This window comes from Bos grunniens, chromosome 13 (assembly GCF_055505025.1).
Source record: "Bos grunniens cultivar Pamir isolate PY7600 chromosome 13, Bosgru_T2T1.0, whole genome shotgun sequence".
Taxonomy (NCBI): domain Eukaryota; kingdom Metazoa; phylum Chordata; class Mammalia; order Artiodactyla; family Bovidae; genus Bos; species Bos grunniens.
This window is the reverse complement of record NC_141177.1, coordinates 16,020,051-16,306,384: the sequence shown is the minus strand read 5'-3', so window position 1 is coordinate 16,306,384 and position 286,334 is coordinate 16,020,051. Positions and strand designations below refer to the sequence as shown.

General features: G+C 45.0%; 7 protein-coding genes, 2 long non-coding RNA genes and 5 other non-coding genes across 56 annotated transcripts in view; 9 read left to right on the top strand and 5 right to left on the bottom strand.

The window, feature by feature from the left end:
* The first annotated feature begins 28,056 nt into the window (after positions 1–28,056).
* Positions 28,057–52,387, top strand: LOC147360263 (lipopolysaccharide-binding protein-like). The gene is made up of 12 exons (XM_086331895.1): positions 28,057–28,262; positions 28,961–29,075; positions 32,015–32,143; positions 32,967–33,122; positions 35,952–36,015; positions 39,182–39,245; positions 40,329–40,420; positions 43,219–43,395; positions 46,131–46,340; positions 47,508–47,690; positions 50,537–50,604; positions 52,018–52,387. The coding sequence occupies exons 1-12, from the start codon at positions 28,139–28,141 to the stop codon at positions 52,385–52,387; spliced, it is 1,752 nt and encodes a 583-aa protein (XP_086188021.1). The 5' UTR covers positions 28,057–28,138.
* Positions 52,388–57,532: 5,145 nt separating this feature from the next.
* On the bottom strand, positions 57,533–64,842 carry LOC147360259 (uncharacterized). The gene is made up of 8 exons (XM_086331254.1): positions 64,828–64,842; positions 63,661–63,946; positions 62,179–62,261; positions 61,737–61,798; positions 60,129–60,201; positions 58,989–59,149; positions 57,959–58,107; positions 57,533–57,852 (listed from the first exon to the last, which is right to left on the bottom strand). Exons 1-5 carry the CDS (start codon positions 64,840–64,842, stop codon positions 60,144–60,146), a joined length of 504 nt encoding a protein of 167 aa, XP_086187380.1. The 3' UTR covers positions 57,533–57,852; positions 57,959–58,107; positions 58,989–59,149; positions 60,129–60,143.
* Positions 59,438–59,569, bottom strand: LOC147360262 (small nucleolar RNA SNORA71). Its single transcript, XR_015140112.1, has one exon. It is a non-coding gene; the product is annotated as a small nucleolar RNA SNORA71 (small nucleolar RNA).
* LOC147360261 (small nucleolar RNA SNORA71) lies at positions 61,136–61,268 on the bottom strand. Its single transcript, XR_015140107.1, has one exon. It is a non-coding gene; the product is annotated as a small nucleolar RNA SNORA71 (small nucleolar RNA).
* LOC147360260 (small nucleolar RNA SNORA71) lies at positions 62,287–62,420 on the bottom strand. The gene has a single exon (XR_015140110.1). It is a non-coding gene; the product is annotated as a small nucleolar RNA SNORA71 (small nucleolar RNA).
* Positions 64,843–75,287: 10,445 nt separating the features above from the next.
* Positions 75,288–91,909, top strand: LOC147360256 (uncharacterized). 11 transcript variants are annotated; one of them, XR_015139054.1, is made up of 7 exons: positions 75,288–75,404; positions 77,290–77,470; positions 77,839–77,971; positions 78,154–78,221; positions 79,351–79,423; positions 80,723–80,901; positions 80,988–81,385. It is a non-coding gene; the product is annotated as an uncharacterized LOC147360256 (long non-coding RNA). The 11 variants fall into 11 exon arrangements; XR_015139051.1 differs by having other exon boundaries at positions 78,095–78,221; XR_015139058.1 differs by lacking the exons at positions 77,290–77,470; positions 80,988–81,385 and adding an exon at positions 91,454–91,582.
* LOC147360258 (small nucleolar RNA SNORA71) lies at positions 76,663–76,797 on the top strand. Its single transcript, XR_015140109.1, has one exon. It is a non-coding gene; the product is annotated as a small nucleolar RNA SNORA71 (small nucleolar RNA).
* LOC147360255 (uncharacterized) lies at positions 78,177–95,891 on the bottom strand. 2 transcript variants are annotated; one of them, XR_015139063.1, is made up of 3 exons: positions 95,766–95,891; positions 90,880–90,964; positions 78,177–78,287 (listed from the first exon to the last, which is right to left on the bottom strand). It is a non-coding gene; the product is annotated as an uncharacterized LOC147360255 (long non-coding RNA). The 2 variants fall into 2 exon arrangements; XR_015139062.1 differs by lacking the exon at positions 78,177–78,287 and adding an exon at positions 87,399–89,803.
* LOC147360257 (small nucleolar RNA SNORA71) lies at positions 79,947–80,080 on the top strand. The gene has a single exon (XR_015140108.1). It is a non-coding gene; the product is annotated as a small nucleolar RNA SNORA71 (small nucleolar RNA).
* On the top strand, positions 95,869–189,548 carry RALGAPB (Ral GTPase activating protein non-catalytic subunit beta). 14 transcript variants are annotated; one of them, XM_086331873.1, is made up of 32 exons: positions 96,059–96,306; positions 100,353–100,455; positions 113,824–114,039; positions 117,066–117,268; positions 125,355–125,518; positions 127,021–127,207; positions 130,607–130,738; positions 136,264–136,442; positions 137,739–137,887; positions 138,014–138,230; positions 140,658–140,693; positions 141,920–142,121; positions 144,864–145,031; positions 145,547–145,661; positions 146,022–146,169; positions 147,936–148,000; positions 149,219–149,348; positions 151,155–151,288; positions 154,332–154,514; positions 155,829–155,980; positions 161,227–161,414; positions 163,532–163,638; positions 165,307–165,459; positions 167,837–168,046; positions 172,319–172,477; positions 175,409–175,574; positions 177,932–178,054; positions 179,557–179,693; positions 181,093–181,201; positions 181,957–182,035; positions 184,810–184,958; positions 185,461–189,548. In XM_086331873.1, exons 3-32 carry the CDS (start codon positions 113,854–113,856, stop codon positions 185,652–185,654), a joined length of 4,524 nt encoding a protein of 1,507 aa, XP_086187999.1. In that variant the 5' UTR covers positions 96,059–96,306; positions 100,353–100,455; positions 113,824–113,853; the 3' UTR covers positions 185,655–189,548. The 14 variants fall into 14 exon arrangements, 13 of the variants coding, with proteins under 13 accessions (XP_086188000.1, XP_086187998.1, XP_086188005.1 ...); XM_086331874.1 differs by lacking the exon at positions 100,353–100,455 and having other exon boundaries at positions 95,869–96,306; positions 151,167–151,288; XM_086331872.1 differs by lacking the exon at positions 100,353–100,455 and having other exon boundaries at positions 95,869–96,306.
* Positions 168,158–170,578, top strand: LOC147360254 (histone H2A type 1-like). Its single transcript, XM_086331888.1, has one exon. The coding sequence runs from the start codon at positions 169,975–169,977 to the stop codon at positions 170,365–170,367; it is 393 nt and encodes a 130-aa protein (XP_086188014.1). The 5' UTR covers positions 168,158–169,974; the 3' UTR covers positions 170,368–170,578.
* Positions 189,549–192,856: 3,308 nt separating the features above from the next.
* On the top strand, positions 192,857–269,526 carry ADIG (adipogenin). Of its 7 annotated transcripts, XR_015139060.1 has the most exons (4): positions 192,857–192,994; positions 199,418–199,550; positions 255,922–255,966; positions 269,246–269,526. XR_015139060.1 is itself a non-coding variant. In XM_086331891.1 (3 exons), exons 1-2 carry the CDS (start codon positions 192,868–192,870, stop codon positions 199,534–199,536), a joined length of 246 nt encoding a protein of 81 aa, XP_086188017.1. In that variant the 5' UTR covers positions 192,857–192,867; the 3' UTR covers positions 199,537–199,550; positions 255,922–256,058. The 7 variants fall into 7 exon arrangements, 5 of the variants coding, with proteins under 5 accessions (XP_086188017.1, XP_086188019.1, XP_086188020.1 ...); XR_015139061.1 differs by lacking the exons at positions 255,922–255,966; positions 269,246–269,526 and adding an exon at positions 202,072–202,457 and having other exon boundaries at positions 199,418–199,674; XM_086331891.1 differs by lacking the exon at positions 269,246–269,526 and having other exon boundaries at positions 255,922–256,058.
* A 305-nt stretch (positions 269,527–269,831) lies between these two features.
* Positions 269,832–275,558, top strand: SLC32A1 (solute carrier family 32 member 1). The gene is made up of 3 exons (XM_086331887.1): positions 269,832–270,120; positions 270,624–271,271; positions 273,625–275,558. The coding sequence occupies exons 2-3, from the start codon at positions 270,879–270,881 to the stop codon at positions 274,810–274,812; spliced, it is 1,581 nt and encodes a 526-aa protein (XP_086188013.1). The 5' UTR covers positions 269,832–270,120; positions 270,624–270,878; the 3' UTR covers positions 274,813–275,558.
* Positions 275,559–280,872: 5,314 nt separating this feature from the next.
* Positions 280,873–286,334, top strand: part of ACTR5 (actin related protein 5) — a 22,471-nt gene continuing 17,009 nt past the window's right edge. For 8 of the 13 annotated variants that reach the window (XM_086331864.1, XM_086331865.1, XM_086331862.1 and 5 more), the window contains exons 1-2: positions 280,873–281,298; positions 283,443–283,672. In XM_086331864.1, the coding sequence (XP_086187990.1) occupies positions 280,900–281,298; positions 283,443–283,672 (629 nt within the window). In that variant the 5' untranslated portion in view covers positions 280,873–280,899. Of the gene's footprint in view, positions 281,299–283,439; positions 283,673–284,334; positions 284,430–286,334 lie in introns of all 13 variants that reach the window. The other 5 variants (XM_086331870.1, XM_086331869.1, XM_086331871.1 and 2 more) reach the window with 3 other exon arrangements.

Below are 286,334 nucleotides of genomic sequence, written 5' to 3'. Positions count from 1 at the left end.
TCATAGTATTTTACAAAACAGAGGAAACTCCCATTTACAGTTCAGTTCAGTTCAGTCGCTCAGTTGTGTCTGACTCTTTGCGACCCCATGAATCGCAGCACACCAGGCCTCCCTGTCCATCACCAACTCCCGGAGTTCACTCAGACTCACGTCCATCGAGTCAGTGATGCCATCCAGCCATCTCATCCTCTGTCGTCCCCTTCTCCTCCTGCCCTCAATCCCTCCCAGCATCAGAGTCTTTTCCAATGAGTCAACTGTTCGCATGAGGTGGCCAAAGTACTGGAGTTTCAGCTTTAGCATCATTCCTTCCAAAGAAATCCCAGGGCTGATCTCCTTCAGAATGGACTGGTTGGACCTCCTTGCAGCCCAAGGGACTCTCAAGAGTCTTCTCCAACACCACAGTTCAAAAGCATCAATTCTTCGGCGCTCAGCCTTCTTCACAGTCCAACTCTCACATCCATACATGACTGCTGGAAAAACCATAGCCTTGACTAGACGGACCTTTGTTGGCAAAGTAATGTCTCTGCTTTTGAATATGCTATCTAGGTTGGTCATAACTTTCCTTTCAAGGAGTAAGTGTCTTTTAATTTCATGGCTGCAGTCACCATTTGCAACATAAAAGGCCAGTAGCTTCCCCCAGCATCCTTACCTTTGGCAAATTTGTGTTCAAGTGCCTTCATTGAGATAAGTCAGTGGTATAAGGAAAACTTTCTCTGGTATGAGAGAGGGCAGTTTTCTGGCAAGTTCTACCAGCACAGACCTCATGTATTTCCCTGCAGCTCAGTGAAGAACAGTTGTGTCCAATCCAACAAAGTCTGGACCTCAGGCTAGAGGAGGACGTAGTAGAGGGGAAGCTCTGTCTCAGCCCTGAGTGTGGAGACTGCTCCTTATATCTGCTACTTCACTGTATTCTTCAGAGTTCTCTTTACTTTTTACTAGCCAACTTTTCCATCTCCCAATTCATCCCACCCCTACCTTTTTCCATTACTTTAATCCTCTGTACTAGTCAATAATTCTTTATATTAAACTTTCCCTATTCAAATTACCATGTGGCTTTTCTCCCCTGATTGAATTCAGACTAATACCCTGGCCCAGCTCACATCCCATTGGCCAGAACCAGCTGCCAGTACCAGGAAATGTAGCTCCTTAGCTAAGCGAGTGGCCACTTCAACTAATCCAGGGTTCTAGTAAGATGGCAAAAGGGGAGTTGAGATCTTTCATAAACAACAGGCAGTGTCTGCCTCAACAGCAGTACGTATTGATAAGGGTGACTTCAGGATCTCCAGTCAAACGTCTCTGTTTTCTAGGACACTTCCCTTGACCACACCCATTGGGGAAAACCTCCACCTGCCCACATCTCCAGGTGAAAATTCCTACCTGTCCATGTCTCTAGGCTCATTTCACACCATCTTCCCCAATACCATGGATCCCGTCCCTTGAAAATCCCCTCGATGCAATCTCTTAGAAGAGGATTAAGTAAGCAGAAACAAATTCAACACGTATGGTTTGTTCTATTATGAGCATTACACAGACTGAATGTTCCACAGTGTCCCCTTGAAACAAGAGGGAAGGGGCCTGGACACAACCTTTAAAAGAATGACATAGTCTTTGGATACAATATAAATTGGTTAGAACCATCTAGGTCCAAGATGGTGGAAGATTCGACTTCCAGTAGACCTTGAACTTCATTTTATGCTCACTATAATACATTAGCATATGCTAAATGACACCAGGGCCCTGACAGTTCCGAAAGAAAAGTGAAATGTGAAACTGTTAGTTGCTCAGACAGTTCCAAGAATAATCATATAAGACCAAAAAGTGGGTGATAGCCTAATTTCGGGAACTCTCCACCCCTTCAGAAAAATAGTTGAAATAATCTTCCCACTCATTAGCCTATGAAATTACCCAGCCCATAAAAAACTAACCACCTCATATTTCGGTGCCTCTCACCTTCTGAGATGGCCCGCACTCTAAGGAATGTGTATCTCTCCGAATAAAACCACTTCTTACCTATTGCTTTGTTTCTTGCTGAATTTATTATGTGCTGAGACATAAACAGTCTGAACTGAGTAAGTGAGAAAGGGAAAAACAAATATTGTATATTAATGCATATGTGTGGAATCTAGAAAAATGATACAAATGAACCTATCTGCAAAGTAGAAATAGAGACACAGAAGTAGAGAACAAACTTATGGACACCAAGGAGGGAAAGGAGGGGTGGCATGAATTGGGAGATTGAGATTGACATATATACATGTCTATGTACAAACTGGATAACTAATGAGAACCTACTGTATAGCACAGGGAGCTCTGCTCCATGCCTGCGGTGACAAAGAAGCAGCGTACGTATACACACTGCTGATTCACTTTGCTGCACAGCAGAAACTAACACCACACTAAAACAACTAAACGCCAATTAAGAAAAGAAGAAGAAGAAAAAGAACCTAAACTTCAGTAGGTCTTGAGACCAGGTATGTGATTTTAATTAAAAGACAGTGGGTTCAATCCCAGTCTGGGTTTTGGCCGAGTTCAAGTCCCAATCCAAATTGTACAGGTTCATCTCCAGTCTTTGAAATCTCCCCAGTCCTTCCAGCCTCCCAAGGTCTAAAAGACAGCTGTCCCATTGGCCCTCCATGTGCTATGGCCCAAGTCGTGACTGCTTTCCTGGACATTTGAAGCCCTGTGTCTGTCCCTTGCAGCTCCCTGTTCAGTTCCCCGGGCCCCAAAGCAGGAAAGAGCATCCCCTCTTTTCTCAGGAGGCTCTCCAAGCTCTCAGAGCCTGTGCCTTGATGAATTCATTATTGCCCCCCATCTGCTCCTCTAACTTAAGTATAAGTTCCAGTCAAGATGGTAGCAGGAGGTGGTGACAGGGACTTACTGTGTAACTGTGAGCAGGTTAACAATCCCCTCCTTGGGGGTAGTTGTGAGTGTTAAAAGAGAAAGTAAGTCCTGCTAGTCACCCAGTACATTCTCAGTGAATGCTGGTGGGAGTATTATTGGGGTATTATTTTACAGTTTCTGGCTAATTCTTCAGAAAGAGGGGTTTTACCTCGAGGAGCTTAGGAAACTCTGAGTGAGTTCTGACCACTTTGAGGTCCTGGGGCATCAAGGGAAGTCACTGTGAAGGGACAGGAAGGGATAGCAGAAGACAGGCAGCTTAAGCTCGTTAGCTTGAATTCACAGGAAGCTTCACTAGATCTTTCCAGAAGCAACATTGAAAGGGTAGACTGCACTGCCATCTACTGGCCATGTCTTAAGTTGTTAAGGCTGAAAGGAACAGACAAGTAGACGACTGGTCACCTAGAGTGCTGGTTAACCACACAGCTTCCCCAGCCACATTCTCAGGGGGACCTGGGTATGTTTATCGAGTTCCTTGGGGGAATCTCATGCAAGTGGTCCAGTGCTCCCTACCTCTTCCCATGAAGGGATCCTATTTTAAGGCTTGAGCAGGTGTTTACAGTGATGTGATGCACTGAGATGCTCTCCTGCCCGAAACACCTAACCTGAATCCAATTACGAGGAAACATCAGAAAAACCTAAATGGAATGACTGGCTGTACTCTTCAAAGATGTCAAGGTCGTGAGAGACAAGAAGACTAGAGAACAGTTACCAACCCAAGAAGACTAAAGAGAGAGGACAACTGACTGTAATATATGAACTGAGATTTTCTTTTGCTATATAGGAGATTATGGGACAATTGACTAAGTTTGCTGATAATAGTATTGTGTCAATGTCAATTTCATGGTTTTGATCATTGTAATAAAACTATATAAGAGAATGTCCTTGCTTTTAGGGAATAACCACAAGTATTTAGGGATAAAAGGCCATCAGGTCTGCATCTGACTTGCAAATAGTTCAGGAGGGAAACATATATAATAATTACATATAATTATTATATATATCTATTATATATAATGATTATACATATAATTTTGATAAAGAGTATTGAAGAACTCTTTGTACTATTTTTGAAACTTTTTAATAGTCTGAAATTATACTAAAATAAGTTTGAAAAAATTTTTTTCACAGCCCCACTGAGAAAATGGTGACATAATGCCACCATAAGCTTAGTCACACATTAAAACCTCACCTTTTTACAGAGCTCTTAGTAGACATTGGGCTTGTGCTAATTGTCACGGTTTATCACAGCAATCCTATAAGAGCAAGGCTATTATTACCTTCCAATTTTCACATGAGAAAAGCTTCACCTCAGAGGGGTGAAGTGATCTGCCCAAGGTCACACAGCTAGCAGGTGATTGAACTGGAATGGGATCTCTCAATCCAGAGTCATAAAAATTCAACTAGCAGCACATGGAGGACAGGGTTCACATTATTGAAAGGGCTGGGGACCGCTCCTGTGGCTGCTAGATTGAACTCTACCGTTTTTTCAAACATACCTGGCCTGGACTCTGCCTCTGTCCAGCCCATTGCGCCTGGATGCCCTTCTCACTGTCTTCAATGTCCCTGCCTACATATTCTGATGGGCTGACACACCTCTTCCCCCATAGTTCCTTCCTAAGCCCTGTGCCTAGGCAGGCGCTCTCCCCACTCTGCAGCTGTAGCCCTACACTTGTCTCTCAGACACTATCCCATTCTCCACCTCCCACTATAATTCTTTGGTGGAGGCAGAAGAGTGTAGCTATTGCTGGCTCCAGCTCTGGACCCACATGGGCCTGGCTTCTAAACCTGGCTCTGCCATTTACTGGCTGCGTGTTCTTGGGCAAGTCACTTCACCTCTCTGAGCATCTTAGAAATAAAACAGAGCTATGATAACTCAGCTCATTATAAAGAGAAAGAGAGGACTTCTCTGGTGGTCCAGTGGTTAAGAATCTGCCTGCCAATGCAGGGAACACAGGTTTGATCCCTGGTCCAGGAAGATTCCACATGCCATGGGGCAAAGAAGCCCGTGCGTCATAGCTACTGAACCCACACTCTAGAGCTCACCTACTAGTACTGCACCTACTGAAGCCTGCATGCCTTAGAACCCATGCCCTGCAACAAGAGAAACCACCGCAGTGAGAAGCCCGTGCACCGCAACTAGAGAGTAGCCCCTGTTCGCTGCAACTAGAGAAAGCCCTAACACATCAGCGAAGACCCAGCACACCCCAAAACTAAATAAAACTTTTAAAAGAGAGAGATGAGCTATTACACAACCTTTCCTATAACATCTGGCAAACATCAAATACTTAAAAAATGTTAGTTACTATTCCGATGTCCCATCTCCATAAGGACTGTTTTAAATTTCTTCAGATAAATCAGTTATGAGCATGTGCCTAAGTTTTATTTTGATCGTGCCACAAAGCCCAGTCACAGCTCTCTTTTGTTAAGGACATTCCCCAGGAAAAGAGGATGGTTGGATAAGCGTTATTAAACTGAGTACAAGACAAAGAATGTCTGATAATCAGCTGAGTGTTTGGGTAGCTGATTTCCCCAAGGAGGTTTTAATCTTGTTAAAGTTTATCAGAAAATTGCTTAAGCATTTATCAAGAATGCTAATTTCCTCCCAGAAGGCATTTGTGAATTGCATCAAGCAAGAGAGTTCTATACTGGATCGTGATGGGAACACTCTTCCCTTAATCAAATTCATAATAATCAAGGCTGACATTACTTGAGGATTCACTATATGCCCAGCCTGGAGTGGTGTCACAGGCCTAGCCTTGAACCAGATTTGGGTGCATTTTGTCATTGGCCCCTGCTCCCACGTCGTTCAGGGTCAGACCATGCAGGAGGCTACAAAATGCTGACGGAATGGGTGAACAGGAGCAGCAGTCATCACATCTCAAGCTTTTGCACAATGTGGGATACCCTCTCCTGTCCTGCACACCACCAAGATGGAAACAAATGGGTTTCTGAGAGTAGAAACCATCCACTGTACCTCCAATATGATGGCATGTAAGTAGGTGCTATTTGGGAGGACAGGACTTGGTTAGACTTTCTGGTCCAACACTGTCAACTAAGACCTTTATCAGCTAGATGACAAGGTGCTTAATTCTGGCCACAGAGTCCAGCAGAGCAACCAAAGGCACATTACCAAGCATGGATGCCTTTCCTCTGACAGACAATAAAGATCTGGATCCAACTTGCTTGTTAGCTTCTTTAGGGACTTGTTGGACATCTTGCCACTGTACAAACAAACAGATGGACTTGGCTGTTGGCTGCGAGGATATTTAGGAAGGAGCAGATCTACCTACCCATTGTGAGAAGCAAAACACTGTATCTAAAGAGGGTACACTGCCTCCCAGCTGGTTTTGGAGGAAGTCAGGGGTCTTCAGAGTGTAGTGCCCTGACCAGCAGCATCAGCATCACCTGGGGATTTGTTAGAAATGAGAAGTCTTGGTCCCTACCCCAAACTTACTGAATCAGAAGTTCTGAGGTGGAGGCCAGCACTCTGTGCTTTAACAAACCGTCTAGAGACTTCCCTGATGGTCTGGTTGTTAAGCGTCTGCCTGCCAATGCACGGGATATGGGTTTCATCTATGGGCTGGGAAGATTCCACATGTCAAGGGGTAACTAAGCCCATGGGCCACAACTACTGAGCTCATGCTCTAGAGCCTTTGCTCTGCAACAAAAGAAGCTACCTCAATGAGAAACTCAGGCACCACAATGAAGAATAGCCCTTGCTCATCGCAACTGGAGAAAGCCTGCACACAGCAACAGAGATACAGAGCAACCAAAACTAAATAAATTAAATATTAAAAAAAACACAAGCATTCCAGGTGATTTGGGTGCACGTTCAAGTTTGAATTGTTAGGTTAAGTTGTAATATGTCTCTTCTTCTCTCTCTTCCCCTCCATCTTCTCTACCTACCCACCTCCCATCATCCTCATCCATTCTCCCCTACAAAACAACACCTTCTCTGAATCCCCTGGGATTGAATCTAAGTACTCAGCTGGATTGTGAGACTACTGGGGGATCACCAAGAAAGATGCAAGATGATTAAACTCCAGAAAATGGTCACCTTCTCTCAGCTGACCCTTTGAGAGCAGGCCTACCTGGATGAGCTAGAAGACACTTTGATGGTGTCTGAGGCCACAGTACCACACACTTCTGAGGCAAAAACAAGATCAGGTCAGAGTTTGGATTCTGTGCTCTCCTGGAGCCAGCCTTAGCTGCTCAAAGATGTTTGGAGCAAATAGCTTAGGGGAAGAACAGCAAGTGGGAGAAGAGGTGGAGAAATGGCTGTAGGTGACCACAAAGAGGCCTGGCACAATGGAGCCATTCAGAGAAAAATACAGCCTTTATGGCATGATCTATGGAAATACATCAGCATGTACTGGGCTCTTGAGTGGATTTTCTGAAGGTCTGGGAGCTGTTAGTCAGAAGTTCAAGGAAAGGGTAGCTCTTGAAGACTGATGAACTTGGGACACCCATGAGACACCCACAAAAAGAAGACACAGTCCACTGATTCTTTTTTTATATATATTTATTTATTTTATTTTGCCTGCCTCAGGTCTTAGTTGCAGCTCTCAGACTCTAGAGTGTAGACTCAGTAGTTGCAACATACAGGTTTAGTTGCCCAGTGGCACGTGGGATCTTAGTGCTCTGACTAGGGATCGAACCCACATCTCCCACACTGGAAGGCAGATTCTTAACCACTGGATGACCAGGGAAGTCCCTACTAATTGTTTTAATAAATATTCGCAAATCTCCAGGGCACATGTTGGATTTTAGGCGTAGGGCAGATCTGGTACCTCACTCTGGTACTGTGATCCCTTCTAGCAAGCTCCCCAGCCAGCTCCACAGCCATCTCTGGGTCTGCTTAGGCCACTCAGGATCCCTGGCAGCTCATGGAAACTAAATTCCAAAGCTTCCTGCTATGTACCTCCCAAAATCAGATATTAAAGCCTAATCCCCAATCGATGGTAATGGGAGAAAGGAATTAATTAAGGTTAAATGAGGTCATAAGAGTGGAGCTCTAATCTGGTAAAATGAGTGTCCTTACAAGAGACACTGGCATGTACAGTGGAGTACTATTAAGCCATTAAAAATGAGCTATTGTCATTTGCAAGATTATGGATGCACCTGGAGGATACAATGCTAAGTGAAAGAGGTCAGACAGAGAAGGTCAAATACTGTGTGTTATCACTTCTATGTGAACCCTAAGATATAAAATAAGTGAGGGACTTTTCTGGTGGTCCAGTGGTTAAGACTTCACCTTTCAATGCAGGGGTAGAGATTCAAGCCCTGGTGGGACAGCTAATTGCAATGGTCTTACCCTCATCTCTTAAAGTCCACGTGTCTCTTGGCCAAAAAATCAAAACATAAGACAGAAGCAATATTGTAACAAATTCAATAGAGACTTTAAAAGTGGTCCACATCCAAAAAACCTTTAAAAATAAATCAATAAAATAGGTATAACACCAACAAAAGGCACAAGGAAAGCCTTTCTCTCTCTCTCCTCTCTGTCATGTGAGGACATGGTGAGAAGGTAGCTATCTGCAAAGCAGGATCTGTGGCCAACAGGTGCATGAAAAGATGTTCAACGTCACTAATCATCAAGGAAATGCAAATGAAAGCTACAATGAGATATCACCTCACACCTGTTACAGTAGTTATTCTCAAAAAGACAGGAAATAATAAGTTTCAGTTGATGTGGAGAAAAGGGAACCCTTGTGCACTGTTGGTGGGAATGTAAATTGGTGCAGCCACTATGGAAAACCGCATGGAAGTTCCTCAAAACAATTAAAAATAGGGCTACCATACGATTCAGCAATTTCATTTTTGAGTATTTACTCAAAGAAAACAAAACCACTCATTTGAAAAGATATATGCATCCCCATGTTCGCTGCAACGTTATTTACAAGGTATGAAAACAATCTGAATGTCCGTCAGTGGATGTATGGATGAAGGAAGTGTGGCGTGACATTCAGCTATAAAAAAGGACACCTTGCCAGCTGTGACAACACAGATGGACCTTGAGGGCATTCTGGTAAGTGAAGTAAGTAAGACAGAGAAAGACAAATACTGTATGATCTTGCTTATTTGTGGAATCTAAAGAAAGAAGAAACAAAATAAGCTTACAGATACAGAGAACCGATTTGGTGATTGCCAGAGAGGGGGGCGAGGAGTGGGCAAAACAGGTGAGGAGAGTTGAATGTACAAAATTCCAGTTATAAAGTAGGTAAGTCAGGGGGATATGATGTACAGCACAGTAACTATAATTAATAATACTGCATCGCATTCTTTTTCTGCATTTTCATTTATTTACCTTTTTAGAATGTATTTTCGCTGCATTGGGTCTCTGTTGCGGTGTGTGGGTCTCTCTTGTTGTGGAGCACAGGTTATAGAGTCTGCAAGCTCAGTAGTTGCAACACGCGGGCTTCATTGCTCTGTGGCATGTGGGATCTTATATTCCTCGACCAGAGATCAAACCTGCATCCCCTGCATTGGAAGATGGATTCTTTTTTTTTTTTTTTTGGAAGATGGATTCTTAACCACTGAACCACCAGGGAAGTCTCCTGATCTGAACTTTTAGAAAGCAATTATCTCATACCATTTTCAGGAAGATGACTTAAGTTTCTGTTATGATGATTGTCAGAGGCATTTGCAAGAAATAATCTAACTTAAGTTTCACTTGCGTTCACGAAATAAGCTAGATTTATTTTTTTGCTTGCATGCTTAAATGGTTTTGCCTACTCAGGGAATTCTTAAGTCCAGTCTCCATTTTAATTTTAACATTTCTTTAAATCAGTGTTTGTAATATGCAGTCCAATCTAAATTTAAATAATATGATGACAGTGAGACACATGAGGAAGTCTCTTGAGGGGCCTTCTGGTAGTTTTTCATTCCTAAGAAAAAGATAAGAGAAAGAAACGGTGTTTCTGTTTTTCCTGTGGGTGCTGTCCTGTCTGGATACACCAAAGCAAACTTGAGACCAACCAGAAGATGGTAAACACATGGAGATGAGCAAGTTCAAGAGAATCACAGGGAAGCAGAGCAGAACCATGAACACACTGCACCTGCAGCCCAACTGAACACTGCCCCTCTTGTTATAACGGGTGATAAATTTTCTTATTACCCAAGCCAGAGGGCATGATGGATTTTGATTCCTTGCTGCCAAAATCCTGATACTCACCCCTACTAAAATTTAAGGCCCATAGGGTAGCAACTCTGCCCATTTTGTTCCTGGCTATATCCCCAGCCTCTAAAATACCACCTGGTACATGATAGATGCTCAATAAATCCTTGTTAAGGAATTAATGGATGAATTCACTAAGTGGAAATAATGATATCCATTTGAGATAATTGATGTGAAAATCCTTTGAGAAATGGAAAGCACCAGGCATAACAGCCCATTATTAACTATCACAGTTGTCTGAGAAGAGCAGCAGCCACCATTCCAGGCAGAGGGGTTGGCCCGAAGCTTTCTGCTAGTGCTCAGCATCCATCGTTATTGCTCAGCACCTGCATAGCCTGGTGGTCCTCAAATATCAGCCCCTCCTTCCCCACCTTCACACTTTTTACTGAGCCAAAGATCATTTATACCATTATGTACTAGTTCATTAGGTTCACTTTACTATTATTATTATTTTACTTTTGGTGGCTCTAGGTCTTCATTGCTGCAAGGCTTTCTCTAGTGGAAGCGAGAGGGGCCACTCTTCACTGCAGTGTGAAGACTTCTCATTGGGGTGGTTTCTCTTATTGTGGAGCACTGGCTCTAGACGCATGGGCTTCAATAGTTTGAGGTACATGGGTTTAGTTGCTCTGCAGAATCTTCCCAGACCAGGAATTGAACCCCAGACCAGGAATTGAACCCACGTCTCCTGCATTGGCAGGCAGATTCCTATCCACTGCAGCACAAGGGAAGTCCTTTACATTAGTATGCTCTCTAAACTCAGTTTCCTCCTAAACAATAATATTCATGAATCCACAGTTTTTGCATGCTGGTTATATTTTTTCTAAACAGGATTAAAATAATTCTCTACCTGTCAAAACTTAAAATATGCATTTAAGAATCATCTGAAGTGGAGGTTGACAACCTTTTTTCTGGAAAGGGCAGATAATGTATGTTTTCAGTACCGTGGCGGATAATGTATATTTTCAGTACTGTGGACCATATCTTCACAACTATTCAATTCTACTGCTGTCATACGAAAGCAGGCATGCATGCTAAGTCACTTCAGTCATGTCCAACTCTTTGTGACCCTATGAACTGGCAACCCCAGGTCTAAAGCCATCTTCAGTACCACCAAGATTGCAAGTCAGATTTGGATAGCAAGAATAGAGTTGGAAAAAAGGTCAATTCAGGGATCAGGGAATTTGATTTCAAATCTCTGCCATTTACTAGCTGTGTGATCACAGGCAGATACATATTTTCTAAGACTAAGTGGATCCATCTGTGAAATGAAGATGGTTGCCAGAATTGGACACAATAATTAATACAAAGAAGCTCTCTGGAAGCCATGAAATTAAAAGACGCTTAGTCCTTGGAAGGAAAGTTATGACCAACCAACCTAGATAGCATATTCAAAAGCAGAGACATTACTTTGCCAACAAAGGTCCGTCTAGTCAAGGCTATGGTTTTTGCTGTGGTCATGTATGGATGTGAGAGTTGGACTGTGAAGAAGGCTGAGTGCCAAAGAATTGATGCTTTTGAACTGCGGTGTTGGAGAAGACTCTTGAGAGTCCCTTGGACTGCAAGGAGAACCAACCAGTCCATTCTGAAGGAGATCAGCCCTGGGATTTCTTTGGAAGGAATGATGCTAAAGCTGAAACTCCACTACTTTGGCCACCTCATGCGAACAGTTGACTCATTGGAAAAGACTCTGATGCTGGGAGGGATTGGGGGCAGGAGGAAAAGAGGACGACAGAGGATGAGATGGCTGGATGGCATCACTGACTCAGTGGACGTGAGTGTGGGTGAACTCCGGGAGTTGGTGATGGACAGGAGGCCTGGCGTGCTGCGATTCATGGCGTTGCAAAGAGTCAGACACGACTGAGTGACTGAACTGAACTGAACTGATGCTATGTGTGGCTGATTCATGTTGACGTTTGGCAGAAACCAACACAATACTGTAAAGCAATTATCCTTCAATTAAAAATAAATAATTTTTTTAAAGAAACATATGGAAAAATCTTCAGTCTAGTAGTGATACAATGAAAGACACTAGCTCTGTGCCAACTGTGTCCCCTGTGTAAGTGCCAGGGGGAAAAGTCCCTCAAGTCTGCAGCCAGGAAATAAATGCTTTGCTTCTTATGAGCAATTGGTACTTTTTCTATGCCATATGTAAGTCTTGTTTTGCCACTTTGCTTTGGCTGCAGGGAAACTCAGAGTCTACCTCTAATAACCTCCTCAGTTCAGTTCAGTCACTCAGTTGTGTCCGACTCTGCAACCCCATGAATTGCAGCACACCAGGCCTCCCTGTCCATCACCAACTCCCAGAGTTTACTCAAACTCATGCCCATTGAGTCGGTGATGCCATCCAACCATCTCATCCTCTGTCGTCCCCTTCTCCTCCTGCCCTCAATCTTTCCCTGCATCAGGGTCTTTTCCAGTGAATCAGCTCTTTGCATCAGGTGGCCAAAGTATTGGAGTTTCAGCTTACAGTCCCTCCAATGAACACTCAGGACTGATCTCGTTTAGGATGGACTGGTTGGATCTCCTCGAAATCCAAGGGACTCTCAAGAGTCTTCTCCAACACCACGGTTCAAAAGCATCAGTTCTTTGGCACTCAGCTTTCTTTATAGACCAACTCTCACATCCATACATGACTACTGGAAAAACCATAGCCTTGACTAGACGGACATTTGTTGGCAAAGTAATGTCTCTGCTTTTCAATATGTTGTCTAAGTTGGTCATAACTTTCCTTCCAAGGAGTAAGCATCTTTTAATTTCATGGCTGCAATCACCATCTGCAGTGATTTTGGAGCCCAGAAAAATAAAGTCAGCCACTGTTTCCACTGTTTCCCCATCTATTTCCCATGAAGTGATGGGACCGGATGCCATGATCTTAGTTTTCTGAATGTTGAGCTTTAAGCCAAATTTTTCACTCTCCTCTTTCACTTTCACCAAGAGGCTCTTTAGTTCTTCTTCACTTTTTGCCATAAGGGTGGTGTCATCTGCATATCTGAGGTTATTGATATTTCTCCCAGCAATCTTGATTCCAGCTTGTGCTTCTTCCAGCCCAGCGTTTCTCATGATGTACTCTGCATATAAATTACATAAATAGGGTGACAGTATACAGCCTTGATGTACTCCTTTTCCTATTTGGAACCAGTCTATTGTTCCATATCCAGTTCTAACTGTTGCTTCCTGACCTGCATACAGATTTCTCAGGAGGCAGGTCAGGTGGTCTGGTATTCACATCTCTTTCAAAATTTTCCACAGTTTGTTGTGATCCACACAGTCAAAGGCATAGTCGATAAAGCAGAAATAGACGTTTTTCTGGAACTCCCTTGCTTTTTCAATGATCCATCGGATGTTGGCAATTTGATCTCTGGTATCTTTGCCTTTTTTAAAACCAAGTTGAACATCTGGAAGTTCACGGTTCATGTATTGCTGAAGCCTGGCTTGGAGAATTTTAAGCATTACTTTACTAGTGTGTGAGATGAGTGCAATTGTGCGGTGGTTTGAGCATTCTTTGGCATTGCCTTTCTTTGGGATTGGAATGAAAACTGACCTTTTCCAGTCCTGTGGCCACTGCTGAGTTTTCCAAATTTGCTGGCATATTGAGTGCAGCACTTTCACAGCATCATTTTTCAGGATTTGAAACTGCCTCCTACACACAGACTTTTCTTCCAACTTCACCTCACTCTTCTCACCGTATTTTCTATCATCCTTGATTTCTTTATTTTCAGCTTACTATCATGTTATCCCTTTTGTAAGTTGCTTTAAAACCTATTTAAGTGAATTGGTTATACACATAAAAGCACTTTGAGCCTGGTGTGCATTACTGACCAGAGTTCATCTTGAGCACCTGGAAAAATTAGCTTGAATACATCTGAGCCCAAAGGCCAATGTCTTTGAAAGCAAAATTTCCTCCCTAAGATTTTGGATAATTCTCACTTACTCAACCAACTTGCATTTCATTGAGTGTGTAACCTGCTCCCTCTGGGTCTGGGGGTGCCACACCTCAACCCAAAACGTAAAGTGCAGCTCCTTGGTTCCTAAAAAAACAGAAATGATTTTTAAACGTAGAATTGTCACGTCTTGTGGATAAGAATTCGCCTGCCAATGCATGGGACATGGGTTTGCTTCCTGGTCCAGGAAGATTCCAAATGCCTTGGGGCAAAAAGCTCGTGTGCCACAACTACTGAGCCCGCCCACCTGAACCCTGTGCTCCACAAGAAGAGAAGCCCCACGGCAATGAGAAGCCCACGCAATGCAGCGAGGAGAAGACCCCACTTGCTGTAGCTAGAGGAAACCCTCGCTCAGCAATGAAGACCCAGCGCAACCAAAAATAAAATAAGTTCTTGGTTTATTAAAAGTGCCATGTCATTCAGCCATTCCACTTATGGGTGTACAACCAAAAGAATTGAAAGTGGGAACACAGATATTTGTACACCGATGCTTGTAGCAGCATTATTCAAAATAGCCAAAAGGTAGAATCCATCAAATGTCCATCAATAGATGAATGCCACATAAACACAATATGGTATATACAAACAATGGAATATTAATCAGCTCTAAAAAGGAATACCCTAAAAGGGAATTCCCTGGTGGTTAAGACTTTACCTTCCAAAGCAAGGGATGTGGGTTCCATCTCTAGTTGAGGAGCTAAGATCCCACATGCCTTGCAGCCTAAAATCTAAAACATAAACAGCAGCAGTACTGTGACAAATTCAATAAAGACCATTAAAAACGGTCCTCATCCAAAAATATTTTTTTTAAAAAAAGATTACCACTGACATATGCTATAAAAGGATGAAACTTGAATACAGTAATGACAAGTGAAAGAAACCATTCTCAAAAGGATAAATATTGCATAATTCCACCTACATGAAGTACTTAGAGTAAGTCACACTCATAAGACAGAGAGTAGAATAGTGGTTACCAGGGGCTGGGAGGAGCAGAGGATGGGCAGGAGGTGTTTGATGGGTAGTGAATTTCAGTTTGGGAAGATGAAAACGTCTGGAGATGGATGGCAGTGACGGTTGCACTACAACGGGAATGCGCACAGAACTGCCACAGACCTGTACACTTGAAAATGGTTAACGTGGTAATTTTCATGTTATATAAAACATATTTTCCCACAATCCTTTATAATGTTTAAAGTAAGACAAACATTTTATGATATCACTTACATGTGGAATCTAAAAAATGGTAAAAACGAACTTGTCTATAAAACAGAAATACAGTCACAGATGTAGGAAACAATCTCATGGTTACCAGGGGGCAATGAGAGGAGGGATAAATTGGGAGATTGGCTTGACACATAGCACACCAACATATGCATATAACAGATAACTAGTAAGTACCTGCTGTGTAGCACAGGGAGCTCTACTCAGCGCTCTGTAATGACCTAGATGGGAAAAGAATCTTTAAAAAGAGGGGATGTATGTATATGTGAAGGAGGAAACAGAACAGGCTCTGTCTTGAAAGCAGGACTCCATCTTGGGCCGGACTGTGGACTTTGGCTATATGCCCAGGATCTATGGAAACGACATACCAACTGGAAAACCAGGCCCCAGGAAGGAAGAGCACCAGGGCTCTCCATCCCTAAAAGAATACCCTAATTATCTGTGTAACCAAATAGAATCATACATTCTATTATGCTTATTGGGGAGTGACCACAGACCTATTGACAATTGTCCACTGTGAGGCTTAGGTTAACTTTGATTTTATCTTTCTTTTTCCTTTGTTCAGACTAGTTTCAGGGAATTTGGGGAGGTGGGTTTGGGCACCTACACTTAAGGTACATAAGGTTTTCACAAAAACTGGTCGGAGTCCTTGGCTAAGAGGAGACTCTGCTTTGGGCCTAAACTGCACTCCACTATCTGCATTGTCCTTCTGAGTGAGTTTGCTTCCTGGAACACGTGACTACAACATATGTACACCTGATTCACTTTGCTGTATGCCTGAAACTAACACAATATTGTAAACCAACTATTCTCCAATAAAAAAATTTTTTAATGTTTAGTGCCGCTCCTCTGCCAGTTTTAACCAAAGGGAATCCACTAAAACAAAGATTCCTAAACATCTCAGACCTTACCAAAGAGTTAAGGGATGTTTAGAGGAGATTATATAATGCACCACCCAGAAAAATATTCTCCAACCTACATTCAGCATTGCCACTCTGAAAGGTCCCTTGTGGCCACTTTGAAGCCTGAGTTTTCTTTTACATTTTCACCATACTCAACTCCCTCTTCATTTTGGTTCCTCTCTGGTCCCTCCCCTCCTCTGCATTTCAACTCAGTCTGTTCTGAAATTTCCATTTCCCCCCTCATTTACGATGTAAGTAAGTTCACTTGTCTGCAATATACAAACGCATTCAGTGCCTTCCACTGAATGGAAGCCGCCTCCTTTGGAAGGCTGATGTGATTGTATGTACCGTTATTTCTGGGGACCAGGTCAGGTTGAACTTGAAAGGAAGTGTTCAAGGATATAAGTGGCTAAACAAAAGGTTAACTCACTTCACCACCTGAATAGTACAGGTAAGGGGATGGTCAACCTATTAACATAAAGACCTGCTCCAAATCAAACAGCCTACAAGAACCACATAGATTATTCTGCCTTTCCAAGGCAAACCCCTCCACTGGAATGCTTACTCTCTTCGAGATTCTGTTTTATTGATAATCACCCTTCTCAATTCTGTCCTCCCAGTGGCTCTATGTGTCAAGAGAATGTTGGGTTCAAGCATTGGAGTTCAAATGTCCGATAAACTAAAAAACAAAAATAAGTTTTCCTCAACTCCTACCAGCCCAATGGTTCATTGCGTGCATGCTAACTTGCTTCAGTCGTGGCCAGCTCTTTGTGACCCTATGGACCATAGCCCTCTAGACTCCTCTGTCCATGGGATTCTCCAGACAAGAATACTGCAGTGGGTTGCCATGCCCTGCTCCAGGGGATCATCCCACCCAGGGACTAAAGCCACATCTCTTGCATCTCCTGCATTGGGAGGCAGATTTATTACCACTGGCACCACCTGGGAAGACCAATGGTCTTTTATTTCATCTCACATTTCTTTAGAAAGAAGAAACCTGTAAGCAAAGTCCTCAACAATGGGTTCTGTATCCACAGAGGTCAACATCCCAGGGCACAAACAGAGTGGAGAAGGATGAAGGGTAGATTTATAGAGGCCAGTGGAGGCTATCTAGCCACTTTACCCTGGCAGGTTTTCAATGCATCCAAATACAGAAGCCTCTCATATTTATATCTTTAGCCCAGGGACTTCCCTGGTGGTCCAATGGTTAAGACTTCACCTTCCAATGAAGTGGGTGCAGGTTCCATCCCTGATCCATCAGCTAAGATCTCACATGCCTCACGGCCAAAGAAAAAAGAACAAAACATAAAACAGCAGCAATATTGTAACAAATTCAATAAAGACTTTAAAAATGGTTCACATCATCAAAAAATCTTAAAAAAATAAAATTTAGAGGCTGGCCAGATTCAGATCTGAGTTTGTGTCAAAAATACTTACAGGTGTCTGTGTGCTTCTGTTAGCATCAAATCAGGAGTTATATAATATCGTTTGAGTGCAATAAGCACACTTATTGTCCAGATCTTGATTTCTAAATACTATTCTTCCATAAAAATAAACCAAGATCCTTAGAGAAATGATGGATCTCGAGGCTGAGGCAGACAAAGTATAAGGTGAGTGTGAAATACCTTCTTCCCCCAGAAGGTAAGGAAGTGCTCTAAGAAAGATGGAGACATGTCAGAAGGACATGCAATCCAGCTTAAATGGACTCCCAGTGGACAAATCTGGTATAACTCAATATCAAAATAAATGATGATATTAAAGAATTATAACCCAAGGAATAAAATAAAGATCCATGAGTCTGCACTAATATAAACATAACTATATAAGTAAATAAGAAGGAAACGCTTTTCCTTCAAAGTACAATGTCAATTAATATGCAACTTCATATTTGGTAGGGATTTATTATGAAATAATTTAAAATTTATAGAACGTTACAAAAACAGAACAAAGATCTTCTATATACATTTCACGAAAATTCCCCAATTGCTGTTTCACTATATTTAACTACCAAAACAAAGTCTTGCATAGTTGAATTACAGTATGCAAATTTCCACCCTCATTTCCCAACCATCTCCTTATACATGTATGTTGGCATAGATATGAAAGCATATCCTTACAATAATTTTTTGGCAGTGGAATTAATGGGTTAAGTGCCCTCAACTCAAATATTATCCAGTTGCCCTTTATAATAGCTTCCTAGAGCTGCTATAACAAATTACTACAAATACGGTGGCTTACAACAACAGAAATTTATTCTCTCACAGTTCTGGAAGCCAGAGTCCAAAATCAAGTTGAAAACAGGGCTACAATGCCTCCAAAGACTCCAGGGAGGATCTTTCTTTACCTTTCTCAGCTTCTGGTGAGAAACACTCACCAGAAGTACTCCTGGTGTTCCTTAGCTTCTGACAGCATCATTTAGATCTCTGCCTCCATCTTCTCAAGGCCCTCTTCCCTATGTGTCTCTCTGTGTATCCTGTCTTCTTATAAGGACATTCTCATTGGATTTAGGGCCCACCAAGTCCAGTATGGCCCCATCTCAATCCTTATCTTAATCATATCTGCAAAGACCTCATTTCCAAATAACGTCACAGTCTGAGGTTTCAGTAGGAATTTGGGGTCCATACTATTTAATCCACTATACCCCTCTGAAATATGTGAATTTACACTTTTGAAATATGGTACTGAAGAAGACTCTTGGGAGTCCCTTAGACAACAAGGAGATCAAACCAGTCAATCCTGAAGGAAATTAATCCTGAATATTCATGGGAAGGACTCATGCTGAAGCTGATGCTCCAATACTTTGGCCACCTGATGCAAAGAATCGACTCACTGGAAAAGACTCTGATGCTGGGAAAGATTGAAGGTGGGAGGAGAAGGGATGAGGTGGTTGGGTGGCATCACTAACTCAAGGGACATGAGTTTGAGCAAACTCCGGGAGATGGTGAAAGACAGGGAAACCTGGCATGCTGCAGTCCATGGGGTCACAAAGAGTCAGACACAAGTAGCGACTAAACAGCAACAAAATTACCCCAGGAACGTCTGTGCGTTTGGCCCCATATTGCTAAGCTTAAAAAAAATTGTTGTTGTTTAAGATCAGCCTCAGTGGCTTCCCTGATGGTCCAGTGTTTAAGAATCCGCCTGCCAATGCAGGGGACACGGATTCAATCCCTGGTCCGGGAGGATCCCACGCACCATGAAGCAACTAAGCCTGTGTGCCATGACTACTGAGTTCACATGCCAAGAGCCCGTGCTGCCCAACTAGAGAAGCCATCACAGTGAGATGCCCACACACCACAGTGAAGAGTAGCCCCCACTCACTGCAACTAGAGAAAGCCCTTGTGTAACCATGAAGACCCAGTGCAGCCAAAAATGAATTAATAAATTAAAAAAAACAAGATCACCCCCAGTGAACTATCCCATGAGGGGACCCAGAAATTCCTAAGAAGTTCTCTGGAAAAGCAGGTGCCCAATCACATCCGGGAACTCCTGCTCCAGCCCTCCCATCCTGCAGCTGCCTCAGGCCCAGTGGTTCCCACATCTGCCCTGGATGACTTCCAGATCTCCTGAGAGGAAGAGGAAGTACTTGTCCCCGAAACCTCCACACCGGCTTGTTCTGCAGGTCAGTGAGAGGACAAAGTTCCATCCCTCCTCTTGAGGAGGAATTACAACAAACCTTGCTGACACATACAAGCAATAACTTTCTGGCAACCATGACAGTCCTCAGGGGAAACCAACCCAAGAAAGCACAGTCTGGCAGCCCTTAAGATCCCATGCCATCCCTCTTCTTCATATTCATAAGAATGTGTGATTTCCAGTGTTTCTTTCTTTGGGGTTTAAAACTTCCACCTCCTTCATCTTTCACAAGCCTGGGAGGTCACCACGATCATCCAGGTTTTATAAAAGGACTACAAACACTTAAAGGGATATAGTTTCCCCAGATCCCACACTGAGTTGTGGCAGAGCCGGTGTCCCCTGCACATCATATGACCCTCTTCACTGCTAAGCAGCTCCTCTCCCCTGCTCCCCTCTCTGTCTTTGTGGGATTGATGGAGTTGACACAGGTTTAAGACCACCTTCACTTTCCTCTTGGACTGACAAATCCAGAGATGATTTTAACTAAGCACGTAGTCATCTGTCTTGTGACCAAGATGGAGACAGTCAGGGCTGGGTGAAAGAGCATTTCAGTGGGCACTGTCCCATCTTGTTTTAAGTTTGGAAGGAATAAAAGGAAATCCAAGGAGAAGTCCGTCTATATTTTATCTCTATATATAATCTCTATATATACAACCATATATAGATAGAATATATAGAGAATGAAATAAGCAAAATTAAATATATCTTATAAACAGAAAGTTATCATGATGCAGCTGCAACCAAAGAGCATTGAGGATTGCCAGAAACTACCAGAAGCTACGAAAGGCAAGGAAGGATTCCTTCCCTAGAGTCTTCAGGGAACATGTTCCTATTGACGCCTTGATTTTGGACTTCTGGTCTTCAGAACTGTAAGAGAATAAATTTCTGCTGTTGTGTGACATCCGGTTTACAGTAATTTTTGCAGCATCTCTAGAAAACTAATGCACCTACCTTATAAGCAATGGTGAGGATTAAATGAAATGATGCTTGTCAAACACTTGGCATAATGCTTGGGCACAGTAACGTTGGTCATCCTTATTTACATTATTTGACTCTGTGCTTCCCTTTTCTAACCTCGTATTTATTTTGTTTATTATCTATCTTCTCCAACAGACTGTCCCATGAGGATAAGGACTGTGTCTACTTTCATTAATACATTCAACAAACATATATTGAGTCTATATCATGTGCTCTGTACGATGAGTTGTGGATACAATGATGAACAAAATTGGCCTCCATCCCCACCTCCCTGCAAAACATTTACAGAGGGATGGGAAGGCAGACAATTACAAATAATTTTTAAAAATATGGGAATTCCCTGCTCTTCCACTGCAAGGGGCACAGGTTCAATTCCTGGTCAGGGAACTAAGATCCTGCATGCCATGTGGCCTAAATAAATAAAACATCAAGAACAAGTTTTAAATATTAAGTGCAAGGAAGGGAATGGAGATTCTTCATCACTAAAACTGGTCAAGTATCTCCTACCAGACCACTTTCTCTTTCTTTATTTTTTTAAATTTTATTTATTTACTTATGTTTGGCTGTGCTGGGTCTTCATTGTGGTGTTCTGGCTCCAAAGCACACAGGCTCAGTAGCTGCAGCTCATGGGCTTGGTTGCCCCATAGCATGTGGGATCTTAGTTCCCTGACCAGAGATCGAACCTGTATCTCCTGATTGGAAGGTGGGTTCTTAACCACTAGACCACCGTGGAAGTCCCCTAGACCACTCTCCCTTACATAACAACTCTAAACATCGGATCAATCTGAAAAACAACCCTCTAAAGGCCCTGGAAAGAAAACCACAGTGGGGAGATACTAGAGGGAAGTTAAAACTTGAAATAAGGGCTCAGCACTTGATGCTTCCCATTTTTATGGCTTTTAATATGAGGGAAGGCCATGCTCTAGCTTGTGTGAAGAACCCAAAGAAAGAGTTTAGGGAAACCATAGTGGTTGAAAGTGAGGAAAGAAACCTCTCAAAGCAAAAGGATCCTCAAATTCTGTGTATAAACTGTCTAAATCTCTAGCCAACTCCTCAATTGTGCATGAACAACACAGACTCTAAACAGCTCAAAATGAAAGTCACTCAGTTGTGTCTGACTCTGCGACCCCATGGACTATACAATCCATGGGATTCTCCAGGCCAGAGTACTGGAGTGGGTAGCCAGTCTCTTCTCCAGAGGATCTTCCCAACCCAGGGATCAAACCCAGGTCTCCTGCATTGCAGGTGGATCTTCCCAACCCAGAGATCAAACCCAGGTCTCCTGTATTGCGGGTGGATTCTTTACCAGTTGAGCCACAAAGGAAGCCCAAGAATACTGGAGTGGGTAACCTATCCCTTCTCCAGAGGATCTTCCCGACCCAGGAATTGAACCGGGGTCTCCTGCATTACAGGTGGATTCTTTACCAACTGAGCTATCAGGGAAGCCCCTAAATAGCCCGATTATGGCTAAAATAACTGAACTGAGATTTTCTTTGCTGTCTAACAAAGAGGAGGCCAAGTTTTCAGTTAGATCAATCAAAGTGACTGCCTTCTTTAAAAAAAAAATAATACTCTTCAGAGGAACCTAACAGAATCAATTGCTCTCACACCTCTCACAATGTCTAGGATACATGCTAAAACAGTCAACGTGTGAAAAACAGAAAAACACAACCTATGCTCAAAAGCAAAGACAATCCAAAGAAATCAACACCCACAGGATCCAACCACTGGAATTAGCCAACAAGGATTTTAAAGTTTTTGTTGTAACTATGTTCCAAGACATAAGGAAAAACTGCTGAAGAAGCATGAACAAATAGGACACCTCAGCAGAAATATAGAAACTTTGAAAAAGAACCAAATGGAAATTCGAGACCTGAAAACAATATCTGAAATTAAAAAAATAAATAAACGGAATGGACCTAACAGCAAATTAAATATGGTAGAAAAAATAAAAGAGTCAGCAAATTCAATAGGAAGCATCTGATCTGAAGAATGGGGGGTAGAGGGGGGTGATTGAAAAAACAGTGAACTGAACCTCAGGAACTTATGCAACATCAAAAGACTCAACTTACGTGTAATTGTAGTCCCAGAAAGAGGAAAAAAAAGAAGGAATAAGTCAGAAAAAAAACACTTTTTTAAGAAATGCTCCAATTTTGCAAATCCCTGGCAGTTCAGCAGTTAGGACTCCATGCTTCCACTTCAGGGGACACAGGTTCAGTCCCTGGGCTGGGAATTAAGATCCTGGCAGCCGCAAGGCACAGTCAAAAAAGAAGAAAAGCCCAAATTTTTCTCAAATTTGGTGCAAGATATAACATTGCAGTTTCAAGAAGCTCAATTAAACCTAAGCAAAATAGGGAAACTGTTGCTTCTAAGATTAATTCCCACAGACATTTCACACTTGCGCACGAATACATTTGCACAATGATATTATTTACAACACCGTTTGTCATAGCAAGAATGGAACTAATTCAGATGTCCATCAAAATGAGGCTGGTTAAACAGATTGCAGAATTTTGATATAACAGAATATTCTACAGTTATTAAAATGGAAGAGCCGGATTAGTATCTGCTGATATGAAACCATCTTCTAAACTTTATTGGTCAGTGCTAAAAACAAGGTGTAGAGAATCTGTGTTATCGTGTATACTTCTGTGGTCACGAAGGGCTTCTGGAAGGGTAAGAAAGACCCTCCCCTAGAGAAAGGAGATGGAGGACTGGGAACAGGGAAGGAAGGGTTATTTTCAACCTTTTGTACCACTTTTTATCATGTACAGATACTGCCTATGAAGATAGTTTTTAATCAAGTTAGCTAGAGATTTACCCCCATCCTAGAAGAAACAGGTGAATGCAATTTAGCCTAGATAAAGGACCAAAGACAGACACAATGTCCTTGCTGCAGATTGAGGTCTATTTGGGCCAGGAATGAACCCAAATAGAGGACAAGTTGTCGCATTGTTGAGGGGAAGGAAAAAATGCCAAGACCAGGCCACCCATTGGTGCTCATGGATTATAGTGAGCTCCCAGTTCTGGGGAGAAGAGGAACTTGTGTGGAGAGCAGTGGGCAGATCAATTCCAGGATGAGATGGCAAAGGAAACATATCCAGGTGCCCGGAAGGGCTGGAGGAAAAAGCGCCTTAAAAATGTCTCGAAGGCATGTGTTCAGCCCGCAGCTTTTGAGGAGCTTTAACTCTTGAGTTCAGAAACGTGAACTTCCAATTTCCTGGCTCTGCCCCAAGTTTCAAGTCAAAGGAAAAGTGAAAACTATGATTAGAAGATTTCCTCTATTGCTGGTTCCACATTTCCAGCAAGACAAGGTGTCTCAGAGGATGGGCCTCAAGGCAGATGACCTCACTGCCCAGACTCAACAGGTCTGGGCACTCTGCACATTCCCAAATGTTGTCTTATTTGATCCGCACAACGATCCTGAAAGGTTTGTAGGATTGTGCCTGTGTGGGGGATGGGCACAAGCACAATTCATACAGGACCCGGACTCAACTTTTAGCATCGCCACGACTTTGCCATCCTTACTCCTTATAGCAGTTGGGACATTGTTATGGATTGAACAGTATCGCCTGCAAATGCATATATTGAAGTCCGAGCCCCCAGGACCTCAGAATGTGACCTTATTTGGAAATAGGGTCATTTCAGAGGTAATTAGTTAAGACGTGTCATTAGGGTGGACCTCTTATGCAATATGTTGGTGTCCTTACTTTTTAAAAAAAAAGGATATTTGGAAACAGACATACACACAAGGAGAATGCCATGTGAATATGAAGGCAGAATTTGGGATGATATGTTTGCAAAGCCGAGAAATACCAAAGCTTGTCTGCAAACCACTGAAAGAGGGGGAAATGGCTGGCTGTACCTGATTACCCCTCCCAGCTCTGGCAGGTAATGCCGCCAAGACCTCAATCTCAGATGTCTGACCTCCATGACTCTGAGAAAATAAATCTCTGTTTAAGCTATTAGCTTTTGGTACCCTGCTATGCCAGCCCTAGCAAACTAGTACAGGCAGCAGGTTCTGTCCCCTAAATCACTCTGGAGTCCAACCCCATTGTGCATCCTTCACGCAGATCTTCTCCATCCTCGAAGGGCTGCTGGACCTCCATCCGGAAGCCAAACACGACCTGCCCACTCTCAGCTATGCCCTCCCCACACCTCTTCCTGTGAAAGAGGAGAAAGGATTCTCGACTGGTCCATTAAAGTCCAAGCAGAGGGAAACTAGCAGAGACTGACATCTCCTTCCCTAATTGGTTATCTGCTGAGTCCAGGGCTTGCTGAGGGACCCTATTTAGTGACCTAGAACATTGGTGAGGGAGGCAAAGATGCTCTGGGCAGACAAAGAAGAGGCATGGACCACCTCTCTGAGATGATCCCGTCTTCCAAAGGGATGCAAAATTCTTGCAACACTGGCCACAAGCATAGGGTTGAAGGCATGAATTTGGGGGCTGCAGGTAGAGAATGAGTCTCTCACAGACTGGTTCTTACCTAGACAGCTCTTTGGAATTGAGTTCCACATGGATTGAGCTTACGGAGCCTCTGTTCCTCCACTGGAGCTGACAGATATTGAGCTTGGTCAGTGGTGGTGACCCTCAGGAAGGGTCACCTTCATCACCACTGAGAGAAGCAAAGAGGAGCCTCAACGCCTCCAGTTAGCCTCCCCTCCCTCTTCCTTACAGAAACAGAGCAGAGAAGAGGGAGGGGTATGTGAAAGAGAAGACCACCCCTCACTTAGACATATATGCAGGCACACGCTTGTGTACAAACATGTATACACACACATATACATACTTGCTTGCTCCAAGCCATGAGAGCCACGGAAGCCTGCACAGAAGTAGAGGGAAAACATTAAGTGGACGATGAGATTGAGATTTTACAAGGACAGGACCACATATCTTTTTTTTTAAGATTTTTTTGATGTGGACCATTTTTAAAGTCTTAATGAATTTGTTACAGTATTGCTTCTGTTTTATGTTTTGCTTCTGTTTTATGCCTCACAGTTTTGGCTGTGAGGCGTGTGGGATCTTAGATCCCCCTCCAGGGATCGAACCCACACTCCCTGCACTGGAAGGTAAGTCTCAACCACTGGACTGCCAGCAAAGTCCCAGACCAAGCCTTATTAAACCAAACATGATTTAAAAGTGATAGAATCAGGACTGAGATGTCACGAAGTCAGCTGCCTCTCCAGGGAAAATAGAGAATTTAACAAAGCATGCATTTGTACATGCTAGGTTGCTTCCATCATGTCTGACTCTTTTTGACCCTATGGATGGTAGTCTGCCAGGCTTCTCTATCCATGGGATTCTACAGGCAAGAATACTGGAATGGGTTGCCATACCCTCCTCCAGGGGATCTTTCTGACCCAGGGATTGAACGGGCAACTCTAATGTCTCCTGCATTGGCAAGCAGTTTTTTGTTTTGTTTTTTTTTACCACTTGCGCCATCTGGGAAGCTCTTAACACAGCATAGGGATTATCAATTACTGGAAAATAAAACTATTCCATGTTCATACAAGGACTGGATAACATGGCCCTTTAAGAGGATATTCCCTACCAATGCTCATGCCTCCTCGTCTGGCACTCTCCTCCATCCCCACCCCCACGCTTTACTCTCCAAAAATTCTTTGTGCCTTCCAGAATGTGCAGTGCTTTTTCAGGCTTCAATGCTTTGGCTTGTGCTGTGCCCCCTGCCTGGGGTAACTTCCCTCTCTGTGCCTGTTTACCAAACTCCTACAGGTACTTTAAAATCAAGCTTGAGCACATAATCTCTCATTTCCTTTCTGTGCTCCCCTGGGCCCTAGAGGGTAAGATGTCAAAGCATCCTCCATATTTCCTAGCACTTATCACCGTAGAAACATCTGTTGATTTGATGGGGAGGAGACAGGAACTGGAAAGACACAAAAGAGGCATGAGAGTAAGATTTTCCCCTGTACATCTTTTTATATTGATTGATGTTTGAACCATGCGAATGTATTTCCTATTTACAAGAAATTAAATATACAATAAAAGGATTATTCTAGCTGCTATGCAGAGGACTCCTCCACAATAAAGAAAAAGGAATGAATTATTGATACACAAAATAATATGGCTTAATCTCAAAAACATAATGCTATATGGAAGAAGTCAGTCAAAAAGGAACACATATTGTATGAATCGATTTCTATGAAGCTTTAGAAGAGGCAGAAGGAATCAGTGGCAACAGGAAGCAGATCAGTGGTTCTCTGGAATCAGAGAAGGTGGGACAAGATTGAGAAGAGCCAAGAGAACTTCTTGGAGCGATGGGAATTTTTTAACTAGATTACGACATGATCACATGGATATACACGTGTGTCAAAGCTCACTGAAATGTCCGCTTCAAATGTGTGTGTTTTATTGCATATGAATTATACCTTAAGAAGGTTGTTTTGAAAACAACATAGGTGCAACCTCCCTGGTGGTCCAGTGGTTAAGACATTGCCTTCCCTTGCGGCTCAGCTGGTAAAGAATCCGTTTGCAATGCGGGAGACCCTGGTTCGATCCCTGGGTTGGGAGGATCCCCTGGAGAAGGGAAAGACTACCCACTCCAGTGTTCTGGCGTGGAGAATTCCATGGACTGTATAGTCCATGGGCCGCAAAGAGTCGGACACGGATGAGCGCCTTTCACTTCCAGTGCAGAGGGTGCAGGTTCGATCCCTGGTCAGAGCTAAGATCCCACGTGCCTCGCAGCCAAGAAACCAAACCATAAAACAGAAACAATATTGTAACAAATTCACATAAAAAATAATCTTTAAAAATAATAAAAACAACATGGGCAAGAAAAATCCAAAAGTGTCTGGGGTCTAGATTTGTGGAAGCCATTCGTTGTTTTCATGACCTGACTTGAGATGGTATTATACGATGCAAGTGGAGAACAGTGGATTCCAGCAGAGCCAGAGTGTGGTCTTAGCAAGCTGGGCTGGTAGAAGGACCAGTTGGAAAAACGGATCGCAGCCAAGTAGTGGGGGCCTTCGCTGCCAGGCTGGGTGTTTAGATTTCAGTCTGTAGATAACAGGGAATGAATGGAGGGTGTTCAGCTAGGGAGAGAGGTGTGGGGAGGCTGGCTCCACTGGCAGCCCTGGGCAGCAGCTATTGGAAAAGGAAGCGGCTTGAGTTTGTTCTACTACTTCTGCTCTCAAGCCAGAAAGAAACCTCAAAAAGTTTCATAAGCAACCTTTGCCCTGCATCTCAAGCTGGTGAAACTTGGGCTGCCCCAAAGCCTTGAACTTTCTCAGCCCCTCCTAGCTGGCTCAGTTCCTCATCCCGCCGCTGGCTTTATAAGCACCTAAGATTCTGCTATCACCTTCACTAAGGGAGGCTCCTACAAAGAGACTGTGACCCATCCCTGCCCAGGAAGGAGCTGAGGACAGGATGATGGCCAGACCATACTATATGGTAGTCGCCCTACTGTTGCTGGCAGAGTTCACCAGGTTTGGAGAAGGAACACCTAATCCCGGGTTCATGGTCAGAATCACCGGAAAAGGCCTGGAATATGGTAAGAGGGGGTGTGATTCCTCTGGGGCTCATTTCTGCCCACCAAAGTGGTGTGGTCATCAGGTTGAGGAGTCACAGGCTGAGGTTCTGCCACTGCCTGGCTTAGAAACCTTGGATATCAGCCTTAGAAACCTTGGGGCTTCAGATTCCTCATCTTGAATGACAGAAGCCAAGGATAGGACTAGATCAGTATTTCTTCCCAGGGTGGTCCATGGACCACCCATATTAGAGTTGCTGGGATACATATTAAAATACAGACCCCAGAGACCCACCTGAGACTGGATGAAGTTGGATACGGACATCTGCATTGTTCACATGACCCAGGCAATAGTCAAAAACTCTAAGGTTTGACCAAACTGCAGTTAGGTATTCCTCAAAAGCCCCACTGTATCCCACTACTGCTTCCACGACCTTGATCTGGATGAATAAATAACAATGATTGCCACTAACCTGGCACTTTGCATTCATGATCTAATTTAATTCTCAGACTCAGGTTAGTATCATCATCATCGTTGTTGTTGTTACCATTTTACAGATGGGGGAACTGAGGCTCAGGGAGTATAAGGAAATTGCTTGGGATTACAATAGTATGTGATAAATCCTGCATTTCATCCCAGTCCACATGACTCCAAAGCCCAGCCATTCAACTGTTATACTTAGCTACCTCCCACTGAATGTGTTAACTCTATGTCCCTCCAGCCCGTCAATATGGAGTAGCCACCCTGAAGAATGACCTGTCCACCATCAAGTTGCCTGATTTGTCAGGAAGCTACGGAATTGGTTGGCTTGGAAGTGTGAACTATGTGTTTAGTGGGTGAGGTCTCTGTTCTCCTCCACGGGGGCAGCAGAAAGGGAAGAATGGGGACCTAGGGTCATGGGGAAGGGGGATAAACATTGAGCCATCACTTGGACTAAAGGTAAAGGGATTGTGGCCAGCTCTTGTGGGACTTTTGGAAGGTGCTATGTGTTTTTTGAATCATCTGAATTAGAAACCATTCATCAGTTCCTATGTCAGCCCTACAAAGATCAGCTCTGGATTCTTCCTCTGCCAGGGAACCCTGGGTGCTTCCCTGGTGGCTCAGATGGTAAAGAATCTGCCTGCAATGCGATAGACCTGGGTTTGATCCCTGGGTCAGAAATATCCCCTGGAGAAGGGAATGGCAACCCACTCCAGTATTCTTGCCTGGAGAATTCCGTGGGGAGAGGCTACAGTCCCTGGGATCACAAAGAGTTGGACACGACTGAGGGACTAATACACAGGGAACCCTGGCTACTCTCCAGATCAAGGACTTGTTTGAGATGTACCATCAACCCCTCAGAGCCTGTTAGGGGTTGCAATCAAGGACTTTAAGCCTTTCTGGACCCTGTCCACATTTTATTTGCATACTACCCCTTGAAGATAGCATCCACACATATCCCCAGTAAGAAATGAAGCAGGAGCCTCCTGGTCTCTGGTTAACAGCCCTGGTTCCCCTTCTCCCTCCCTGTGAGATGTAACTAATCTTACACTCCCTCCAGCTTTCTCATATTCAGCCCTAGAGTCCTCACCCCTTACTCTTTTTTCATTCATTCTTTGATTATATGAATTCTCCTTCCCCAGCTTCCTCAGTGTCCAGAATAGGTTCTTGGGGATCGTTTGTCCATCACTGACAGAAAAGGCTGCTTCTTGGAATCCTTCTCAAGTCTCTCAAGACAATTTCCCTGAGACAGTCGGCAAAAAGAAGTCATTTTAAATTTATGCACAGACAGAAAATATCCAGGACATGCCACTTACAGGGCGATGCTCCTTACCGCAGCCCTAGAGCACCCCCTTGCAGTTGATGTTCACAGTGAGTTACTGTGGTCTGTTAACATCCGGATTTACCACCAACTGTAAGCTCTCCAAGGGCAAGGACTGAGTTTTGAATCTCTATGGCTTTTGTGCCTGGAGCCAGGTCTGACAGAGCAGGAGAATCTCAATGAATTTTTGTTGAGTGGACAAATAAGTGTTGATCTGACAAAAACCACCAACTTAAATGACCACAGTGAGTAATGAAGATGAGTGTCCCAGGCAGGGTGAATGTATCCATCAGGCACTAGCTGGGAAAGTAGAAAACCCACGCCAGGAACTTCAGTGGAGGGAACTGCATATAAGGAATTTGCTACAAAGGTGTTGGAAGAGTTGAAAAGCCACTTTGAGAATGATGACACAACCTAAAATTAGCAGCAATGAAAAGCTACTAACATCCCTAAAAGCTAGAGAGAAAAAGACAAGACAAAAGACAAAATCAACAGAGTACAAGATCCAGGGTCTCTAGAAAGGAGCTAAGATCATGAAGGAACGGGCTGTCTGCAGGAGCTGCCCCAATGTGGAAATATAACCAACACTACCAAGACACAATCTGAGGCAGAGAGGAGAAAAAATATCCTGGCTTCTCCTCTTTGCCTATCCACTCATCTCTTCCCAAAGCATCCCATTGGCCAGTCCTAACCAGACACCAGGTGCAAAGAATTCTGGGAAATGTAGTTTGCACACATCATTCCCAGCTAACATATGTTTAGAAGAAGGGATGAAGAAGCAATGGATCTGTGAACAAAAAAAAACAACAAATGACCAGAGCAGAGGGGTCACTGCTACTCACCTGCAGTTGATTGAGGCTGTAAGGGAAAGTGAACAATATTTTTTGTTTTTTTTTAAACTCTATAGGAAAAGAAAAGTGTGTCTACAGCATATTTCTCATATGTATGCCCCACAGGTCCCAGGATCTAAATAGTGAGCTCTTATTTGTATTCCAAGTGGGTTAGGGTGGGAATACAAAAGGGAAGCTGAAGGATACACGATGCAAAGCCAGCTCGCAGTGTTACACAAGTGAGATCCAGATGCTTGCCATTTGAAAGGGGAAAGTTTGGTGGAAAGGAAAGTTTGTGCTATTTCAGAGGCCACAAACAAAGGAGAGGGTGGAGTCAGTTCCAAAGGCCAACTCCCCGCTGCCAATCAGTGGGCAAGAGTTTCAGGGGTGTGTAGGTGGAGGGACCGGGCTGCATGCAGAAGCGGCACAGTCAGCTCCGCCAGTCATCCTGGAATTGGCCATTCAGTGGTCTGATCAGCATCATTTTGACTCTTTTTAAGTAAAATTAGTCTATAGTTACAGAGTTGGTTTGTTCCCATTTCTTGGATGCTGATTCTTGGAATTACGTCATAGCTACCTTCTGGCCATCATGTGGTTAACTTCTTCCACATAGTGGGGGTTTCACTATATACAAAATGGCTCAAAGGACATGGCTCAGAATATTATCTAAAGCCCTTGAGCAGGAACTAAAGGTTTTTTCTTTAATGACTAAAGTATTCTTGTTTGTTCTGGTTTGACTATTTTCCTTTGTTTCTGTGTTTTCTCACTTCTCCAATTAAATGTATTCTTTGACTAAAGTTTTTCTACAGAAAGGCAGGCAGACGGCACGGGGGCAGGGGCAGACCATCCACAAGGTCCTCAAGGTGGTGAGAATCCAGTAAGATAGACAAGGGCAGCTCGTGAGGGTGGGTGTCAGAGGCAAGAGGAAGGTCTTTGGTCTTGGAAGCTTGGGGAAGAAAGGCTTCCTGGAGGAGGTAAAACCTGAGCAGACCATGAAGGATGTGAATGAAATGATTTGTCCTTTTTGGTTTAAGTTGGTAAACTTGAAAGAGTGTGAGAGGCTGAAGGGGACTCTCAAGATTCATTTAGAGGACTGAAGTGCCCCTGGTTTTTCTGAGTCTCATGATCTGTCTTCCTTCCCTAGAATGAGGATCCATCACTTCTTACTCCGGAACTCCCAGCTGAGTCTACACCCAAGACAGGGTATCAAAGCCTCCTTGTCCAATAACCATGTATCTGTCAGTGGGAACTGGAAGGTGAAAAAGTCTTTCATGTGAGTAGTACTGGCGTTAGACTGTGTCTCAACTTTGGGCAAGGTCATATCCTCTCCTGGGCTTCCCTGGTGGCTCAGTGGGAAAGAATCCGCTTGCCAAGTAGGAGACATAGGTTTGATCCCTGGGTTGGGAAGATCCCCTGGAGAAACAAACGGCAACCCACTCCAGTATTCTTGCCCCAGGGACAGAAGAGCCTTGCCGGGCTCCATGCGGTTGCAAAAGAGGTGGACACGACTTAGAGACTGCATAACACAAAACAAAATGTCCTCCCCCAGTGGAATTCCCTTTCTGGGCTGAAACCTCTCCAGTCAATAAATGACACAGATCTGATCATCCCTAAGCCTTAGTTTCATTATCTGTAAAATGGGGTCAATAATAATCCACCTCATAAGTGCAGTTGCAGCTTATATAAAATAACAGTTATAAGGCATTTAGCAGTGTGCCCGGCACACAGCAAATACTCGACACCAGCTATGTGTGCATGCTAAACCGCTCGTGTCCGAACTCTGCAACCCTATGGACTGCAGCCCACCAGGCTCCTCTGTCCATGGGGATTCTCCAGGCAAGAATATTGGAATGGGTTGCCATTTCTTTCTACAGAGGATCTTCCTGACCCAGAGATGGAACCCAAGACTCTTATGTCTCCTGCATTGACAAGCAGATTCTTTACTACTACCCCACCTGGGAAGTTTAAAAATTGAGACTCAGGACCCACAACTAGTTGGTGGGGATTGAGAGACAAACCTGGTTCTGCATAAGCTTGGCTCATCTTCTGGGAGGTGACTGACTCTATACCCTTTGCTTCTCATTTCTCCCACCCAGCACCTTACATGGCACATTTGATCTGAGTGTGGATGGCATGTCCATCTTGGTTTCTCTGAACTTGGACAAGGACCAGTCTGGGCGACCCACTGTCTCCGTGACCCACTGCCACAACTCCATCGGCCATGTCAGCATTGAAATTTCTGGACACATAAGGTAAGTGACCCCCAAACACACCTGCTGGAGATTGTCAGAGCTGCCTCAGCATCCAGCTCACCCAAGCGATGCCTCTGATGGGACATAAGAGCAATACTGAGGATCCATCAAGATCAGAGGTCAATGAACTAAGTAAGGCCTAGGGGCCAAATCCACCTGCCAACCATTGCTTAAATTTATCTATTTTTAAATATTCATTTGTATATTTAGCTGCACCAGGTCTTAGTTCTGCATGTGGGATCACTGATCTTTGTTGCACGTGGGATCTTTAGTTGTGGCAAGCAACTTCTTAGTTGCGATTCATGGGATCTAGTTCCCTGACCAGGGATTGAACCTGGGCCCCCTGCATTGGGAACATGGGGTCTTAGCCCCTAGACTACTAGGGAAGTCACAGCCACCAGTAAGCAAAGTTTCACTGGAACACAGCCATGCCCATTCGTCCAGGACTGCTTTAGTCTGACAACAGCAGTGTTGAGTAGTTGGCAGAGACCATTTGGCATGCAGTGCCAAAAGTATTGACAGTCTGGCCCTTTAAGAAACAGTTTGTCAATGCCTGGGCAAGACTGTCTTTCAAGGTAAGCCCGCATTTCAAAGTGATTTCCCTGGAGGGTCCGCTCAGTGAATATGGAATGAACGGTGGTGGTCTGTGGGGTGACAGCCTCTCACTGTGTTTGGGTTGGCACTTCATCACTGATCCCAACAGGACACAGAGGGCAACTCGAAAGGCTTAACTGACAAGAGTCAGTGGCAAACAAGAGGGGAATATTAACTCGAGTGTGGGCAGGATGAAGGAGTGTTCAGCAAGGGAGGCAAGGGGGCAAGGGAGTTACCAGAGCCGGAAAGAACTGAAATCTCAGAGGAGGGGACAGGGGACCGGACTGTAGTGTCCAACAGGGAGGCGCCTGGTATAAGCACCCCATCTCCTCTCTCCTTCCTGCCTGTGCCTCCGATTAGCCAAAACAACCAGCAGCCAGAGAGCAAGAGAGTTTGGGAGATGAATCTCTAGACATCAGCCCTCCAGGACACAGAGAAGAGCAGAATGGAGTTGGCAGGGGAGCTTCTTGCCTGGAGAATTCCATGGACAGAGGAGCCTAGTAGGCTACAGCCCATGAGGTTGCAAAGAGTCAGACACGACTGAGCAACTAACACTTTAACTTTTCAAAACATATATAGTTAGTCCTCTATAAATACATTTTTAGTTTGGGAGTGAGGGTTTCTTCCTGTCATTTGTTACTATAAATAATGCTAGAAGAATAACCTTGGGGAATAATATCATTTTATACCTGGTCAAATAAACTCTAGGATTTATTCTTAAATTGGTATGTGCATTTTGTAATTTTAATATTTACCAACAAACTGCCCTCCAAGGGACTTGCTAGTTTTCATATCCATTAGCAAGGTAAGAAAGTACAATCGCCATCACGGGCAGATCATCAGAGATTAAGCTTTTTGCCAATCTGAAAGGTAACAGTGTCTCAGTTTTAGTGAGTGCTATATTGTGAATAATGTTGTGCATGCTTAAGAGCCACATATTTCATGTTTTCTAAGCAGATTATTCATATCCATTCTTATTCTTCTCGGTCCACCGTTTCTTCTCCCCAAGAAATCTTTAAAATTTTTGACATACAAATTCGCCAGCCTCCTTTAAGTTGCAAGTTACAGAAATTCAACTCAGGTGTTTAAGCATTGAGAATGGACTTGACTGGCTCACATATACCTAAAAAGTCTGTGCATGCTCAGTCACTAAGTCATGTTAGAGGATTTTGCAACCCCCTAGACTATAGCCCACCGAGCTCCTTTGGCCATGGGATTTCCCAGGCAAGAATACTGGAGCAGGTTGCCATTTCCTCCTGCAGGGGATCTTCCCCACCCAGGAACTGAACGCACATCTCCCGTATTGGCAGGCAAGTTCTTTACCACTGAACCACCAGGGAAGCCCCAAAAGTCCATGGAGGAAGCCAAAGCTGCGATTGGCTTCAGGTGTTTGATATTGCCAGGAATCTCTCTGTCTCCTGGGTCTAGGTCTGCTCAGTCTCAGACAGGGTCCTCCACTCTTAGAGTGGCAGAGATAGTCTCAGGAAGCCAGGTTTCCTTGTCAGTTAGAGCCCACCATCTCAGCAAGCAGGAGCAACCTTTTCCATAGGGCTCCAGGTAAAGCATTGGCCAATAAGAACTTTGACCAAGTTCTTGTTGGTCAATGTGGGGTGACAAGACCATTCCTTGGATCAATCATTTTGGACTCTTACTGGCTGAGCCAGGGTCTAGGGCCCACCTCTAGACCTAGGGGTTAGGAGTAGGGTTAGTCCCACTGAACCACCAGGACTGGAAATAGGAAATGAGTGGATTTTGTGGAAGGAAAAGAATATTGGCGATGTTGATGTGCATAGTTAATACCACACCCCTAACTAGCCTACTCTCACCTATATTTCTGATTTAGCAGCATACTATGGTCGCCATCCCTCGGATCAAATTCATCTGGCCAGGTCCCTTCTTGGAATAGCACATGGGAAAGCTCAGATCCATGGGTAACCCTTCTCTCGGGAAGTGAAAGTGAAAGTGTTAGTCACTCAGTTGTGTCCAGCTCCTTAGGGCTCCCTGGACTTGTCGTTGGTCAGGCTCCTCTGTCCATGGCATTCGCCAGGCAACAATACTGGAGTGGATTGCCGGTGCCCTCCTCCAGGGGATCTTCCCGACCCAAGAATCCAACCCACATCTGTGTCTCCCGCCTTGGCAGGCAGTTTCTTTACCACTAGTGCCAGCACTAGCCCTCTCTTAGGAGTCTCAGCTAATCATAAAGTGGGCTCTGACCTGATTTCCTCTTTTCTCCAGCTGGATCCTGAACCTCTTCCATGAAAGAATTGAAAACAATGTCAAAAACATCTTGGAACAAAAGGTAAACAAAAGGATGAGCAGATTTGTAGTTAACACGCAGATCATCGGCATGTACACGTTTGGTGTGTAGACACAGTCTTGGCTCTTAAATATGTTGTCATTGGAATTTGCTTAGCAAAAGCTTCTTCATTCATGATGTAAAGGAAAATGTCAAGGCTTTCCCAGATTTGTATAACCACACATGCTAAATTGGCATTTGGAACTGATAGAGTGATATCTTTGTTATAAATAATGTTAGATATGGAGAAGTGACTTTAAGTCCTTTCCTCACACCATATACAAAAATCAACTCCAGGTGGTCTAAGGATTTTTTTATTTTTTATTTTTATTTTTTGGTCTAAGGATTTATTTATTTATTTATTGTGGTCTAAGGATTTAAATGCCAAAATAAATCTAAGAGTTTCAGGGAGAAAACCTAGGATATCTTTCTTATCTCAAATAGAGGGAAATATTTCTCAAATAATGTTCCCTATCCTGATCCGATAAAATGCACCACATTGAAAACAGCAGTGAGGTCAGCCCTTGGTATCTCTCACCTCTACAAAAAGGCTTGGTCTTAGAGGCAAAGAGGTACCTCTTCCATTTCCCCTCTGTGTATCTTCGGGCAAATTGAGGGACCCCCCCTGGAGTCTCAGTTTCCTCATTGGTTAAATGGAGACAATAACCCCTATTTTGAAGGGAGCTCTGAGGATTTGATTAGATAGAGGTACACTGGGTGTGTTCAGAGGACTCACGTTATTACTGTTCCAGAGTCATTTCCCAACTGGGTTTCACCTCCTTCAACAGTGAGGACTGTTGAGCGCATGAACTCTGTAAGCAGATACTTTGGGTTTAAATCCCAGCTCTGCCACTTTGCTGGCTGTGATGCCTTGGTTAACTGGCCTAACTTCTCTGGACCTTAGGATTTTTATCTATAAAATAGAAATAGGGCTTCCCTGGTGGGCCGGTGATTAAGATTCCCCACTTCCACTGCAGGGGGCGGGGCTGCAGGTTCCTTCCCTAATTGGGGAAGTTCTGCATGCCGTGAGGTGCAGCCAAAAAAATAATAGAAAGAATCGTAGCACCTACCTTGGAGGGCTATTGTGAGGACCATACGACATCATAGCTACAGGCACTGACCAGTGCCTAGTACAGAAGAGCAGCTAGGTAAAGGGGGCAAGCTTAAAAAAGGGGGAGGGCAAGCTTATTTTCATAGACATGTATGCTCCTGTAGCCCTGTGCAGCATGTTGAGGCCAGAGGCAAGGGTGGTCTCTGCCCTACCAACACAGGAAACATGGGCCAGAAAAATCCGGGAGCCATGTGTCCAGTGGGAAGCGGGGCAGGTGTCAGAAAGGCTAAGCACAAGAACAGTTTCCAAGGATGCGGTCACTGACCGGCCTCCATGGGGCTGTGAGTGCAAAGCCCCAGGTGGCTCTGCAGAGAGAGGGGCTGGGGGTGGATGGATGCAGGCCTGGAAGGGCTGGCTGCCCGGGAGCGCTGCCCATACCCTCTGCTTCAGGAGAAGCCAGGCCAGGTGCACCGGACACAGGCTGACTTGGAGTTTGCATCAAACAGTGGTTCCCAAAGTGGGGACAGCTCCCCCATAATCATTTAAATTATGCAGAATGATAAAATGAACAAGGGATTCCCTATGTGGTCCCTTTTCTCTTTTATGTCAAAGGGGAAGTCTCCATTTAGGGCTAATATGTGCTGAACACTTTCCTTTAACAAAGAAGGGGCATTATCTTGTGGGCAGCTATATCTAGCCCACCTTGCAGAGTGGCTTTTCCCACTTTTTTCCCCAGGTATATCCTGTTTATGCCAAGGGTAACAGTTTCCCTTTGAAAACAGTGGTAGTTTTCTGTATTTTTTATTAAACGTCTATAGTTTTTAGGGGCTTCCCTGGTGGTTCAGACAGTAAAGAATCTGTCTGCAGTGCAGGAGACCGGGGTTTGATCCCTAGATCAGGAAGATCCCCCAGAAAAGGAAATGGCAACCCACTCCAGTATTCTTGCCTGGAGAATTCCATGGACAGAGGAGCCTGGCGGGCTACAGTCCATGGGGTCACGAGTCTAACATGACTAAGTGACTATATAGTTTTTAAAATGCCACTTGGAGAAGGAAATGGCAATCCACTCCAGTATTCTTGCCTGGAGAATCCCATGGATGGAGACGCTTATTGGGCTACAGTCCAGCGGGTCGCAAAGAGTCGGACACGACTGAGCGACTTCACTTTCACTTTCAGTATAAAAGAAATATTAATTACTTTAACAGGTAAGAAGGGAAAATTCATAGAAATAGTATAGATATGGCTAACGTTAGGAAGTGACAAGCTTCCAACTTCTGGTCTCTCCCATTCTTGACACGGAGGAGGAAGCTGGGTGGCTGGCTGAGGAACGGAGTTCTCCTGGCTGTGCTTTGGGGCGCCCTCTGGTGGCCCTACTGAGTACTGCCTGCAGACCAGGCACGGAGCCCCTTCACAGATCCGCTAATCCCAGATGGCAAGGAATCCCAGTAGGAAGAGATGGCAAAGGAGCAGGAAGATGGGGCGGTGGAGCCTCTGATATAAGAGCTGCCTCCTGCACCTAGAAGCTTTTCTGTTTTGTCCCTCTGATCCCTCTGTCTCTTTTCTCTTTTCTAAAATATTTTTTGATGTGGACCACTTTTAAAATCTTTATTGAATGTGTTACAATATTGCTTTTTGTTTTATACTTTGGCTTTTTGACCAGGAGGCATGTGGGATCCTAGCTCCCCAACCACACCCTATACATTGGAAGGCGAAGTCTTAACCACTAGACCGCCAGGGAAGTTCCCCCCACCAACCTCTGCTGTCTAATAAATGCATACTGCACTTCTGGGCACTTAGCAACCAAGACATTGAATTGAAGACCATGGCAAGAGCAGACTTCAGGGAAGTGCTGACTTGACCACCATCTGCTTTTAATGAGGGTTCCAGAAAAGTCTAGGAACTTAAGCTGGGCAAACACAAATGGGCAGTGACCAAGTGTTGTGGTTGATGGAGGTCTTGTCTCCATTTTCACCATATTCTCCCTCCCCTCCACTCACCTGCCTACAGGGCGGGCATATGACCCATGGTTCCTGAAGTGGCAGTGAGGAAGTGGGCAGGGACATGGTCTGGGAGAGAGATGTGGAAGGACTCACGTGGCTGTCTCGTCCACTTCGGCAGATCTGCAAAATGGTCAAGGAGTCAGCAGCCTCCCGCCTGGAGCCCTATCTCCGCACTCTGCCAGGTTTGCAGCCTTCTTCTCTTCTCTGGGTGCTGTCAGGTGCCGTGGCACACATTACCCCTGGAACCATCACCATCATCTCCCAAGAACCCTGGGAGAATTTTCCCCATCGAGTATTTCTCCATCCTACATGGTTGGACATATGAGGGTCTGCTGTCTGGAGACGGGGGCATAAGGTGATTGAGGGTGGGGACTCAGCAACCTGCTGGGTGCACCAGTGAGCAAAGGATTACAAATACATGGGAGAATCACATGCTGACTCTGTACTGGCTGCTTGAACAAAACAGGTGTGCTCTGAGATTCCCATGCACCCCTGAGCCTTGCCCATCCGGCATCCAAAGGACCTTGTACAATCATACATCAGGTCAGATCCTCCCTTCTTCTTAAAGCCATCAAAGACTCCCCTGACTATCAGAACATCAACCCCGCAGTGGGTGATACAGCATCCCATGGGCAGGCCTGACTGCCAGCTTCATCTTGCTCTGGGCAACTTGGCTGCCACATGGGTCCCTGGGATTCCACTAATACACCATGTCCCATACTTCTACAAGATCTTTGCATGTGTCGTTCCCTTTGCCAGGAACATCCTTCCCTGAGTCCCCCCTTCTGCCTGCCCTGCCAACCAATTGACACCTATTCCTCCTTCAGATCTCGGCCCAAGCAAAACCTCCCCTGACTCTATATCCCCCGTTTCACCCCCTTTATATGGCTAGCATCATCCTGTGACTTTATGCTACCTAGAAGAGTTGTGACTTTATATCTATTTGCTCAAATACTTCTCTTTTTTTCCCTTCTGGATTGCCAGCTCCAGAAGAACAGAGACTTTGACTCTCCTACTAACCTGTTTCATCAGCCTCTTGCATTCATTGTGCCTGGTATATAGCAAGTACTCAATAAATATTGAATGAATGAGGTTATGAAGCACTCACTCTCTTTGTGACTGAAGTTACCATTGATCAGCACCAACCCCATTTTCACTCTCCAAAGACTATATGGGAAAAGAGCTCCGTAGATTTGCACAATGCACAACTTGAACAACTGTGTTTGGCTCCCTTGTTCATAATACTGTCTCTTTCCTGCTCATAGTCACCTCAATGATTGACCAGATTGCCGGCATTGACTACCGTTTAGTAGGAGCTCCCCAGGTGACCTTCCAAGGCCTGGATACACCCTTCAAGGTAAGGGGCTGTAGAGAAAGGGCCTTGGAGCCGGGGACTGGCAGAAATCCAGTTCTCCCTCTCAGAGTTGGCTTCTCCTCTCCTCCAGACCATCTGCTTGTCAGTCCATGTCCCTGACCAGTGCCCACAGTGGGAAGATGTGATACACAGCACACACGGCAGAACAAAACCCAAGATGAGGTCTCTGAACCAGCATAGTAAATCTGTCTGGAATCCAGAAGACCCTAGCACTTATGTGCTGAAGAATCTTGGGAGAATTACTTAACTTTTCTGAGCCTCCATGGAATTTGAATAATAATAGCCTATATCATAAAGTGACTACAGGAATTACGTGAGATGTGTATAATGTGCATAGCCAAGTGCCTGGCATGTAGTATGTGTAAGGGTACAGTATTATCACTACCTGCCTTACTCCCTTAGTAGACTGAAAAATGTCTCCCTTAGACGTCCGTGTCCCAGTCCTCAGAATCTGAACATTTTACTGTGTATGGCAAATGGGATTTTGAAATATACGGTAAAATGTTTAATTAAATGAAGGATCTTGAAATGACAAGATTATCCTGGATTAGTAGGCTAGCTGTGGCTCAGAGGTTAAAGCGTCTGCCTGCAATACAGGAGACCTGGGTTTGATCTGTGGGTCAGGAAGATCCCCTGGAGAAGGAAATGGCACCCCACTCCAGTATTCTTGCCTGGAGAATCCCATGGACGGAGGATCCTGGTGAGCTACAGTCCACCGGGTCACAAAGAGTCGGACACGACTGAGTGACTTCACTTCACTTTCACGTTGCTGTCATCATGTGCTGTGCTTAGTCACTCAGTCGAGTTCGACTCTTTGTGCCCCCAGGCTCCTCTGACTGTGGGGATTTCCAGGCAAGAGTGCCGGAGTGGGTTGCCATTTCCTTCTCCAGGGGATCTTCCAGACCCAGGGATCGAACCTGCATCTCCTGCATTGCAGGCAGATGCTTTACCATCCGAGCCACCAGGGAAGCCCCTTATAAGGGGGTAGGTGATAAAGGACAGGAGGCAATGTGACAACAGAAACAAGAGCTTGAAACTAAAGGTCAGAGTGATGAAAGGGAGGGTCCAGAAGCTAAGGAATGCAGGTGGCCTCTACAGGGTAGAAAAGGAAGCAGATACACCCCAGAAGCCTCAAGAAGGCAGACTTGCCAACATCTTGAGTTTTAACTTCTAACCTCCAGAAACTTGAAGGACTACAGTCTCTGCTGTTTTAAACCACTAAGATTATGGTCATTTGTTACAGCAGCAGTAGGAAAAGAATACACTCTGTCTTCATTCTGGTCTTTCCCACAACCCTTGTTGAGACAGGTCCTGGAGTGTCACCCCTCTCCAGTTTTATTTATTTAACTAACACCTAACACTTACAGGGCTTCCCTGGTGGCTCAGACGGTAAAGTGTCTGCCTGCAATTTGGGAGACCTGGATTCGATCCCTAGGTTGGGAAGATCCCCTGGAGAAGGAAATGGCAACCCAGTCCAGTATTTTTGCCTGGAGAATCCCACAGACAGAGGAGCCTGGTAGGCTACAGTCCATGGGGCAAAGAGTCGGACACGACTGAGCAACTTCACACTTTCTTTACATGCTTTTTACTCTGAGTGTGCATGCTAAGTCGCTTCAGTCATGTCCGACTCTTCACAACGCTATGGACTGTAGTCCGCCAGGTTCCTCTGTCCATGGGATTTTCCAGGCAAGAATACTGGAATGAGTTCCCATGCCCACCTCCGGAGGATCTTCTGGAGCAAACCTATGTCTCCTGCCTCGGCAGGCAGATTCTTTACCACTAGCGCCACCTCGGGAAGCTCCTCTCACTATGAGCCAAGTGCTATTTTAAGTATTTGTACAAATGTTAGTGAAAGTGAAAGTGAAGTCGCTCAGTCATGTCTGACTCTTTTCGACCCCATGGACTGTAGCCCACCAGGCTCCTCCCTCCATGGTATTCTCCAGGCAAGAGTACTGGAGTGGGTTGCCATTTCCTTCTCCAGGGGATCTTACTGACCCAAGGATCGAACCCAGGTCTCCCGCATTCCAGGCAGACACTTTAACCTCTGAGCCACCAGGGAAGCCCGTACAAATGTTAATGCACGTAAATTTCATACCGCCTCTATGAAGTAGAAACCATTAGCATCCCCACTTTTTAAATTTTTTTAATTAATGTTTTTGGCGGTGTTGGTCTTCGTTTCAGGACATGGGATCTTTGCTGCAGCGTGCGGGGTCTATCCCTGCGGCACACAGGCTCTCTAGTCAGAGCATGAGCACTCCAGAGCGCAGGCTCTGTAGTTATGGCGAATGGGCTTAGTTGCCCCCATGGCATGTGGGGTGTTTGTTCTCCAACCAGGGATCGAACCCTCATCCCTTGCATTGCAAGGCGGATTCCTCACCACTGGACCACCAGGGAAGTCCCACATCATCTCCATTTTTCAGGTGAGGGAGTTGAGGCACAAAGAAGTCGGAGACTTACCCAAGATCCCAGAGCAAGTAAGTGGCAGGCCAGGATCCAAAACCAAACAGTTAAGCTCCAGAGTCCATACTTTTCCCTGGGCAGTGCTCCCTCTCCTGCATCCTGGGCCTGGAAGAACACAGGACACAGCTCCCACCCAAAGAAAACAGTCTACAACAGGTGAATTTCAGGTAGCTGCTAGGGCCTTCATACTGTGGGGCCAGATGAATCTACCAAGACACCAGCCCTACAGTCTAGAGAGGAATCGCCAGCCCAGCCGCCTCCCGGGCCTGACATTTTCTCTGGTAGGAACCCTGGTGGCCAATGTGTCCTTCTGTCTGCAGGGTGAATTCTTCGGCAGAAACTGGAACTCCTCAGTCCCCTTCGATGCTCCACCCATCACGCTGCCCCAGAAACACGACCACATGATCTACTTTGCCATCTCCGAATATGTCTTCAACACGGCCAGCAGGGTTTACCATCAGGCCGGGCAGATGAAATTCACCATCCAAAATAAGCATGTGAGTAGGGGAGGGAAGAGGCTGGGGGTCCCCGGAGAGAAAATCAGATGGGACAGTAGATCCACTGTGAGTGCTCTGGGGAGCCAGGAGAAGAATGTGGCATTTGGAGCCTCCCAAATAGGGGTCTGAATCCAGGCTGTGCCTCAGTTTCCCTCTTTGTGCGTGTGAATCCCAAGTGTGCCTATTCCCCAGGGATTATATGAGACAGCCTGTAAGAACTTGGAGTCTGATGCATGTATGTATGTTAGCTATAGTAGCGGTATGATTTTTTTTTCAATTTTTATTTTTGGCTGCACCGTGCGACATGCAGGATCTTAGTTCCCCGACCAGGAATCGAACCGGCACCCCCTGGATTTCGAACTTGAAGTTTTAACCACTGGACCGCCAGTGAAGTCTCGATAGTATTTTCAAAAAATAACACAGGCTCTTGTGTGTTGTATCAGGTACTCCAAGCAGCAGATGCCAAGACAACCTCAGACTTATAAGAGATTTATTAGGAAAACACCTGGGGAGATAACGGGCATTGGAGGATGGAGCAGGTGGGACGAGCCCTTGAAGTGAAGTCACTCAGTCGTGTCCGACTCTTTGCGACCCCATGGACTGTAGCCTACCAGGCTCCTCCGTCCATGGGATTTTCCAGGCAAGAGTACTGGAGTGGGTTGCCATTTCCTTCTCCAGAGGATCTTCCCAATCCGGGGATCGAACCTGGGTCTCCCACATTGTAGGCAGACACTTTACCATCTGAGCCACCTGAGATAGCTGTGAAGCAAAGGGAAGGCAGGCAGATGCAGCAGAAGCGCTGCTGTGTCTCTAAGTCTCAGCTAAGCCGAAGGGGAGCCACAGCACCAAGCTTGCTTATTAGAGGCGTGTGTATCAGGCGGGCGTCAGAGGAGTCTGGCTCCAAGGTGAAATCCTATGTGTGATCTTTCAGGTCTGCCTGTGGCAATTACATTAAGCTTTACCTGGCAGGTCTCACCCAGTCCAGACTTGGTTCATGGCCAGTGTTTGCTAGTTTCCAGAGGGAGGTACCCTTAAGGACTCAAGCCCGTGCCTCGCCTGTCAATCTGCATTCCTAGCCTTGATACGTCCCGTTCAGAGGCCTATTTGTGGATGGCGGGGGGGGGGGGTGGGGGGGGGTGGGTAACTTCAGCTGAGATCCCTTCCTGGGGGTCTTGAAGACAGCTTTCTCCAGTTTGACTCAATAGTCAGTACTTTTTCTTTCTGGCCTCCTGGTCCTTCCCTGTCTCCTCCACCAGCTCCCACTGGGTCCATGATGGTATCCTATGTCCTGCCACAGGGAAAAGGGGGACACAGCGGGGCCAGTGCCCTTTCCTGTTTACTCTCTTGCTTCCTCTCTCGCAGTAAGCAAATGAAGCCTTGATTGTGACTTTCAGCCTTGATTGTGACTTTCAGTTTGACACGTCTTAAGCAATCCCCTCGAATCCTGAAATCTGAGAAAATTCTCCAGTTCTACCACGTGGGCTGTGCCCAGTCAGGGGCTGGGAGCTGTCTGGGAGAGGGTGGTCCCAGCATGAATGGTGTGAGGCCTGAGTGTGAGGCAGGGAATGTAGGGGCCTGTCAACCAGCTACTTCGCTCACAGCTTATGCCTGTGAAGGGAGGTCTGAGCAGGGCACCCTCATAGCTCCCAGTCGAGCAGTGCACTTATCACCAGTGTGATAAGTGCTAAATGGAGTTGGACTGTAAAGAAGGCTGAGCGCCAAAGAACTGATGCTAGCGAAGACTCTCGAGAGTCCCTTGGACAGCAAGGAGATCAAACCAGTCAACCCTAAAGGAAATCAACCCTGAATATTCACTGGAAGGACTGATGCTGAAGCTGAAGCTCCAATAGTTTGGCCACCTGATGCGAAGAGCTGACTCACTGGAAAAGACCCTGATGCTGGGAAAGATTGAGGGCAGGAGAAGAGGGCAACAGAGGATGAGATGGTTGGATAGCATCAGCAGCTTAATGGACATGAGTTTGAGCAAACTGCAGGAGATAGTGAAGGACAAGGAAGCCTGAAGTGCTGTAGTCCATGGAGTCCCAAAGAATCGGACAATTTAGTGACTGAACAACAATCAGTATCGGTTCAGCCGCTCAGTCATGTCCGATTCTTTGTGACCCCATGAACCACAGCACGCCAGGCCTCCCTGCCCATCACCAACTCCCAGCAGCCCAAATGAACAGTGGGAATCTTTCTTTTTAATATTTGATTACTTAGCTGCCCCAGATATCAGTTGCAGCATGCGGGATTTTTAGTTGTGGCATTTGGGGTCTAGTTCCCTGATCGGGAATCGTACTTGAGCCTCCTGTATTGGGAGCATAGAGTCTTAGCCTCTGGACCACCATGGGAGTCCCAAGGGTGAGGATCTTGAAGGGGGAAGAGATGGAGGAAGGTGTGCTGTCGACAGGTATAGGCAGGGCTCGCCAAGGGGAAAGATGAATAAGTCCAAGGCATGGGTAGAGAATAGCACCATGAGAGACTTCTGGCCAGAAAAAGAGTTTGGGGTTGGAGAAAGCCATATCTGAGAGCACGTTAAATCCAGACTGTGGTGGTTACCAGCTCTTGTTGGCCCTTTAGGGGAGAATCCTGAGAAGTGATGAATAACAATCACAGACATTTATTAAGCCCTTCCTATGTTCCAGGCCCTGCACTTAGCTCTTTACCTTTAGAATATCTCGTTCAGTCCTCGCACACCCTGTACAAGTGCTATTATGATCATCCTGCTTTTCCAGATACAGAACCTAACGAAGTTTATCAACCATAAGTCAGCCAAAAACTGGCGGAAGCAGCATCTGAGGCCCCGATGCCTGACCTCCAAGTCCACGCCTCTAACTACTCTGGCGTCCTGCTTCTCAAGTGGCTTCCTGCTTGGTGTGCTGCAGATTCCCTTGGACTTCCCAATCCAGCTGCATACCAGCTCATTCTGGGCCATTATTCCTCAGGTAAGACCTTAGGACAAGCCCATTGACATGGGCCAAATGTTGAGATTGTGTGTGGACATCTACGAGCTGTGCATAAACTTTCTCCAAACAAACAGCTTATTAACATAGTGGATAAAAGTAAGCTATTAAGTAAGTTATTAAGATTTTTTTTGCTTCAAAATTTCCATCATTCTCTGACTTCTGGAGGCATAAAGACACAGGATCCAGATTCAGATTGCCTGTGTTTGAATCTGGGATCTGCTGCTTCCTGTCTTGGGAACTCAATCTTGTTGGGCCTCAGTTTCTTCATCTATCAAATGGAACAACTCTAGTACCTGCCCCCACTAAGTTGCTGCTGGGTTGGTCGTCATCAAATGGGAGATAACACTCAGCCAGGACAAATATTCAGGATCCTTCCAGGGTGCAAATGGGACATATTGGGCAGGCTAATAACTGGGGTCTAGACCAACAACCACTATTTGTTTGCTGTTTATGTAGAGCAGAGCTGAAAAGTAGCAGGAGCAGAGTGGAGAAGAGTTCTCAGCCTCCCCTCTCTTGAGCCAGGCAATTCAGCTCTGGCCCCAAACTTGCATGCTAGTCAACACAGTGTAGGAGGCAGTACAGTGACCATCCACTGTTACTGGAGCTTGCCCATTGTGTATTTCTACCCATTCTGATACATTATCAAAGTGCTCTTTCCAACCATAAAGCCATCCACTGAAGAAGAGTTCTGAAAATATAATTCCCTACTAACAAATATTTTGAGAATATTCGCTAATTTTTTCTCTCATTATTTTGAGTGTCTTTTCTCCTAAATTGGATATTGTCACATGTATGAAATTTTTGGCCATTTTCATGGAATAATGTGAAACTACATTTTGTGTGCATATCCCCATTACTATTGAATTTTAACATGTATGCATTTATTTATAGCCATTTGTATTTCTTATCAACTAAATTGCTACATTAACCATTTGATATACTATATATATTTTTTAACTTAATATATTTATATATATACATGTAAAATTATATAAAATTCCCACCATCCTATGATTTTCCACTGCCAGTTTAGGGCCTTTGAAGACTTGAGTCTTGGGGGTTCTGCCCATCTGGCCTTCCCTAATACAGCTCAGGGTCCCTCTGTTTGTCTCGTACCCTCCCCTAGTATCTGCCCTATTTTTCCAGCTGGCCAGGTTGTATCCTAATATGGAACTAGAGCTTGAGACATCACCTGAATCAGCTCCATTCCTGACATTTACTCCCGGAAATGTGACGTTCATGCCAGTGATGGACATCCAGGCCTTCGTTCTGGATGAAGACTTGTGGCCCAAGTCTGCTGGCCGCAAGCCCCTCTTCCAAATCAGGGCGGTAAGTCTGAATCTGTCCAGGGCAATAAAAGGTCATGTTTGCTATGGGTAGAAGCCCCTCCCTTGGCTAAAGGACTGGGAGACTACACAGCTAAAGTAGCTGAAGGCTATTTATTTCTGGTGTGTTGTGAGTGGGTCTTGCACACTTGGTCTGAATAGCCAAGCTTCCTGATATAGCTAATCAAATCATAACATTGTCAGAGTTGCAAGAAACCTTAAAAGTCATTCACTCCAGCTGAGGTGGAAATTTTTAGCTTCCTCATTGTTACATTTACTTAAATTAAAAATGTATTTAATTTAAAGCGTTGTTGTTGTTGTTTAGTTGCTAAGTCATGTCAGACCCTCTGCAACCGCATGGACTATAGCCCTCCAGGTTCCCTTGTCCATGGAATTTTCTAGGCAAGAGTACTGGAGTAGGTTGCCATTTCCTACTCCAGAGGATCTGCCCAACCCAGGGATCAAATATTCGTCTCTTGTGTCTCCTGCATAAACCTATTTAAAATGTTATAAATAAAAATTATCAAATTACCTTTTTAAAGAAAGCATAACATTTAAAGAACTTTTAAAATAGCAATATTGTCCAAATTCATTCACAGACTCAACACGATCCCTATCAAAATCCCCTCTAGTTTTTTTGCTTCCAATGAAGGGATTGCAGTTTCAATCCCTAATCAGGGAACTGAGATCTGAGAACTGTGTGGCAGTATGTGGGGCCCAAAAAAACAAATAAACAAAAAATAAAACCCTCCTTTCTTCACCCAAAGAACCAGAAAAACGAAGTCTAGTAAAATAGAAAACTTTCAGACAATAATTGTTTTACCATAGCTTCCTGGTGGCTCAGATGATGAAGAATCTGCCTGCACAGAGGGAGACCTGGGTTCAATCCCTGGGTCAGGAATATCTCCTGGAGAAGGGAATGGCTACCCACCCAGAATCCTTGCCTGTAGAATTCCATGGACAGAGAAGCCTGGCGGGCTACAGTCCATGGGGTCCCAGAGTCAGACATGGCTGAGTGACTAACATTTAACTTATTGCTAAGCTCCAGAGAGAAAAGAATAAGGGAACTAGAGAATAGAACAGTAGAAATCACCCAATCTGAACTACAGAGAAAAAACAGACCGAAGAAAAAAAATGAAAAGTGCCTCAGGAACAAAAGATCTAACATTCAGGCCATCAGTCTCAGGAGAGGAGAAAGTGGGAGGGGCTGAAAAGTACTCAAAGAAATAATGGCTGAAAACTTCCCAGATTCAGCAAGAGACAGATAAAGCTGCAGATTCAAGATGCTGAGCACATTCCAAACTAGATAAACCCAAAGAAATCTATGCCAAGACATGTAATAATTAAATTTCCAAAAATTAGAGGTAAAGAAAAAGTCTTGAAAGCAGCAAGAGAAAACAAACACCTTATCCCTAAGGGAAAAACTTTTCCAATGGCAGCATGTTTTTCACCAGAAAACATGGGGGTCAAAAGAAAATGACGCCTTTTTTTTTTCCTTCATTTTCTCGGCCGAGTCACTCAGCATGCAGGATGTTAGTTACCAACCAGGGATCACACCTGCAGTGGAGGTGCAGAATCCTAACCACTGGACTGCCAGGGGAGTTCCAGATATGATATATGTCAAGTGCTGTCTTAGCTGGGGCTCCCACGACAAAGTATCATAGACTAGCTGACTTAAACAATAGAAATTTATTTCTCATAGTTCTGGAGACTGGGAAATCCAAGATAAGGTCGGGAAGTGACACACATTGCTTTGGCCAGAACTCAGTCACAGGGCCATTCCTAACTGCAAAGGAAGCTAGGAAATGTAGTCCAGTGGGTTGTCTTACGAAACTTGAAGCCGACTCTGCCACAGACCCTTCCCTGTTCATCTTCAATAGTTCTTGGCCACTGTTCAAACTGATAATTACCTTGTCTATGCCTAAGCAGCATTGGCACCCCACTCCAGTACTCTTGCCTGGTAAATCCCATGGACAGAGGAGCCTGGTAGGCTGCAGTCCATGGGGTCACGAAGAGTCGGACACTGAGCGACTTCACCTTCACTTTTCACTTTCATGCATTGGAGAAGGAAATGGCAACCCACTCCACTATTCTTGCCTGGAGAATCCCAGGGACGGCGGAGCCTGGTGGGCTGCCGTCTACGGGGTCGCACAGAGTCGGACACAACTGAAGTGACTTAGCAGTAGCAGTAGCATGCCTAAGCAGCAGCCAGCCTTCTGTCCTTTGGTAGGGACACAAACAGTGTTCCGTTTTTCCTACCACAAGCCTCTGGGATATCAATCAGGTTTCAAAGTGGAGATGTTCGGTGATGTTGCCACAAACATTCATTCAGGTGTTGCAGGTAAGATCTTACCTCCTGGAAAGAGGAAATGGACTCAGGTAGAACAGCTAACCATCATAGATAGGACAGGCTTGATGGAGCCTCCAGATACGGTCACCTGGTTCAACCCCACATCTGTAACAGGTCAACCTTAATCACTAAACATAGATGTTAATTACTGGTGTCTTTAAATGTCCCTAGGGCTTGGGGACTCTGAACTTTTGGTGGCCTGCTTACAGATGGACAGTCTCCCCATTCACATGCTCTGTGTCTTTAGTCTGGGCTTATTTCCCCCTTCCTGATGCTTCCATGAAGATGGAGATGTCTGAAACCTCAGCTCACCTCTCTTTAAAGTCATCTGTGGAGCCACCAGCCTCCTGCCTCCTCATAATCCTTAGGCAGCAGCTTTTCACTCATATGTCCCACATCTAGTTGTGGTATCTATTTCTGGAGATTTGTCTCTCGCTCTTGGACCCAGTAGCATGTCTTCATGGGCCGAGAATCTGGATCATCCTCTTTCGCTTCTCTAGAGTACCAACATCTCCATCACCATCAATGTGAACTCCAGCAGGATCACTGGTTCATTGACCACAGGGAGGTAAGAGGCCATGGGTTGGGGAAGAGAAGGGGATGAATAGGCACTTGTCCTAGCAGTGTCCTCTGTTCAGAGCCTTCACCTGTGCCCCACATTTCATCCACTCTGTGCTCTGCTCCCTGCTGAGGTATACGTGCAATGGGTTCCCTAGAAGGAATTCCTGGTCTCAGGGTTAGATGCTGTTGGCTCATAGAACGCCCTGACCCTGTTAAAATGAACATCTCCTTAAGAGATCTTTAAAAAGAGAAGCTGGGCTTCCCTGGCAGTCCAGTGGTTAAGGCTGTGCTTCCAATGCAGGGGGCACTGGTTTGATCCCTGGTTGGGGAACTAAGATCCCATATGCCAAGTGGCCAAATTAAAATAAATAACTACAGAAATAAAAAGTTAACAATGAGTATTTGGGGCTTTTGGAGGTCCTGGAATTCAAGTTTGTGCATATGGCTTGGGGGTCTCTGCAGTGTCAGAGAAGACAGCCAAGGGCTTAGAGTATGAGACAGCAAAGTAAGGAGGATTCATGAGGACCTCACACAATTTTACTGAGGAATTATCAAAACTCCCCTGCCCTGTGAGCAGAAAACAGAGATTGATCCAGGGTAATTAGAATTTCTGAACAAGGGGACCAGGTCAGCAGCCAAGGGAAAGCCTGTGAGGAGGGAGTTCAATATGGCAGGTGGGGGGGTTGAGATTTGGCTTTTATAGTGACGGAGTCAACGTGCCAGCATCATTTATGATGCCTCTCTTTCCCATTTTTATTGTCTATTGCCATGCTGTAAAAGTAACACATGCTCATGGCAAGGAAAAATTGGAAATTACCAAAGTATTAAAAGAAAACAGACAAAATCCCCCATCATTTTGCCACACAGAGATCATCACCATTAATAGTTTCATGGTTCCTTCCAGATTTTTTTATACATTTTTATATCATTGGAGGCATACATTACTTTTTTTTTTGTATTCCACTTTTTCCGGTTAATATTTACATTATCGTAATTTCTTAAAGTTATCAAAGAGCCTCAGCGAACATTATTTTAACGATGTCACTTCTTAAGTCACAATGGATGCTTCATATTTATTTCTCTGACTGCGTCAGGTCTTAGGTGGAGCCCGTGGGATCTTCATCACTCGGTAGTTGTGGTGCAAGGACTTACTCGTCCTGTGGCATCTGGGATCTTAGTTCCCTGACCAGGGATCAATCCTGGATTGCAAAGTGGACTCTCAACCACGGGATCACCAGGGAAGTCCCACACAGTGCATGCTTAAAGGCTTAAGTCCACAAGCCCATTGCAGAGGAACCCTTGGGTGTCCAGCCCCCAGAAATGCCCTTGCCCACAAGTACCACATGCCCCACTGGTGGGGGAACCTGGGAGAAAGTACCAGCCACAGCGTGGGGTGACCTGTGCTTCTCTTTCTGCACAGTGAGCTGAAATTGGAACTGAAGCACTCCAACATCGGTTTCTTCAATGTGAGTTGTTGTCCTTCAGCATTTCTTGAATGTCCTCTCCAACCAGGGCTTCATGGGAAGAAGCTTCATGGGAGGGCTCCAGGAGAAGCAACGAGATCCCAGAAAAGATGCACTGTAGTCTTGCAGGAATCAGGATATCACATCCGAAAGTTAATCATCCAAGAAGGGCAAAAGGAGTGGCAGGACATGAACGTTCAGAGTGTGAGCTTTGGAGGACGGTGGGTCTGGGCTCGCCCATCAGCTCTGCCACTTGCTACCTGTGTGACCTTGGGCAAATCACTTAACCTTTCTGAGCCTGTTTCTTTGACTATAAAATGGGAATGATAATAGCATCTAGCTCTAATGGGGACTGCAATTTGAAATGGGGCAATGAATTCAGTAAGACACCTTGACCAAATGTCTCACAGATATTACACTCAGGATATGTCACTATAACAAATGCCAGGGACACAATCTCTTCTCAAAAGCCCTTGAGACTGATGAGTTTCAGAACTGGGAATTTTTAGGAGGTACTGTGGAGCATGCCCCCCCTGGATCTGGGGCAGCATTCTATAATCAAACACACTCATAGTTTTGCAATAAAATTTTAAAACATTAAAATAAGGTAGAATAAAAACAAACAACCATCCACTAAATAGCACCAGGACAGTTCAAGTCATGTTTTGTCACAAAATGTGCCTGTGTACACCTGTGGAGAATGAAGTTCAGAGATTTGGGATTTGGGAGTTGTGAGCGAGGAACTGTTTGTGTGTCATGGTGATGGTCATTGTCAACCTCTATTTTGTAAATGGGATAACAGGCTGATGTTTTCAGAGTGGGGAGTCAGATGTTCTTCCCATGGATTTCTGTTTTTATTCTTGTCTTACTTGATTCCTTTGCTCTGGCCCCTTCTCTGCTCCAGGTGAATTTGATGGAATCCATCTTCAATTACTATGCACTCCACATTGTGTACCCCTCTCTCAATGGTAAGAATAGCTGCTACAGCCTGCCCATGCAAAAGCTGAATTCTACCCTTTCTGTGGGATTCATGGTTCATTCTTTCATTCAACAAGGTGAGCCTCTCTTCTGTGGTGGCTGGGGGGTTAGCGATGCACGATCTTTGCCCTCATGGAGTTCACACGTTGTTGGGAAGGCAGACATGTAAATGACAATGGTTAGATAAATGACACCACAGAAGAAAGCTGTGGCAACTAGAGGACTGCGGGAGCTATGAGGAGGCGCTGAACATGACTTGGAGGTCAGTCTAGAGGGCTGGGTTGAGTCCCAAAGCACAAGGAGTTAGCCCAAGGGAGGCTGAACATTCCAGGTAGCGCTGTGGAGAGTACCTGGAGTTAGCACATTTTCATTTTTATTTTTGGCTGTGCTGGATCTTCATTGTTGCGAACGGGCTTCCTCTAGTTGTGGCGATCAGGGGCTACTCTCCAGTTATGGTGCTCAGGCTTCTCATTGCAGTGGCTTCTCTTGCTGCAGAGCACAGGCTGTAGGCACATGGGCTTCAGTAATTGTAGTGCATGGGCTCAGTAGTTGTGGCTCGTGGGCTCCAGAGCATGGGCTCAGTTGCAACGGTGCATAGGATTAGTTGCCTCATGGCATGGGGGATCTTCCTGGACCAGGGATTGAACCCTTGCCCCCTACGTTGGCAGGCAGATTCTTAACAACTGGACCACCAGGCAAGTCCTGGAGTTAGCATATTTGGGTCCTAGGGTGAGGCGAGGTCGCTGACTTGCTGGATGACTGATGGAACTAGTTCTTGGGATAGTGGCAGCCTGTGAACTCAGCGCACCTCCTCTGATGCCAGAGCCTTCTCCAACTGGCCTCACCATCTGGCTTTTATGACCAAGAGATAAGAGCAGCAAAACTGGCCTGGAGAAGATAAAGTGGAGGAGATGCTGGTCCTCAGGGTTGAGTCCTTGCATGTAAACACCTCTCACTGCATGTCCCAGCCCAGGCCACTTTAGATAGCGCATGAAAGGGGGCTCTTGAAGGGGCCAGTAGAAGCTCCAGAGGCTGAAGAGTGGACAGATGTGCCCTGCATCCAGTAGCCTGCCACATGTCAAAGCAGCCCGCTCTCCTTAGCCAGCTGCAAATGCAATGTTCTGCATCTTCACATCTCCCTCGTCTCCTCTGACCAGCCCACTGCTCTCTGCTCTTTATCTTTCAGCAAAGCTTGAGGAGGGCATCCCACTCCCTCTGCCAAGGGACACCTACCTCAACAGCTTGGAGTTCCAAATCCACAAGGTCAGTGAGAAGTGGTGTCTGAATTGGGAGCTCTAGACCTTCCAGGATATTTTCTTTAAGGCTGATGGATACTTGGGGGAGTCCCTGACCCTCACGTAGATCCTGAACCGAATCCTCATAGGAAAGAATTTTTGTTTTAAATTTTGGAGTATAAATGACACGTTCTGATGATCTGGAATCTTGGCTTCAGTCAAATAGCTCAGTTCCCAATAACTCAGTTCAAACATGATAATGGAGCATCTTCAATGTACAAGGCCTGTTAGCCATTGAAGGCAGGATGAGGGTGTAAAGGGGTCAGATTAGATGGACCACTTGAGCTGATAAGGGGCCACCTGAAAAGCCCAGAATGTCCATGGCTGTGAGCCCCCACTAGGCCCCTGACCAGGCCTCCCACCCTGGACAGGTGGGCCTGGAGAAAACCTGACTATGCCTTCTGGTGGAAGAAACACACCGGGGCAAAGCCAGGGACAAGCCTAGGACACTTCCTGACGTGAATCCAGAAGTACTAGTTTACCTGTGTCATCACTGTGTAATATGCCCTCCAAGTTAAGGGCTGCAGCCTTAGAAATTAATTATGTGAGGGGAGTAAACTCGACCAGCACTCGTGTGTACATGGTTCTCCCAGGGGGGTAAAATAATGAAGCAGGAAAGGGGCATTCATGGATGTCTTCCAGAAGTCAGATCAGGAAATTGCAAACAAATTCCTAGGGGCAGGCAGCTGCGGGGCACAGTGTTTAAGGCCTCCAAGGGCTTGGCTTGTAGACTGATGGTTTTTGATTCAAGTGACAACTTGTATTTTCCCGTAAAGGCTTCCCTTTCAGGAAGCTGACGCCGTGCGGCTCAGAAAATGATCTTTCTCGTCTTTTTTGCCTTCTCTCCAGAACTTCGTGTTCTTAGGGGCCAATGTTGATGTTGATTAGCCTGATGACGGAAAAGTAACTGTGGCTGGAGGAGTGGATGACACAAGCGGACTGCCCTTGACCTTGCGGGGTCGAAGCTGCCTCTTCTCCCGTGGGTGTCCTGTCCTCATGTCTTCAGTCTGCCGCCTGAAGACACACCTGACTTCCTCCACCCCTTCCCGTATCCCTACACGTTCTTTCAGCTGTCCTCAGACTCTCTGGGGAGCCAACTCCAACTCCTTGCCTGTGGTCCCCTAGAGAAAACTTCAATGACGCAAAAAAATATGAGCAGTGTTCAACCACCATGTAGCCCAAAGCATCCTGCTCAACATTAAACATACATGTGCAACTTTGTAGATGTTATTTGATGTCATGGTTAAAGGAGCAAGTCAGACAGAAATGGGCTTAAAGCCTTGTTCTAACGGTAGCAGCTACTACTTTATTGGTGGAGAAGACTCACTGAGACCACAGACCACCCAGCTCCTACATGGACTACAAATCTATCCAATAAATGATTTCAATTTTGAGTTGCCTGCACTGGCTTCTGTCCCTGGGCTGAGTGCTAGAAGAGGTGGGATCAGAATAAGAAAAACACAGCAGTCTCTGCCTACATCAAGCTTAGAGCCAAAAACAGGAACCAACATATTTTTTTCTGTAAAGGGCCAGAAAGCACATCTTTTAGTCTTGGCTGAATATATTGTCTCTGTTGTAACTACTCAACACTTCTGTTGTTAATAGAGAACAGCCTGCTAGAGTGCGTGTGGCTGTGTTCCAGTAAAACTTTATTAAAAAAAAAAAACAACACATAAAACAGGCAGCAGGCCAGATCTGAGCAATGGGCCATAATGTACAAACCCCCGGTCTAAAATAATCCACCAAGAATAAAAGGGATTTACACTATGAATGCAACCCTGATCTATAATACAATTAGGAAATTTACTAACATATACTCAGTTACAATAAAGAGCATAGACTTGGGGCAAGTGTGACCTGCTTTATGACTGTGGTTCCATCACCTCTTTGGTCTCTTAGCAAAAATCTATTAAATCTCTCCAAACCCCAGATTCCTCAATTTTAAAATAGCACGAGAAGACTTCCCCAGAAAGTGGTAATGAACCAAAGCCAAGTGTTATCCTGAAATGCTTGGTTAGTTAGCAAAGAAAGTTAGCATTTTTCCTGCAGGTTACTGTTTATTGTTCTAATCATAGGCTGTTTTTGATTACGAAAACCTCATTCTCTGCTTCTGCATCTTTTGGCAGCAAAGGATTCCCGTTCATGGGTTTTCCTGGCCAAGGTCATTGGACAAACCTACTTTCCCATATTTTCAGGGAAAATCCCACCAAAAAGGCCCACTTCACACACACAGCCTCTCCTGCTGGCAGGAGGCATGCCTATTGCTTTAAATTTTTAGTTTTGGCTGCTCTAGGTCTTTGTTGCGACATGCAGGCTTTCTTGGCTGCAGTGCGCAGGGGCTGCTGCTTTATTTTTAATGTCAGCAGACACGCAGACTGACAAATACCTCTAAGAAGGGACCACTGTCTGGAAGCTGAATGAAGGATGAGACACACTGACTGGAGTTCAGTGGGTCCCCTTGCTTCTGGCCTCCTGGGTTATCTAGGCCAGCACAAGTGGGCGTCTTCCTAATGAAGTACACCACCTGCTGGGCTTCATGCCAGGGGCAGGCCCATCACAGGATACCCTAATAAGAAGCATCATACCTCACAAGTTTAGGAAAAGTCAGCGATACTTTGGTTTGTAGTGACAGACACCCAGTCTGACTGGCATATGGGCTTATTGCCTCAAGGCATGTGGGATCTTAGTTCCCCGCCAGGGGTCCAACTAGTCCCCTGTTGGATGGCAGATTCTTAACTGCTGGACTACAAGGAAGTCCCAATACTGTGTACTTTACACCCCAGACAAGCTGACCAACTTGTTCCAGCTTGCCCAGGACTTTCCTAGTTTTGGCAACCGAAGTCCCATGTCCTGGGAAACCCCTCAATTCCATGCAAGCTAGGCCAGCTGGCCACACAAGCAGGTGCATGCTGAGCCTACCCCCGCAGCTTTTCCAGTGATATCAGCGCCTGTCTCCCTCTGACACTCTGCTTCCTGTCACAGCCCTCTACTCTTACGGGTCCTAACCTGAGCCAACCACCAGCAAGAGGTGGTTCACCTCTGTTCTAACACAACACCTGAAACAACAGCCCGCATGCCTAGCCTCAGAAGCAGGATGGAAGGACTTAAAGGGTGAAAACAGGATCTGGCCCATGACCCACATTCACGCTGCCCCGCCTCGCTGGCATGTGGCTTGTTGCGGATTTAAAACACAGGTGAGGTGGGTGAACACAGTTTATTGAATGGGCAGGTGGAGAGAAAAATCATAAACAGCTGCCAACTCAACAGAAAAACTCTTGTTCACTGAAGTCACCGAGGGACTGGGCCAGCCTTCTCGGTCTACGCCCTCCGAGGGCACCGCTGTCAGGAGTCAGAGCGGCTGAAGGGGATCCAGGCCGCCAGTCCCACAGCTTTGCCCCGGATCTCTAGTGCTGAGTGAACACGGCTCCCGTGACACTGTGGGCAGATGGCGGGCAGCTCTTCACGTGGGAACGGCACTCTCCACGCTCTGCTCCATTGGTGCCCACAAACAATAGGGACCTTCAGGAAAGGACAGGCAAGACCAATGGCTGGGAGTTCCCATCTGCGTAGACTTAAACCAGCCAACCCTCCAGGGGGCGGTTCCCAGCCCGAGGCATTAACTCACCAGCCAACCCGCAGGGGGTTGGTGGGTTCCCAGCTGGCTCGGTTCCCACCTCAGGGAGAAATACCAGCCATTCCAGATCCCAGGTGACCCCAAGGTCACTGACTCAGGAACTTGGGACCTCCTCAGCCACCTCCAGATCTAAGGCTGACCTAGGAGGGAAGAACCATACAAGCATTTAGTCTCCAGCACCATCTTCTCCCGAGGCAGCATCACTGAGAGGGTTCCAATCGACTAGGCCCAAGCTTCCAATTTATCCAAGCTCAACTAGAAATCACCAGAATAGATGCAGTAACAAAAACACATCAAAGGTTTGGTTTTTAGAACAAAGGATTTTCTTTCAAGCATTTCCAGATCTGGGCAGACAGACTAGACTTTAGTGCTATCAGGGGCTGTGAACCAAACTCCCACTGTATCTTCACATCAAAGGATGGACCACCACCCTCAGGAGCTCTCCCACCGTCATCCTATTCTGCAAAAGTTAAAATTCGTTAAGTGGCTCAGTCGTGTCCGACTCTTTGCGACCCCATGGACTGTAGCCTATCAGGCTCCTCTGTCCATGCGATTTTCCAGGCAAGAGTACTGGAATGGGTTGCCATTTCCTGCTCCAGGGATCTTCCCCACCCAGGGATCGAATCCGGGTCTCCCACATTGTAGGCACATGCTTTTAGCGCCTGAGCCACCAGGGAAGCCCCTATTCTGCAAAGACCCACTTAATTTGGCCAGCCAAGAAAAATGGAAAGGCTGGCTGAGGGGCCCCAGGACCAGGGACTGGACAGGACAAGCCTCTGATGCACGTCAGGGGCAGAGGGCAGGTTTGAAAGCCAAGGGAACACTCAGGCTGTTGGATGCCTACCGAGTACCCTGTGGCTCACATCTAATAGTCTCACTACCTTCACATTATGAGATGCGAATAGAAACTTCTAGCAAAACAGAATCAAACACAAATGTAGACAGGAGAGAACTAGACATGAGCCCTCAGACCAAATGTGGGGAAAGGCGGGGGGCAACGGTGAATGGAACCCCACCTCACCTTGATCTGGGAGCTAGACACACCTCCTGGGGTGCCATGTTGCATCTTCGGAGTGTATTAAGCGAGGGCACTGGTAGAGGGTTTCTGCCTCCACCGAACACATCTGCAGCACAGGACAAAAGGTAGATGTCAGCCCTCTGCTGACGGCAGGGCTGGGGATTCTGTCAACAACAAGCGCGTCAGTCACGGGCTGTCTTGAATAACACATCGCAGGTTGTCCTCCACTCCTGTTAAGTCCACAGAGCAGAAGCCACGGTTTACAGCCCTTCCTCCCCACCCCATGCTCTTTCGCACTGCGTGAACTTATTGCAGTGTGAAGACCAGGTATAAATGTGTTGACTGGTTTTTGCCAAGAGGTCCCTGAACTTCAAAGACAAAGTGAACCCCTGCAAGTCCAGGGACCAGCCGAGGTCTAAGCTCTGAAGGGAATGGCAGGAGAAAAAAACTAGTGTGTGAAAGCTCCAGGGTTTGGAAGGGACGGCTGGGCCCTTCAAACACGGGGAAAGGTCTTTCAGAGACTCCTCTCCCTGCAGTATCGATGACCAGGGCACGGGCAGCCCACCATCACTTTCGATGCAGGAGCAGAAAAGGGCAGAAGGGGAGCCAGAGAGGACAGGAGACTGGCGCCAGGGGCCTGGGGGATGCCCAAGTCGGGGGAGCAGCCCAGCCCAGCCGCAGCGAGTCCCGGCAGCTTTGTAGCACCCTGCCAAGCCCCCACAAGACCTCCCTGCCAGGGGAGTCAACACACTTCCAGCATAAAAAACAGCTTTCTGGCTGAAAACGATCAGGATGTTGGTCAGGACACAGCCATGAAACCTGTTTTAAAACCATCACTGCTATCCTAGCTTCCCTTTTCAGGTAAGCGGAGTCTGAGATGGAGGTCATAGGGCTAAACGGGTTCAGAGGTGGAACCAGAGTCTCTGGTGCGTAAACCCACATGCTGTCCATCACAAGACTTGGAAGGGAGGCGCCCGGCGAGCAGGTTTCTTCAGGGCCCTCCCCTGTGTACATGGGAGAGACTGCCTCACACCAGGAGGCCACTGTCACCCCGCTTCCCCTTACATGATCACCCAAGCCCCAGAAAACATGAAGAAGACTTTACAAAACACAGAATTCCACAGAAAGGTCCAAACACCTTACCTGGGGCCCCAGGGCCTAGCGGCTGGCTGGCATGAAGATGCCTCCCATGGAACCTCTGTGCACACAGACCCATCTGCAAGAGAAAAGCCGTGAGCGGGCACGCAGAGCAGGGCCTGGGGCTCACAGCGAACCACCTGGCACAGCAGCTGGCGGACTCCAGCACCCTCACAGGGGGGCTGTCACTGTAGTCCCCGAACGGCCACACTGTCACAGGAACAAGGACAAGGTGACTCTGGAAGGGGTGGGCAGGTCATCTGGGACAGGACTAACCCCCACGTCATCCTACGGGGCAACTGTGATCGATCTGCTGCGCATCCGTCTTGTTAAAAACAACATGCTGAGGTCAGGGTTTGCAGAGCAGCCTGTGGCCAACTGGCAGCGACTAGAATGGACTGGGAGGGCCAATAGCTGTAGAGGGAGGGCCGTGGGGCCACCATCTGGTATATGGGATAAGTACATATGTATCCTCAACGACACTGTGCTCTGTCCAGTCAATTACTAGAAAATCACCCCCAGCAGGATTAAAGACAGGTAACAGTAAGTCTACCTTTCATTAGAGAAACAACACACCCAGGGGAGAAGGAAAGGAGGCTGACCTAGCAGACTGGCTTGCCGGAGGGCATGGTGCCCTGACCCTCCGCAATGGGAGGAGTCTGATCTCCTCGCAACAGATAGGGCATCTCTACCTCTTTGTCCGCTCCCCGCCCCAACCTTTATGACCAGCTGCTATAGTCGGGCATCAGACACAATGCAAAGAGGCACTGCCCTCAAGATCACAGCATAACAGGCACAACCAGCAAATCAAGTTTCCCAGGCGGGGTTAGTGCTGGGGGTGGGGCTGAGGATGTGGGAAGGGGTGTGGGGAGGAAGCAGAGAAAGCTTCTAGGAGGGGAGCCCTCCCCTGCCAGCCCATAGACCCGAGGCAGGGGCTGCTCCGGAAGAGGGGCGCTCAGTGCACACATGCACTGGGTGCCAGGAAGCAACACAAATCAGGGGAAAGACAGGCATGTGCGAAAGCGCCAGGGTTTGCAAGGGACAGGATGGACCCTCCAAACACGGGGAAAGGCTTTCGGCGATTCCTCTCCCTGCACTATCAATGACCAGGGCACAGGCAGCCCACGGTCACTTTCGAATGCAGGGGCAGAGAAGGGCAGTGAGGGAGCTGGGCAGAGAAGGGCAACGAGGAAGCCAAGCAGAGAGGCTACTGCCAGCACCCTGAGAAGTGGCCTGGATGAGGAGCAGACCAGCAGATGGAGCACTGACCAGACTCACAGTCTAAGATGGCAGATCTACCCTGGATCATTTCCCAGTCCCTGCCAAGAGCCGAAGGGAAGACTGATGGCAGAAATGCGGAGAACCCCTGGGTTCCGACACCACCAGGATTGAACACCATACAGAATTCTCGCTCAGGCTCACAGAAGAGCCCTCAGCTGGTCACTGGGTGTGAACCTCCATCCTCTCAACATTACTGCAGCCTCCACAGGGGGCTCTCAGCAGCAGAAGGGGGGCCGGGCCTCCAACTGCACGCTCACTCCCCACACCTCTGCCCTCCCAGTCTGCATAGAACTGGGAGGATGAGCAGGACAGAATGAGCAGGACACCACTTACCTGGGTCTCAGTCTCGGCTCTCCCCGAGGACACCTCTCACCCAATGCAGCCACGTGACACTCCTGCAGGAGACAAGAGGCCAGCAGGTGATCAGCCCACCAGACAGGAAACCATCATGCTCAGCAGCAGGAAAACCCGGGGTGTGAATGCTGGGGAATCTGGGTCTGAGGCAATGAACCCACTACAGCCTGACTCCCCCCACCCTCAGTGCACCTCAGGCTTGGCCACTGTCACAGCAACTAAAGGGCTGTCCGGTTTGGAAGGGACAAGCAAGGATCGCCTGAATTATGAGGAAAATTCTTGCAACTTTTCCTCGGCCCATATTTCCAACAACTAGGACACAGGCAGCCTGTAATCACTTCAAATCCAGTGGCAAACAAGGTCTCAGGGCTGCTGAGACCGGAGATCAGAGTCACAAGACCACTGCAGGGGCAGAACTCACCCACATTCTTTCCCAAAGCCTCACAGAAACCAGCACTGAGCCAGGCAGAGGGCAGTCAACTGACATCAACCGCCAGGAAGTGTCTAAAAGGCAGTAGGAGGGAGACGGTGTGTGACAGCTCCAGAGTTCAGAAGGGACAGGATGGACCCTCCAAACACGGGGAAAACGCCTTCAGCAATTCCTCTCCCTGCACTATCAATGACTAAGGCACCAGCAGCCCACGATCACTTTCGAATGCAGGGGCAGAGAAGGGCAGATGGGGAATCAGGCAAAGGAGCCTGGGTTAGCAGCTGGCTCTCCACCCAGGCAGGGGAAAGCTGCACAGCCAGGCCCAGGACCCCAGGCACTAGCCTCACTTCCTGAAAAGGTTCCACCTCCCCTCAGGGAGGGGAAGAAGCCAGGGGAAGACCAACTTCTGGTTAAAAAAAAAAAAGCCTCAATTACTCATCCACCCCACAAACATCAACTGAGGACCTACTCCATACCAAGAACTGTGAGTTCAAATAAAAAGAACACAGACCAGGCCTCTGCCCTTCCGGAGTGATTGCCATTTTCCCCCTTGAAGGAAAGGAAAGCTCAGGAGAATAAAGGAACTCACCCCAGGTTCCCCGGCTAATGAGGGGCTGACTCAGGATCCGAACTCAGGCCTTTCTGGCCCCCAAACCCACCCCCATCCTCTTGCACAAGGGCTTTGCAAGGCAGGTCCCAGAACCCCCAAGCCCAGGAACCACCGCCTCTGCAGTAGGGCAGGAAGGCCACAGCTCCAGCACTGCCCCAGGGGACAGCTCAGTTCCTGGACACGGCGGGAGCGCGGCAGGCAGTGCGGGTCAGGGTCCTGCAGGAGGGGAGGGGGCGCCGCCCGAGGCAGCGTCTTCTGCTGCGCAGGGCGTGGCCCGGCAAAGAGAAGGAAAGGCCTTCAACGCGAAACAGGGGCCCAGGAAGCCAGACACTGCCCTTCTGGGGCCCTGGGGAGGCTCTCAAAGTGGAGGTTTGAACACTTTTCCCTTAGAGGTTACCGAGGGAAATGGGCTAATGGTCACGAAGGTTATCTGCCCGGCACCGACGAGCGGCTGCAAGGGATGAAACGCTGGAGTCGGAGGTGATGGGATGTGATCCGGGGGCTCTGGCGCAGCACGTGTGCGGTTCACACCGGCTCCGCAAGAACCTCCCTGCAAGACCTCGGGCCAACGCATCCCCGGACCCGCTTCTCACCGTCGGCCAGCCCAAGTCTCCCCACAGATGGGTGAGGCCAGGAAACCCCCATATTCCGAAGCGGCGCCGGCCGGAGGCCAGACGACCAGAGGCCCCTCTGTCGAGAAGACGAGTCCCGAGAGACCCACAGGCTCAGGGGACGGGCTCGGAACGGGGAGTGGCCCTGGGCTCCGAGGCGACCTGCGGCCTGTGCTCCCCGCTTGGGTCTGTTTCCCCTTGGGCTGGGAAGGGAGCGGACCACGTGCCCGGCGCTCCCCGCAGAGGACTTACCCGGGGTGCCCCACGACCAGACGGCGCGGGAGAGCGGCGGAGACAAAGCCGACAGTGCGGGAAGATACCGGTGTCCGCGGATGTCCCCGGATACGTGCAGATGGCGCGGGATCCACGACGAACCGTGGACAAAGAGGCAAGAACCACCTCCACACGCACAGCGACGGCGGAAATGCAGTTGAAGCGGGGCTTGCGGCCTAGAGCGGCGTTGCCCGGACTGGATCCCGCGCAACCGGTTTTGCAGCGCCCTCTTGTGGAGCGGAGTCCAAGTTCTGCGTCTGCATGACTGGGTAATTTCCAGAAGCAGCCCGGAATTTTGGCAGTAACGTTTCCTCACCTGCTCTGCTTTTCTTTGTGTTCTGTTTGTTGTCACTGATTTGTCATTAATCTGTAGGAATGGTTACTCTTCTACCAGTTGTTGTTTAGTCGCTAAATCGTGTCCAACTCTTGCAAGCCTATGGACTGGTAGTCTGCCAGGCTCCTCTGTTCCTGGGATTATCCCGGCTGGAATCCTGGACTGGGTTGCCATTTCCTCCTCCAGGGGATCTTCCCGACCCAGGGATTTAACCTGCATCTCTTCCGTCTCCTGCTTGGCAGGCAGATTCTTTACCAGGGAGCCTAAGACAGGAACTGTTGTTATTAGCAAGAGCTTGTGTGGATTGTGTTGAGTTTGGACAATAGGGGTCTTAATCTGATTTACCATTGTATTCAGAGTGCCTAGTTTTGTGGCTGGCTCAGTTGAACAAATGAATGAATTCTGACTGTGTATTCATTTGGACCTCGCCAGACTAAAATACTGTTCCGATGACCTACAACTGGAACGTGAGAATGACAAGGAGATAAGCCTAGCATGGTAGGCAGGTGCTTTGCTAAAAGGTCATCCTAAAAGTAAAACTAGCCTTGAAGCTGCTTTTGATCAAGAAGGACTTAATCATGTTTGCATTGACTGATACAACAAAGAGGGAGATGGCTGGGGGTGGTCTCTGAGGGTGAAAACACTCCATCTTCTGTAGCTGGGAGGAGCTGGTGCAGTTCTAAGACATGAGAACCCTGGGGGTCTCCTGAGGGGTAGGGGGAGGGGGATGCTGTGGCTGGTAGGACATGAGTCAAAGGAGCCGGGTGAGAACACAGCGCTGGTGTCCTCCTGCCTCCTGCTCTTGCCCTTACTCTCCGTGTGGCCATGACCTAACTTTGTCCAGCCTTCGTTTTCCTTTCTGGAAAATGTGCAGAATCAGAGCTCCCCTTCTCATAGCGTTGCTGTGAGGATTAAATGAAACAGTGCACGTCGAGGACACAGCGCAGAGCAGATGGCCAAGCGTGGTAGTTGCTCTATGTAAGTATTTTTGAAAAAGTCCAGAGTTTCTGTCACTGTGAGGACACCATGGATTATTTAGGACACCATGGGATTATTTATGAGGCAGAGAGAGTGCGCCATATTTGAAGGGTCTAAAGGCAGCGCTATCCAGTAGAAATACAATGCTGGCTGAATGTGTAATTTTAAATTTCCCAGGAGCCACATTAAAAAGGTTAAGCAACTATATACTCCAATAAAACTTAATAAAAAAAAGAAAAGATTAAAAAGGGGGAGGTGCTTCTCTCATAGCTCAGTTGGTAAAGAATCCGACTACAATGCAGGAAACCTGGGTTCGATTCCTGGGTCAGGAGGATCCCCTGGAGAAGGAAATGGCAACCCACTCCAGTATCCTTGCCTGGAGAATCCCATGGACAGAGGAGCCTGGCAGGCTACAGTCCATGGGGTTGTAAGAGTTGGACACGACTTAGCGATTAAACCAGCACCAAGGTTAAAAAAAAAAAGGTACCAAACGTGTAGAATGGACAAACTACAAGGTCCTGCTGTACAGCACAGGGAACTATATTCAATGTCCAGTGATAAACCATCATGGAAAAGAGTATGAAAAAGAATATAGGGCCCTTCTCTGGTGGCCCAGTGGTTAAGAATCCACTTGCCAATGCAGAGGACACAGGTTTGATTCCTGGTCCAGGAAGATACCACATACGGTGGGGCAACTAAGCCCGTGTGCCACAACTACTGAGCCCATGTGCTGGAACTGCTGAAGCCCAAGTGCTCTAAGAGTCATGCTTCACAAGAAGAGAGGTCACCGCAATGAGAAGCCGGCGCACCACCGCTAGAGAGTAGCCCCCGCTCACCAAAACTAGAGAAAGCCCGAATAAATAAATAAATAAATAATTTAAAAAGAATATATATACAGAGAGAGTCACTTTGCTGTACACCAAAAACTAACACAACATTGTAACTCAACTATACTTCAATAAAAATAAATAAAAAAGTTTAAAGTACCTAAAAGGTGAAATTAATTTTAATAATATATTTTAGTTAATACAAGATAATCAAAATATTATTTCAATATGTAATCAATATTTTTAAATTATTAATAGGATATTTACTATTTCTTTTCCTTTGTACATAGTCTTCGGAATCAGTGCATGTTTTATGCTGACAGCACATTGCAACTGGGACTGGCGATATTTTCAGTGCTCTGTGGCCACATGTGCCTGGTGGCTGCTGTGTCCATCAGCCCAGGTCTCAGGCCATCTGGCTTGGATCAGCCCTTTGGAGCCAGAGGAGAGAAACAGCAAGTGGGAGACTGACAGCAAGTCCCTTCTGCAGGCCCCACCCACGAGCCTGGGACCGCCTGAGAGGGGCTGGGTCTCCTGCACCACTCAGATGAGGAGCCTCATAGTTCTAAACTGGAGAGTAAAGGAAAGCTGCTTTCAGAAGGCTGGGAAAGGTCAGAGCCATGATTCCAGCCTAGATAATCTGCATCTTTGTGCCCGTGATGCCAGGGAGGGAATCTGGGCGGGTTCATTTCTGCATCCCCAGTCTCTAGAGGAGGCTGGCCATCTAAAAGGTGTGGTTGATGCTTGTTGTTAGTGTAACAAGATATTAAAATAGATATTTCAGCCGAGGTACCAAGGAGGCACCAAAATACAGGAAAGAATAGCTGAATAACAACAAGTCACAGTTGTAATTTTTGAAGGTTCCACCTGATAAAATGACAGCTGCCTTCCAAAGAGGGTATTGGATTAGATGTCGAATTTAGGAAGAAATAACTGGAAAATGGTTGCTTGTGACTCATGCCTCTCTTCTAATCCGAGGGTATTAACAGTATAGTGGGGCTTCCCTTGTGGTCCAGTGGTTAAGAATCTGCCTTGCAATGCAGGGGCGACCGGTTCAATCCCTGGTCTGGGAAGATCCCACGTGCTGCCGAGCCACTAAGCCCATGCATCAGAACTACTGATCCTGCGCACAGCAACTACTGAAGCCACATGCCCTAGAGCCGTGCTCTGCGACAAGGGAAACCAGCACAAGGAGAGGCCCACGCACCGCAACTGGGGAGTAGCCCCCGCTCTCTGCAACGAGAGAAAGCCTGTGCAAAGCAGTGAAGGCCCAGCACAGCCATAAACAAATATATATATGTATGTTTTAAAGTACAATGTTATGCATGAAAAAGAGGGAATTATGGGCTCTATGTCTTAAAACACTCCCTCCTCCTTTGCCCCCAAGAGGAAGAGTAGGAGGAAGTTCCTTTTGCTCTGGTGAACTTCATACCTGGGAGCTCCAGCAAGAACACCCCGGAGTTTGATTAATGTCACCTAGCGTTGGAAAGCCCAGGTGACCCGTGCCCAACCCCTTCCTCAGTCAAGGGTACATTGTCTCCTTTAGCAGGTGTAGGATCTGGACTAGGACTGGCTACCTGCTGCCCAAGACGTTCTACTTTAGACAGAGCCTGCTAGGGGGAGGGGGCCCCCAAGAAGAGGGCCTGTTCACATCACGTGGGGTTCACTCAAAGGGCACCAGGAGGGGGCTCGCTGAAGAACCCCTGAAACAGGGGCTGAGGGAGAATGCACAGCCTCAATTTCAGGTCCAGCCTGGGGAGAGATGTTCCCCCATCTCACTCTTCATTTCACCTGATCCTGGAGGTACTGGGAGTGGGGGGGTAGGGGGACTGAGCAGAAACTGGTGACTAGAAACACATCTGGGCAAGTAAAGGGAGAAGGTTCCCATTCCCTCCTAGCAGACAGCAGCCCACCCTATGCTTGGTCCCAGACGGTGGAGAGCAGAGAAGTCTTAACTATCAACAGTCACTGAAGGCATGATGAATATATGAGATGAACATTTAAATTAATGGAATAGAAATCATGTTTGCTATTTTTAGTAACACAATACTTATTACCTAAGAAGGATCAGAGAAGTTATGAGGACTGCCTGATATTTTTCCAAGGATAGGGAAAAGATATTTCCATTTAGGAAGTTTAAAGAGAGAGGCAAAATATATATATAATATATATGTTTTACGATGACATACGAAAAGTCTCACTTTCAAAATACTGATCGCATTTATAAAGGATAGAGCTGTGACTGGGAGGCCAACATTCTGCCATCTTGGAGTTTGTGACCTCACAGTGGCTGAGAGATTCCTGCTGCCTGGACTTGGGGGGGCGCTGGGGTGGGGAGATGAGGTCTCAGCTGACTAAACAGATTGTACCAAGGAAGTGATGCCCAGGGTCTAGGCCGGAAGTCAGCAGCTGGCCTGGTGAGCCCTGCAGGAGCTCCAGGCTCCAACCCCACACTAAGAATGAACAACATACTGGAAGTTTTTATTTTTCTGTTCCTCTTCCTCATCATCATCTTACTGATGCTCTGTTACTACGTCTTTCAGGAGGAATAGGCTTGGGCTTCTGCAGGCTGGGACTGAGGCCCAGTGGTAGCCTTGGCCAGTCCAGCCGCCCAGGGCCTCTGCTGTCCTGTGGCCCAGGGCTGGGCCTGTTTGGGGGTCTCCAGCAGCCCCAAACCCTCACTGGATGCTCGGACAGACTGAGATGAGACAGAGGGTCTCTCCACCAGGGTCAGTTCCCACCGAGGTCTCAGCACCCCCACTTCCCTGGGTCCCCTAGGTGGGTTCTCTGACTCCCAAACCTCTCTGTTACTAGACTTGCTTCTGGTTCATTTTTGTCCTGGGCTGAAGGCCACTGATGCTGGAGAGGGGGTCAGTGTGAGCTCACTGAGGGTTTATATAGCTCAGGCCTCTGCCATGGGAGCAAACAGGAGAAGAGATGGCTTTCTCCCTTCAGAAACTGGCAGGCTGGGCCCTGGGGGACCAGAGTCCAAGAGAAAGACTGATAACTTTGGCTGGTGACATTGGACTTTCCTTCATTTGACGGTGGACAGTCCTTGAATACAACCTTCTTGACTAATGACTCTGGATGGTCTTAGCTATTTAACTTGTTTCCCTGAACAACAGTTTTGGGCCTCCTTTGCTAACTGAATAACTGAGATGTTTGTGGCTTACTAACTTAAACTTTCCTGACTTGAGAATCATCAACTATCTTGCCTGAATACTTGAGCAACCAGGATAACAATATTTGACTTTGGCTCATTCTCTCTCACCATGCTAGTTGACGATATCAATTCTTTACTCTTTTAAAATATTTATTTATTTATGCCTGTGCTTATTTGGCTGTGCTGAGTCTTAGTTGCAGCATACAGGACCTTCTGTCTTCGCTATGTTGTGTGAACTCTTAGTTGTGGTGTGGGGCATCTAGTTTCCTGACCAGGGATGGAACCTGGGCCCCCTGCACTGGGAGCGCAGAATCTTAGCCTCTGGATCACAAAGGAAGTCCCCAGTTCTTTACTTTTATGACCTTGGGTCATCCTGGCCAAGGGCAGCAGACATCCCTGACTATTTTTCTGGAACTTCTAGGATAAAAATAGAATAATTCTTCTATGATTTCACCATTATGTATGATATTGACTGACGGTTTCCCTGGTGGCTCTGTGGTAAAGAATCCGCCTACCAATGCAGGAGACATAAGAGATGAGAGTTCGATCTGTGGGTCAGGAAAATCCTCTGGAGGAGGGTATGGCTACCCATTCCAGTTTTCTTGCCTGGAGAATCCCACGGACAGAGGAGCCTGGCGGGTTACACTCCACTGTGTCAGAAAGAGTCAGATATGACTGAAGTGACTAAGCACAATGTTTTATGATGTATAGTCTATTTTTAGAATTCTAAGAATGTTTATAGTTATGAATGAATATTAATTTTTAATCAAATTATGATAACCATGGTAATAGCTAAAATGTATTACTAGTTTACTATTTAATGTAAGATATCAACTACTGAAAAAAGCACTTATGGTACTAACATATTTCAATGCATTATTTTACCTATTTTAATTTTTAAAAAATATTTATATATTTATCTGGCTGCGTCGAGTCTCAGCTGCGGCACACGGGATCCTCATTGCATCATGTGGGATCTTTCTTTGCGGGGCACTGACTCCAGCTGTGGGTCGATGGCTTAGTTGCTCCAAGGCATGTGGGATCTTAGTTCCCTGACCAGGAATTGAACCTGTGTCCCCTGCCTTGTAAAGCAGATTCTTAACCTCTGGACCACCAGGGAAGTCTCTTAAATTTTTGAATTGTAAAATAAGCATAACACAAAATTTATCTTAGCCATTTTTAAGTATTCAGCTCAGTAGTGTCCAGTACATTCACATCATTATGCAGTCAATCCCCAGAACTCTTCTCATCTTTCAAACTGAAACTTACAGCCATCCAATAGTAACTCCACTTTCCCCAGCCCCTGGCAACCATCATCCTGCTTTCTGATTCCGAATTTGACTAATCAAGGAAACTTGCATAAGTAGAATCATCCAGTTGTTGTTCTTTAGTTGCTAAGTCATGGCCAACTCTTTGGGACCCCATGGACTGCAGCCCGTCAGGTTCCTCTGTCCATGGGATTTCTGAGGCAAGAATACTGGAGTGGGTTGCCATTTCCTTCTGCAGGGGATCTTCCCGGACCAGGTATCAAACCCACATCTCTTGCGTCTCTGCCATTGGCAGATGGATTCTTTACCACTGAGCCACCAGGGAAGCCTGGGATCATTCAGTATTTGTCCTTTTATAACTGGTTTATTTCACTTAGCATAATATCATTAAGGTTCATATATGTTGTAGCATTTGTTAGAATTTCCTTCCTTTTGAGGGCTGAATAATATTCCATTGTGTGATAGACCACATCATATTTATCCATTCATCCATCAATGGACATCTGAGTGGCTTCTACTTTCTGGCTAGAGTGAATATATTGCCATGCACGTGGGTGGACAAACATCCCTTAAACAGCCTGCTTTCAGTTGTTTCGAGGATATATCCGTAAGTGAAATCGTTGGATCCTACAGCAATTCCATTTTTAATATTTTGAGCAACCACCATACTCTTTGCCCTAGCGGCTGCACCAGAGAGTTCCCTGGTAGCCTAGTGATTACGATTCAGCGCTTTCACTGCTGTGGTCTGAGTTCAATCCCTGGTCAAGGAACTAACAATCTGCAGGCTGCATGGTGCAGCCAAAAAAAAAACTTTTTTCACACAGTAGCTGCTCCATTTTGCATATTCGATCTATTTTAGAGTTGAGAAACTGAGACTCAGAAAGATTAAGTAGCTTGCTAACACAGGTAAGATGTAGAAGAGAAAAAATTTTTTATGTGTATTAAATTTATTCCCCAGGGCTGCCATAAGAGAGTGCCACAAACTGGGTGGCTTAAAACAGAAATGTGCTCTCTCACTATTCTGGAGGTTAGAAGTCCAGAATCAACGTGAAGGCAGGGCCATGTTCCCTCTGGAACTTTGGGCAAGACTCTTGCTTGCTTCTCCCTAGCTTCTGGTGGTGCCCATCAACCTTGGGAGTCACACTGCATTCTCCTGGAGTACCTTTCTCCTTACTTGTAAGGACACCGGTCGTATTGGATTAATGGTCCTCCCTCTTGCAACATGACCTCATTTTAACTTACCTCTTAATTACATCTGTAAAGACTGTTTCCACGGCAGGTCACACTGCCAGGTACCAGGTGTTAAACAACTTCAACATAACACCTTTTGAGGGGTCATAACTCAACCCATCATATCTTACCTTCTTCCTGATTCTGTGATATCGACCACACTTTGACGTCACTGTGATGAATTACTAGACTTCCCAAAAGAAAACCACGCTTGCATCTGTGGGACAGAGCTAATTTGATACTGGTGGATTATTAGACCATAAGCTTGGAACGAGGCAGACACAAAGCGTTTCTTTCATTCATCCCTATACCTCCCGGTCATTAAGCGAAAGAAGTGAAAGTGAAGTCGCTCAGTTGTGTCCGACTCTTTGTGACCCCATGGACTGTATAGCCTACCAGGCTCCTCTGTCCATGAGATTTTCCAGGCAAGAGGACTGGAGTGGGGTGCCATTTCCTTCTCCAGGGGATCTTCCCGACCCAGGGATTGAACCTGGGTCTCCTGCATTGCAGGCAGACGCTTTATTGTCTGAGCCACCAGGGAAGTCCCAGTCATTATACAAATAGAAAAACAAAAAGCAGCATTTGAAAAGGAGCATGGCTTTTCCAGTGCTTTTATGGGAAAAAATCATTAACTTAACAGTTGTTTGGGGAATTGTTTAGGTGGTAGTCTTCGTTGTTCCTTTTTAAATTTCCTGCCAGTCAGGCTGCAATTGTCATCTGCTGGCCACACCCACCAGCACAGTGCTGCACAGAGTGGAAGCACTCACTTATGTGTATCGAATGAATGAATGGATAGAAGGTTCACTGGCAGAGCAGTGCCCTTGCCCCCTTTTTGCTGCGACTGTTCTGTTTTGATGACCAGTAGCAAGTGGCTGGTGGCTTCTCCTCCCCTTAGAGCCTCCTTAAGCCCACTGTGTCCACTCCTGAAAGAGTCTTGTTCCAGGCAGACCTAATCATCAGCCTACTCCTCTTCTGGATAGGTCCTCAATACATCCCCGCCAGCAGTAGACTCACTTGAAACATCCATCCCTTCAGGAGCTTGCAGAGCATGCACTGCAATTTTGTTTTGTTTTTAACATCTGCAGACACATCACTGACTGACAAAAAAGGCCAAGCCACTGAGCATGGACTGTTATCTGAATGCCCCAAGCAAAGGTTGTCACAATACTTTTATTTCGAGACTTCAACATGCTGCCGTTTGCTGCAGTCTCCAGTTAGGTAGGCCAGTGCCATAGATGAGAAAGTCATCTGAGATAAGCACACACAGTGCATCAGGCAACTGCCAACCTCCCATGCTCCAGGCCACTGGTGGAATACCCTAATAATTGGCCATTTACGGGCTTTTAGCCAGGAGTGTTGGAGACAGAAACCTAACTTATGCTAACAAAGAATTACATTATTGGGAAGCTTATATAATCGAACAAGAGGAAGGGCAGAGGTGGAACTGAGCTTCCAAGGTGACAAACACCAGGGACTTAAGTGCTACCAGGACACTCGGTCCTGTATCTCCCCCTCTCCCTGTGTGTGGACTTCCGACTTTACATTTACTCCATTTCTTGCACGTGAGGTAGCAGGTGGACACATGCTGGGTGTGCCCTGAAGTGCACATCCATCCACCTTCCACCGAAGGGAGGCAGGATTGCCACATATGGTCATGCACTGCCCAACTCATGGACATGCCATTCATATTATAGTCTCTGGCTGAGAAGCAGAGATGTTAGGGATGCTTGGTTGAACATAGAAAACACTTGATGTTTTCCTAGCACATCCTTCTCTGGCCCAGCAGAGTCACCCTATTTTCTACCATCCTGAAGGAGGGGGGAATTTAAAAAATCTCCATTCTAATCCCTAAATGGTGGGCCCTTCTAATGAAGACTCTTGGGAATATCTTTTTTTGCCCCTCCCATGCTGCACAGCATGTGGGATCTTAGCTCCCCAACCAGGGATTGAACCTTGGTCCCTGCATTAGGAAACTTGGAGTCTTAACCACTGGACCACCAGAGTAGTCCCTGGAAATATCTTTAAAGAGAAACACTTGGGGGGAATTTTCCCACAAGCTTCATGACGACAAGCGGAAGATATTAATAACTAAACCTGTGACAGTGTAACCCATGAATGTCCACTAGAATAAGAGAAAGGTTTGCAAGTAGAGGGACCTTCTGACAAATGCAATCCTTAACTCCACAATCTTGAAACTCTCAATTCTCAGTTACTTTCTAGACCAAAGGACAGGCACTTCCACCTTTCTGTAGCTGGGGGAAGAGTCACGCATCTGGGAGGTGTCTCATCGGTGGGTTGGGAGGTACTGACCGTGCAGAGATGCCCAGGTGTTGAGCATGCATACCTTGCTTGGCATGCTTGGCCAAGACCCTGCTCCTGTCTGGGTGAACTCACTGGGCAGGCAGGCCATAACAAGGGATACAGTGGGTGGAGGGTGGGTAACAACAGTGAAAGGAAGAGGAGTCGAAAGGTAGTCGAATCTGAGCTGGGTCTTTTGTCTGCCTGTTATCACTGACCAAGCCTGGTTCTACCTGAGATTTACCAATATATTTTTAGGATGTTTACATTCCTAAATAAATTAACCTATACTTTATTTTTTCTTTTATTGACCTTTTCTAATTTGGGAATTATGTGAACTTAGAACGGTTTTCTCTTTTTCTCTTATCCAGGAGGCTGTAAAATATTGTAAAGCTTTGTAGAACTTACTTATTAAGACACTTGGTTATGATGTTTTCTTTGTGGGAAGACTTAACTACTGATTCAATTGCTTACAGTGTTATGAAATTATTTGGGTTTTCTATTTTTTCCTTAAGACAATTCTGTTAAATATTTTCCAGAAAAGTGCTCATTTTACCTAAGTTTAAAATTTTACAAGCAAAAAATCAAATTGTTCTCTCATTTTTTACTTTCTGCTCTGACTGTACCAACTTACTCATTGCTAAAATTGGCTCTGTTGCTCTACATATGATTATGCTCATTTTCTGCTATTTTAGTTTCTGCTCTTGTTGTTTTATTGATTTTCACTTTGTTTAGATCCTTTCAATTGTCCTTTTTCTCATTTTTTAAGCCCTCAGGAGCCAGGAGCTGACTGAGATACATGGAATTTTTCTTACACTTTGGAATCTAGTGAGCCCCTCTCGCATTGCAACACTGAAAATTTCTGTTTCTTCTCTTGCATCAATATTTAAAGATCATGCAATGAGATGCCTCATCCAGTTTCTAACTTCTTCACGTCCCAGCACATGCATCCATTCCCCTATCCTTACCCCAACATCAGCTTTTTAGTCTTTCTCTTCCTCCCTTTTCTGAACATCTTCCCATTTCCCTCTTCTGTTTGAGTCCTTCAGAACCCAGTAAGGCACACCTCCACCGTGAAGCCATCTTAATTTGGAAATTGGTTGAAGTATGATTCTACTCATAGCCCCACAACTAGCCTCCAAGCTCTTTAGGATCCACAGTCTCTCACACTCGAGATGCAAAATTAAGGAAGAAAGTATAGTTTCCCCAGCTTCAGCCCCACACACACTTTGTCAGAAGGCACGACACCATAATTGACGTTCCCAGCAAGACTGAATTCAATAGGAAGAGTGAATGCCACAGAAAATCAGAGAGAAAGAATAGACAGCTCAAAACTACAGACGTCCTAACCATTTAACAGTCGGATGGATGGTTGGGGAGATCAAAGAATGCTTGAATATTTGGCGGGTCAGTTTCAACTCCGATCCACTAGGGGGCGCGAAGAGACTGCTAGCGCGGGGTCCATCCGGGGATTCGCCGCTCTAGGCCCTAGCTCGTCTCTCAACTGCAGTTCCGCCAGCGCTCGACAGATGGAGGGTGGGTCCTGTCTCCGAGTCGCCGGGAACCGTCCAGCATCTTCTCACGTCGTCCAGTTTGACCTGCAGCCGACATTCCTGGCGCCCCGGGTGAGTCACTGCAGGACCTTGCTGCCCCGGAACCCCCGCAGGCCTCTAAGGTTCTCCGTCCCCCCTGCCCCCGACAGGAGGGTAAACTGAGGCCCGTGGGGTCGGGGAGTGCAGGTCAGCTCCAAGCCCAGGCCCACTCTTGGTTCTGAGGCGGTTCCCTCCGCTGCATGTGGACCTCTCTGCACTCGTGTTCTTGACAAAGGGGCCTCGGGTCACCGCACCACCGGCCAGCGCCGTTTTGGAGCGTCGGGTCCCGGGACTCGCCCGGTGGGGAGACTTGGGCCCACCGACGGCGAGAAGCGGGTCCGGGGATGCGTGGGCCCAAGGTCTCGGAGGGAGGTTCGTGCGGAGCCGGTGTGAACCGCACCCGCGCTGCGCCAGAGGCCCCCCGATCACATCCCATCACCTCCGACTCCAACGTTTCATCCCCTGAAGCCGCTTGTCGGTTGCCGGGCAAATATCTTCGTGACCATTAGCCCATTTCTCCTCGGTTAACTTCTAAGGTAAAAGTGTTCAAACTTCCACTTTAACTGAGGACGCCCCCAGGGCTCTAGAAGAGCAGAGTCTGGCTTCCTGGGCCCCTGCTTCGCACTGAAGGCCTTCCCCTCTCTTTGCCGGGCCAGGCCCTGCGCAGCCTCCTCCCCTCCTGCAGGGCCCTGACCCGCACTGCCTGCCGCGCCCCCCCCACCACCCCCACCCCGGGTCCAGGGACTGAGCTGTCCCCTGGGGCAGTGCTGGAGCTGTGGCCTTCCTGCCCTACTGCAGAGGGGGTGGTTCCTGGGCTTGAGGGTTCTGGGACCTGCCTTGCAAAGCTCTTGTGCAGGGGGATGGGGGTGGGTTTGGGGGCCAGAAAGGCCTGAGTTCGGATCCTGAGTCAGCCCGTCATTAGCCGGGGAACCTGGGGTGAGTTCCTTTATTCTCCTGAGCTTTCCTTTCCTTCAAGGGGGAAAATGGCAATCACTCCGGAAGGGCAGAGGCCTGGTCTGTGTTCTTTTTATTTGAACTCACAGTACTTGGCATGTAGTGGGTGCTCAGTTGGTATTTGTGGGGTGGATGAGTAATTGAGGCTTTTTTTTTTTTTTTTAACCAGAAGTTGGTCTCCCCTGGCTTCTTTTGATGGGGGGCGGTGGAACCTTTTCAGGAAGTGAGGCTAGTGCCTGGGGTCCTGGGCCTGGCTGGGCAGCTTTCCCCTGCCTGGGTGGAGAGCCGGCTGCTAACCCGGGCTCCTCTGCCTGATTCCCCGTCTGCCCTTCTCTGCCCCTGCATTCGAAAGTGATCGTGGGCTGCCGGTGCCTTAGTCATTTATAGCGCAGGGAGAGGAATTGCTGAAAGCGTTTTCCCTGTGTTTGGAGGGTTCACTCCTGTCCCTTCTGAACTCTGGAGCTGTCACACACTGTCTCCCTCCTACTGCCTTTTTAGATCTGCCTCCTGGCACCTGGTGTGAAGCTTACTAAGCGCTCCCTATGCCAGGCTCAGTGCTAGTTGCTGAGAAGCTTTTAACTCATTGTTGACCAGGGGATGTTTTCAGGAAACTAATGTCTGGTGCCAGTGATTTGTTATGGAAGTGATATTGATACATTGGTGGTCAAAAATGTTTGGGTAAAAAAAATGTATTAATAATAAGTCTCTGGTCAGTAATGTGTTTTAAAAAAAAAAAGGGAAGATAAAGCAGGGGCTGTTTCTTAGAAGCTGGGGCTGGTTGTGGAGCCACTGGGTAATTTTCACCAGGAGCTTCCCTCTAGAAAGCCAGGTCTACCTCCCCTCTTCCCCGTTTCCAGGTCCTTAGTCCAGCTTGTGGTCTAGAGAGTGGTGAGGACACTAATCATACTTCATGGGAATCATGGGTTTTCTTGTCTTTTCTGCCTCTCTCTGCTCCGATCTCAAGGTCAGTATCTGAGTGTCATCTGCTCAGTGCCTGGCAGGTGTCTGGTGCTCAGCAGCTGTGGAACAATTGCCCAGCAGGAGAGGACAGGACAGACACATCCCAGTGAGGTGGCGTGGCCCATCATGTCATGGAGAATCAGAGAAAGACTGCTTGTGGCCAGCCAGCCCGGGGAGAGGTGGAGGTACTTCCTGTGTTTTCTTTTCTTGGAGTTGTTCTTCCTGTTGACCAGTATTTACCCACTGGAGGTTCCTTGGCGTGAGACGGAGCCCAGTCTACTAAGGGAGAGTTTCCCCGTGACCTGTGGTTATGGTGGCAGGAGCTAGAACAGTAATGCCCTTGGACAGGGCTTACATAACAGGACTCACAGAAGTAATGCAGTTGGACGGGCTTAACCAGACACCAGACCCCACCCCTGCAGGAGGCCTGGGGCGCCTCTACCTCCTCACACACACCCCCACCCCCTAACCCCCACCCCCTGCCCAGGCCAGGCATGGCCTGTCAGGTGCCACACACTCGCAAACCTGTCCTGGACCTTCTCTTTCTATTCAGGATCCAGCTTCCAGACTCTGTACAGAGTCATCTGAGTTTGCACAAAAGATGATCTGAAAAGCCGTTTCTGTGTCAGATGCAGATGAGCTGTTGTCCTATGTGGAGTAATGAACTTCTGTCCTGGGAATAAAAGGTGTGGCTCGTGGGTTGGGAACACAGCCCACATTTGTGAAGCAGCCAGTGTCTCCGAGAACCCAGGTGCTCTGCCTGGGTTCCAGGACACGTGGTGACCGGGTGGCATCCATCTGGGTTCCAGGACACGTGGTGACCGGGTGGCATCTAGGTTGCTCATCCAGGGCTTCTTGATCGTTGCAGAGGAAGCAGCACAGTGCACAGGGGTCCCTGAGTGGTGTCCCCATCCTGTCAAGAGACAGCTGGCCCAGGTGAGTCCTGTTCCCTGGAGATCTGGAGCTTTGCCCCCCACAAGGTGCATGAGGTCCCCGTGTGGTCTGGGAAGAGATAGAAGAGAGACAAGGGTGACTTGGTCCTCGCACTCAGCTTCACCCTCTCAGGGTCTTTGAGGAACCACCCAGTTCCTCTTTGTGTGCTTGGTCCTGAGAGCCTTGGGGAGCCCTTCCTCAGATTGTCACTTTGGCAGCAGAATGTGTAGAGCAGGGAAAGGATTCTGACATGTCCACCTGTACTCGTGTGTCACTTCTCTGTCTCCTCCTGACTCTGGGACCTTCTCCTGTCTCTGGTTTCATCCTCCAGAAAGCAGGACTGCAGTGAGGCTATTTGTCTCCGGCTCACGTCATCCCTGGCTGTTACAACCTAAGACCTCCGTCACTTTTCTTTCAGAGGTGTCCTCCCTTTGTCTGTCCCTTCTGGGCCATGTGGAAGGCTTTTTAGCAGGACTAGAAGCAGATACTGGGTTCTCATGCTCAACTCGGCTGACTGCTCTGAGCCTCTGCCACTGGCCTCCTTTTTCAGTAAGCCCTCTGTCCTTTGCTGCTGCTGCACTTGGAAGTGATGCTGGGCTGCCCGTGGCTTGCTTATTGGTAGTGCAGACAGAGGAAACGCAGTAGGGCTGTCTCGCACCCTCGCTCCCTAGTTCTGGGAGATTTCTACACTTCTGTGTCTCTTCTGCCCACCCCTTGGGCCTCCAGGGCCTCAGGTCTGTTGGGGTGTGTTAGTGTCATTGCTGGGGTGTGTCCTTCTGGCTCCTACTGTTGGGAAACAGGCTCCTTTGATGTGTTGCTTCAGTTGCTGTCAGTCGGCCATGGCACATTCCCATAAATCTGGCGATGACATCCTTTTCTGCCTGTCCCTGATCAATTACACATCCATCGGCATTGGCACCCTGCCACAGAGCATCCACTGTCTCCTTCTTCAGAGTTAACTATTGTTTTTTGTGTGAAGAAATAGCATGTCTTTTCAGGAAATAACAACAGCCGACACTTGGGGGATGTTTACTGTCTGGTAACTCTAGTGCTAAGCCCTTTCCTGGTGCCTTTGCCCTCCTGTGAGCAGGGGCAAGTCGAGTGCTCACCCTTTGCTTCTGGTCTGTTCCAGACAAGTCCACTGCATGCAGAGGCGTCATGGAAGCTGTCATGTCAGGAGCATTCTAGACCGTGCTGTCCTTGAGGTAAGATCTCTGGTCCATTCTCTATAGAGTGTTGGGTCCTCCCACACAGTGGTCGTATGTGTGTCCCCAGGGGCTTTGGGTGAAGATGTAGGGGAGCTGAGAGGTGGAATGAAGGCAGCATCCACGAGTCCCCAGGTCCACTCACCACCCCAGCCCCAGGCAGCCTGGGTCACATCTGGCGCATCACTGTCTTCAGCGGCTGCTGCAGGATGGCACCTCTCGAGTCCCATTAGGGCACTGAGAGTTATGGGGTATCTGCCCTCCTCCCCGGAGTGTGGGCAGAAGCACGTGAACCTGGGCGCTAGAGATTCCGCCCCTGGGCTTGAGTCTCCTTTGACCGCCGTCTCAGTCAGCATCCTATTCAGAACCTTGTTTCCATCATTTGAAAAACCACAGCTACGTTGGAGGTGACTCTGTGGTGCCTAAGACCACGTGAGTCCTGTAACCTCCAGTTGTAGTATTTTCCCAGTGCTTCTGCCCTGTGTTGGCCTTCTCTTCCCAGAGTGCTCTCTGCCCCGTATGCACCTGCATTCAAAAGAGACCATGGGCTGTCCGTGCTCTGGTCGTTGACAATGCAGGGAGAGAAGTTGTGGAAAGCAATTTCCCGAGTTTGGAGGGTCCGCACCTGTCCCTTTCAAATGCTGGCGCTTTCCCACACCTCTGCTCCTTTCCAGCCCGAGCTTCCCCCTCAGGCGCTGGGGGCTCCTTTGTGATGGGCACTGATGTCTCAGCATGGCCCCCTGTTACCAGAGCCAGGCCATGTCCGTGTCAGGCTTCAAGATGTTAGGGGGTGTAAGGAGCCAGGCTGCATTACGCATAATGAACATGAGTGATGTCGGGGGGTGTTCGGGGACTGCTGTAAGATTGTCAAGGGGAGCAGCTGTTTGGAGGAGGTGGTGGACCGGCCTTGGAAGGACTGAGACGTGATAGACCCCAGGAGGGACTTCGGGGGGAGGGGAGGAACATGAGGATGATCTGAGGCCAGGGTGAGTGTGCGCACCTGGGAGTCAGGTGTGCAGGCAGGTAATGAAGGTGTGGGGGGAGGGCTGCTGGGCCTTGGTGGTCCCCCTCTGACATACAGTGTGGGTGGACCGAGTCGGAGGAGCTCCTGAGAGCAGGCTCTCCAGCCATCTCTCTGCCAGTTCCTACATTTGCTCGGTTGCCCTCAGAAGGTGCATTTTTTAAAAGACAGTGTTCCTTTTGATTCTTCTCTGGGAGCTTTGGGATTTCCTTTTTGAGCTGAGTTTGGTGTGAAAAAAGCTGCAGCGCATCCCTGACTATTTGGGGGCATTCTCACAGATGTTGGCTTGAAGAAAGGCAAGGTAACATCGGAGAGCAAACCCTTGTCGTGACCTCCTGCCCTGTTGACCTCCCCATCATGCTGGGGGTGCTGCCTTGGAGGACACCTCGGGGATGGGAACGCTGGCCTCTCAGGATGGTGACCCGGGTTCCAGCTTCCCTGGAGGAGCCTCCTCATGGTGAGTTACTGCCAAGGGGCTAAGTCGGCCTCTGTTTCTGAGACAGACGTTGCAAGCTGCCAGCCTCATCTGATTTCCTCCTTTAGGTTGTTCTGGGTCTGATCACAGCCACTGGCGTAGCAGACTGAAGAGGGGTGTTGCTGCATGACCACCGCCAGACCTTCTTCTCCTGTTGCCTCAGCACAGTATGGAAGGGCTTGGCCCCATGTGACCAGGTCAGGGGCCTGGCTAAGGCCTGAGACCTTGGGACCTTGGGATTCACAGCTGGAGACCTTCAGCTGGCTCTGCCCCTGCCCCCTAGCAGGTGCCACAGGGCACAGCAGACCCAGAAGACTGGTTTCCTTCCATCTGGACCAGGTCCTCCAGTGGCCTCCATGTCCCCCTCTCTGCTCCTGGTGTAACTTTTAGAGCCAGGAGTTCCTGTTGGAGGCGTCTCTGCTGGGCATCTTGTCCTCTCACCCACTTCAATAAATCTTGAAACAGCCCTGCCGCTTGTTTCTTTTGTTTCCTTTAATCCCTGCCTCTGTGTGCACAGCTGGGTGGAGAGACCGTGGGTCACAGGGGCAGGTCTTCCAGTTTTCACTCACTGAGGCTTTCTGCTTCACACACTCCTGAGGCCTGACCTGAGGATGGGATGTAGAATTGCAAATTGCCATGGGTTTAACCCGTCCCAAGTGCTCTGGGGGCTCAGGTTTCGGAGAGAAGGGAGCTGTTAGAATTGTTGGCAGAGGAACGTTTGCACCAGGGCTTTGGAAGAGACTATGAGGGTGGGCTGGACATAGAGAGAGTCAGGCACTGAAGTCCTCCCGGAGGGCAGGAGAGCCCTGGGGTGGAAGTACATGTGGTGAATTTAGGGAGACGGTTTTGAGCAGGGGTAGAAGAGGGGTACAGTAGGAATGGCTGCCTCGGGAGGACTCTGGGGGCGTGGTGGGCAAAGGCCAGGTGTTGGGCTTATATAAGAGTTCACGGCTAGTCAAAAATCCAGAGTTAGTCAAAAATCCAAATTGCGACTTCCTGGCGGTCCAGTGGTTAAGACCATGCTTGCACAGGTTCGATCCCTGGTCAGGGAGCTAGGATCCCATGTGTCATGCAGTGTAGCCAAAACAAAAAAAAAAAAACGGACATGTTTTTGACCATTCACCTTGTTCACTTTCAAATTATAAATGATGCTCACCCCAACCCAGCCTTTTAGGTCTGCCCTCCCCTGCCTTCTGCCACCCTTGCCCACCTGACCCTCAGCCCCAGGAGAGGTCTCCCACTGTCCAGGGAAGACACCTGGGGCCCCCTCATGGCCCATGGTCTGTGTCCACCCTCATCTCACACATCACAGTCCAGAAGCACCACAGGCCCAGCCATGCTACCACATAATGTTGCTGACCACGCCGCCACTTTCCCAGCCTGTGTACACGCCTGGAAACCCCCTTTCATTTCAGATGCTTGCCTGACTCAGCTTGTGTCACTTCCTGCAGGAAGCCTTCACTGGCTAAACCACCACCCAGCCTGGATTCCCTGCCCTTCCTTTCATTCACATCAAGTGTCAGTTTTGTGCACAGTGGGCTTCTCAGTTTCAACCCCTGGGTCAGGAAGATCCCCTGGAGAAGGAAATGGCTTCCATTCACATAAAGGGTCAATTTGGGGCAGGCCTAATTCTAGGAATCAGTAAATGGAAGAAGGCAGAAGAGCAAAAAACCCCTGACTTTATGGTGCTTCCATTTTAGAGAACAGAGATAGACCATAAAGTATTGAAATGTGTAGTGTGCTAGAAAAAGGACTGTCGTGTCGTCGTGAAGTCGCTCAATCGTGCCCGACTCTGCGACCCCACGGACTGTAGCCTACCAGGCTCCTCCCTCCATGGGATTCTCCAGGCAAGAGTACTGGAGTGGGTTGCCATTTCCTTCTCCAGGGAATCTTCCCAACCCAGAGATTGAACCCGGGTCTCCTGCATTCCAGGCAGACGCTTTACAAATTGAGCAGAGAACTAAGACAGGAAGCCTGAGGGCAAGTAGGGGGTGTGGCCTTCTGAATCTGGAGATGGGGAAGGCCTCCCCTAGGAGGTGTGGTTTGAGCAGAGTGAGTGGCTTTCACCTCTGGGTGTTCATAGCAACCTGTGCACCAGCTGTCACAGCATGGACTGGGGCTGGGAGGCATCTTTCCTCTGGGATTCAGGCCCGGGGAACTGCAAGACTAAGGCTAATTAGCAACATCTGCCATGTGCTGAGGGGTGGCGGCCGAATCAAGTTGGGGTTAGCTAGTCGGAGCAGGCAATGCCAACCCACTCCAGTACTCTTGCCTGGAAAATCCCATGGATGGAGGAGCCTGGTAGGCTGCAGTCCATGGGGTCCCTAAGAGTCGGGCATGACTGAGCAACTTCACTTTCACTTTTCACTTTCATGCATTGGAGAAGGAAATGGCAACCCACTCCAGTATTCGTGCCTGGAGAATGAATCCCAGGGACAGAGGAGCCTAGTGGGCTGCTGTTTATGGGGTCGCACAGAGTCAGACACAACTGAAGCAACTTAGTAGCAGCAGTCAGACCAGGCTGTGTGCATCTTGAGGGCAGGTTCTCCACTGTCAGCTCTGTGGTCCCTTCGCCCCACCCCCCATCCACAGCTCAGCAGACTCGGTGCTATCACTCAAGGACAGGCCTAACCTATGACCTGGTCAGAGAACTAAGATCCCATGTGCCATGCAGTGTAGCAAAAAAAAAAGGGACACGTTTTTGACCATTCACTTGTTCTCTTTCAAACTGATGCTCACCCCAACCCAGCCTCTTAGGTCTGCCCTAGGTTGAGGACCAAGAGCAGTGCTAACCAAGCCAGGCATGTTTTCCTTTTGAGCTGAGTGTGTCATGCGTGCGTGCTCACTCTTTTGCAACCCTGTGGACTGTAGCCCACCAGGCTCCTCTGTCCGTGGGATTTTTCTAGGCAAGAATACTGGAGTAGGCAGCCGTTTCTTACTCCAGGGGATCTTCCCAACCCAGAGATCGAACCTGCATCTCTTGTGTCTCCTGCATTGGTGGGTAGATTCTTCACCACTGCGCCACCTGAGTGGTCAAGAACCTGAGTAATTGCTTGCAGGAACAAAACCAGGAAGAGATGGAGGATTTAAGTCCCTTTAACAGCAGAGTCTAAGACTTCCCTGGTGGTCTAGTGTTGTAAGAACCCACCTTGCAGTGCATAGGACTTGGGCTCAATCCCTGAGCTGGGAAGAGTCCACATGCTGTAGAGCAGCTAGGCCCACGTGTCCCAACTATTGAGCCCACGTGTCCCAACTACTGAGCCCACGTGCCCTGGAGCCCATGCCCTGCAACAAGAGAAACCACTGCCATGAAGAGCCCTTGCACTGCGAAGTAGAAAAAGTCTGTGTGCAGCAATGAAGACCCAGCGCAGCCAAGAATAAAATAGAGCCCAGAGGTGCAGAGAGCTGAGCTCCTGTTGTAGGCAAGAGAGCCATTTCTGGAATTCTTACAGGGACAGGATGAGATTCCAATTTCCAAGCCACGTTCATGTTCCACAAGGGCCTGGCTCTGGAGTCAGAGCAGCACTCAGACTCGATAGGAGGCCTGAGGTTCAGCTTTCCCTGAATTTTAACAAGGTGTGATTGGTTATGTGACCAAAATTCCCATCTTCCTTTTCTTTCTAAGAGCCCTTACATTCACCATCACTGTGCCGTTAAATGAGTCTCTGCTGATAGCAGCCTATAGTGTGTTACAAGCATAGTGGCTGACACAGGTGAGGAGCTCAATGTATATTTAATGAAGGATGAAGCCAGTGGTGGCCTGAACCATGGGTACAAGGAATAGTTCACTGAGGCCCCTCTGTTTCTGTGACTACAACTGCCATGTCACCAGGATACCTAATTCCACCCACATGAGGAAGAAACCTAAGGAAACCATTAAGAGCCTGTTGAATTCTTTTTTTTTTTTCGGCTGTGCCCTGCACCATTCGAGATCTTAGTTCCCTGACCAGGGATCAAACCTGTGATCCCTGCAGTGGAAGCACAGTCGTAACCACTGGATCGCCAGGGAAGTCCCAAGAGCCTGTTGAACTCTGATGTTGTCCCTTAATTGTCGTGGGGCCTGGAGCACATTATTTTGCCTCCTTGAATCTGAGTTTCTGGCTCTGTCGTTTGACCATTATAAGGACCTACCACAAATAGTAACGATGAAATAAGATGATGCGTGCTAAAGGCATAACACAGTACCTACCTAACACTGAGTGCTCTGTACACATCAGCTGTTTTTGATGAGTATGTCTAGCTTTCTGATAGTTAAAAATGAATAACAAATATAAAATGTCATTATGATAGACTCATCTGTTTATATGACACCATGAATACTTACTTCTGTGCAGATCTGCAGGCATCCCAGTGGGGCTGGTGTTAATCATCCCTACCATGGAATGAACTTTTATTAAATTCCATGTGCTGTACTAAGTGAGCCTGTGTATATAATTACTTCACTTAATCTTCACAACCACCCAGTGAGGTAGACTTAATTATCCTCCATTTTATAAATGAGGAAACCGAAGCTCAGAGAAATGAAGGGATCTGTCTCCCTTCCAATGAGCAGCCCAGCTGGTTTCCATCTCCTAGTGTATGAAATAGTGAAAAATGTTGCAGGCTGATTTCATAAATAGCACAAGCATACGAGGTTGTCAGATGCTTGTTTGTGCTGGAAAACTGGAAATTAGGATATTTTACTATTCCCTCCATCTGTTTCAAATTATTGCCTATTATCCAGTCTTCCTAAAATATTCCACATTCAAACCACCAGTCTTGAGGACTGAACTTGTGAACCTGACACATACAGAGACGACGGGCATGTTTCAGCCAACGCCAAAATACCGTGTGCATCTCATCAGGGTTGTGTCTGAAGCAGGATTCGTCCTGGGTTTTCCAAGCTTGAGGAAACCTTTGCAGGGTATGATTGAAGTGACCCAAGAACCAGGATTAGGGTCAAGAAGAGCCATGAGGGCCTTCCCTGGTGATCCAGTGGTTAAGAACCCACCTTACAATACAGGAGAAGCAGGCTCTATCCCTGGTCCAGGGACTAAGATCCCACATACCTCGGAGCAACTAAGCTCTGAGTGCTGCAACCACTGAGGCTGTACATTCTGGATGACTAGAGTCCCTGCACCACCATGCAGATCCCACATGATGCAATTAAAATCCTGCATGCTGCAACTAAGACCCGGTGCAGCCAAATAAATAAACAGTTTTTAAAAATACAACTAAAGTAAAGGTTATTTTTAAAAAAATAAAGAAGAGCCATGATCCTATCAGCAAGAAGCAGAGACATGACTTTGCCAACAAAGGTCTGTCTAGTCAAAGCTATGGTTTTTCCAGTAGTCATGTATGGATGTGAGAGTTGGACTATAAAGAAAGCTTAGCGACGCAGAACAGATGCTTTTGAACTGTGGTGTTGGAGAAGACTCTTGAGAGTCCCTTGGACTGCAAGGAGATCCAACCAGTCCATCCTAAAGGAAATCAGTCCTGAATATTCACTGGAAGGACTGATGCTGAAGCTGAAACTCCAATACTTTGATCACCTGATACAAAGAACTGACTCAATTTGGAAAGACCCTGATGCTGGGAAAGATTGAAGGCGGGAGGAGAAGGGGACGACAGAGGATGAGATGGTTGGATAGCATCACTGACTCAATGGACATGAGTTTGAGTAAACTCCGGGAGTTGGTGATGGACAGGGAGGCCTGGCATGCTGCAGGCGTGGGGTCGCAAAGAGTCGGACACAACTGAGCAACTGAACTGAATTAAACTGACCAGAGGCCCTTGTGAAGCCACTGGTGGGAGTTATACATAGTAGAATCAAGCTGGGAGAATGGAGAGCTAGGAGAATGAAGCTTCATTTGTCCCTGTAAGAAAGCTGAGAATCAGAATACAAGGATCAATAAGAAAGTTTCTGCCCTCAAGGCTTCCCTGGTGGCTCCGTGGTAAAGAATCCATCTGCCAATGCAGGAGACGCGGGTTCCATCCCTAATCTAGGAAGGCTCTACATGCCATGGAGCAACTAAGCCTGAGTGCCTCAACTGTTCAGCCTGTGCTCTAGAGCCCAAGAGCTGTAACTGCTGAAGCGCACGAGTGCCCTGGAGCCTGTGCTCTGCAAAAAGAGATGCTATTGCAATGAGAAGCCCACATACCACAACTAGAGAGTAGCCCACAAAGCAACAAAGACTCAGTACACCCAAAAATAAACAAAATTATATATATATATATAAAAAGTGTCTGCGCTCCCAGGGATCATATACAGCTCTAAATTCTATTTCTAGGTATTTATGCAACAGTCACTGTGTGCGGGTCTGGCTCTAAGATGTGCACAGAAACCTTGAACAAAGCTGAGGAGGGGCTTCATGGAGTGTTCGGTCTAGAACATCACTGCCAAGAGAAACCCACACATGTAATTGACAATTTTCCAAAAAATAAAATAAAATAAAAATTTCCTAGGCACTGCATTAAAGAAATAAAAAGCAGATGAAATAATTTTAGTGATAGATTTTATTTCATCCACTACATCAAAAAATACTGTCATTCCAACAATATAATCAAGGTTAAAAAATGATTGAGATGTTTTCTATTTTTTCCCAAACTCAGTCTTGGAAATCTGGTGTGCATGTTACGCTTATAGCACCTCTGGATTATGCTTATAGCACATGTGGCTGGTGACTGCAGCACAGATCTAGATGATGAGCGGCACATGCCTCCTTTACTGGAAGACTGCTGCATCTTGTAGGGGCTTAAAAGAAGCTGCTCCAGCCTGGGTTCGCCATCCTCTGGTATCCCTCTTCCTTATCTAGTCAGAGTAGGGCCAGGTATATATCAGGTGTGCCTGATCGAATCCCTGAGGCATGTTCCTGAACTTTCCTGAGGCAGGATGCCAGGTTCTGTAGTGCTAGCCCAGCATAAGCCCCGCCTCCTAGAGTTAATCTCAGTGTGCCCAGAATGCATCATTCAGTCAGTTACCACTTGTTAATTGAGCACCTACTAACTGCCAGCCTCTGTGCTAAGTAAGCACTGGGAACACACACCAGTGAACATAGATAGCTGACAGCTCACAGTCCCACCACGATAAACAAGTAACCCACAAATGAAGAAACCATTAAAAACTAAGACGGACTTTCCTGGTTGTCCAGTGGCTAAGACTCCAAGCTCCCAATATAGGGGCCCAGGTTCAACCCCTGGTCCAGGGAACTAGACCCCACACTGCCACAACTAAAGATCCTGCATGCCACAACTAAGACCTGGCACAGCCAAATAAATAATTAAAAAAAAAAAGATCACTAACTTGGGAAACAATGAAAAAAAAGAACAAACTGTAAGAAATGCTATGGAGGGCAAATGACAGGTGCTGTGAGTCTAAACAGGGATACCTGATCTCTTAGGGGTCAGAGAAGTTCTCTTGGAGGAAGTAGAATTAACTGGGCAGAGGAGTGGTCTACGTGCAAAAGCAGTGTCAGGGATGCTGGGAGGTGCTCTAACATGGCCAGTGTGGAGGGTGAGCACCACAGAGGTTTAGTGCAGCAGCCCAGAGTGGATGGGAGAGCCCTGGCTTCAGAGTCACACAGACCTGGTGCAACTCAGCCAGAAACTTGGGTGACAAGTTTCAACCTGTCTGGGCCCCAGTTACCTCCTTTAGAAGGACATGCATGCTTGCTCAGTCGCTTCAGCTGTGTCCAACTCCCTGCGACCCCATGGACGGTAGCCCACCAGGCTCCTCTGTCCATGGGATTTTCTTGGCAAGAATACTGGCATGGGTTGCCAGGCCCTCCTCCAGGGGATCTTTCTGACCTAAGGATCAAACCCATGTCTCTTGGGTATCCTGAATTGCAGGCGATTCTTTACTGCTGAACCACAGGGGGAAGCCCTTAGGGGGATGTGGTGAAGATTAAACAGAGTGATGTATGAAAACTCTTGGTATACCAGCTGCCCTGCCTCATTAAATTATTGACCCTTGTTATTATTTATTGAAGGGTCTTCTGCACTATATCAAGAAGATGGCCAAGTTTTGTGTTTGTTTCCTTGTCTTGGGGACTTTGACAGGAAGACGTCCTGGAGAAGGAAATAGCAACCCACTCCAGTATTCTTGCCTGGAAAATTCCCTGGATAGAAGAGCCTGGCAGGATATAGCCCATGGAGTTGCAAAGAGTCAGACATGACTGACCATGTACACATGCATCGCAATGGGGACTTTGGAGTTGAAGGTTCTAAATTAAAAGTGTTTGGAGAAGTAGAGGCAGAGCTCCCCCCTTTAATTTTTTCCTGACTTTATTTTTACTAGAAAATTTGAATGATATGATTAATAGGCTTGACTTTTTAAAATGAACATTTTATTGGGTTGACCAAAAAGTTCATTCAGGTTTTTTCATAAAAAATTATGGGAAATTTTTTCCCATAATTTTCCCATAATTTCCCATTATGGGAAAACCTGAATGAACTTTTTGGTCAACCCAATGTTTTTGAGTAGTTTTAGATTTGCAGAGAAGTTTAAAACCTAGTACAGGGAGTTTCCACGTATCCTTTACTGAGGTGTTCCTAATAAGCACATTTGTCAAAATTAAGAACTTAATATTGGTATTAAATACCATTAACTGAACTCCAAGCTCAACTTGGTTATCCCCAGTTTTCCCACTCATATCCACTTTCTGTTGTTGTTGTTGTTCAGTCACTCGGTCATGTCCAACTCTTCGCAAGCCCATGGACTGCAGCACACCAGGCGTCCCTGTCCTTTCACCATCTCCTGGAGCTTGCTCAAACTCATGTTCATTGAATCAGTGATGCCGTCCAACCATCTCATCCTCTGTCGTCCCCCTCTCCTCCTGCCCTCAATCTTTCCCAGGATGAGGGTCTTTTCCACTAAGTCGCCTCTTCGCATCAGGTGGCCAAAGTACTAGGATCCAATCCAGAATACCACATTATATTTAGTCATTATTTTTTCTTTATTTTCCTTAACCTCTAATCTGAAAGAGTTTCTCAGTCTTTCCTTATTTTTCATGGCCTTGACTTTTTGAAGAGTGTTGGTAAAAGTATTTTGTAAGAATGTCTCTCAGTTTGGATTTTTCTGATGTTTCCTCATGATTAGACTGGAGTTATGGGTTTTGGGAAAGAGTATCACAGAAGTGAAATGCCACTCTCATCATGTCATATCAGAGAGTACATGACATCAACATGCTTTATCACCTTGATAACTTGGTTAAAGTGGTTGCTGCCAGACATCCCCACTATATTTCCCTATCCATACTCTAGTCTTTGGAATATAGGCTTAATTTTGATAGATATTTTAGAAAACATATTTAGAAATCTATGCTCAACAATGAGAGTTTATCTCTTTCTCAAGCACATTTGGAATATTTACAACTATTGACCACCTTATCTGCTGCAAAGCAAGTCTCAGATACCAATGCATCAGAAGCACACAGATTACAATATGTGACTACAACATAAAGACACAAAAGCAAAACTTCAGGACTTCCCTGGTGGCTGAGTGGTAAGGAGTTGTAAGGCTTACCAATGCAGGAGACATGGATTCCATCCCTGGTCTGGGAAGATTCCACATGCCGTGGAATGGCTGAGCCCATGCACTACACAACTACTGAGCCTATGCTCTAGAGCCCAGGAACCGCAACTACTGAGCCCACGCATCCTAGAACCTGTGCTCCATAACAAGAGAAACCACCACAGTGAGAAGCCCGAGCACCGCAGCTAGAGAAAAGGCCATGCAGCCACAAAAACCCAGCACAGCCAAAACAAATAAATAAGTAAAATTAAAGAACAATACCTTAAAAAAAAAAAAAACACAAAACTTTAGACAACGCTTAGACTTGAACCATAATGAAAATACTATATACAAAACTTGTGGAATGCAGCTAAATCAGTACGTAAGGAGAAGTTTATAACTGCAAATGACTTCATTGAGAACTTCTCTCCAGTAAAGGGAACACGTGACTCAGCACACAGGAGACTTACCTGCACTGTGGACAGGAGTGTGGACAGGAGTTCAGAGGGTTTCTCCCCAGTGTTCTGGTCTTGGGCACTCCACCAGGACTTTAGCCTGGAGAACCACGACAGAATCAGAACCACAGTAAAACACTGAGATTGGATAGCCTACCACGTCCGAAAAGTGGAGGTACAGAACAGATTCTTTTCAATTTTACAGAGAAAAGGGATGAGATGTGTTCCCTATCGTAGCTTTGTGAAGTAAGCTGGCCTTGTGGTTTCTGTCAGAGGTGTTAAGGGAAACCAGGGTTTATGTTATACTTGATTTAGATCCGCTAAAGACATTGCTTTGTTGGGAGCAAGCAATTTATCATTTAAAAGAAGCTGTCCTTTCCAAATCCAAGACAGACAACTTCCCAGTAGTGAAAAAAGTCACACAAGAATACAGGTTTAACCTCTTTTTAAAATAAAAATTTCTGAGTAATGAAGTTTGCTCTGATGTCACAGGTGTTGCCAGTAAGTGCTACCTTTTTTCAGAATGTGCCGCCTCCTTATAAACATCAGACCACTTCTAATAGACCCTCTGCGAACTCTGCTCTCACAGGTTTAGCTGTGTTCTACTTGAGGCAAGTCAAGACTGGGAAATACAAAGCTTCATGGAGACATCAGTGGGAAGAGTGCATTGGCATTGCAGAGCAACATCTCAGAAGTCTGCAGAGGAGACAGGCAAGGCTGCTTTTGCCAAAGGGAGTGAGGTGACCATGTCGGGGGCCAGCTGGGCAAGAGACTGCAGAACACACAGAGTTAAGGCCATCTACTGCCCTTCTCTTCACTGCTCTGGCTGCAGTAGGTCAGAGAGGCAGTGTGGTCTCAACAGAGCTGTGCAAGCCAATGCCTGGGCCCAGGCTTGCAGCTCAAGCATCTGCGGGGACTGCTGGTAGCTCAGAATCTGAAACCCAGCCTGGTTTCAAAGGGAGTGAGAATCATCAAAATCAGCATGTTAAAACCATTTTGGCAGCCCAATCTTTCACAAATTCATGAAAAAATTACTGCACCAGATACCAAGAGTGGGGTCCTTGCCAGGCTGCCCACTTGGAACCACAGCTGGCTATAAGGCTCATGACATGAGTCCTGGAGTATCTCAGGGCATCTGGTCAACCCACACATATGTGAGGGAATGGTGGGGGGTAAGACACAGGGTCGAAGAGTTCTTCAAAGAGAAGAAATGGAGAATGAGACCCACAGGGGATGGATGTGGTCTGGGACTGCTTAGTCCTGCTTGGATGACACTTTTGGCTCTGGTCAGTCCCAACTACTGGAGGGAGCCTTAGAAAATTTCAAGTTAGAAATTTCTGGCTAACAGGCCCCTCATGGGGACTGGTCTAATTGGGGCACCTGACCAAGATGGTGTTATTGGCCTAAGAAAGGTACTTAGAAAATTTTGAGGAATACCATTCCAAAATGAAGTACTGCTTGAAGCACAGGATCTGGGGCAGGGTACCTCTTGCTGTGCTAAATCGCTTCAGTCATGTCCAACTCTTTGTGACCCTATAAACTAGAGACCTCCAGACTCCTCTGTCCATGGGGATTCTCCAGGCAAAAATACTGGAGTGGGTTGCCATGCCCTCCTCCAGGGAATCTTCCCAACCCAGGGATTGAACCCGTGTCTCCCATGGCTCTTGCATTGCAGGCAGATTCTTTACCGCTGAGCCACCAGGGAAGCCTGGGGACTTCTTACCCAGGTCTAATAACGGTTACTACCACTACCAATGGATATTATTCATTAAGACTTTAACAGTCCAGCAAGAAAGTGGGTTCAGTGCTGAGCCAATGAATTTTCCACCCACTCATCTATCCATCCAATAAATGGTCACTGACCACCAACGCTGTGTCAGTATTATATTAGGTTCAGGAGAAATAGAAGTGGGTCTTCTCAACCATTATCTACACCAAGCAAGTTCTACTCAACTAAAAAAAGAAAAAAAGGAAAAAAGAAAAAATTGGCTACAGACAACATACTTCTCATACATCTGTTCAGTTAACAACTTTTCTCAATTATGGCTCTTGAAAACTGTCCCAGTTACTATGATTCCATACAATTTACCCTAAAACTTAGTGGTTTAAGACAATGACAATATTTATTTTGCTCATGAATCTGCTGTTTGGGCTGAGGTTATCGTCTTTGTTCTGCTTGGTTTTAGGTGGGCTGGCTTGAAGCCTGGGGACTGGAATCATCTGAAGGCTTCCTCATTCACGTCTGGCCATTGATCTTGTCAGCTGAAACATTCTCAAGTTGTCAGCTGAAACATCTCCATATGCTCTCTTCCTGTGGTCTGAGCTTCCTCCCAATATGGTGACTGGGTTCTGGGGGTGAGCATTGCAAAAGAGGGTAAGCCAGGTGGAAGCTGTATCCTCTTTATGACCTAGCCCCAGAAGTCACAAAGCATTGCTGCTGCTGCTGCTGCTAAGTCACTTCAGTCGTGTCCGACTCTGTGCGACCCCACAGACGGCAGCCCATCAGGCTCCTCTGTCCCTGGGATTCTCCAGGCAAGAACACTGGAGTGGGTTGCCATTTCCTTCTCCAATGCATGAAAGTGATAGTGAAGTCGCTCAGTCATGCCCAACTCTTAGCGACCCCATGGACTGCAGCCTAGCAGGCTCCTCCGTCCATGGGATTTTCCAGGCAAGAACACTGGAGTGGGTTGCCATTGCCTTCTTCGAACAAAGCATTACTTCTGCCCTATTGGCCAGAACAGTCACAGCTGCCAACCAGACTCAAGGGGAGGGAGTATGGATCCCATCTCTCAGTGGGAAGATGTTGGTTACATTGTAAGAAGTACTGGGGGATAGACAATGTATATTGGTGTCATCAATTTAGGAAAAAAGTCTGCCAGGAAAGTTGATGTTACTGTTCCATTTCAGTTTCAGACAATAATTCCCCACTTTATTCTACTTTTATAGTTAGAATTTACAACGGAGAACCAATCTATTTTGGAGAATCCAAATTTTTTCCTATATAGCATTTCACGTCTCTTCAGTCTATTGTGTATGCATACTTTTCCCCATTTCAAAGTGTTCTGATATTTAGTCTTCATTTTCCCTCAAGGTGCTTTGTGTGTGTTATAATTTTATTTTTATGTTGGTTTAAGAGAAACCCTCAAAGTTTTTTTTAGAAACTGATAATGAAAAGGTGCAGAAATATCATCTTTAAAGAATGACTCATGTGCATCTTTCCTCCACCTCCCCTGCCCCCACCTAATACTAAATCGTATCTTCTTGGTCAGTGTATTAGTCCTTATACCTTACATTTTATGTAAAAGTCATATTAGTCCCTATACCTTACATTTTATGTAGAAATCATATTCTTAAGATTATTTATTGCTTATGATTTTTGTTTGCATTGTTTCATTGCTATATTTTTTGTTTAAAATATTTAGGTGTCTCGAGTTGGAATTAAACATATTTTTTCCCATCAAAATTAATGGAAATATAATGTTTTTCATTTATCAGCTTTTCACTTAAAGGCAGAATTTGCAGGAATGAATTAAAGTCACCAGGTAGGAGACAGATTATTTTTCATCATCTCCCTAAAAGCTCTGACAGGTTCCCAGTCGTCTGTGTCTGTCATTTTCCCAGTTTCTATCATCCGTCGCTCTTCTAATTTGTCACCTCCATTATTAGCCCCTTACCTGTCTGTTATATTACAGGACTTCCGTATTTCTTATGTTAGGAATGAGTCTGATTGAAAGTAAGAGATAACTAAAAAAAATTGTGATCTAAAGAAGAATCTCCCCCTGCCCCCCATTGACTCCCCCATAAAACAGGAAGGCAGTCCAGGGTTTGTGCAGCTGCTTGAGTATGTCCTAAACCAGTCTTCTTTTGTTCTTCTGTTTCACATTCCCTAGCACAATCCTCCTCGCGGTGCCAAGATGACCGCAGTACCTCCAGGTGTTGTGCCTCAGTTTCAAGCATGAATTAGGGGAAGGGTGAAGCTCACAAACTTCTCCCAAGAGTTCCTTTTTATTCTGAAAAGGAAGTTCTTCCTTGAGACTTCTACCTATATCTTATTGGCCAGAACTTTGTCTTACTGCCACTCCCAACTGCAAAGGAAGTTGGGAAGTGTGTGCTTTGCTTTCCAGCCTCTGTAGTTTAGAAAAGCAAGTTTAAGTGGTTGGAATAAATATTGAGAGCCTCTCATCATATTTGCCACACGGTGTTTAATTGAAATGTATAGCTATGATCCACAAAGTGACCTAGATTTAGCTCTCCTCTAGCTACTTTCATGTGTGTACAAAATCTTAAACACTCTTCTCTTTTCTTTCCATGAGGATACCAATTCCTTTGTCACTCTTTGCTCCATGGTCTCTTCTGAAGGTAAGGAGGAGGAGTCAGCATCTTCTATGCTCCCTTCTGCTCTTTGCAGATAGTGACTGCAGCGCTATTACCCTGATCCCTTCCTCTCTGAATATCAAGGACAATCTCAAGGCCAGGTTCTCCCTCCTCTTCTCTCTCAGCCCAAGTTTCCTCTTCTACACCCCCAAGGCACTTGAGCTGTATCTCTCTAATGGCATTTATCATTTTCTTCATTGAAGCTGAAACCAAACGATTGGAAGTGGTACTGTTTATGAAACGTGTGGTGCATTGTAGGTGCTCAAACTGGTATCTCTTGCTATTACTACTACAGTTAATAACGTTTTATTGCCTTTATCAGACTCAGATCCTTAATGACAGGCTCTGAAGTTGATGTCTGATTCATCTTGGTAACTCACATCTGGCCTGGAATTGTGCATTGCTCATAATGCTATAAGGGGGCGGAGGGTAAAGGCCACATTTCAAAAGAAGGGTGCTGTAATGGTGGGACGTGAGAAATTCCTGGAACCTGAGTAGGAGCTAGAAACTTGCAGAGAAGACCTTACTTCGTTCGCATCAAAAACAGGCAGAGTTCCGACTGATTCGTACGGACGCAGGTGGACCGCCTCCACGCCTGTATTGCGATGAGATACGAGTATCCGTCACTCCACTCCTGCTCTTCTTGATCCGGAAAAGAAGGAGGGACTATGTCCCGCGCGCGGCGATCTGGGATAGCTGCGCACGCGCAGCTTCCGGCTCCGTGTCTTGGGAATTATTTGACGCCGCCGTCTGGGACCTGCACAAGTCTCTGATCAGGCGCGCTGCGCACGCGCGGTGGCCCAGTCGGCTCGGGGAGTTATTTGACGCTGCCGCCCCTGGCAGTCGGAAGTTGCCTGAGCAGATCCCAGCCGGCCGGCCCGACTGGCCTTCGTCGTCCCCGGGCGCCGTGGGAGAGTCGCTGACTGGTGGACAGAACGCCCGCCTGAGGACAGCCGGCCAGGGCAGCGAAAGCGCCGGTCCTATGGCGCGGGTGGCGTGAGGCGGAAGGCCGAGTGCGGCCGGCGGCGGCGCCCACCCCAGCGATGCGGGCCCCGCCCGTCGCCTCAGGTAACCGGGCGGGCCTCCAGGTCTCGGCCAGACCCTCCCCTCTTCTCCCCTCAGGCTGGTCCAAGGATGGCTAAGCCTTGTTTCTCGGTCCCGGAGGCTCTGAGGGCCCGGCCTTCGGAAGCGCATCTCATTTTGCGGGCGGGGGGGACCCACGGGGTCCGGGGGAGCTTGGCCCTGGAGTCGGTGGCCTCTGTCGGATCTGCTCAAACCCTGGGTGGTCCTTGAGAGCTGCCCTGGCCGGGAGAAGCTCTTTCCTGGCAGCCTGGGGGAGGGGGCGGGTCTGGAGCGGAGCTAGACAACTCCGGCGAAGAATCTGGTCCAGCAGCAAGGTTGGTCGAGTGGCTGCCGCCCTGTGGGAACGATGCTGCCCATTGCACGGTGACTCTCGAGGAGGAAGAGTTAATAATGAAGATGAACATCTAGCCCTTGTTTAGCGCTTACTATACGCCGGGCGTTGTGCCAGGCCATTACGTTCACCCCATCCAACTTCACAACAACCCGGTAAGGGAGGATTATTATCCCCATCTTCCTGATGAGGCAACTGAGGCCCTTAATGGTTAGGTGACGTCTATGCCCAAGGTCACAGAGCTGGTAAATTTGACTCCAGATCCAAGTTCTTAACTATTAGGTCAGTGGCTCTCCAACTTCGCTGTACGTAAAAATGACCTGGAACATCTTTTAAAGATTTCTGATGCACGGGTAACAGAGCCAGGCCAATTAAATCAGGGTGTCTGGGAGTGGAGCTGGCGGGCGGGGGGCGGGGACGACGCCAGACAGTATTTCTTAAAGATCTCCGCCATGAATTCAGTGTGCAGCAAAGTTTGGGAACTGCTAGATAATTTTGCATCTCAAGAAAACGTTTCAGTGTTTCTCCAGTTTAAGTGTGTAGGAGAACCTTATGGGACTTTTTTTTTTTAAACTCTGGTTCCACCCGCAGATAATCTTTTCATTAGGCTCACTGCACCTTGTGAAAGCTTACTGGGGGTGGGAAGTAACTTTCTGTGCAGGATTTCCGAGTCAGCTGGACCTTGTAAAGTGTGTGCATCTCATGCGAAACTGTTACCTTGCAATTTTCCTAGATACACAGTACTCACGGATATAGTGTCTCTGATCTCAGGGTCTTGTTTGCATATGTTGTTCTTTGCCTAGACTGTCCTCTTGGGTTTCTCCCTGCGCCACCCAAACACACACACTTCTGCTCTTTCTTACACACGTGCACGGAGCCTTTTCTTCCTATCTTTGGCTGCATAACTCCCAGAGTTTTTAACCTTCAGGATCCCTCTCTGTGACTCTTCCCTCCCAACCCCTCACTCCCAACAACCTTGGGTCTTTCCTATCTGCTCCTTAGCATGATCCTAATGAAATTTACCAATGATCTTTCTGTGCCATATTTCTCTTTCTTCTGCTAAGATTGTGAGCGACTTGAACCATCTTTTCTCATCTCTGTACTCCGCCCAGTGCTTTGACATACAGACTCAACAAAGGTTTTACTGAATGGAATGTTTGAGTCCCTTTTATGCCACATATTGCATGCGGCAAACAGATCCTTCTCTATTTCCATTTTTGCAAAAGGTGTTTGGTAGTTCTTAGTCTACAGAGTTTTGCTCTTTTTTGCTTGAAAAAACTCTAGTTAGGTTAATTAGTGTCCCCAAGTTGAATAAACACGTTGCATTCTTAGCACTTGAATTGCACTAAGTTGCACACTTAGCACTTAGTGACACACTCAAAAGGACTATGTGCAGTCAACATTGGTTGATTTTTAATATCTAGTTTTATCACAAGCAGATACAATCAGTTCTGTAGTGGAAACCTTTTTATTGCTCTTAGACGTTTGTCTGTGTTCCCCGCTGAACACTATACTGTCCAAACACTACATTTAGTTACCATCCACTCAGTGTAATTGGGCTTCCTTGGTGGCTCAGAGGGTAAAGAGTCTGCCTGCAATGCAGGAGACCCGGGTTCGATCCCTGGGTCGAGAAGATCCTCTGGAGAAGGGAATGGCTACCCACTCCAATATTCTTGCCTGGAAAAATCCCATGAATAGAGGAGTCTGGCAGGCTACATCCCATGGGTTCACAGAGTTGGGCACCACTGAGCAACTTAATACTTTAAAATGTTACTACCTTGTTGGCACTTGGTAAATACTAATAGATGGAAGTGCCGTTGGTAGTTCATCCTATTACTGGGAGGGAGAATTTAAGAAATACTTAACAAAGATTAAAACCTTGATGTCAGAAGAATTGATAAAGTTAGTATGTATTTATTACAGAATGCCTGAACTGCTATTGTCCAACATATTTACAAATTATAAAGGAAGGCAGTCTGGTAATTCAGATTATATTTGTACTTGGCTAGTCTTAAAACCATGTAAGGTTTATACAAGTGAGTATGTGTGTGAAGGTCATTATGAAGAGGTTTTTTGACAGTAAAGATTTTTTTATTGCAGTTAAATATGGTGAAGTATATGGACTGAATAAAAAGCACATTTCATGGAATGGCACTCTTTACATTATACAGATTATTATAGAAAGATTTTCTTGGTTCAGTTTTGTATTGTTTGCTCAAATTTTAGGCTAAGGCTAATGTAGAAACTGATGGAATAATTTATGTTACATTCAGACACTCAAGAAACTTGCCCTGTTTCTCTGATCAGATATGGCAGAGTATCCCATTCTGGCCTTAGGACATGGAAGAAACTCAATCTTTAAGCTTCAGGTTTAAGTCTCTAGGTGATCCCCAAGAAAAGGTGAAAAACTACACAGACTCAGTTAAAGACCAAAGGTGACTAATCATGAGAGCCTGAGGACTAGAAATGATTCTTTTAAATATGAGGTACCCATCGGTGTTAGCAGATGTGTTGCCTGACATCTGTAAAGACCTTTCAGATAGGTCTGTTTCAGATAGAATACATTATTTTCTTTGGTGCAAGCTGATTAAGAGTTTTAGAATTAAGGTACATGGAGTTTAAGTCTAAGTTTTTATAGATGAAGAAAATAGGTAACTTGCTCAGGACTACATGGTTGGCTGTAGCACATCCAAGACTAGAATGCAGGTCTTCTTGCTCTGGATACAGTATCCCCTTCCACCCTCACACCTCTCATATGAGAGGATGTCATGTTTCTGTGTGTGTGTGTGTGTGTGTGTGTGTGTGTGTTGGGGGAAGTGGACAGAGTAGTGTGCTATGTTTGAGATACTAAGTTAGATGAATAGTGAGTGCTTTTCATCGTATGACATGTACTTTGCTGTATAAACTGGGGATGTTACGATAAATAAGACACAGCTCCTTTCCTTCAGGAATCTATAGCCTAATAAGGGTTGTAATAAAAGTGTAGTATCTAAGGCAGCTTTGCCAAATAGAAATTTCTGGAACTGTTCTATATCTGCACTGTCCAATATGGTAGCCATTAGCCACATGTAATATGTGAAATGTAACTAGTGTAACTGAACTGAATTTGTAATTTAATTCAAATTTAAGTAACATGTAGTTATGGTTACTGTATTAGAGCAAGTGTGAGGCATAAAAGATGAGCATGAGCACTGTGGTGGTGGTGGGGACAGACAGAGTATTCTTTTGTGGGGGGTAGGCTAGCAAAAACTACCTGTTATCACTTTTCGGAAGGAATGCAGGCAGAACTTGTCTCTCTTTCTTGTAATTCAGGCATTTTATAGGATCCCTAACAGTTAGAATCTGGTGCACAGGTGAATGCATTCCTTTTTGGCCAAGGTTGATTGATATTTGCCATGGGGGTCAATAGGACTACAACAGAAATATGAAATATGTTCTTTTTGTCTTTGTTAGTTATAAAAGTTCTATGCGTGACCTTGAACACATGTATGTGCCTTAAGATCCAGCATTTATTTACTCAGTTCATTTATCCAGTGTTTCGGCACCCTATACCCTATTTTTCCTTAGAGAAACAAAGCATGCCTGATAGTGTTTATCTTGGATTTGTACTACTCAGAGTATGTTGACTTACATTGCTTTGTTTGATCCTTCTCCCGAGTCACTGTAGCTAGGTACTGCAGGTATTCTCCCTGTTTTACAGGTGAGGAAACTATGACAAAGAAATACCAAGTGACTTGTCCAAGGTCATATGGTGAGGTGCGGAGTCTGAACAAAAGAAGGAGCATTGGACTTCGCGGCAAGAGGTGGAACTTCTTATCCCAGCTCACCTGTTGCTTCATGTGACCGTGAGCAAGTCGTAGTGGCTAGTGACATCTGTCTTCCTTAACTTCCTATGCTTGTTATGGAACTAAAGTGAAGTAACGTGAGAACTTTTTGAAAATGGTCAATTGTATCCAGCTGCATTGTTATCCAGCAGGATCTGTAGCAGTTTTTTTGTTGTAGGATGTTCCCTTCATAAATCATCACCTCAGTTGTCATGTTGAATGCTACTGTATCTTGGATTTATTCATCGTGGGTTTCTCTTCTTCACTATGAAACTTTTTCTTGGGCAGCAGTTGTGTCGTATTCATATTTGCCTCCCTACATGTTAGGACAATATCTGACACATAGCAGGTGTTTAAAAAATGTTTGTTCAATGAAATAACTGATGTATGAATTTATTTTACAAAGTTATGAAAAATTGTTTTCTGTAATTAGATTTGAAGCTCCTTAGGAACAAGAATGATGTTTATTCATTATGATATTCCCCGTGCTTGGTGTATAGAAGGCATGTAATAAATATTGGCTGAGTCAATTGATGTAATTAATGCCAGACTGTGGTCTTAGTGTGTCTACCACTGTATTGATCATTTTGGTAATTTGTCAATTAGACCAGACCTTCATGTTACTCTGTGGTAGTACTTAGAAGCCATAAGCTGTTACCTAGCACACAATGACCTGACATTAGAAACATCCAGAGAGTACCTAGAAAGTGGAAGTGTGTGAAGTTGGGAAGGATATTAAGTGATCTTCAGGGGGCACTGTCATTTTTGCCTTGCTCCTATCTGGTAAAAAAATCCACCTGCAATGCAGGAGACCCTGGTTCGATTCCTGGGTTGGGAAGATCCACTGGAGAAGGGATAGGCTGCCCACTCCAGTGTTCTTGGGCTTCCCTTGTTCTTCAGCTGGTAAAGAATCTGCCTGCAATGCGGGAGACTTGGGTTTGATTCCTGGGTTGGAAAGATCCCCTCGAGAAGGAAACAGCTACCCACTCCAGTATTCTGGCCTGGAGAATTCCGTGGACTGTATAGTCCATGGGGTCGCAAAGAGTCGGACACGACTGAGTGACTTTCACCTTCAATTCAATATCACATTTACTTCTAGAGTGTTGACAGTGGAGACTTCGCTGTTAGCAGCTCAAATTGATAGCCAACAGCCCTGATAGTTGGGAAGGAGACTCATAAGATCCTTAACACAGCAGTCAGAGCTGTCAACCATCTGACTTCAGTTATGTCTTCCTATTTCACCACAGTGCCCAACCCTCCCGGCCATGTTCCCATCCTTCCTGCCCTTCCCTTCCTCAGTGTATCAGACACACTGGTGTCTGCTTTTCTACTGTCCCCTCAGCCTGTGTTGGACACTTCCATCAAATTTCCTTAATAGGAATTCAGTTTCTGTTGTGTTATTCCTGTGATAAAGTTAAACTTTTTCTCATCTCTGCCCCCAGTTTTTACTACATTAATTTCAGATCTCCAGTCCTAGTATTCATAGTCTTTCATAATTATTAATTATCATTATAATTATAATAATGATATTCCATAAGTTCAAGATAAGTCACTCCTTATCTTGAAACCCTACTGCCTTCTGTATGTAGTTTGCTTTTCTGCCACTCTAGGTTTTTAGTTTATGATGCTATTTTTTGCTACTTGAAGCAAGTGTCCTTCCTCTTATATACTAGCTGCCCCTTGTATTCTCTTATCCACTCCATTTTCTTATCTCTGTTAAAATTTATAATTTTGCTTTGGTACCCAATTCATATGCCCTATATACTATAGTCTTCCCTGATTGTGTGCTTTTGTTTTCCAGCTCAGCCTTTCTTTCATCCAAAAGTCTTTTGTCCTCTAAACTTAGATAATATCTTGCCTATAGCTTTTCTTTTTTTAAAAAAAGGTGTTCAGAACTTGAATTTTTTAACTTTCGTTATTTATGTATTTTTTAACCTCAATTAGACTATAAACTTACTGAAATAGTAACCAAGTCCTAGTAATCTGTTTCCTTCCTGATCTACTGCATTGTACATAATAGATGGTTCAGTTCAGTTCAGTCGCTCAGTCGTGTCCGACTCTTTGCGACCCCATGAATCGCAGCTCGTCAGGCCTCCCTGTCCATCACCAACTCCCAGAGTTCACTCAGACTCATGTCCATTGAGTCGGTGATGCCATCCAGCCATCTCATCCTCTGTTGTCCCCTTCTCCTCCTGCCCCCAATCCCTCCCAGTATCAGAGTCTTTTCCAGTGAGTCAACTCTTCGCATGAGGTGGCCAAAGTATTGGAGTTTCAGCTTTAGCATCAGTCCTTCCAAAGAATACCCAGGACTGATCTCCTTTAGAATGGACTGGAATAGATGGTTAATAACTGTCTATTGAATAAATCAACTTGATGCCAGTGTCTGAATATTTGTGTCTATGGTGAAGTCTACCCATATATACTTAGCAATTCTTTGACATGTTGTTGTTCAATCACCAAGTCATATCTGACTCTGCCGCCCCATGGACTGCAGCACACCAGGCCTCCCTGTCCCTCACCATCTTACTGAGTTTGCCCAAGTTCATGTCCATTGAATCGGTGATGCCATCCAACCATCTCATCCTCTGTCGCCCTCTTCTGCCTTCAGTCTTTCCCAGCATCAGGGTCTTTTCCAGTGAGTCAGTTCTTTGCATCAGGTGGCCAAAAGAGTGGAGCTTCAGCTTCAGCATCAATCCTTCCAATAAGTATTCAGAATTGATTTCCTTTAGGATTGACTGGTTTGATTGCCTTGCTATCCAAGGGACTTTCAAGAGTCTTCTCCAGCACCACTGTTCGAAAGCATCAGTTCTTCGGTGCTCTGCCTTTATGACATGAAGAGCTATTAATTAGGGGCTTCCTAGGTTTGGCACTAGTGGTAAAGAACCCACCTGCCAATGCAGGAGATGCAAGAGACCATGGGTTTGATCCCTGGGTGAGGAAGATCCCCTGGAGGAGGGCATGGCAACCCACTCCAGTTTTCTTGCCTGGGAAATCCCATGGACAGAGGAGCCTGGTGGACTGCAGTCCATAGGGTCACAAAGAGTTAGACATGACTGAAGTGACTTAGCACACATTCATGCTATTAATAAGAACTTATATCAAACTGTACAGCAGTTCTACTATGCAGCTAAAACTACTCATATTTTTTCTGTGATCCTTCTAATTTTCAGTCATGAATGTTTTTCTAGTGTAATCATGATATATACATCCCCCCATACATGTTCCAAACATCTTACATGTCTTGATTCTCTAATCACAACTCTAAAGGGGGCCATTATCCTGCTGTTATTTGCATTTTACAGATGAAGGTGCTCAGATGCAGAGGTAGAGTAACTCTTGTAAGATCTCTTAGCTTGCAGGTGGTGGAGCTGGGTTTGAATATAAGAAGCTTAGTTCCAGAGTCCTGGCTTTTAACCAGTCTCCTATTTGTTTTTATGCTTCTTATCTCTATGTTTAATGGCTACATTATAGTATATAGAGTTAATCTGCCCTAATTATGAAGGTATTGTTGATGGACAGTTAAATTATGCTCACTTCCCCGTCTTAGGTGCAATACAACAGTGACTGTCTAGTGCATTTCTCTTTTGAATTGGTTCATGAGGATAAATTAAGCAATATTAATATCACTGCATCAAAGCACCTGATATTACTATGTCTCCTACTATGTATTGGCAAAACATTCATGCTGTTCTTGGGTGAATGGTTAGAAAATTGGCATCAGCCTGAGGTGCCTTACAAATGTGTGTCCATTTAGTGACAGGATAGAACTAGAAACGGTTCCATGGTGAGTGGATTAGGCAGTCAAGGCCCAACAGGATTTTTGACTCGTGAGAGGTTGATGCTGATGTGAACATCCCTGTCCAGGAGGCCCTAGACTATGGAGCACTTCTGGTTCCTAAAACCGTTGATGTTCTCTGAGATCTCTGGGTTTGGTATTTGGACAGCCTGAGCTGTCCAGCAAGAGGGGGTTCTTCTTTGTGCGTTTGAGAGTAGGCTGACCACTGACAAAACTGAGCCCAGCAGGACTTACCCTGCCAAATCTGCCACGTTACACTCGACCCTCAGCTTTTTTCCTCCCCTAACGGCAGCAAACATGAAACAAAATGATGTTATAGGACCTCCACAGATAGATTATAACCCCAGACCCTGGGGCAGAGATGGGTTAGGGTAACTTCCAGGGCAGCAATGGCTCATTCATAACGTACGCCTCCCTACGTTCCTTCCACAAGAATCATGCTAATTTGGTTATCAAAACTAGCATATGCTTTTATCTTTGATCAGTCATAAATTGACCCACGAGTTTTTTTTAGCTTGCATCCTGTTTTGTTTTGTTTTTTAAACTTGAGTCAGCTGAAAACATTTGAAGAGTAGACTTTACAGAGAAGTTCAAATTTTCTCTGTGTCTCTTGAAAAATTGGGTCTGTATTCTTTAAGGGTAATAGTTGGTTAAGGCTGAGTAGTGACTGTGCCATTAAAGAGAGCTTTAATTCTCTAGTTTGCCACAATGCCCACCCTACCTGCTTCACAATTTACTGTGTTTAGTTTCCTAGACTGGAGGTTTTTGTCCTTCCCAGATCTAATATTTGGTAATGACTGCTTCACTGTGTTGAAATTAACACATAATATATAACCTAACAACACAGAAATTTAAAAAAATATGTGAAACTAACAATAACAAATTAAAACCATGAATTACTATCCTTGCGATAAAATTAGTATTTTGGTAAGAATGTTCAGGTCCAGCTATACTAGACATATAAAGTGGTCAGATGCTTGTGTCTGCTTATAAATTGAGAAGTAAGACAGTAATATGCACTTCATATTTGACATTTTGAAATAAGGGCTAAGTACATACGAAATTCTTGTGATTGTGTTACTGAAAGCAGTGTGTGGTATTAGCAACTCAGATACCACCAATGCTGTGGCCTTTGGTGATGTGATTGTTCTGAAATGGTGAACAGTTCTTGGTACAGTAAGGTTCTAAACATGAAAAACTTGAATTTTCCCTCAGTTTGCAGGGTTAATTACGTTACTGGAAAATCTGATGTATATTAAAACACCACAAAATATTTTGTATATATGAGTAAAAGTTAGATTTTTAGGCTGAAACAATTGAAAACACAATGATTTTCTGGCAGACATTAGAAAGTCAGGTAAAATGTAGCATAATTGTAACATAATTATTCATTGTGCAGGACTGTCTTCTGTATTATAAGATCTGCCCATAAATAACCTGGATCTGTCCGTGAATAACCGGTAGCATGCCCTGATCATAATGTTAACCAGAAGTGCACCTGATGTTTCCTAGGTGTCTTCTGGGGTGGGGGGGCAGTCCTTTTTTTAATTGAATATCTTTCCCTTAAACTCTTGAAATGTGTCCCATTGGCCTTACCTCCTAAATCAAAGTGTGGTTTTATCACACATTTTGCTAGTTTAATAGGTACAAAAGGATACTTTTAGTTGCTTTACTTTTTGATATTCTTATTTGTTTCCAATGTTTATTTTCTCTTCATTGTTTTATTTAACTTGCCTGTGCAGTTGGCCCTCTGTTGGTGGTCCTGAATCTGCAGCTTCAGCCAACCATGAATTCAAAATATTTAGGAAAAAAATTTTCATAAAGTTCCAGAAAGAAAAACTTGAATTTACCATGTGCAGGCAGCTTTTTATATGGCATTTCTCTTATATTTACAACTATTTACATAGCATTTTCACCGTAGGAGGTATTTATTATAAATAATCTGGAGATTTAAAGTATATGGGAGGATGTGCATAGATTACATGTAATTACTTTATGTAAGAGACCTGGTCATTTGTGATTTTAATATTGTCGGAGGGTCCTCGAACCAGTACCCTGTGAATACCAAGGGACAGTTGTAATTACAATGTATATCTTCGTCTTAATATTTTTGTCTTTTATGCATTTTATTGAAAGTTAGCATCTGTATTTTTCTATTGATATTACATGCATTTAAATATTTTAATTCAACCTTTTCATTGTATCTTTTCTATTCCTGTCTACCTTACATGTTTCTTGAAATGTGATAAGCATTTTTAAGCATTTATTTCATTTTCTTCCATGTAATCATTTAAACATTAATAGATTTGAAAAATTAAAAATCTCTTATATTTAAAAACTTTAAACAAAATTTTAAGAAAAATTTAAGAGCTATTAGTCCTGTTTTGACTGGTCTTCCAGAGTGTTTTTTCAAGAAAGATACTCCTGTCTATACTTCAGAATTGAGAAGGATGGTAGCTGTTTCTTTTTTTTTTTTTTTATTTTTTTTTATTTTTAAACTTTACAAAATTGTATTAGTTTTGCCAAATATCAAAATGAATCCGCCACAGGTATACATGTGTTCCCCATCCTGAACCCTCCACCCTCCTCCCTCCACCCTCCTCCCTCCCCATACCATCCCTCTGGGTCGTCCCAGTGCACTAGCCCCAAGCATCCAGTATCATGCATTGAACCTGGACTGGCAACTCGTTTCATACATGATATTTTACATGTTTCAATGCCATTCTCCCAAATCTTCCCACCCTCTCCCTCTCCCTCTCCCACAGAGTCCATAAGACTGATATACATCAGTGTCTCTTTTGCTGTCTCGTACACAGGGTTATTGTTACCATCTTTCTAAATTCTATATATATGCGTTAGTATACTGTATTGGTGTTTTTCTTTCTGGCTTACTTCACTCTGTATAATAGGCTCCAGTTTCATCCACCTCATTAGAACTGCTTCAAATGTATTCTTTTTAATGGCTGAGTAATACTCCATTGTGTATATGTACCACAGATTTCTTATCCATTCATCTGCTGATGGGCATCTAGGTTGCTTCCATGTCCTGGCTATTATAAACAGTGCTGTGATGAACATTGGGGTGCACGTGTCTCTTTCCCTTCTGGTTTCCTCAGTGTGTATGCCCAGCAGTGGGATTGCTGGATCATAAGGCAGTTCTATTTCCAGTTTTTTAAGGAATCTCCACACTGTTCTCCATAGTGGCTGTACTAGTTTGCATTCCCACCAACAGTGTAAGAGGGTTCCCTTTTCTCCACACCCTCTCCAGCATTTATTACTTGTAGACTTTTGGATCGCAGCCATTCTGACTGGCGTGAAATGGTACCTCATAGTGGTTTTGATTTGCATTTCTCTGATAATGAGTGATGTTGAGCATCTTTTCATGTGTTTGTTAGCCATCTGTATGTCTTCTTTGGAGAAATGTCTATTTAGTTCTTTGGCCCATTTTTTGATTGGGTCATTTATTTTTCTGGAGTTGAGCTGTAGGAGTTGCTTGTATATTTTTGAGATTAGTTGTTTGTCAGTTGCTTCATTTGCTATTATTTTCTCCCATTCTGAAGGCTGTCTTTTCAGCTTGCTAATAGTTTCCTTTGATGTGCAGAAGCTTTTAAGGTTAATTAGGTCCCATTTGTTTATTTTTACTTTTATTTCCATTATTCTGGGAGGTGGGTCATAGAGGATCCTGCTGTGATGTATGTCAGAGAGTGTTTTGCCTATGTTCTCCTCTAGGAGTTTTATAGTTTCTGGTCTTATGTTTAGATCTTTAATCCATTTTGAGTTTATTTTTGTGTATGGTGTTAGAAAGTGTTCTAGTTTCATTCTTTTACAAGTGGTTGACCAGATTTCCCAGCACCACTTGTTAAAGAGATTGTCTTTAATCCATTGTATATTCTTGCCTCCTTTGTCAAAGATAAGGTGTCCATATGTGCGTGGATTTATCTCTGGGCTTTCTATTTTGTTCCATTGATCAATATTTCTGTCTTTGTGCCAGTACCATACTGTCTTGATAACTGTGGCTTTGTAATAGAGCTTGAAGTCAGGCAGGTTGATTCCTCCAGTTCCATTCTTCTTTCTCAAGATCGCTTTGGCTATTTGAGGTTTTTTGTTTTTCCATACAAATTGTGAAATTATTTGTTCTAGCTCTGTGAAGAATACTGTTGGTAGCTTGATAGAGATTGCATTGAATCTATAGATTGCTTTGGGTAGTATACTCATTTTCACTATATTAATTCTTCCAATCCATGAACATGGTATATTTCTCCATCTATTAGTGTCCTCTTTGATTTCTTTCACCAGTGTTTTATAGTTTTCTATATATAGGTCTTTAGTTTCTTTAGGTAGATATATTCCTAAGTATTTTATTCTTTCCGTTGCAATGGTGAATGGAATTGTTTACTTAATTTCTCTGTTTTCTCATTATTAGTGTATAGGAATGCAAGAGATTTCTGTGTGTTGATTTTATATCCTGCAACTTTACTATAATCATTGATTGGTTCTAGTAATTTTCTGATGGAGTTTTTAGGGTTTTCTATGTAGAGGATCATGTCATCTGCAAATAGTGAGAGTTTTACTACTTCTTTTCCAATTTGGATTCCTTTTATTTCTTTTTCTGCTCTGATTGCTGTGGCCAAAACCTCCAAAACTATGTTGAATAGTAATGGTGAAAGTGGGCACCCTTGTCTTGTTCCTGACTTTAGAGGAAATGCTTTCAATTTTTCACCATTGAGGATAATGTTTGCTGTGGGTTTGTCATATATAGCTTTTATTATGTTGAGGTATGTTCCTTCTATTCCTGCTTTCTGGAGAGTGTTTATCATAAATGGATGTTGAATTTTGTCAAAGGCTTTCTCTGCATCTATTGAGATAATCATATGGTTTTTATTTTTCAATTTGTTAATGTGGTGTATTACATTGATTGATTTGCGGATATTGAAGAATCCTTGCATCCCTGGGATAAAGCCCACTTGGTCATGGTGTATGATCTTTTTAATATGTTGTTGGATTCTGATTGCTAGAATTTTGTTAAGGATTTTTGCATCTATGTTCATCAGTGATATTGGCCTGTAGTTTTCTTTTTTTGTGGGATCTCTGTCAGGTTTTGGTATTAGGGTGATGGTGGCCTCATAGAATGAGTTTGGAAGTTTACCTTCCTCTGCAATTTTCTGGAAGAGTTTGAGCAGGATAGGTAGCTGTTTCTTAAAAGCAAATTCCCAGGCCCTAATCCAGACCTACAGAATCAAGCTTTTTAGGGATGGAGTTTTGGAATCTGCATTTTAAACTAGAGGGGCTATTCTTATGTGTACAGTGGAGTTTGAGAGCTAGCTTGTCTTTTTTTTCCCTAAAAACACTTTTTCCCCTCCAATAATGTATTGCCTGGAATGGACACTAAATATTACGTAAATATTCCTTAAATATTTGAAAACCTTCCAACTACTTTTTTTTTTTTAACTAATAAATACCTTAAAGCGAATGGACATTTTCAATTTTTTGTTTGGACTTCCTTCAGTGGCATAAAGGGAACAGCTTCTAACATCTTCCTTTTTCCCATTGGTAAACCTTGGCATTCTAAAACATTCAATATGCACTGTGTGCCAAGGACTTCTCAAAGATTCAGGAAGTGAGGTTTCCCCTCAAAAAAGGTTGACACACTTATGGTAAAAGATACCTTTACAAAGCTAATGAATAACCTAACCTGACACTTAAAATGGATAGCCTGTAACAGGGACTCAGAGATGGGGTAGAGGGGTGATTGGCGGATTAAAAAAAAAAAAAAGTTTTCCCAAAGAGGGTACTTGAGCTGTGCCTTGGAGAAGGCAGTGGCACCCCACTCCAGTACTCTTGCCTGGAAAATCCCATGGACGGAGGAGCCTGGTAGGCTGCAGTCCATGGAGTCGCTAGGAGTTGGGCACGACTGAGGGACTTCACTTTCACTTTTCACTTTCATGCATTGGAGGAGGAAATGGCAACCCACTCCAGTGTTCTTGCCTGGAGAATCCCAGGGACGGGGGAGCCCGGTGGGCTGCCATCTCTGGGGTCACACAGAGTCGGACACGACTGAAGCGACTTAGCAGCAGCAGCAGAGCTGTGCCTTGAGGGGTAGAGACTTCATAAGGTGCATTGAGGTGGGGAACAGCATGAGTTGTATAATAGGGTGTGAAAAAACTTGCTGAGTGTGAGCAATCATCAGTAGTTCTTGGGGCCATTGCTTGGAGGATGGGATGGGAAAGTGGCAGTAGAAGATGAAACTGAGAAGGTGGATAAGCAGTTTCAATTAGAATTTCAGCAAGATTTTTTCCTTTATTTGGATAAAATCATCTTAAATTTTATATAAAAGAGTAAATGCCTGAGAATAGCTAAGAAAAGTTTTGGAAAAAAATAGTCAAGGTAAAGGGAGCTTCCTTTCTAGATACTAAAACATTGTATAAAGCCACTGAATTTAAATCATTATAACATGAGCATAGGGATAGACAAATAGTTGAACAGAACAGGTTTGTAAATTTCTACATAAATGAGAATTTAATATATGACAAATTGGTATTTCAGGTCAGTAGGAAAGGGTGTGATTTAAAAAAAAAATATTTGACTACATCAGGTCACAGTTGCATCATTCAGGGTCTTTTGTTGCGATACATGGACTCTCTAGGTGTGGTGTGTGGGCTCAGTAGCTGCAACATGCGAGCTCTTGAGTTGTATTCTTAGACTGCAGAGAATACGAGCTCAGTAGTTGTAGGGTAGGGGTTTAGTTGTTCCACTCCATGTGAGATCTTAGTTCCCTGACCAGGGATCAAACCCATGTCCCTGCATTTCAAGGCAGATTCTTAACCACTGGACCATCCCAAGGATGTGTTTTTAATAGATGATGTTGACACAACTGACTGTACATCTTAAAGGAAATAAAATTAGGTCTTTCCTGTAACACTTATAGAAGTAAATTCCAGATGGCAAAAACTTAAATATGAGGACTAAATTATCTTTCTTGGAAATCTAGTAGACTACATATACATTTTAGGGCTATGTTTTTAAACTTTTGGACCTAGACCCACAATAAATATTTTATGTATTTTATATTGTGACCCAGAACATACGCATATATAAAAAATGAAACAAAATTTCACAGAACTTTGCTTACCTTTACTGTGTATGGTGCCTTTATTTTATATTCTGTTTCATATAATTAAAAAGTATTATCTATTACATTTATTTTATGACCCATGTTTTGGAAAGCACTGATATGGAGGATAGGAGGGAGAAATCATCTAAGGCAGACTCAAAACTAGAAGGTGTAAAATAAAAATATATTTGGCTAGAATAGTGAAATTTCATTTCATACCTCCAATCTGGCAAATAAATAAATACATAAGTAAATCTGATTCTTGGCAAAAGATTGGGAGTGAGAAGATAGAAAAGCTCTCATCCATTCCTAACGTGAATGGGAGTTATTACAGCTTTTGGGGAAGCGATCTGGCAACGTTAACCTGTTAACGTTAAAAATACATATACTCCTTGATCCAGTAGTTTCTCTTGTAGAAATTTAAAGGCCACTGATTAAGGATATATAAGCAAGCCTATTTTTTGCATTATTATTTCCTAGTGACAAAAAAATGGGAAATGAAGTAAATATATTAGTTTTTTTCTCCTGAAAAAAACATTATTAGGAGATTGGTTGAATAAATTATGCCACATCATGGAATAGTACATAGCCATGAAAAAGAATCTGTTATTAGAAAGAAGTATATTTGTGAGGTACTGGTGAATAAGAAAAAGTATATAGTTCCTAGCTTTGCGTGTATATAAATTATTTTAATATGATTGAGCAAAATACAAGAGGAAGTGTTAGGTTGTTTAAATGGATTATGTATTCTGGGAAGTGAATTACTTGGATAGGGAATGAAGGCAAACAAATGAAAAGGGTGAAAAATCACACTAAAACAAAAAACCCTGTAGTATAATGTTCCTGTGTGTTTAGGTAAGAGATTATAGTGTGTGTATGTATATTATACTGTGTACTCTATGTATATGTATTTATGTGTATATATGCTTATTTTAAAAGGTGAGAAAAAATGTGTGGGTATAAGTTGTCCTCTGATGGGAATGGCACCCTATCAGAGTTTCCCCTTTTTTCCCTTCCAGTTTTGAGAGAGTTATTTTAGGGCAGCCGGGGGTAGGGGAACACCAGGATACCCTTGTCAGGGGTTCCTTATAAATCCTAAGGAGACTGAGTCAACTTTAATAGGGTCTCACATCCACCCATCCTTCACATTGTAGGTACCTTTTTTGATGCTGATCCATCCCTTCTGCCTTTGTGTTTTCAGGGACTCTTGTCCAGAGGAGGGCCATATCCTCTTGAAAAACACTGGTACTTGTTGAGCCGGAATGAGGTTTTCTAAGATAAAATTAAACAAAGCTACCCATTTGAAGAAAAACTAGCTTAAATGATGGAACTTTTTAAAGCTTAAATGTACCCTTAAACTCTGCTGGTTGGGCCAACAGATTTCAGAGCAAGTAGAAAATGAAGGTTTACAGAAATGATTTGGAAAGGACCAATCATCCTTGATTTGCTTCATGAATATGACATTTGTGATTATAATATTTACATTGTAATCATATAAATAACGTTTTCTGTGGCTAGAATTTTTTATTTGTATAGTAGACTTAGATATCGTTTCATAGAGAATATACAGCATTGGGAAAAGCAGTCTATGTCGTGGAGAATCTATAGGCTAGAGAGGGGCAGTACGTACTCCAGTTAAGAGCATGGTCCGTGGAGTGCAACAGATGGGACTCAAAACCCAGCTCTATCATGTTATAGTTCTGAAGCCCCAGAGACACAGCGCACGTCTCTATGCCTCAGTCTTTTCATCTGTGAATAGGGATAACGTGACTTAATTTTCACAGAGTTGTGATACTTTCATGAGCAGTAGGTAATATATGCTCAATCAGTGGCAAGTCTTAATAGATTTTCTGAAGGATACTGAGTTCCAGGTGTTCCATTACCAGAAGAGGGTATGCCACTGCTGTAGAGAATGAAATGTTCTTGAAGAATTTTATGTCTGATTTAAGGGCAGTGGTGGGAAATTGCAGGGGTCTGTTTCTAGCATGTAATAGGTACTTGAAAACTGTTAACTGAAAAATCTGGGGCTTGGAGTAAACCCTTTCCTTTGTCTCCCTTTTCTACTTGGAGCATACCCTTCTTCCATCTTTTTCCATTCTGGAACATGGAATGAGGAGGGTTCCCTCATGCTGTGAGTACCCCAGGTCTGATTATTTTATCCCCTTGCACGGCAGCCATCTGCCCCAGGTCTCCTCTGGGCTTCTGAAGGCTCTTTTGGGTAGGTGCTCAGACAGCTGCTTCCCAGAGTCTGCCTTTCCTACCTGATCTCACCAAGAGGCTATTGAGAACATTCTCAAAACATTTAGGTATTTTTTTTTTTTTCCTCAGTCATCTCGAGGCAGCTGCTTTATTGTGCTATGTAGGGTAAATATGTATTTTACTTATTTTTATTAGCTTCCAGCAGTATAATCTGACGTGGAATTCTCTTTTGTCTTTTCAGGTGCCATTTGGATAGTCCTTTAGCGGCACAATGTACTCTGAGTGGAGGTCGCTGCATTTGGTGATTCAGAATGATCAGGGCCACACCAGTGTGCTGCACAGCTATCCAGAGAGCGTTGGGCGAGAGGTGGCAAATGCAGTGGTTCATCCTCTCGGGCAGGCCTTAGGTACCCCTTCAGTGGCTGGGAGTGAGAGTTTGTTAAAAACTGACAAAGAAGTAAGTGTTTCTTCATTTCATTCTACTATGTGAAAGTATGTTTGTTACTGCATGATTTATTTAACATTTTATAGGCTTCCCTGGTGGCTCAGACAGTGAAGAATGTGCCTGCAATTAAGGAGACCCAGGTTCAATCCCTGGGTGGGGAAGATCCCCTGCAGGAGGGAATGGCAACCCACTCTAGTATTCTTGCCTGTAGAATCCCATGGACAGAGAGAGGAGCCTGGCAGGCTACAGTCCATAGGGTCACAGAGAGTCGGACACAGCTGAGCACTATCACACGCTTTTAAAGTGGATTTCTGCTCAATGGAGTGTGACTTCTCAGTTTGAACTTATATGGGTTGCAGGTTAGAGCCCAGAGTTTGTGGGAGTTCAAGGAATAGATTGTTCCATTGTGCTATTGGGACTTCCTGCTAGCTGGACCCAATTCTCCTCCACCTGAGCTGTGTGCTGAGCAGACTTGGATGTCAGGACCTCAGGCCCCTTTCCCCAAGTTCTAGGCTCAGTCATCAGATTTCTATTCAGAGGCAGTGTTTGGAAGGTCTTCGTTTTTACCTCTAAAAGGCCTCTAACCAAAGGCCTGTCTTGTGTGGTTTTCAGGCTACCCGTGTGCATTGAGCCTGAGGCTCTCCTGCTGTCTCCATCCTGACTTATAAGTTTGAGAGTACTGCAGAGCAATTCAGTCGGTATGGCTGTGAGCCCAAGTGGTTGGAACAGGGGTCATGTTTGCTGTCCCTAAAAATGAGGAGTTTTTGGAGTGGCTTGGCCTGGAGCTGGTTCTCTGTTCTTGGGTTCAGGGGACTGGGCATTAAAGTTAAGTTGCTTTAAGTTGGACTTAACCTGCCCATCCCTTTTCACTTATGTTCTGATTTCTCCTGAAGGAGAGATTAGACTTAATCCAGGTATAAGACCACTCTAGATAGACTGAAGATTATGGCTCAGGAGGCAGTTTATTTACCCTCTGTAGGCCATGGATTACCGAAGGGGAAGCCTTCATACTGAAGAGCATTTTCTTCTCAGAGTGCGCTAGCAGAGACCTACCCTAAGGACTAGCACTTGCCCTGGTGCGCTCTCTTCTTGGTGTATCTGTAATTCCTTGCTGCCTTCTCCTGGGAAGAGATGGCATGTGATTAGGTGGTGGTGTTCAGTGCAGCTCTTTCTACCCTTGAAAGAATATGAGAGAATAATAGTTCTTAAATCCAGTGTCCTCTCAAATTATGTAAGTGAACTGTTGTATGAAGATAACACCAAAGGTATATCTTCTCCTTGGTCTTTCCTCTGATAATTAGGAACTTGCCAGCCTCTTTTAAAATTCTTTCCCTTGTTCAGCTTAATCCAGCTCTGCACCCCTCCCCGCCTCATTTGTCACAGCCTCACTGTGTTGTTATAGTTGCTTTTAATATTAATTGCTGTGGCATTGTTGTTTTCTATTATACTGTTGTTAATATTTTCTACCTGTGACCTTTGTAGTTTTGTTCTGAGCTTAAAAATTTCAGTACATGTATTTATCTTGTTACATTCAGCTTTAGTTTTAAACTGGTGAAATCTTTGTGAATCCTGAATTTCTGTTTTACAAGTTAGTTATTTTTTTAGTTTTGTGATGTCTACACATGGTCAGCATATAATCTGATTTTCTCTAAGTTAAAATCTTGGCAGAGCCTTTGGCATGCCATTGGACATCTTCTTCCAAAATGATCTTGGTACAGTAATCCACTGCTAGTCTCCCATGTTATTTTGACCAGTTACAAATCCAGCCATTCTACCTTCTTCTGGACTATATGTTGTCTCCATCTTGTCCACAAGGACCAAATTTGTTAAAACCCAGAAACCCCTTTGCCAGAGAAGGCTGTTAATGGCATGGTGAGAATAGCTTTAGATTTCTAGGCCAGGGATCTGGTTTTCAGCTCCAGCATTTTGAAGCAGATGCTTTGGGCCAAATAGCTTAATTTGCTAAACTTCAGTTTCCTTATGTCTAAAATGAGGATAGTTTACCCTCTCACATGGGTTATTCTGATGGTTAGATAATATTTATGAAAGTTCCTCGGAAACTGATTTTAAATCAGTACCAGGTTTATACCAGCTGCCTTCATAGTAACCCTCTTAATAGAGGAGTGAAGCTTGTCTGGCATGACTTGTTCTTTTTGAGCAGGCTAGTTCCCACTGACCCTTCTTCCCTTTTGTAAGTACTCACTGATCATCTGCTTAGTAATTTGTCCCAGAGTTTTGTCTGGAATTCACTTAAACTTTCCAGTCTACATTATCTGGAATATAGTTTTATCTTCTTTTGCAAGTTGGACCATTTCCCCCTTCTCATTGTACCTTATTCATTCATGATTGCTGGCAGTGGTTCAGCAGTCTCTTAGACAATTTCTCTCAGCCCCTATGATTCGGACAGGTCAGGAGGCTGGAAGTCATTTAGTGTAGCTAAGTGCCTTTTTAAGATGTTACCCAGCTTCAGTCCCTTCTGACTTGTGTTTGATCTTGCCCTTCCATTTAAAATATTATTTTCTTTGCCAAATGAAAATAGTCACACAGTAAGAGTTGGACAGTTCATCTTCCTTCCTGTTGTTTGTTAAAGTTGCATAATCTGAAAATGGAATATGATTAAATTTATGTAAATGATTTCCTAAATGACACATACCCAAATGTGTCATTTGGGTATTAAGTGGAGGAAAACATCTAAAATTTTCTATTTCTGTGCATCTAATCTCTGTGGAAAGCCAAGATGACCTGTACTTTTTATTTTACAGAGCAAACAATAATAATGTCTAAGGGGTGAAAGCCAATGTCGGCTTGATAATTAGAAATAAGCACATAATTTATTTTCTTAAATATTTTGCTTAGAGTTGTCTGAGTATGTCTTATACATGGGAGGTGCATTTTCTAAAATTAATCTGAACCTTGTTGAGACGAATATACTTCAATTGAGAGGTTTTTGGCAATAAGAAGTTAACATTTTAAATCAGTCTACTGATAAACAGGGAGGGATGTTTAATAATTCTATATCTATATTTTCTTTTGTTTAGGTAAAATGGACCATGGAAGTAATTTGCTATGGACTGACCCTTCCATTGGATGGAGAGACTGTAAAATATTGTGTTGATGTATATACCGACTGGATTATGGCTTTAGTGTTACCGAAAGATTCTATTCCATTGCCAGTTATTAAAGAGCCTAATCTATATGTTCAAAGTATACTAAAACACCTGCAAAATCTTTTTGTACCAAGGTAAGCTATACTAGTCTATCTGGCCATTATCCGGATCATAATAAAATATTCATCATTGTTACTTTTTTAAATTATAGGAACTGATTTCATTGTTAAGTCTTTTGAGCAGTAATTTTCATGTCTTTTTCAGTTAAAGCGTTAATATGAATGAGAGAGATGGGCTTATATAATGTTTTCTAGGACTCTTTAACAATGTGTTTTCATTTTAACAGCTTTTGGCTTTGCTTCTAAGATCTGATAGCTATTAGGTGTGAAAATACTGTGACCCCTTTCCCTTACAGTCAAAAAACTCTGCTTTTGCCTAACATAATTCTTGTCTAAACTTAAGCTAAAGAATAACTAAGCCCTGTACCTTAAAATGAATCTTATGAGAGAATGAAGATATAGAAGTAAGCAGATTTGAAATTATGGGCAAATTTGTAGAAGACCAAAAGAATACTTTTGACAGTTTGTTACTGAGTTTTTCTCCTACCTTCTGTGACAGAGACCTTAAATATTGTAATGTACAGTTGCCTTCAGTTCAGTTCAGTTCAGTCGCTCAGTCGTGTCTGACTCTTTGCAACCCCATGAATCGCAGCACTCCAGGCCTCCCTGTCCATCACCAACTCCCAGAGTTCACTCAAACTCATGTCCATCGAGTTGGTGATGCCATCCAGCCATCTCATCCTCTATGGTCCCCTTCTCTTCCTGCCCCCAATCCCTCCCAGCATCAGGGTATTTTCCAGTGAGTCAACTCTTTGCGTGAGGTGGCCAAAGTATTGGAGTTTCAGCTTTAGCATCAGTCCTTCCAATGAACACCCAGGACTGATCTCCTTTAGGATAGACTGGTTGGATCTCCTTGCGGTCCAAGGAACTCTCAAGAGTCTTCTCCAACACCACAGTTCAAAAGCATCAATTCTTCGGCACTCAGCTTTCTTCACAGTCCAACTCTCATGACCACTGGAAAAACCATAGCCTTGACTAGATGGACCTTTGTTGGCAAAGTAATATCTCTGCTTTTTAGTATGCTATCTAGGTTGGTCATAACTTTCCTTCCAAGGACTAAGCGTCTTTTAATTTCATGGCTGCAGTCACCATCCGCAGTGATTTTGGAGTCCAAAAAATAAAGTCTGACACTGTTTCCACTGTTTCCCCATCTATTTGCCATGAAGTGATGGGACCAGATGCCATGATCTTCGTTTTCTGAATGTTAAGTCAACTTTTTCACTCTTCTCTTTCACTTTCATCAAGAGGCTTTTTAGTTCTTCTTCACTTTCTGCCATAAGGGTGGTGTCATCTGCATATCTGAGGTTATTGATATTTCTCCCAGCAATCTTGATTCCAGCTTGTGTTTCTTCCAGCCCAGCGTTTCTCATGATGCACTCTGCATATAAGTTAAATAAGCAGGGTGACAATATACAGCCTTGATGTATTCCTTTTCCTATTTGGAACCAGTCTGTTGTCCCATATCCAGTTCTAACTTGCTTCCTGACCTGCACATAGGTTTCTCAAGAGGCAGGTCAGGTGGTCTGGTATTCCCACCTCTTTCAGAAGTTTCCACAGTTTATTGTGATCCACATGGTTGCCTTACTTATACCTAGAACATTTTTTCCCATTCTAAAAGAATTATATGTCATTTTAAAGGATTTTGGAAATAATAGAAAATGGAGAGGAAAACATTAGTTGCCTACCCATTTGTAGGGATTTCCTTTGAGAAAAATATGTTTTTTCATCTGTGTGTGTATGTGTGTTTTTCTTCTTTGAAAATGTCTGTGGAAGGATCAAGAGGGCTGACTTCCATCCTTCTGGAAAAGTTTTGGTTAAGACTTTTGGTCTGTCAGATGAGGGACTGACTATGAATCAGCCAAAAACCAGCTCTGTAAATTTTAGCTTTTTAAATTTAGAAGGAAGATTACTTTGGAAAATCTGAATTAAAAAGAGAATCTTCATTATGTGCTGTGATGTATAGGATCAAGTGTACAAACATACCTCAAGATATTGTTGGTTGGTTCCAGGGTGCTGCAGTAAAGCAAACATTGAAATAAAGCCTTTTTTGGTTTCCCAGTGCATATAAAAGTTATGTTTATACTATATTGTTGTCTATAAGTGTGCAATAGCATTATGTCTAAAAAAAAAATACACGTTTTAATTTAAAAATACTAGGATTACTAAAAAGTGCTAACTATCATCTGAACCTTTAGTGAACTGTAATCTTTTTGATGGTGGAGGGTCTTACCTTGATGTTGATGGCTGCTGGCTGATCAGGTTGGGTGGATGTGGTAGTTTCTTAAAATAAGACAGCAGTGACATTTGCCACATTGAGTGACTCATCAGTTCATGAATGATTTCTGTGTAACATGCAGTGCTATTTGATAGCATTTTGCCTACAGTAGAGGTTCTTTCAAAATTAGAGTTAATCCTGTCAAAGCCTGCTACTGCTTTATCAACTAAGTTTATGCAATATTCTAAATCTTTGTTTTCATTTCAATAATGTGCACAGCATCTACACCAGGAGTAGATTCCATCTTAAGAAACCACTTTCTTTGCTCATCTATAAGAGGCAGCTCCTCATCCATGAAAGTTTTATCATGAGATTGCAGCGATTCAGCCCCATCTTCAGGTTCCATTTCTAATTTTAGTTCTCTTGTTATTTCTGCCACATCTGCATTCACTTCCTCCACTGAAGTCTTAAGCCCCTCAGAGTCATCTGTGAGGATTGGAATCGGCTTCTTCTAGACTTTTATTAATGTTCATATTTTGACCTTTCCCCATGAATCATAAATATTCTTAATGCCATTTAGAATGGTGAATCTTTTCCACCGGGTTTTCAGTTTCTACTTGAAATTGAAAATGTCCATCAGAGGAATCACTGTCTATGGCAGCTATAGTCTTACCCAATGTATTTCTTAAATAATAAGACTTGAAAGTTGAAATTACTCCTTCATCCATGGGCAGCAGAATGAATGGTAGGTTAGCAGGCAACATTTATCTCATTGTACATCTCAGTGTTGACTGAAAAAAAATGCACAGCCTAAAAGTTGAGAATTACATTTTATTCATCGGACTTATTGAAAACTATAACCTGGATATAGCCTCTCAGAAGCTCAGAGGGAGTGTTCCAAAGAGGTAAGGAAGGAGCAAGAATATATAGGAGTTTTGCTGGGGAAAAAAAAAAAAAAGCTGTGTAGCAGAACATGAAAAATTACTGCTAATCAAAAAGAAAAAAGACATCTCAAGTTAATGAGTTTTCTTTGTATAGGAAGATGCAAGAGTTTGAGCTTATTGAAATTATTCCTTTGATATGCATCTTAACTGTGTAGGCCCAGTATTTTGTTTTCCTCTGTCCTGAATTCCCCTAGGGTGTACTGTAGGGAGCAGCTGTAGTGACTGGTGGCTTTATGGCCACAACATTGTTTACTGAAATGGCAGGTGACGTTGCTTGTCCACATCCATCAGAGCTCTTGGATGACCAAGTGCTTTGTAAATAACCAGTAGTATTTTAAAAGGAGTCTTTTTTCCTGAGTAGTAGGTCTCAACAGTAGGCTTAAAATATTTAGTAAACCATGTTGTAAACTGGTGTGCTGTCATCTAGACTTTATTGTTTCATTTATATGGCACATGCAGAGTAGATTTAGCATAATCCTTAGGGGTCCTAGGATTTTCAGAATGGTAAATGAGCATTGGCTTCAACTTGAAGCCACTAGCTGCTTGAGGCCCCTATCAAGAGTCAGCCTGTCCTTTGCATTTTTGAAGCCAGAAGTTCTCTCTAGCTATGGAAGTCCTTAGATGGCATCTTCCAATAGAAGCCTGTAGGCTGTTTTGTCTCCACTGGAAATCTGTTGTTTAGTGTGGCTACTTTCATCTACCTTATTTATCTTGGCTAGATCTTCTGGATAACTTGCTACAGCTTTTGCATTAGCACTTGCTGCTTCACCTTGCTGCTGCCCCGCCCCCCATGTACACCTTTTTTTTTTTTTAATGGCAACAGCTTCTTTCCTTCAGCCTCATGAACCAACCTCTGCTGACTGCAGACTCCTGCAGCTTCGTCACCATTCTCAGGCTTCACAGAATTGAAGAGAGTGAGGGCCTTGCTGTGGGTTAGGCTTTGGCTTACGGGAATGTTGTGGTTTGTTTGATCTTCTATTCAGACACTAAAACTTTCTTCATATCAGTAATAAGGCCCTTTCTTTTTCTTATCATTTGTGTGTTCACTGGATTAGCACTTTTAATTTCCTTCAAAAGCTTTTCCTTTGCATTCACAATTGGGCTTACTGATGCGGGAGGCCTAGCTTCTAGCCTGTCTTGGCTTTTGACCTGCTTTCCTCACTAAGCTTAGTCATTTCTACCATTTTACAGTGCTTTGTTAGATTTTGTTATACAACAAAGTGATTCAGTTTTGTTCACATGCATGCATACACACACATTCTTTTTCAGATTCTTTTCCATTATAGGTTATTATAGGATATTGAATATGGTTCCCTGTGCTATTACGGTAGGTACTTGTTATTTCTAGTTTTTGATTTAAAGTGAGAGACATGATTCTTCCTTTCACTTGAACACTTAGAGGCATTGTAGGGTTATTAAATGGCCTAATTTCAATATTGCTGTGTCTCAGGGAAGAGGGAGGCCTGAGGAGAAAGAGAAGGCAGGAAAATGGCTGGTTGGTGGAGCAGTCAGAACATGTTTATCAGTGAAGTTTGACATCTTATATGGGCATGGTTTGTGGTGCTGCAAAACAATTATAGTAGTAACATCTAACATCATTGATCATCAAATCATTGTAAAGATATAATAATAATGAAAATATTTTGAGAAATACCTAAATGTGGCATAGAGACACGAAGTGAGCAATGCAGTGGGGCAAATTGCACATATAGACTTGCTCAGTCAGTGTAGGATTGCTACAAGTCTTTAGTTTGTAAAAAACCCACAATATTGGTGAAGTGCAATAAAACGAAGTGCAGTACATTGAGGTATGTCTGTGAACTCCTTAATCTTATCACCACATCACCAGCCACACAATTCTCCTTCTGGTGGTGTAGTCATTCAGTCATGTCCAACTCATTGTGACCTTGTGAACTGCAGCACACCAGGCTTCCCTGTCCTTCACCATCTCCCAGAACTTGCTCAAACTCATGTCCATTGAGTCGGTGATGTCATCCAACCATCTCATCCTCTGCTGCCCCCTCCTCCAACCTTTGGTCTTTTCCAGGATTAGGGTCTTCTCCAACGAGTCGGCTCTTTGCACCAGGTGACCAAAGTATTGGAGCTTCAGCCTCAGTGCTTCCAATGAATGTTTGGAATTGATTTCCTTAGGATTGACTGGTTTGATCTCCTTGCTGTCCAAGGGAAGTCGTCTCTAACACCACAGTTCAAATGCATCAGTTCTTCGGTGCTCAGCTTTCTTTATGGTCCAACCCTCACATCTGTACATGACTACTGGATAAACCATAGCTTTGACTGTTTGGACCTTTGTTGGCAAAGTGATGTCTCTTCTTTTTAATACACTGTCTAGGTTACATTTGGGTGAATTAAATGCTGGTTGTTTGTATTTATTGATTTCAAAAGAAGTTATAACAGGGAATGGTAGAAAATAAGTGGTAGGAAGACATTGTAGCTAAGCAGATTCTTCTAAAATGATAATACTTTTAATGCTTTCTTATCATCCCATTTAGGAGACTAATTTACTAGGCTTTTTCTTAGTAAATGGGAGAGTTTCATGGCTAGTATTGTCTCCTCTTTGTACTCTTACCAACTCTGAGTGCTCAGTTAATTTTATTGATGAGAAAAAGCAATTGCATTTATATTAATTAGGCTTTTGCTTTTCTCTTTTGAGAAGCATCAATATCGTATAAATTGTTTTTTACTATTTGGTAATTAGCTTGTTTTCCCAAAAGTGTGCGTAATTCTGAGAGGGTGCTGAACTGAGTATTAGAGTTCTCCTGGCAAATTGTATCTTAGGGAGCTGAATATTTTCAGTGCTAAATATTGGGAGTTATGATCTTATCTCCTGTTATTGGGAGTTTTTTGTTTTTGTTTTTTGAGTCAAATAGTCACAAAGTTGTCAAGTTTCCTTAGTTAATTGTTTTTATGAAAACTAACTCTCAGAATAGAGGAAATAGCCTCTACCACTTTGCTGAAGATTAGATCAGAATGATGTAGCCTTTCTCTTTTGCCCGTCAGTTTGATTTGGGGGAGCGCATGGCTGAGTGAAGAGTGACCCATCATCTAAAACTGATTAGGGTCTTCATTGCTCGAATATACTGTACTTTAGAAAGTGTGGCATTCTTCTAAAGCAGTCGTTGGCAAACTTTTTTTGTAAAGAGGCATATAGTAAATATTTTGGGCTTTGTGGGCCATACCGTAGTGTCTGTCACAACTATTCAACTCTACTGATACAGAGAAGCAGCCATAGACAATATATAAATCAATGTGCATGGTTGTGTTCCAATTTTTTTTTTACAAAAACAGATGACAGGCCAGATTTGGCCCACAGGCCATACATAGTTCACCAGCTCATGTTCTAGAATGGTTTTTCTGAAGTTCATAAGTTGCTTTTGGAAATATTAGGAGGAAAAGAGCATCTTTGATGTTTCGACCTTTCTATTTCTTTTTCAGTAAAGATTGCCGTATTTCTCTTAGCTGTAGAAACTTGGACACTGCTCTTGAATTTAGGCTGTCTGAGTGATGCCACAGTACCTAAGGAGCAGATGTTTCCTTTTCTGCACTGGGCAGGTAGTACTAGGAATGGTAGGTAAGCCTGGGTCACCATTTGGGAAGTTTCTAGTGTCGTTGCTGGCTTGTAAGAGTGTTGCCCCCAGGACCACTAGTGGTATTTTCATTTTTACTCTGGGTGTCCTCTTACATGGCTCCATGAGGTTTGGGACTATTGTATATTTCTTACTCTTGCTTAGTAGCAGACCAACAGATACAGGCTTGAGCCTCTTGGCTTCCCATGGTCCGGATTCACCTCAAACTGAACATGGGACCTCTCCCTGTCCTTGGGGACTCTTGTCTTTTCCTAGGTGAATGTCTCATCATTTCACTCTAGGTCTGGCTTCTTGAGGGGGAACTTAGGGTTGTCATTTTCTTGCAGCTCTGGTGTAAGTGTTTGGTTTTATGGGTCGTGGCCCAGAATCTGAGAATCTTTATCCTGAGGTTGTGATGGAAGTTCTGAGAGCACTCACTTCATTGTCTGGATTTCTCAAGGAGGCTCTGAGATTCCCTCCTCTGATAGAAACATATTTTATGAATTTTTTGTGACATGAGTCATGTAGAAACTTGGCCTCAAGATTTATTTCAATAATAATAGTTACTTGCCTTGGTCTTCACATGGGAACTCTGGAAGCCAATTCACTATTTATTCTTGAAAATCTTAAGGTGATCTATGTTGGACAGTGGGGATAAGGGCTGGGGCTTGTACTTTTATCTTCCTCCTCAACCCTAGCCCTGATATACTAATGTAATAATACTCTTGGGAAAAAATGGTGTTGTGAACTAAACAGAGCTATAAAACTTCTTTGGGAGTATCTTGGGTACCTTTGGGTTAAGTTGCCTCTTTTTTAATAGAGCCACAGTTAGCAGGTGCTCATTTCTGAGGAAGTTGTCTCTGTATCCCATCAGTTTTGGGGACCTGTTAGGATATTTCATTTTTTAGGCTCTTCTCTAGCAGACATTAACTTCAAAGGGATTGTGAGCATTATGAAATTCATGCTGAATTCTTGTGAACATATGTTTAAAATTTTTTTAAAGAATACAAAGGTCATTCTGCTGTGTGAGCAGCAGAAGTGGCTGTGGGTATTTATTTACTCATTCATTCAGCAGAAACCTATGGAGTATCTGTTGTATGTGCCAGGCACATTTCAGACTTAGAAAACCCAGAGGTGAAGTCCACTTTCTAGTATCCTCCCTCTCCCCGGGAGCTCTTCAAGCTCTTTAGGAGTGGTAGGTTTAGATCCCAGAGTGCCAAACTGCATGAGAAGGAAATAGCTTTGAACTGAAGAGGGTGCGCCTAGTTCTGTCTGCTGGTGCTGTTAGGGAGTTGCCTGTCTTTAACTGTTGCATTCTGTCCTTAAGCTTGTCAGTGATGTCTGTCTGTCTTCTTTAGACAGGAACAGGGCTCCAGTCAGACCCGACTATGCTTACAGGTCCTGAAAGCCATTCAAAAACTGGCCCGTGAGTCATCCATTATGGCCCGAGAAACCTGGGAAGTCTTACTGTTGTTTCTTCTGCAGATTAATGACATACTTCTAGCGCCACCAACTGTTCAAGGTTTGTTAATTATTTTTTCTGATTTATTGCTGTGCTCCAAACACAGTTCACTTTTAGACTCAATGAGTAGTAGACTCGGTGGGGATTTAAAATTTGGCACTACAGTTGAAAAACCAATATGAGGAGAGACGCAGTGAATTAATACGTGTTTGATAATGACAGCAACAGTAGCTTGTTCAGTGTATCAGGACAGAGCCTATATAAGAAACAGCTAATGTACCTGATTACAAAGTAGTTATCCAGGTAGACTGAAAACTTAATGACTGCAGAAGATATTTTGTTTAGCAAATGAAACCTAGAAAATCTTAAAGTATTCTATTTGGAAGTATGACAAGTATGTCATTCATTACCTAGCCATCAAAAAACCTTCAGTTTCATGAGTTCAGAGTGTATTTTAAGATGTCTTGCTTTGTATAATATAGCACAGTATACACAGACAATAAGTTGATAATTCTAGTTCCAAATTCCCCTGTTGCTTATTCATCTCTGTATTTTTTTTACTAACACATGTGAGTGTGCTTGTGCTCTGACACAAATGCAGTGTCCAGGAAGAATTTTAGTGTTGAGAGGGACTCCGTAATAGAAATACCCTGTCTGGCATTGGTGATGAGCTAGCCAGATAGGTAGTGTGCCTCTCCCTTAAACAATCCCCATGCCAGGGATTCAGCACCATAAGTCAAGCCATCCATCCCCTTCTGGAGCTTATTATTGTTGAAACTTCATTTTTGCTCATTTGAAATCCTTAGAACTTTTCGTTCTGTATGGAAATCCAAAGTTTGCCTTCTGTGGGTAGGCAGAGTACAGACCGCTGCTCTTCTTAGTTCCCAGGCTTGGAACCGAGGAGCAGCTCTATTTTGGGCTCTGTGGTTGAGGCTTTGTCCTGCCAGAACTAGTCCTTTGGCTCCCTTCTTTGGCTCCCTCTCCCTTGAAGGGTGGCTTTGAAACACATGAAGCATTTTATAGCAAAGTTTGAAGGTAGGAAGTCTCAGGTATTTGTTCTGATTCCTTTTCTTGTTGGCTGTGTGAACTTGGGCAAGTTACTTAAATTTCCAGAACCTGTTTTCTCATCTTCAAATCGGATATAATTGATAATTGGTAATAGATACTATTGATATAAAAACCTACCCTGCAGAATTAATGTGAGGTCACGTGTATGAGCTATGTGGCACGGAAACTGATTAATAGCCATTCATTGTAGGCAGTCATCCTTTCCTTTCTTCTGCGTGTGCTCCTGTCTCACTACTGGAAGGTTAAGATCTTCCATAAGAACCCAGCAGGGTCACTTGAAAACTTCCCATGTGATAATGGGTTGATGTGTTCATGATTTCCTTCATAAGAGCTCCTAAGAGTAGTTTTTTGTTCTTACTATTAAGTGATTATTTGAAAGTTAAAACTTAACATTGCAGTTATTTTAATTTTTTGACCAGTTCTCCCAAATCAGTGAGTTAAAGATTCTGCTTTACAAATAAGTATGCCAAAGATGTTTTCTTTTTGTTGGTAAGGTGGCATTGCTGAGAATCTAGCAGAGAAGTTGATTGGTGTTCTCTTTGAGGTTTGGTTACTAGCATGTACGCGGTGCTTCCCAACACCTCCTTACTGGAAAACAGCCAAGGAGATGGTGGCTAACTGGAGGCACCACCCAGCAGTGGTGGAGCAGTGGAGCAAGGTCATCTGTGCGCTCACTTCAAGGTAAGTTACCGTCATCAACTTGTCTTCTTTCATCCGTCTGGCCATAGGCAGCCTTCCCCTAATTCTGTGTCTTTCTAGAGTACATGGTAAAAGCCTCTATTCTGTGTCTCTTATTATTATACTTTAGTTAATAGAATCAATCAGTTTTTAAAAATAGATGTAGCAGTGGGCATTGTGCCTATCTAATCTAAAACCTTTTAGATTGAGAAAGTATGTTGGAGAGGCAGATGAATTCTGAGCCCTACTATTCCCACCCCCAAAATCCCACTCTAATTATTAAAATGTTTAGAAAGAAAGTGAAAGTGAAGTCACTCAGTTGTGTCTGACTCTTTGTGACCCCATGTGCTGTAGCCTACCAGGTTCCTCTGTCCGTGGGATTTTCCAGTCAAGAATACTGGAGTGGGCTGCCATTTCCTTCTCCAGGGGATCTTCCTGACCCTGGGATTGAATCCAGGTCTCCTGCATTGTAGGCAGACGCTTTACAGCCTGAGCTACCAGGGAAGTCCAAAATGTTTAAGATCTTCATTAAAAAAAAATGAACCAAAGAAAGTTATAACAGAAAGAGTTAAGTTCACCAGAAATCTTATTATACATAATTTTACAGAAATAGGACCATACCATAATGTTCTCGTATGTAACCAAAGTAGGCAGTTTTTTATAATAATTATTTTGTTTTTTGGTTTCTTTTTTTAGCCATTTATATATAATATCACTATTCTGTGAGTAAACCGTTAGGCTTCATTTTTTTCAGACTTTTTTTTTTCATTTCTTGTAATATATAACTCTTTAAAAGCTGAGCATTCTTTTTTAAACATGATCACAATACCATTATCACACATGAACAAAATGTTAACAGTTTTCTAATATTGTTTAGCTTTTGAGTGTTCAGATGTCCCTGAATGTCTCAACTTTTTGAAATAGTTGATTCCATTGAATCAGAACACAGACAAGGTTTGGACATTATATTTAGTTGACATATTTCTTAAGCCTATTTTAAACTGTAGGTTCCTGCTCTCTCATTTTTATTTCCTTGCAGGTTTTTTTTTGTTGAATTGGGTTGTTTTGTCTTATTGAATGCTTCACATTCTTGATTTTTCTGATTATGTCCTAGTTGTTAATTAATATGTTCCTCTGTCCCTTATATTTCCTGTCAGCTGGTAGTTAATCTGACAGGAGACTGGAGACTTAATCTGATTTAGACTTAATGGGAGAGTTAGTGGTGGAGGTGGGAACAGATAATTTATATGTGGTATTACGTATCAGATGGTACATTGGTCTTTTTATGAGTTAATATATATATCTTTATCACTCATTTAAGATGAATTTTTGTTTGTTTATTCTGGTATGTCTTTGTGAATGTCACTATTATGAATCTATTTTTAAATAATACATCCTTTTATCTTGATTATAAAAGTACAATACATGCTTATTATGGAAAATTAGGAAGACATAAGGGGAAATATCCATCACTTACAAATAACCGATCTTTGAATATATTTTCTTCTGCTGCTGCTGTTGCTAAGTCGCTTCAGTCGTGTCTGACTCTGTGCAACCCCATAGACGGCAGCCCACCAGGCTCCGCCGTCCCTGGGATTCTCTAGGCAAGATCATGGAGTGGGTTGCCATTTCCTTCTCCAATGCATGAAACTGAAAAGTGAAAGTGAAGTCGCTCAGTCGTGTCCGACCCTCAGCGACCCCATGGACTGCAGCCCACCAGGCTCCTCTGTCCATGGGGTTTTGCAGGCAAGAGTACTGGAGTGGGGTGCCATCGCCTTCTCCGATATTTTCTTCCATCTTATCTTTTTTAAAAAATCAATTCGAGATTATTCTTTATAGTGTTACCTGCTTTTTTTAACTTGATGTCTGATTCTTGTCCCAGTAATTACATTAATTTTTTCTTCTTATGTAGATCTCAAGATCCTATTTTAAATGGCCTTATAGTTTTTCATTATATAAATGGAATTATAATTCATTTAATAGTTTCTCTGCTGTTTTGATATTTAAATTGTTCTCTTTGTTTTCCTTTTAAAAACTATTGTTGGGAATTCCCTGTGGTTAGGACTTGGCACCCTCACTGTTAAGGGTCTGGGTTCAGTCCCTGGTCAGGGAATTAAGATCCCATGAGTCGCTCAGTGGGGCAGAAACAAAACAAAAAAAGCTAAATAAGGATATAAAAGTAAAAAAGAAAAAATATTGTTGATTTGCGAGTACTTTACACTTAGTCTTTGTATGTATTCTGGTTATTTTATTAAGATATTTTTAGATTAGCTATAGTAGATCATAATCTATTCTAAGTATAATAGATTAATAATTGAGTCAAAGGGCTTTGAACAGTTTTAATACATTTGGAATGTTAGTATTTAGTTAAGTAACTGAATGGTCAAATTCAATTTATGGGACACATACCATAAATTCTAAACTTCATGTAAAGTTATGTTGCAGTTGTTATGGATAAATTATAATAAATTAGTTGTGTTGAGGGCATTTGTAGTATGATGAATCTTTTAAAAAATTTATCGTTTATATTATATGACTATATAATCAACATAAGCATAATTGTGCATGATTATATGATTTATTTATTTGTTATTTGCAGTTATAAATTAAAATTTTAAACAATTTGTAATTTTATAAAATTATATATAATTTGTAATTTATGTTATAGTATACATTGTAAATGGAGAAGGCAATGGCAACCCACTCCAGTCCTCTTGCCTGGAAAATCCCATGGACGGAGGAGCCTGGTAGGCTGCAGTCCATGGGGTTGCGAAGAGTCGGACACTACTGAGAGATTTCACTTTCGCTTTTCACTTTCATGCATTGGAGAAGGAAATGGCAACCCACTCCAGTGTTTTTGCCTGGAGAATCCCAGGGACGGGGGGAGCCTGGTGGGCTGCCGTCTATGGGATCGCACAGAGTCGGACATTGACTGAAGCGACTTAGCAGCAGCAGCAGCATACATTATAAAATTATATTCTGTATAAGTGTTATATACAGTGTTGTGTATTACATACAATGTTATATATAATAAGATGTATTAAAATTTATAATATGAGAAGCAATATTTAATTTATAAATCACTTGTCATTTTATAATATCATATAAGTAAATAACAAATTTATAATATAATCATATAACTATATGAGCTAAATTATAAATGATACTAATTTTTTAAAGAAATAAATACTTTAAAATAATTTTTACAAAACTGAAAGTCCTCTTCCAGTTTATTTTATAAAAAGGTTTTCATTTATTTTATTCACTTCAGTGGGGTATAATACAAGTTTCATCTATTTTCTCCTATCATATTTCTCCTACTATATTTTAATGCTTGAATGTATCTTCAGTTCTGTTAAAAATGAACTTGGTGTTGTGATTTTTTTTGTTTTAATTTTCTAGATTGCTACGCTTTACATATGGTCCTTCATTTCCTCCATTTAAAGTTCCTGATGAAGATGCCAGTCTGATCCCTCCTGAAATGGATAATGAGTGTGTTGCACAGACGTGGTTTCGCTTTTTACATATGTTAAGGTACCCTTGTTGTTGTATTTCATGTGTCCTTACCCAGTAAATGTCTTAGGCAGGAACCATACTATAACTCCTTGTTGGAGTTCACAGTGTGGCTGCTAAGCCCAGGGGTCAGATAGAGCCAAATTGGACAGTACACTCATCTGTGTCACATGCCCCTTCCATCCTGGCAGGGTCAGGCTCTCCTCAGCTGCTCTTGGGCCACACTCTCTAGGGGCTCTTCCCTGCGGTAGGTGCAGTATTTGTTCTCTTGCCTGTTGCTGCCGCCTGGGTGACAGTCTGTCTTCCAGGATTTTGTCACATTCTGTGGGGCCTGAAGACTATCTTGTTCCTCTCTGTGACCGGCAGTGACTGGTCAGTCTTATTCTCAAGGCCTCTCCTCTGGTAGCCTTGTTTAAAATTCCACTAAGGGAACAGCATAAAATTTCACAGAGGGACAGATTGTTAAAAGTAATAATACTTCATGCTCTTTCTTTCTTTATGATATTGTTTTCAATTCAGTTTCATTGCTTCCTGCCTTTCTGTCTTCTAGCCCCATCCTTGTGCTCTGTGGAACTTTAATTCTGTTGTGTACAGTCTTGATTCATAAACTTTTTCCTTGCATCTTTTCTTTCTGGTTTGATGAGCCTCATTTTTCTGTTTGTATATTAGTGATTCTGAATTACTCTGTATGACTTGTTTATAAATTAGGGATCTTAACTATTTTCTGTCATTTTATTTTTCAGTTTGTAGTTTGTTTTTCATCTTTCAGTGATTTTAGTTTATTTTTTTACATCTACCTTTTTCTGTGACCATTTTATATTTCCTTTAAGATTAGAAAGTCTTCTGTGTACTTTGATCCGGTATATGCTCACCTATACTCACTCACTGGAGAAGGCAATGGCACCCCACTCCAGTGCTCTTGCCTAGAAAATCCCATGGACAGAGGAGCCTGGTAGGCTGCAGTCCATGGGGTCGCGAAGAGTCGGACTCGACTGAGCAACTTCACTTTCACTTTATGCACTGGAGAAGGAAATGGCAACCCACTCCAGTGTTCTTGCCTGGAGAATCCTAGGGACGGGGGAGCCTGGTGGGCTGCCGTCTGTGGGGTCGCACAGAATCGGACACGACTGAAGCGACTTAGCAGCAGCAGCAGCAGCAGCCTCACTCACTGCTTCTGACTTTGTGTCCTTTGTGCCATTAAGTTCCTTTATATGTATGGGTTTTGTCTTTGGGTTGCATATTATTCCATTGATCTTTCCATTCATTCTTTTTTTTTATTATATACTTTAAAAAATTTTTTAAATTTATTTATGGCAAAACCATTCATTCTTATAGGAGAGTCACACTTAATTACTTTAACCTTCTATAGTTATTGGTATTTGGTAGAACTAACGACTTTTTCCCTTTTTCCATGTCTTAGAATATTTTTAAGAATCCCTCTTGCCTGTTTAACATTTTAGATGAATTTTATAATCCATTTGACATGCTATAAAGCACATGTGAAGAGAAGAAATTCACAAAACCTGTTGGGGTTTGGAGTATATATTAGGGTAAGGAACATGTCCTGCTTTAGCAGATGAACCTGGAAATCTTAGTGGCTTAGTACAGTATGTTTCATAAAAGCCTTGTGTAAGAAACAGCTTTGCTTAGGTAGTTATTCAGGGCCTCAGGCTGGCAAAGCCTCCGCCATCTTCAACATGTGGCTTTATTAGAGCATTAACTTTGTAGGCAGAAGCCTCTGTATCTGGCTAAAAGATGGAAAAGAGAAAGCAAGGAAAATTATGTGGAAAGTTTTTATGGACCAGTTCCTAAATTGATGTGAATCACTGCTACCCATATTCCTTTGGCTGGAACTCACATATGCCACATTAAATTACAAGAGAACATAGAAGGAAAAGAGAAATTATCAAACAGCTAAGCAATTCTCATCTCTGCCAAAGATGAGAATTGTATTAGCTTGTATTTATATTTAGGAGCAGCTGACATCTTAATATATTGTGGTTGCCTTTCAAGACTAGGTATTTTTCTTTTTAAGAATCTTAAATATCTTGTGGAAGTGTTTTGTACATCTGCATAATTTTTTGTGTGTGTATGATTATTCCTATGTATTTATTGCTGATGTTGTGAAAGGCCAACTTTTTTTCCTATTGTTAAATCTTACAAGTGGCTGTTGCTGCTGTAAAGAAAATGTTTTACCTATTTTACTTTTGTATATTATATTTGGGGTTTTAAAATGCTGTATTTCACTGATTCTTTTTAGATTTCTAGATATAATGGACACATATATTTGCACATATCTGCAAATAAAAAATGTCTCCTTTCTAGTAATTTATACTTGAGTCTGTGGTAATTCATTAAAAGTGTTTTGGTTGCAGTAAGACCTGTATATAAGTTTGTGTTCTACTGCTTTTTCCTTTGTGAGCTTGAGCAAGCAATTTAGTCTCTCTGAGTCTCAGTCTCTTTTTAATCTATAAAATGGGGATAAAAAATAGTGTCCATCTTGTTATAAGAATTGAAGAAAATGTAAAACAGTGCATCTAGTATGTGGTAGGTGCTTGAAAAGTTGCCATTTTTGTTACAGTTATTTTTGTATATTGTTTTCAGTTCAGTTCAATTGCCATGTCCTGTCCTACTCGCTGGGATCCCATGAACCGTAGCACGCCAGCCCTCCCTGTCCATCACCAACTCCCAGAGTCCACCCAAACCCATGTCCATCGAGTCGATGATGCCATCCAACCATCTCATCCTCTGTTGTCCCCTTCTCCTCCTGCCCTCAATCTTTCCCAGCATCAGGGTTTCTTCCAGTGAGTCAGCTCTTCTCATCAGGTGGCCAAAGTATTGGAGTTTCAGCTTCAACATCAGTCCTTCCAATGAACACCCAGGACTGATCTCCTTTAGGATGGACTGGTTGGATCTCCTTGCAGTCCAAGGGACTCTCAAGAGTCTTCTCCAACACCACAGTTCAAAAGCATCAATTCTTCGGGACTCAGCTTTCTTTATAGTCCAACTCTCACATCCATACATGACTACTGGAAAAACCATAGCCTTGACTAGATGGACCTTTGTTGGCAAAGTAATGTCTCTGCTTTTTAATATGCTATCTAGGGTGGTCATAACTTTCCTTCTAAGGAGTAAGCATCTTTTCATTTCACGGCTGCAATCACCATCTGCAGTGATTTTGGAGCCCAGAAAAATAAATTCAACCACTGTTTCCACTGTTTCCCCATCTATCTGCCATGAAGTGATGGGACCGGATGCCATGATCTTAGTTTTCTGAATGTTGAGCTTCAAGCCAGCTTTTTCACTCTTCTCTTTCACTTTCATCAAGAGGCTTTTTAGTTCTTCTTCACTTTCTGCCATAAGGGTGGTGTCATCTGCATATCTGAGGTTATTGATACTGGTCAGAATTTCTACAACACTGTTGTGTTAAAATGACACTGTTTCGACATCCCTCTTTTCTGATTTTCATTAGAATGCCTCTACTGCATGAAATTTTGAATGGGATATTGGTTGTTAATATTAGATAGTTACTGTTTCTTGTGTTCTTGATTTCATAAGCAATTAAAGAATTTTAAATTTAAAAATACAAATGGGAAATAGTGCTGAATTATTTTCAAGTCATATTTTGGGATCCGTTTAAGCAATTAAATATCTTTTCTTCTTTTATCTATTGATAGGATATTAATTTTTTTCCCCAGTGTTGAATCATCCTGCATCCTTTAAAGATAAATTCTGCTTGATTATGGAATGTTGTTCTTTTAATATTTTCCCAAATTGTCTCTCTTTCTGTTTTTTGACTAATTTATACTTCGGTAACTTTAAAAAACTTAGGAAACTTCCTATCTTTTTCTGTACTCTGTTGTATGAAAGTTATATATTCCTTAAGAATTTGAAATATGCCACCAGTAAAACTCTAGTAGTGGAATCTTCTTTAATGGTAGTTCTTTTTTTTTTAGTGGTCGTTCTTAGATAGTCTTTTCCTTTTCTTCACTATTTATTTCTTTACTTTTGGTTGTGCTGGGTCTTTGTTGCTGCACGGGTTTTTCTCTAATTGCAGTGAGCGGGGGCTACTCTTTGTTGCACTGCATGGGCCTCTAATTGGGATGCCTTCTCTTGTGGGGCCCAGGCTCCAGGGCATGTGGGCTTCAGTAGTTTTCAGCGAGTGGGCTGAGTTGTGACTCCTGGGCTTTAGAGCACAGGCTCAATAGTTGTGGTGTGTGGGCCTAGCTGTTCCATGGTATGTAGGATCTTCCTAGACCAAGGATCGAACCTGTGTTTCCTGCATTCACAGGTAGATTCTTTACCACTCAGCCACCAGGGAAGCTCCTACTCCTTCACTATTAATTGATCTCTTCATACTCTATCCTTCTTCTTGAGCTGAAAGAGTGTTTTAGTTGCTTTTTTTTTTTTTGGATATACAGGATAGGAATTTGAACAAATGCTGGTGGAAAAGAGGGGTTATTGTGTAATGATAGGTCTTACTGGGCGTCGGGAAGCGGTGAACATTCGGTACTCGTGATTGGAGGGATCTGGGCAGCCTTGGGATAGGCTGCTCTATCATCTGTCTCTCTTGGCTGTTTTGATCTTCTTGTGCATATATGCACTGCTCTCTTTCTCTGGCCCTGAGGCACATGGGACCTTAGTTCCCCAACCAGGGATTAAACCTGCGTCCCCTGCCCTAGAAGGCAGATTCTTAACCACTACACTGCCAGGGAAGTCCTTAGAGGCTTCTTTTCTCCTCCACCCCACAGAGTGAACTACAGTTCTGTGGATACAGTATACTAATACTAGAAGCCCTTTTCCATACAGGCACACACATTCTTTTGTCCTCACTTTCATTTACTTGAAATTAAGATTCTAACTAGATGGAAAAAGGTTTCAAAGGCCCAGGTCCTCTATAAACCACGGATTTATATTTCTCAGCCTAATTCTTTTGATCTTGTAGCCAGTGGAAGTTCTTTCCAAGTGGCTGGCTATGTGTTAACTAACATTATTACTTTGAGTTGGAAAGGCTGTTTAATGGACGCTTAGGCAGACGGTTTTGAGTGAAAACATAAATCTGTTTTTCAGTAGAAATACTCAAGCCCAAATATGTTGTTTTAAATATATCAAAATGTATGACTTGAGTGCATGCACAAGAATGTAAGCACTAATCCCGATTTTCACATAGTTTTTTAAAACTTGGAAATATTAATACTAAAGTAAAATTTTCTCCTTGGGGTTCTTGTACATTTATTTATAATTTTACCATTCTGTTGCTTAATTCCAAACATATAACAATATATCCATATATACTTTTAAAAAATTAAAAATTTCTAGTCTTATTTTGGTTCTCATTCTCTGAATAGGCAAATGAAGTTTATGTAAGCACACTGCAGGTCTTCTGTAGAGTTGATGTTTGCTTCTCTAGCCTATTAAACACAGATTCATCTCCTCTCTTAATCAAATAGGTACACACAGCCCTGTTCTTAAAATTATATTGTGTGTATTTTATTGCTAAAGAAATTTCTAAATGTATAATTAATTCTTGCTCTCTCTTTTGATAGTAATCCCGTGGATTTGAGTAACCCAGCCATTATAAGCTCTACTCCCAAATTTCAGGAACAGTTCTTAAATGTGAGCGGAATGCCACAAGAATTGAATCAGTATCCCTGCCTTAAACATCTGCCTCAAATATTTTTTCGTGCCATGCGTGGAATCAGCTGTCTGGTGGATGCATTCTTAGGTGAATTTTGTATATGTTGCTGGATGTTTGAAGATAACTCTAGAGTCTGGTTTTAGAGACTATTAGGGGACAGCCCAAAGAAAAAGATGAAGAGATTTGATTGCCAAGTAGTAAACTAGGAAAAATTATTTGCAACTAATGTAATAGCCTGAGTGTTTTTGTTATTATTATATAAATGCTGAATAAATCAGACGATGCAAAGAGAAAAGAATAAGACCCAGTAGGTAAGTGGACAAAGGCTATGAATAAATGATTTGCAAGAGAGAGACGTGTCATTTCACTAATAATCCTAGAAAATACAGATTAAAATGTGTTAGGTATCATTCTTATATGAATCATTAGGAAGCAAATTATACTTTTTGTGAAACGTTGTTTTAAACTGTTTTTCACATGAAAAGTCAGAATTTTTTTAACCTGTTAAAGAGCAGTGATATTTATTGTACTCAGATGCTCAAGTGTGTCCAACTGTTTGTGATCCCATGGACTGTAACCTGCCAAGCTTTTCCATCCATGGAATTCTCCTGGCAAGAATAGTGGAGTGGGTTGCCATTTCCTCCTCCAGGGGATCTTACTGACACAGGAATTGAACCCACATCACTTAACATCTCCTGCATTGGCACGCAGATTCTAGTGCCACCTGAGAAGCCCTTGATTACATACCTGTTATTTAGAAAACATTTGTTATGTGTACTTAATATATTACAGAGGTATTACAGAGGTAATACATTAGTTCAGTTAAGTTTGGCTGCCACTTGGTCAAAAATACCAGTGGTTTAAACAGGGTAGCTTATTTTCATACATGGTAAGCCCCAGGCTAAGCTGTATGGGGCTGCTATGGCAGGTCCACCATTCTCAGAAACCCAGGGCACTTCCATCTTCTGGCTCTTCATCCTTTGTGCACATTCTCATGGGCCATGATGGTTGAAAGAGTTCCAGCCATCCTCTTAGTAACTAGGAAGGAAGAAGCATCTACCTTTGATTGGTCCTTAAAAGGACACTTAAAAGGAGATTTTTGGAGAAGACTCACCTAGTAATCACCCACTTCTCTATGGTCAGAACATGGCCACATCTGGCCATAAGCGAGCCTTTGGAATGTAGTTGTTTATTCTGGGTAGCCACGTCCAGCTAAGTTTTGTGTTCTGTAACTCAGGAAGAAAGGATGGTTGGCAATTGGGAGGCAGCTTGTAGTCTCTGCTATACTAGTCGGTCCTGAGCCTTCACCAGTGTTGCTTGAGGAAGATGTGCTGACCACATATTTTGAACAAGAAGAATAACTCTTTTTGTCTTTCTTTAAAGGCATTTCTAGACCCCGATCAGACAGTGCTCCTCCAACACCCGTGAACAGATTGAGTATGCCTCAGAGCACTGCTGTCAATACCACCCCACCACATAACCGGAGGCACCGGGCTGTTACTGTGAATAAGGCCACCATGAAGACAAGCACAGTAAGTTTTCATCACCATTATTATACCTTATAAAATTGGCTGTTTAATCAGCCATCCTTTTAAAAAGTCCTGCTATTTTTGCAAACTTCTTGTGACTGTGGCTATATTTTTTTGTTCTTCTAACAGGTTAGTACTGCTCACACCTCAAAAGTTCAGCATCAGACATCCTCCACCTCTCCTCTGTCAAGTCCAAATCAGACTAGTTCAGAACCCCGGCCACTGCCTGCCCCCCGGAGACCAAAGGTTAACAGCATCTTGAATCTCTTTGGATCATGGTTATTTGATGCAGCATTTGTTCACTGTAAACTTCATAATGGGATAAACAGAGACAGCAGCATGACTGGTAAATATTGCTCAAGAAATACGTTGTCATTTTTTTCTTTCCTTTTTTTTCTTTTTAACCTTTCCTACCTGCAAGATTAATATGTATCTTAAAAAGCTCTCTGTCTCTGACCAAGCAGTGTCTTGTGCTTAACCCCTTCCAGCTGAACTAATTTTGAACGTTTTCCTACGTGTCCTTTTCATGTTTATTCTACGAGGTTTGGCTTTTGTCTGGTTTTATTAGATACATTTCAGGCTAGCCACTTTTTGTTCAATCAGATTCCTTTCAGTAGGTGACCTGGAAGTTCCCTTCATGTCAGCCAGGATAATACTATTGATATAAAGAATTAAACATGATTGACCGGAAACTTATTCACAAGAAGTGTTTTCTTAGATTTTGACAGCCATTCACTCATTACTGCATATAAATCAAATTTCTGCTTCACAGAAGACTATCCTTTTAGGTTTTAGTCTAGAAAAGTTTATTTCAAGGGCACATTTTAAAAAAATATCATTTGCTTTGTAAGTAAATAAGACTAATAAAGAATTAATAACTCAACCTTGATATCTCAGAAATGAAACTCTTATCTAAATCTGATCTATGTCATCTTACCATTATAGTTGTAAGTAGTGGCATTAGGGTGCAGGATGGGAGGGCGGGGTCCTATAGAATATACTGAATATTTATGACTGTATGAATAGAGCTGAATAATAATAATGGCTAACATTTATTGAGTTGTGGTTACTTTGTACCAAGCACTGTGCTTTATGCATTAATTCTGCTCTATGTAATAATATAATTAATATTGGTTAATTGGTAAGAGAAGCACTTTTCCCCTGGGGTTGGAAATAACTTGAGTTAAAAGGATGCCTAATTGTATTAGATTATGCATCTTCTCTGGTGGCTCAGACAGTAAAGAATATGCCTGCAATGCAGGAGACCCAGGTTCTGTCTCTGAGTTGGGAAGATCCCCTGGAGAACGGAATGGTAACCCACTCCAGTATTCTTGCCTGGAGAATTCCATGGAGAAAAGAGCCTGGTGGGCTACAGTCCATGGTGTCACAAAGAGTCAGACACAACTGAGCGACTACCACACACAATGCATCTCTGGGGAGAGTGTTGATTTCAAGGATAAAACTAATAAAATAGCCATAAAAGTTTCTTGCTTTCTCTCAGAAATAAATTCTTTTCTTTTATATATCATCTCAGAACTAAGGGTCTATGTCTGTTAGCATTATACACATGTAATTATTCTGGATGTTCTTATAAATCTTTAAATAATTTATAAGAGAAGTGGATATAAAGACATTTTCAGGAATATAATTTGAGGTTGCATGATTGAGTTTAGGGATTCCTTGTTTGTTTTGTTCAAATTCAGATACCTTTTATTCTACCATTTCATATTTTATTTACAAGTTTGACTTATGGATAAGTAAATGTATTTATTTGATGACTAAATGAAAACACTTAAAAAACTTTCTGGCTTCTATTTTCTTATTTCATGTGCCTTATATTTTGAATTTTATGACCCATGTTTATGTTTATTGTATTATATTTTCTAGATTGAGTTAGTCATATATTTATTTTCACTAAGATATAATTCTTTTACAGTGTAACTTTTGAGTATCAAGCTGTTGACACTAAAATCCCTGAATCCAGAGTGGTTCAACCTGCTGCTTCCTTGGGGGGCTTGCTTAAAGGGAACTTACAAATCTTCCCACTCTATAGGGAGTTTTTAACAGCTTTGCTCATCCTCTCGTGCCAAAAGATAGAAACTAAAATTCACATCGTATGTGGGCAACTAATTCTTATTTTCAACTCTTAACCATTTTCCTTGGTGGAGAAAGGATAGCAGCTCTTCTTCCCCGACCTTGTGTTCAGAGATGAGAAAATCTGTTGTATTACTCAGGAGATAGGAGGTGTCCAGACAGTTGAATGGGTTAGAGTCCTTTTGGGTCCTGCTTTTGAGGATTTGGGGGTGGTGGAAAGTTGGAGAATACTAACTCTATTAATCTGTTTTCTAAGTACTGGCTGCCATCAAGGAATTCTGCCATGTAGTTCACCTCTAACTTAAAATGTTTGCTTCTATGAACTAGTTAGCTTTAGATATACATGACAGTACACGGTGCTTTGTAAATGTAACATTGAGCTGGGAAGGGTTAATGAACTAAAATTTTAATGCACGTTATGGGCAGTTCAGAACCTCAATTCTTTGTAGTTATGTAATTTTCTTCGTTCATTGTTTTGCATGATACAAAAATCATAATTTTGGATCTGAATGCACAGTTTCCTGTTTTTGAACTAGCTTGTTGTATCATAAAGCTTTTAACCTAACTTTTAAAAAGCTAAAAAGCTTCTAAACTTATTGTAAAATTTCACCATCTTTAAAGTATTTTATAATTACTGCTGTCCTTTGATTTGTTTCCATTTATTTCTATTATCTTGCAGCATCTTTTATCCAAATTCTTCTTTCTTATAAATCTTGTAAGTAGGAACCAGAAGCTTCTCCTTAATTGCAGTCATGTTTTTATTTTTTTCATAATTCCATTAAAATTTTTGATTGTCATTGTCTCTTGTAGTTTTTGCACTTGGGAAGAAAAATACTTTTCTGTGTTTTGAATGGGGAAGATTGTTGGCAAAAGCAAATTAATCTGCCTGAATCAGTCCCATTATTTTGTACACTAGTCTGGTCATGTCATGAATTCCAGGATTTTGCACTAACTGTGTTTTGGCTTTTTTTTTTTTTTTTTTTAATTTAAAGCTTAAGCTTATTTTTTTACAGATTTAGTGTTTGATTTGTATGCATTCTGCATGTAGTGTTTTTCAAATGTATTATTGCTGGATACCTTATTCAGGACTAAAAATGGCTCATGGGAAGTTGCATAAAGATTTGTGCTTGACTCTGCATTCTGTTAAATCTATTACTATAAAATAAACATTTCATGTAGAGTGATAAAAGATTTCAGAGTGACTTTCACTACACAATGAAATCTTTTCCTAAAAACGCGAGCAACTTTCGAAGGGCTTCTGTTTCAGTGACAACAAATGACCATGATAATCTTTCTTACCCAATCCAATTTTCTGATTTATCAACCTCAAGTTAGCTGCTGTCTGTGGTTGTTAAAATTCATTCTCATTTTGCTTGGTTGAGCAATTCTTTGGTGTGTGCTTTGGAGTTGGGTGGGTGGTGGGAACGCTCTCTCTTCCTCCCTACCCATTCTGTCCTTACCTTGTCCTCTCCCTGAAGTATACACCCTGGCATGGGATGACCCATTCAGTTATGATGTCTGTCTGGGGTAATGTGTAAATTGCAGCACCTATTTTTTTTTATTGTTTAAGCATCACTTTTATCAGGAGAGGAAAAAACAGAATAAGTAATAGAAAAGCCAAATTCTGTGTTATATATCTGTATGTGTGTGAATACAGATATATATAAATGTACTCTGCTAATCAAAAATTCAGTTGAAAAATGCTTCTTGTTGAATCTGTTAACTGACAGTACCACTATAAACTAATTGTTACTCCTTTTCAAAGAAGATTTCAGAGAGCCCTTTAAAAAAAAATTAAGACCTAGTTGCCAAACAAAAGCATTATTGGATTCTATTCAAGTAGCTATTTAATGACACCAACATTTGATCTTTGTGTCCAGGGTCCCATGAGCCTTTTTGCATATCAACAAATATAATAAAACCCTCCTTTTTTCTCCCCAGCCATTACAACACAAGCTAGCATGGAGTTTCGACGGAAAGGGTCACAAATGTCCACAGACACCATGGTTTCCAATCCTATGTTTGATGCAAGTGAATTTCCCGATAACTATGAAGCAGGAAGAGCTGAGGCTTGTGGGACACTGTGTAGGATTTTTTGTAGCAAGAAGACTGGAGAAGAGATTCTGCCAGCTTATTTATCCAGGTCTTAGAATTTTTTTGTTTATTTTTCCATTTGTATAGTTGTGATAGTGAAAGTCTATTGTAGCATGGCTTGGTAGGCTGAATTGATAAGTAAATGTTGGTTTTAAATACCTGCAAATGCATGTAAGTAATTGAAAGTTTTGCTTGAATTCCTTTTTACCTACCGTACTAGATTTTATGAGGACCCCCAATACATCTCTTTTATTTTAGAAGTATTTATTCTAACTTGTTGACATTTAATAATTATAGAGAGATTTGGAAGGGCCACACTCAATTTTTGATACATGTTTTTTGGCCACAGTATTAGACACTATAGATGATCCAAAAATGTTAGCTGTCAATCCTGCCTCTAAGGAGCTAATTTTCTCAAGCAGAACCATGTACACAGTAATACCAATCCAGCAGCAATAGGAAGTTGGCAGGAGAGAGACACAGATAAAGTGCTATAGGAATTCAGAGGAACAGCAGCATACCCTTGCTCCAGAGGTTCAGGAAAGAGTACAGAGAGTTGGATGATTGTGCTGGACTTACTAGATGGCTAGTTACTTAGACTAGCAAGTGTTAGCAAGTTGAATGGGGTCATTCTATCCAAATCTGTGCCTTCAGCCAGTCTTTTTGAATGTCTCTGCCATCCATTCAGTTGCTTATGCCAGAAACTTGCTGTCATTTTAGGCCTCTCTTCTCTCCCTCTGTATCTTTAGGTGGTCAGCCGACTCTTGCCTTTCTTCTACTTAACCCTCTTTCTAATCTCTCCACTCTGTCCCCACCATGACACTTCAGGTGTCACTTTTTCCCTAAATTAACTGGTAATGGCCTCCTATTTTTCTTGACTCTCTTTTGCCCTCCTCAGCTGATCTTTCACACAGCTGCTGATGTGATGTTAGAAAGAACATTCAGGTGTCTGTGTACATACTAAATTCTCAGGAGAGAAGATTAAACTGACTCAGAAAAAGTAGAGAATATAGGTAGAAACAGAATGGTACATGCAGGGAACTAATCAGGAGTTAATAATAATAAGCTGTTGACTTTAATGGAAACCCCTCTTAATGTGACTTAAGCAAAAGTTTGAGAAACTCGTGCTATTTAATATGTCTAAGATCAGGACATGCAGCAGGGTCTCACAAAGGGCAGGAACCAGGGGTTAGAAAGTATTCAGGGACCAAAACACCTTTCTTCCTTTCTGTTTCTCTGTCGTCATGGTCTTCTAGAACTGCCTCATTCTTCTGTTATCTGCATATCAATTTCTTACATTGTAGTGTGCTTCTAAGTTCCAAATTTCCATGGCCTTTGCCTTAGTGACACAAAGGCCAATTATTATTCTGATTCCCAATTTCAGATTCCTGGGAAAGAGGATCTGATTAATCAGCTGTCTGCCTCTAATCTGATCAGCTACAGCTGTGAAGGTGGTTCATACTGCATACAGGCACCCCTTGTGGGGGCACATTTCTTAGGAGGGAGACTGTGGGTTGGGGTGGTACTCCATACGGTGTCAGTAGCAGTAAGGGAGAAGGCTGTGACCATGAGCCTTCCATCTGGCCCATAAGATCGGATGGGTGGTAGTGTGATCAACCAAAGAACAGATGCGTGAGGGGGCCGAGGATGGGCTTAGTGTTGAAGCTGTTGAATTTGAGGTGCCTGTGGGTTATTTATCAACAGATATTTATAAAGTTCCTACTTTGTGCCAGACACGGTGCACAGGGAGTTCTAGAGTCAGACACATGCTGTCCTCAGGTCTCCAGTGTGCTTTTGGCTAATGGATATGGAGCTAGAGACTAATTCGACTATGTTTGCTGGCTTGTGTATTATTTAACCAGACTAACAGCTTAGAGAACCAAGGTTGTCAGCCTGGGGAACACTAGTATTATGAGGCATGTGGAATAAGATTTGTTAAGGGAACTAGCCATAGACATCAGAGAAGAATAAGAGAAGGGAGTGCTCAAAAGGTTGAATGCTTTCAAAAAGCAGAGTAAATTAAGAGTTAGACGTGTCTTTTGGATTCAGCAGTTGAGAGGCCACTGGTTATTTGTTAGAACATGTTTTTAGTTGAGTTCCAGAGAGAGAAGGTAGATTGAAATGCATTGAGCAATAACCAGGAGGTGAGGAGTTTTGTGGAGAAAATGCCTTATGTAGTTGAAGAGTATACCTATATAGTGTCTCTTGAATGATAGAAGTTTGAATGCTTAGTTCTTTGGGGTTAGGGGAGGATGTTGAAAGTAAGGTACACTTTAAGTACATTCCTAAAAGGATTCTTACTCAGGGTGACCTTCATATTGTGCATAAAGGGTCAGATGAGGTTTCTTTCTTTCATCGTGCCCCCCAAATAGTAGGGGAGTGGGAAAAGACACAACACACTTTTTTTTCAGGAATTTTGGAATACTGCAAAATTTTACTGACATGAAATTTAATTTGGTAATTCCTCCAGTTTATTGATAATTACTGCGGCCTTTTGTTTTTAGTTACTTCATTTGCAGGCACCTGTAACTTTGAGTTGCAAAGCTTAATTAACACTGCAAGAAAGTGTAATAAACATGAATCTCTGTTGTTTTTTTTTTTTTTTGATTAAGAAATATAACTTGGTTCTTAGTGTATTTGATTCTGAATTGTTCTAACTTTCATTAATGCCTTTTAAAGGATAGAAGTAGAAGATTGGAAATAGAATTTAAGATGACTATGTAGAAAATATTAGTGATTATGAAAACAGTTGACCAGCAGTTTGTTTAAAATTTTTTTCTTGCTTTCCTAGATTTTACATGCTTTTAATTCAAGGTTTGCAGATAAATGATTATGTGTGCCATCCTGTCTTGGCCAGCGTTATTCTAAACTCCCCTCCTTTGTTCTGCTGTGACTTGAAAGGGATTGATGTTGTGGTTCCTTACTTTATTTCAGCTCTTGAAACCATTTTGCCTGACAGGTAAGCTTTCATCCTGTGCTAGTATGTCAGTTGTTGGTTTTGGCCTGGTGTATTTTGGTGCTTCCTGCCCGGTTTCCCAGTTTCTCCTGTCCAGTGGTCTTCGTAATCCAAGGGCTCTCAGGCCACATTAAATGAGAGTTAGAGCATCCAGACCCACCTTTTCCCTGAACTCCTTCAGTTCTGATTTGTCCATGGGTGTGTTGAATCCTTTCTGGCCTGGTCTAGAGCGATAAGAGTAGCCCCAGCCCATAAGTCTTTTGTAGCATAGGCCTGATATTTTAAATTAATCCATCAGATTCTAGTTTAATTTCCTAACAGTTTAACAGTGCGATTCTCTCTCCCAAAAAAACAAATTACAGAATATAAACTCAGTGGAAAGTAGTTTCTGCATTCTCTGTAAAACCAAACCCAGTATTTGTATTGTGAAAAATTAGCGTAATATATATTTGGCAATAGCTAAAAACATACTTGAGTTCAGAAATACTAATAGCTTTGGTTTTTTTTTTTTTTTGCAGAGAGCTCTCAAAATTCAAAAGCTATGTAAACCCAACAGAACTGAGACGATCTTCCATTAATATCCTGCTTTCTTTGTTGCCCCTCCCACATCACTTTGGCACAGTCAAATCTGAGGTAAGGTTTTATTAAAGTTTTTCGTATTCTGTATGTTTTGTGTGCTAATTCAAGTCAATATATATTTTTAAGATGGAACAGGAACTTTCTTAAAAATTTCAGATAATTTCAGCTGAATCAGCAAAGTTAATTTGTGAAGGTATTCCTTCTGTCACTCAGCCATTCTACTATTTCACGTGGTGAGAGCCTGGTGTGTCTGATCCCCTATGTTGTGTAATAGATTTAGCACGGTGGCTACTATCAGTCAGACTGAAAGCCCTGCTCATTGGACTGATCCTCCCTTTGTCCGCTGTAGCAGTTCCTACAGGACTGTAGTGTGCCGCAGCAGGTGATATTAAATGTTATTTGTTTCTTCCGCAGGTAGTCCTGGAAGGAAAGTTTAGTAATGATGACAGCTCTTCTTATGATAAACCAATAACTTTTTTGTCACTGAAGTTGAGACTTGTGAATATACTAATAGGTGCCTTGCAAACGGAAACGGACCCCAACAACACTCAGATGATACTAGGTTTGTGTTCACATATTTTTTCTGCAAGTGGAAACCCAGATGCTGTTGTTGATCTCAGGCATCTTGAGGCAGGGGGTCAGTGATAGGAACCTAAGCGAAGTACAGCCCTACTTAAATCTTAATCAGAGGCAGAATTGTTTGCTCTTAAACATGAAAAAAATTTGAAGAGGTGAGATGAGGGAAGGAACGCATCAGTTGTCTTGGTAGGTCATGTTGGCTTAGTTTTTTGTGTGTTCTTTGTTTTTCTCTTCTGCCCTTGCCCTTCCTCTCTCCTTGTGTCCCCTTTTTCTCCCCTTTCCTCTCTGCCATCCTTACTTCTACTTCTGCCTTTTCCTCCTGCCCGTTAGTACATGCAAGGCTATTTGGAGTTGGGTGTAATTGTGGAAGTCATGACAGAACCTGCCAAAAGGAGATTAAGGAGTAGCTGTTTCTTCCTCCTCCCTTTTCCCTTATTGTTTCCTATTGGTTTTCTAATCATACTGTTTTGAATGACTGTTCATCATTATGGCCACTTCTATATTTTAAACCCTTATCACCTCTCAACTTGGTTACTGCAGCTGTCTCTTACTGTACTTTTTTGTTTTTTAATCAAATCCAAGGGCGTGGTCCTAGGTACAGGTACTCTGAGGAGAAAGAAGCAAATTGCACAGCTTTTATCCTTGAGCAAGTCTCATTGCAGAGATTGAAACACCTTCACAGAGTACTCAGATAACAGCAGAAGGCAGTGCTGATTGCATGTCATGTTGGATGTCTTTAGTGTTGAGAGAGGATAAACTGAAAGAGCAAGGAAACTTCGTAGGGGAAAGTGGAAATTAAATTGGATCTTAAAGGGCAGGATTTGAATAGGCACCAGTGAGGTTAGGATTTCATTTCAGGAGGGGAAACAGCAAGGCTGGAGAATTTATGGGGACAGTAGTGGTTGGAGTGGGCCCCGTAATTATAGTGTGTTATGCAGCAAGAAGGGAGAATACATAGAAGAGTAAATCCTTCATTTTGGAAAGGAGTTTAATAAACAGAGGTTAAATCTCAATATGAGAGAGCCTCCACGTTGTAGATTTTTAGATTGTTCAAAACACGTATCACTTGAAATCAGATAATTTCTACAGTTGATGGAGTATTTAGTTCTGCTTTATCCTTGTTCTGTGGAAGCTCCCCTTGTATGTTCCAAGGAAGAGTCAGTTGTCACTCTTGCATAGTTTGGCAGAACTATGTCTGTTCTTTCTATCCATAGTGCATGGGCGCACTCCCCCACTGGCATGAGTAGAGTGCAGGGTTCACCATCTTGTTTCTTTACTAGTTTCTAGGGCTATGAGTTCTTGGTGATAAATACATGCAGCTTGCCTTCAGAATATGCAGTGGGCAAGCCCTAAAAGCATTCTTAAAAAGCAGTTGGTCAGAAAGATATAGCTGTGGATTTTCACTTTGTTATTTCATACTGAAAAGATCAGAATCTGGTTTTAAAATGTTCCATAATATTTTTCTTAGTTTATATTACCCTTGAAATTGAGATGTTTACATCTAGTCTTTTACACCAATTTAAAAATTGGTCATGTTTTTATACAAAACAAAGTTTGACGTTCAGATTTATTTTAGAAAAATGTCATTTTAAAATTTGGGGGGCAGATCAGAATTAGGTCATTTTATCTTATGGAATTTCCAGGAATACTCTGCTAAAATCATATTCTTGTCTTTGCTGTTAATTGAGATATTTTGTCCATTTTCATATTCTTGTCATGTATTTAAATGTATTTTTTTTGCTGTTTCAGGGGCAATGTTAAATATTGTTCAAGATTCAGCACTTTTAGAAGCCATTGGTTGCCAAATGGAGATGGTAAGAAGCATACAACATGTAATTAGTCAGAGAATATCAACTTCTGTTTTTATGTAAATTATATTCCAAAATATCTGTCCTTGTGTTCTTAAAGGCATTTGTTTGTAGATTCAGCTCATTGATTCAGCAGGTCCTTTTAGAAATATTATCTGTTTTGAAGTTTCTTACCTTTCGGTGTCTCATCACGTCCCTGAGAGATTCTGCAGGAGAGAAATTCCAGCTAAACAGTGTCTTTACTCCTGGACAGTATTTACCTAAAGCTTTTATGTCTTTTGCTGTGTTGGTGAATTGGCTTGAATAATCAGAAAAATTCCCATACTCTGTGACTCCTTGTATCTGTAGTAGATCTACTGTTTGCTGTAAACAGCATCTAGTTTATCCTTTTCTATCTCAGCTGCTCTTTCTGTTCCTCTAGACCAAAGTTTGAAGGTTTCCCCAAAGCACCAGTGCTTCTAAATCAGAAGTACTTTCCAGAGACTCCAGTGCTCCCTACTTCTGTCTGCAAGATGTGTGATCCCTCTACCTGGAATAGAGGCAGGCAGTTGGTGGGAGAGGAATTAACCGAGTATACTGGGGTGAGATGAGTGGATGCAGGATGGGTGATCAAATTATTATTAAGGAAATTATGTTCATGTCCCAGTAGGTGGCTAATAACAGTCATCTTACATGGATAAAATGAATTGTGTTTGTAGGGGAGATGAGGGAAGTCTTTAGCAGATACCTTCATTAGCTCCTGTACATATAACAGTTGATCTTTATCTATCTATATATATATACTAATATATGCTATATATACTAATCATATATTTATTATTTATGTATTTTATGTAACATTGGAAAGTTACTGTTATTTGTTTATTTGCATTTTGTTTTTTAAGATGTATTCCTATTCTGAAGTTTTGCTTGGGAGGCACTAGGGTATTTCTTTACAGACCCAGAACCATTAACTATTGAAGTCCAGTGAAGGTGGAAAAAGTCTGATCCTTTTAAACAGCAGCAAAGACGATTCCAGAATGGGCAGCCTCTAATCATCAGACCCTTGATACCACCAGTAAATGGTGTTTATGTAAAAACACCACAACAGTTTTAATCCTTTGTCAATTTTTATCTACGTTTCAGTTTGTGCTATTTAGCTGGCATGTTCCATTTTACCAGCATGGCTTTTAGTAATTGACTTCTGTCCATATTTGCATATTTGATTCATTTTTTTTTGACCAGGGTGGTGGAGAAAATAACTTCAAGAGTCACAGTCGCACAAATAGTGGTATTAGTTCAGCGAGTGGTGGAAGCACAGAACCCACAACTCCTGACAGTGAAAGACCTGCTCAAGCTCTCCTGAGAGATTATGGTAAGCCATGTTTAGTTTAGTTTAGTTTTATTTTTTAATCTAAAGTTGTAGAAAAACTTTTAATGCCCAGCTATATAAAACAAGCAGAGAAATTTTAAACTAGATTTTCATATTCATGATTTTTATGTACTTAATATAACAGAGAAGCTATTAGTCTAAAACATTATGAAAAAGAAAACAGATCTTTTAAATTTAGCGCTACAGTTTTTAGTAGTTAGATTTTGGATAGTTTCTTAGATTTTATAAGTGATTTATAGGAAACATTTCTGAATTTTGTACCAGGCGCTAGTAATTCAGAATCAAATAGGATTTAGGCATTGCCTCAGAGTCTAATGGCAGAATCAGTCAGTATTTCAGTTTTTGCAGTGTCATGAGGATGGGTAATGGTTTATGCATTAGATGGCAACCCAAAGGAGTCTGCCTTTGTGTTTGAAGCCTGTATACCCTATATCTAGTTAGATTCTTCAGTCACAAAGAGTAAGGAAGCATTTGCAAGTAGAGCATCCTATTCATAATGTCCTTTACCGTGGCCAGTTGCTTTCTGGGTTTTGTTGAGTTTGTGGGTGCCTTTATGTTTTTATGCATAAATACTAGTGGTGTATTGAATCTAAGATTATTAATCCAACTAGATTGGAATGAAATCTAGCTTCTTAGATGGAGTTTAATGTTTTAATCATTTGGAGAGTTTATAAGCCCAGGAGTCCAGGCATGTTTCAGTGATTTAAGTTTGCTATAAATATCCTTCAGCTTGTCAGATATATAAGGTCATTATGTGGCTATTTAACACATTTAAATATTGCATTTATGAAGAAGTTATTTAAATCGTTATTTTATTCATTATGCTTGTGTTTAAATATAGGTGAAAATTTGTTTATTTTTCCTGCTTCTAAGACACGTTTAAACTAAAGAATTTTTGCATTATTATATGTGTTCTAATATAAATGTTCGAAGTGGTTATTGTTTGTTTCAGCATTTTGAACTGGTGTTAGTGAGTTCTGCTTGTAATGTCATAAAATAGTTTTTACTAAGAAATCCAGATTTGTGTTAGTGTTGCATGAATGTCTCTCTTTAATGATCATTCCTTTTTCTGTTGTCACTGCCCTCTTTCTGATAGGATCGACAGGTATAATGTCCCTAAAGCTTCCTTTATAAATTCAATTTAGTTTGTCCTAATTTATTATTAACTGACTAGTAATTACTTTTAAATATAGAATTGGAGGCTACATAAAAACACAGTAACTTGATTATTTAATTTTTTAAGAGTATTAAAGTTGTCTCAGAGAATTAAATGTTAAAGTTTGCTTAAAAAAGCATTGCATGTGACTTTTGACAATATGAACCCTGAAAATAATTTCAGCAGATGCTTTAGGATAATTCCCAGCATCTGAAGAGATTCTGAAATTTGAATTCCTTGCTCTATAAAATTCTAAGGAAATAATTGATAGCCTTTTGATTTTTTCATTGTTTTTTTTTTAAATGTAACTCTGTGAGTTAATTTGGAAATGTTGAGATTTATACTGTTATAAGAATGATATTGAAGCTTTCAAATCCCAGTGGATGTCTGTATGAGAGTACCTGAGCTGGGAGCTAGAAGCTGCTCTGGTCCAGTGTGTGTGCCCTGCACACCATTGTTCAGTCAGGCTCAGCTGCTCAGGCCAGTGGGGCGGGGAGCATAACACTGTGTGGGTGCCCGTCATGCTCACTGTGGCTGCTGTGGTCTGTGCCTAGTGGAATGCTGTGCTTCTCGTTACTAATGCTTAGTTGTTTTCCCTCCCTGTGGGATGTGGCATTGGGGTTATATCCTAGCTCTTAATACAGATTCAGCTGCTGGGCTCCTGATTCGCAGCATTCATCTCGTCACTCAAAGACTCAATTCCCAGTGGCGGCAAGACATGAGCATATCACTGGCAGCTCTGGAGCTCCTCTCTGGACTGGCAAAGGTGAGATGACAGTCCCTTTATTTTAGCCCAGCAGCCTTGGAGTATGGCTCTTTTTTCTGTATCTCCTGACCCCTTTCATGTCGGTGTTGCAGTCTTGATTATACTCATCACAGTTGATATCCAAAGTGTGCAAAAATGAGCCTCCAAGTGAGATTTTACAAAATGATCTTTACTTTTCTGTTTAATAGGGTCAAAGAGTGTGAATGATATTTTTGCTGTTAGATGATAGGAAACATTTCAATACTTGCTCTTTATTTGCACATAATGATAGAACACCGGTTGATTTTGTGTTTATTCATAATACCCTTAAATTTTCAGCATGACATTTTGTGCCATTATAAGATCATCAATCATCTAATTTTAACAAATAAATACAGATTTGGCAACGAAAGAACAACTTATCCTAAAATACACCATTTGGGCCTACCTGTGACTCTTCCCATCTTCCATTATCAGAGATAAATGAAAGTTGGCTGTACTTTCAGATTTCTTTCCCAACTGTTTATCTATTTTGTGGAACCTTAGAGTTGGGTGTCCATTTGCATTTCTCTCTCTCTTTTTTTTTATTAAAGTGAAATTCACATAACATAAAATTAACCTTTTGATGTGAACAATGCAGTGCCTATTAGTACTCTCACAGTGTTGTGCAACCACCCCCTCTTTCTGGTTCCAAAGCATTTATCACCCCCAAAAGAAACCCTGTACCCATTTAGCAGTGTTTCCTGATCTCCCTTTCCCCTTATCTCTAATAACCACCAGTCTGCATTCTCTCTCTGTGGATTTACCTATTCTAATATTTCATAGAAATTAAATCATATAACCTGTGACCATTTGTATGTGGCTTTCTTCACTAAATACGTTCTTGAGGTTCATTTATGTTGTAGGAAAAAGTCTCAATCTCATTCCATTTGTGGCTAAATGATATTCCATCATATTTGTGTACCAGTTTGTCTATTCATTCCTCTGTAGCACATTTGAGCTGTTTCTACCTTTTGACTCTTGTGAGTAGTAGTGCTGCTGTGAGCATACATGTACATGTGTTTATTTGAATGCCAATTTTCAGTTATTCTGGTTATATAACTAGGAGGGGAATGGCTGGGTCATATGGTAATTCTGTATTTAACTTTTTGAGAAGCTGCCCAACTGTTGTCCTCAGCAACTGAATCACTTTACCTTTCCACCAGTGATGTAGGAGGGTTCCAGTTTCTCTGAATCTTCACTAGCATATAACTATTTTCATATCTGTAAAATAGGCAGGATCATCTTGTGTGTAACATCTGGTCATGTGAGGATGAAGTGAAATGAAATACGTAGAACACTTTGTAAACACAAAGGTGATATACACGCATAAGGTGATGTTGTCTGAGATGGTAAACTTTAAGCCCTCATTTTATAGATGAGGGGACAGGTGAGCAGAGGCTGTGACTTACCTGAGTCATGAAAGGCAAAATAGACAAGAAAACCTGAGGTGTTCTCACCACCACTTAGAGCTTACCTTTACCTCAAAGATTCTCAAGCATAGATGTAATGGCCATAGTTTTGTGAGGAGCAGTTACTGATATAGGAGGTAAGAACAGCCATTTGTGCAACGTGCAGGACCACATGGTTTTTGAGAGCAAGGTACTGTTGACTGTGACCGTCAGTACCCTTGCAGTAGTAAGGAATAATTAACCCTAAATGGAGTGCTGTCTAGACCTCCCAAATCATAAAGGGCTGACACTACCTGATTTCATGACTTGCTATAAAGCTGTGGTAATCAAAACAGTCTGGTATTGGAATGGATTAGATAACTAGATCCGTAGATAGAGCGGGGAGTCCAGAAATAGATCTGCGTGTGTATGGACATTTAATTTTTGACAGAGGTGCCATGATAATTAAAAGGAGAAAGGATAGTCTTTTCGTCCAGTGGTGCTAGATCAGATCTTCGTATACAAAAAGAGAGAGAAAGGAATGTTCAATGGTGTAACCATTTTAGAAAACAACCCCCTGGAGTAGGGAAAGGCTACCCATTCCAATATTCTGGCCTAGAGAATTCCATTGGGGGCTTAAAAAATGTGTCCATTGGGTCACAAAGAGTTGGACACAATTGAGAGACTTTCACTCACACTTCACAGGTCCTTAAAAAACTAAACATACACCTATCATATGATCTAATCAGTCTGCTCCTAGGAAGTAAGAGAGCATAAACTCTTACAAAGTTTTATACATAGCACCTTTATTTGTAATACTCAGGAACTGGAAAAAATCCAAATGTCTAACAGATGACTGGATAAATTAATTATGGTGTAATCCATATAATGGAATACTACTCAGTAGTAAAAAGGAATGAAAAATTGATATACACAAGACTCTGGATAAATCTCAAAACAATTCTGTTGAGTAAAAGAAGCCATACTCTCCCCCCACCCCAAATAGTACAATACTCTACGATTTTATTTATATAAAACTATAGAAAATGCAAATTAACCTATAGTGACAAAAAACAAATCGGCAGTAACCTAGGGAGGGGACAAAAAGGAGTAGGGGGAAGTTTTGGGTTTTTTTCCTGGGGAAGTGTTATAAAGGTTCATGAGAAGATTAAGGGGTAATGATTATGTCTACCATCTTGATTGTGGTAATAGTTTACAGGTGTATACTTAGTCCAAAATTTATCAAATTGTACACTTTAAATATGTGTAGTTTACTATATGTTAATTATACCTCTGGACAGCTGCATAGAACTTTGTAGCCGATAGAGCATCATTATGGGGTGGGTTAGGGGGCTTAAAAAAATGTGTACATGTTCCATTGCCAGCTCTTCTTGTGATCTATGGCAGTCATGAGTAGTTGTACCCCAGCAGTTTAGGTTTTAGAGCATGAAAAGGGATGCTAAAATGAAATTTTACTGTTTTAGGGTTTGAAAAATGCCCTCTCTTTTTATAGAGTGTATATGATAGTACATCTGAAATATTATATTCTCAGAAAGGCTGGGCCTCCGTGTAGAGGCTTTGAAATTGGTACGGTGGTTCCTGGCTAATTGTGTTCACCAAACGAATATGCTCAGGTGAAGGTGATGGTTGACTCTGGAGACCGGAAGCGAGCCATCAGTTCTGTGTGCGGCTACATTGTGTACCAGTGTAGTCGGCCAGCTCCTCTTCACTCCCGGGACCTGCACTCCATGATAGTGGCAGCTTTTCAGTGTCTCTGTGTCTGGCTGACAGAGCACCCCGACATGCTTGATGAAAAGGTTAGTTTACTAGGTATTAAAACAGAAAATAGGAACCAAAATGTATATTGGGAAAATATCTTTTAAAAGAGAATATCTAAATTTAAATCCAATATTGCATACTTTAAGCTGAATATAACTTGTTATATTTCAGGAGAACACTTATCCTATTGAGTGTAACTGAAAAACTATCATCATGCTTATATAGTTGATCCTTGAATAACATAGGGTTGAACTGTGTGGGTCCACTTACATGCAAATTTTTAAAAAACTGTAAATACTATTACATGATTTGTGATTGGTTGAACCCATGCATGTGAAGCTGTGGATAGGGAGGAACTGCATATATGGAGGGCTGACTTTAATTTATATGTAAAACAGAAAAAAAAAAAGAAAAAATAATTTATATGTGGATTTTTTTATTGTACTGGGGATCGATGCCTCTAACTCCCATGTTGCTCAGGGGTCAACTGTATTTGATTGCAGATTAACCCATAGAGAAATTCTTTGAAAGATGGAGCTTTGGATAATTTATCTGCAAACAATCAGGATTGTGTTTTCTTGAAAGGATGGTAGCCTTGAGATGGCCAGAAGGTACTTTGGTCACCTATCATTAGACCAGAAAGGGAAGTTGATAACCAGGCTGCAAACCTAGAGAACACCTTGTTCGTAAAGGTTGCTTGTAGCTAAAAATTTCATTTCACAATGTTTCTTTCATTTTAAGTAAACGCAGATTATCTAGGCTGCTTTCTCTTACCATTGTAATACTTTTCTTATGGGAAGACAGTTATAAAAGAATGCATAGTGTAAATAAAAGAAGAGATATCAGGCTTATTGGAAAATTATACAGAGCTTTATGTAGTTTATAAAAATAATACCATTGGTTAAATCTTAGTCATTTGCATGATGACTTATAGCATTAGGATACCAGAAATTGTTTTAAAAGTATACAGGTTAAAAAAAAACAAAACAAAACAAAAAAATGAAAGTATACAGGTTTAGCAGAATTACTGTTATATCTCTTTCAGTTATCTTTCACAATTTATAGTCCATGATAATTTTATAAGAATGGTGACTGATAAAATTGAAGTGAATTTATCATTACTTATTATCTAGATCTCTTAATACTCAAATTTAGATCTTTAAAGAAAAATTTGAGGGGGGGGCAAGTTTATTTAATTAAATTATTATGAAGTTAATATGTACCTACCAAAGAAAATGAGAAATTAGAGTCCCACCACCAAAACACAACCAATATTGACCCTTGGATGTATTTCCTTGTCTTCTCATAAGATAGATGTATTACAAAAACTAATCTGCTTTTCCTTTTTCTAGGATTGCCTTAAGGAAGTGCTGGAAATTGTGGAACTGGGTATTTCAGGAAGCAAGTCCAAGAACAGTGAGCAAGAGGTCAAGTACAAAGGTGATAAGGAGCCAAACCCTGCCTCTATGAGAGTAAAGGATGCTGCTGAAGCCACCCTAACATGGTATGAAAGTGACGTCACAGGGATTGTGTCTAGGAGTTAGACAGGATTAGATGTGATCCTGTATTGTTTCATCTCCTCCCCAGTTGTTCAACATTAAGTGACATAACCTGATTTAGCATACTTTTTCTCCAGAAATAAAATGGAAAAGAAACTGTCTTGTTCTTTTGGACCAAAGAAACCAGGATCTTGAGGCTAAAAGTTTGGGTCCTTGTTTTTCTATGCTGGCTGACAGTAATTCAAGTCATATCATGTTAGAGCTAGAAAGGATCTTGGAGAGCCTTACCCACACCCTCACTCTGATGGCTGAGTCCAGAGATTTCGATTACACCATTACCTCTTCTGCTTTCCAGCTTAGTGGTTTTTATTCTGTGCTACACCATTTATATTACATATTAGAGGTTCATTCAGCCAAAACTTATAAACATCCTCTTACGAACTAGTAATAGAATTGTAAAAATAAATCAGGTTTAGTTTCCACACCCAGAGAGCTTCTAGTCCAATAGGGAGGAATAAGATATGAACACAAATATCTGTAATATTAGCTGGAGAATAAATGCTCCAAGAGAAGGGGTACATATGGAATGCAGGTGTGTTGGAAGAAGGGAGTGAATACTTTCAGATTCAGGGAAGTCAGATTCCTGAGGAAAATCACGTTGACCTGACTCTCAGAGAATGGATAGTTTGAGCTATAAGTCAGATTGCAGGGGTGGTTACGGCAGCAAGAGAAAATTCCTATTTCAAGCATTTGGTAATGAAGGGACGGAGACAGGTTGGTATCTTGAAAAAGTAGCAGAGAGAGTTGAAAGTTTATGTTTGGCCGGTTAGTTAGCAGAGTAGAAAGAGGGAAGAAAGGCAGTTTATTGACTGAAAGAGACAGATGGAGAAGATTGGGTAGAATTGGTACAGTTAGGAAGAAGTGGCTTATGAAAGGGTAAGTGTGGACAAGGATCCAGAAGAACATAAGAAGCAGGGAGGAGGAATGTCAGATCATATTGAGTTGGCTCATCTTGGTCTTCTTAGTAAAAGTGGTAAGACAGCTTGTGGGCTTCCCTGGTGGCTTAGCGGTAAAGAATTTGCCTATAATGCAGGAGACAGGGATTTGATCCCTGGGTCACAAAGATCCCCTGGAGAAGGAAATGGCAAGCCACTGCAGTATTCTTGCATTGGGGAATGCAATGTACAGAGCAGCCTGGCGGGCTACAGTCCATGGCATCTCAGCAGAGTCAGATACAACTCCCTGACTACACAAGAAGACGGCTTGCAGAAGATTTGTATGCAAATGAGCCTTTTCCAAGAGAACTTGGGGCATGCACAATAAAGTTGGGTTTATTTCTGTTCTTCATGGGCTTAGGTTATTCAGTAAAGTTTTAGAAGCATGCTTGCTTTAGTTCATTCCTGCTCACTGTGCTGATGCTGGGCTTTCAGTGACTGTGGAGGTTTGGCTGATAGCTGGAAAATCAGAAAAATGTGATTAATTACTAGAAATAATTATTAAAGTCCAGAGAGAAGACCATGTATGGTCTGGGGTGGACTTAAAAAGGTTATTAAAAACTAAGATCTGATGTGTACCTTGAAGAATAAAAGGGATATGGAGAAAGGGGGAAGGATATTTCTCACTGGGACTCTGCATTATATAAAAATAAGTTTGCTCCATCCTAGCCTGTGGATGGGACATTCCATTGAGAGTATGATTGGCAGCAAGGTTTGGATATAAGCCCAGAATGAGCAGAGAGTCATGCTTGTAGCCCTCAACCTAGGCAGGAGTTGTCTAGGTGGCTCATCTTATCTCTGCTGGCAGCTCTACAAAATGCCTCATGTCTTCAAGAGGGCCCTAAAGAGCCATCATGAAACATCCAAAACCAATTTTCTCTGTTCCCACACAGTTAGAGCTTTGTGTCAGTATCATGACTGTTTTCCAGCTATGCAAACTCAAAATTTTGACTCTTTCTGTTTATCTCTGTTTTATCTGTCTTTCCCCATATAAACTCAGTGACCAAGTCTGGTAGAATTTAATTTTGAAAGTATTTCCTCCATTCCCTCAGACCTCAGCATCCTAGTCCAGGCCCTTCTCACTTTCTGTCTGATTTCCCTGTTTTCAATCTCTTACTCTTTTCGTTTTGCATTCTGTTACTGAACTCATCATCTTAGATACTGTGCTTATTCTGCTGTGTGAGTGATTGAAAACAGAAGATTTCTGTTTATTGCCATATGCTGTGAAATTTTTGGTCTGGTGTTCAAGGCCCTCCTTGAGTCCCCACTCAAACTGTGATCTTTCCTAGCACAATCCTTCTGCCCCAGCTGGCTGGCCACTTGTGGCTGTGAACTGCACGTGTTCATACCTGTCTGTCTGCTTCCCCTGCGTTTCTCTTGGCCACATCCTCCACTGTTAGCTGCTCACATCACATCTAGCTACCTCTGTGGAACCTTCTTTGATTACTCTGCTGCTTTTCCACACCTCTGTGTTCATTCAGTCTGACCCTGCCACACTACATGAATTCTATGGTGTCATGATCACACCTGGTCGTATTTGATACGTGGTAGTCTTAGCTCCCCACCCTGGGTAGAGGCCCCATTTCCCTTTTTACACCCCTCACAGTGTGAGCACACAGGAGATAGTTACAGAATGCAGATCAGCTTGTTGGTGGTTTTCCCCTTGCTGTATAATATACATTAGGACTCTTGGAAGTCATTTCAATAGCCCCTCTGCTTAGTCATTTTTAAGAGTTATTTACCAAGTTATTTAGTCTCTAATTTGGGGATACTTTAACCCCCCAAGTGCCCATTTCATTTTAATTGTTGATAACTTGGTGTTTACATCGAGCTGAAATCTCTCCCGCTTTAACTTCTACCCATTTGTTCTGATTCAGACTTTTGATCGTGAAATTCTTTTTTTCCAGAGTGGGGATATCTGAAGACAATGCTTGTGTTCTTTTGTTTGTTTTTTATTTTACATTTTGGCTGCATCCCCTGGTAGGTGGGATCTTAGTTCCCTGACCAGGAATAAAACCTACACCCCTGCATTGGAAGGCAGAGTTTTAGCTGCTGGGCCACTGAAGGAATTCCAACAATGCTCATGTTCTTTCTCATTCATTTCTGCCAGTACCTTTAACTGTTTTTCATATGACAGGGATTTAAAGTACTTTTTATCCTAGTCATTTTTCTTTCAGTGGCATTGGTTTGACTGTGTACCTCTTTAAAGGGTGATCACCTTTAAACTCTGTAGAATATTGTATTTTCATTAAAATTGGGTTTTTGAGAACCTAGTCAAGGCAAACTTTAGAGGCTTTTATTTATTTATTTATTTTTTAACACATTTACCTTTTGTCTTTGTCATCCTGAACACTTATTTTGGGGTGTTTGGATGTAATATATAGAATTTTACATTTAAACTTGAAATTTCTTTATGTAAGATTTACCTTATTATTTTTAATCTTTTAAGATTCTTTTGGATCCCAGCTCTTACTCTGTCTGGTAATATTAACTCTGCAGCTCAACTTTAGGTCAACTGCAGATTTAATGAGCCTGCCCTGTGTGTCCTAATCAGAAACTCTGATAAGAATATTGAACAGAAAAAGACTGACAAAGCACATGATAAGAGATTTCCCTTCTGGTTCACAGGGATTTTTAAATCTTATCTATAAGTTTTTAATGATATACTGCCAAGTAAGTTGCATGTCTTAATTTCAAAGATACTTCTCTGCCTTTCCAGTCTAGTCATTATCAAGAAGAGAAAATGTAGTTAGGCTGGTGTGATTTGATCTTGGTGACCTATTCCCTTCCCAGCACCCTATATTTTGATAATGTCTTAAAATCTTGCATGGAACATAAGCTTACATGGTCCATATGCTTGTGACAGCCATCTCTGTTCCATATTAGAAAACCCATGTTTTTCCCATTACTGGTTTTCTACAAATCCTTAGGCCTGAACTCATCATGAAATTCTCCTTGTCTTTGAAATTCTTAAATAGTCCTCGTCCTAGGAGGAAAAAAAATGGAGGAAAAAGTATCTGTTGAGCAGTGTTGTCTTCTGTTATCAGAGAGATTTGGGTTCAAGCATTAGAATGAAAGAGAAGAGGAGAGGCTACTCAAGCTGAGAATTGCAATGATGAAAGTAGTGGTGGGGAATACTAATTTTCCAAATGAGTTGCTTTGGAAGGGTCTGATGATATTAGGACCACAAGATGAAATCTTTATGTTTTCTTAACAAGATTCTTTCTGTGTTTCAGTTTCTTAATTATGAAGTAGGAATAATAATGGTACCTATTTCATAGGGTTGTTATAATAAATAAATAAAATGTTATGTGTCAAGAGCTTAGCTCTAGACTCTGGCACATAGTAAGTGGTATTGTATAAGTTATTACTACTGTTCCTTGAAGACATGCAGGAATCTCTGTGGATGTAAACATTTTGGAATGTTTAGGCTTGATCAGTTGAATTCTAATTTAAAAAATATTTTTTTTCTTACATATTCTCATTTAATAATTACAGCAATCCTGTAAGATGTAGCTACTAGTGCATCTAGTTCCTGGTCTGTAAAATGAGGATAGCTGTTCATGGCCACACAGTGAGAGGGCAGCAGTCTTGGTTTCTGGTCTTTTAATGATCACTTATCTCTTCTGAGCCTGAGTTTCCTCAGCTGGAAAGTTGAGGGGATTTGGCTGATCTTCAGATCCTTGTCTGGGTCTAGAATGCTTTAGCTAGCATAGTCCTTAAACCTGGAGTGTGCATATTTTTAAAATATATCTTTAGGAGCTTCATGATTTGGAAGTATGATTGGTCAGGTCCTCTGGGGAGCAGGCTTTGAGAGAGAAATTTACCTGTAAGAGGTTTATTGGAAAGTGCTGTCAGGATCAACCCTTTTGGGGGAATGAGGAAAGTCAGACTGAGCAGAGGGAAGAACCAAACTATGATGCATTTGCAGCAAAGAGCTCTGGAGCTGGGCTGGCCCTTCAGGAGTCTCTCATGTTGGGACCTGGGTACTGGGAATAAAGTGGTTCTCATTGGCCTCTCCAGGACTCAGCTGAAAGTTAGGGCCACTGTCTCCCTGTATCTGGGGCAGTGGATCTTTCCAGTTTTGGAGAGGGAATCTGGACAGCACACCACAACATTCACCACAGGGAGTAAATCTGACCCTCAAAGAGGAAGCATGGCTGTGGTCAGATAAATCTAGAGAGACAGATTGATGCATGGGGTAAAGTTATGGTCTTACTTTGGGAATTAACTGTTATCTTTTGCATTCTCTCTAGTATTATGCAGTTGCTTGGCGCATTTCCTTCACCCAGTGGTCCTGCCTCTCCTTGTAGTCTGGTGAATGAGACCACTTTGATCAAATACTCCAGACTGCCAACCATAAACAAACATAGTTTCCGGTACTTTGTCTTGGATAACAGTGTCATCCTGGCAATGCTGGAGCAACCTCTTGGAAATGAACAGAGTAAGTTTCAGCACTTTGGGCTTTTTCCATCGCTAAATCAACATGTCTATCAATATTAGCAAGCTGTCTCTGGGATCGGGGAAGGAAAGACAAATTTTAAGTAATTTTGCATTTGTCAAAAAAGGCTTCTAGCTGATAACATAATAGCAACTGAAAAGCAGAGGGTCAGAAAGTGGAATATACATATGAAATAGAATCTTTTAGAGGCTCTTAATGTATATCTATTAGAAAAGAGCTCCATAGCTGTATAAAAAGTTTATATTGATAGAATATTTTCTGTTGTTTCCTGTGTATGAAAATCATTATTCCTCTTCCTTCCTTCTTGGCCTTTGGATCCTGCACCTCTCCTGTCCCACCTTCACTCCACATTGTTCTTTTTCAGTTATTGTTGCCACCCAAACAGGCTGGGAATTGGAGGAGTCATCTTCACCTGCTCCTTCCTGTTACTCCCTTATGTATTTGGTTTCCAAGTTTCTCTTCCCTTAGTGACTTTGGCATCTTCTGTTCTCTGCATTCCTCCCAATACAACCAAATGCAGGACTTTTATTTCTAGATTATTGCAGTTGCTTCTTGCCTGATCTGATTGTCCCTCCTTCCAGTTCCAAAATTCATCACCCTTCCCTCCATCCTACTTGCTGCCACTGGTGCCTCCATCCTCAAATGTAGATCCGATCATGCCCGTGCCCTCCTGAAAATCCTTCATTGATTTTCCATTGACGCAACATGCACTGTTTTCTTCCCATCTTTCCCCCAGTTACAGCCATCTCAAGGTGTATTACCCCTGCAGTGCAGACTGCTCAAAGTACATTTTTTTTCAATTGGAATCAACCAATATGTAAAGGAAGCATATTCTTATAGAAATCCTTATTGCTGGGAAGGGGAAGGAAAGTGAAGATTACAGAACCTTTAGGCATACAGGAACCCAGGGAATCTACAGATGAAGAAAGTAGGGCTCAGAGAGGGTATTTGACTTGTTCATGAAATGAAACTAGATGTTTCCCAGAAGTTCAGGGAAATAACCACCAGAGATGTCCTTCATGTTATGGTAAAATATAGTGATTTTAATAAGAACTAGGTGGGGCTTCTAATTGTTGCCCAACTCCAGAAGCACTGGTCCCAGGTCTTTCCTGCAGGTACCTCATCCTTCTCTACCTTAGACCTGGGATTGCTTGACTTTTTCCCCTGGCTTGTATTAATTATTCCTGGCTCCTCCTGCTTCCCACTCCCAAGCTACCTGCTATAAGAGTCTATAAAATACCAGTCTCTCCTCCAGGTTTCCTGCCTGGAAGGGTGTCAACCCTTTTCCAAATTTTTTAAGACTCCACTCCTCTCATTCTAAGTGATTTCATTACATTGAAAGTCTACCAAAAATATGAACAATTGGGATTATTTAGATGTACAAGGACATGTTAAAACAACAGTAAGAGAAGTTTGAACAAGTTTGACTGCTAGACCAGAGGAAAAAGAAAGGACTAGGAAGAAGGATCTAGGTGCTTAAGAAATCCATTCTGCGTTCATTCCCCCTTGGGATGAAACAGTGCCTGCCAGTGGTGGGCAGCAGTACACAAAGGCATGGGTGAATGTGACCTCAGCATCACAAGCACCCAGCCTGTCTTTTGCATTTAGACCGTCTGCAACACTGACAGTTAAGAGTATTTGCCAGTATAATGTTTCCAAAAAATGTGTATATGTACTGCTGGAGGTATGTGATAATGATGTTATTTTATGTATTTTTAAACAGGTGTTTTAAAAATATATAATTAACACACCAGAGTTCCTGGTTTTCCTTTTAAGGATATAATTTCCTTTTGAAAAGACAGAAAAATGGAAGAAAGACGTTAATAAAGAAAGTAAGATACTAGTCACAGCGGTACATGGGTACGGCAGAATCTGCAGAGGTGTTCACAAAGGAGAAGAGCTGGAGAAGCGCTGTGCTAGGGCTGCGTTTAGTAGAGGTTCTAAAATAGACAGCAGGTGTATTTTAGGTGGTTCACAAAGGAGAAGAGCTGGAGAAGCGCTGTGCTAGGGCTGCGTTTAGTAGAGGCTCTAAAATAGACAGCAGGTGTATTTTATATGTTGCCGGAAATAAAAACTTTTCCACCAACATTTTATTCTAGATGATTTTTTCCCCTCTGTCACTGTGCTCGTCCGGGGAATGTCTGGAAGACTTGCTTGGGCACAACAACTTTGCCTTTTACCCAGAGGAGCAAAAGCAAATCAGAAGGTATCCATCAGAAGTTACAGGGGAGTGGCTAGGAGTGAGTGCCTGTGTATGCGTTTGTGTGTGTTGTGATTTAAAGGTTAAATAATATTCCAACAAAAATAACAGAGAAAATAAATATTTTTGATCCTAGCCAGGTTCTCAGTGAGTTCACATCAGAATCATCTTAGGAGGCTAGAATTCCAGGTCCACTGAAATACTCTTTAAAGACATCTTCAAGGCAGGTGTAATTTCAGAAAGCTTTCTGGGTGCCTCTGACATCCACTTAAGATTAAGAAGTGCTCTTCTGAGTATGGCTGAGTCCCTTTGCTGTCCACTTGAAACTGTCACAACATTGTTAATCAGCTATACTTCTAAGTAAAATGAAAAGTTAAAAAGAACTGCTGTTCTGAAGAGTGGCCCCACCTTTTTTCATGGAATGTTAAATAAAATCTACGTACATGCCATGTGAAAAACATGTGGCCAGATCCTAGATGTCTCTGTCAACAGTACTTAGTTTCTGATTGTTTCATTTAACTGTCTAACTGGCAGTATGCTCTGTAATTTTTTAATGTACTGTATAATTTAATGAAGTCTTTCTTTGGAGTGGCACAGCTTATTTCTTTATAACAGCTGTAATTATGTGAATAAAATTTGCTCATGGGAGAAAGTTGGAAAATGAAAATAATGAAGAAGGTATTTTAAGTCACTCTTCAGAAGTAGACAGCCTCTGTTTTAGTGGATTTTCTTCCAATCTTTTTTTCCCTTTCTGTACCTAACACTTCAATAGAATTTAGTCATTTTGTATACTGCTCTTTTCATTTTTTATCACATTGTAAGCTTTTACTTACGTTATTAAAAATTATTTAAAACATGGCTTAATAAAATTTTACCAGCATTTGAGAGAGAAATTCACAAAATTAGAGTACGTGCCTAAAATAATTCAACATTCTAGACGTTGCTGTTGCATAACATGCGTTTGCTCTGAGGAGCACATGCCTCTTTTCTCCTAGTGGCGTCATACCTGTCACCAATCTGTCAGCAACACTATAAGCCACTTAGTCCCGTTAAAGACTGAGGAGGAAGGAGGTCAGAAAAGGCACTAAAACCTGTTTGACAGTTTAATATGTGCCATATATATATATTTTTTAATCCTTGCAGCAGTCTTGTGATATGTTGTTTCCGTTTGTCACATGTGGAAAGAGAAGTGACATAGTTCATATATGTTTATTAAAGCACAGATTTGGAGCCATGAAGACCTAGATTCAGTGCCAGACTTTTTCAGTTAAGCGATGCTAAGTTTCTAATGGTTGAATTCACTGTCTAGAGATGCCCAGTGGATGTCAACTTGTATGATTTGAGAGCTGTTGGGGGAAGAAGGAAGTTTGAGCCTTAAATTTGGAAATGCCTTATCTATTAGCTTATCACTGAATGTGGAAGATTCAGGCCTGGTACAATAGAGGTCCGTAACACACATATCAGTTGCAAAAATCTGTAAGTTGATGAAGATTTTTATAAAAATAAAAAAGAGTACACTGGTGCCTTTACCATTAGCAATAGTATTTGCAGATTTTTACTGAGATTCTGTGTTTTGTAACCCTAGGGAAACATAGACATCTAAGAGACCAGGGAAATACATGTCATTTTGGATGGCACCAAATGTAATAAACATAGTGTTGTTTTTTTTAACAGCTTTTTGTGCCTGAACCTCGTCCAGTTCCTAAAAATGATGTTGGACTTAAATATACTGTGAAACATCGACCATTTCCTGAAGAGGTGGATAAGATTCCTTTTGTGAAAGCAGATCTGAGCATTCCAGATTTGCATGAAATCGTCACGGAAGAAGTAAGATAAATTATTACTAGCTTTTGTTAAGAGAATGACTATAAACATCCTTAAACAACTTCTGTGATCAAGATACTGCCTTTGTTCGGAATTCCTGGAGGTGGTTCTTAAGATGACCTAGATGTTTGTCATCCAGGAGGTTGCCATGTAGTAAGACAAATAGAGACTGTGGCTAAGTGAAAGGAACTTGACATCGGGCTGCCGATGTCCAAAGGAACCAGTCTAAAGGAACTGGACTGGTCTGTGGTTTCATTAGTGTGAGGGCATAATCCAACCCTAGTGGAGGATATTTGGAGAGGGGAGACCAATTCAGAGACCGTTATGACAACTCAGGCAGGGGATGGGAAGGACTGCTTTATTGGTAGTATAAAGTTTAAATATATGGCATGTCTCATAGAAATATTTTGATCCAGACAGTCTTGGATTGATGAGGGATAGAAAAGAGCTGAAGAACTTTAGATTTTAGGCTTGAGTGGCAAAGATAATAGTGCCATTTATAGAAATATAGATACTAGGAAGAGGACAGATTAGAAAAAAATTACTTGGCTTTAGATTAATTTAGGTACTTAACTAGATTAAATAATTGGTTGCTTAGGTCAAGGAAGAAGAGTTCTAAGAAATGAAAGACGGGTATGTCAGGGCATGAGCAAATAGAAGGGCAGGTATGGAGGCTGCCTATAGTATCAGATGCTGGAGAGACTAGGGGAAGGAACACTAAGAAGAGGCCCCTGGATTTTGTTATGAAATGTTGGTGACCTTTGAGATCAAGTTCAAAGGAGTATTAAAGTGTAAGGTCTGGGGAATGAATGGTAAATGAGGAAAAGGCAGTGAATATAGGCTACACTGTTAACTGTTAGCAGTAAGGGGAAAGGTTGTTGTTTAGTTGCTAAAGTCATGTCCGACTCTGCAACTCTGTGGACTATAGCCTGCCAGGCTCCTCTGTGCATGGTATTCTCCAGGCAAGAATACTGGAATAAGTTGCCATTTCCTCCTCTAGGGGATCTTCCCGACCCAGGGATTGAACCTGCGTCTTTTGCATTGGCAGGTGGATTCTTTACCTCTGAGCCACCAGGGAAGCAAAAGGTACAGAGTAGAAAATAGAATGAGGAAATGGCCTAGTGAAGGAAAGGCAAGGCTAATTTTTCTTTTCTTTTTTTTTTAATTTAAGAAGAATCAGAAGTAGAAGGAGCCAGTGAAGAAGGGTCAGCAGCCTACACTGTGAGGCAGGCTGGGGAAATGATAAGTAATAGAATAAGGCCCTGGAGGCAATTAGGTCAAGAAAATCTGTGATTGTATCTAGAAAAGGGGTCCTTCTGGTAAGATAGGAGAGAAGAGAGGCTTGGTTTAGGTTCAGAGACATTTAGAGGTGGAAAGAACGGAAATTGAAGCTGCTTATGTAAATTTTAGTTCTTAGAAATGACATAGGGAAGTAAGGATGCTTCTTGAAATTGCGGGCAGCCCAGCTAGATTAAGTAGTATCATCTGTAGTGAAGTTATTTAACTCACTCTGCTGACTTTCTTCAAAAGTTCTTGGTATCCAGAGGCATAAATAAAAAAATCTGAGTGATATGGAGATTGGCCAGGTGAATAGAAGCATAAGGAATAACATAGCCATTTTATATGCTTAGAAGAGGGTATTAAGGTGTCAGATTTGGGGGTTTAGTTTTGGTTGGGACATAGATGAAGCCAGAAGCCTTGGAGAAATAGAGGGGTTGTTTACCCCACAGTGTTGGTAAAGGGAGAATGGGTATACAGGTGAGCTGTAAGAAAGGAATTTCAAAATTGAAGCTCTTGAAAGTACAGCACATTTGAAGTACAGAGTTTGTCATGAATGGCCAGAGTTGTGAAGGTTGAGGAAGTTGTAGGAATGTAGGCCAGGCTATTCACCAAAGAGGATGAAATTTTAAATAGGATAGATCAGAAGGAAAGCAGAGGTAACTCCCAAGAGTATAGCAGCTAATCCATGCAGTTGTGGACTTCAAAGAATGAGGAGATCCTTGCAGGACAAAGATGGACAGGGGTCTGGAAGAAGAGGGAAAATGATGTGGAAGATGGAGGGGACATGGCAGAGAATGGCAACTCTGCCCCCTTTCTTGCCAGTGTAAAGGGAAGCAGAGACAGAATGGTTTCACTTATAGCGAGGAGATAAAGGAGCAATTTTTGAAGCTATAGGAACATTCTTGGGGTTTTATTTTAACTTTAAAACATTTTTGCTTGGTTTATGCGTATTTGCTCTTGGTTGTATTGAATTGAAGCTCAGTGTTGATCACTGAAAATTACCTTCTGTTTTGTTGCTTGCAGCCTTATTTTCATTTAAAAATTAAGATTAATCCTGATACAATAATTCCCCCAAAATGAAATGTTCGGTTTATTTCAGTTAGAAGAGAGACATGAAAAATTAAGGAATGGCATGGCCCAGCAGATCGCTTATGAAATACACCTTGAGCAACAAAGTGAGGAGGAATTGCAGAAGAGAACTTTTCCTGATCCAGTTACAGATTGTAAGCCCCCACCCCCTGCCCAGGAATTCCAAACAGCACGTCTTTTCCTTTCACACTTCGGATTTTTGTCTTTAGAAGCATTGAAGGTAATTTTCATAAACTTCTATGAGTAAATATATTCATAAATTAACATTCAACTAATGATAGCTAAAGCATTTTTGTGAAGATGGAGAATTAAAAAAACAGAAACTATTTAAAATCTTACCTTTCATACAAGGAAATAAAATTCTATGATGCTGCAGCCTACAATATGAGCTCCAAGACAGTTTTCCCATGAATGTATTCAGAGTTCTGTTGTGAGAGCTGCTTTGATAGTATATCCACCTCTGACTTTTCCTAGGTGCTGTAGAACTCATATTACATATATTAATGACATCTATAAGCAGTTAGAAAAAGAATGTTAAAACTTTTCCCTGGTAAAGGTTATGACTGAAAGTATGGGCTACAGTTGACTGCTCTTTCATGCCACTTTTGAAAAGGAACGAGTGTAAACACTTGTTAGGTTGTGCAGTTTCTGGGGTCAGACTGTCTTGGTTTATGTCCTGGCATCACTGCTTACCAGCTGTGTGATCTTGGGAAAGTCACCCAGCTTCTGAGCCTTAGTTCCTCATGTCTGAGATAGGGCTGATAAGGGTGTTGTCTCACTGTGGTTGTGTCAGGCGTGTCATGTAGTACATAGAACAGTCAGCCAGCCTGTGACGTAAATGTTGCCATTATTCTTAATTTCATTAAAACAGTTTTACTAGGAAAGTGGTAGCATCTGTATTTCACATACATAGAAACAGGGCCCCAAAAATGTGAAATAGCTTCCATGTATGTTAATTTAGAATTTGTACTAAGCCTATTTGTTTTGAAAAACCCAACTGAAGATTGCCAGGCAAGAAGTCACTTATTGCACAAGTTGCCCCCTGCCTTACTCTCTAGCAGCTACTTGGCTAAAGGCCATTTAACTTTTAAGAAAAGTAGAGGGGAACATTGCTGTCTTGAGTTTGGATTTTGGCATGTAGATGAAAAATATTTTATGTTGTAGAAAATTGATGTAGAAAAGTGGTGGAGAGTAAAAAATAAAAACTCTTAAAATGCAGAAGAAAAGAACAGAAAGAGGAAATAATGAGAAATGCAGTGGTAAATGTGAAAAGAAAGGAACAAAGATACAATCTTACAGATGATTAGTGATATTCCTGGTGGAGAAAATTGGACAGAGTAGAAGCAGTACATAAAAACATTCTAGAAGGAAATGATTGCATGCTATGGACTGAATGGAGACAAGACAAATCTCTGAGATTGCAGTTTCCTTTCATGTTATCTACTGTAGTTGAAATGTTTAATCTTTCAAGAAAATAATTCCTATGCTTTCTCACCTGGGTCAGAACATAGGGAAAGTCAGAAAGTAGCCTGATTTATTTTATGAATCTAAGCGTACCTCTAATAACTTAAACCTGACAGAACACACATGCAAAAGTATATACAAAAGTATTAAGGAGAATACTAATAAAACTGAATTCAGCAGCACGTTAAACAAATTAACTTCTACAACCAAGTAAAGTTTATCTTAGGAACGCAGGAGAGTCAGTTATGGGTAAATATTAGTAAAGTTATTAAGAAAATAATTTGATTCTGTTAGCAGATCAGTCAATACAACAGTCAATATTCAGTCTGATTTTTAAAAAATGAATAAACAGCCAAAAACTTCACCAGGGCCAATAATGTAGATCTGTGTAAATGGCAGCCCATTTAGGAAACAAGATGGAGAATGAGGAAATGTTAAAAAAAAAATGTGTAGGGAGATTCCCCCAGTGAGTAACATCTTACCTAACTATAGTATAATATCAAAACCAGGAAGGTCAATGAAATACTAAAAGAAACTAAGTAAGAGGGAAAAAACCATTGGAAAGGAAAAGACAGTTCCCAGGTAATATGATTTCTAATTAGACAGCCATGGCATCATTGACTCAGTGGACATGAGTTTAAACAAACTCCACGGATTCTCCACGGTGACCGTTGATCTTGAATCATGTCTGGACGTGGCAAACAAGGCGGCAAGGCTCGCGCCAAGGCCAGGACTCGCTCTTCGCGGGCAGGACTCCAGTTCCCCGTGGGTCGAGTGCACCGCCTTCTCCGCAAGGGTAACTATGCCGAGCGGGTCGGGACCGGGACCCCGGTGTACCTGGCGGCGGTGCTGGAGTACCTGACGGCCGAGATCCTGGAGCTGGCGGGCAACGCGGCCCGGGACAACAAGAAGACGCGCATTATCCCGCGTCACCTGCAGCTGGCCATCCGCAACGACGAGGAGCTCAACAAGCTGCTGGGCAAAGTCACCATCGCTCAGGGTGGTGTCCTGCCCAACATCCAGGCGGTGCTGCTGCCCAAGAAGACTGAGAGCCACCATAAGGCGAAAGGCAAATAGAAGTCTGGATTACTTCGCAGCAGTTTAGGTCTCAATCAAACCAAAGGCTCTTTTCAGAGCCTAAAAAATAAAAAAAAATAAACAAACTCCACGAGATAGTGAAGGACAGGGAAGCCTGGCGTGCTGCAGTTCATGGGGTCACAAAGAGTCGGACCTGACTGAGCTACTGAATGACAAGAAGAAGGAGAATCAGTAGAGTGTTTAAAGTAAATGAAAGTTAAGATCGCCACATATGAAGTACAAATATTAATGACTATAGCTGTTAATATCCAGTTAGAAATACAATGCAAAATAGCTCAGTTACAACTGTGATATTGATAAAAGTTATCCTAACAAACTTTATTAGGAAAAACACAGACCTAGAGGAAAGAACTTTAAGAAGTTATTAAGAGATATAAAGTACATATGTGTTATGTTCCTGAATTAGAAGATCATCCAGAGAACAAGCTGATGAGGTAGCTTTAAAAAAAAAAAAAGAACCAGGAGCCCGTGTCCTATAAGATGTGTTGTAGCGCACTGCCAGACTGTGGTTCCTTCTCCACGATTTCAGAGTGAAAAATGAAAAGCAGAACGTTTTTTGTATGTTTGTAGAAAATTCATTTAGTGGAAAAATCTGACCTGAATTGACACAAGGCTATTTGTAGTCTTTTTTCATTGTGTTAATACTCTTCTGTTTGACTGCAGAAATAGTGGTGTCTTTAAAGACAGGGTGTTGCCTCAGCCCTTGTTTGGAGTAGGAAAAGAGTAATCCTTGCCATCTCTGAGGGATGCTTTCCTGAAAAATACCAAGGATGATACAACCTGCTGGTCAAGATCAAGATCTCAAAGAAGATAAGGGATCAGGGGGAAAGCAAAATAAGAAATGCATAAAAAGTAATAGACTATTTTTTAAAGCAGTTAGGTTTGCAGAACAGCCGAGTAGAAAGTGTAGAGGGTTTCCATATAACCTCTCTTCCTCCACACATGTATTTTCTCCTAACATCTTGCATTGTTGTGACATAATTTGTAACAATTGACGAACCAGTATCAGATGGATTATTAACTGAACTCTATAGTTTACGTTAGTGTTCACTCTGTATTGTACGGTTCTGTGGGTTTTGGCAAATATGAAATCACATATGTCCACCATTATAACACTATAGAGAAGAGTTTCACTGCCCTAAAGTCCACTGTAGTCTTCCTAGTCATCCCTCCCTTTCTCTGGAAATTCCCCCAACTCCTGACAACTACTGATCTTTTGCTGTCTCCACAGTTTTGCCTTTTACAAAATGTCATATAGTTGGAATCATATAGTATGTACTCTCTTCAGATTGGCTTCTTTCACTTAGCAGTTTGCATTTCAGGATCCTCCATGTCTTTCTGTGACTTGATAGCTCACTTCTTATTATCATTGAATAATATTCCATTGGGTGGATTTACCACAGTTTACTTACAGAGAGACTCCTTGGTTGCTTCCAAGTTTGGGCAGTTATGAATGAAGCTGTTGTAAACATTTGTGTGCAGGTTTTTGAGTAGATGTTTTTAATTCATACGGGAAAATACCAAGTTATGCAGTTGCTGTCCTGTGTGGTAAGATTATGCTTAGCTTTGCAAGAAGTTGCCAAACTGTCTTCCAGCACGGCTATACCATTTTCCATTTCCACCAGCAATTAATAAGAATAAAATACATACTAAATTTTCCTAGAAAGTTTGGTTATTACAGAGAAAATTGGATTTTAAATTAAATACATAGTATGATCTCAACCGTCTTTAACAAAAAAAGGCAAAAGAACTGGAAGGAAGTACACAAGAATGTTAAATAGTTTCTGTAGTTTGGGATTATGGTTCTGCTTATTCCTGTCACTTTTTAATTTTTTTTACTTAATGTTTATTAAACCATGAGCAAGTATTGCTTTTATAATTAGAATAGAGCGAAGAGATGATACCTTCTCCTTTCTTCCTTTGGCGGTAGGAACCTGCAAACAGTCGTCTACCTCCTCACCTTATTGCACTTGACTCCACGATACCTGGATTTTTTGATGACATTGGGTATCTGGATCTCTTGCCATGTCGTCCCTTTGATACGGTTTTTATTTTCTATATGAAGCCAGGCCAGAAAACAAACCAGGAGGTAAGATTTCTGGATTTGGGGGGTAATTTTTTATGCTGTAAATTGAAAAAAATTTTCATGGTGGAAGGTGAGTTATTCTTTATCTTTAAAGATTTCTTGTGAATCAGTTCAGAAACTGAGTTAATGAAAACTATGATGCCTAGAGCCTCAAGTCTTTTGACTCTCAATGAAAGATGTAGAGAAGAGCTAGAGCATGTCTTTCTTACCTTAAGGAATTCAGATTCCTAAGACACAGGAAACTAAAATAACAAAAGTTAACCATGAAAAGCTAAAGTTAGGCTTTACTGCCCAGCAACAACTGTTTACTGACCATCTTCCCTGTGGCTCCCTTAATATGCCCAAGTATAGAAGTGATAACACCCTTTCCTCTTGAGGAACTCACTTTCCAGGTAATTTCACAAGGAAATAATTTTAGTCAAGGCATGCACAGTAGGAGAAGAACATCTGAAATAAAGTAAAGGATAAAAACAATAAGTAAAACACAGTTGGATACATGTAACAAAGAGACTAGGAGAAGGATGAAGACAACTATAAGATAGGTGAGAACAGAAGACCGAGAACAAATGTCAGGAGATCAAGTGTCTATCAGAGATAAGTGGTTGAAACATGGATTGGACAGGTAGTTACCAACTGTGACTAAGAGAGGACCAAAGGAAGATGTGTAAAATATAGAATGTATTCTCATGTATAGAGTGCTATGACTGTATTATCTTGGAGTTTCACTATAATCATTGTAAGACTATTAGTTAATCAGATTAAATACACTTAAAGAAATGTACCAGAATTACAAAATGTTTATACTAGAAGCATATTTCAGATTATTGGCAGACTACTAGAAAAGGAGAAAATTCTTCTCATTTCATGTTAGTGATTCAGTAAATACTTACCAAGTGTCTGCTGTCAGGTGCTTGGGTTATAGTGGTAAACAAGATATACAAGGTTTCTGGACTTCTGGAACTACTGTGTAGAGGGAAAGACAGATGATTAAACACACAACCATTGATAAAGTGTGCTGATAGGAACATGTTATAGGAGCCATACCATGAAAACCTAACCTGGTTTGAAGAAGACTTCCTGGAATAAAAGACTTTTAAGCTAATGTATCAGGTATACATTGGAAGTAGGTTAAAAAGTAGAAGTGGGTTGTCACTAATCAAGAAACAGCATGTGCAAAGGCCCTGGAGATGAGAGAGAATTTCATTTTCATAAAATTCATTATTGGTTCCAATTTGTTTAGAGCTTGGGAGGCTACCAGTAGCCAGAGATGAGACTGGTAGACTCAAGTTTTTTGGAAGATCTTCAGTAGAAGTGGATTAAATGCAGAGGGTGGGGATCTGTTTTGAAGGAAGTCTAATGCATGGTTCATATGAGAGTAGTGGGGCCATTTTCCTCCTACGTATAGAAGAAGACACAAACCCTTGAGGTAATTCTTACACCAGTTGAGTTTCCTTAGCTTTTTAGGGACCAAGGGTGACTAGAAAACGATAAGATTTTCCCAGAGGCCTCCTTTAGACTGGCTGAGTCCTGCCTTCCCTAGCCCCATAGGGAGGATTTAGATGAATTTCCAGCTGCCAGTCAGTGGCCTGCAAGTTGAATTTAACTTACTTATTGTATCTTGGCTACATTTTAAAATTGTTTAAAAGTCTCACCTCTGAATAAAATAATTAATTGGGAGAAAACAAAAACTGGCTGTCAGATCAGTTTCCTGGCACTTAAAAGAATATGAAGGGATATGGGAAACTAAATAGGTACACTTCTGAAAAGAAGTGTTTAAGAGATGAGGCCTGGCAACGATGCCCACTAGATTGAGAAGTATCTGATGTAACCACATATTTTGACTTCATTAGGTTAGCATTGTATGAACTACATCAGTGATCTGTGGGCTGGCTACATTAAAAGTTACTTGGGAGACCTCTTGAAAGTAGTAATTCCAGGATCTTAGCTCTGCTAATCTGATACAGAAGTTCTGGAGTAGGCTAAGAAAATTTCATGTTTAAGAAATTCCTCAGGTGATTTTGATACACTACCTCTCTCCCCATTTCATTTTTAATTTGTAGAGGATTTCTCATTTTCCTTCTTCTAGCATTGGACTTTGAACAGCAGCAGTGTTGCTGTTTTGAGCCAAGTAATTCCTTGTTGAGGGAGCTGTTCTATAAAAATAGGACATGTAGCAGCATCTTTGGCCTCTGCTCACTAGATCCCAGCAGTGCCCCACCAGTTGTGATGTCAAAAATGTTTCCAAAAAAAAAAAAAAAATGTTTCCAGACATTGCCAGATGTCTGCTGGAGAGCAGAATCCACCTGATGAGAACCACTGTTTTAAAACAGGGGACTTTTCTTTCTGGGGCCCAGAAATTAAATTTGGTACCTGGTAAAGAGGAGAGAGCCTTCATTTTTATCTGGGATGGTTGTATTCTCTTCTTTGAACCCAGAGAAGAATGTTTTCCCACTCACTTATTAATTATAGCTAGTCATTATTGAATTTTTAACAAGTTATACTTTTTATAGCATTTGTCAAGACTTGTAAGTAAATAATCACATACCTATGTGAAGGCAGGGACCTAGTGTTTTTTGTTTACTTTTAGTAAGCATGTCTGGCTCAGTAATTATTTTGCTAGGGAGAGAGTTAAAGGATTTTCTTGCTTTATCTCACTTGATCTTCACAGCCATCATTATTACTCACTTTATAGATGAAGAAACTGAAACAGTGGGGTTTCAGAAACTGAAACTTGCCCAAAGCCCAGCCAGGATTTGAACCCGGATCTATATAACCCAGAAGCATGCATATTTAACTACAGTCATATGTATAGTTCTCAGTTTATTCTCAGCTTGGACTTGATTTATCAGACACTTCGAAGAGAATTTTTATTAAGATACTTTGATACGCTCTTTTGTTTCCTTCACTATAGTTGATGATTGGTTTGTATTTCAGATTTTAAAGAACGTGGAATCTTCCAGAAATGTTCAGCCACATTTCCTAGAATTTTTGCTCTCCCTTGGCTGGTCAGTAGATGTGGGCAAACACCCTGGGTGGACTGGGCATGTTTCCACCAGTTGGTCTATTAACAGTTGCGATGATGGTGAAGGACCTGAACAAGGTAAATCTCATATGGTCATTTGTTTTTTCTTGTTACTCTTGACTTTTCTCCTTTAATATGAATTTGTAGTCTTATGAAAGAAAAAAAAAAAAAAAAACAAGCAGAGGTATGGAATGGAGAAGTCTTTTTCCTCTCATCCTCACAGGAGATCATTTAATAATTGTATCATCTTCCAAACATTTTCTGTTAATATGAGGAAAAATTATGTATGTATATATATATAAACATGTATGTTATATACATACATTATGACAACTAATATAAAGTTAATGGCTTACTTATCATAAAGTTGGTAAGTTTTTTATAGTGGGAGTGAACAAATTCCATTTTCTATAACAGTATTATAATAAATTTAGATTATAGCAAACAGTAGTTTCCTAACAAGTATACTTTGTCTAATATAGTTTTTCTACTAGCAGGTATGTTTTTTAGACTTTGTGGCTATCATTTAAGGTTACGCTGTTAGGATATTATATAATAACCTTTGTAGTAAACAGCTGACTGAGAGATTCAGACACATCAATGCAAATCCTCCTGAGGAACTGTAATCAGGATAGCAAGTATAAGTTTAATCTTAAGGCCTTTGCCCTACCTGGCTGGAGCTTTCTGTTCCAAGGGCTCTTGAAATCACTGGAAAGTTAATAATACCTCTCCAAAGTGGGGAATGCCTGTGTATAGTGCTTTGAATTAGCAGAGTTCCTCTGTCAGCGAGATTATACTCTTAATTTCCCATTAAATACCATTGTGACTTGTGACATAGTTTTCTCCTGCTTTCAACCAAGGTTGAATCAAAGTATATGAGAATGTGCTCTAATTTCAATTGCCACATAACCTTTAATAGTTACCCTTGAGTGTATTTATCAACTAAATTCCCACAAGTAGAATTGATCAAAGATTTGCACATTTTTCAAGTTGATAAATGTATAAATGTATCACTTGGATGCTTAAGGTTGCAAGTAACAGAAAACCTGACCCAAACTGGGCTAGATTTTGAAGGTCATTTATCGCCTCATATAACTGAAAATCCCAGAGATTAGTGTACAGTTTTGTTGCCATTTGATCAGCACTCCTGCTCTATTTCTCTGCAGTTTTCTTTTAGCTCTGTTTTCCGTGTGTTGGTTTTGTCCCATCCTGGCTTTCCTCACACTGCAAAAAGGCCATTCCAGGCTAAAACCATTCACATACCACACTAGTCTAAAGAGGAGAGGTTAGCTGGGTCTCACCTTCTCCCAAAGCCAGAAATGCACAGTGTTTAGACCACCATGAGCCATTGCTGTGGCAAGAGAGGTGGAATGGCCCTGAGAGAGAGATGTGAACGAGGAGGCGGGTAGAATGAGTGTGTTGGGGCAGTAACCACAGTGTCTGCTATGGTAGACACAATGCCCGCCCAACATCTAAACCAGGAGCCAGCACCTACAGCCCATACCTGTTTTTGTAAGTAAAGTTTATTGGCACTCAGCCACACTTGTTCATGTATTATCTGACTGCTTTCACACTACAATGGCAGACTTAAGTAGTCATGGCAGAGACCATATGACACGCAAAGCTTCATTTACTATCTGATCCTTTGCAGAAAAAGTTTGCTAGACTCTGGTCTAAACTTTGTTTGCCACCTCCTCACCAAATTAGGTGTCTTCTGATCTGTTAGGTGAGGAGTTTTCTATTTTTAATTATGATTGAGTTTCAGCATCTCATATTTTTATTTCTTAGCCGAGAACTACTTGTTTATTTCCTCTTCCCAATTTTTTTTCAGGTTGTTGGTCTTTTACGTATTACTTGTAGGGCATTGTGTTCATTTTAATGGAGAACTATACCAGCTCTCGAGTGTTATTTTGGTTAATTCTATCTTGCTGACTTAGAGCAGATACTATGATTAAAGCTGCCTGTACATTTTCGTATTATATCACTGATCACTGGAGAAAATGACACAAAAGCAAAGCTGAAGAGCAGCAGAGAGACCAGGGACAGCAATGCCTGCGAGCAAGTGTACACACATGCAGACATCTGCCCCACCTCCCTTCAGAGGAACTGGGTGGTCTCTCTTTTAATTACTGTTACCTCTTCCAAAAAGACTATTCCCTGAATCCGCCTGATTCACATGAACTAAGGTCCTGCTAATCAGAAGTGATCTGATTTAGTTTCAGCAACTGTGAAATTAAGATTTTATGGTTTAAAGTTAGTGTTAAGCCATTTAATGAACATTTATAGTTTATTCTTCCTACACATTATTTATGTTGGAAATGTACCTTCTATTTATTATCACTTCTTATTAACTGCTACAGTTAAATTTCATGTAGCAGGGTGATACTGGTTTTCCCCGCTTTTCAGAGCACTGATGTAGCGTTTCTCATTCATAGATGAAGTGATTTCCTCTGAAGACGTTGGGGCTAGCATTTTCAACGGACAGAAGAAGGTGCTGTATTATGCCGATGCCCTTACGGAAATAGCTTTTGTGGTTCCTTCTCCTGTGGAGTCCTTAAGTAAGAGAATTTTTTTTATGGTGCTGGGTTTTTTTGTATGGAACAATTTTGTATTCACTGGTTTGTGCAGTATTACTGCACTGGGAGAGATTCTGAAGTCATCTAAGACATTCTTAAGCTTTGAAGACATGATAGCTTTTAGATTATGCAGAGGTATGCGGTGTTAGTTCCTCTTAACTAAAGGAAGGTAGTGAAATACTAGAAGAGTGATCCTCTAATAATAATTTTTAAATAGCAAAGGAGATCCACTTTGACCCATTTTTTTAACTTTCTTTAATGTGATTAATTGGACTTCCCAGGTGGCTCAGTGGTAAGGAATTCACCTCCCAATGCAGGAGACGCAGTTTTGATCCTTGGGCCGGGAAGATCCCCTGGAGGAGGAAATGGCTACCCACTCCAGAATCCTTGCCTGGAAAATCCCATGGACAGAGGAGCCTGGCGGGCTAATGGGGTCTCAAAAGATTTGGACATGACTTAGCGACTAAACAACAACAAATCTGATTAGTTTAACTGATACATAGAAGCCCTGTTTTTCAGTTTATTCATTTCTCTCTCTAATGAGTGAACCCCCACCTGCTTCCCTCTTTCCATGTGAGGGCCTTTGTATGGAACCCCAGAGAATCCTGCAGTTGGAGGCTCTCATGGTGGTAACTGCCTGGTCTTCTAACACCGAGGTGGAGAAATTCCAACCTGGAAAAGGTGGCCATCAAGCATGTTCTTCTCAAGGATCAGGAGTGATCATTACTTCTCAGTCTGAATTCTTAGTCTTATTTTGCCTTGAACCTTTGCTTCTTGCAAATTAAGTACATTACTTTGTGCCTGACCAGACAGGAGATGGAAAACTTCACCTTTTCCATGAGACCATCTATCGGATGGGATGCTGCACATCATGCTTTCACATTTCGCATTGCTAGGCTAATGACTTTCCCTGTACCCTGCTTTGGCCGCCTCTTAACCTTTGTACTTGGACCCTTGATTTTGCACTTGAGGTTCCGCCCTTTCTCTTCTCTGGGGCCAGTTGTGTCCCTGGTAGGAGGGCCCTTCCATGGTCTAGGTCAATGTCTGAGCAGCTGTTTGCCTTCATGTCAAGGCTGTGATCTCCTGCCTTAATTCCAAAAGCCAGGCCCCAACCATCCTCTGTGGACTGAGTCCATCCCTGATGTCTCTGGCCCAGCTTATTTGCACCAATTCAGTAGAGCTGGAGCCAGCAAATTATGGCACACAGGCCAAATTCAAAACACTAAGAATGTTTTTTGCATTTTTAAAGGGTTGTAAATAAAATAAAGAAGAATATGCAGTAAAGACCTATATAGCCAGCAAGCAAAGCCTGAAATATTTATTACTTGATCCTTTACAGAAAAGGTTTGCCAACCCTTGCTCTATAAGCAATGCTTTGCTTAAGTAATTTAAGTTGTACTGTTAACATAGCTAGTTTAATAAACACGTTTGCTCTAACGAAGTAGTAGATATTTTATTTATATATATTTTTCTTTACCCTATAGCTGATTCATTGGAAAGTAACATCTCAGACCAAGATAGTGATTCAAATATGGATCTTATGCCAGGAATTCTGAAACAGCCATCCCTCACACTTGAGCTTTTCCCTAATCACACAGACAATCTTAATTCCTCACAGAGGGTAAGTCACTTCGTTGATTAATCTCCAGAAATTTGTAGTGAAATGGAGGTAATTAGGTAATTACAGAATCACACCTGAAAAGCTTTTAACTTTAACCCAAAAAATAATTATATCTGTACTAATTCATTAGGATCTTAATTTTTTTAAATCAAATTTTCATGATTTTCTTCTTTTCAGCTTGCAACAGATGATTCACTGTCATTCCATCCTTGTTGCTTTTCTCTATTTAGTCATTTCGGTTCCATGCTTGGTTCTTTCACCCATTCCTTCTCAAGTATAGGTTATTATTTGGTCCCTGAAATATCCACCAGAGGTACAATAGTATGTATTTTATAGCATTAATCATGCAAAATTCAACTTCTGTCTGACAACACACATGATAGCATTTTGAAGAATAATCCAGTGTATGAATAACTGCACTGAGTGAGGTGGCACAGCGGCTACTGCAAGAAGAGCATGTTGGTTTCACACTTTTTTCTGACCTTATCAGTGGATGTTACGTCATTGTCTTTGTTCTCCCCTCGTGTTATCTCCTAATCCTTACTGGAAAATGATCAAGTAGTAATTAGCAAGAGTATAGGATCAGTTTACAGATGTAAGACACTTGATATAGAATAAATAATAAAGACGAAAGAAGTGTTGTGCAAACTTGTCTGAAACCTTTCTTCCATTGTAAAGAATTTTAATTTGGACCTCTCTACACTTAAAATTATTTTTAATATGAGTATTTGCTTAAAAGAATATGGGAGGGGTTTCACCTTTACAATTGATTTAGGAGAAAAAGTTAGCTTGTATAAAACTCTCTGAAGTAGACTGATTTTGAAAATCACAAGTTGCTCCATTTAAAAAAGATTTCACAGAATACAGTTTGGAGAAGAGCAAGATCGGCAAAGCACCATGTTTTTATTTACCACATACTTTGCAGACTACTCACAAACTAAGGGAAAAAAAATTTGTATTATTATCTCAGTAGACAGAGGAAAAGCAGTTGACAAGAATTCGACACTGAAAAGATCCCCAGGCGGAGCAATGATGTTACTCTGATGGAAAAAGCATACTGCCTTCTAGTCACAGAGATAGACTCGATCCTCTTAAGTCCTCATTAAGACATAGTATGCAAATTTTGTTTTTATTAATGTCAATTATAATTGTTCAGTATTGCTTATCTTTTTTTTATTTGACTATTTTAGACTTTCATTGCCTTGTTCTAGTTTGAGACTTGATAAACAGAGAAACCAAAGAAGGGCTTTTTTTGCAAATGTATTTTGTACTGTTTTCCAGAAGTGACTTCACATGACCTGATCCTTATGTCACTGGGTAGCTTGATGAATGTATGATTGTAGTTTTATTAAGCCAGTTTTTTTTTTCACCCTCTTCCGCTTTTCTCTGCCTCATACAGCTCAGTCCCAGTTCCAGAATGAAGAAGCTGCCTCAGGGTCGCCCTGTGCCTCCCCTCGGACCCGAGACAAGAGTTTCTGTAGTCTGGGTGGAACGCTATGATGATATAGGTATTGTGCAAGGACTTTGTCCATAAACAAGATTTTGGTAGGATGACAGTGACTTGCTGAATGTCTAAAAGGAGTGGCAGCATAGGCCCTATATGGTGGCCAAGAGCTGGGACTGGAGTTCAGGAAGCCTGGGTTTCATTACACCTTAGGTGACTAATCTGTTAAATGAGTGACCCAGCACTTATTTCATAGTCATGAAGATTTGATGGATACAGAGCCTTCAGGTCTTCTTGGTATGGCAGATACTGGTTTCTGGCCACTTGGTCCCACTTCATGTGGCTCCCAGTCACCCCAGGACCTCTGGGAAGGGGAAGGGAGTTCACCTTCCTCACCCTCTTTCCACAGTCTTGTTTCATTGTAAAGATTAATTGGTCCTTAGGGATTCCGCTATGAATATGTTTCTCATGATTTTTATGTAAGCTGCATAAGAACATTAGAAATGTGTATTTACCCTAGAATCTCGTTCAGCTCAGAGTTCATAGGAAAGTGTAATGGTTGCTTTCTAACACTTCTAAAGCTCTTTCTAAGCCCTCCAGGACTATAGATTACATTCTTTAAAAACTCTGCTTTAGATGAACTTTTCTAAAATATGCCTTGAGGGATTTTTTTTTTTTTTTTGATTTGTGAGGAATATTTAGGACTACATGTTTTAGGAGAGCAAAGTCCATATATTTGTTGTCTGCTACGTAAAGAGTTTAGGAAATTGAGTTTTCTTGAAGGGAGATATTGAATGTAATGCCATGATTTTCTTCCAGAAAACTTTCCCCTCTCAGACCTGATGACAGAAATCAGTACTGGTGTGGAAACTACTGCAAACAGTAGCACTTCTCTGAGGTACTCCCTTACGTGGCTTGAAGTTTATCAATATTGACTTTAAGCATAGAGAAAGCTATTTTTTATAATATGGTGGTTCTAGTTTAATTAAGAAATAATGACTTTAATGAAACAAAAGGGATGAAGACAGTAAGAAGTAAATATAATTATGGAGAAAGAATAAAAAAAGTTTGTAGATAAATGCACAAGGTGATCAAATTAGCAAGGATTTTTAAATGGCATAATTAATTGCTGTTGTACCTTTATCTGAGGCAAAAAGAAAGATGGAAAAGTGGAGACAATTAAGTATTAATGAAGAGTGATAATAGAGTAGCAATATTAGATGGAAATAATGGAGTTTAACTGGTCAAAACATTTGGATAGATAGCAGTTAAAGTATCCTCATCCCATGAGCTATTTAATGGAAAAATATTTCTAAGTAAAACAGGATACTAACTTTATTATAATATTAAGATTTTTATTTTAGCTGCTCATGCACAAAAATGGATTAAAAACAGAATAGTAAAAATGTGTCTGTGCAGGCTTTATCATCTCAAAGCTTTTTGCTTGTCTTGTCTTTTGTTTAAACAAATACTTTATATCAAGCTTAACTTGATATTTTAGCTTTGATAAATAAATAATAAATAATATTTAAATAAATAATTTAAATATTAATTTTAAATTATTTTAATATATATTTATATATTTAATATATAAAATTTATATATAATATATATTTTATATTAAATATATAATATATAATATAACAAATATATATTCTATATATATAATATATAGTTTATATAAATATATCTTTAAAATTATTAAATATGTTAAATATATATTAAATATAATAAATATTTAATATTTACATAAATTATTTTAGCTTTGATAAATAATAAATAAATAAATTCCTTCTATTTTCCCTGTTCTGATTTATATTGCATATAAAATGAATTTAATCTAACATTAGAAAGGTGGTTTATTTTAACATTCAGTTCAGTTCAGTCTCAGTTGTGTCCGACTCTGCGACCCCATGAATCGCAGCATGCCAGGCCTCCCTGTCCATCACTGTCTCCCAGAGTTCACTCAGATTCACGTCCATCGAGTCAGTGATGCCATCCAGCCATCTCATCCCGTCATCCCCTTTTCCTCCTGCCCCCAATCCCTCCCGGCATCAGAGTCTTTTCCAGTGAGTCAACTCTTCGCATGAGGTAGCCAAAGTACTGGAGTTTCAGCTTTAACATCATTCCTTCCAAAGAACACCAAGGGCTAATCTTCTTTAGAATGGACTGGTTGGATCTCCTTGCAGTCCAAGGGACTCTCAAGAGTCTTCTCCAACACCACAGTTCAAAAGCATCAATTCTTCGGAGGTCATCTTTCTTCACAGTCCAACTCACATCCATACATGACCACTGAAAAAACCATAGCCTTAAATTTCCAGAATATGACAAATGATTCCTAAAATTTCTGTTTTTTATGCCAAAGTATGTTAATGCAAACTGTAGATTTTCTAACATTCTGAATACATCAGTATGCACCTCTGAAAATTAATACTTTTCAAATGTATAAAAATAACGTTATCAGTAGTAAAGTTAGTCGTAATTTCTTAATTTCATTTGGTAGCCAGTTCATATTCAAATTTCTCCATTTCCCCTAAAATAGTCTTTGCAGCTGGTTTGTTTAAACCAGCACGCATTTCAGCCTTGTGTCCGGTACTCATTCCTTGAGTCTCTTTTAATACAGAACAGTCCTGTTTTTCTAACTCCTTTTTAACCTTCTTTTTTGACACTGACTTGCTAAAGAGACCAAAATAGATTTCATGAGGTAAACTTTACTTGAACTAGTTTAGAAGAGCACTTTTAAGTGTCTTGTGCTGTTTTTTTTGTTGTTGTTGTTTTAAACTTTTTAGGTCAAATGTGCTATAATATGTTTGAACTGTAAATTTTGTATTTTACTAGTAGTTTAGCAAAGTTTAGAGTTTGTCTTGGGGACAGAATTAGTATAGGATTTATTTTTATTAGATGTCTTGAAAAATTGACTCCCTGTTGCTTTGGCCAAAATCACTTTAGAAAGAAGGCTCATTGTGTTGCAAAACAAAAACAAACCAAAACCCTGACAAATAGCATCAAAGAGTTACATGGGTATGTCCAGATGCATTGGCATATCCCCAACACATGTGTCATTCAGTCTCCTATGGGTGTGGTTGCTTGCCTTGGCACCTGTTGCCTGTTCAGGGGCTTTGAGGGCTTGGGCTGTGTCAAGATTCAGCCGTTTTTCACCTCTGCTGAGGAGGACACCTGCAACTGCCGCAGACTAAGGTGCTCCCAACCTCCTTCCCCAGCCCCTAAAAAAGTTACATCAGGGATTCCCTTAGTGGGCCTATACTACATTCTCACTTGCTCTGAGGTGCTAGTCTTGAACATGGTAGAATTCCCTGCCCTCTGGCCAGCTCTATTTTTGTTCCCTGCAAGGAGGAGGAACTAAGTGAAAGTCCCGCAGCTGGCCTTTCCTTCCACCCTGTGTCCCCAGTGGTTTTCTAAGCACAATTTTAGGCCCTTTTTTTGGTCAGCTTCAAAAATCTAACCCGAGTGATGGACATGTAGGGCCAGATGTTGGTGGGGGGGCTTCCACATGGCCTCCCAGGAAGAAGAGTTCTGAGCAGACTGATCACTTGGCTCATCTAAACACTGCCTGGCAGTATTTCCCTTGGTATTCTTGTATCACACATGGGGGACTAGGATTACAGCTCTTGAATATCTGGAGTAAAAGGAGTGTTCTTTTCTTTGCTTAAGATCTACTGCTCTTGAAAAAGAAGTTCCTGTCATCTTCATCCACCCTTTAAACACTGGATTATTCCGGATAAAAATTCAAGGAGCCACTGGAAAATTTAACATGGTCATCCCTCTCGTGGACGGGATGATTGTCAGTAGGCGAGCGCTCGGTAAGCCTCATATGTAGCTGAAGGATTGAAGTTTCTTTCTTTCTTTTCTTTTTATTTAACATTTTTATGAACCAGAAAGAAGTAGAAATAAGGAAATGTTAATATTACTTAATAGGTCCCACATGTAGAAAATCCTCTGGCTCTTATTTGTAAGAGGAAGCATGTTTTGTTCTGTTTTGAAGTTGTGCTTCAATCTAGTAAGTACGAGAAGAACTGTAATTCACAAACTTCCAATATTGGAAAATGAATATAGTTTGTTTGTAATCCAGGGCAGGAAATGGGTTGTCAGGCTAGAGTTTGATTCTGTTTTTCTTCCTCATTGTGTTTCTTTTGACAGTTTTATCTTACTTTCTTCTGACAGTTTTTATCTGTCTCTGTGAGGAGTTTTGTAAATGGAATAAGATAGTTTGAGTTTGCCAAAAATAGTTCACTTGAATACTTATAGTTCACCTAGCTACCTGTTTATTCACATTGATTTGAATGAAAACCTTCTGTCTTCAAGGTTTTCTGGTGAGGCAGACTGTAATTAATATTTGTAGAAGAAAGAGACTGGAGAGTGACTCCTACAGCCCACCACACGTCCGCCGGAAACAGAAGATCACTGACATTGTCAACAAGTACCGGAACAAACAGTTGGAGCCAGAGTTTTACACTTCACTTTTTCAGGAGGTTGGACTCAAAAACTGCAGTTCTTAGACCACTGTCTGTCTAGGACTATTGAACTCTAGTTTGGGGCTATAATATCAAAGCAAAGCAATTTGATAGGCGATCACTGTAAAAATAAATCACTCCCCAAGAGCTTACTGTTTAATCACCAGAATAGAAGAGACACATTATAAACCCATTTGAGAGAAGACTTTTTGGCTTTCTAGTGAAATGGGCTCCCAGACACAATCATATTCCTGCTGGTAATGATGATACACATTTTAGCCATAAACTTTTCTTTCAGAAGTGACAATTTTACTTACAAGCCTTTTGAGGAGAAAGGCTTTTATGCATCACAGTTAAACATGTGCATTGGTAGTTTCAAATTTGCAAATTAGAAGTTGAAGATAGTTTTATACCTCACTTTTTAGGAGGTTGTGTTCAAAATTAAAATCTGTCTCAGAATCATCCAGGACATTTAAAGACTCATGTTGCTAGCATGGAGGAGAAGGAAGGAAATCTCAACTTTCTGCTCACTCGTAGGTCCATTTGTCATCCATCTGTCATCCAACAATCGTACTGACAGAAAGGAACAGAAGTGTTTTTGCTCAGTCTGATATTAAAATATTTCATAGTTTCTCTCCAGATTTCAAAAAGTTATTCTCATCACTGCAAAGGTCTGTCTGAAGGCCTCAGTTTCTGGGCAGCCCAGGAACAGATCTGAAATGGAGGCATGGCCTGGTCCTTTAACGGGGATACAGATGGAGTTTGTGGAGTTAAAAGTCAGAAGTGACACCTCCCCCCTCTTCATTATTGTCTAGCTCAGAGACAAAATGACAGGTTAACCGTTTGTAATTCCTTGGTAATTTCTTGGTTAAATATTAAGAAATATAAATTCATAGCACAGGTTTAAACATTGTTTGGTTTCATCCCTTGTCTCTTATTTCAGGACCAAGCAGGAAACTGCAGTAGTTTATGAAGGATTCTAATTTGGGGTTCAGGAAATAGCCTCTCAACGCTCCTAATTCAGATCTCTCTCAGAGAGCTACTGGATTTCATCATAATTGACAAACATTAGTGACCGCCCCCTGGGGTGGCTGCTTTTAGAAACAGCTGTTGTCATATTTTCTGGACTTTGCCAGCTGAAGGCATGACAAATCCCTGCCCAGGTTTTTTAAATACTTCTGTTACCTCGCTGCTACTTTTCTGCCAGGGATAAATGTTTTGAGGTGGCCAGACCCAGAACATCCTTACAAGGATTCCTGTTACAGTGCTAGAGTGTACACTGCTCATTTCTCCTATTCTTATGTTTATTAAGAATAACATAAGAATATTTATGTTATTTTCTTTTTTATTAAGGTTATTTTGTGCTAAGAAGATAAGTGACATTTAAAAGTCCAAAGAGGAATGATCACAATTGTGTAAGGGGTGATTTCCTACTTGAACTCTGATGTCAGTAGATTCTGTAGGTCAGGACTATAGTGGGCTGTTTGGTTCAATGTTTTGGTAGTTTACTTAGAGGACAGGGGATAGTATAGGACCTAACTCCCAGTGCAGATATTTCTATTCCAGAAGTATATATTGATATCTAGGAGCAAGAAATGTGGGCATAGCAGCTCTCCAAGTTTGCCTCACCTTTTTTCTTCATGTTTGTTTTAAGCTCAGGTAAAGGTAACCTCCTCCTTCTATGACTCCCAGTTTCCATTCAGGGTATAACATTTGATTTTCTTTTTAATCTGGGCAATAAATTGATGTTCCCAGATGGTAGCAATGGGGGAGGGGGATGTACGATTAGTAAGTTCTACTCTTAAATTAGTAGCCCAGCTACTAAGCTATAGAGTGAGATTTAACAACTTTCATGGAAATTCCAGATTGACATTTCTTGGGGAAAAAATGGGCCCTTCTTTCTAATAGGTGTGGGCAAAGAAGGCTATAAATTAATGTGCAACTTGTAACATTCCAGAAGCTAAAAATAGCTGATGTAGGTATGCATCCACAGTGTGACCCTTGAGATGACACTTTGACCTTTGGCATAGTGCTCCTGTCAGGAAAACGTACTGTGGTTGTTCGTGTTAGTGGCGGGCTTCATGATGCTTCAGTTTGCTCTAATTTCTCACAGCTCTTTGTAATTCTAATGGCTTTGATAAGTCAGTGAACAACTGTGTTGAGTACAGTTATGATCTGGAAGACTCTGTGGTCTTCCAGGGAAGACAGGATGGATTCAGGGCTGTGCTGCTCCCAGAGGCATGAAACCCCAGTATATACAGCACAGAATACAGGGTATGCACACCTCGTCAGGTGCTGGCTCCTTCTGCTCAAAATCACATCTACCTAAAAAGGGAGTGTGGTGAGGACCCTTAGACCTTTCACTAGTGTGGGTGTGAGTTTCATGGTCACTGAGATCTCTCAACTGCCTTTGTAAAAATCACTTTGAGTAGAATAATGCCAGAGGGGCATATTTAGTCCCAAGAATAACCTTTAATAGTCCACTTGATGTTTGCTAACAGAGGTTCAGAACCTTTGGGGGGTCTTTGGCTTGAACAGTTCGGTTGCTGCTGTAACAGGTGAATGAGGGCATGGATGAATGTTGCATTTGGTGACAGGGAATGTATTACCCAAGGGACAGAGGCAGGTAGCCCCTCGTAGTCCCTTCTCACATTTGAGGGGAAGGGGCTTTCTCCCCGTCTGCCTGAGAGCACCAAGGACAGTGAGGAGTGCTTTTGCGTTTTCCTGTTCAGCCAGCTCTCTTTTTGTCCAGTGCTTCCTCCTAAGACCCCCTCCTATCCATTGGCCCTTTGACTGGAATCGTTACCTGGTGGGTTGACCCCCACTCCCTTCCTGACAATATATACACAACACGCATGCACGCTATCCTCCATTTCCAAGTCCTCAGCTCCCCTGAGGCAGCCCTTTGGACTCATTTATAAAACAAAATAGGTCTTTGGGCCAGTTACGTCAGTTCCCTACAGTTGCACATGTGAGGCCTTCATGAGTGGTTACTTCCTGTATACACTGAGGAAACATTTGTCGAGTTCTGCAGAGTGATTTTTAGAGAAGCAGAGTCTTCAAGAGTACTTAACTTGCATTGGAAGGTAGAACTTTACCCAAAGAAAGTGGAAGCCAGCCTTGCTCAAAGACATGTTTCGCACTGGACAGTAAAAAAAGTGTATCAGAGGTAATTTGACACTCCTGCTGGTTGTTCTTCATTCAGCATTTTAAAACCTGTTCTGGTTATATTTTTCCAAAAAAGAATTGGTTTATATGTTTACATAAAGCGGTAAGTTGTGTTAGATGGTCTGTTTTAGGGATTTCCATGACAACCTCTTGTCCCGAGATGGAGAGATTGGAGGTAATTCACCCATTTAACGTGGAATCAAACCGTGGGTTCTCAGCAGCAAAAGAAGCCATGTACTGTATAGTGTTTTTCTCAGAATATCAACTCATGTTTTTTCAGATGCTTTTCTTTTTTTAACGGTGAGGGAAAGGTATAATTTGGGATTCCACAGTGCCTTGCATACAGTAGGCGCCCAATAAATATTTGTTGAAGCAAACCAAGTTTCCCAAGTCCTTGTCTCTTGCAGTGACCAAGAACATCTTTCTCCTCTGAAGGGCTTGGCAGTTGTGGCTAAAAAAATAAACAGTATCATTATTTGCTTGAAATCATATACACAATTTGTATGAATTTTGGTATGTTGCCAAGACATGATCTTTTTCTTATTGTATTTTCTGTAAATATTTCTGGCACTGAACTGTAAAGTAAAGGCAAAATGTAAATACGAAGGTGTCCCGTGTACCCTCGCCTCCTGTGTTTCCTCTTCGTCGGTTAGGGAAGAAGGCCCAGAGGCTTGTTTGTATTTATGCAGACCCTTTGTCCAGAAGAAACCATGGAATATTGAATGTAATACATTTAGTCAATTAAATTTTAAGGAGATTCTTATCTAACAATGTCACGTGTGCTTTTGGTTTGACTCTTGCATAGATGTTCTTCAGAATTTACATCAGGCTTTTACCCTGGTTTTGTAGATTATCATGAAATTCTCAAAATCTGAAAATTTTTATTTACTTTCGTTTTTTTAATTGGAGGATAATTGCTTTACAGGGTTGTGTTTCTGCTGTACAACCATGCGAATCAGCTGTATATATACATATATATCCCCACCCACTTAAGCCTCCCTCCCTACCTCCCCCCAGCGCACCCTCTAGGTCATCGCAAAGCACCGAGCTGAGCTCCCTGTGCTGTACAGCGGCTTCCACTCACCATTTATTCAACACATGGTGGTGTATACAAAGTCAGTGCTACTCTCTCAGTTCACTCCCCTCTTCTCCTTCCCCTGCTGAATCCACAAGTCTGTTCTTCACATCTGCATCTCTGTTCCTACCCTGCAAATAGGTTCATCCATACCATTTTTCTAGACTTCATAAAATTTTTTAAAATTAAAAGTACTTGTCCTTTTATGCTGAAAAGATGTCATGTAACTAAAGCACTGCTGTCAAAAGGCCCACCTGACAGAGGCTAGCAGTTGCCGAGGGGCTAGCTCTCTCTCTGTGTCTTGAGAACCAGAAATGCCAGCTGTGCTCCCTGCCTGCAGAAGATCAGATCTCCATCAGGACTGGCCAGTCAGGAAAGCAGAGACGCAGCAGAGACTGGCCAGTCAGAAAGCAGTCAGGAGCGCCTCCTCTGCCCACTGGCCTTTGAGCAAAGGTGGCTGCAGCACGTTCCATGGGGCCCATTAGCACCTAATGCCTAGGTCACAGGTGGTGGCACAGCTGTGTGCCACTTGAGCACACAGCTATAGTGCGGGCCTCTGCCCAGAGCCGCCGCTCCAGCCTGCTGCTGACCACGTGACACTAATGTGTGACTCCTCACAAAGTACGCCTGGACACCAGGGCTGGGAGCCACCTCCCCTGTAGCCGTGTGTCCATGCCTGCTCCCCCCAGGACCTGCCACTGTGTCCTGGTGGCCAGGGAAGCTTAGCCCTGGGCTGACTGCCCGGAGGTCCTGTTTCGGGGTCTGGAAAAGAAATGGGTGCTCAAGTCTGCCTCAGCTACATTGCTCAGTTCTTTCTGACCTCAGCCCCTTCAGGACCCAGGGCCGAAATCACCCCAACCCAAACTACCCATTTCCTCTACTTTTGGCCCCAGGGTCCTCAATGGCACAGCTCACCAGGGGACCATGCTTTGAAGGTACACATTCTAATACTATCTGCCCTGACTTCTGCTGGGGATTCTGGTCATTCCACAACTGGACTAAGACTCCCTCTAAACACACTGGCTCTCTGAGCCCCCGCTGTTACCCACTGTTTTGCTGAAAGTTTTCAGTTATCTGTTTGGCTGTGCTGGCTTAGTTGTGACACGGGGGATCTCTACTTGAGTCATGTGGGATCTAGTTCCCTGACCAGAGATGGAATCCAAGCACCCTGCATTGGGAGCACAAAGTCTTATTCACTGGACCACCAGGGAAGTCCCTGTTTTGCTGAAATTTTTACTTTTGTTTTAGATTTGTTAAACCACTCATTACACACAAACAATTTTAATTTTTTATAGCTTATTAGACAATTTCAATATATAGTCATTAAAAGAAACAATAGAGAAAATAACAGCATATATATCACCAAATTGGGCCGACCCACATCCAGACTTGAACAGCGCTGAAAAGTCCCTCGTTAACAGCAATCTGGAGTACCAGCTGGGAAAGGGTCCCTGGTGGTGGTGTGTCCACCCCATGGGAGAGACTTCAAATTGCAGTTTCGGGGGTCCCACTTATAAACCCAGGCTGCAAACTGATATCACCATCAGTTTACAGGCAAAAATGCAGCTCTGGTTTTACAATGCTTTTCATTTCACTGTGTGAGTCATAGGATTCCGTTAGACCCTGGGGATTGGCCAGACCTCCAGGGGCTCAAGAATTCCAAGGCCCATTCCCTTTCTTATCTAACGTGCTGCCTGACTTGCTGTGCTTGAAAGCAGGCGTGGAATCCAGGCAGTGTCCAGGTAAGTCAGAGGCCTGCTCTCCTGCTTCTGAAGCCTGAGTAAGACTTTCTCCATTTTAATCTCCCTAACACCTGCCCCATTTTTACAGTGGTGTCCCCCTTTGCCCTTCTCCTTTGGCCAGTGTCTTCTAAGGAGGTCCGTCCACTCCATGTCTCTCCTAAGTCTACCACCCGCTTCCTGCAGCTGCTTCCCCAGCCTGGAACTGGGTCTGCCTGACTTTCCAGCCTGTGCTTCTCTTGATGCCATGGTCTCAAAATCAAGTCGGCATCAGACTGGTTGCCCATTGATGTGTGGAGTCCAAGCATCACCCCCAGAGGTTCTGACTCTGCCGAGCAGGGTGAACCGTGCCAGTCGGCCTGTTTCCTAGGTCCCCTCCCCCCACCCCCATCTGCTGGCAGTGGTTGAGGCAGGTGGGCTAAGCACCCTCTTGGAGGATACCACGCTTCTCCCTTCCTCCCCTCCACGAGCAGCAGCCACTCTGAGAGGACTTCCCGCACCCATCAGGCTCCGAACCTGGCCAGAGCCGCCTTCCAACTTAGGTGCTCTCCTGCACTGGGAAGCCTGGGGCCTCCTTCCTGTGGAGGGGCCTGACTCGTGGAGCTTTCCTGACTACTTTACAAATGAAAGAATGAGAGATAAAAGAACAAGGTTAAAGTCTTAGAAGCTCTTCACCAAAAACCCTAATAAGGAGAGATACAGAAGTTTCCAGATTAAATAATAGTCATTTACTGAGGGACTGGCTGGCTCCAGGAGGAGTCTGTGACCTCAGATAAGTGAACACCCACCTGGGAACAATTTGTATCCATTTTTTCTAACTTAGCAGCTTGGCGTGCTAAGGATTTCCATCCTGCAAGAGGATTGGGGAGTAAGGAAATACCAAGTGCAGAAATGCACTTGGAATTGGTTGTCGTATATATAAAATTCATGATTTCTGAGCAAGCAAGAGGATTGTGATCCCACAGCATCTTAAAGGGAATTAAGCCCAGGCTGGCCTGCTTGGGAGCCTGGGCTTTTGTTCTCAAACTGTCCCACTACCCACTTCTGCCCACTCGTCTACTCGTCCCTGCCTGGGAGCCTGGGCTTTTGTTCTCAAACTGTCCCACTACCCACTTCTGCCCACTCGTCCAGAACAGCTTTCTCTTGGCCTGAAGGACATTGTGGCTTCCTTGTTACGTCACTGGCTCAGTCACAATTGGGCTGAGAGCAGAGCGTGGCCCGGCCCGCCAGGTCCCCAGGGCAGCCCCGGCCGGCCCGGCCTAGCCACACACGCACCATGAAGTACCCTCTGGTGCCACTGGTGAACGAGCTGACATTTTCTTTCCTGGTGTTCTGGCTCTGTCTGCCCGTGGCCTTGCTGTTGTTCTTGCTGATCATCTGGCTACGCTTCTTACTCAGCCAAGGTGAGCTGCCCAGGCCGGGCCCTAGTCCTGGAGCTGGGCAGGGCATGGAACAGGGTGGGGTTCCTGAAACAACTGTCAAGAAAAGGGTTTCCTTCAGGTGTTTTAGGGATTTCCCTGGTGGTTCAGACGGTAAAGCGTCTGTCTACAATGCGGGAGACCCGGGTTTGCTCCCTGGGTTTGGAAGATCCCCTGGAGAAGGAAATGGCAATCCACTCCAAGACTATTGCCTGGAAAATCCCATGGACAGAGAAGCCTGGTAGGCTACAGTCCATGGGGTCGCAAAGAGTCAGACACGACTGAGTGACTTCACTTCACTTCTTCAGGTGTTTTAACTGCTGGCTCTGTGTTAACAGACGGTCGTCCGCAAGAGAAAGGACTGACTTGCTAGTTTAGAGTTTCTGAACCTGGAGTCCCAGAGTGAATCTTGAGTTTGGGAAACAACACGTATGTGCTGGGAAACAACATGTATGTGTGCATGTCCGTCCCTTCAGGGCCACCACTAGCACAGAAGGTCTTTGGTCTGTATGAAATTATTGTGAGTGCGATTGCAAATTTGATTAAGGTATTCTAGATAGAAGATTGGAGAAGGAAATGGCAACCCACTCCAGTGTTCTTGCCTGGAGAGTCCCAGGGACGGTGGAGCCTGGTGGGCTGCCGTCTATGGGGTCGCACAGAGTCGGACACGACTGAAGCGACTTAGCAGCAGCAGCAGCAGATAGAAGATAAAACAATTTGCTTTTGCACTACAATATAAATATTTATGGTAAAATAAACCTGGAACAGAAATGGACTTGGTTGTTGTGTATACAAAATTCATGATTTCTGAGCAAGCACTAGTTATGTGCCACTGGTAATAAGAGCTATTAATATCAAAATGTATATGTAAAGTATATTTTATTTTTATATTTATAAACATATAAACAGAATAACAGAACTATACTTTTTGTATGAAATATTGTATCAAATGTAAAATGTATGTGTCAGCATGATAGTGAACGCTTTTTGTTTTTGCAACCAATCAGTAATTTAGGAGGAATTGAATCTTTATAATACATAAGCAAGTACAAAAAGAAAACAAGGTGTCCCTTCAGGGCCACCACTAGCACATAAGTCTTTGGTTACAAACTGGCAAGAGGTGGCCCCCTCTGGGCTGATGAAGTAGTAAGTGCTGTCCCTGCTGTGGGTGCAGCCAGGGCACAAGGCTCCAGGAGTAGAGAGCCTGGGCTGGCTTTCAGCCCCTCTCAGCCCTCAGCCTGGTGCTTTTTCAAACAACCAGCTGGATGGGCACAGCGGTTGTTGCGCCCATCAAGCACAACAATGCCTAAGCGGGCACCTTAGGCATTTAGCAGGTACTCGGAGACCACTCACTGGAGTAGGAAATGGCACCCCACTCCAGTATTCTTGCTTGGAAAGTCCCATGCACAGAAGAGCCTGGAGGGCTACATACAGTCCATGGGGTCGCAGAGTTGGACCTGACGGCACGCGCATGCGCACATAGAGAACACTCACACGGTTTCCAGCTCACATCGCGCCGCAGGGAGGATGTGGGTTTCTGTGGGACCCAGAAGCCGGCTGACATGTGTCCTGAACTCAGCTAACCACCCAGAGGAGCAGGAGACAGGGCGAAGCTGGCCTGAGGGAGGCTGGGGGCGGTGGGCCAGCGGGCAGGGACGTCAGGAATGACACTCTGCACCCCGAGGGTCCCGCCCGCCCCCCGCAGCCACTCCCCTCACCCAGGGACCGCTTGACCCCCCCACCTCCTGCTCCGCTGCCCCATCACCTTTGACCAGCTGGGCAGGGAGGGCGCTGGGTGTGCTGCCAGCTCTGCTCAGATGGCGTTCAGACCGGCCGAGCAGCTCACCGCCAACTTGTCCCATGATCTCCAATGTGGGGGCGGGGAATTGTGCAGTTGGGAGTTCCTGGCGAGGGCTTCCAGAAAATGTCTTAAGTGTGTTCTCTTTCGATTCCCAGGCTGGACCGCAGGCTGAGGGCTGGTGTCATGGTGTCAGGTAGAAGGCGGAGCCCTTGTCTGGGTAGTGGCTATAGAAGCACATCTCTCTCGAGCCTAGGGGAGGTGGGCCCAGGTTTCAGCCTCTCCCCTACCCCCTCCCCGCCCCCAACCACCCGCTTTTTTTTTTGGCCATGCCACACAGCATGTAGGATCTTAGTTCACCGACTAGGGATCGAACCTGCACCGCCTGCGCTGGAAGTGCAGAGTGTTAACCAGTGGACCACCAGGGAAGTCCTCTCCCTTGCCCTTAATTATAACAATAGCTTTTATGAAAACTGTACTGGGGCCTGATGCTCAACACTCGATGTGTGTTATTTCATTTAATCCCCAGGATAACCCTGTGAAATAATCCTTACCGTACAACTGAGGAAAGTAAAGTTGGGAGAGAAGTAACCTGCCCAAGGCTACACACCTGTGAAACCCTTGAGAGTGCCCTCTGGTTCCCATGTGGGCTCTGCCGCCTACCAGCTGTGTGACTTGGGACAAGTCCTTTCTGAGCCTTAGTTTTCTCCCCTACAAAATGGAGATGATAATGATCCCTTCCCTTTGTGTGTGTGTGTTAGTTGCTCAGTCGTGTCCAACTCTTTGCAACCCCATGGACTGTAGCCTGTCAGGCTTCTCCATCCATAGGATTTTCCAGGCAAGATACTGGAGTGGGTCACCATTTCCTGCTCCAGGGGATCTTCCCAACCCAGGGATTGAACCCGGGTCTCCCACACTGCAGGCAGACTCTTTACCATCTGAGCCACCCCCATCTCCCTTACCTTTAGGCCTGTGGAAAGATGCATGTCAAGGGGAGGGTACACGGATACACAGGGCACCTAGCAGGTGCTCGAGGGCTGAGAAGTAATCCAGGCAGTGTCAAGGTTAGAGGACAAGCAGGCATGGCTTTGGGTGACTCTTCTGGAAGGTGGGACACCGTCCCTGAGGTCCAAGGCAATAACCTCCTCCAGCAATTCATTCTCCCCGGAGGCTCAGCTCTAAGCCATCCACAACCTGCCCCGTTTGACCCCTTCTCTGACGGGCATTCACCCACCGACATCTCACGTGGCAGTTTGAAAGACATCCTTTTGTTAATTTTGCCATGAAGAGAAACTGTCTTTAAAGCGAGGCAAGCAGCCCTCCTGAGGGCCCCTGTCTTCTTGGAATTCTCAGTATTACTGGGTCTGTTCTGTCCTTGTGCTGAGAATTGGCTCAAACCCAGGGTCTGGGTCTGCCAGGGTTTGCTGGGCTGGGACTCCAGGCACCCTGTCCAGGGGTTTCTAGTCTGCCCTGGATTTCTTTGTTGGAATCAGTCTGGTCTGGAATCCAGTATGAACAGCAGGCAAGAGGAGTTCTGATTCCCCTCTCCCCGCCCCTGCTTGGCCCGGCTTAGCGGGGCAGTTTCAGAGCCCAGAAGGCAGAGGGCTCAGCACCCATGCATCCCATGAGGGTGGAGGCGCTTTTCCAAGTGCAGCTGGGAGCAAGTGGATAGGAGGAGGGAGCTGCCTGGTGAGAGGAGAGCAGAGGCAAGAAAAAGAAAAGGTCATGGCAGCTGAGCCCTGAAGAGGAGGGAAGGGGAGTGATGCCAGTCCCTAGCCTGACATGGGGAAGCAGGATGTAGCCTCTGAACTCTGCCTTCGAACAAGGGCCCCGGATGGAACTGCACCAGACTGTGGAACCTGCCTTTGAGTCCCAAGCTACCAGCACCTGGTGGGAGCCTGGTTTCACCTTTCCAAGCTTCCTTCCTTGCAAAAGATGAATAACACTGATAATTGCCTTCATGAAGTTGTTAAGAGGATCAAATGAGAAAGTGATGTAAAACACAGCACAAAGGAAAGAGGAACACGGAAACTTACATTACCATGTGTAGAAGAGATAGCCAATGGGAATTTGCCGTATGGCTCAGGAAACTCAAACAGGGGCTCTGTATCAACCTAGAGGGGTGGGGTGGGGAGGGAGATGGGAGGGAGGTTCAAAAGGGAGGGGATATATGTGTGCTGCTGCTGCTAAGTTGCGTCAGTCGTGTCCAACTCTGTGCGACCCCATAGACGGCAGCCCACCAGGCTCCCCCGTCCCTGGGATTCTCCAGGCAAGAACATTGGCGTGGGTTGCCATTTCCTTCTCCAATGCATGAAAGTGAAAATGAAAGTGAAGTCGCTCAGTCGTGTCCGACTCCTAGCAACCCCATGGACTGCAGCACACCATACTCCTCCGTCCATGGGATTTTCCAGGCAAGAGTACTATCTATGGCTGATTCATGTTGCGCTTTGACAGAAAGCAACAAAATTCTGTAAAGCAATTATCTTTCAAAAAAAAAAAAAGCACAGAGGATGTGTTCAAAAAACAGTCACTGTCTCTTGGGAGGAAAAGTCACTTCATCACACTGATTTTTTTTTTTTTTTTAATGATCTCAGTTCTTTTTAAAAAAGATTTATTTATTTATTTTTGGCTGTACGAGGTCTTTGTTGCTGTATGCGGGCTTTCTCTAGCTACAGGGAGCGGGGGTTACTCTCTAGCTGCGGTGAGCAGGCTTCTCATTGCGGTGGGTTCTCTTGTGGTGCACAGGCTCAGTTGTCATGTGGCATGTGGGGTCTTCCCAAAGCAGAGGTTGAACCCGTGTCCCCTGCATTGGCAGGCAGACTCTCAACCACTAGGCCACCAGGGAAGTCCATCGCACTGATTTTAAATCACAGTAACTGCACTGAAAGCCTGTTTAACATGTCTTACTTCTCAGTGAACCCTCACCATACCAGGAGTTATTATGATGCCCATTTTACAAAGGAGGAAATCAAGGCTTGGCCTTTTCTTGATATGCATTTGAGGGGCTGTTTTCAGCCTCCTTTACTTCTCTGCAACCGGTGAATCACCTTGAGTATACCAAGAAAAATAATAATCTCTCCCATTTGCCTTCTTTTCTCAACTTGCTTTTCTGAGATAAGCCATGTTGGCAAGCTCATGTGCCCATTTAGTAATACGTAATTATCCAAATAATACAAAACATAATAATACAAAATAATCCCATTTTTTAAAAAATGGGAGGTGTGTTCTTTGGATTTTTTTAAAAAAGGGATTCTTTTTTTTCTTAATATATATATTTTATTGAAGTATAATTGACTTACAATGTTTCAGGTACACAGCAAGGTGATTCAATTATACATATACACAAATAATATATATGAGTATATGTATAACTTGAATATGTATATGTATATTATTTTTCAGATTATTTTCTATTATAGGTTGTTACAAGATACCAACTGTAGCTCCCTGTGCTATACAGTAAACCTTTTTACCTGTTGCATATCTATTTCTTAAATTAGAAATCTAGCATTCTATTCATACTAAATCAAACAAGTGGAATCAAAATGTCATAATTTTTTTAGTTAGGCAAAAATTCATAAGTTTTCTAAAATTAAAGGGATTCTATCATATACTTCTCTGCAGTGCCATTGATTGGGTTGGCCGAAAAGTTCACTTGGGGAAGGATGTTGGCCGACCCAATAATACACCACGGACATCCTGCAGGCAGAAAGATACAGATCTGACATGTAACAGCCTCATGACATGCCACAGGATGGAGGGGTTCTGTGGTGTGAGTGTGCCACACTTCCTCACCCAGACCTCTCATCATGGACACACACGTGGTGTCCAGGGTATTTTAGTGTGTGTGTGCTTCACCAAAGAACAGTGCTGTGAGAAAAACCACTGGACACATATACTCAGATTTTTGTTAATGAATGAACCGGTGGACCAATGGATGAGCAGGTGGGTGGGCGGGCTTATGTCTCTTCAGTGTCCCCTCCTGGACCATGCTCAATGCAGGTAGGTCATTTCTTCACCTCTAGGGTCCTTCCTCCACTTAAAAAAAATATATTTATGTATATATGTATGGCTGCACTGGGTCTTCGTTGCTGCTCAGGCGCTCTCTGGTTGAGGCAAGTGGGGGCTACACTTCATTGCAGTGCATGGGCTTCTCATCACAGTCCTCTAGGACTTGCAGGCTTTGGTAGTTACAGCATGCCGGTTCAGTAGTTGCAGCTCCGAGGCTCTAGAACTCGGGCCCAAGAGTGATGGCACATGGGCTTAGTTGCCCCATGGCATGCAGGATCTTCCCAGATCACGGATCAAACCCGTGTCTGCTGCACTAGAAGGCAGGTTCTTATCCACTATCCCACCAGGGATGTCCCAGGGTCCTCCCTCTTCTAGAAGGTTGGTATTTCACGGACCAGCCTTCTTTCTTGGTCTCTGGCCACCATTCAAGGCCTTGAAGTCTTCCTGGGAGGGCTGTCTCACGTGTCATGATTCTGCCTTGGCCCCCTGGCCTCAGATAAGGCTGCAAGGATGCCGGTATCCGGCAGGGGGCTCCTTCAGCATCAGGAATAGGAGATAAGAAGTGACCACCCAAGTGGCCTTGTCTTGTCCTTCCACAGATTCAGAGGAAAATGACTCAGATGTATGCCTCGATTGGGAGCCCTGGAGCAAAAACCCTGACGAGTTTTGCCAGGAGGAGATGCTCCACAGCCAAGAGGAGGAGAGGCCCTGCTGCTGAGCCTATTCTGCCTGGTGAGGCCCTCTGAGGGTTGGAGAGCTGGAACCAGAAGCCTCAGCGCTTCTGAAGCCTCAGCCAAAGCCTAGGGCGGCTGCCATCCTAGAAGTCTGCACCCTCCACTGTGCTGGAAAGCTTGAGGTCTCTGCCATCAAAGAACCTTCTGCCTTGTTGTGTGGGAGACCTGGTTTTGCAGGTCAAAGAACCAATCACCCTTCTCATAAGGGTTTCTTTACAAAGGTCCCCCTGCCTTTTATCTCTGTGACCTCACCTGCCACCACTCTCCTTAGAGTCTTTGCACTGGCTCTTCCCTCTGCCTGGAACCTTCTCCTCCAGACATCCCTCACCTCGGAGATCCTGCTCAAATGTCACTTTTTCAGTAGGGCCCCCCAGCCAACCTCCTTAATATTATTATCTGTCCCCCTCACTTACTTTGCTATAAAATTTCTTTTGCCATGGCACTTAACATCCCTGACATGCTCGATAACTGACATCTCTCTTCCTAAGCACCCACAGCAATGCCTGACACAATGGGGGCTCCGTAGATATTTGTAAAAGGAAGGCGAATGACATCATAACAGTAGTAATAGTAATAACGGGACTTCCCTGGTGGTCCAGTGGTTAAGACTTTGCTTTCCAGTGCAGCGGGTTTGGGTTCAATCCCTAGTCAGGGAACTAAGATCCCAGATGCCTCTGTGTCCAAAAATCCAAAACATTAAACAGAAGCAACATTGTGACAAATTTTAAAATGGTCCACATTAAAAAAAAAAAAAAAACTTTAAAAAATATAGTAATAGTAATAATAATGGCTGATAGTCACTGGGTTTTTAAGAAGTGCTAAGACCTTTGCTACGGAGAAGGCAATGGCACCCCACTCCAGTACTCTTGCCTGGGAAATCCCGTGGACGGAGGAGCCTGGTAGGCTGCGGTCCATGGGGTCGCTAAGAGTTGGACACGACTGAGCGACTTCCCTTTCACTTTCATGCATTGGAGAAGGAAATGGCAACCCACTCCAGTGTTCTTGCCTGGAGAATCCCAGGGACAGAGGAGCCTGGTGGGCTGCCGTCTCTGGGGTCGCACAGAGTCGGACATGACTGAAGCGACTTCGCAGCAGGACCCTTGCTAGGCACTCGCAAGCTCATTACAGAGTTCTAAATGAGGGAATGCGGAGTGGCAGTGCAGTTAACTGATCTGCCCGAGGATCAGAGTTCTACCCTTGCTGAGCAGGGGACACCTAGGACATCCCAATGGGATTAAATGCCACTTCTGTGCCAGTGACTCCAAATCTCTCTCGCTCTAATCTCCCTCTGAGCTCTGTTATCTGTCCACTCGAAGCCTTCTCATGGCTAAAATGAGATTCTTCCCTCCCTTTGCTATCCCACGAAGCAAAGCACAGCATCCAGTCTTTTCCCTGCTGGTCCCCATACCCACAAAGAGCACTGCCATTGGTTGGTCTAGCTGCCTGAGCTGCAAGCCCAAGAGTCAGGCTTCATGCCTTTCTTTTCCTCCTACCCACGTCCAGTCCATCAGCAACATCCTAAACGCCATCTCTTACACGTCCTCTCCTCTCTGTCCCCAGGGCCACCCCCAGGTCAGCCCGTGTATCTCACATGGAGAAAAGAGGCGGTGGCAAGAAGCAGGGACCTTCACTCAACCTCAGAGATGCTGATTCTTAACCTTGTCAGGTCATGACCTTGACAGTTGAGGGCCCTTTTCCCAGAAAACCACACACCTGGATGCGCACTCAAAGTTTTGTGTCCAGGGCCAGCTTCACAGTGGTCACCTGTGTAGTCCCACAAGGGTGCCTGTTCGGGAGAGCCTCGTGCTTTGTTTAACCTTCTGCTGTCCTCATCTTGAAATTCTCAATTTATTTTGGCCACGCCATGTGGCTTGTGGGATCTTAGTTCCCCAACCGGGGATTCAACCCCAGTCCTAGGCAGTGCAATCATGAAATCCTAACCACTGGACCACCAGGGAAGTCCTTTGAAATTCTTAATTTTTGAACAAGGGGCCCCGCATGTTCATTTTTTTAATGGGTGCCACAAATCATGTAGCCTGACCTGTTTGTGTACAATTATTGTTGGAGTATAGTTGCTTTACACTGTTGTGTTAGTTTCAGCTGTACACCAAGTGCATCAGCTCTGTGTGTACACATATCCCCTCCCTCTTGAGGCTTCGCATCCCATCCCACCCCCCGGGTCATCACAGAACACCAAGCTGAGCTCCCTCTGTTAGACAGCAGCTTCCCACTAGCTAACCTATCTCACACATGGTAGTGTATGTTGTTGTACTATTAATGGGGAGAGAGAAGGAGATTTTTGGTCTCTACCCTAGAATCCTGTCCCATTCTTTTTTTTTTTCTTTTAATGTTTAATTGGAGGATAATTGTTTTATAATGCGGTGTTGGTTTCTGCCGTACAACAATGTGAATCAACCCTAAGTATACGTATGTCCCCTCCCTCTTGAACCTCCTGCCCACCCACGTCCCATTCTCCCTTCCCACCCCTCACTTACTCTTTCATCTCCCTGTCACCCTAGATTCAGCGTTTCACTACTTCCGAGCCTGGTTTTCCTGGCGTCAGTGGGGCCGTGGCCATGGCCAACGGCGATGGGAGACTCTCCAGGGAGGGGAGAGGACTTTGGCGAGTGAGGTGCTCCCCTGTGAGCCCAGTTTGGCTCCTCCACTGATGGACACACGAACGCCTCCAGAGACCCGGCTCTTCTCTGTTACAGACGACCTCCCCAGCCCCCCAGGGAGGAGCCAGAGCTCCTCTTACACTGTGAAGACAGCATAAGCGGGCCCCCAGGGAGAAGCTGGCCAGCTGAGCTCAGAGGTCTGCGAGGGCAGGGCTGGGTCGGAGGGCGTGGGTCCGTATTAAAGAAACAAAGAGGGTTCCTGTGCTCAGGAGACCCTGATAAACCTGCTGGGCCTGATCAAGTCCACTCATTTGACAAGCTTTGGGTCGGGGGCAGCCCTGGCACCAGGGGTCGTCCTGGCACCGACTCGTGCCATCCTGACCTTTGGGGATCTGTTCCCATCTGTCCAAAGGGCTGGCAGATCATGCTCTGAACTTCTGTTCTCTCATTTCAAGCACAAATTCACTCATCTTTTTTTTTTTTTTTTGGCCACGCCACCCACATGACCTGTGATCTTAGTCCTCCAACCAGGAAGTGAATCTGGGCCCTCGGCAGTGAAAGCATTGAGTCCCAGCCACTGGACCACCCAGGAATTCCCTCAGTCTCACTCCTTGATTAGTCTTCAGGTTGATTTTAATAACAAATATTCATTTAATAACTATCACAAAAAGAAGAGCTCCCGGTTAGTGAATGCTTACTGCGTACCCGGTGCTTTCCCAGGCGTTGTTTTTATACACACGATGGTTTTTAACCCTCAGAAGCATGCAGTGAGGTAGGGTCTCTGGTTATCCCTGGTTGACAGATGGGGAAACTGAGGCATGGAGTTGTCAATCACCTTGCTCAGAGTCACACCAGTGGGGCTGGAAGGGAACCTCAGCCCTGACTCTAGTGCCAGCCCTGCTCCGCGGTGCCAGTTCTCCAGGATGGGGTGTTGGAAGAGAACATGGAGGAGACACAGAGCTCTGACCTTTCCAGAACCCCCCTGTCTCTGCACCCCCGCTGGCTACACGGAGGCAGCAGGGTTGATGGGCTGGAGATTAGGACAGACCCATGGGATCACCTGGGTGGTCCTTTGTCCCCTTTTTCTCTCTCAACCCATATCCCACCAATCCCCATAAGGCTTCTAAACAAAGGAGAGAGAATAAGTCTGAGTTATTAGAGACGGAATTACTTTTTTTGGTTCATTAAATGGGCAACTTGATTTTTTGTTACCTTTTTATTTTATATTGGAGAACGTGCTTCTGCAGGCAGGCTTGACCGTGTTCCAAGGAAGGAACAGAGCAAGGCTCCAACCCTCTGGGGAACTCCCAGAACCTCTCTGGAAAGCCCTGCAGAGAAGCCTGTCAAAGGAGCAGCCACCGTCAGCTGTGGCAAGTTGTTGTCCCTCAGGGGCAGGACCCCAGGATAATCCTCTCTTAGTTTTTTTTAGAAAGGAATTAGAGCTAGAGGATTTTAAAATGTGAGACCGCCCCATGTTCAAATAATGGCAAGCTACACTGAACTTGCTAACATTCCCGGGTTCAAATGATGGCAAATAGTAAATGTGCTCTAACATCCGCTAGGGGGAGCCACTCTGCTACTTCAAATGGAGCTTGGAGGATCCTGATCTGGTTGGGAGCATTTGTCTTTTCTGGGGTCAACGGGCAGCACTGAAATTTCCCCTAGTCACCTGAAAAATGCAGCCGGCCGCTCCCTCCCAGAAGTGCTATGTGAGAATTTCGATGCAGCCCATCTGTTCCCTCCCGACTCTTGAAAGCTTCTGTACAGTTCTCTGAGCCTTCGTGGCATAATGATGCCTCCAGCAGAGTGCCCCAGCCCTGGCTGCACAGGGGAATCAAGTGGGCAGCTCCCAATTATGCGGATGCCCACGTCCCATCTCCATTGGTTTTGGTGCCGTTGGTCTGGAGTTTTGCCCCGGCGTCAGGACTTTGAAGGATTTCCTGTGTGATTCCAGTGCACAGTCAGGGTTTAGAACCACTGGTCTTTGGGTCTGGTCTCCACACCTAGAATGCAGTTCCTTGGCCCAGCAGGTCTCCTATTTCTCTGGCTCTCACCCACCTTGCCCAGGTGAAGGGATTGCCCACAGCTGTGCTTTTCTCTATCTCCTGGCCCAGCCTCAGCTCGGATTCAGGAAACCTATATTAATTCTATTTCAAGATGTTTTCATCTGTGTTGTCTATACTTGAAAAATTCACAACCCAGAGATCAACTCTACCAGACTTACTATGTGGAAGAAAGTTGGTGAACATCACTGGACAATTCAAAGAATGAGCACCCTGCATGAAATGAACCCGTCTGGTCTTAAGGGTACCTTGAAGCCATGTAGGAAGACTGTGATGAGGCTGTGGTCCAGGGCGGAGAGTAGGGATTCTTGGACCAGGATGGTGGGAACTGGGGGGATGCAAGAGATGTATGAAGGATTGAATTATCTAGAGGTTTAGGGAGCTCAGCCTGGCACTCTGTGATGACCTAGAGGGGTAGGATAAGAGGTGGGTGGGAGGCTCAAGAAGGAGGGGATATATATATATAGTTATGACTGATTCATATTGTTGTACGGCAGAAACCAGCACAGCATTTTAAACCAAATATCTTCCAATTAAGAAAAAAAATTTTTTTAATGAAACAAAATTGTCTAGTGGCTAGTCGGATGTGAGGGCTTCCCTGGTGGCTCAGTAGTAAAGAAGCCACCTGCCAAATGCAGGAGATGCAGATTCGATCTCTAGGTTGGGAAGATCCCCTGGAGAAGGAAATGGCAACCCACACCAGTATTCTTGCCTGGGAAATCCCATGGAAAGAGGAGCCTAGTGGGCTCCTGTCCATGGGGTGGCAAAGGGTCAGACACGATTTAGCAACTAAGCAACAACAACAAATTGGATGTGAAGAGTAACAAGAAATCATTTCAGGCCCTCAGTGCACTTGAAGCGACCATCTGGTGAGACCAGGAATTCAGAAAGGAGAGCAGGGTTTATGGAGGGGAAAGAATGGGCTCAGATCACTTCCTTCACTGTGGCATCCACAAACCATAGCGCACAGCAGTTGAGAGCACTGTGTCTGGGGCTTGCAACCTGAATTTGAACCCTGGGTCTGCAGCTTGCCAGCTGGATGTGTGTAGGTGAGCCATCTACTCCTGGGTCTGTCTGCCCATCTGTAAACTGGGGACAGTAGCACTCACCCTTGACTATTTAAATGATGCCTGCACGTGTCTGGTGCTGGGCATGTAGTAGTAACAATTCGATAAACGTTGGAAACAAAATGACAACTGGAGATTGTTATTCATACTGTCCACTGAGGATCTGTGCACTTTTCTGCATATACTGCACATCAATAAAACACTGAAAACAAACACAAAATCACCTGTTAGTGATGCTCGGAACAAATTCTATGGATGTGCTGAGCACTCTTGTTTTCTGGTGGAATGAGGGATTTGTTGCTGCACTGCCTCACATGACTTTAGGACAGCGATGCCATTGGAACTGTTAGGGTTTTATTTGACTTCTTTTCTGCACCCTTGTCTGACCTCCTCAGAAAGTACACCCAAAGAAACGACTGCTCTTCCCTCATTGCTTAGCTGTCAAAACGGGGTCACAGTCCTGAATATTCATTGGAAGGACTGATGCTGAAGCTGAAACTCCAATACTTTGGCCACCTGATGCAAAGAGCTGACTCATTGGAAAAGACCCTGATGCTGGGAAAGATTGAGGGCAGAAGGAGAAGGAGACGACAGAGGATGAGATGGTTGGATGGCATCACCAACTCAATGGGCATGAGTTTGAGTAAACTCTGGGAGTTGGTGATGGACAGGGAGGCCTGGCGAGCTGCAGTCCATTGGGTCGCAAAGAGTCGGGCACGATTGAGCGACCGAACTGAACTGAACTGAACTGAACACGGGTGTGACTTGGTTCTGGGGCTTTTTAGTCTCCTCCACCTAAGTGGCCTTCCTCCTCCAGGGCCCTGGGAATCCTCCAGTCTTCACTAAGGGGCTGTTCTGTGAAGTGAGAGAACCCGCACACCTTTAAGCATTTCCATCCATTTGCCTTTCTGGCCTGAGGACAGTAGGAAGGGACCCTGAGGCGAAAACTTGGGCCCTAGGGTGGACTTCTGCTTCAGCCTGGAAAAATCACTTGCTGGGGCAATGAGCCTTAGCTAGGAAATAACTTCCTGGGGCTTTGGGTCTGAGCTCCAAGCCCATTTATTTGATCCTGGGGCTTGCACTTGAGTCTGGGAAATCACTTCTTCAGCCAAAAGTCCTGCATCCTCAGCCTCCAAACTTGCTTTCCTAAGTCAGGATTTCAGCCCCTGCACCCTAGGCCATTGCTACTGAGTGGACTGGGTCTGACCGAACAGAGGTTCGGTTCAGAAACAGATGTTCTATTTCCCTGCAGCAGCAGAGTCTGAAAGGCTGCAAGTTCAGGCTTGCAGTTGGGTCGGGGGAGGGTGGCGGGGCTGGGGAGGAACCTTCAGCATTTGGACTCCACAGACTCCAAACAAGCTGTGCAGCTCCTACAGAGAGGCAGGTGGTCCGGGGAGGCACCTATGCCTGAGGCAAGGGCTCGTGGCTGGGGAGGATGCTGCCCACAGGGCTGGTGGCCAGGCCCCATCTTGAGGCACCAGTACATGCAGAAATGGAGTATTTCCTGCCGTATCAGTAAACAAGGATGTCACAGTCACCAGCGATTGCAGCCACCACAGATGACGGGCCAGTGAGCCCTGAGGGAGCTCAGGAAGGAAAGAACACCTGCCATCTAGCAGCCGTCAGACTGCAGCCACTCCCTATACTGAGCCTTGAAGAAGTGCAAGATGTGAAAACACAGGATGCTGGCCCCAGAGAGCTGAGGTGCGTATCAAAGGAATGATTTCAGTGAGCCCAGACTCTTGAAAAGAACTTCCCATATATAGAAAAGAGCTAACTTGAGTTACCTGGTTTTCTTTAAGTTGCAATAATCTTGATGTTCAGACCACCTGTCTCTGGCTGGGGAGATTGCTGTCCAGGAAGCCTGAGGGTGGGCGTGGGCTCTGCTCTTAGTCCATGGCCCCCTTTAGGGGGCTAAATGGCCCACCTCCTCTCATCAAACTAGTGCTTCAGCCCTAAGCTCAACAAATAGATATTGCCAAGCTGTGTTTGGGGGACTGGGACAGGAAAGAGGCCCCACTGACCCCGCAGGCTCTGCCTGTCATCCCGGCGGCCTGACGTCCTCGATGAGACTTTCTGGCCAGGTCGCCTTTCTTGATGGCCCAGATGTGAAGACCGAAGGACAGCAGTGGCCGACAGCCCCAGCCCTGCGACAGGCGACTCAAGATCTGGATGTGAAAGACGCACGCAGACAAGAACAAGGCGGCGGACGGCCCCGAGTGGGTGAGTGCCCCCTACTCACCTCCACCCCCCGCCAGGTGGAAGAATAAAGGGGCAAGGGGCAGCGGGAGGGCACCTGGTGGCCCTGAGTTTGAATCCTCCGCATCTGCAAGGACTCGGGACCAGGCTGCCAGGAACGGCGCTGCCGATTGTGGCCACAAGGGGGCGCCCCGGGCCCATTGCAGCGAGCGAGGAGGCGGGGTCTCAGAAACTACCGAGGTGACCCGGCTGAGCAAGGCGGAAACGGTGCGGTGCAGCGGGGTCTTCTGGCAGCTATCACGTCTGCCCCGTTTTTAGGCAGCTCTTGTGTGCTTTGCCAAGGGTTGGGAAAGTGGGGTGTGGAGTGATTGTGGTGAGAAGCGGGCAGGAGAAAGGAAGGGACTTGTAAGAATCCTGAGTGTTCCAGGGAGGAGTCCAGAACCAAGAAGTTGGCCTTGTGCACATGTTTACGTGAACCTGTCTGCGTGGGTCTGCAGGTGCCCTGCACGCACTCCTGTTGTGTATGAGCATGAACGCATGTGCACACATGTTTCTGTGCCTGTGTTAGTGTGTGCACCCTTTGGGGAACATTGTGTATGTGGCCATGATATGATCCATGCACATAACTGGTGTGGATATGTATGTGTGCATCTTGTATTTTGAGCGTGGGTCTTTGTGAAAGTGGACGTGCATGAGTGTTTACACACACACATTTGAACTCCAGGCATGCATGTGTGTGTTCATGTTTAAGAATCTTTCTCTCTCTGCAGACTCCCTGAGTAGCAAAGATCCGGTGGCCTGGCCGATCAAAGATCCCCTGGAAGTGGCCCTGTTCTCGCACACTAGAGTGGCCCACGTCCTCAGGCAGGTTCACAGAGTGCTTCAGCCCTGGATCACAGGGTCAAGAAAGCAGAGAGGACACGGACAGCTTCCCCTTACCCCTTACAGGAGCCTCTCCCCTGTAGGGAAAGGGGTGCAGGTACTGGGAGGGATCAGCACCTTGAAGCTGAAGGCCATTGAGGGGAGTTGTGCAGGCGTGGGCCATTCCCTTTCTGGGGAGATCTGAACTGGGTTCTCCAGCCTTCTTTGAGAACTTCTTGGCTCCAAATCATAATGATGATAGCCATCATTCATTCATTCATTTGACAGGTATTTAATGAATGCCTACTCTTGACCAGGCACCATGTGGAATGCTAGAATCACAATGAAAAGGACAGGGGCCCTGGACCTACAAGTTCACAGCCCTGTGGAAGAGATAAGACATGAGTCAAATAGCCATGGAGTAAATATCAAGTTACAAAGTATATTGGGTTGTGTAAGAGATATAAGGAACAATGGGAATGTAAATCAAGTATAGTATAGTATGGCGTAGTCTGGAGAATGAGGCAAGGCTTCCAGGCCCTGAAAACTGCAGGTGCAAAGGCCCTGAGGCAGCAGGCCACGAGCTGAGAGAGGATCCGTGGGGATAATCTGCAACTGTCACCCCAGGATGTAAGAAACAGCTTGAACTCTCAGGAGCCCGCTGATAGAACTGGCACGAAGGACTCCTGGACTGTCAGTTCTTAGCAAGTATCTAGCCCAGTTCCTCTTGTACAGATGGGAAAACTGAGGCTCACAGAGGGGAAGAGCCTTGCCCAGAGCTGCACAGCAAATTGGGGACAGATTTTGGAATTGAACTTGGGATAGCCATAATTATCGTATGATAATTATATGATCATTTTATACTAATTATAATTAACATAATACTCATTCAATATTCATAATCCATCTTGACTCAGAATTTGCCCCTAACTGCCCCTTCCAGGCCTGGGCTCCATACTCAGTGGTTGGTCTTACTTCCTCTAGAAGAACTAGCTGCTTGCTTCTCTCTGTCTTATAGCAACAGGTTCGTAAGTCGGTCAACATCTTCCTCTGTGAAGTCAGAGAGAATATCAGTAAGTGCTTTGATGGGAATGGGTCTGAGCCCAGGTCCCTGGGAGCTGTTTGACTTTGAGGACTCACCGGGCCCCTCTGGAGAAGGCCAGAGTCCACCCTGGGATGAATCTCTCCCTCAGGCCTCTGTCTGCTGTGAAACAAGGTAGATCCTTGCTGTGAGGTCAAGGTTCAGTTTGTGCATATCTAAGGATTCTGTCCTGGGGTTTGGAGTTTTGCCTGGAGCTGGCTTCAGGCAAGGAGGGGGCAGAAATTTTTGTTTAGTGTGACAGCTCTTAGCACCTCCAGTGAAACTGATGTCTCTGGGCCAGGCTAGCTGAAGCCGACCTTCTCTGGAGCCAGTGGCTGTGGATTCCTTAAGGAATTCTACATGAGCACAGGCAAAGTCGTGAACAAAAATCCATGCAGGTCTAAGTCCACAAGTGGTGTTGGCGTACAGCAGTCCTGGGGTGGGAGCCACTGTAGGGAGTGCACGGGAGTGGGGGCTCAGCTTGCATGAGCGCAGGCAAAGTTTGCCCCAGTCACCAGAGCTAGCCCTCAGATAAAGGGATATAGATGCTCTTCTCTGCTCCTGCTATCATCTTGGTCCAAGCCTCTGTCATTGTGATCCTTTTGACGATGGCGATGGTGATGATAATGGTGGTGATAATGATGGTGGTGGTGATATGATGGTACTAAGTCTCAGTGGCTTCAATGCTTAAAAAAAAAAATGGCCACTCTGCGTGACATGTGTGGTCTTAAGTTCCCCAACCAGGGATCGAACCCCTGCCCTCTGCAGTGGAGGTGCAGAGCCTTAACCACTGGACCACCAGGGAAGTCCCTTCTATGCCTTTTCACTACTCTTTCTCCTTGCCCTCCTGTCTGTCCCCTGTACAGCAGCCATGGTGACCCTTGTAAAACAAAAGCTCAACTCTACAAAAAGCCCTCTTACTGAAAACCTTGCAGAGAGATGCCACACCACTTCAAGTATCAATAGTATCCGAGCCGCTCACCCTGGGCCGTGAGGCCCGTCTGTTGTTCTGCTGCCTCTTCACCCACTCTACCAGCCTCGCAAGCTTCCTTTCCATTCCTCAGACGTACCAGGTTCATTCCTGCTTTGGGACATCTGCATGTACTGTTTTCTCCTCCCAGAACATTCTCCCTTCAGCTACTCTCACAGCCAGCTCCTTTCAACTCCAGGTCTCAGCTCACATGCCACTTCCTTCCAGAGGCTTTCTCTGACCATCTTATTTGAAGTTGCGTGTGTGCTGAGGCACTTCAGTTGTGTCTGACTCTTTGCGACCCCATGGACTGTAAACCGCCAGGCTCCTCTGTCCATGGGATTCTCCAGGCAAGAATACTAGAATACATGGGTTGCCGTGCCCTCCTCCAGGGAATCTTCCCACCCCAGGGATCAATGCTTCCTCTCTTTCTCTTTCTCACCACCTTAATTAATTTTCTTCTTAGCTTTTATCACTACCCGAAATTATCATACTTAATTCTTTCTCATCTGAGACCCTGACTGGGATGCAGCCTCATGAAAGCAGAGACCATGTGGGGCTTTGTCCACCTTTGTGGATATAATGGTGCAGAGTATGTGCTCAATAAAAATCTGCTTGCTGAATGAACAGATACATGAGTCCCTTCCTGCTCCTCTGTCGGTGTCCTCCGGAAACTGCTGTCTTCGCCACCTGAGTTAACTGATCTCCCTGGTGTGACGTGTGAGAATGAGGAAACGCACCTGAAGGACCTGTAGCGAGTGCTCATCCAGGGCTGTCATTATTATTAATTACCAACGAAAGCCAGGCGGCCTGCGATGGTAATGAATGATATTATCTCCCCCATCTGCGCTGGTCCATGGCACACCTCACTCCCTCATTAACAAGGCTGGGATGCCAGGGAGCTGTGTGGTTGGAGGGAGGATCCTCCTGCCTTAACCTTGGCAGGAGGAGGGGCACATGCCTCGGTGGGTGCTGGGAACCCAGGCGTGGCTGCACTGACTTTGCCCATCAGCCATCAGCGGAGGAGCCCAGTTTAATCACATGTCAGTTTCCTCATTCATCTTCTGCGCTATCCGAGGCCTCATCTTTCCTCACCCTCTGGCGTCATGGTGATTGATGACCTCACACCAGCCCAGCTGCTAGGTTAGCACAACTCACAGTGGGTACCCAGCCTCTCAGGCCTCTTTGCAGCCTGGGGCTCACTGGGCCTGGAATCATGTTTCTTTTAAGGAGCCCTGTTACGGACTGAATTGCATCACCCACCCACTCCCACCCCCAATTCATATGATGAAGCCATAACTCTCAAGATGACTGTATTTGGAGATCAGGTTTTAAGAAGGTAATTAAGGTTAACCAAGGTCATAAGGGTGGGGCCCTGATCCGATAAGACTGGTGTCCTTATAAGAAGAGACACCAGTGCTCTCTCTCTGTCCATTGGGCACAGAGAAAAAGCCAGGTGAGGACATAATGAGGAAGCAATAATTTGCAAGCCAGCAAGATAGTTCTCACCAGAAACCAAATTTTCTAGCACCTTGACCTTGGATTTCTAGTCCCCAGGGCTGCGAGAAAGTAAACATCTATTGTTTAAGCCCCCAGCCTGTGGTATTTTGTTGTGGCAGTAGGAAGAGACTAAAACAAGCCCTTGCAGCCTCCAGCTTCTGAGGTGGGAGGACGGATGACCTCCAATGAGTGAGGTTCCTCCGGCAAATGGTGTAAATGACCCCTGAGCAGAGGAGGAGATGTCTCACCTGGCATTCAGGTGAATGCTTCCCCGGAGTGGCAGCGCTGAAACGGGGCCACCATGGGCCTGGCTGGTAGATAGGGCTCCAGTCCAACTCCATGGGATTGCAGGTAACTTGCCCAAGAGAGAGATTCTTGTGCTATCGCTACACCACAGAGAGTGGGGAGGATGAAATGAGGTAGTCTGCAGTCACTTGGCAATGACATTAAATACCCACTGTGATCCCAGCCCTGGGCTACGCTGGGGCCAGGGTAATAAATAGGATGAGTCTCAGCCCTCAGGGCACTCACAGACTATTGAGAGAGACACACTAACTTAGGAACAAATGATCTCACATTGTGATCAATTACTGAGAAAATGAGGCAGACAAGAGAGATGGTGGGGGGAGGGGGAGAGAGACAGAATGGGGTGGGAACGGGGTGGGAACGTGAGTGGATCTTTGTTTTGAGAGGCCAGAGAAGAGTCTTAGCTTTGGGGCCCCTAGAAACAGATTCCGAGCCAAGAGCTGGAGAGCAAGTATTTGGGAGGTGGTCCCAGGAAGACCCAGTGAGAGCAGAGATCTGAAATGGGGAAGGGCCAGAGCCAGTGAAGGGTGCATTTTTTGAGCAGGTTAGGGCCATGACCAGCTGTGTAGGGTAAGAGAGTTAGAGAAGGCGAGGTTCAGAAAAAGAAGAGATGGGCACTTTACAGGAACATCACCTTTAATGAGGCGGAGAGGCAGCAGTCAGATTAGTGAGCTGCTGCACTAACCCAAGAAAATAAGTATATATAGGCATATATGTGGAAAGCTACTATCTTAAGGGGGCCTGTTCTTCAAGGTTGTTCGGAGTCGTTTTCTCTTAAACGGCTTGGGCAAGGAATTTTGGAGACCGGCTAGACGCTGGACTGGCTGGGAGCTGGGCGTAATCAACCTTTATGTCCATTTTTTTTCTTCAGGTGAGAGAGTTCTTTGTTTTGCATAGAATGGTGGGGAGGACCTGGAGGAGAGTTTTAACTCCAGGCTATTTTGATTCATGTAACTTTTCTTCAGGCTGGGGGCTAAATGCTGCAGGGATTTCTGGGAAAATGTGTAGATGTACCTCTAATGCAGGCCAACCAAGGAGCAAAGAGGATGAAGTATTATCCACTGATTCTTCTTTGATGGGTTGAGTGTTCCTCCCAGGGGTATTAACTCCCTAGCTCGTCCATGTACTCCAAGGCTGGGCATCTTCCTGTGTCAGAGAAAGATCCCGGGCAGAGAGAGTCCTGGGTGTTGACAATCGGAAGCCATCGTGGTTGGCGCCAAGCGGCGTAGGTGGGGCTGATGTGCGTGGAGTGTCTGCTACCAAACACCTCTCTGAGGAGATCATGCTGGAACCCACATCAAAATGATGAGAAGAGACCAGCCATCGGACTAGTCAGGAGAAGAGGTCTGTCGGTAGAGGGAAGGAAATGTGTCAGCCGTGGCCATTGTTGCTGGAGCATTGCTTGCCAGGGCAGCTAGGCCAAGAGATGGATGAAACTCCCTCCCAGAGTTTCCCCAACCCTCCCTCCTCACCCTCTTCATGCAGGCTCCTCCCACCCTTTGTCCTCAGCTGCAGCAGAGTCACTCCACCCTGTCCCCCTGCTCCTCCTCTGCTCCCCATGTTGGCCCCACATTTTCTGAACTTACTCTGTCTCTTCTTTGGCCCCAGAGCCTTAGCTCGTGCTGTTCCCTGTTCTGAGAATGCCCTTCCACCCCATTTCTGCCTAAGGAAAACCACCAACATGCAATCAACAAAAATTTCTGTTGAGAGCCAGACACTGAGGATGGAGCACTGAATCAGCACAGACCTTCATCTCAGAGTTTACAGCCTAGTGAAGGAGGAAAGAAGTTAAAATGATGCCTCCCACAAATTGCTATTTGCTGATTATCGTGGTTTTGCTAATTACAATTGTGGGGAGTGAGATGAAAGCGAGGGGAAATGGACTAGCTCTGAAGTTTTCCAGGAGGCTGAACTTGAAAGATGAACAGTGAGAGGTAGAAGACCACTCTGGGCAGGAGGAACAGTGTGTGTTAGGCTCTGAGTGGAGGAGATCCTGAAAGGCTGGTGTGGCTGGAGCTGAGAGAGGTCAAGGGGACAGTGGGCAGTCTGGGCAGAGATGGAACTGGATCCAAAGGGATTTGGGAAGACCGGAAGGGTTTACTAATTTATTTATTTAAAAAAAATTATTTATTTTTATTTTTGACTGTCTTGGATCTTAGTTGCGGTATACAGGATCTTTTGTTGTGGTGGGCGGGCTTAGTCACCCCCTAAGGCAGTATTAGTTCCCTAACCAGGGATTGAACTTGCATCCCCTGCCTTGGACTACCAGGTAAGTCCTGACTGGAAGGGTTTAAATCTACCAGATCAATGGCCTGAGAATTCTGAGACCATTCCCAGATTTGCTCTTAGCAAATCTACTTTTGGCCCCAATGCCCTGGCATGGGATGTCAGTTGGTCTGCTCTGGGGGATGGCTACTGCCCCAGGCCCTTTCAAAGAGTCCCATATATTCTTCCAGACCTTCATTGAAGTCCTTCCTCTCTGGGAAGCCTTCTAACCTTGAAATCAGAAGAGATCTCACCTCCCACGTCCTCCCCTCCCCACACTTGGCTCTTGGCATCTTAGGGGCACTAGTGTGAAGGGGAAAGTTCTTCTGGGGGCAGGGCAGCCCAGGCTCAGCGGGAAGGGGGCTGGGGGGTGAAGGCCTGGTACCTTGCTGTGGGCAGGTGAAAGTGTTAGTTGCTCAATTGTGTCCAACTCTTTGCCACCCTACAGACTGTAGCCCGCCAGCCTCCTCTGTCAATGGGATTCTCCAGGCAAGAATACTAGAGTGGGTTGCCATTCCCTTCTTCAGGGAATCTTCTTGACCCAGGGATCGAATCCCAGTCTCCTGCATTGCAGGCGGATTCTTTACATTCTGAGCCTGCAAACTCTCCTCCTGTACCTCCCAGAGTCCACACCCCTGCTTGCCCCTCACACCTGGATCTTGCAGGATATGTGCCATCGTGCTCTATAAGGGACTTCATCCACAGACTTGGTAGGGGACGGTCTCTTGTCCTGATTGTCAAGTCTGGGTGGGGAACAAGCAGACATCCACTGCTGTGCTTTGCACGTCCCTGGAACCAAGGCTAGGGTGGTAGAAATGAAAGATTCCTGGCAAACCCATCCTGCTGCTCCCTGCCCCCTCCGTGGGCTGCTCAGAGAGTGGGAGATGCCTTCTATTGAGAACCCTCTTCCCACCCCAGCCACTTTGCCTTCTCGGGGAGGGGTTGGGGAGCCACTTTCATTGTCCCTGAACACTGGCTGGCAGGGGGCCCAGGGAGGGGGCTCCCCAATAGCGAATCTGCAGCTGCCTGTCTTTAAGGTAAAATTACCGTAATTACTCCAATTACCAAATCCATCAAGAGCTTTGGACTGAGGAGGCCGGTACAATCAGTTCTGAGGAGTGTGAGTCACGGGGGTGGGGGCACAAATTGCAGAGAGGGTGGCGGTTAATGTTAGAGCAGGCCCTTGACTGAGGTGGGGGTGGGGAAGTGCAGAGAAACCGTTAGCCAAACCCCACTTTGCTCTCTCAGTGAGATTTTTCTCCTACATTGGAAAGAAATTCAAAATAAAACTGGCTCCTCCTTTCACAGAACCCCCCAACACCTCATGGCCAACTGACTTGGTTCGTCTTTACCTTCTATGAGAGTTAAAAGGAAAAAATAAAAATGAACCAAAGCAAAGTAAGAACAGCAACTGGTATCTCATAGGATCTTGTTCTGGGCCAAGCCCTGTGCAAAGAGCTTTTCAAGTTTCGTCCTTTCCAACCCCCTGGAGCACGTTCAGTCCATCTTACAGATGCGGGCATTGTGTATTTCCTCTCGGCCTGGATGCTCCAGACCCCAGACCCTGGGCGTGGTTTGCCTCTGCGCCCCTCATCCCTGCCATGTCTGTTCTGGTAAATCTGCTCTTTAAAAAAATAAGTATTCATTTGTTTTTGAATGTATCGAGTTCTAGTTACAGCACACAAGATTTTAATTGTAGCTCATGGGCTCAGTAGTTCCCCTGAGGCACGTGGGATCTTAGTTCCCGACCAGGGATTAAACCCTCATCCCCTGCATTGGAAGGCAGGTTCTTAACCACCAGGGAAGTCCCTAAATCTGCTCTTGGCACACACTCAAGAGATACTGTGAAGGAAAGGAAGTACCAGTTTGGCAGACTTGGTGGAATACTGGGAAAATCAGCTGACTGATCAGGCCCCTTTAAATCAGCCCATCTCCTCCCTCCCTGACTTCTCCATCCAACTGGCAGCCTGGACTTCGGGGCCCGGAGCTCCCAAGGGGTCATTCAGTGTGGACAATGACCTTGACCACCAGGCTCACCCGCTGAGACAGAAAGGTGACCCTGATCACCCATGCTGATGATTTCAGTGCTGTGGAGTTGTGTGTATTTTAACACTACTCACAATATACACATAAAATGTACCCATTTTAGGGGTACAGTTCAGTGACATGAAGTACATTCACATTGTTGTACAGTCATCATTGCCATCCATCCCCAGAAATTTTCATCTTCCCAAACAGAAACTCTGTGTCCATTAAATGGAAACTCCCTGTTCCCCTCTCCCTCCAGCCCCTACCAGTAACCATCGTTCTAGCTTCGGTCTCTGTGAATTTGACTACTCTAGGTGCTTCGTCTAAGTGGACTCATGCAATGCTTGTTCTTCTGTGTCTGGTTTATATTACTTAGTGCAACGTCTTCAAGGTTCATCCATGTTGTAGCACGTGTCAGAATTTCCTTTCTTTTAAAGTCTGAGTAATATTCCTTGTATGCATTGACTACATATCGTTTATTTGTTCATCCATTGATGGACTTTTGGTTGTTTCCACTTTTTGGCTATTGTGAATAATGTTGCAATGAGCATGAGTGTCTGAGTCCCTGTTTTTCATTGTTTGGGATATAGACCTGGAAGTAGAATTGTTTATTCATATGGTTATCCTATGTTTAATTTTTTTTTTTTAAGAAACCGTCATCCTGGTGTTTCTACTTTATGACAACTAAAAATTACCCCCCAGAATGATGTTAACTGTTGCATGATTATTTCCCCCATACTCTGAACAAAAGGGACATTCCAAGAAGGGGTGCTCTCTGGTACTCTGCCAGGCTACTCATATGCCCCTTTGAAAAGCATGGCTACTGTTCATGGATTTATTTATTAATTCCACAAATGTTGACTGGGTACCATCTGTGTGTCAGGAGCCCCACTACATTCCAGGGAGATAATAGGAAACTGGACACGATATCAGACTGCAGGGCTTACAGCCTGTTTGGGAGGCAAGTGTCGGAGGCACAAAGGCCCAGAGTCCTTCTCAGAGCCCAGACCTGGAGACAGAGTCTCAGCCCGCAGCGGTGGGGCTTCGTGGTGGGCTGGCCCAGACCCCAGTGTCCCTTCTCTTCCCTGGGTCTCAGCTTTATCATCTGTGAAATGGAGGTGACCCGTCTCCCCACTCCCCACTTCACTGACTTGGCAACATGGGACTCCAGCGCTCTCGTTCTCTTTTATTTTTAAAAATAATTTAATTAATTAATTAATTTTTGACTGCACTGGGCCTTTATTGTGGTGTGTGGGCTTCTCTTTGCGGTGGCTTCTCTTGTGGAGCACAGGCTCTAGAGTCTGTGAGCTTTAGTAGTTGCGGGACTTGGGCTTTGTCGCCTCACAACATGTGGGATCTTCCCAGACCAAGGACTGAACCACAGAATTTGTCCCCTGCCTTGCAAGGCTGACTCGTAACCACTGGACTGCCTAGGAAATTCCTCTCATTCTCTTTAAAATCCCTTCCAGCTCCATGGATCAGGAAGAGAATTATCACGCCCATTGCAATGACAGGCAGACTGAGGTTTATTGAGGCAGAGCCTGTCCTGAGTCCTTAGCAGGGTCTTTCTTCAGCAGTCTCCCCCTGCATATCTCCTCTCCTGCTCCCAGTCTTCCCTCAGCCTGTGGGGCACCACCCACTCCTCTAACTGGGCTCCTGCTGAAGGTTGGTGTATCCTGGCCTCTGAGGGCAAAGATGGGGGATAGTCCTTCCCAGGAACCTCCCAGGCCTCCTCCCCTTTCCTTGCTTTCTTATCCCTGGCAGGGACCCCCAGGCTCCAGCTGGGGCATCAGTTCCCACAATTCTGGAGCTGAAAGTCCAAGATCAAGCTGAGGCACATTTCGTTTCTCCCGAGGTCCCTTTCCTAACCTTGCAGATGGCTGCTTTCTTGCTGCGTCCTCGCGTGGTCTTTCCTTCCTGCCTGTCCATCCCCACTTGTCTCTTCCTCTCCTTATAAGGACATCAGGCGTTTATGGCCTAATTTAACCTTCAGTTCAGTTCAGTTCAGTCTCTTAGTCATGTCTGACTCTTTGCGACCTCGTGGACTGCAGCACGCTAGGCTTCCCTGTCCATCACCAACTCCCAGACCTTGCTCAAACTCATGTCCATTGAGTCGGTGATGCCTTAATTGCCCCTTTTATGTCCGGTCTCCAAATACAATCACGTTGGTGGTTAGGACTTTAACCACTGAATTTTCAGGGGGTGGGGTACAGACATGATTCAATCCATAACAATGACTCAGTAATTAAAAGGGAGACATTAATGATAAATAAGAGAAGTCAGACAAAAAATGTACACACTGTATGATTCCCATACAAAATGCTAGAAAAGTGAAAACACGTTTACAGTGACAAAAAGCACTTCAGTGGCAGCTGGTGCAGAGGGATGGGCGGGAGACTCCGTGGGGGGCTTGACTGCAAAGGGCAGGCGGGAACTTTCTGGGGTGATGAGACTGTGGCATCTTTTTTTTTTTTTTTGGTCTCACTGCACAGCATGTGGGATCTTAGTTCCTTGACCAGGGATCAAACCGTTAGAGATTGAATCCGAGCCCCTGGCATTGGAAGAAAGAATCTTAACCACTGGACCACGTGGGAAGTTCTAAAAATGTTGCCTCTTGACTAAGGTAGTGGCTGTATGGATGTATCCATTTGCCAAAACTCGCTGACCTATAAACTGAGACTGGTGTATGTTTTATTGTATGCACATTATGCCTCAATAAAATAACAGATGTCAAACCCTATCTCAAAGGGTTAAAAATAAGGTTCAAGTTAGGTGGTTGTTCAGAGTAGATGAGTTAATGTCTGCAAAGTGCTTAGATTGGAGCCCAGCACAGAGTAAGTGTGCAAGTAAATGGTAACCATGGTAACCTGAAAACAAGACTTTTGCTCAGTAAATGGGGCAAGAGAGAGAAATAAACAGAGGGCATCCAGAGGCAGGGGGAGGGGGCGAGGGGCTGAGGAGGGAGGAGGAGAAAGGCAGGGGCTGTGAACATTGTCCCCTGCTGACCCAGGGGTTATGCCCTTTTCACCTGTCAGCATCTTCTGGGCTCTGGGGACCAGCCACGGGCCACTCAGCCCCTGCTGTGTCCCTAGCCTGCCCTTCTTCGTTCATTCATTCATCCACTGAACACGCGCACTGGAGTACCACCCATTACAATACCAGGGATCAATAGCTGCTTCTATTTTACGGAGTATGTTATGGGTGTGGGACACTGCTCAGCGCTGGACGGTTTAGGATGAGCTGATATTCAACTGGTTTTCACTCACAGAAAAGCAGTTTGTGGTTAAACCAAATACATGATCACGTTCTATTCTCATGACACATCTGTTGAGATATTATTCTCCTTTTTTTTGTGGCTGAGAAGGTTGATGTTCAGGGAGTTGAAGTGGTTGGCTCAAGGTTCCACAGCTATATAAGTGGTTGGATTTGAATGCAGGTCTGACTCGGAAATCCTTATATTACATGGTCTTTGTCCTCAAAGTGTCGATCCAGTGAGGAGATGAACACATTAAATATGTCTCCCTGGGTCTCCCCCTGAGGATTCCTCCCTGAGTCCCTATACAGGCTTCTCTCTGCTCCTTAGACTCTGGGGATGAGAGTCCTTGGTCCTCTGAGGATGCCAAGGCCCTTCCTGCCCGCCCCCTTCTCCCTTGCCCACTGGGACATCCCCTCCCTGCCTGGCCTGCCTCTCCCTGGGCCTTGGGGGGCTTGTTGTGTGGGCAGAGCAGGCTGAGCCCCGGCTGCTGCAGTGTTTGTGTTCTTCTGCTGCCGCAGGAGGTGTCCCCATTCTGCCCATCTTGTCCTCACTCTGGGCCAGGCCCTCACAAGCCTTGCCCTCTTTCCAGCCTCCATCTGAGTTTGTGTTTGTCTTTAATTCACAGCTCATTAGCAGATCAAAGAAGACAAGGATGCCCTGTGTCCAAGAGACCCCCAGGCAGCCCCCTCCTTACACTCTGCAATGCCCTCCTCCTTGGCAGGAGGCAAGGGACTCCCCTGGTTGCTCTTTGTGAAGCAAGAGAGAGGCCAGACTCCCCCATCCATAGCTGGGCCAGAAACTGAGCTGGTGGGGGGCTGAGGCTAGGGTGCTGGGAGGCAGCATCAGCCGCCTCCTCCAGAGCCTGTGCGGGACAAGGACAGTTAATTCCTCTGGTGTTATCAGCTGGGCACAGGCACTGGTTGCATAGCAACCCAGATTGCTCTCTGTCTCCAGTGCTCAAAAAAAAAAAAAAAAAAAAATCAGCATTTTCTCCAATTCCACATCAACAAGATAGAAATGGGCCAGGGGCAGCCTTGACTCCCTGCCCCCAAGTGTGACTAATTTCCAGGGAGCTTCTACCCGTACCCTTTGGTGGGGTCCCCACCCTTAAGGCCTGCACCTCCTTCGTCCCTCCCACATACCAGGATGGGTGTAGGAATCCACCAATCACCCTGCAGTAGCATGCAGTTGGGTCAGGACCTAAGTCTGGGTTTGTGCAAGGAAACGTGAGGCAGGCCTGGGATCTGGGTTACAGGATGAATTGCAAGAGCCCCAGCCAGTCCTGGCAATAACATCAATTCATTCATTCACTTAAAAAATATTGATTGCGGGAGGGGACATTTGTACACCTATGGCTGATTTATATGATGTTTGACAGAAAACGACAACATTCTATAAAAAAATTTTATCCTTCAAATAAAAAATAAATTAATTAAAAAAAAACCATCTTGATTGTGGACTTCCCTGGTGGTCCACCGGTTAAGAATCTGCCTGCCAATGCAGGAGATGCAGGTTTTGTCCCTGGTCTGAAAACTAAGATCCCACGTGTCTTGGGGCAACTAAGCCCATGCCCCACAACTACTGAGCCTGTGCTCTAGAGCCTGTGTTCTGCAACAAGAGAAGCCACCACAACGAAAAGCCCTTGGGTCACAGTGAAGCGTAGCCTCTGCCTCTGCAAGTAGAGAAAGCCCACAACAAAAGACAGCACAGTCAAAAATAAATTGGAAAATTAATTGCTTAAAAAGAAATACTTATTGAGCATCTGTTGTTGTTGCTTAGTCACTAAGTCATGTCTGACTCATTGCGACCCCATGCATTGTAGCCCGCCGGGCTCCTCTGTCCATGGGATTTCCCAGGCAAGCATACTGGAGAGGGTAGCCATTCTCTTCTCCAGGAGATCTTCCTGATCTAGGGACTGAACCCTGGTCTGCTGCATTGACAGGCATGTTCTTTACCACTGAGCCGCCATTATTGAAGACCTTATTGAGCATGTACTGGATACCATAATCTTAAACGCTACAGATTTGATGGCTCAAAAATGGTGCAAATTTTTTGCCACTCCTCTCCTGGAGAAATAGAGTCTATTTCCCTTCTTCTTAAGTCAGCGCTGATTCTATGGCCCATTTGACCAGTAGTATGTGACGGGAGTGACACTGTGTAGCTCTGAAACTGGATCCTAGGAGATCAACAGCTTCTGCCTTTGTCACTTGAAATGCTCCTTCTTGGAATCCAGCCACCATGATGTGAGGAAGCCCGAGCAGCTACGTGGAAAGACCCTCCTGAAATCTGTATCATTTGCCAGCCATGTGAGAAGGCCATATGATGGCATGGGAAGCTGAAGAAGCATCCAGCTGAACCCTACCAAAGCTTTAACCCACAGAATGATGAGCAAGTAAAACCATTGTTGCTTGAAGCTAGTACTTTTTAAAATTTAATTTTTATTTTATATTTGAGTATAATATGATTTGGGCTTCCCTGCGGGATCAGCTGTAAAGAGTCCACTTGCAATGCAGGAAGCACAGGAGATGTGGGTTTGATCCCTGGGTTGAGAAGATCCCCTGGAGGAAGGCATGGCAACCTACTCTGGCATTCTTGCCTGAAGAATCCCATGAACAGATTGGGCTACAATTCACTGGGTCACAAAGAGTCAGACTCGAATGAAGTGACTGGGCACACACACACATAATTGATTCATTGTATAATGTTGTGTTACCTTCAAGTGTACAACAGAGTGATTCAGTTATACATACACATACAACCATTCTTTTTCAGATTCTTTTCCCACATAGGTTATTACAGAATATTGAGTAAGTGCCTTGTGCTATCCAGTAGATCCTTGTTGATTACCTATTTTATATATAGTAGTGTGTATATATTAATCCAAACTCCTAATTTATTTCCCCACATTTGCCCTTTGATAATCATAAGATTATCTTTAAAGTCTGAGCCTGTTTATGTTTTATAAATAAGTTCATTCATATCATCTTTTAAGATTCTGCATATAAGTGATATCTTATGATATTTGTCTTTCTCTGACTTATTTCACTTAGTATGATAATCTCTAGGTCCCTCCATGGTATTGCAAATATCAATATTTCATAACTTTTTTGGCTGAGTAATAGTCCATTGTGTCTATATATATACCACATCTTCTTTATCCAATCCTCTGTCAGTGGATTTCAGTTGCTTTTGTGTCTTGGCTATTGTAAATAGCGCTGCAGTAAGCATTGGAGTGCATGTATCTTTTCAAAGTATAGAGTTCTCCAGAAGCTAGTAAGTTTTGGAGCAGCTTATTAGGCAGTAATAACTGAGACACTAGGAAAACTTGCCTTTTTTCTTTTTTTTTTCTAAACTTGCTTTTTTTCACTCAGAGACTCCCAGATAACAACAACATGGCTTAGGTATCTGATGTTGCTGGGCCTTGTGCTAAGCTCCAAAGTAAAAGTCCACTCAAAAGAGTTGAAGTCTAAATTTCTGTATGGCTGAGAGTATCACGAGGTGGCAGGGATGCAGGAGAATGGAACCAGGAGCTGAGACAGAAGCAGGTAATGAATAGAAGTAATTTGTAATTAGAGGAGTCAAGAGAGGCAGTGAGGAAGGCATCCTCAGTTCCTGACCAGTACACATAATTTTAAATTTGAGTACCAGGTCTGCTTATTTGGAAGTGGATGTCTGGACCACACTGGGAAGATTCTGATGCTAAGTCGGTTCCAGAGAGCTGTGAGTGATTAGTGATGTCTGCAGCGGGGAGGCGGGGAGAATAGAGACACACAGGTCATACATGTGCCTCTTGAGCCACGCTGTCTGTTGCCATCTTTGGCTAACTCTCCTGGACCTGCTTGAATGCGGAGAGAGGTTGGAGAACAAGGTGTTCAGATAGGTCCCGCGAGGGCTGGAGCAGAGGACCACAGATGTACACTCTTACTTGAGTCCTTCCACATAAACTAGCTTCAGAGGGTTCGTTTTAGTTTAGGTTTTGTTTTGATTTTTCATGTCTCCTAGTCAATTGAGTTCAGAATTCCATTGTCTCATTCTGTGTGGTTGGGTCAGACTTTCTTGGCCTTTACCACACATCAGAAACACTGATAGCGAATTCCCTGGCAGTCTAGTGGTTAAGACTGCTCACTTCCAAGACTGCTCACGTGGGTTCGATCCCTGGTCAGGGAACTAAGATCCCACATGCTATACAGCCAAAACGTTAAAACAAAACAAAACCAAAAAACCCACTGATGATGGGCAGCAGGCATGGGGTGGGGGCAAGGCTGTGGTTTGTAGGGGGCATGAGATGAAATGGCAGGAGATGAGGCTAGGGAACCAGGTTTCTCAGAGTGTGGTACGCCGAACAGCAACATTGGCAACCCGAGAACTTGTTAAAAATGCAAATTTTGGGGTCTGACCCCAAATCTACTAAACCAGAAACCTCAGGGCCAGGACCAGAAGCTGTGTTTTAACAAGTCCTTAGGTGGCTCTGGTGTGTGCTCACGTCTGAGAAGCCCTGGATTAACAAGAGGAGGGGGAGGAGCCGTGGAAGGTCTTCTGTGACATGGAGGGACTCCCCCCTCGCTGCCTTCACAGTCGTCCTCCTCCTTGGAGCCACCTTGACAAGAGCTCGAGGGAGGAGGAAATTTCCTCACTCTCTTTTGGCTGCGTGCATGGGTGCTCAGTCTCTTTAGTTGTGTCTGACTCTTTGCAACCCCATGGACTGCAGCCTGCCAGGTTCCTCTATCCATGGGCATTCTCCAGGCAAGAACCCTGGAGTGGGTTGCCATGCCCTCCTCCAGGGGCTCTTCCTGACCCAGGAATTGAACTCACGTCTCTTGTGTCTCCTGCATTGGCAGTGGGTTCCTTACCACTAGCGCCACCTGGGAAGCCCCCCTTTTGTTTTGTTTTGTTTTTTTTGGAAGCCCCCCTTTTGGCAGCAATTCAATCCAACATCTGTCCTTTTCCTCTCTCCCACTCTTTTGCCACGTATTGCAGCATCAGTCACAATGACACAGTCACAGTTAATTGTGGGCAATTCCCTTATTCTGATGTGCCCGTGATGTGTACCCGTGTCACATGAACCCCTCCTACAGTTCAGTCCCCGAGCCCTGACTTCCTAGTGAGATGTGACTTCTGAGTCAATGTCATGTGTGTGATGACTGGAGAGGGCTCCGCCTGGCACTGATGGATTTGCTGATGAAACAGTGATGGAGAAGGAATCTCCATCCTCTACCCCTTTACCCCAGTCTTCATCTGAAAATCTTTGTCCCACATTTGGCCTTTCTGAGACACCTGCTCTTCCATGAAGCCCTCCCTACCTGCCACTCCCCACCTTCATCCTGATTATGCCCCTCCGTCACTATGAGCTTACAGCCCCCTTAACCTTGCCCATCGCAGCGCCTTTCATGTTGTTCTCTGATCACTCGTTTAATTGTTTCTTTCTCCACCACAAGCCTGGGACCCTGTGCATCTTACTCGGGGTGACATCCCCACGACCCTGCCCACAGTGACCTCTATTCCACTTTCAGTATCACGCCAAGGGCTTATGGGCATTGTGTCAATTAAACTTGATACTCGCCTTATGAGATAGGCATTTTTTCATCCCCATTTTACAGATGAGGAAACTGAGGCACAGGAAGTAAAGTACATTGCCTAAACCCACAGGGCTAGTGAGTCACAGACTGCCTGCCTCCAACAAGATAAACACATCTTGTTTTGTGAGTACTATTGTTATTATTGTTTTTGTTCCAGGGAGGGGGAAGATGAAAAAATTTCCTGAGCATCTTTTTTTAAGGTTTATTTATTTTTGACTGTGCTTTGTCTTTGTTGCTGCGGGCCTTCTCTAGCTGCAGTGAGCAGGGGCTACTCTTCGTTGCGGCACACGGGCTTCTCATCGCAGGGTCTTCTCTTCTTGTGGAGCATGACCTCTAGGCAGTAACTTCAGTAACTGCGGCTCATGGGTCTAGAGCACTGGCTCGGTCCTTGTGACGCACACGCTTAGTTTCTCTGTGGCATGTGTGATCCTCTGGGACCAGGGATCAAACTGTGTCCCCTGCATTGGCGGGAGGATTCTTAACCACTGGACCACCGGGGAAGTCCTTCCTGAACACCTTTCTTGGTCCCTGGAGTCTGCAGCCGCCTCCTGATCACTGGCCTGAAGTCCTAGCAACACTGCTTTCGTCCTGAGGGACACTGAGGAAGGACCTGGCAGAGATGAGTCTTGTCTGGGACCAGGGACCACGACGTTTCGGGGACAAGGAGCCAGTGTCTCTGCCTAGACTCAGCCATGGTCCAGAGATTTCAAGGGAACTGTGCCTGCAGGGCGCTGACTGGCAGCTCTGGCAGACAGAGTCTCCCAGCTCCCCCTCTCTCCGAGCTACAGTCATTAGCTCTGCAAATTAGCATCGTAATTGCCTCTTAACTATTCATAGCCGTGAAAGAGACCAGGATGGTCCCGCCCCTCCCCCTCTCTGCCCAGAGACCCCCTCAGCCTTCCTTTCTGGCCAGGAACACCCCCTGCCCACGGTCCCAAGAAGGTTCGTCGCAATCTTGAGCCTCTATTGCTCCACCCCCTAAGTGAAGGTGATGATTCAAATCTCAGAGGCCCATTGAGAGGCATGGAAAATGCCGGGCGCGGTTTTTGGCACCTGTGAGCACTTGCTGTTGTTGCTGTTGTGTGTGGAGACTCAGAGAGAACAAATATTTGCAACGGAGGAGCCTGGTGAGCTACGGTCCATGGGGTCCATGGGGACACGACTGAGCGACTTCACTTTCACTTTTCACTTTTCACTTTCATGCATTGGAGAAGGAAATGGCAACCCACTCCAGTGTTCTTGCCTGGAGAATCCCAGGGACGGGGGAGCCTAGTGGGCAGCCGCCTATGGGGTCGCACAGAGTTGGACACGACTGAAGCGACTTAGCAGCAGCAGCAGCCAGCAGCAGCTTGGCCCCGGGCTAGCATTCGGGTTCTCTCTGCAAATGAGCTCAGAGCTCTTCCTCCATCGCCATCTCAATCCTTGACTTTATCTTTCCCTTCCAACCAGAACTGGAGGGCTTGTAATCACCAGAGTGGACAGTAAACAAGACCTTGCCTAAGACATTCTCCTTTCTCATCATAATTAGAAGATTTTTACTTTAAACCAATCAGGGCTTCATTAAACAGGGGATTTGCCCCAACTCTGTTAACCACCGAGTCATTTAATTTGAGGCTTCCTGGGTGGCTCAGCGGTAAAGACTCAGCCTGCCAATGCAGGAGACACGGGTTCAATCCCTGGGTCCAGAGGATCCCCAGGAGAAGGAAATTCTTGCCTGAGAAATCCTATGGACAGAGGAGCCTGGTGAGCTACAGTCGGTGGGGTCACAAAGAGTTGGACATGTCTTTGCGACTGAACAACAACAACGTCTGGTTTGTCTGTTGTAAATGTAAAGATGCACCAGAGTCGCGGTGAAGGGACTGATGCTCAAGCCCAGCTGCCTGGGTTCAAATCCAGTTCTGCCACTTCGTGCAGGGTGACCTTGGGCCAGTTACTTGACCTCTCTGTGCTTCAGTTTCCCACTCTGCAAAATGAGGATGAAAATAACAAACGCTTCCCTGTAGGACTGTTGTAAGGTATCAATTGGTCACTATGTGTGCAGTAACTAGAGCAGCGATACGATATAGTAAGTGCTCAGTGTTTGCCCTTATTACTTATTAAGTACCTTTTACTACTCGCTTGTGTGGCTTCTGCACTGTGTTTTGGGGAGGGAGTTTCTGCAGTGATCATCAGCAAGATGCTCTTAAGCCAATCATCGTCACACAGATTACAGACAAAGTGCTTTCCTGCCCTTTATTTCGACTTGAGTCAGGCCAGGAGAGGAGAGCCCCAGGCTGGCCCCATTGACAGATGGGAAAACTGAGGCTCAGAAAGGTGAAGTGACTTTCCTGATTTTTCACACCGTTTGTGAAGGGGAGAGCCCGCTCTTGCATGCCATCAAGCCACCAGTGCTGCATGCCAAATGGCAATAGCCACAGCAGGCAGTACCTTCTCTACCGTCGCAGCCCCTGTCACCAACATGTCCACACTGGATGCAAATACCAGACCTTTCTTCAAGGTGAGAGGCAAGATACCTGGCAGTGGTTAAAACCACAGATAAACCGAGTTGATGCAAGCATTAAATAAACTAATGTTTTTAGTGACCAACAGGGTATGAGGTGCATAACTGCACAGCGAGTAATCTCTATTATTATGACTAGTCCTGCTATCATTTAGCTCAGAAAATCAGCTCTCAATGACTTTACCTGATACACTACTTCCAGGCCTGGATTTTAAATCCCCTGCACAGGTTAGTGCTTTGTCCTGGCTTCAAATATATAAATCCTGCTGTGAGAAGGACATGCCCTCTTTAGTCATATTGCAACTCTGCTTTGGCAGAGAAGAAAGTAGCAGCTTGATGCTGGTATGTCTTCAACACAAGCCTAGCACTCCTGATCTCCTTTTTTTTAAAAAATTATTTATTTATTTTTGGCTGTACTGGGTCTTCTTTGCTGTGTGGACTTTCTCTAGTGGTGGAGCACGGGCTTCTCGTTGTGGCGGCTTCTCTTGTTGTGGGGCACAGGCTCTGGAGCTTGCCAGCTTCTGTAGTTGCAGTGTGTGGGCTCAGCAGTTGTGCTTCCTGGGCTCTAGAGCACAGGATCAATAGTTGTGGCACACGGGCTTCGTTGCTCCGGGGCATGTGGAATCTTCCCAGACCAGGAATCAAACCCATGTCTCCTACAGTGGCAGGCGAATTCTTAACCACTGAGCAACCAGGGGAGCCCCGGAACTTTTTTTTAAGGAGAAAGCAAGCAGCCTTGACTGGCTTGATTTTAGTAGCATTATGGTTCTTTCATTGTTTTTATCTTTATAGATATCTTACCTTTATGGCCAGAGATACTGGTTTTGCATTTATGGCAGTAATATGAATTCCCTTTTAAATAAACGTAAAAAGGGTAAAAGTTGAAATTTAGTAAGTAGTTGACAAAGTAAAAGAGTTGAACCCATTTAAAGAAAAATATTAAGAAAATAATAGTGTGGCTGGCACACAGATAAAGCCTACATTTTGATAGTGATTTGTAGATGATTAAATTAGAGAACACTGCCTTTATCCAGAGGGTAAGAAGACTGAGCATTCAGAGAGAGACTTGGAGGAGACTGGACTCTTGTGAGTGGCCCTTGGAGCCAAGGAACCCAGACCTGGGGTCAGCCAAGCCACTGCTGGGGCTTCCCCGGTGGCTCAGAGGTAAAGAATCTGCCTGCAATGCAGGAGACACAAGAGACGTGGGTTTGATCCCTGGGTCAGGAAGATCCCCTTCAGAAGGGCTTGGCAACCCACTCCAGCATTCCTGCCTGGAAAATGCCATGGACAGAGGAGCCTGGCAGGCTACAGTCCATGGGGGTCACAAAGAGTTAGACACAACTGAAGTGATTTAGCGCACACACACACACACACACACACACACACACACAGACACACACACGCACACACGCCAGCCCCTGCCAACTTCCCCTAGGTGTCCTCTGTCAAAGGTAAACAGAGCCAGATGCTAGTTGAATGTGGGAAGGACGATTTGTATTGTAACGCAAAATAGTAACATACTATTGCAATATGGAAGAATCCATTGTGAACTCAACTCAAATTTGTAGAGAGGTGGCTGGTTGTATTAGAGGGAGAATGAGGGAATGGAGGTTGGAGGTGAACCAACTCAGTGCTCAATGGAGTCAGTGAAAATTTACAAGAAGTGGGAAGAGGCAGGCGATCCATGTGAAACCCATCTGGGTTTGCTCCCACCCTCCCGCAGGCGAAGGACACAGTGGCCCATCTTTAGGTGTCGGCTGGAAGAAATGGGCTGTTCAGTTTGGCCCCCCAGTTTCTGGACACTCACTGTCAAGTGGTAGCATTTATTCCCCTCCCCTTAAATGTGGCTGGCCAGGAGCTGAGGGGCAGACCTATGGAGTCAATCAGACACTCAGCTCAGCACCATCCAAAGAAAATATATGGCTGTCACAAATGTAACCCACGTATATCATTCTACATTTTTAGTAGCCATATTTAAAAAAATAATGAGACAGGTAAAGTTAATTTTAAGAATATATTTTATTTAACTTAATGGATCCGAAATATTCATGTCAACATTTCAACACAGAATCAATATAAAAAGTCATTAATGAGCTATTTTACATTCTTTCCTTCACACTCAAAGTTCAGTCTGCATTGTATGCTTGTTTCACATCTCTAGTGGGGCTCAAATGGCTACTGGCCACGTGGTTAGTAGCTCCTGTAGGGGACGGTGAACCCTTCTGTGCCAGGCACTTGGAACCTAAGGCTGGAATAGCCATGGGGGCCTCAGGAGCCAGGTCAGAGACAACCAGCCCACACTGAGAACCCACCTTCCCTGACCGGACCTGCCAAGGAGATGCACTTCTTGACCTGTCCACCCTGCCACCTTCTCTTCCATCAGGGGTTCCCTTGAACCTTTACTTCTCAGGAAGAAAAAGGAGGAGGGGAAGCCAGGCACTCAGGTGGGTACTTAAGAAAGGGGTAGTGAGGGACAGACTGCCATGCTCTTAGGAAGCTTTAAACCAATCAATGTCTAATTACAAAATTTGACACATGCCTTGAAAGAGAAGGAAACCAACAGGGGGCATAGGGACTAAAAAGGTAGTGGGGAATTCTACTTCCAAAAGGATGTTCAGGGAGGGCTTCTGGAGGCGGTGACATTCAGCTGAGAGGGTAGGAGCCAGTCATGGTAGAGTGAGGTCCACAGCTTTCCACACAGAAGGAGGAACACGTGCAGAGACCCTAGATCATGAAAGCCATCAGCATGTCCAGGAAGCAGAAAGGACACTGAAGTCGTGGGGACACTAAAGGGCACCGTGGTCAGTGTGGGTTGCGGCAGGAGCAGGGGCTGATCCCCCAGGGTCTCGTCGCCATGGTGAAGACTCAGGGTTTGTTAAACCAGGGGAGTCAGAAAGGATGGCCCACCCAGTGCCCTGTATGTCCGGAAACACCCGAAGTTGGGTCCAGTTTGGCAGGTTCTGGGGCCTCTGGGGTCCCCAGGCATAGCTCCTCTCCCTCTCGGTCCCCGACTCTCCCAGGGCGGGGAGGGAGGGAACTCTAACGCGCCCCCACGGGCACCACCTTTAATTATTTTCGCGGCAACAGATAATTTTCTACTCGGCTCCAAGCGGGTCAGCAAAACCAAAGCAATGCTTCTAACTGTCCGCGGAAGGTGCGGGGGAGGGGGCCGGATTGGGGGTGTGGGGAGCGAGCGAGGGAGCACCTGCTGATCTCCCGCCCACGCCCGCCCCAAATCCTCCCCCAGGAGCCCCTCCGGGGCGCGAGACCTCGACCCGGACTTGGACCCGGACCGGGACCCAACCTTGGGGGCCCAGCGAGTGGCTAGCGCACGCCGGGCGCAAGCGCAGAGGGCTGGGCGGGGGGCGCTCCGCTCCGCCGCGGCCCAGCGCCGGGCCCTTTGTTCTGCGCCCAGGAGCCCCGGGCGAGTGCCGGTCTGGGGATGGCACGTGGTCGCCGACCTGGAGCCCCCGGCCCAGCTCCTTTCCTGCCCCGGGTGGAGAATGGGAAGGGGGTTTGGGGGTGAGTTCTGCTCAGTCCTACGCCAAGCCCCAGGACCCGAGTCTCCCCACTCCTAGCCCACAGCTCTCCCTCTGCTTCATTCAGTGCGGATCTCCCTATTTTAAGATCGGGAGGTATTCTCAGGCACTCTGGCAGCTCCAGAGCAGGGACCTCAGACTCGCCTGGCGAGATCCGGGAAGACCTCCTGGAGGAGGTGAGTCCGCAATGACCGAAGCAGGGGTGGATGGGGTTTGATCTTGGAGGGCCTTGAATTCTGGGCAAAGAACCTGGGACTGTAGCGGAGGGCAGCAGGGATCTACAGGGAGACAGGCATTCTTCCACCCACATGCCAGGCTCCTCCCAGCTAAGATGATCCCGTCCCAAGAGATCATCCCTTCCCAGGGATCATATGTTCCCTGGTGGCTCAGACGGTAAAGTGTCTGCCTGCAATGAGGGAGACCTGGGTTCCATCCCTGGAATGGCAACCCACTCCAGTACTCTTGCCTGGAAAATCCCATGGACAGAGGAGCCTGGTAGGCTCAGTTATGTCCGACTCTTTTCGACCCCATGGACTACGCAGTTCATGGAATTCTCCAGTCCAGAATACTGGAGTGGGTAGCCTTTCTCTTCTCCAGGGGATCTTCCCAACCCAGGGATCAAACCCAGGTTGATTCTTTACCAGCTGAGCCATAAGGGAAGCCCAAGCTCAGGAAGGCAAGCACAGATCCGAGTGAAAACACAAACACCAAGTCAGTCAGCCCTGGCCTCCCCTGGGTCCATCACTCTACTTCAGGTATGTTACAACATTTAATCTTCACAGCAAACTCAGTGAAACCCTCCTGTTATCATTATTCCCATTTTCCGGAAGGAGAAAGTGGGGTATAGTGGGGTTAGCCAGCTTATGTAAGGCCGCACAGCTATTACATGAGAGAGCTGGCATTCCGACCCCCTTAGTCTGACCCCAGGGTCCTCAGTCCGTGCTTTCTCTGTGCTGACCGCAACAGGAGGCCAGAGGCGGCCAGGCCAGCCCAGGTGATTGTGATGTGTGTGCCGCGTGATGGCTGCCAGGTGTGGCCAGGGCAGCATTTACTCTGTGGCCATCCCACCTCTGCTCAGAGATGGGGCAGCCCCTGGGAGGACTGTAAACCCAGCAGAGGCTGAACCGAGATAGCAATCTTCGTCCTCCACTGCACTGTCACTGGACATCCTGTATTCAATCACCCACATATTCATTTCTTTTAATCGTTCTCTTCTTGACCGTGATAAAGTCATTTTTATAGCACCGAGAACGTGCGTTTCATTGGAATTAAGTGTGCTGGGAGTCGATCAATTTTGTTGGAGAGTCGGGCTGATAAAGGAAGACATATTTATATTTCAGTGACTCTTTTTAACTGATTGTTCTCCAGGACACTCTAGAGTCTCATCCAGGGAGTGTGTGTATGTGTGTATGACAATCTGCACACCCACTTCTAGAACTCTGGAATGCTAAGGAAGCCCACCTGGGAGCCTCTCTGTAGGAAAGGCATCAGAGTTTTCAGACCCAACAGGGGTCCCTGTGTATATGACTGACATTCAGACCTCAGAATCACATGGCTTCAAGGACTACAGTCAGCCCTCAATATCTGCCAGTTGCTTGAATTCACAAATTCAGAATCCATGGATACAGAATTCTCAGATACAGAAGGTTGGCTGTACTGTGCTATTTTACACAAGACAGTTGAGCATCCACAGATTTTGGTATTCTGGGGTGGTCCTGAAACCAGTCCCCCATGAATACAGAGGGATAACTATATGTGAGTTTGGACAAAGAGCATTTTAATAATGGCCAGTGGGAATGGAGAACCAGAGGATTCTCCCCAGATGACCTGCTCTGAGTAAACCCTTAGGACCTCAGTTCAGTTGGCAGAGGTGGAGGTGAAGAGGGAAGCTCAATTTTGACTAGTTGAATTTTCTTCCTGGCCAGCTGGATGCGGATTTGAAACTGATCACATTTAATGTTAGGAAATGAGTGATGTGACTACTCTGACTCCCAAAATGATGGAACTTACTTATTTCCTGGAGGAGGGCACAGCAACCCCCTCCGGTATTCTTGCCTGGAAAATCCCCATGGACAGAGGGGCCTGGCGGGCCAGGGGTCGCAAAGAGCTGGACATGACTGAAGCGACTTAGCACACACACAGCTTATTTAAGGGATGTTAAATAGGGTTACACAAGTACCCTGATCGTGGGGAACTTCTTTTAAGCTCTTCCATCTGTCAAGGTGATTACTTTGTTATAAGAGCTGGCACTTCCAAGAGTCCAGGTCTGCTGACCAGTGCTTTAGTGGACAACCTGTGGCTGAAAGGAGAGAACCTTGTAAGCAGCCAGCCTGGGCCAGACCTGCCATGTCTAGGGACAGCATGTCACCGATTCTCATGGGCCCACTATGCCTTGGAACCTGGCCTTATCTCATCCCATCACCTCCTCTCATATCTTTCCAGGGAAGGACTTAGCATGGAGTGCTGCAGAGTGAGGGATGGTTGTCAGGTATGTGACTCATCAGGTATGTGATGAGTGTACAGGCCCCTGCGTGTGCATCTGTGTGGGTGTGCTCTGTGTGCACCTGCATTTTTGTGCCCTTTTGTGGGTGTGCCTGTCTGTGTGCCTATGTGCTTGAGTCCCCAGGTGCATGTTCATGCCTGTCTCTGGACAAGTGTGCATAGTCCTACATGCATGTGCCTGTATGACCATGGGAGGTGGGGCCCGGCCCTTTGATAATGAAAGGAACTCCCACATACTTCACCTGCCCCCACAGCAGGAAGACTTGTGTGTCGGCTAAGGAATCGCCTGAAGCCAGGACCCACCCATTGGGTAGCCCAGGACATCCTCATTACAGTCTGGGGTCCGCTGCTTCTCTAGCTCAGACTTCTGCTGCATGGTCCAGCCATTGAGAAACACTTTATTCCTGCAGCAGGAAGAAACAGTGGCAACCTCAGTTTACCTGTTTGAAGGGACAGTGCAGCCCTGGCCCCCGATTGTCCAGGATCCTAGTGTGTAGATGGAGTGGGATTCTCCAAGCCAACCACTGCTTCCCTCTGCTCCACCTGTGAGTGGGAGAGGGCTGTCCATCATGCAAGGGCCAGCAGTTTTCACCTGACTGTGTTAAGACCTTAAGAAAGTCATTTCATCTCTCTGAGCTTCACATCTCTAACGAGGTAGAAAACTGTTCAAGATTGTTGCAAATCCATAAAATTAAATCCTATATAAAATGAGAAAATGCTCCCTGGCTGAGGGCATGGGACATGTCTTCTTATCATTGTCCCTTGGTATTTTGTAGGGGATCCAATGAGTGCCAAGCTCCCAGTTCATGTTTCCTAAAGGCATGGACAGGTTTCCCAGGTGGCGCTAGTGGTATGCAGGAGACGTAAGAGACTCAGGTTCGATCCCCGGGTCAGGAAGACTCCTGGAGGAGGGCACAGCAACCCACTTCAGTATTCTTGCCTGGAGAATCCCATGGACAGAGGAACCTGGCAGGCTATGGTCCATAGGACCGCAAAGAGTAGACTAGACATGACTGAAGCAACTTAGCATGCAGAGGCACGGACAAGTGGGTAAATGAAGAAGAGTGTCTGAGACACAGTGGATACACATTAAAGTTAGATTTAATTTTTATGTACTCTAAGGCTGAACTTCTCAATTGTATTCCACAGAGCATTATTGTCATTTGAAGGCTCACTAGGGGAAAACAGCCTTGGTAAAAGGCTATTCTGTAGTTAAATAATTTTGGAATATGGAAGCCCTTGGAGATTCTCAAATCAGTTAATTAATTCAGTGCATGTTTATTGAACTACTACTGTATGTCTGGTACCATTCTGGCTGTTGGAAATTGGAAGAACTGTCGATGAGAGGCCAAGAGCCCTGCACTTATAGAGCTTACTTTCCAGTTGAGTATTAGTGTTTCACATTAGGCTCCAAGAAGTGCAGCAGTAAAGAAACCTGTTAAACTTTGTTTAATCCGGTGTTCTCCATATTTATTTAATTATGGAACATCCCCCTTTTTCTGAAATGAAATTTTAATTTTGCCTTATTTCTCATTACCAGTCCCACTCCCAACTCCAAGATCCACAACCGCCCCCCCCCCCCAATAACAACTATGGAATATAGTAACTAAATCAACCAGTTCTAAAGCCAGACCATCTGAGTTCTGAATCACACCACTAGCACTTATTAACTATGCAACCCTGGGTAAACCTCAGCTTATTTATGTGTAAACTGACAATCATAGCAAGGATTAGGTGAGATAATGCCATATGTCCAATGCTCAATAGTGTACTTGATATTTATTTGGCAATTATTCTTCTAAATGATATTTATTATATTATGCCAGGTCTCCTCAAAATCCATAAGATACTGGCTAAGTTCCTTACTTAATATCCAGTGCCCTACGCACCTCCCCAGAGTCATCTGAAATCATTCTCCCTTTGATAATCTGGTCAGAACCACTTTCCAATTTCCATGGCTCCCAAACAGCCTCCAGTTGGTTCATACCTTTGTTTACATGCTGATTCTTTTTCCTAAAATCTTCTGCTCAGAGCTGCCCACCTGGAAGACACGTTTTCCAGACTCACTCCTGGAATCACTCTCATTAAATTTGTACACTGTCTTATCCCCCAGCCCCAAAGGATCCACTTGCTGGTTACAGTTGCATAAATTACCTAGGCACTGCCAGTGGGAGAATCACGCAATCAGCAGAATTACAATAAATAATGATTATTTTATGCCTGTAAGTTTTTTTGGGGTCGTTTATTATCCAGAAACAGATAACCAATTCAAGGCCCTTGAAGTCAGCAACAACTTGTTTAATTCATCTTCATCTTGACCACTGTGGTGCAGATGAGTGCTTAGGAATCCCTAGATCTACTGATGAAGCCAGGAGTTAGTGAATACCCTGGGTTATCTCCAGCCCAGACTATAGCTGGGATAAATGAGGAACATGCCATAAATCATTACAGGAAGGACCCTAGTAGGAAAAAAGTGTCAGACAGTATGCCGATCAACAGATCCGTTGACAGACACATTGAGCTGTCCAGCGTGCTGACTCTCTTGTTCTCTGTACCTGGCCTCTCCTGCCCTAGGATCACCCCCACGAGGCCCCTTTCCTAAGTTTGACATCCATCCAAATAGGATATTTGTATCTCCACTCTCCCCTCTCCTCTCTGTCCTCCCTCTCGGGAACCATCTGATTATTATAATAAAAATCCCGCTTTATGTAAATACCCTATCCTCCAAGTAATAAATGCCATTAGCTGAGCCTGTCTGAGAAACCGCAGGCTTTTAAACATCCATTTGAAGATCTTTGAAAGCTCTCTTGAGGCTGTTTCTCATAATTCACTAAGTGGAAGTTGGTAATAACTGTGTTAAATGGCCAGGCCCAGCAATTCGCAGGAGGTGTATCTGTTTGTGTGTTTGTGGTGGTGGCGGTGGGGGGATGGCAGGAAGATGCCCTTTCTTCCATGCTGATCGGTTACTTATCCTTAAGAGTCCCCCTCGGGGCTCAGAGCCCTTTGATGAGCTACTAATGAAAGAGCCAGATCTAACAATTAATTTCCCCAGGGTTATTATTTGTTGTTTTGGCAACAATTCTCTGAAAAGCCTTAATACTCACCTGGCTTCCCAATGGTTGAGAGGAGCCATGAGTTGAGGGGAGAAATGGATTCTACTCATTCAATAATCATCTACTGAGCTGTGTGCTAGGCACTATATTAGATCAAGGTACACACCTTGCCTTCAGAGATCCTTTAGTCTGGTTTTTGGGTGCAGGGGAGGGGATAAGACAGGCAGATGAATAAGAAGTTACAATATATGTGATGCAGACTATGGAGGGGACAATGAAGGGAGTCATAGGCATATGGAGGGCACATAACCCAGATTTGAGGAGTCAGAGAAGACTGCCAGGAGGAAGAGTCTTTAATGACTGCCTAGAGTTAGCACGGAGAAGGCAATGGCACCCCACTCCAGTACTCTTGCCTGGAAAATCCCATGGACAGAAGAGCCTGGTAGGCTGCAGTCTATGGGGTCACTCAGAGTCAGACACGACTGAGCGACTCACTTTTCACTTTCCTGCATTGGAGAAGGAAATGGCAACCCACTCCAGTGTTCTTGCCTGGAGAATTCCAGGGATGGGGAAGCCTGGTGGGCTGCCATCTCAGGGGTCGCACAGAGTCGGACACGACTGAAGTGACTTAGCAGCAGCAGCAGAGTTAGCAAGATAAATAACAAAATAGGGAAAGAGAACACTCTAAGAGGAAGGATCAGCATGTTCAAAGACTCTGAAAAGAGAAAGAGTATCCATAAAATTCTGGAGAGAAGGAGGAGAACCATAAATTCTCAGTCATTTATAATAAGAGGTTCAGACTGGTACATTTTATAAAACGGTTGGGCATTATCTAGCAAAGCTGGAGATCAGCAAGCCCTATGACCCACCAAATCCATTTCTTTCCAGAGGTAGTCGTGTACATGGCATTAGAAAACACATACACAGTGATCATAGCAGCATGATTTATAGTAGCTAATAACTGGAAACAACCCAAATACTCATTAAAAATAGAATAATTAACTGTGGTATAATCACGAGAAGAATATTATACAGCAGCAAAAATGAATGAACTATAGCTATGTATAGCATCGTGGATAAATCTTTCTAATATTGACAGCAAAAAATAAATATGAGCCTAGCTCAGTTGGTAAAGAACCTACCTGCAATGCAGGAGACCCTGGTTCAATTCCTGGGTCAGGAAGATTCCCTTGGAGAAGGAATAGGCTACCCACTCCAATAGTCTCAGGTTCCCCTTGTGGCTCCGCAGGTAAAGAATCCGCCTACAATGCGGGAGACCTGGGTTCGATCCCTGGATTGGGAAGATCCTCTGGAGAAGGGAAAGGCTACCGACTCCAGTATTCTGGCCTGAAGAATTCCATGGACTGTATAGCCCATGGGGTTGCAAAGAGTCGGACATGACTGAGCGACTTTCATTTTCACACTTTATATAAAATCCACAGTAGGCAAAACTAAGATACTATTTTGGGATGCATGCAAAAGTGGTAAAACTATTTAAAATATAAAATAATTGACCATAGCAGATGGAATAGTGACTTGTTCTAGGCGAAGGGTGAGGGCATAGTTATAAAGGATCACATGGGGAGTTTCAGGTAGTGTTCCATTCTTTAATTTGGGTGGTAGTTACATAGATGCCTACTTTAGAATTATTAAATAACTGTGTGCCTTCATGTCGTAAGTTTTTCTAGATGTGTGGTGTATTTCACAATTTTTGCTTAAAGGGGTAAAAAATACCCCAAAACTATAGCCTCAGTTCCTGGGTCTCAACTTCAGTCACGTCCATGAGAAACCCAGCCTGCTGATAGGACTGGAGGTGTCTCAGGGACTGGAGTCAGCATCCTTCATCTATAAAGATAGAGGAGTGGTAACAGAGAGGGGAAATGAGTTGCTCAAGGACACTAGAAAGCAAATAATTAGATCTGGACAGGGTCCCACACTCCTGCATCCCCTACACAGCGTTTCTCACCCACTCTACAGCTTTGATCTTTGTAGCAAATTTTATGGGAATTGCTAGAACTAATCTTCTCAGAGTATGATCTTCCTTCATCAGAATAATCGGGGTGCTTCATTAGAATTCAGATTCTGGAGTCATGCTCAAAACTGTTGAATCAGAGTCTCTAGAAGCCAATGAAGCTTCTAAGAGAACCTTTTGTGCTTTTCTTATATTCACTAAAGTTAGAGAACCATTACCCTAAAAGCTCAAAGTCCTTGCATAGCTACAAAGGGAACTCTAGGAAGACAGAGATGGAGAAGTCAATGGGGAAATGACATAGTAACTCTCCCCTACCCCACCACCAGCTGGAGAGAAAGCCTTTAAAGCTGAAGCATAAAAACAGACTTATCACTAGGGACCTATTGGCCTCTTGCTGCCCTTAAACCAGAAGTAAGCTTTTATGGCAACAGAGGTGAATCTAATATATCACTTTCTTGCTGGTAAAAAGGTGTAAATGTCAATTTCGTCTCATTTTTGTGAAGATTTGACAAAGCACTTAGAACAGCACCCATTTTAATCAACAAGGAAGCCAGAAAGATCACAGGGCAGCAAGCGTGCCATATCCTAGCTGAGCTTTAGGTGGATTTGAAAATTGCACTTTTAATTAAAATTGGCATTTCTGAAGCTCAGAGTTGGAGCTGACTGTTTTGCTGGGGAATTGCAGACCATGAGGCAAACAATCCGAGAGCGAGTTTTAAATGAGCAAAGAGAAAGCCTTGTGTGTGAACAAGAGATTTTTATTTAAATAATGAAGTAGAGAAAAGATAATGTAAAAATGCCTTTGTCTGTGTTTAAATAGGTTTCCTCAGAGATCCGTGTAATTGTAGCTGAGCTGTCCGAGGTGCTGCCGGCTAGATGAGAGGAAAGCTTGTCAGAGCTAAATGCCTGGTGCATACTTCTCAGTCTGCCAAGTTTGGCCTCTTGCAACAGTTTCTTTCCAGTCAGTGATAAACACACAGCCAGATGTTATACTACAATATTGTCTATTCAGTAATTCTGCAAAAGTTACTTATCACCTACTATATATAGTGGATGGTTCTCTGAAGAATTGAAAAAAAGATCAACTAATTATCAGTGAATCCTGTTTTGTAGGTGTTTCAAGGAACCTCAAAGTTGATACTTCAAGATTTAAGGATTTTGTGAGCCAGAAAACAGTCAAGGACAATTTCAAGTGAAAGACATTCAAAAACATCAACAGTCACCTACTCTTTCCATTTTTTGATAAAACCCAGCACATTTAAAAACTGAAAAAGCAGGAGGCCATAATCTCAGAATAAAATACAGTTGACTAAAATAGATTTATGAAAACTCACTTCATTGTCCTTATCTCTGTAATTTCATTAAGGGCCACAGAAAATTTCATCATGCACTGGCATCATTTTCAAAACTGGCATTTGGGAGTAACTGACCCATCAGCCAAGCCCTCGGAAGATACATAGCATCTCTATAAATACCCAAATCAGAGGTCTTCTACTTTCTAGGTGCACATCTGACCTCCAGGTTAGCCTGTTGGACAGTCTTGTAAGAAAGTTTTTCCTTTTTCCATAGTTATAGTGCCTTAAACAAGAGGGAGGAGCATGTCTATGGGAGTGGGTGGGAAGGGATGGAATTGCCACTTGTTGAGACCTACTGTGTGCCAGAACTGTGACTGTGACAGATCCTATACTTAATTTATTCCACATAATCCGATATTCACACTCATTTTATGAGGTGGGTGTCATTAGCATTCCAATTTGGGGATGAGAAATGTGTTAACATATAATAATTTTAATATATAAGTTATATATAAATTTTATAATTTTAGTTATAAATTTAAGTTATAATAAACGAATTCTCAAAGAACAATTTGGAGAGAAATGGTCAATAAATAGCAAAATGGTAATTGGTTAGAAAAAGTATTTTGACCTTCACATCAGGGGGTTCATCAAACAAATTTCAAACAAGTTAAATACTCAAATACAAATATATAAAGTATTTTAAAAATAAAAGTTGTCAAATATCAGGAAGAAAACAGATTTTCAAAGCTTAGAAACAATTGAGAAAAAAGAAAATTGAACAATTTTAATTTCCAGGATACTTGAAAATCTCATTTTGCAAAAGTTGATAATTTATAATTGTGGAAACTTAAAATTTAAAAGTGAAACCCATAGGGATCACTTCTGGGGTAGAGAAATTGACTGGGATTCCTATATGGGAATCCTATCAAGGAAACATTCTCTATTTTGACTTGAGTGAGAAGTAACTGAGTGGGATGTACACTTGAGATCAGTACCTTTTACTGTATGTTAGTTATACCTTGATTTAAATGGGAAAAAAAGGAAAAAGCAAAATCCAACCTAAATCCAATATGCCTGTTTTGGTTTCTTTACTGCCAATTCCTTATGTCAGTAAAATTTCTTGAGACCTTTGTGTTCTGTGTGATTTCAAGTCAGACAATACTGATTCAATCCCAGTTCATATGAGAAAGATTTGAAGAGTTGAGTTGACCACAAACTCAAGAATATCAACCATGTCATTCAGTGAGTAACAAGAAAATGTCCAACCTCAGGTTTTACTGGAAAAGATACAGTGCCAACAAGGGAATAATAGACACCTGGCTTAGTGACCATTACCTTGCCAGACTGGCTAATTTTTTAATTAATTAGTGAAACTTATTTATTGTTCTACACGACAAAGTGTAAGGAGAGAAGCAGTCCAGCTTCAGCCTTGGAGTAATAATGGCCAGGGTTTGAATCCCAAATCTACCAAGTACAAATGAAATAAGTCAGAAAGAGAAGACAAATACCACATAATACCACTTATATGTGGAATCTAAAAGATGGCATAAATGAACCTATCTATGGAACAGAAATATTAATAAAATCAGGGCATAGAGAATAAACTGGTGATCGCCAAGGGGGCAAGGGGAGGGGAGGGTTGGATTGGGAGTTTGAGATTAGCAAACGCAAGCTGGTATATACAGAATGGGTAAACAGCAAGGTCCTACTGTGTAGCACAGAAAACTGTATTCAGTATCCTGTGATAAACCATAATGGAAAAGAAAATGAAAAAGGAAGCGTGTGTGTGTGTGTGTGTGTGTGTGTATACAATGTTGTGTGTTAATATATACAAATTACAATGTTGTGTGTTAATTACTGCTGTATAGCAAAGTGACTCATGTGAGTCACAGCAGTAATTAACACACAACATTGTAATTCAACTACGTCAATGAAAATATATATTTTAAAAAGAAGGACTTCCCTGGCAGTCCAGTGCTTAAGACTTCACCTTCCAATGCAGGGGGTGCAGGTTTGATCCCTGATCAGAGAGCTAAGATCCCACATGCCCCCCACCCCAGCCAAAAAACCAAAATGTAAAACAAACAGTATTGTAACAAATTCAATAAAGACTTAAGAAAGCAAGCCAAATCTACCAACTTGTACGACCTTAGGAAAACAATGTCACTTCTCTATGCTCAGTCTTCTCGTCTGCAAAATGGGAATACTAATAGTACCAGCATTGGAAGGCTGTTTTAAGAACTAAATGAGATACCGTATGTATTAATAATAAGTTTGATACAGTGTCTGCCATAATAACACCTCCCCACCTTAGTGCTAGTTATTATTAGTTGTATTATTAACCGTGAGTTCCAGGGATCCTCCTTGTATATCATCTCCATGGGGCTACAAGGAAGTTCCTTTTTTGAGGAGCTAGGGAAGTTGTGCAATCACTTACAAGAGAACCAAATTGCCTCCCCAGCCACCCCTCGCCTCCCGCCACTGACCTAGAGATGCCCCAGAGTCTGCAAAGTCTCATTTCGCTGCTTGAGTTGCTGCAATCAATGTCCAAGGCAGGAAGCAAGGCAGGCAAGGGGGCTGCATGGGAGCGAGGAGATGAAGAAATGGAGAAGCCAGCACAGCTGTGACAGAAGCGCATTGACTCCTTCTCCCCAGGGGCCAGCTCAGCCAGCTGGGGAGGCCTGTCATTAACTCTCTTTATTGTCTGAATTTTTTGCCTCACTGACTCATCTGAGAAGGCAAATGGGACAGGCTTTAAGTCGCTCCTTGCAGAGACATTACTTCATTGGCTTCTGGAACTAGGAGGAGCTGGGATCACTGAGAACAGTGACTGCCAAGGAGACATTCATACATGTGAGATGGGAAACTGAGTGTGCACATAATTTGAGGTTTTGTCACAGGAATTCATCCTGAAGATTATGGTAGTCTCTTCCTAATGACACCTTCTTCCAAGCCCAGAGTTTGCTACCACTGCCTTCTGGAAGGTCAGCCTTGTCCTTTCTGGCAAGACTCATAAACTCATCCCTTGAAATTTTTTAATGAGTTCATGTGGTGTTCCTCCAGAGGCTAGAGGCTGTGTGGCATGGAATTTATATATAGACATTGATTTGTTGCATACTTGCCACGAAACCTTAGACTCTCTGAGCCTCAGTCTCCTTCTCTGTAAAATGGGGTTGATTATACCTGTCTTGAAGGGCTAGGTAAAGATTAATAGTATTAGTCTCTGTACTGAACATATATCAATCAGATCCTAAGTACTTGAATAGGAGTTATCTCATTCCTACCCTCAGGACAATACAATGAGGGAGGTACTATTATCACCCCCAATTTGAGGATAAGGAAACAGACACAGAGATGTTGAGCAACTTGTTCAAAGTAACACATCTCTCTCCCAACTTCCTGCAGGGAGCTCATTCTCATAGCTTTTAACATCATCCCATGGATGGAGGAGCATGGTAGGCTACAGTCCATGGGGCCCGCAAAGAGTAGGACATGACTGAGCGTCTTCACTTAGACAAGGGCTCCCATGTTAATTTTTCCAGCCCCATCCTTGCTTTGCAGTCTGGTCCTTTATATTCAGTGGTTTACTTGACTTGTCAACTTGGGAGTTAAACAGATCTCTCAATTTTAACTGTCTTCAGATAGATGAAAATACTAAGTGATTTTCCCAGGGTCAAATAACTAGAGAGTCACTGAACCAGAATCTGAACCTGGTTTTTTCTTTTATGAGTTGTGCTTTTTATTGAATGTAAATTATACATTAACTTTCAAAATGTACAAGTAAATTAAAGTTAAAATTTAGTTTCTAAAGACACATGGGTGTGAAAGCTGCCATTTAGTTTGAATAAAACATTATACTATATAAATACAAGGATGTATTTATGGAATATAGCCAATCTTTAATCCTAACTATGAATAGAGTGCATCTGTGCTAAATCGAGTCCAATTCTTTGCAACCCATGGACCGTAGTCCGTCAGACTCCTCTGTCCATGGAATTTTCCAGGCCAGAATACTGAAGTGGGTTATCATTTCCTACTTCAGGGTTTTTTCCTGACCTAGGGGTCGAACTTGAGTCTCCTGCGTCTCCTGCATTGGCAGGCAGATTCTTTACCACTGAGCCACCTAGGAAGCCCATATATGGAATATAACCTTTAAAAATTGTGAATCACTATATTGTATGGAGAAGGCAATGGCACCCCACGCCAGTACTCTTGCCTGGAAAATCCCATGGACGGAGGAGCCTGGTGGGCTGCGGTCCGTGGGGTCGCTAGAGTCAGACACGATTGAGCGACTTCACTTTCACTTTTCACTTTCATGCATTGGAGGAGGAAATGGCAACCCACTCCAGTGTTCTTGCCTGGAGAATCCCAGGGATGGGGAAGCCTGGTGGGCTGCGGTCTATGGGGTTGCACAGAGTTGGACACGACTGAAGCGACTTAGCAGCAGCATATTGTATACCTGTAACATATAATATTATATATCAACTGTACTTCTATTTGATGCTGTCAAAGGCCTATTTATATCACCCCTCCTTGAGGATCAGCCACAGAGTGACTACAAGTCAGACCCTAGGTCCTTCCCGGGTCAGCAACCTCCCTGCTGCAGAACATAGGGAACCAAACAATGCCCTGCTGATTCCAGCCCAGGAAAATCTAAAGGAGCTTTTTAAGCTAAAAGATGGAGGCCCAGGAGTCTCCTTCTGCAAACATGAGGACACATGAGCCAATAAGTTATAGAGAGACAAGTTCAAAGAGATACAGGACACTCAAAGAAGATGAAGGATGTTGTCAGGAAGGATTGGAATGGAGGGGAAAATAAGCAGGGATGTCATTCTTCCCGAGTCCCAGGCATTGGCATATGCTATAGTGTGATTTCAGGCTGGTAATTAAGCTTCACTCATATTCTGTTTCCTCCTTTGTTATATGGGGGATATGATAGCACCAACATGACAAGTTTGGTGGGTGGATTACATGAGTTGCAGCACACGAAGACTTAGCCCAGAGCATGACGCAGTCAACTAACTTTGTTGTCATTTCCTTCAAGTTCCTTCTTTGGCTGATATTGATGTGGAATATCTAATTGCCCCAAATCCTTCCTGTCTAAGATCAGAAAAATTTAGCTTCACTCATTCTGCCTTGGCCAAATAGCCAGAATTTTCTTCAACTACTGGGCAAGTTGAAAAGTGCAGACCCCTAAATAACACAGCATTATTTGACCTGCAAAAGAATTCTCCTTCCCTCACCATTCTTTCCCCTTCTCTCACCATCCTCTACCTTTTCTATCCCTCTTTTCTTTACTCCCTTTCTCCATCCCTCCTTCCCTCCCTCCCTCCCTTCCCGCCTTGGAAAGACTCCCAATGCGCTGTCCTTGGTGCTGACTCGTTTTTCTCCCTTGTTCAGCTGGGGAAGGAGGTGGCAAGCAAGTGAAAAGATGTGGAATCCCACACGGCTAGTGAGTGTTGAAGCTGGGGACATTCCCCAAAGTAAATTCTGTGCCTTGGGCATGATCATAACTGTCACAGTGCCCCTTAGAAAGATAAGATACTCAGAGATGTTGACCTGGCCTGGAGATGCCAGTCTGGGTGTTGCCCCCTCCCCACAGTCCTTGACTTCCAAGCTCAGGGCACAGACACCTAGTGCTTATCTGGGTACCCTAGGGAGTGCTATTGATATGGTGATGGCTCCACTGGGATGGTGAACGTGGAGCCCAAGCAGGATACACAGGCCGGAGATAAGGCCAAGAACAGATTCCCTTTGGCGCTCAGGTGCTGTTCATCAGAAATCAACAGCCCCACAACCCTGGATGGTGACAGGCACAGGATGATAACAATGCCACATGATCAGTAGCCTTGGAGGACAGGCTGTCACTGGTTCAGAGAGATAAGAGAACAATGGGCAACCCCTCCAACTAGGGAGGGGCCCTCACGGAGCCTACAGGGCAAAGCAGCAGGAGCTGAAGCTTGTCTCTGACCCCCACACCTCAACAGGGCCCACTCGTCTCAGCAGGCCTGGAGTTCTCTTCTGTCACCCAGGGACCCCTTGCCCCCATTACACACCCACTTTCTCGACCCCTGTTCTCTGGAGTTAATCACTGTATGTCTAGAGCACAAGTGTTCAAGGCTGATAACAGATAAGAGGTGAGTGCAGGGAGACAGGGAGAGGGGCCATCCCAGCCCGACATGAGAGGTCCAGGACAGGGCCTGGAGCCCCCGCCCCCTACCAAGGCTAAGTCCAACAGAATCTGCCTGGCAAAGGTTTCCTCTTGATGTCAGAAGGAAACCTCATCCCAGCAAGTGCCAAGTGAGGCCTGAAGACACAAATATTTGCTCGGCTTCTGCCCTTCTTGTTCAAATAGGGCTTTGGCTTTGCAGCTGGAGGCTGTCTGCTATAGCAAGGAAGTGAGAAATCAGTGAGGGTGGAAGAGTGTGTAAGAACAGCAATTGCTCATGGGGCCAGTAATGAATTCCCCCAGGCTCACAGCTACTGGAATCCATTAGCTCATCAAAGCAGCTAAATAACACCTCTGGCCCTTTAGGAGACATCTGTTCAAACAAAGGCAACCTTTCCCCTCACCATCAGTCTCCTCTGCACCCCTGTGTCTGTTCTGCCCTGACTATGGCTGAGTTAGTTGAGCTAGGTCGTGTGTTGCTGCCTCTCTGTTCCCCAGGCTGTTATTTCAACAAGGTGTGTTGTTATAACTGAGACCTTGACTGTGTGCTGCTGTGGGGCTGTGTTCCATATGGGCTTCTTTTTGTTTGTATGTAAGAGTCCATGTTAGCTGCCGTGGACTGAGTTGCGTGTGGGTGGGTGTGTGCATGTGTGTGTGTGTGTTTTCGACACCAACTTGCTGTGCAACTGTATTATGTGGTGTGTGGCTATGTCACCACAAGACTTGAAAGTGTTTTTTTTTTTCCATGCTGTGACAACTTGTGTGCCATGTGTTATCACAAGACGTTGTGTTGCTATGTCATTTGGTATTGCGCTGTGAGACTTCTGTTCTGTGGATGTGTGTTTAATGCACATACATTTTAACACCGAGTTTGTACATGGCTAAATTATGCCATCTGGTCATGCACAAAGGGACATGGACTTCGGTTGGACTGTGTGACACTCCAAGAATTAAAGAGTGTGCTGTTTGTGGTGGAGTTAAGTGCCACGGCCGGGCTCAGTGAGTTTTAGCAGGATGCCTTGTTGTGACTGCTGGTGTGAACACCTAAATCTGATTTCTTTCCCTGTGGACCCTAAGATGCACCTGGCCAGATGTTGCAGATGTGACTGGATGGTAGATGGAGCGAGTATTACCTCTTGACTCCTCAGTGAAGGGCCAAGCCCTGAATCCTATGAAGGACCCATCATGGGCAGAGGCAACATGCAAGAGACAGCCAACCCAAGAACTGGTCAAGAGAGAAGGACCCTGAAGAGAAGGGTTGGGTAATACAGCAACAACCAAATCCAAGGATGCAGGCAGGAGGTCAGGTAGGGGCAAAGGCAGGGCTTGAAGATTTCCAGAACTGACCAGCAATTCCCTGCTGCCCCCTTGCTGTAATGGGGTTAGGTCTAGGTTAGGACTAGCAAGGTCCACGTGCATCAGATCCACCCAGGATATTTGTTTAAACTCAGGTTCCTAGGCCTGTAACCAAAGATACTGATTTAGTAGGACTGGGGTAGGGCCCTGGTGTCTATATTTTTAACAAAAACCCAAGGGGACCACACTTGAAGAAACATTCAATTCCAAGAACCCTAGGAAAGATGCTAAGAACATGAGGCACAGTAAGGATCTCAGGGTAAAAGAAGGAAAGAAGAGAGGAAAAAGGAGAAAGGGGAGGAAAGATGGAGAAGGGTGATGCAGCAGGCATCACATCTTGCGAGCACTCCCCATCTCAGTTTGTGTCCTAAGGGCTCTTCCCCTGAGCCGGTGCCTGGGGCAGTCCTGAGGGCCTGGGATTCCACCCTCAGCACTGAGCTGCCCTCAGCTCATGCTGCTTGGCAGTTGGGGGGTGGGGAGGCAGTAAATGCCGTGCTTCCTCATTCCTCGGGCAGCACAGGTGTGTTCTGCACTGTCTCACAGGCTCCCCAGTGGGATTGAACCCCAGCTGCCCTGAACAATACCTGCTCAATAATCCCTCTCCTGTTTGTTTCTTGGCTGGCTTCCCTTCCCTCTCTTGCTTGCTCTCCTACTGGGCTTCCCAGGATCACCTACTATTAAAATCCTTGTCTCAGGACTGGCATCTTGGGGATCCCAGCCTATGATGGGTAAGAGGAAGGACCCCAAGTCTCCTCAGTGTGAAGAGTCAAGAGGTGCTGGGTGGAGCTGACCCATTGGAAGAACAACTGGGGAGAGGAGACCCAGGCTGCCCCTCCCATTGGCTGTTTGAGACCCTCCCCTGGTTTGGGGGTGGGAGGAGGGGCTACAGCTGTCTGTGCTCACACTGGAGGAATAAGTAGAGGTTATCTCATTGCACCTGTTTCTAATCTGGTGTTTGAGATTCCTGATCAATTTGATGAATCCTTGGAAGTCTCCACATTCAAAATATTCTTGAGAACATGGGGTATGATCCCCTGGGCCTGGCAGTTCCACTCAGAGACAACTTCTAGGGCCACCCCCTTAGCCCCTGGCCTGGGGAGGCAGCAGGAAGCCTGGGCAGGATCTGCTGAAAGCTCCAGCAGCTCCAGTTGTGGAGGCCTCCTTCCAGCTCCATCTGGATGGAATTCCTCTGCTCAGACTGTTTGGAAGCGCGGCCCACACTATCAGATGCCGCCGGTCTCTGGTAAAGCCAGCCTGTCTCCCTGGGGCAGCCCAGCCATCTGCTTTGGAAATTTCCTACAGGAATGGACTGTATGAAAAAAAAAAAAGCCTCTCTAGGATGAGACCCAGCTGCCCAAAGATCAGCCCCCGTGAGAAGAGATTTGGGGCTTTGTTCTGGGGTCACTTCAGTGACACTCGCTGACACACATCCAGCCCTTCTCAGTCTACACAGCCGCATTCCAGCCTTTCCCCCAGTGTGGAAAGTGAGGCTCTGGGTCTGATCTGTGAGTCCACGCATCTTCACTAGAACAGTGAATATGTGCATTGCAGATGCTATGCCCTGATGAGCAGATGGCTGCCCAGGGCATCATGGCGAGGATTCTGAAGCTATATTTGATCTCAGAAGATGGTTACAGAGAGGCTTGGTGATGACTTGGAGCCTGGAGTGAGCAATGTCTCCAGACTGTTATTGCCCTCACTTCACATTCCCTTGGCCACCTCCATGCTCATTCCCAGCCTCGACAGACGTTCCAGAGTCTGCTGGCAACTCCCTATCTCAAGTGCCTGGTTGATTTTTGTCCCCATCCTGAAGGCTCTCTGGTGCCATGAGACTTGGCCCAGCCCATTCGCAGGGCAATTTGGAAATGCTGGGGGACCAGGAGAGGTGGGGATCAATAATCCACTTTGTCCTTTAGTGGGTCAATTCTGAGTCATGTTGTATAATTCCTCAGAGTGTCTCTAATGGGATGGAGCCCCAGTGGCCCACCACGGCAGCTCACTCGTCCGCACACCCTCTTTTCCTTGGCTTTCTCCCTTCCCACTCCCTCACTGAGCTCCCTAGGTTCATCTCACAAATAAACTGCTTACACCCAAGTTCTTGCTTTGGGAGGAATCTGAACTAAGACAAGAGTGATGGCAAATGCGTCCACCCACCCCAATGCCACACTTAGTGGCATCAGCTCTCTGGCAGCGCCAGGATGGGAGGTGGTGGGGTAGGTACAAAGGCAAATGGGTCACAGTCACAGCCTTGGAAGGCCCAGGGTGTTGGGGCAGGTGGACATCTAATATTAATCAGTATGTCCTGAGAATGCCTAAGAATCAATGCCTTTGAACTGTGGTGCTGGATAAGACTCCTGAAAGTCCCCTGGACAGCATGAAGATCAAACCAGTCAATCTTAAGGGAGATCAACCCTGAATATTCACTGGAAGGACTGATGCTGAAGCTGAAGCTTCAGTATTTTGGTCATCTGATACAAACAGACGACTCACTGGAAAATTCCCTGATGCTGGGAAAGATCGAGGGCAGAAGGAGAAGAGGGCATCAGAGGGTGAGATGGCTGGATGGCATCACAGATTCAGTGAACATGAACTTGGGCAAACTCAGGGAGATGGTGAGGGACAGGAAGGCCTGGCATGCTGCAGTCCAAGGGGTTGCAAAGAAGTGGGCATGACTGGGTGACTGAACAACAACAATGTCCTGAGTAAAGCAAGACAGGGGGAGTGTGGGAAAGAGAGCTTGTCTCTGGAAAAGGTAGTCCAATGGGCTGAACCTTAAGGATGAACACGATTTCTTGTGCTCCACATTAATGATGTGCTGTTAGCTCTTCTTCCGGAAGCACTGTCTTCACCTCCTGCTTCCTGGAGTGAGTCTCATCCTTTCACAATGGCTGTTACAGCTCCAGAAGCTCTCTTTACAGCACTCCACACCTCTGGCTATTGCTTGATTTTTTGACCAAACGTCTAACTCCCCCACTAGGTCACAAGTCCTTGCGAGCAGACCTGGCCTGGTTTTGTTGACCCGTCAGTCTCCAGCATGGACAGCATCTCTTTCCCCTCCTTGAGGCCACCGCCTGAGGTTCGACTTCACTGCCTCTCACCTGGATCCTTGTACCTGCCTCCTCACTGGTCTCCCTTCTTCTTCAAAGCCACCCCAAACAACTGCTGGTGACCCATCCGCACTTCCCCACCCCCCAGTGGCTGTAGTCAGATCCCTTCCCTTGGCCAAGGGGCTAATTCTGACCTTGATGAAAAGGGATTGTATCTAGTGCCTGAACTGTTCATGCCTACCCACTGAGCCATAGCCCTGCCCCGAGAATGCCCCTGTGTGAGGCAGAGCTGTCTCCTTTTAATCTTGCGGAACACCAGGATTTCTCCTCCTCCAGGAAGTCTTCCCAGCCCTCTTCCCTTGGGCCGTGTTAAGTGCCTCCCTCCTCTGCCCTCAGTCTGCTCTGCTTCCCTCTGGCATCTGCTCTCCAGGACTTTATTGGATCTGAGTCCTTGCCCACAAGCCCATCAGCCCAGCCGCCTCCAGGTGCCCTCTTTCCCTAGAGACTGCCCTCCTTGGCCCCCCAGCCCTGGCCCAACCCATGTGGTGAGGTCACCACATTGCCCCTCTTCACAGATCCCTGCTGCCACCCTCACCCTGAAGTGGATGCTAGGACCCCCAGCCCCAGCTCATCCGTGCCCTCTGATTGGCAGTGTCTGGCTCTGTGCCAGGTCAGCTCCCAAATCCCAGGGCCTCTTCTTCTTCACCAGCCTAAGCTGCTTGACCCTCCCCCATGGATGGAAAGCCCTGGTCCCTTTCTAGGACTGACCCCTGCTCCAGCCAACGAAATACTTGCAATTTCCCAAATGCACCTATTGCCACCTCTGAACCTTGTTAGTTGCCCTCCCAATACCCTCTTCACCTGGACAACCCCATCGAGGCCCACATGGCTCAACCCAGGCGTCACCTCTTCCTAGAACTCTTCACCCTTAAGCTAGAACATCACTCTCCCCCTATTCTTCTGATCATGACACTCTTTCTTTGGGTGGCAACCTCTCCCCACATTACACTGCACCTAAACGACCTAAGGTGAAACCCCCTCTGTGTCCTTGTTCCAGGTCGTGATCAATGGCTTCCTGAAGCCTGATATTTAGAATGCAATGTGACTCGTCTCACCTTGTAGCTCTCATCTTCCCAGTTTGTTTTCTCTGCTCCCTTGCCCCCTCCACATTTGCCATTCCCTGTTCCCAGACCTTGTCCAGAGCTTTCCCAGGTCAGGGGATGAGAAGCAGCCCAGATGCCCCCAAGTGCCATCTCAGCATTTGCCCACTACAGAGAGGGGCAGCTGGACATTCAGACTCTGGGGGATAAGAACCGAGGTGCATGCACGGGAGTGAGGTGAGCTTGGCACTGCCCCCGAGCTCCTAGAAATGTGGGATTTGACAGCGCTGGGGTGGAAACTCAAATTTGCTACGTACTAGCTGTGTGACCTTGGGCAAAGCACTTCAGTTCTCTGAGTCTTGACTTTCTCCTTGGTAAAATGGAGGTATTAATATCAGTACTTGCTCTGCAAGGTTGCTGTTAGAGTCCAGTGAAGTCATGAGAAGGAAGTGCTTAGCTTACACCTGATGTGTAGTCTGAGCATCACCAAATTGTAAAAATAATTCTCACGAGGCATCAATTAGAAAACCTCCACCACTTTTCCAGCCAGAGCAGTGACCAGGAGTAGACTTTTTGCTCAGACCTGTCTGTGCTTGATTTGTAAAGATTCAGGATCCTTCAAGACGCAGCTTTGGGGGGACTCAGGGACAAGTCCCCCGAGTCAAGCCAGATGCTGTTTGAGAATTTGTGTTGAGGACCTGGGTCATGGAAACCCTGGAGGTGGTGAGGCTGAGGGGGCAGTGCGAATCTTGGCCGCAGGGCTGCAGAAGGAGAGCCTTCAGCTGCAGCCTTTCTTTTGGGCGTCCTCATCAGAGCTGTTCTTAGAGGCAGAATGCTTAAGCCATCAGCCTTGGCCGAAACACAAACTCCCAAATGGAGGATGAGACATCCACCCATCAGCAGTGTCCGGATAGATGGAGTACCACCTAGACCAGAGAGGGTTCAACTGCAGATCCCCAGACTACATATCTTCCATTGTCTGCCAGTTCTTTTGCCCAGGATCGTGCCTGTAATTCTCTTTCATATCCAGGCTGAGCTCCCAACTTTTGGTGCTGAAAGCCCTCCCATAAGCTCTGGCTTCGACCATGTGAACTCACCCCTGTATCCTCTGGGCCCCTTTCTGGTCTCTAGTTTGAGATTTTGCATTTGCTTATAATACCAGAAAGTGTCGCATAAACTTGAATATTTATTTCCAACACAGGAGAGGTGAATGAAGTATGACCAGCACAAAGGACTGTCCCCTTCTACAGTCAGGGCAGACATCACTAATTGATCAGCTAATTTTTCTCACTGAGGATCCAGTTAACCTAAGACTCCCGCAAGCCCCTGCCAGATGATTAATAAACCTGTTTCATGCATGTAAAGGTCTTTGGGCCCAGGCATAGCAATGATAATGATAATATTGCTGACTATAACGGTGATTATGGTGACAATGGAGATGATAATGATTTTATTTACAAACATACCTTGTGCTCCGAGGCTTGCGAAGTGCTGTCAACTGCATTACTTCCACTGTGTACGCCTACAACCCTCAAAGTTGGACTTCTCGGGTGGCACAGTGGTAAAGAACCTGCCTGCCAATGCAGGAGACCTGGATTCGATTCCTGGGTCAGGAAGATCCCCTGAAGAAGGAAATGGCAACCCACTCCAGTATTCTTGCCTGGGAAATCCCACGGACAGAGGAACCTGGAGGGCTACAGTCCATGGGGTCGTAAAAGAGTCAGACATGACTGAGCATGCACGCCAACAGCATTTTTTTCCTCAAACATGCTCGGAAACAAATTCCCCACAGAGGAGCTTCCCTGGTGGTCCAGTGGTTACGAATTCACTTTCCAATGCAGGGGACCTGGGTCTGACCCCTGGTCTGGGAACCAAGATCTCACATGCCACGGGGCAACTAAGCCCACGTGCCTCGACTGAGCCTGCGCATTCTAAAGCCCGTGGGCTACAACTAGAGAAAAGCCTGCATGCCGCAACGAGGATCCCACATGCTGTTACTAAGACCCGACACAGACACATAAATAAATAGTAACTAAAAATTTTTAAAAAGCCCCACAGAGAACGCTGATGGCTTGGCCTGGGTCAAATTTCTGTCTCTGGAATCTGCAGGGTTGGCACCATACCATAGGAACCGAGAAGGATTATTATGAAATGGGGAGGGGAGCGGATGATTCTCCAAGAGAATGGATTCTGGAGGTAGAAAACGCACAAGTCGATGGGCGTGTGACTGCCTGCTCCCTCCCTCTTTTCCTGGATGAGGAAAGTGGCTGCTCAGAGACGGCAAGTGCCATATCCAAAATCACACAGCCAGTGGGTGGGAAAGCCAGGATGAGAACCCAGGGTCCGAAAACTCTGAGTTCTGAATTTTTTTCCCTTCACAATAGCCACTTCTCAGAGGCTAAAGTGACCCTTACTATCTTCGAGAAATCATCCAAGACATGGCACTTAAGGTGGTGCTGACAAGTCAGTAAGTACCACTGACCAGGACCACAAGGCTTTTTTTTTTTTTCTTTTCTGCTTAAATATTTTTAAAATTTATTTATTTAAATTGGAAGATAATTACAATATTGTGGTTTTGCCTTACATCAGTATGAATTGGCCACAAGTACACATGTCCGCTCCCTCCTGAACCCCCTCCCACCTCCCTCCCCACCCTATCCCCCCAGGTTGTCACACAGAATGGGCTTTGGATGCCCGGCTTCAAGCACCGAACTCGCACTGGTTATCTATTTTACATATGGTAATGTATATGTTTCAATGCTTTTCTCTCAAATCATCCCACCCTCTCCTTCTCCCACTGAGTCCAAAAATCTGTTCTTCATGTCTGTCTCCTTTGCTGCAGGGCTTCCCAAGTGGCGCTAGTGGTAAAGAACCCACCTGTCAATTCAGGAGACATAAGAGATGTGGGTTCGATCCCTGGGTGAAGAAGATCCCCTGGAGGAGGGCTTGGCAATCCACTCCAATATTCTTGCCTGGAGAATCCCATGGATAGAGGAGCCCAGCAGGCTACAGTCCATAGGGTTGCAAAGAGTTGCATATGACTAAAGTGACTTAGCATGCACAGCACACTCCTTTACTACCCTGTACATAGGAACGTCGGTACCGTCTTTCTAGATTCCATTTACATATGTATCTCAGAGGACAGAAGGCACCTCTCCTCTGCCATGGTTCCTTCCCAAATGGCCTGGGCATGGATTCAGAGGGGACAGCAGAGGCCAGAAGAAGAGGGACACTCGTCTCTCAGCCGTCAACCCGCCCAGGCCCAGGCAGGAACTGCCCTGCATCCTCCATCTAGGTGACAGCAGGAGTGCAAATAGGCAATTAATTACTGCCTGGCGGCCACTGGCTCCTCTCCGCCTCTGCTCAGCCAAGTGTGTAATGGAAACGGGACCAAAACAGACTCTCCTGCCCAGAGGGACCCTGGCCCTGCTCAGCAGAGGATAAGCTCCAGGGGAGCCAGGGAAGGGGCTGAGATGCAGAGGGGAGTTTATCAAATCAATGAGCTTCCCCTGGCACCCCATCCCTCACCTTCCCCTGACTTTCAGCTGCAACACAATCTTCCCAGGGCCCCACTCAGAAGAGGGCCCTCCCTAAACCTCCCTGGTGGTCCAGTGGATAAGAATCTGCCTGCCAGGGCAGGGGACATGGGTTCGATCCCTGGTCCAGGAAAATTCCACATGACACGGGAAAACTAAGCCCTAGAACAGTAGCTACTGAGCCCACGTGCCTGTGCTCTGCAGCAAGAGAAGCCACTGCAATGAGAAGCCTACTACCTCAACAAAGAGTAGCCCCGCGTGTTGCAACTAGAGAAAGCCTGTGCCCAGCAATGAAGACCCAGTCCAGCCAAAAATAAACACATAAATATTAAAAAAAAAGAAGAAGTAGGCCCTTCCTAGCAGCCTGAGTATAGGAGTGTCATTGACATTCATCTCAGGTCATATCCATAGCAATGTGTTGGGGAGGGTCCTACATACTTTACAAATATGATCCCTTTAAATCATCAAGTCAGTCTTTTGATGTAATTTTTTATCCCTATTTTACAGATGAGAAAAGTTGCGACCCAGAGAAGTGAAATGGACTCTCAGGAGGTGAGATAATGTAGTGGATGGAGGAAAGACCCACTCAGGTCCCTGACTATTCATTTGGCCCAGGGGAGTTACTGAACTTCTCTGTTCCTCAGTTTTCTCGTCAATGCAGTGATGATGGTCATACTCACCTCACTGTCCTAGGGTTACTAGGACAGTGTTCCATGTGAAGCGTTTAATAAATGGTAGGCATGTGGCTTTGGGAGATAGCTGCTATTATATCGTTGTTCTATCATAACTTTAAAATAGTAAATGCACCAGAGGCATAAAGTGGATCATAACACATACTATTTGCATCCCAGGCAGATGGCAAACACAAGGATGTTCCACTAAGGAACTTTTCATTCACACAAAATCTCAGGCACATTTGTAATCTTAATACCCTGCCTTCTCTGTCCCTTACTAGCCAACATCTCAGTTGGTTATTATTTTCTGTGCTTTGTATTAAAAATATAGTGGGAATTTCCAGAGGAACAATGTAAATTCTGATGATGAATTTGCTTTTATAAAACTCAGACACACACACACCCTTGCTAGAGATTCTTAGAAATCTTCCCTCCCAAACTAGTTGAAAAATTGTTGCCCCAGAATAGGGAAAATTGACTCCCCCAGCCCTCCATAAAAGCAGATTGGTGGATGTGTGGGCATGGTGTAGGAAAGGTAAGAAAGGGAAAGACCCAGTCCATATCACTGTCCTACAAAGGACAAGTCAGTAACTAAAGTAAGGGCGTCTCTGGTGGCTCAGACGGTAAAGAGTCTTCCTGCAATGCAAGAAACACTGGTTCAATCCCTGAGTTGGGAAGATCCCTAGAGAAGGGAATGGCTACCCACTCCAGTATTCTTGCCGGGAGAATCCCACGGACAGAGGAGCCTTGTGAGCTACAGTCCATGGGGTCACAAAGAGTCAGACACAACTGATCAACTAACACAAACTAAAGTGAGCCAGGGACTGCCCCCGCCCCCAACTCACAGCTTGCTGGCGGTGACTTGGCTCCCCCAAGCCTCTGAGCCCTGAGGAAGGGAGTCTGGGCTAATTCATTTCTGCTGCCCCGGCATCTTGCATGGGCCCCAGAATAGAGCAGGAGATTGGTGAGCACTGAATAAATGGTGAATGAACATGACATATCTATTTGCGGGAAGCGGTAGAATATAAAGAAAAGAAAGAAGGAAAAATAATTAGAGAACGCTATTTTTAGCTCCTTCAGAATGTTAAGTAGCTTCTCTATTCTGATGTGAAAGATCTCCAAAGATAAATTAGGCAAAAAAATAATAATAAACCCAAAAGGCATAACAGTGCACTACCTCTTGTGTGACTAAAAAAGGAAAAAAGAACAATAAGAAAATATATTTGTACTTGTTTGTATATTTCCACTTGTGGTGTAGGCAAATGGGAAGAAACCAGTAATAGTAGTTGGGGAGAATCAGAAGGCGGGTGGATGGGAAACAGGTGTTAGAGGAGACTTTTCATTGTATACATTTTATATATTTTTTCTCAACCATGTTAACAGAAACTAAACCAAGAAAGGAAAACAAAACAGGAAATATCCACTCCAATAAAATGCTAAGTGAGAGTGGCCCTCTTGTTTGGAGAAAAAAGAATGCTTAGTTAATACCTATTTACAACTCATATTCTCAGGGACTTAGCTTAATTAAGGACTTAGACATCCCCTAACCTATTGATCTTGGCCCAGAAAGCATTAGGTGAATTCCCTGGAGCCCTGAGCTTTCCAGAATCATTTCCTTAAATTCCACATCTCTCTTGTAGCCTCTGCATCCTCCATGATGGCAATGGGACAGATGGCAGGAAAGAATTCTTGGCGGGGCAGGGGGGTTGGGGGGGACGGTCAGAGGCCAGCTTAGAGGAGGGGCAGGAAGGGGAAATGGGGAAGGGCCTGATTACAAGAGACCAAGGAACAAAAAGAAGGAAACCTCACTGTCCCTGCCTTCCCCACCTTTCCTCTCCATACCCACCCGCCAAGAAACATCGAATGATCCAATTTCTTGTTGAGATTCTTGCGCCAACCAGGCGTGGACTCAGGTAGGCACCCTCTCTGATCTCCAGGGGCAGGGAGCACCCCCCCTGGTGTCAGGGTTACTAATAGCCCAGTGTGGAGGTCGCCTCAATGCTTTTACACAGCGTCAACCATGGAAGGCCCACTGGGGGAACAGAGCAAGGGTGGGATGTGGGGGTGGCAGGGATGGGAGGGCGGCAGGTGGGATGGGGCATGACCTGTAGCATCTGCACCCGAGGGCAGCATTGATTCAGGAGCCAGAGGGAGGAGGCCAAAGGCTGGGGCTGACTGGCCCCACTCTGAGGGCCTTGGGTGTTGTTCAGGCACAAGGATCTCTCCCTGTCTACAGAATCTAGACTCAGAGACCCTGCAGAGAGGACCTCCTGCCTCAAACAGGCCTATGAATTTCTAACATGGATGGACATCCTCTACAGGAGGCACTTTGGTGAGCACATTCATTTGACTTTTACACCTCTGCATGGAGGAGGCTCCTTGCCTTTCAGGGACCTTCTTTTTTTTTTTTAGCATTTATTTATTTATCTGGCCTCACCAGGTCTTAGTTGAGGCATGAGGGATTTTTCATTGCAACATGCAGTCTCTTAGTTGTGACTGAGGGATCTAGTTCCCCAACCAGGGATCAAACCTAGACCCCTTGAAATGGGAGCGTGGAGCCTTAGCCACTGGAGCACCAGGGAAGTCCCTTAGTGACCTTCATTTAACAGACAAAGTAGCCCAGCCTGTGAGTCCCTAGGAGAAAAACCCCTGTCTTGGTCTGCAGCTGCCAAGATCAGGGCCAGAGGGAGGCCTCCAGCAGGCTTGTGGAGAGCCCCATCCTTTGAGTCCTGCCCTAAAGCCCCTGCCGTGATGTCATCCCCCTGGCAGCGGTGACAGGCTGGGTCTGGGCCGTGGTCTCTGGTGTGAACAAATGCCCTTTTCAGAAAAGGTCTGTTCCAAGGATGGATTGCCTATGGGATCCAGCCTCACATCTCCACCTGTAAGTGTCATGTACTCTTAGGCTGAACATGATCAAAGCTGGTAATAATAACAACATTAATCACAGCCACCATTTACTGAGTATTTACTAGAAGGGATGGGACTTTAATGCACATGGTCTTATTTAAACCTTGCAGTAACCCTACAAACCAGGCAGACGCTTGAGCTGCCAGACAGCTGGTCCACCTCTGGTGGTGACAGCTATGACGTGAGAGGCTTGGGAGCTGCTGGCAGTTGTGTTCCCTCGACACGGAAGAAAAAAAAGGTGACGCGTTAAGGAAACAGAAGTAAGGAACAGAGGGGACCCTGGTCCCAGCTCCTCTGAGGCCATGCTGCTTCCGGTTCTTCCAGAATTACCTGAGGCCCCAGCATCCTCCCAGGAACACCCCTTTAGATTAACTAGTGGCTGAGGCTGAGGATAAATGAGAAACTACATTTAATGAGATGTTCTATTTTATGAGATAATTCTTTGCACATTAGATGGAAAAAGGCAGGCCTCAGTTAAGTGGTAGCTGCTATTCTTTTTAATGGATAATTTTCTTTATTCAGAACAATACACAGTTGAAAATTAGTTGCTATCACTTAAGAGAGTAAAGACCCAGCTCAAATACACACCCTAACAGGCAATCTGTCTGTGTGGTACAGAAGGGCAAATTCTATTTTCTTTGTACTGTTTTGAGCAGGGTGGGCTTAGAAAACCCCTGGGACAAGACAGGCTTGCGAGACTAGGAGAGCGGAAAGCATTCCAGCAGGGAGTACAGTCTGGACAATGGTCCAGGGGCTGGGAGGAAAAGACAGGTCCCGCTGAAGTACAGATTGGGCAGCCTGAGATCCAGCCTCACCTCCTCCTGTATCAGGGCTTGGGTGCCAGGGATGCTGGGCATACTCGCTTGGTAGTGCCTGTCAGGACGGTTTTGAGGCGACATCTAAGCAGTGACCTAAGAAAGCACAGTAAATAATACAAGCTAATATTCATGAAGGGTGTAATACATGTGAGACATTTTAGATGCTTTATCTCCTCTAATGTAATCTCTCTGCCACCCTGGGAGGAGGACCTGGTTATTGATGGTGAGGATGCTGAGGTTCTGTTAGGTTAAGTGAATCTCCTGGCCACACTTTCAAAGTGAAGATTGGATTTGCAGGTGGCCCTGCCTGCCTTCTGGGCTTCCCATGTGGGGCTAATGGTAAAGAACTTGCCCATCAGTGCAAGAGGCATAAGAGATATGAGTTCAATCCCGGGGTCAGGAAGATCCCCGGGAGGAGAAAATGGCAACCCATCCAGTACTCTTGCTGGAGAATCCCATGGACAGAGGAGCCTGGCAGGCTATGGTCCATAGGGTTGCACAGAGTCAGACATGACTGAAGCGACTTAGCACGCACTACCTGCCTGTCAGTGTGGGTTCTGAACCACAGAAATGAGAGTAACAGTGGGACTCGGGGTGGGAAAGAGGCCACTCCCTGGTCAGAGATCCAGTTTTACTGCTGGACAGGAAGATGCTAAGGCAGGCTGGGGTCAGGACACACAGGGTCTTCTTGGCTGTGAGTGCAAGGGAGGGAGTTTGGACTTCATCGTAAATGTGGTTGGAGGATAGATGGCCAGACTTAGCTTTAGAACTCTTCCGGGTTAGCATCACACAGGTGCAATCTTCAGCTCAGGGGATGCTTGTGCATAGGCTTAGGGGGTGGGGATAGTCACTGCCTACCTAAAGGACAAGGCTTCCTTCAGGGACCCTCCTGTCTCTCACAGCCCGCCTTGGGGCTGGGTGCTGGAAAGAATTAGCTGAGGGGCTGGTTTCCAGCTGCCTTGCTCAGACCTTCTTCCTCTTGAGTGAGGAGCGAGCTGGGGCTTCTCATCCAATCACTAAGCCCACCCTAAATAAGCCATAATGACTCTTGATTGCTCCTTTGTCGCTGGCTGGCTCTCAGCCCCACTTCCATCTGAAGCTGTGGGGAGGGGGAGGGGGACCAGGCAGACCGATGTGTGTGCTGGTCTCCTATTTTAGGATAAATGCATGTGCTGGGGGGCTGAGCCCCCAGGCTCTCAGAAATCCAGGTGCCAAGCATAGAGGAGCAGGGGTGGGTATGGAAGTGAATAGAACCAGTTCCTGCAGTGGGCAGGACCTGACAATCTGCAAGGCATCTGGCTAGAGGGCAGGATCACATCCTTCTTTGACTAATGAGTAACTGAGGCTCTGAGAGGGGTTAGTGTCCAATCATAGATTGTATATAATGGGACCAAGTAGGGTTTCATTAATTAATTCAGTCGACCAACATTTATTCAGCACTATGTGTCAGGGGCTTCCCTGATAGCTCAGTTGTTAAAGAATCCGGCTGCAATGCAGGAGACCTGGTTTCGATTCCTGGGTTGGGAAGATCCCCTGGAGAAGGGAACAGCTACCCACTCCAGTATTCTGGCCTGGAGAATTCCATGGTCTGTACAGTCCATGGGGTCGCAAACAGTCGGACACGACTGAGCGCCTTTCACTCTGTGTCAGGCACTGTACGAGGTGTTAAATATAAACCTAGAGCTTTGCTCATTGTGACCACAAGAATAGCTCACTTTCTTTGGATAAGTTTTTAAAATTTTGTTATTGAAATATAGTTGATTTATGAGAATAGCTCGCTTTCATCAAGCACATACTGTGCGCCAGGTGCTTCCCTAGCTACTTTTAATGTGCGGTCTTGTTAATCCTTCCACCAACACTGCGAGGTAGGGCGAAACGGGTACTGGGAGGGGCAGAAAGTGTTTCTGTCTCCATCCTAAAGGGGCAGGTGGGGAGAACAGGGACTTTGGCGCTGAGAAGATGAGAGAGGTCCAAAGGGGATGAGGGGTGACCTCATGATGGAAGACTGTGTGGGTGACTCCAGGAGATCCGATCAAGAACTCACATCCCGTGGAGAGTAGAGAGCCTGGGTGAACCGATCAGAACACACACGCGTGCACGTGCGTGTGCACGGGCGCGCGCGCGCACACACACACACACACACACACACACACACACGGTCTTGTATTGAAGATCCTACTTGAACACAAAGCAAACGCCTCTTGCTCATCTTCCTCTGGACTCTGTATGCAGCTCTGAGCGCTGACCAGTTAAACAATGAATGTTCTACTCCTTGCTCCCAATCCTTCTAGGACAATCATTTTTATTCCCATTTAACAGAGGAGTAAACTGAAACTCAGGGACCCTGAGTCGTCTGCCTGGGTCACTCAGCCAGGAGTGGCAGAGGGGACTCTGGAGCTGAGCTCCCCCTTGGGCTGTCTCTGGACCTGTTCGTCGTGGGTTCCCTGGGTACCTGGCAGGCAGTGGGCAGCAGCTCAGCTCAGCCCTTCACAGTAAAACAGCAAGCCCCTTCCCCCCTTCCCTCCCCCTCCCCACAGCCCAGCTCCGCTCAGAGCTATTAACCAGGTCACGCTGGCTTGTCCCAATCCAATAGTTCCCTTAATTGCCTTTTTATAGCACGTCGTACCACTGTTCATTACGCTGTCATATTTCCCCTCGAAGGCAGCAGTGGGGGAGCTGAGCCGAGGATGGGGACCCGTCCAGGTGACAAGGGTTGTGGTGGGGGGGGCATCAACGTGTGAAGCTTATTTTCTACTTGGTCAGAATGAATTAAACGCACGCTTCTCACACTTGTCTAATACACGAGCTGCTTTTAAAGGGGGAAAAAAATCACAGCCCCTGCCCAACAGTTGACAAATTATCTTTATTATGATTTTACTGAAATATGCACAAACATAATGCTGGGTATAAATCCTTATCCTTTTAGCGTTATACAACTGGAAAAGCAAGCACAGTGTAGCCATGTGACACGAACAAAGCTACAAAATCAGAAATTTCAAAATGACACGATTAATTTCACGTGATGGATGATGCCTTGCTGAAATTAAATCGCCACTTGCACAGGGAATATGGTTCTGTATGCTGCAGCATTTGGTCCTCCTCTGTCGTTTTGTCATAAGGCCTATGACAATTAAAGCATTATTTGGTCATCCTGGGGATCTAGAATCTGCTGGTAGATTGTTTAGATGTAAAATAACACAACATAAAATCCATCAATTCTGGGTGAGAGTCCATACATCCCAGGGTAAGAAGCAATATCCCAGGAGCCCTTATCAGCCGTGCTAGGCTAAGCCATCCTGTGGAGGAAGAAACATGCGCTCTTGGGACTGGAAAGCCCAGGACGCAGGGCCTAGCCCTCAAAGGCCACCCAGACTTTTGTGAAGTGTGCAAGTTCTTCTGAGTACCTACTATATGCCTGCACTGTGCCTCCCCCGACTCCCTGTCCCAGAGAAGATGCCTGGGTGGTTGGGAGGAAGATGAATGTGGCTAGAGAAGACATATACATCTGTCAGTGAAGGGAGCAGGCCCAAGAGCAGACATGGAGATCTGCTTGGCCAGTGGGAGCCACATCTGGACTTCAATCCCTCCCCGGAGTCCAAGGCCTGAGCCCTTCCTGGTGGACTCACCTAGAGAGTAGACATTATAAGATCAGCTCTGGTTCTGGATTTGAATTCTGGATCCACTCCCTAGCTGTGAGATATTGGGCAAGTTACTTAACTTCTCTGTATGCCAGCATCCTCCTCTGTAATGAAACCAACCCAAGCTCATAGAGATGCTATAAGGCAACAGTGAGAAACACAGACAAAGCAACTCATCCTAGAACCTGGCATGGAATAAGCATTGGCTAACTATTAATGTTGATGTCTCACCTGACTCCAGCTCTCAGCAGAACCGGAAAAGAAACTCCTAGAGTGAGCCCTTAGGCTGGAGGTCATAGAGCCATCATGAGTGGGCTATAGAGGATTTAAAACTCCATGCCACATTTTGTGTGTGTCTCTAGAGAGAAGATCTTCAGCCTCATCAGATGTTCAAGGAGGCTGTGACCTAGAAAAATCTTAGGCCACTGAACTAGTGCTAGCCAGGGGCTGGCAGGTCCCTCAGTGTCTTAGCTTGAGCAACATAACAAAATACAACAGACTGGGTGGCTTACACAACAACCATTTATTTTCTCACCATCTGAAGGCTGGAAGTCTCAGATTAAGATGTGGCAGGGTTGGGACTTTCCTGGTGGTGCAGTGGTTAAGAATCTGCCTTCCAATGCAGAGGACGTGGGTTTGATCCCTGGTCGGGGAATTAAGATCCCACATGTCTCATGGCAACTAAGCCTGTGTGCTGCAACTACTGAGCCCATGCACTCTGGAGCCCTCAAGCTGCAACTAGAGAAGCTGGAGTGCTGCAACAAAGACCCGATGCAGCCAAATAAATAAATATTAAAAAAAAAAAAAAAGATCTGGCAGGGTTGATTTCCGGTGAAGACTCTCTTCCTGGTCTATAGCTGGCCACCTTCTCACAGTACTCATATGGCAGAAAGAGCAACTAAGTTCTGGTACCGCTTCTTATAAGGTCACCAATCCTGTTTTATCAGGGCCCCACCCTTATGACCTCATCTAACCTTACTTACTTCCATAGAGATCTATCTCCAAATAGTCACTTTGGGGGTTAGGGTTTCAACATAATGAATTATGAGAGGACACAGTTTGGTTCATATCACTCAGGGAAATGGGTTATCTGGGTGAGGGAAGGTTTTGACCAGTATTGATCCTTCTAAGCAAGGCTCATCCCCAATTCCCCTGGCTCCCTAAGTCTAACATCTCCCACTCCCACCATCCTTCCAACCTTCCCCCTTTCCCTGCCTGTGCCCAACCAGCACCATCTCCCCATGTCCAACCCTGTGGTTCCTACCTGAAACCTCTGAAGATGACAGCCGCTGAACCTAAGGATTGTGGGCATTTAAGGAGACAATCCCCAGAGTGCTTTCAACAATGCCTGGCAGGCAAAGAGCACTCACTAAAGGTTAGCTCTGCACCAACAGGTCTGAAGGTCCAGGTCAGACCCACAGCACCTTTGCACTCCTGGAGTCCAGGGGCCTAGCAGCAAGGCTCACTGGAGTCACAGCCTCCACCTCAGCCGTCTCTCCCAGTTATAACTGGTGACCCAAGTATGCCCAAGGTTGCTGAGAGGTCTTGCAAAGAGTCCTTGAATATAGGTGTGTACCCCAAACCCTCTCTGTACAAAAATCATTCTCATATGTGTCTACGTATGACTGACCTTCAACTATGTAGAGGGTGATGTAAGCATAAAAGAGGAATCCATTTAGCAGAGCTACAGAACTCAGACTTCAGAGCTGGATGTGTTTTCTTAACCAATTATCCTAAAAGTTCAGGGTGGGGGAATGGTTTGGGATGTGGATGGAATCCAACCCATACGTTTATTGAGCGTCTGCTGTGCACTGGGGACCCAGTGGGGAATGAGGTCACCATTCTTCCTGCTTCCCAATGTGATAGAAAACTATGTTCTCATAACGGCAGGAACTCTTGGTCTAACCCACCAAGTCCGATCCAGGGCTCCTTTTTCAGTTACAGGCAGCTTCTTCTGGTTTCAAGGCCAGGCCAGGCTGGGTCCCCAGTGTCCCCTGCTCCCTGGTCTCTTCTCAGAACCATCCACACAAAGGCACAAACCTGGAAGGCCAGAGGTCATGGAATCCAGCCTCTCTTGCCCTGAGGCTGGACTCCACTTGCTCTCGAAGAGGACATCCAGCCTCTGCCTGCATGCCTCCAGAGATGAGATGCTTTCTATTTCCGCAAGGAAAAATGCCAGCATTTAAAAAATCATTTAATATATTTTAATATGTTTTACCCTGAGCCAGCAGAGATAGCATCTTCACCATCCACAGTGCCCCTGATTTGTCTCACCGAAGGGAGAAGAATTGGGGTCTTTGTTCTGGGTAGGGATTGCCCACTTGGAGCCCTCAGCCTTGAGGCCCCCTCTCAGCCCTGGTGCCCATGGACACAGCATCAGGAAATTTGATACTGGTTTGAGGCAAGACTGGCATGACTTTCTCAAGCCAATGCCCCAGCTTGACGGCGGGGCGGGGGGGGGGTGGGGGGGGGAAGGGGAGAGGGTGATTTATAGAGTCAGTGGCTGCCCCTTTGGCAGGAAAAGGCTCACAACCGTCTATACTCTGAAAAAGGAAAAGGAGGGGGTCTGTCTGTAATCATTCAGCCCCGAAATGATGCTCATGATGTTGGCTTTCCAGGCCATTAATTCAAGGGCTCCATGCCCCACCCCCATGGTGCTGCCTGCTCCGGGAGATAAGCTCGATTCTATTTAACCCCATTTATTCCCCCCAAAGTGTCCTCCATCTGTGCTAGCCAGGTGTTTAACCCTTTGGGTACCAAAATCATCAAAAATAGAAAAAAAAATCTCATGATGGGAGAGGGACCCCCGCCCTGGGCTCCAGGTGGTGGGACTGATTCAGAATACAGTTCACAGAACTTGGCGGGGGTCCTGGGAGTCCCTCACTGCGCCCTCTCGGGCAGCCTAAGTCCCCCCAGAGGGTGGGACCTTATGTGGCCCTGGGAGGGGAGCCCCCACCCCCACTCCCAGGACAGACAACAGGGACTGTTCCTGCTCCCTCACCCCCCCTCCCCACCCCATTGTCTTAGTCACAGAACTAGGTTCTGACATTGGCCAAGAGGAAGCCTGTGGCATCTCTGTCTCTTTTGTGCCCCACTGGCTGCTGCCACTGCCTGGCGTGTCCTGCTCTGTCTCCCTGCTGCCTCTTCTAGCATTTTCCTTTTTATGTCTCCTCTGCCCCGTTCCTCTCTTTGTTCTCTCCTCTTTTCCCCTTCAGTGATCACATGGGGGTATTCTTGCTTCTGTGGGTGCCTGACAATTCATTGGTCGCTGTGAATCTGTGTGTGTGTGTGTGTTCCTGTGTCTGGGTGTCTATCAGCGTGTGGATGTGCTGGCCGGTGTCTGACCTGTGTGTGTTGCTCCGTCAATCTGTGTGAATCTACTGATGTACTTGAGTCTGTGTGTTGGTCCTCATTTCTTAGTGCATCTGTCAACTGGCTTGTCACACTCTGTGTGTGAGCAGATGTGTGTATGTGTGTGCTGTGTTTCAACTCAGGGGGCCAAGTGGCGGCAAATTCCTCTCTTGAAAGTGGCCCTAGAGGAGCTAGTGGAAGAATCTGGAGGCCGACAGCTTCACTAGAGCACAGGCTGGCTCATAACGAGCTAGGTAGGTCATCCTGGTGGTCTCCTGAGGCTGCCTGCCAGGCCCCCTGCCCTTTGCCCTCCTCCTGTCCTTCATCCCTTTCCCTGAAGGTCAGCCCAGGACCGGAAGGGGTGAGGACAGGGAGGCGAGGCAAAGCCAGAAGGAGTGCATTCAGCTCACTTTGACTCAGCCCCAATCACAAGGCTTTTTCTTGTTGTACACTCACTTTCCTCCCAAACAATGAAAAATGGCCACCAGGTTATAGTAATAACAACAACAATAATAAAATAATCGCTACCACGTATTGTGCCCTTAGCACATGCTGATAATTTTATATACACAATCTTGTTGACTCCCCCTCAAGAACTCTAGGAGTCTGTTGCTATTTTCACATTTTAGTGATGACCAAATGGAAGCTAGGAGATGTTAAGTGAGTCATCTGATGTCACACGGCTAGCACATGATGGAGCAGGATTCTGCCATAAGGGATGGGCTGTTCAGGAGCTTGCCACACCAGCCTTCAGCCCGCATTTACTGCCAACAGCAGGAGAGGAGGGAAACAGAGGCATTCCTCCCCCAATGGCTGGCATTTGATTGCAGCGGGAAGGACTGGAGTCTAATTTTGAATTGTGTCTCTCTGGACAGTGGGGTGGCCAAACACCAAACAAACAGGGAGAGGGCATGGAAGGACAAGATGAGATCATGGAGGGGAAGCACAGTGGAGCATCAGAGCTCCTATATCTTAGCCCAGCTCTAACCTAGACTCTGTGTGACCTTGATCGGGACACCTTCCTGTTGAGCCTGGGTTGGCTTGTCTGTACAATGAGAAAGAAAGTGAGGCTTGTTTGGGATGTTTCAGGGGTGGTTTAAAACAGTACAGAGAGGGTGATTGGCCTGAGTTCTCACTGAGGTTCTCCCCACCCGGACCCAAGAACTAGGGTTAGGAGTAGTGACAGGGCCATGCCTGTATCATCTTCATCTGGAAGAGAATCTCTCACACACACAGTAGGGCTTCAAGAAGGTTAGCTGAATCAATGAATAAATGAGTGAATGAATGAGTCCCGCTTCTCACTACTAAGAGAACTTCACCTTGGGTCCTACAACAGTGAACATCACCAGATAAAAGGAAAGAGAGAATAAGCACTCTGGACCCTCATAAAATCCACACACGAATTGGCAATGCCCAACTAATGCATGAGACATGCAACAGAGGATGAGATGGTTGGATGGCATCACTGACTCAATGGACATGAGTTTGAGCAAGCTCTGGGAGTCAGTGATGGACAGGGAAATCTGGTATACTTCAATCCATGGGGTTGCAAGGAGCTGGACACTACTGAGCAACTGAACAGAACTGAACTGATGCATAGATGTTATTGATTCACTTGTCAAAGAAGGCATTAATGACCATCTTCAGGTCTGAGCATGTATGGAGTGGAAGACTGTACTAGGGGACTCAAGTCCCTCCCTGGATCATCTGTGCAACTAAAGAATTTCACCAAGAACAGAAAAGGGAGTGATGAGGATTAGGTGATATAGATTTTTGTCTCTAATAATCTGTAGGTAAAAGATTCTCTCTCTCTCTCTCCAGCATCTGGGGTTGGAAGTGGGGAGGGTCTTTGTATCGGGTGAATTCCTGGGATAGGAGATCAGAATTTTTTTTTTTTTCTTTAAAGCCTCCTTGGAGGAGTGAATCTCTGTTTAGCGGGAAGGACCTCTGTCCTGTCTTTGTTCTGAGTCCCATCATTGTTTGGAGGATCTGGGTTTGGGAGAGGGCTCTGTGGAAAGGTTTTCTTGTCACAGTGGCTGGAAGGATGCTTCAGGTTAGGACAGACTGACAATTTCTGTCTTGGTTTCTGCCAGGCAGGATCTTGGGGAAGGGGGTATTTAAGAGGGTCCCTAGAAGGGATTACAACATCTCTGCCCAATGTGGTGGAGGTTCCCTATCTGGAGAGGAGAGTCTCAGAGGCTGTGAGGCGCTGAGGGTGGGGGCGAGGAGAGGGAGGGGGGTAGAGGGAAGCCTGTCTTGCCCTGGCAGCTCCAACTGGTCAAAGCCCTCAGGCCGCCCTACTTGTGCGCTGACGTGAGCTAATCTAGAAATACAGCAGGAGAGACGGAGACGGGGGTTCTCAGAGAGCCTGGGTTTTGGGAAGGGGTTCACTAGGAGCCCCTTTCTTTTCGTTTCCTTCGAATTCTCCCCATCCTACCCCCAGTCACAGCCACTAGCTCTCCTCCACCTCGGCTGCCAGGGCCAGGTCGCTGACGCTGCTGTTTACCGCTTGAGTCCTGGGGCAGGAGCCCAGCTGGGAACACATGGAGCCGCGGACCCGCACGGAGACACGACTACAAAAGGACTCCTACAGGCAAAAACGCAAGCAACTCATTCGGGAATGCATCTACACATACAATCCAGCACACAAGCTCTGTGCACACAGGGGCTTAGATGAGGCGCAGGACTACACGTTCACAGAATAAACACGGTTACCAAATCTCACCCTCGGAGTCCACTCAGATCCGGCCCGGAGCAATAGCTGATACCGTGTGGTCTTTGTCTCTGGGTCTCCTACTCTCGAGCGCACACACATGCCACCCACTCAACAGAAACAGTCTAGGTTTGCACCGCCCGCGGCGGCCACGGGGCCAGCAGGGTCGGATCGCAGCGCGCGCCTCTGCCCCTGGGCCCTCTGCGAGTCCTTCTTTCTTCTGTGCCAGGCACTGGCTGCGCCTTTCCGCGGCGCCAGCACTTGCAGACCCGCCTCGAGGCTGTCGACAGGTGCCTTCCGTTCTGCCTCCTTCCAGACTCCCAAACGAAAAGAGTAGCAAACAGTCAACCTTTCGCCTTCATTCTGCACGTTTGGAGAACGGCTGGTGGCGAACAACCCGCAGAATCAGTTCCATCTCGGCATCCTTGGACGGGAGGAGACAGCCCCAGGGACCGAGGCCGGGGCTGAGCCTGCTTGAGAGTGGTCCCCCCACTTCTGCCGCACCCTTCTGCCTTCAAGGGGGAGCTTGCAACCAGGTCCAAATGCCAGTGATGGGTGCCAGGGAGACAGAGCAATGCCCTGACGGCCCGCGCTGCCGGAGACAGGTAACTGTCCTGCTGCCTTCCCGGGCATCTGGACCAGTCCTTGGCGAGAGGATCTGGGGCTGAAAGGCTCCCGGACTCTGGAGGGGGTAGCCAGGGACAGGGGACCGAGAGAATCTGCCCGCTCGGGCCCCCTCCCTCCCTGCGGCTGCGAGATGGGAAGGGCCAGGATCGGAGTTTAGCACCTCCCCCAGAAATGCAGCACTCGGGCCCCCACCCCGCCCCCCGCACCCCTCCTTCGCGCGCTCCCTCCCGCTCCCTTCCGTGGGCGCCCTTCTCCGGTCCCCATCTCTGTCCTCCGGAGTCCCTTGGTGCCCCCTTTCTCTTCTCCTTGCCCTCTCCTCACGCCTCCTGCCTCCCGGGGTTTCTCCCTCCCCAGCCCCCCTACCCGCATCCCCGCCTGACTCCGAGGGGCGGGAGCGCTTTGGGCTGCGCGCGGGTGGGGGCGCCGCGCCAGCTTCGCGTAGCGGCTCTGACGCCGCCGTCGCCGCCGCCGCCCTCCGCAGCCCAGCCCGCGCCCCGCGGCAGCTCCGCAGTGCATTCGCCGCCGCCGCTCCGCCAGCCCCGCTGCCCGCCCGCCGGGTCGGCCTCGAGCGAGCCTCAGACGCCAGCGGAGGAGGTCATGAGCCAGAGCGCCCCGGGGCGCCGCGGGGAGAGCGAGCGAAGATAGCGCCCTCGCACCCCCCTGGCCCTCGCCGCCTGGCCGCGCGTCCCCCGGGTCCCCGGTCCCTGGTGTCCTCTCCTCGGGCCCCACCGCCGCCATGGCCACCCTGCTCCGCAGCAAGCTGTCCAATGTGGCCACATCCGTGTCCAACAAGTCCCAGGCCAAGGTGAGCGGCATGTTCGCCAGGATGGGTTTTCAGGCGGCCACCGACGAGGAAGCGGTGGGCTTCGCGCATTGCGACGACCTCGACTTTGAGCACCGTCAGGGCTTGCAGATGGACATCCTGAAAAGCGAGGGCGAGCCCTGCGGGGACGAGGGCGCCGAACCACCCGTCGAGGGAGACATCCATTACCAGCGCGGCGGTGGCGCGCCCCTGCCGCCCTCGGGCTCCAAGGACCAGTCCCTAGGAGCTGGTGGCGAGTTCGGAGGCCACGACAAACCTAAGATCACGGCATGGGAGGCAGGCTGGAACGTGACCAACGCTATCCAGGTGAGCGCGGGATTCCCAGCTCTGCCTGTCCCCTCCCCCGACTCCCCCACCCCCAGTTCTGCGCACCAGGCTCTGCCGGAAGCAGAGTCCCTTGGAGATCTCAGCCTCAAGACCCCATCCTGTACCCGGAATCTCGCCTTTTCCCATCCCTCTCAGCCCTGCGCGGGGATCTACGCCCCCAGGCGGTGTGTCCTCCCCCTGGTCCGGCCCGTCTCCCGCGTCCTCGGCCGCGGGATGGCTAAGCTGAGGTTCGGTCAGAGATGCTTGCCGGGAGACCCTGCAAAAGCGAGGGAAACAGGAGGAGGGGGAGTGGGGAGGGGTGAGGGAGAAAGAAAATCAGGATAGGAAGGAACAGTGTCGCCTGGGACTCCGGAATGGATTCACAGCTGCATTTTCGGTAGAAAGGAAGAGGGGGGAATCGCTGAGCGGGGAGTCTCCTCCCGCGACACACGCGCACAGACAGCGCGCATGTACATAGATAGACACACATACCCACAGCCCCCCTCCCCAACGAAGAAACGCAGGTCACAGGTTCACACGACATCCATCTATATATAGACCACAAGATTATCCTCAAATGCACCTTCATACACCCCTACACCTCCCGCACACCGAAACACATACCTCTACATACCAGGGGCACACACACAAACCTATTTAAACATAACACACACACGCACAGATTCATGTATACAGGATCCACCCGCTGTCTCAGGTGCAGTCCTGTCGGGGACAAACAGGTATTCACAAACATGCACACACACACAAACACATACCTGTGACCACACAAGCACAGCATGGTCTTTGGTGCCCCAGCGCTACCTGCCCACAGACTCACCCCTCTCTGCCGAAATCCCTGTTTCCTGGCGACCACAAAAAGGCGACCAGCTCCTCCGCGTGTGACCCTGGCAGAGCCGCCTCCAGACGCTCTGAACCTCCTCTGGTAGTTACCCTGCCACCCCTACGGTCAACCCTCAGTCCCCACCAGGCGGCGCCGGTCTCCACCCGGAGCGGGTTTGCAATCTGCACAACGACCCCGGGCGCCGACGAAGGCGGGCAGGCCGCAGCTCGCGGGGCACAGGAGGCCTCGGCCCCAGGCGTCCCCGGGCCCTGCGGCTTTGCAGCCCAAGCCCTATCCTCGGCGTCCCCGGAGCTCACGGTTGCTGGGGCGCAGAACGTGGGTTTCCCAGGAGTTGGAGGCCCAGATGGGGTTACTTAGGGACCCGGGCTCCGCGGGACTCTTAGGGGCCCCGCTCAATAAGTGACCCAACCCAAGACGCCTCCCACTCCAGGGCCGGGCAGGACGGCCAAGCGCAATCAGGGACCGGGGACCGCACCAGCTTCGGCTGCTGCTCGCGCCTCCACCTGGGGCATCTTTAAAGGGCTCGTTCGGTTGGCCTGGTGGGAGGCCAGGGTGGGAAGCTGGAGGCCTGCAAGCCTCGGGAGCCCTGGATTTCGTTAGCTTTGCTTCCCCATGTGGATTCTAAACCTTCCTTCCACAGCTCTGCCCGCCCCATCCCGCAGCTTCTGGTTCTCGACTCCCGCTTGATTCCGCCTTCGACCCAGCGCTCGCGCTATCCCCGCAGGCCCCTCATCCTGCCCGCCTCCACCCCTCAGTTCCCTTCCTTAGGGATCCGTCTCTGCGCCCCAATTCCGGCCTGGCCCTAAGACTACCCTACCCTGCCTCCCTGCCCCCGCGCCCCCTGGCCTCACCCCACCCGAAACCCTTCGCAGGCAACCTCTCTTTCCCTCCCTTCCCGCCCCGCTGAAGCTGGCCTCACGCTCAGCCCCTCTCCCTCCCTCCCCCGACTCCTTTCCCTCCCGCTGCTGCTTTTACATTTTTCTTCTTTGGTTTGGCCCTTCGGCCCCTGCATTTCCCTCCTTAGCTTCTGTGCACCCCATTCCAGCCCCACCTTAGATTCCGTGCCCCCTTTTCCGAGTGGCCCAGGCCCCGCTCTCTACCTTTCTCCTTGCCCTTTTCCGGGCACACCCCCTCCAGCCCCTACTCGCCTTCTAGCGAACTACCCGCAGGTATCTCCTCCTACCCTTCCGTCTTTATAGCTTGACACCCCCCGCCCCAACTCAGCCCGCTCTCCAGTTCCCAGCCACTAAGCATACCTCTTCTCGGTTCCGTCCCTCGCCATCTCTGACTCAACGCCCACGTTCCCCCTTCCGGCTGCTCTACACCCTCATTCCAGCCTACCCTTAACCTCTTCTCTCAGAGGCTTAGGCCCCGTTCGCACTTCCTTAGCGCTCCCTTCCGGCGACACCCTTAACCCACTCCCCTAGACCCTCCTCCGCCGAGACCTGCCTCCTCTTAGCGCCCGGGTTTGGTTGCTTCTTCGCTCCGCAGGGTATGTTCGTGCTGGGCCTGCCCTACGCCATCCTGCACGGCGGCTACCTGGGATTGTTCCTTATCATCTTCGCCGCCGTGGTGTGCTGCTACACCGGCAAGATCCTCATCGCCTGCCTGTACGAGGAGAACGAGGATGGCGAGGTGGTGCGCGTGCGGGACTCGTACGTGGCCATTGCCAACGCCTGCTGCGCCCCGCGCTTCCCCACGCTGGGCGGCCGCGTGGTGAACGTGGCGCAGATCATCGAGCTGGTGATGACTTGCATCCTGTACGTGGTGGTGAGCGGCAACCTCATGTACAACAGCTTCCCGGGGCTGCCCGTGTCTCAGAAGTCCTGGTCCATCATCGCCACGGCGGTACTGCTGCCTTGCGCCTTCCTTAAGAACCTCAAGGCCGTGTCCAAGTTCAGCCTGCTGTGCACACTGGCCCACTTCGTCATCAACATTCTGGTCATTGCCTACTGCCTGTCGCGGGCGCGCGACTGGGCCTGGGAGAAGGTCAAGTTTTATATCGACGTCAAGAAGTTTCCCATCTCCATCGGCATCATCGTGTTCAGCTACACGTCGCAGATTTTCCTGCCTTCGCTGGAGGGCAACATGCAGCAGCCGAGCGAGTTCCACTGCATGATGAACTGGACGCACATCGCCGCCTGCGTGCTCAAAGGCCTCTTCGCGCTCGTCGCCTACCTCACCTGGGCCGATGAGACCAAGGAGGTCATCACGGATAACCTGCCCGGGTCCATCCGCGCCGTGGTCAACATCTTCCTGGTGGCCAAGGCGCTGCTGTCCTACCCCTTGCCCTTCTTCGCTGCTGTCGAGGTGCTGGAGAAGTCGCTTTTCCAGGAAGGCAGCCGCGCCTTCTTCCCCGCCTGCTACGGCGGCGATGGGCGCCTCAAGTCGTGGGGGCTGACGCTGCGCTGCGCGCTGGTGGTCTTCACGCTGCTCATGGCCATCTACGTTCCACACTTCGCGCTGCTCATGGGCCTCACCGGCAGCCTCACGGGCGCCGGCCTCTGCTTCCTGCTGCCCAGCCTCTTCCACCTGCGCCTGCTCTGGCGCAAGCTGCTGTGGCACCAGGTCTTCTTCGACGTCGCCATCTTCGTCATCGGCGGCATCTGCAGCGTGTCCGGCTTCGTGCACTCTCTGGAGGGCCTCATTGAGGCCTACCGAACCAACGCCGAGGACTAGGGCGCGCGGGGGCGAGCCGCGGCCGCGCTCCCGCTCTCTCCTCGCTCCCCACCCACCCTACCCCCACCAACCCCGTGAGCCCCGCTGCCGCCGCGCTTGGGAAGCCAAGCCGTCAACATCTCTGGTTCCTAGTTTCTGATTCTGCGGGTTGGGGGTGGGAGGGGCTAGGGATCCACCATCCATCGCGTCTGCGTTTCTGTTGTCCTTTCTTTTCCACAAAACACCCTGGTTTCGGAGGAGGCGGGGGGAGCATCTGCGGGCAAGGTTTTCTGTCCTTCCAGTAGGGGCCCCGACACTTTGGTCCCTGTCACCGAGGGAAGGGGTGGGAAGGGAGGGAGAGGGGGCGCAGCTCGCTGACGCGGAAACTTGACCTTGGGGGGGACATTTCACAGCCATCAGTGCTCGGAATCTGCAGCGTCCGGCCATTTCCAGCAAGAGCGCTTCCCATTCCGGAGACATTTCAACCCCGCAGCGGGAAAGGCTGGCCGGGAAATCCGTTTCGGGTGGGCGAATTTCCTTCAGCCAAGCGGCGAGGCGAGGAGCCGCGGCGGGGCTGGCTTGCCTGCGGTTTTCAGGAATCCAGACTCATCCTGCGCAATTTATCAGGTTGTGGAACTGTTCTACTGTGCGTGTGGTGTGCTCGTGATGAATAAGGTGAAATGTATATCAGAAAAAAAATCTATCTCTAATTTAGAGTGCGGTGCATAATTATATCCGCAAATAAAGAAGAAACAAAGGCGCTCGTGGCCCTGGCTCAGTTCTGCATTTTCGAACGCGCGGGAATCCGGGCTCTGGCCCTCCCAGGTGAAGCAACTGGGGGCAAAGAGCCAGCTGTAGAGAAAGAGTCCCGGGAGAGGAGGGGGCGGCACTCTAGGTGCTTGGGGGACTCAGGCCGAGGAGCAGGCGGTGCGCCCGCGGTTTCCGTGTGACCTTGGTCCCCAGCCGCCAGGACTAGGCTTTTTTTTTTAACCCAAATCTCTTCCCGGGAGTTGGGTCCATCTGAGAATTTGGTGGATGTTCTCAACTTCCGATCCTTTTTTTAAAAGTTTTTTTCTGTGTACAAAAGGACTTCCCTGGTGGCCCATTGGTAGAGAATTCACCTGCCAATGTAGGAGAGGCAGGCTGGATGCCTGGGTGGGGAAGATCCCCTGGAGAAGGAAATGGCAACCCACTCCAGTATTCTAGCCTGGGAAATCCCATGGACAGAGGAGCCTGGCAGGCTACAGTCCATGGGGTCACAAAGAGTCAGGCACCACCTAGCAGTTAAACAACAACAAAAGCCCTACAGGGTTTTCAACAAATGTGTATAGACAGCTCACCACAGATGAGGACTGTGCTGGCGTCCTGGAGAAACAAACCCAGCTCTGCCCTCCTGGAGCTTAGTCTAGAAAAGGAGAGAAGGGCAATAGACAAGGACTCTGAAATCCACAGTAGGACTTACAGGTTGTAAAGGAAATCAGCAGGGCTCTTGTGTATTTCCCAGGGTGGGAACCAACCTGGCCTCTCACGCGTCTCTCACCCTGCAGAATCCCCCCTCAGTCCCCTCTGTGTGGAGTTTACATAGCCACAGTGAAGAGGTGCGCCTGTTTAGATTCACCAAGCACAGCGCTTTATGTTCCAGCCTCCCCTTTTTTTGAGCAGCCTGAGAATGTTTACTTAAAATACCCAGAGGATCCTGTTAGATCCTACTCCAGGCGCAGCCCTCGCGTCCATGGCGTCAGTCTTGGGAAAGATGGGAATGGGTCCTGGTTAGACTCTACAGATGAGTTCTGCGTGCTGAGGACTGCTGGGCCGTACTCACTGAGAGAGAAGCCATGCTGGAGGTTTTAGGTCTTTCCCATCAAGGCAGAGGCCTCGTTTAGAACGATTTCTCCAGGAGCAAAGGGCGCACGGGGAAAATGCACGGTGACCATTTCTCCCTGCCCGCTACGACAGGCGTGGGTGAGTGTGTGCCGCTGAGCAAGCGAGAGCAGCCTACGGGATATCCCGGGGAGCGGGGCGGGGGGCGGGGGGCGGTGGTGGTGAAGAGCCTTGATGAATGTGTGTGTTTACCTCGGTGTGCAGACCATCCATGAGCGCGTGCCTGCGACAGAGGTAACTGCGCACTGCCCTGGTTCCGCAGCCACCCAAAGGGAGTGGGAGCGCAAGGGGGATAAAATTAGGTTCCCTTGGCCGCCCGAGGCTCTGAGGATTTAAACGGGCCATTTGAAATGCCTGCTATCATCCGCCCGATGCCCCTTTGTCACTCTTGTCGCGAGCTGGAACCCGGAGCTGGCCAGAGGATTCTCAGTTTCCCGTCCTCCTACACCTTCTGACGTCTCCCAGGCCGGGGAAGCTTGCCCCGCCTTCGCTGCTCCTCGGCGGGTCCACGCACCCTTGGGTGCTCTCTGAATCGGAGCTCGGTCCATAGCCTTCAGAAAAAGCCCGGATTTCTGCAGTGGAAGGGAGGGTGGGAGCGTCACGCTGCACCAGCTCCGTCCTTCCCGTCTTTGAAAGGACAAATGAGACACTAAGCACGCCCTGGACAGCGGGTGCCACCTCCGCGGACCCGCCTGGATCCGCTGCACTGCATCCTAGCTCCGGGCTTTGTGCTCAGCTCCCCGGAGCCCGGGTCACCCCCCTAAATCGTCCCCCGCCGCCCCACCCCCCTCCACCCGCCTGGGCCCTGAAGGACCGAGGCCGAGAGCCAAGCTCCTAGGCGCCCCAAGGGAAACCCTGCCCCGTCATGGGCAAAACACTCATCCCCAGGCCTGCATTCAGGCCTACGGGAGAAATGAAAGATGAGACCCATCTCTGCCTCCCCCAACCCACAACAGTAAAGTGCATGTGTGGAAGCTGAAGAGAGCTGAGTTTTCTGCAGGGGTCCGCTGTGAGCTCGCAATCCGAATTCGAAGGAGGCAGAAAGGGCCGGCAAGGTTCATTCGGGAGTCGAAGAGAGGAGCGAGGGAATCCCCCCCAGGACCCGTCCCCTCCATCCTCTCCCCCCATCAGTTCCTGTCTGTTCTTACGACGAATCCTGGCTCCGGGCGCTTCGGACCGCCATCCAGCTGGGTGGCTTGGGAACCACCAAGATCCTTATCCTCGCGAGGAAGCCGCCACCGTGTCCCGAGCCCGCTCTGCCGCGCCCCCCAGCGCTGAGAGTGCAAAGCTGCCGGCGCTCACAAGGTTCTCCACCTTCAGCATTCTCAATGCTTCTTGCCTCCCGGCCACTCCATACTCTCTCACCTCCCTTCCCAGTGCATAATGATTGCTTTTCTCTAGTGCTATACTTTCAGGGCCTCCCTTCCTCCCAAACAATAGAAGGATGCTAATCAGGGACGTATTTTATTAAATGACAAGCCCTACCCCAGGGACTCATACGTTTTCCACTCTAGGGGCTTTGAGGGAAGAAAGGAGTCAACTGGGCTCCAAGGACACCAGTCAGGAAGTGAAGAGGGTCACAACTCAACTTTAGGAGGGAGGTTGGCTGAATTAGTTCCAGGCTGCAGTTTGTGCTGGATCTGCTCCATGTGTCTCTCTCATCCTCTTTAGACTCAGAGCATGTTCTTCTCATGACTCATGATGAGAGGGCAGTCTAAGCCACACAGGCACAGGTAAAGCCTCTGCTCAGATCACATTTGGCTAATAGTCCACTGGCTAAAAGTGAATCCCATGGCCAAGTTCAATATCAATGTCTACAGTGAGAGAGGCCCAACAGAGTCACATGGCATTACAGAGAAGTGAAGAACTGGGAGCAATAATCCAGTCTACCTCCTTTATACATAGTGCTCTTTTTTTTTTTTTTTTCCTGGAACGGTAATACTTTTACAAGATTAAAAAATCAAAACTAAGTGAAAAAGTATGCAGTGAAAAAGATCTCCCACACCTGACCCACTCACCTTGTCCTTTTTCTTTACAGGCAAGCTCTTAGTTTCTTGTCTATCTATTCACACATGAAAATACAAGCAAAATACTATATATTTTCTACACTCCACCCCCCTCCTACCTTTCTTAAAGGGAGTTTCTATAAACTGCACTCATTTCTTTTAAAAATGTATCTTGGAGATTTTCCCACATTAGTATACACAGGTGTATAATTCAAGATGTAGTCCTTGAATTTACATTCACTTGAATCTTCTGTGTTCTGCTCTGCTCTGCTTTCTCTGTTTAATGGTGGATTCCTTCAGATGTGAGATCATGACTTATGTTGGAATGCAACACCTTTCATCTGATTTTGCTGCTATACTGGCTCCCTGTTTGGCCTAGAAGTGTTCCTAGACGTTCCTGAGAATGTTTGGGGGTCTCATCTCTCCATAAGGATGTTTATTACAGAACCACTTTTTGGACTGCAAGGAGATCCAACCAGTCAATCCTAAAGCAGATCAGTCCTGAGTGTTCATTGGAAGGACTGATGCTGAAGCTGAAACTCCAATACTTTGGCCATATGATGCGAAGAATCGACTCATTGGAAAAGACCCTGATGCTGGGAAAGATTGAAGGTGGAGGAGAAGCGGGGGGACAGAGGATGAGATGGTTGGATAGCATCACTGACGCGATGGACATGAGTTTGAGTAAGCTCCAGGAGTTGGTGATGGACAGGGAAGCCTGGTGTGCTGCAGCCCATGGGGCCGCAAAGAGTCGGACACAACTGAGCGACTGAACTGAACCTTTTATAATTTACTTGCTTTTATCTCTCAAAATTAAGTGCTCCAGAGCTGGGAGGGTACAAAGCAGGCGCTCTAATTCTTGTTATCTTGCCTGGTGGAAAGGGAGAAGTGGGGCAGGGGAGAGGGAGCCCAAGTCCTTTTACAGCTAAAACTGAGGAGGGGGCAGATGACATCACCTCCATTCCTCCCTGCCCTTCCCCCCCATTGGCCAAAAGGCCAAAACTGAGTCACAAGATCACAACAAGCTAGAGGACCATGTAGGGGAATTATACCACAAAAGAGAAAAAGAGAATATATACATTAACATTAACATTTAGCAGTCTTTTTTTGCAGTGTTTGAGGTCTGTGAGAAGGTAAAAGTCCCATAGACTTGTGGGAGTTAATAAATCTATTTTAAAACTTTATGTGCTAAATCACTTCAGTGGTGTCAGACTCTTTGCGACCCAATGGACTGTATCCCGCCACGCTCCTCTGTCCGTGGGATTTTTCAGGCAAAAATACTGGAGTGGGTTGCCATGTCCTCCTTACCGAGATCTTTCCAAACCAGGGATCCAAACCCTCTTAGGTCTCCTGCACTGGCAGGTGGGTTCTTCACCACTAGCGCCACCTGGGAAACTTTATATTGTATTATAAAATACATGTGCAAAAAAAAAAAAAAAGAGAGAGAGAAAGAGTCGCTCATTTGTGTATGGCTCTCGTGGACTGTGGCCCGCCAGGCTGCTCTGTCCGTGAGATTCTCCAGACAAGAATACTGGAGTGGGTTGCCAATTCCTTCCCCAGGGGATCTTCCCGACCCAGGGATCAAACCTTGGTCTCCTGCATTGCAGGCAGATTCTCTACCGTCTGAGTCACCATGTTTCCTTCTAACACACCTGCAGAGAAGTGCACAAATCATAAGTGAACGACCTGATGAATGAACAAAATGAACACGCCTGAGTAGCGAACTCCTTGGTCAAGAAGTCGAGCAGTCAGCTAACCCCGAGTTTCTTTCCTTGACCGAAGGCAAAGTTATCACGTGGACGTGGGGAGGAGTCAACGGTGAAAGAAGGTGACAGAAGGCAAATGGGGCGTGGCTAGGCGGAAAGGCGGAGCCCCGCGGAGCTCAACTTAGTTCGGGAGGCAAGGAACGGACGGGGACCGATGGCTTTACGCATTCGGGGCGGGGTTTGCTGGCCCGAGTCCCGGCTAGCGCGAAGGGTAGTAACAGGTCGAAAGCTGGGAGCAAGGTTAAAGGGTGGGCGTGGCCTAGCGATCCCCGAAGGAGGCCTGGGCTACTGACGGCGAGTTTGGTGAGAACTCGGTTGGGATTAAAGGGCAAGAACACCGGAGACTTCGAGGCAGCCGCGGTTCTTTGCGAAGGCGGAGCGCACGCTGCGTCGGGGGCGGAGTCTCGCGCCGTGGTTGACGCTGCGGCGAGGGGCGGAGCCAGCAGCGCTCCAACATGGCGGCGGCCACTGCTGCAGGTCTGGGTACGAACGTGTTTCTGTTCCGCGATGCTCGCGCCGCGCCAGATCCGGTGCTGGAGGCCGGCCCGGTGGCACACGGGTCACTCCCGGTGCCACTGGTGCTGGACAATGGGTCGTTCCAGGCCCGCGCAGGCTGGGCGTGCCCCGGACCGGACCCGGGCCCCGAGCCCCGGCTGCAGTTCCGCGCTGTGTGCGCCCGCGGGCGGGGTGGGGCTCGGGGCGGGGCGGGCCCGCAGGTGGGGAACGCGCTGGGCAGCCTGGAGCCGCTGCGCTGGATGCTGCGATCGCCCTTCGACCGCAACGTGCCGGTGAACCTGGAGCTTCAAGAGTTGCTGCTTGACTACAGCTTCCAGCATCTGGGTGTCTCCTCACAGGTGACAGGCGAGGTGGGGTTAGGATTGAGGAGAGGGGTGTGGTCGTGTCCCGTGTCACTCCGCTCTCCGAGAGATGATAGTCCCTCCAGTTGTCAGTCTTTCGGTCAGTCTATCAAATATTAAACGCCTAACGTAGGTAAGTCCTGTGCTAGGCGGTTGGGATATGGCAGTGAACAAAATAACGCCCTTTTCTCTTGGAGCATCTGTTTGGGTTTGTTTGTTAGTGCATTTATTTATTAACAGATATGTGTTGAGCACCTACTCTCAATGGGGACTTTTCTGGGTGTTTGAAATATGTCCGGGAACATAACACGAAATCTCCTGTGCTTATGGAGCTAGTATGGAAAGACGTTCTAGTATGCAAAGGAAGATAATAAACAGTAGAATTAAGCAGTAGATTCTACGGCATGATAGACGGAGGAGAGGAGAGGGTTACAGCTTTTCAGTAAGATGGGTAGGGAGAGGACTCAGGGTTACGGTGGTGTATTGAGCAAGGACTAAAGCAGACGATTGAGGGAGCAAGCCTTGTGAATATCGGAATGAATAATAATCCGGAGAGACAGAACAGCCAGTGAAAAGGCCCTGAGGCAAGAGTTTGCCCTAATCGTAATTGAGGACAGTCAGAGTGAGGGGAGGGTAGTAAGTGGAAGGTCTTACTTATAAGGTCTTCCCTGGTGGCTCAGACAGTAAAGCATCTGCCTGCAATGAGGGAGACCTGGGTTCGATCCCTAGGTCAGGAAGATCCCCTGGAGAAGGCAGTGGCAACCCACTCCAGTACTCTTGCCTGGAAAATTCCATGGATGGAGGAGCCTGGTGTGCTACAGTCCATGTGGTTGCAAAGAGTTGGACACGACTGAGCAACTTCACTTCAATAAGTAGAAGCCAGAGAGGTCACACACTTTGTAGGCTTTTATTATGAGTGGAATAGTGAGTCATTGCAGGGTGTTGAACGAGAGAGGGATGTGACTTTTGTTTCAGAAGGATCACTATAGCTGCTATATGGAAAATGAACTGGCCTGAGTCATAGGGTAGAAATAGGGAAATCAGTTAGGAGGCTGTTGCAGTTCTGAGGTGAGGGATGATGGTAACTTAGTTGAGGAAGGAATGGCGGATGTGATAAGAAGCAGTTGGATTCTGGAGCTGTTTTGTAGAGCCAGATGATTGGCTCACAATTTGGATGGGGCTTGACTTCAGTTGACAATGCAGCCATGAAATTAAAAGATGCTTGCTCCTTGGAAGAAAAGCTATGACCAGCCTAGACAGCATATGAAAAAGCAAAGACATTACTTTGCCGACAAAGGTCCATCTAGTCAAAGCTATGGTTTTCCATCAGTCATGTTTGGATGTGAGAGTTGGACTATAAAGAAAGCACTGAAGAATTGATACTTTTGAACTGTGGTGTTGGGGAAGACTCTCGAGAGTCCTTTGGACTGCAAGGAGATCAAACCAGTCAATCTTAAAGGAAATCAGTCCTGAATATTCATTGGAAGGACTGATGTTGAAGCTGAAACTCAAATACTTTGGCCACCTGATGCGAAGCACTCACTCATGGAAAAGACCCTGATGCTGGAAAAAATTGAAGGCAGGAGGAGAAGGGGACAACAGATGAGGAGATGATTGGATAGCATCACTGACTCAATGGACACGAGTTTGAGCAAGCTCTGGGAGTTGGTGATGGACAGGAAAGCCTGGCATGCTGCAGTCCATGTGGTTGCAAAGAGTTGGACACGACTGAGTAACTGGACTGAACTGAACTGACTTAAGTTACTATGAGCATTGGTGGCTCAGATGGTAAAGAATCTGCCTGCAATGCAGGAGACCCGGGTTCGCTCCCTGGGAAGATTCCCTGGAGAAGGAAATGGCACCCCACTCCAGTATTCTTGCCTGGAAAATCCCATGGACAGAGGAGCCTATTGGGCTTCAGTCCGTGGTGTCGCAAAGAGTCCGACACGACTGACCCTACTTCATATTTTCCAAAGAAACTTCCAGGGAAGAGGGGTGTTTCTCAATTGCTTCTGATCAGGTGTTTTGATTGGAGACCAAAAGCCAATTCAGCCCTTGCAATAAGGATTTTTGTTTCTTTTTATGCTTTGAAAAGTGTATCCTCTTAGCACCTAACAATTTGCTCTTTTCTTTCAAAGTAGGGCTGTGTTGATCATCCCATAGTTTTGACAGAAGCCGTGTGCACCCCACTGTATTCACGACAGATGATGTCTGAGCTTCTATTTGAGTGCTACGGGATTCCTAAGGTTGCCTACGGGATAGACAGCCTCTTCAGCTTCTACCACAATAACCCAAAGAACATGATTTCCAGCGGGCTCATCATTTCATCTGGATATCAGTGTACACATATTTTACCCATCTTAGAAGGGAGGTGAGTTGTACTTATGGCATTTGAGTGCTGTTTTGAGAAGCATTCAGGAAACTTTTATTGGGCACCTACTGTAAAGGTGGAGTGGAAAGAGCAAGTACAGGACCATGAACTGACCTCTGGGCTTAACTCTGACCTCCCTCACTGTGTGAGTATAGATATGTCACTTCACCATCTGTCCTTGTGACCTCCTGGCTTGAGTTGGGGTTGATGGTCTCTGAGGTCCAAATCTGTAATTCTGTAATTGTATGATTCTGAAAGTGAAACTCACTAATAGTGAAACTCACTATTCTTAGAGTGAAATAGATAGCTTAACACAAGTATCTGTAGGTAGTAGGCACTCAATAAAAATGTTCTGAGTAAATTATTTAAATAAATTTAATTTATACTGTTGTGTTCTGGAGTCACTTTTTTTTATTAAGTGCTATTTTGCTTTTTTATTTAAAGCTCTTTAATGACAATTATTTAGACCTTTCTTTTCAAGTATGGTACATAATAGATATGTAGTAGATTGTTTTTCCAAGTTGTATAAAAGTTGAGGGTAGTTTCTGTCATGTTTAAAATGTGTTCTTATTTTATAGTTGGGCTTTTATTGTCTGATAAAGAGACTGGGCCAGGGGGTTTCCCTGATAGTTCAGTTGGTAAAGAATTCTTCTGCAATGCAGGAGACCCTGGTTCCTTTCCTGGGTTGGGAAGATCTCCTGGAGAAGGGATAGGCTACCCACTCCAGCATTCTTGGGCTTCCCTTGTGGCTCAGCTGGTAAGAATCTGCCTGGCATGTGGGAGACCTGGGTTCAATCCCTGGGTTGGGAAGATCTCCTGGGGAAGGGAAAGGCTACCTACTCCAGTATTCTGGCCTGGGTATACGCCATGGGGTTGCAAAGAGTTGGACCAAACTGAGCAACTTTCACTTTCACTTCAAAGAGACTAGGCCAGGAAGGGAAGGATAAATATGGAATTGGGGATTATCAGAGACACACCAATATACATAAAACAGATAAACTACAGGGACCTATTGTGTAGGACACGAAATTATATTCAGTATCTTATAATAGCCTACAATGGAAAAGAATCTGAAAAAGTATATATACGTGCTGTGCTTAGTCACTCAGTCATGTCTGACTGTGTCCCCATGGACTGTAGCCCACCAGGCTCCTCTGTCCATGGGGGATTCTCTAGCCAAGAATACTGGAGTGGGTTGCCATGCCCTCCTCCAAGGGATCATCCCAGCCCAGGGGTCGAACCCAGGTCTCCCACATTTCAGGCAGATTCTTTGCATCTGAGCCACCAGGGAAGCCCAGTGGAAGCACAATGGAAAAAAATCTGAAAAAGTATACATATGTTATATATATAACTGAATCACTTTGCTGTATACCTGAAATATTGTAAATCAGTTGTGCTTCAATTAAAAATTAGAGAGACTAGGCCAGCATCATGCTCTCCTGAGAAGGTTTCTCTTTGTATAGAGTGAGTGTGTAAATAAGGAGAGAAGTTGAAAGCCTGGGTTTGCAGCCCTGCTAAGGATGAGGTACTTAACTTCTTCACTTGGTTTCCTAACAATAGACTTGGGAAAAACTGATTTCTCAGGGTTACCCTGAGAATGAAATGAGATAATGTAGGAGATGGCACTTTGTAAAACAATCTGAATATTTAAGTGAAAATAAAGGGTGATGAATTTATTGAGCCCTGTTGTGGGAATTTCTCTTGAAGTTTGTACAAACATTTATGAAGAAAAAACTAATAGTTATGCATTCCAAAACACTCCTGCTTTACAGAATTTTCTATCTTATGTAACCAGAATATGCAGAAATTAAAAATAATATTGTTATTTTATATTGAGAGAAAATGATTTGACCTGGAAGCTAGGATCAGATTGGAGCATGTCCTGTTCTGTGCTGGCACCTGCTGGTGAGGTGTGATATAGCAGCATCTTTTCAGTGCACAGCAAGTTCCTAGAGCCCAGCTCCTCTCCTTTTCTCACACTGAGAATTTATAAAGTTATTCTGGTTCTCCTCCCCTTCACTTCATGTGAGAGGAACCTGGTACTCTAAGGAGATTCCAGTAAGCCAGTGTGTATGTGGTTACTTAATGTGTTTGCATAAGTAGAAGTGGCGTGTCTAGGGGAGGGGTACACTGGAGCTTGTCAAAATGCATATCCCCAGAACTTCACTGGCTGTCAGTGGTTAAGACTCTAAGCTTCCACTGCAGAGGGTTTAGGTTTGATCCCTGGTTGAGGAACTAAGATCCCACATGCCATGTGGCACTGCCAAAAAAGAAAAAGTGCATATCCCTAGGCCCTCCCCGGAGCAGACAGGTCCTGGGGATTGTCACCTTAAACGTTGTCCCCAGTTAATTCCAGGATGTGTGGCCTTGGAACCACAGTTTGAGAAATACATGACAAGTAACATGAGGGTCTGACTTTAGAGAGCATGTTCTTTGCTTTGAACCTGGTTTCCTTCTGAGACTGTTCAGTTCAGTCGCTCAGTCGTGTCTGACTCTTTTCGACCCCATGAATCGTAGCACCCCAGGCCTCCCTGTCCATTACCAACTCCCGGAGTTCACTCAAACTCACGTCCATCGAGTCAGTCATCCCCTTCTCCTCCTGCCCCCAATCCCTCCCAGCATCAGAGTCTTTTCCAGTGAGTCAACTCTTTGCATGAGGTGA

Coding starts and splice junctions, on each gene's coding strand:
- LOC147360263 (XM_086331895.1), top strand. CDS start 28,139: ATGATGGCCAGACCATACTATATGGTAGTCGCCCTACTGTTGCTGGCA. Junction 32,144..32,966: donor AAGGTGAAAAAGTCTTTCAT/GTGAGTAGTACT, acceptor TCTCCCACCCAG/CACCTTACATGGCACATTTG. Junction 47,691..50,536: donor CCCTCTTCCAAATCAGGGCG/GTAAGTCTGAAT, acceptor TCGCTTCTCTAG/AGTACCAACATCTCCATCAC.
- LOC147360259 (XM_086331254.1), bottom strand. Junction 61,799..62,178: donor GGCTTTGGGAAAGAATGTGG/GTGAGTTCTGCC, acceptor TGTCTCCTGCAG/GAGTGTCACGTGGCTGCATT. Junction 60,202..61,736: donor GAGCCGAGACTGAGACCCAG/GTAAGTGGTGTC, acceptor TTTCTCTTGCAG/ATGGGTCTGTGTGCACAGAG.
- RALGAPB (XM_086331872.1), top strand. CDS start 113,854: ATGTACTCTGAGTGGAGGTCGCTGCATTTGGTGATTCAGAATGATCAG. Junction 145,662..146,021: donor TTGGCACAGTCAAATCTGAG/GTAAGGTTTTAT, acceptor TTTCTTCCGCAG/GTAGTCCTGGAAGGAAAGTT. Junction 184,959..185,460: donor TGTCAGTAGGCGAGCGCTCG/GTAAGCCTCATA, acceptor TCTGTCTTCAAG/GTTTTCTGGTGAGGCAGACT.
- LOC147360254 (XM_086331888.1), top strand. CDS start 169,975: ATGTCTGGACGTGGCAAACAAGGCGGCAAGGCTCGCGCCAAGGCCAGG.
- ADIG (XM_086331891.1), top strand. CDS start 192,868: ATGAAGTACCCTCTGGTGCCACTGGTGAACGAGCTGACATTTTCTTTC. Junction 192,995..199,417: donor ACGCTTCTTACTCAGCCAAG/GTGAGCTGCCCA, acceptor GTCCTTCCACAG/ATTCAGAGGAAAATGACTCA.
- SLC32A1 (XM_086331887.1), top strand. CDS start 270,879: ATGGCCACCCTGCTCCGCAGCAAGCTGTCCAATGTGGCCACATCCGTG. Junction 271,272..273,624: donor ACGTGACCAACGCTATCCAG/GTGAGCGCGGGA, acceptor TTCGCTCCGCAG/GGTATGTTCGTGCTGGGCCT.